This window comes from Solea senegalensis, linkage group LG16 (genome assembly GCF_019176455.1).
Source record: "Solea senegalensis isolate Sse05_10M linkage group LG16, IFAPA_SoseM_1, whole genome shotgun sequence".
NCBI classification, from domain to species: domain Eukaryota; kingdom Metazoa; phylum Chordata; class Actinopteri; order Pleuronectiformes; family Soleidae; genus Solea; species Solea senegalensis.
The window spans coordinates 9,166,449-9,454,806 of record NC_058036.1 but is presented as its reverse complement, the minus strand read 5'-3'; the positions used below and the strand labels follow the sequence as shown (position 1 = coordinate 9,454,806).

The window sequence follows — 288,358 nt, the reverse complement described above, 5'->3', positions numbered from 1 at the left end:
TTTTTTGATTTCTTTACAGGCTTGCTGCTTCGTTCTCCCTTTTTTCTTTTATTTACAACAACTTCAGGGCATCCAGCAGCCATCATTCTCTGACGGTAATTGCCCATCTTGAATTTCAAGCTAAATACCCAGCAATACCAGCCTTTACCTGAACCTGGCTCTTTCAGACAAGGGTGCTTTGCAATAAGAGCTTTAGCTATGCTTTCATAGTGGTCTTTACTTGGATAGACAGTATATTTGGTTATTACATCAGCAAGCCTGTCCAATATTACACTCTTCACACCCTTGGAGATGACCATCACAGTACCGTCTTTGGCATAGGCTTCATTTGCTACCTTCATCTGAAATTCAATGTCATGGGAGAAAAGGGGAATAACAAAGGGATCAGGCCATTCTGTTGAATCACGACTGCTGCTCTGGGAGGTGAGGCTTGCAGTGTGCAATGTTGAGTCAGAAAGTGGTTCGGAAAATGTGAATAAGCCTTTCAGTGTGGCTTTATCTGCTGGTGGGTCTTTAATATCTGTTAAATTGCAGAGCTCATTCCCAAAGTCTGGATCCTCATTGAATTATTGTCCAGAATTCAATGACAGGACCAAATTTCTTGATCATATCAGGATAATGCTCAACATAATGATGTTTTGGACGCAATTTAGTATCAGGAACTATTTCCAGCAGATTTTAGCTTGTAGGTAGCACAGATTGTGCACAGATTTCAGTTGTGAATGAGGAGCTGGATAATAGTTCCACAATGTCTTTCAATTCAAGAATAAGAGACCAAGTTGTTTCACCTTCTGGAATACAATGGCCAATAAAGAGTGGAAGGAACCTTAGTAATGTCCAGTTTTCATGTCCGTTGCCACCAATTATTCCTTTTTTTGAAAAGTTTGTTTGTATGGTCTGAGGTCTGTTTGTTTTGTCAGAAAACTGAAAGGGAAATGATGTTATTCTCTCATAAAGGTCATTCAATGAGAAATAGTTTTTTGCAATTAAATCTGACAAACAAATACATAGTTCAAAAGGAACAATTCCTTCCAACAGATCATGCAGAAAATCAGGTGGAAAACATTTTGCAGGATGAAAATGGGCAAAGTTTCTTAAAGGACAGTCTCTTTTTAAACCATCAAAACAGGAGGTATTAGTTGTATTAAGTACTTCAACAGCTTCATCAAACAATTCTGGTGTTCTTAAAGTAAAAGTCCCACTTCTGACATCTTGCTGCTGAATTTCCACACGATTAGCCAAACAAAATTTCTCAACATTAAAAGACTCCTGATATCCAGCTAGAGAGTGTGCACCCAAGTTGTCTGCAGTCACATACAAAACAGTGCCTTTTACATGCGTCTTAAAACATGCGTTTTATGTGCACAGTTTTGCACAATACAGCAAGATAAATTGATGACAACTTTGATCTAAGTCTTACAGGTAAGTTGGCTATGACCCAGTATATACCACACACTTTATGTTTCTTTCTTGAAGTCCACATACCTTAAAATCATCAATATATAAGCCAATAGCAATACTCAGTGAAAATGTGGTTTTCTTTAAAATACTCACTGTCTTGAAATGAACTGTAATGACCTTCCTGTTGACTGCTGGATCTCTGTAATGTTTGAACAATCTCACTTCTTTCCAACAACTTACTTAACAAATCTAAAATAGGAACATTGTCACGATCCCACTCTCCCCCACCACTATTATCCTTATTGTTTGTTATCTTCCTCCGTGCTGCTCTCTCTCCCCTCTCTGCAAGAGGCGTGGCTGACCTACTTCCACTGATGACGCTGGTGATCAGCAACACCTGCGGCAGCTCATCCTCACCTGCTCCTGATGAGCAATCAGGAGCCTTCTTAAGCCTTTGCCGTCTCAGTCACCAGCGTCAGATTGTTTTGCTCTTCTAGTGGTAACGTCCATGACTTCTGCTGTAACTTGTGAAACTCTGACTCCTGGAATACTCACAACCGCTGTTGTTCTGCTTCAGGTCGCCACGTCTCCTGCCTCCCTGAGAGCTCCGGGTTCACCACGAAACATCTCGGCCATGGGAACTTCCCCTGTCTCGATCCTCCCTCGTGAGTCTGCTCCTGCCAGTATCCCCCCACTCACTCTCTCTCACCCTGGGCTCTCGCCATTTCCCGGCACAGCTGCATTGGCAATAACAATCTGTCTCCACTGCATTTTCGGGTCCTCTACATAGTCAAACCGCTCTCATTCGAGAGCGTAACATAACAATCTGACCAGCTATGGACCCGGCAGACGGAGACAGTTTTCGTCAGGCGCTATCAGCACAAGGCGCATTAATCGGTCAACATGATAAGTTCCTCTCGGAGGTAGTCACTTCACTTCGAGAGTTTTTCTAGACTTCTCCACCAGCCTGCGCCTGTGTCAACCACGGTCACCTCAGTTCCTAATGTGGTTAGCCCTCCATCACCATCAGTAACTGCGCCCTTACTTGCACCACGTGAACCCTATGTGCCCATCCCCGAACGTTTCTCCGGAGACATAGGTAAATGTGCTAGCTTTCTTTTTCAGTGTTCTCTGGTTTTTGATTTGCAACCCGCCACATAGCCTTCCGATAATGCCAAGATAGCATATGTTGTAAACCTTCTCTCAGGTAGAGCCGCACAGTGGGCCACAGCCATTTTGAATAATCCTTCCTCGACCCCCATATCTTACGATACATTTACGTCTGATCTCCGGAGGGTATTTGATCATCCCCTCCAGGGGAATGACGCCGCTTCGCGACTGCTGAGCCTTCGTCAGGGTAACGGTTCGGTCGCTGACTACTCCATTATCTTCCGTATCCGCGCAGCCGAGAGTGGGTGGAACGACACGGCGCTCCGGGGAGTGTTTATTCAGGGCTTATGTGAGGAGTTGAAGGACGAACTGGCCACCCGTGATGACTCGATAAATTTAGATACTCTTATTGAGCTGACTATTCGCCTAGATAATCGACTCCGAGAAAGACGCCGAGAAAGAGCCAAGGCTCAATGCCCCCCATCCCTCTCACATTCACTCGCTCCAGGCACACCCCCCAGTCGATCGGCCCAGTCCCTCACTCCTCTCAGTCCCCAACACCGACTCCTCTGAACCCATGCAGCTGGGCCGGGCTCGCCTGACTCCCTCTGAGAGACAACAGAGGCTGACCGCCAGAGTTTGTATTTACTGTGGTCAGTCCGGCCATTACATCGCCTCCTGTCCCTCCCGACCAAAAGACTGAGCTCACCAGCACACGCAGGAGTGCTGGTGAGTGGAGCCCTTTCCTGTGCCACACCCAGTCGGATAACGCTCCCCGGCAAGCTGATGTGGGGTCAACAGTCTCTCCCTCTCTCCTTCCTCGTCGACTCCGGAGCAGATGACTGCTTCCTCGACCTGAAGATCGCCAACCAAGCCAGGATCCCTACTGTCCCCCTCCCTGAACCTAAAACCATCCTGGACCTGGACGGCAAACCCCTGGCCAAAGTTACCCATCGAACTCAGCCCATTACTCTCATTCTTTCTGGTAACCACCATGAACAGATCCAATTATTTCTGATTCTCTCGTCTTCTACCTCTGCCGTGCTGGGTTTACCATGGTTGGCTCGCCACAAACCCCCATTTTAATTGGTCTACAGGCCAGCTCACCAACTGGAGCATCTCATGTCACTCCCAGTGCCTCCACTCCGCTCTCCCTGTCTCTCCCTTGGGTCCGGAGCCACTCCCTGCACCACCAGATCTCACCTCTGTTCCCTGTGAGTATCATGACTTGGGCGAAGTGTTTTCTAAACAGCACGCACTCTCCCTGCCTCCCCACCGTCCCTACGACTGCGGCATCGACCTGCTCCCCGGGGCTACCCTCCCCTCCAGCCTCCCCTTTATAACATCTCCCGCCCTGAGCGCGAAAGCATGGAAAAATACATCCACGAGTCCTTAACTGCCGGCCTCATCCGCCCATCATCATCCCCGGTCGGAGCAGGATTTTTCTTCGTCCAAAAGAAGGATGGTTCCCTAAGGCCCTGCATCGACTACCGGGGACTGAATGAAATAACGGTCAGAAATAAGTACACCCTGCCCCTGCTCGATGCAGCTTTCTCTCCCTCAATAAAGCACGGATTTTCTCAAAACTGGACCTGCGCAATGCCTACCACTTGGTCCGGATCCGTGAGGGGGACGAATGGAAGACTGCATTCAACACCCCCATCGGTCACTTTGAATATCTGGTAATGCCCTTCGGCCTGACCAACGCCCCTGCCGTTTTCCAGAGCCTGGTCAATGACGTGCTGCGTGACATGCTGGACAAGTTCCTCTTTGTTTACATAGACGACATCCTCATTTTTTCTGAGACGAAGGAGGAACATGTCCAGCATGTCCGTTTGGTACTCCAGCGCCTTCTGGAGAACCGGCTGTTTGTGAAGGCTGAGAAGTGCGCCTTCCACACCACATCCGTTCCCTTTCTGGGTTTCATCGTTGAGCGAGGCCAGCTCTCTCCTGACCCCACAAAGATCAGCGCTGTAAGAGACTGGCCCACCCCCTCCACTCGTAAGCAGCTCCAGCGTTTCCTTGGCTTCGCCAACTTTTATCGCAGTTTCATTCGTGACTACAGCAAGGTGGTGGAGCCACTCACTAGACTCACCTCCCCCCTTAAAGGATTCAGATGGACAACTGAGGCCGAGACTGCTTTTGTCCGGCTCAAGAAACTCTTCACCACCGCCCCTATCCTGTCTCACCCGGATCCCAGTCTCCAGTTCACAGTTGAGGTGGACGCCTCTGATATCAGGGTAGGAGCGGTCCTGTCCCAACGGAGCTCCACCGACCAGAAACTCCACCCATGTGCTTTCTTCAGCCGCCGCCTATCGCCTGCAGAGGCCAACTATGACGTAGGGAACCGTGAGCTGTTGGCCGTCGTCTTGGCTCTGCAGGAGCGGAGACACTGGCTGGAGGGGTCCTCTCAACCCTTCATCATCTGGACCGACCACAAGAACCTTGCCTACCTCCGGATTGCCAAGCGCCTCAATTCTTGGCAGACACGGTGGGCACTGTTTTTGAGCAGGTTTGCCTTTTCCCTCACCTATCGCCCCGGCTCCCGCAATACTAAGCCTGACGCCCTGTCCCGTAAATTTTCCCCTGAACCACCCAGCTCTGAGCCCGACCCCATTGTTCCCCCCACCTGTATAGTTGGTGCGGCCTCCTGGCCGGTCGAGGAGAGCGTCCGGAGGGCTCAACGGCCAGAGCCTGACCCCGGAGGCGGTCCCCCCAATCGACTTTTTGTGCCCAGCCCCGTCCGCTCTGAGGTTCTACAGTGGGGACACTCCTCCAAGCTCGCCTGCCATCCCGGAACCAAACGCACCCTCCAATTCCTCAGACAGCGCTTCTGGTGGCCCACCATGTCTCAGGATGTCACATCATTCGTGTCTGCCTGCCCCATATGTGCCCGGGGCAAGTCCTCCAACCGCCCCCCCGCAGGCTTGTTGAACCCCCTGACCATTCCACGACGTCCCTGGTCCCACATAGCCGTGGATTTCATCACCGGTCTTCCCCCCTCCCAGAACAACACCACAGTCCTGACCGTGATAGACCGGTTCTCTAAAGCGGTTCACTTCATCCCCCTCACCAAACTTCCTTCTGCCACCGAGACGGGGGACCTCCTTGTGACCCATGTTTTTCGCCTTCACGGCTTCCCCCAGGACATTGTCTCTGACTGTGGCCCCCAATTCACATCACAAGTCTGGAAAGCCTTCTTACCACCCTGGGCGCATCCGTAAGCTTGTCCTCCGGCTACCACCCTCAGTCAAATGGCCAAACAGAAAGGGCCAACCAGAGTCTGGAGAGCGCACTGCGTTGCATAACGGCACGACACCCGGCTGCGTGGAGCACGTTTTTGCCCTGGATCAAATATGCACACAACTCCCTCACGTCCGCATCCACCGGCATGTCACCATTCATGGCCTCCCTGGGATATCAACCTCCCCTCTGTTCAGGCAAATCTCTGCCGCTGCCACTCAGTGTGGAGACAAGTCGGGGCTGCCCTTCAATGCTCCTCCCAACAGTCCCAGCGACAGGCCAACCGGCACCGGACCCCCGCTCCCCCCATCAGCCAGGCCAAAAGGTGTGGCTCTCCTCCAAGGATACACATATATGTGTGTGTGACATGTAGTGTGTACAAACATTTTATTATCTGCTTCACAACGACGACGATGCTGAGTCAGGTTCTGATTCGTGTGAGTGCTTGGTGTGTGAACTTTCTATTGACATGATGACGTTCGAAACACAAACAACCCAGGTGCTGAGTTAACCGATGTATGTTGGGTTGATGGATTTTGACCCACCACATGAGTTGCACAAACATAACCCATATGCTATAAAAATAACCCATAATGGGTTAAACATGTTGTAACCCAGCAGTTGGTTTGTTAAAATAACCCAGCATTTTTTAGGGTGTAGTCATCATCATCATCATCATCCTCCGCTTATCCGGGGCCAGGTCGCGGGGGCAGCAGTTTCAGCAAGGGACTCCAAACTTCCCTTTCCCAAGCCACATTGACCAGCTCTGACTGAGGGATCCCAAGGCATTCCCAGGCCAGAGTGGAGATGTAATCTCTCCACCTTGTCCTAGGTCTACCCCGAGGCCTCTTCCCAGCTGGAGGCCTGATACATCTCCCTTAGGAGGCATCCAGGAGGCATCCTCACCAGATGCCCGAACCACCTCGACTGGCTCCTTTCAACGTGAAGGAGCACCGGTTCTACTCCGAGCTTCCCCCGGATGACCAAGATTCTCACCCTATCTCTAAGGGAAAAGCCAGCCACTTTCCTGAGGAATCCCATTCCGGCCGCTTGTACCCACGATCTTGTTCTTTCTGTCATGACCCAACCTTCATTACCATAGGTGAGGGTAGGAACAGAGATTGACCAGTAGATTGAGAGCTTTGCCTTCCAGCTCAGCTCTCTTTTCGTTACAACCGTGCGGGAAAGCAGATGCAGTGCAGCACCAGCTGCTCCAATTCTCCGGCCCATCTCCCGCTCCCTTGTTCCCTCACTCGTGAACAAGACCCCAAGATACTTGAACTCCTTCACCTGGGGCAAGGAGTCATTCCCTACCCGGAAAAGGCATTCCACCGGTTTCCTGCTAAGGGCTATGGCCTCAGACTTAGAGGTGCTGGTATTCATCCCGACCGCTTCACACTCGGCCATGAACCGATCTAGTGAGCGCTGAAGGTCACAGGCTGATGAATCAATGAGGACCACATCATCTGCAAAAAGCAGTGACGAGATCTCAAGCCCGCCAAACCACAACCCCCCTCCTCCACGACTATGCCTCAATATCCTGTCCATGAAAATCACAATCACAGGATTGGTGATAAAGCGCAGGAAACAGGCCTGATTTAGTGCAGAGAACCAGGACACAGCTCATACTTTGGGCGTATAGGGATTGGATGCCCTAACTAGTGCCCCCCTCACTAGTGTGACTGCAGGCGGTTCAATTAAATTTTATAAAGATTAAAGCCCTGCCACCTCCTCTAAGACAAGTATCCAACATTTTAAACTGTCTCATTACAACAGGCAACACACAACTGAACACCTGCAAGGCCTGCTAGCACAATGTTTCATTTCAATTTCTTACGACACGCACCCAAAATACAACTAAATGTTAGTATATTAACAATATATGAACATTCAAAACTTACAGTAAGTCCAGTGAGGCTGACTGTTGCCGCGTAGGTCCAACTTTCTGCAGTCCTCCGTTCTGCCTCTCTTTGGTGCTGCTTCCAGCCGATGCCGCTTGCGTTCAAACTTTTCTTCTTCTGTGTTTTTTTTTGTTCCCCCCAAAGAGCGGTAATCAACCAGTGTATTATGTGCATTAGCGCCCCCTTCTTCTTTGGAGTGGGAATCAGAGATTAACCCGGAATAAAAATTGATCCCTGCAGCTGTTCAACACTTAATGGAAAAATACATTTTATACATAGGCTACATTAAACTGATAAGACAATAAATATTCAATATATCTGTATATATATGTATGTGTATTTAGACCTAATGCATTTAAGACCATTTGCCCAATCAAATTGTTGCTCGTGTTGTTTTATTATGATAGCAATTCATTTGTTTTGATCGATTTTACTTATTTGGTGAAGCACTTTTTATTGTATTTTTTAGCAAGTACAAGGTCTATTATTAAATTCCACCTATTTGAAACAATAGAAATAAGAAGACTACCGTTCTTATGTATATATGTATATATATAAATATATATATAGGCCTACTTAATTATATTAAGTAGAACTTAAGATATTTTTTTAAGTTATGCTTACTTAATGAAGAAATTGTTCAGTTTAATCAAAAATTATTAGTATAAGTTGCTCAAAAAGGAAGAACAAGTTACACAAACTTGACATAATTAAGTTAGTAGAACTTTTTTTTTTAAATTTTGAGTATACAGTATACTTAATCTATTTAATTATTTTGAACGTTAGGGTTTACAGTGTACAGCTTTACTGCGTTGATTAACCATGTTTGACAAATTCTTTGGTGTATGTTGTTCAAAATTATACTATTTTGATTTGAAGCATTTTTGGTTTCAAGATGTTTTTAAATAAAAAAATCTTGACCATTTTTTTCATGTATATTCAGTGGGGGGTTAAAATAAATAATATATGATCAACCAATTAAATTATTGTGATTTGGGAAAACATTAATGAATTGTATTAGGCCAATGAATATGTATTATACACAGTTGATTAGAAAACATTGATTAAGGTATACATTAATGAATTTAATTAAGTTCAATAAAGTGTATTACTTTTGTAGTATTAGATAGAATTTACTTGGTCTAGCTCAAATACTTCATATTCAATCAATGGATAATGTTTAATTTACACCGTCACAAAAAAAATACGTTGAATGAACTTAATTAATCTCAATTATGGGAACATATATTTATTGGATGGAAAACCTCTCCAAAATTGAATTGAGTTCATCCAATGAGTAATTTTTAAAAGTGCATACAACTCCTTTAAAATGTTTTAAACCTTAATGAGGTCCCCAAGCTCCACACTGGTTCAATATTTAATCTCTTGTTTATGTTTATGTTTGTTTATTTTATTTTGCACAGTTTAAAAGAAAAAATACAAGGTTGACAAAGAATACAAAGTAACATATAGTGCAGGAAGAGGCAGAAAGCCTAGTGGGCTTATTTGAAGCCTCTACCTAAATAATGTTAAAATTTGACAATATTTAAAAGAAAACACAAAATTAATCATCTAACTATATAAAAGTGATAACAAACTAATAATCACAAATTATATATAATAACAAAAAAAAACAATAAGAAAAAAACCAAAAAACAAACATTAATATAAAAGCAAAAATGTCAGTGTGTAATGTGTGCGTGTGTGTATGTGTATGTGTGAGTCTCCATGAGGGAAATATTGGTTTATACCCCTAAATTATTGATTCCTTGAGCATGTGTGAATCAAAAATAAAACACAGAGACATGAACAACAACACATGAAGAAAAGCAAATTACAAAACAACTGTTAAATAATCTGTCTTTTGTAGAATTTTATGGAAGAACAGTTTTTTGCCATTTGGGAAAAGCCATTCCACAATTTAGTACCCCTAAATCTTATTAAAAATTGACCTCTGCAAGTAAGAAATTTTGGAAGATGAAGATCTGAGGATTGACAAGTTGGGTAGGAATGGACCTGTGAATTTGCTTTAAAATACGTCTTGAAATGCTCAGGAATATTCCCTTCACTTGACTGTATGTTATACATAAAGACACATATTTGAAAAATATTGATGTTAAAAATAGTAATAATTTGTAGTTTTTGAAAAAAAGGAGCAGATGGAGTGTGTGACTCTGATTCTAACAAAACATTTCTGGAGGACCAAGATTTTGTTGAGAGTACTAGGAAAAGTACTTGCCCAAACTATATTACAGTATGAAAGATAGGGAACTGTATGGAGACAGTTTGTGGTGACAAGCTGACTGATCCTTCCAATTATACCAATAGATTTATTTATTTTCTGCTAACCCAGTCAGTTTGTTCTTTCCAACTCAAACTCTCATCAACAGTGATTCACAGGAATCTTGTAGATGACACTTGACGCATCTCAACAGACTCAATTGAAATTTTGGATAAATCCGTAGAATATGATTTTTTACCACTGAAAATTATGAAGTTAGATTTTGTTATATTCAAAGATAATTTATTTAGTCTGAACCAGGTAGCGTAAGCAGTTAAACCAACATTAGCATCCTTAATCAGTGAACTGAAATTTTAATGAGAGAGAACGAGAGTTGTGTCATCTGCAAACATTATTGGAGAAAGGATATTAGAGACATTAGACAAATCATCAATGTATATGAGAAATAATAATGGTCCCAGAATGGATCCCTGTGGAACCCCACAGAGTAGTCTGGCTTTGTTAGAATAGCAACCCTTAACACAAACATACTGTCTTCTGTTGGAAACATAATTTTTTTAACCATTTGTGTGTAGTATCAGTAAAACCGTATTTATACATCTTTTCAAGTAAAATATGATGATTGGAAAATACTACAAGTAAATTCATTATTTTCAAGTGCAGAAGTAACTTTGTCAATCAGGTGAAGCAGAGCCATATAAGTGGAGTGTTTTTTACCGGAAACCATACTGGTGTTTGTAAAGAATTGAATCGGAATCTAAATGAGAAAGAATCCTCTTGTAAATATATTTTTCTAATATTTTTGAAAAACATGGCAAAATAGATATGGGTCTATAGTTATTAAAACAACATGGATCATCAGCTTTAAACAGAGGGATCACTTTGGAAACTTTTAAATCCTCTGGTACAACACCAGTTTTCAAGGACAGTGAAAATATGTGAGCAAGTGGCTGCAGTATTGACTGTTTCACCTGTTTGACAAGGAATGGAGTAATGTTGTCATGACCGGCTGAAGATGTTTTTAGTTCATCAATTATGTCACTTATTTCTTGAATATCAGGGGACTCAAAAGAAGAAATAATAGGAAAATGTCTAAGGATAAAATACAGTGGATTACCATGGCAAACAGATATTTTGTTAGCTAATTCATAACCAATATTCACAAAAAAGTCATTACATTTTTGAGCTATATCAAATGGATTTTTAAGAGAATGTTCACCATCCAAAAAGACAGAAGGTAGCTCTGGGGCAGTTTTTTCTCTTTACAACAGCTGATTTATCACTTTCCATGTGGTTTTAATATTGTTTGAACATCTATTACATTTTTCACTGAAATATTTCTTTTTTGTAGATCTAATGGAATGAATATATTTATTTCTATAGGATTTATAAACGCAATGGCTAAGAGCAGTGGGATTTGAGAGATATTTTCTGTATAGTTTTTTTCTTTTTCCTCAACAGTTTCAACATATCAGCTGTAAACCAAGGCTTATTTGAGTCTTGAGACTGTATTTCCTGGTAGAACTTCCGATTGGGAAACATTCATCAAAGCTAAAACTAAGAACTTTCATAAAATGTTGATTTGCAAACTCAGCATTATTTTCCTCATATAGGTCATCCCATGAAATACTGGTAAGCTTGTCTTTAAATTTTGAAATATTTGACATATTTGCTCATAATTCTTTTGTGCATTGTTTTCTTGGTAAGTTTAGCTCTATTAAGACTCTTGATTAAAGAGTACTGGAAAATAGGAAAATGGTCTGACAAATCTAAATACAAGACCCCAGATTTCATTCCTTCACTCAAAGAGTTAGTTAAAATGTTATCAATCAAGGTTGCTGAATTTTCTTTAACTCGTGTAGATTTATGAATAAGAGGGAAAAAGTAACTAGAATAAAGGATATTAAGAAAGTCCCCAGTAACGGTATCTGATTTATATTTAAAAAGATTTATATTGAAATCTTCTAAAATGTAATGGAGTTTATCCTCATTTTTTATCAGATCAAGAGAATTTGACAAACTTTCATTGAAATCTTTGATGATAGAGTCGGCGATAAATAACACCAACACCAACATTCTTTCCACCAGAGACACCAGAGAGCTCTACAAAAACGGATTCCACCTCAGCCCCACCAGACTTTAGAGAGAGATCATCCCTAATTTTAAATTCATAAAACATCATTGATAAACAGAGATACTCCGCCTCTAGATCTATTCTCTCTTACACAGTGAACTGAATTGTATTTAGGTCATTTAAAAATGTCTCTAGAGTCCTCTGTAAGCCATGTTTCTGATACAGCAATAACAGAAAAATCATGTTTATATTTTTACATGAAAAGTAGAGAATATATTACGAGGCATAGAAACACACAAGTCATTAAACTGAGTATCATTATAATAACTACACATTTTAGAGGAATCAAATGATGAGAACAAATCTTGCCTCTCCTTCCAAATTATCAAAAATTAAGATGGCCTGGTCCACAACAGAAAGATAGCAGACATGCTGTTGCACTTCCTCCTCCATAATAGACAGCCTGTGGCCAAGTGGAAAGGGAACTTGACTTGTAACCAGAGGGTCGCCGGTTCAAATCCCCACCCGTCCAAAAAGGCCTGGGGTACCCCTGAGCAAGGTACCCAGCCCCCAATGCTCCCTGGGCTCCACTCAGTGTGGCAGCCCACTGCTCCTAATTCAAGGATGGGTCAAATGCAGAGGAATACTTTCCCTAAGGGGATTAATAAAAACTAACTTTAATAACAATTGGTAAGAATTCACCTACCAATGTTAAAACTAGTTCACTCCGTGGCAAATATTGCTATCCTGTCCCCACTTTAACACACAGTCAAATAATCAATCCCACAATTTATACTAATAAAACAGAACTAACGAAAACAAAAAAAAAAAGGAATTCACGTCTCAAAAACGTCTTCAAAAATGCATCCTGTCGACAACGCCTAGATGAAGCAAAGTGGTGGTAGGAGAGGAAACCAGCAACGTATCTCATGCAATTTCACCCCGAGGAAATAGCTAAATAAAATAAGTAATTTAGCCCACGTTAGGGCCCCCCCTAGACAGGACACAGATTCAAAAGCACTTGAGATGAGATGGGATTCCAAAAATGAACAAATTTCACATGTGATTGCTAAAAATATCCATCAACAAAAAAATGTGTCACTGTGCACACAATCAACCTACTTTACACGCCCACAAAGCTGTTTCTTAAAAAACATGATGCCTAGGCTAGGGGTGGGAAAATCTGAGAGGAGAAATGGTCCTAATATACACCACAGTGATTACCATAAACCATCCAGATGTCACCCCAGTGCTGTACAGTTGAGGGATCAATGACGGTCACCACTGCCAGGGGACCAGCCACTATCTGCCCCACAGCTCCTGCCCTGCAAAGAGACACAAAAATTGTCAGTGTAGTCGACTGAAGAGCGTCTCAAAAGCGCACACACACCCAAACTCACTACTAGAAAATAGAATAAATCAAAATAAACATACAAATAAACAAAACAATACCACACACAACACGATCTAAATAATTTAACAAAGCAATGTAAAGAACAAAACAAAACATTCAAAAATACACACAACACACACAACCAAAAACAAAATAAAATAAACAAGCAAACAAAAACAATAACCATGGGTATACCACATAAAGTTACATACTAATAACAACACGTTAAATCAAACAAGAAAAAGAGAGGGAGACAGCAATCAGCCATTATATTTAGATAATGAGTTGATTATAAACAAAAAGATGCAACATTATCAAACAAGATTTATTCCCCAATCTTGTGTTGGGGAATAAATAGAGAGTAATCCTCCAAGCCATAATGGATGTGTATGTGTTTTGGTATTGCTAAATCACTAAACACAAAATGTTGAATATTTTCAGTAAATTAAAGATCCCAGAAGTGGTTAGTGATGCTTACAACCAGTGTTCATTTTGACAGCAACTTAAAGTGATAGTCCTTGAGTCCTTGAGGAAAAATCTTGCAACCTGGCTGGAAATATGTCACAAGAAATACACACTTTTATTACTTTTTGCAAAATATAAACTTTACTCACTATCTAGATAACAATTTCCTGGCTCATTAATGGCTGTAAGAAAATTAATTTGCAAAAGACAATTCAAAAAGGGTTTCTGTATGTACTGCTCCGCATCCCAATGGAATATTACACTGTTGCGCATCTTTCGCAACAGTCTTCCCTCTGAGGTCAGAGAGTGTGCTGTTCTCGGGGGAGTTGGCAGAATGGACGCACTGTGACCACGCACCGCCTCATTTTCTTTTTCTTCCACCGCGTCTTTCTTTTCTTGGCAAACCAAGGGAACCCCTCTCGCGTTTCAGGTACTCAGGTTAAGTTTGGGGTTTAGATTTTAGTTGTAGTCAGGTTGAGATTAGGGTTAGCCATTCATTGGTTATGGTTAGGGATTTACGTGTTCGAGATCTGACAGCGCTTCTCGTCTTGTTTCCAGGACTCAGCGATGATGAGAGAAGGATGGAGCGCTCGATCTGTGATGGTGTCTGTGATCGCACTGTGGCTGACAAGGTGAGCGATACCTGTTTTTTTTCACATTAACCGACGATGCGCGTTCATGTCCTCTGCACACGCACGCGCAGCTGGAGCACAGAGATACACGACCCTCGTGACATTTCATATTGAACAATATGAAATGTTGTTGTTGTTTTTGTTGTTGTTTTGCGGAGGTAAAAGTGTTACTTCTACTGGTACATTACCACACTGTTAATAAACAAAAATAATTTTGAAGATTTTCAGAAAATAAAAGATACCAGAAGAGGTTAGTGATGTTCATTTTGACAGCAAAATGTAGTTTTAGTCATAGTCTTTTGAATAAAATGGCATTTCGCTTCAGTCATATTTTCTTCTGACATGCTTTAATTTAGTGTAGTAAATATCTTAATATTGTATCTATCTAATGAAATCAAATGGGTTTCTTTGTATTATTAAATGTTTCTCCATCATCAATTCATATTATTAATACATAAAGATTAATATAACAATAATGTGTACACACACATACATTTCAGCTCTATTCTCCCACATATGATCATATCTATATTAGACTTTTTTGTGTGGTCCCATATTTAACATTAACTATAAATATAAATATAAATATAAATATAAAATCTAAATTACTTTTGATTTTTTCTATTTCTTACATGTTTGTTTGAAATTTAAGACAGTAAAATATTCTACTTGGACTTATTATCTTCAGCATGTCACCCTGACCACATCCTCAGTCGGGAAGTAATGTTTTTGGTTGCTTCAATGTGAGCAACAGAGGCAGAGCGTAAGATTTTTAACCTTGACATGGATTTGAACACACACCCTACCATCGTGCCCCAGAGTCTGTTATACACCTAGGCTGACAGAGGCTTGTTGCATGAATGGGGTGAAGTCTGCCATCTCTGATACCCTTGTTTTAGTTTGAACTACATTTTTAATTTAGTGACAGCACAACAGCTGAGCTGTCACCCCAACTTGGAAGTGGTTCACAGCCATCAAAAAACCCTAATGTAAATACAAAGTTTGTGGTTTTAAGACCCAAAATATTATCATTTGAAACATAGAATGGCTTCTTTGAAATTTCAACTTGCATCTGTAAAAAAAAAATGAAAATCTCAGATTTTTTGTTTTTCTAAATCGGTTTTCACTTTTTATCTGAAATAGTTCATTCATTACTTTAACACATTTCATCAAATTGTTCCATAGGAGACTCCTTGTGAAATTTTTTTTTACAGGGTCTGGTATTTGTAGCTTTATTTGCCTGTGTCCATAGCCACATGTGTCTTTTATTTAGGTCTAAAGCAGACTCCAATTCCACAAGCACCTCCAAAGACATCACAACTTTCACCAAGATCCTGGACAGTCTGCTGGACGGATATGACAACAGACTGAGACCTGGCCTGGGTGGTAAGATCTGGATGACTACTCAAACATGTATGCTTTATGTGCATCACTAAATTAGTTGCCATTAACTCACAGTCAACTCCTAAAATAGTAAAAATAAGACAGGCAACATGCGTCTATGACAGAGCTGTTGCAGTGGACTGCATTCAATTGTACAGACACTGTATACCTACACTGGTGATGTTTACTTAAAAAAAACCTAGGTAACAATTAACCACACAGACATTCACAGGCATTTTACTTTAAACTCTGTAATCTCTACTAGCAGTTATTAATTACTGATATTAAAATATTTATCTTAAATTATCTGTCTGTCACTAATATTTACTTAGTAATCAATAATAACTTTTACATGGACTGGCTTTTAATTATAAAGCTATTCTCAAGTGGATTCTACAAGCAGACACAAATTACTGATATTGAAATACACCATTAATCTCTATGTGGAATTATTTGTCACTTCACATTTTTATTTAAATACAAATCTCTTAAAAAGGTGTGGCGTTTTTTTATCCAGATTTAAAAATTAAGTATTATCCACATTATATTTTGCCTAATTTTACATCACTGCTCTGACTTACATTGGCTTGTGTGTGTTTTTTTTTAATATAGTGAGATGTATTAAAATAAAATTACTGCAAAATAAAGTTATATAGTTTTAAGCAACGGCACCTTTATTACGTTTTTACACAACACAATCGAAGTCAGGTGCCTTCCACAGAAACTCTGCACCTACACTGGGGCTGCCAAAAACTTTCCCTTAAGTTTAGTACTACTGTCCTGTGAAATTCTCAAGGCAAAAACTGTTATTCACTATGGAAGAGTTCAAAGGTAAACCTGCAATTTTACAAAACTAGTGGTTTTTCCACTACATGGTCCCAGAGCAGGGTTTGCAATGTGGCTCGCTGCTCATGTAGCAGAACGGATCTCCGCTTGTCTGACCGACATCTCTCAGTGGATGTCTGACCATCACCTGAAGCTCAATCTCGACAAGACTGAGTTTCTTTTTCACCCAGGAAAGGGCTCTCCCATCACAGATCTAACCCTCGACAACTCTGTGATAGCCTCTTCTCATACCGCAAGGAACCTGGGTGTGACACTTAAAGACTATCTCTCCCTCACTGCCAACATTGCTGCAACAGCTCGATCTTGCAGATACATGTTGCACAACATCAGAAGGATACGGCCTCTTCTAACCCAGAAGGCGGCACAAGTTCTGGTCCAGGCTCTTGTCATCGCACGCTTGGACTACTGCAACTCCCTCCTGGCTGGTCTCCCTGCATGTGCCATACGACCTCTGCAACTCATCCAACTTACCAAAATTCTCCCACACTACATCGCTCCTCCACTCCCTTCACTGGCTTCCTGTAGCTGCTCGCATCCGCTTGAAGACTCTAGAGTGCTTGCATTTCATGCTCCAAACAGATCCGGTCCAGCCTACATTCAGGACATGATCAAAACCTACACCCCAGCCCGCCCACTCCGCTCTGCATCGGCAAACTGGCTTCCTGCTCCCTCACTGAGAGGATCGCAAAGGCATTCGCAGAACTCAAGACTGTTCACTGTCCTCGCTTCCAAATGGTGGAACGAACTCTCCATCGACATTCGGACAGCGGAAAGCCTCCACATCTTCCGCCGCCAACTAAAAACACATTTCTTCTGACTCTACCTCGACTAAGACGACGACGATGACAAAAAAAAGTTCCTTATACATCGCACTAATGACTAGCACTTCAAAGTTTGGCTTACTTGAAGCTCTTACTTACTTCTAGCTACCCAATTGTGACATGTAATGCAAGTAATGTAATGCTCATGATTGCAGGAGGAGCTGCAGATTCAAAAACACAAGCATCGTGATTGACAGTTTTGTTGATGACATTCTGTCAAAACACATGAATTAATCAGCACTCAGCTGCAGTTATGTTACATGTTGTCTTTATAGCTCCAGAATATGAAAGAGACTGTTAATTTCAAAGTGGCTAAACATGTGTAGACTGTATGTACAGTAATGTAACAGAAGTAAAACACTATTAAGTAAGCAGTTATATGACCATTTTGCTTTTTCTTAGATAAAGACAAGTCAGGCACAAGACATTTTATTATGTCAGGAATATATACTTCCTTTTCTTGGCCTAAATTAGTTATTAGTCTTACCTTTTAATCACATCTTTTTTTTTAAATCAGTTCAATTTAAAATGGTCTACCTCTGATCTCCTGACCCAGAGGAAGTAAAAGCAGACAAGTGTATTAGATTCAATGTAAGGTTTTACTGAAAAATAAATTTTAAGGTTTAAAAAACTAAATTAAAGGGGAAATTTAGAAAAACTCTAAATAGAAAAACATCTGTTTTTATTATTTCACATTTCACAATTAAAAGGGCTTACCATATACTAGCTTGCTTTCCAGGTTAGTAATTCAAGCCAGTGTGTGGCAAGTTATTCCCTCTCCTCACACTGGCTTGAATTGCTAACCTGTAAAGATCACCATGTGCAACTGAAGAGTAGACATGGTTAACATCAACATATGCAAAAAAAATGACTGTGATAAAATGATAATCCAAGGAACTCCATCAAGCAGTGTATGATGGTATGTCCTCTATTTGTTTCTGCTTTTACAGACATGATTTTTTGGAGAAAACGCTGTACAAATTTAAACTCACTCATGCATAAAGAGAAACACAAATGAGTGAGTCGAGCATAGGCCTCATTTTTATTCCTGCAACTCCGCATTTGGTCCCAAACATCTCCCTCAGTTTAGGGATGTAAACAACTCTTCCATGATGTGAAACAAGTAGTTATAAAATCATATTTCTCATGCTGTTCTACAACAATCATGGCTGCTCAGTTGATTTGATCCTGCAACAATTGATTCAATTGGTCACTTTGGAGGCTACATTTTGTGTTGCTGCTGAATTATGTTATGCTGACATCTTAGAGCATGTTTATATATAATGCAGTACTATTTCAAAAGTACACTGGAAATGCTGTATGTATCAACATACAGCATTCAAAATTACCATCAAGATCACCTCAGTGAAGGTAAGATTTATTTGCAAGGTTGTTGTGTTTAGATTGCATTAGCATGGTGAATCTAATCTAAACTAAATATGCACATGTGCCACACTTTACACAGATGCAGAGGTAATTAGTTTTTTTGGTTTTTTTTTCTTAAAAGGTGCACAGGTGATACTAATCCCGTGTGAATAGGGCTACGTCACTTTACAATGAGCAGGCAGTCAGTGTGGGACAGTGTTAGTGAGTCAAAAATATGAATTTCCCCATAAAGTCATGATCATGAGGCACATTCAGTGTCGGCCGGGCTAGCTACCTAGCACATGTGAAAACGTGCTAGCCGGCTAAATGGACCGACTATCCAAACCTGACTGATTTTTTGACAATTTTGAGTAAATAGGCTGAAACAGTAGTTTCTTGTGTGATTCAAACATTATGTGGGTAAAGTAATGTTCAGTGGGCCAAAGAATAATTTTTACAGTGTAATAAAGGGAGCTGGATTTTGACTCATTGCATGTCATTTAGCAGACACTTTTATCCAAAGCGACTTACAATAAATACATTGGGTTAGGGTTCAGGTACATGTACCATTGCTGCAGTTAACTATGTTCAACTAACCTGCTGGTAACTAGGATGTCACAGTGCCATGAGCTGCATTTATGGGACAACGCTGAAGTTAGCTTCTGATTCGGCTCTTAAGGGGAAAGTTGAGGGGAAATTAACTTAATGTGCAGTGCGACTGTCCACTGTTTTTTGTGACACTTCTTGATGTGAAAACATTTCAGACATTTTAGGTAAGACATTAACTTTGCCTGACACCCACAATTGTATTTGTGACTTTTATTTTATTTATGAAAATGCTAAATGCATTGTTTTTGTTTTATATTAGACCTCATTAGACCAGGTCCTAATCAAAAACCACTATGCCTAAACAAATGCCTCTCAAATATGGACTAGATTAATCTACAGACCCTGAAGATTCATTATAACACAGTCACTGATTTGTGCAACCTTTATTCTATATGTGAAAGTGTAATAAAGGCACATTTCACTGTTTTTTCAGCATATAGGACTTCTCTAAACTGGACTTCTCAAATCTGGACTGGATCTACAGACCCTGAAGTTTCATAAAAACACAGTCTCTCATTAACGACTTAATTCTCGAAGTCTGCATGATTAACAAGTCAAAATAGCCAGTCTTTTGAATGGCTCTTCGAAAGGAACGGCTCCTCAATATCTGGCTCCTTTCAAAGAGCCATAAATCCCATCTCTATCCTCTAGTTTTTGTAATAAAATACTGTGATCTATTGTGTTAAATGTCTTCTTCATTTCAATAAAAACCAGTATATATTTTTTTTGTCAATTGTGGTGGATAAGTCTTCAATAATTTTGATAGTTGCCACTGAGGTGGAACTATTTTTACCAAAGCCACACTGATCATCACTTATTAATTGGTATTTGTCAAATCTTTAATCAAATATTTTTTTCTATTCTTGAAAATTGAGAGAGCACTGAAATTGGTCTACAGTTTGAGAATAAAAGCTTGCCTCATATGTCTTGTTTGTATATAGGAATTACTTTTGATATCTTAATTTTTATCAAGAAATATGCCTGTTTTAAATGGCTGATACTTTGTACCAATGGTTGCACTATGAATTCTATCGTGGTTTTCAGCAATTTTGTGTCAATATCAGTTGAATTTGTAGACTTCATATTTTTAAAACTTTTTACAATTTCTGTTTCCATTTTTGGATTAATGAAGAGTTACACTGCAAAAAAGGGGGTCTAAAAACAAGATAAAAACACTAAATCTAAGGGAAAATATACTCAAAACAAGTGAAATTATCTGTCCATGCAGCAAGATAATTTCACTTGACAAGATTTCTTAAATTAAGATTGTTAAATCTAGAAATAAGCATGTCTACAGAGGTGTTTGGAAGGCTTAAAATAAGCCAAACATGCTGGTTTTAAGATGAGATTACTTAAAAAGTAACTTTTTACGGCCTCAAAATAAGTTGGATATAAGAAATGTCTGTAGAAATTACAGTAAAAAACTGTCAAACAGCAACAGTAAAATACCGTAAAATCAAAAATAGTATAGTACTGTAGTAAATACATTGAATTACCGTAAATCATGAAACAAAAAACGACAGAGAGACAGATAAATAGGAGAGAGAGCCAGAGAGAGAGGACCACGGAGTTAACGGAACGCCATTTCTTCGCACCCACAGGAGCAGAGTCTCTTCTTCAGGTAAGCACATTCACAGCTCATTGTCCGATTAACGTTAGCTAGCCGCAGAGCCACATTAGCTCTTATTTGTTGACTTTCAAGCACAGGAGTTCAGGTGGCTATATCTTAAAAGTTGCTGGTCGTGTTGCTATCTGCTTTTTGCAGAATAGAAGAGTCACTTAAAGGGCTCTGAGAAGTCGCTAGCTACAGCTAACGTTGCTAATGCTAAATGTTTAGCTGTAACTTCTGTAGCAAATCGGTTAAGACTTTGAGGGATTATGTGCTTCATTGCAAACTCCATAGAAGGCACATTTTTACCGGAGGCATAGTGTATCATCATCTGTTCAAACTGAAATGTCTGTTAGAGTCTGACCTGTGGCAGAAATCAGGGGAGCATTCAGCTGAGTCTCCCACAGATGTTCTAAGTGACATTAGTGATGGTCAGATATTCAAATCCAATGCGTTTTTTGCTCAGAATCAATAATGTCTCAAGCTAGTACTGTACCAAGATGCCTTTGAAGTCGTTAACCCTTTAGGTTCTGCAACGGCAAGACGTAAGGTATTAGCTGTCTATGCATCTGTTGCTAACCTGCCACTTCATGTACGGTCAAACACAGACCATGTGTTACTTGTTCTACTGTGTAGAGAGAAAGATTTCAAAGCATTTGGGCATGCTAAAGTGTTCTCTGAGTTACTAGCAGACTTGAAGGAGTTGGAGGAGAATGGGATTGTACTATCAGATGAAACAGTTAAAGGAACCTTGTATTGCATTGGTGGAGATAATTTGGGCTTGCATTGCATTGGTGGCTTTACTGAAAATTTCCGTCGCTCACAGTATTTTTGTAGGTACTGCCTAATAACCTGTTGTGAAATTCTGCCTCCATGGAGCTGCAGGCGCCATTGTCCACAGAAATCCCCGTTCTTCCAAATGGGACAATCGCAGTCTGCTGGAAGAACTGGAAACTGCATATGGCCCTTCCTCGGATCATGCCGCAGCTGTGGCAGTGGAGCTAAGGCAAAGAGTGCGCAAACCTGGTGAGGCTCTTCATGTGTTTAGAGATGACATTTATGGGAAAGTAGCTGTGGCTTATGGGGATTGGTCAGAGGCGGAGCAGGACGCTATTGCTGTTGAGGTTTTCACAAATGGCCTGGGCGAGACAGAGCTAGTCCAAAGACTGTTAGAAAAACGTCCAGCCACTTTAGCCAGAGCTTATGAGATAGCCCACCGCCATGAGACCACAAGGAGAGCTGCGTTTTATGTCACCAGCGTCATGCAGCCGGGCGCCCGCAACTTGACTGAACGCAGGCCCTGGGCCGCTGTTGTTAGAGAGAGAGAGAGAGATAAGTGAGAGTGTAACTGCTACTACACCTGTAGATAGCCCCCCACTCAATCGATTTGTTCCACGCACATTTGCAAAAGCGCCAAGGCAGCAGAATAACTTTAAAAAAGGTGACATTCGCTGCCACAACTGTAATGGTTGGGGTCACAAGCAGAGCCAGTGCTCGTCCCCTCAGAGGAATGCAAGGACTTTTGTTCGAAGCACCCCCCCATGAAAGCCCACAGCCCAATGTGCTTCACCTTAAAGGCCAGAATCATGAAATGAGCATCCATATGTGCATCTATGGAGCGAGGGTGTGTGCAGTCTTGGATAGTGGAGCACGGAGGAGCCAGGTTTGCCACCTTGCCTAGGTCATGACATCATGCTCAGGCACTGCATCAATCTAACCTTTGCTTTGTTTCTGTTTTCTGGCTGCAGAGAGGATCATGCCAGTCTACAGTGGACACCAGATGGACAACATATGAGTCTTCAAGCAGAACTGGTGACTGCTGAATGCTTTAAGTTCCAGTTTCTTGAACACAATGTCCATGTTAAGAGCCCTCTTCAGCCAAGTCTGGTCTCAGTGACTCATTAGTGATCAACACAGGGCAAGTGGCTCCTTTTTTCATGATGTTTATTTCTTCTACCATGGACTATCTTTCATATGTATGGACACATACTGTCATTTCAAGATGTCAACACTGCCTTGTGAGTATACTGGACAAGTTGTGTTTTTCACAGAGAATGTGTATATGCAGAGAGAGGTTCTTAAAGTTGATCAATTATAGTCTGTACTTTGGTTTACAATGGGCTTAATTGATTATGTCCTTTATAATTTACTATTTGCATTTGCTGACGCCAACAAACTGTAATTCCATATGTGTTGTACCATATTTTTTATGGTGAAATTCTGGCAACCACAGCTGCCAGTATTTTACCGTAAAGTTGAACTTTGCAATAAAGTACCGTACTATATCTTACAGTTTTACCGTGTTTTTTCACTGATGGACTGTAATTAGGTTTACAGTTTATCTGTTATTTTTAAAAGAATTTACTGTAAACAAGTTTATATAATAACTGTTATTTTTACAGCAAATTACCATAAACAGTTTTATATTATAGCTGTTATTTTACAGCAAATTACCGTAAACAAATAACAGTCCCCTACTGTGAAATTTATGGTTGCCAAAACAGCATACCGTAATGTCTCATACATTGTGACCGTATTTTCTATGGTAAAATTCTGGCAACCACAGTTGCCAGTATTTTACCGTAAATTCTACGAAAAAATGTTTTACAGTGTGGGACTGCGGCATTCTGACTATTGATCTCACGTTTCATCCTCATGTCAGTTGTGAGCAAAACCTCATTCACTTGGGGCAGTTTAAATTTTGACCTTTATTTTTAAAATGGTCTGACTTACAAAACATAATAGCTTCTGATGTTTTTTTTAATACAGTGTCATTCTTTTTCTGTGTAGACCGAGTAACGGAGGTGAAGACTGACATCTATGTTACCAGTTTTGGCCCAGTGTCTGACACAGATATGGTAAGTCACACATTTCACTGTAACTGTCACTGTGCATCAATAAAGGCCTTGACTACACACAAACAACAGCGTAGAGGCTGAGGTCAGGTAGGTACAGTGCTTTCCACCATTAAAAGTCTTTTGGTATGTAGTTAACATAAATTCTAATTTCTTGTGAGAGAGAGAGAGGGAGACAAAAAAAAGAGAGAGCGAGAGGGAGAGAGAGCGAGAGGGAGAGAGGGTGAGAGAGAGAGAGAGCAAGGTGGACAACAGTATAATGCATGGGTTAGTAACATTGAATTGAAATTATATAAAATAGACAGAACATACCTGATAAGACAGAACAAAGACAACTTTAGAATGACATTAGTGTGTTAGTAACAGGTTAATAACATTAAACAGTTGAAATTATTTAGCGTATACAGAACATACGTGGCAAGGCAAAACATGGACAACGATAGATTGATATTCAGGTACAGTTTCTATAGTAATTGTTAACAACCACATCAAGAGAGTATGTCCGAGCTTACAACAGTTATAGCAGTTAAGTTTAATTTATCTTAGTGTGTTGGTGTGTGTGTGCGTGTGTGTGCGAGTGTGTGATCGCGCATATCAGTGTATATGTGCAGGGGTTGTCATTAGGTGTGATTGGAATCAGGGTGGGGGACTGTGCCAATGTCTGGCCAGTCCCCAGCGACGGGCCGAAAATGATCCAGGCGCCTAGGGTGCCCACTAGCCGTATAGGGCAGGAGAGGCCCACAGCCACCAACCCCAGGATAGCAACGCGTCTATACCGCAGGGGGCTAGTCGGAGGAGTGCGAGGGGGAAGCCCTTCCACCCAGGGTCGACCCGAGGGAGCCGGCGGGGACAAGACCACGGACAGAGGCCGAGCCACCCCACACCCAGGCAGGCCACAGAGGCCCAGGGTCCCCGCACCCAGTGCCAGGGCCAGCCCACAACCGGGGGGAGCAGAGCCCACCAAGGAGGCACGGCCAGAGACCCACCACAGTCGACCGCACGCCCCCCAGCCCAGGGAGGGACAGGCGGAGGCCCACGTAGGGCCACCAGCCAAGGGGGCCCCCAGAGACGGAAGAGAGGCAGACCCCCGAGCCGGTCCAGGGCAGATTCCCCAAGTAGAGGCGAGGCCAGTGGTCCAAGGACCGGCTGTGCCCAACCCCGTGGTGCCAAGGGTCCCCCAACATCCAGGAGCGCCTGCGCCCGCCAACGACCCTGCCAGGTAAGCAGACCGCCGCCCACCACAGCACCTTCAGGGAGGTGCGTCATGATGGGCCACAGCCATGCCTCCCAGACACCCCCCAGACCAAGCGCAGGGGACCAGATCCCTCATGTCCAGCGATGCTCCCCGGCCACCACTGCTGCCCCCACCCAGATCGCCAGTCCCGACACGGCTGGGGGGTGAGCAGTAATCAGGCGCTCAGGAGCGCCCCAGCCCACTGGTGAATGATTTGGAGGTGTGTGCGTGTGTGTGGAGTGTGATATGATGTATGTTGGTATCTAATGTGCAGTTAAAGTGGCGGAGGGAAATGTGGCACGGCATCCCATGAGCGCCGCCGGGGCGGAGGACCAGATACACCCACACCTGACCGGAAGGTAGGCCCCCGGTGAGCACACCACGCCTGATGAGGCCGGACCCATACCCAGGCCACCACGGCATTCCCAACGGCAGTGATCCCCAGACCCTGGCCCCACCCACAGCCCCCCGTTAGGGGCCAACTCCACCCCCCAACGCCCCGCGGGCCCCAGCGTGCAGCAACCCAGAACCCCTACCCTACGGGCCCCTCAAGCCAAGGTGGCAGCCCCCCCACAGATTCACCCTGACCCCCCAGGGGAGACCCACAGCCACCGAGGGACGGTAGGCCCAGGGCCACCAACCCACACAGACCACCAGACAACCCCGGCATCCCAGATGCACGGCCCATAGCACCACACCACAGGGAAGACACAGTCATCAACCCGCCCTAGGACATATAATCAATTAGAGGAGTCCAGGTCAAATCAAAGATAGGTAATTGTTTCTTCATGGAAGCAGACATTCTCTCCATAGAGATGTGATCTAAAATTTGAAATTTGATTGTGCTAGATCTGACAGCCTGGAGGAAAAATTTACTCCCAAATATCTAATGTTTCCAGATTTCAGAGGATTGGTGATTTGAAGTCATGGTTGATTGGTAGGATGATCGATTTTGCCCAGTTTATTGAGTAATCTGATATGGCTGAGAATTTATTAAGAAGTGCAATAGTCTTGGAAAGAGAGCTTTGTGAGTGTTGGAGGAAAAGTAATACATCATCAGCATAGAGGCCAAAATGCATGAATGAGTGGACCACTTCATAATAATGAAGTCATATTCAAAACCTGTGTGAGAGCACCACAGGATTCCCCCAGCAGTTTAGGTCTATAGCAGCATGACTATGAGACGCTCAGGTTTCCCTGAGCCTGCTCTATGTATAAGCTTTATCGAAAAGGAAGGTTTTAAATCTAACTTTAAATACAAAGAGGGTGTCCGCCTCCCGAACTTTTGCTGGGAGCTGGTTCCACAGGAGAGGAGCCTGGTAACAGAAGGCTCTGCCTTCCATTCAACTCATTCAGACTCTTGGAACCACAAGTAAGCCTGCATTTTGGGACCGAAGTGATCTGTTAGGATTATAAGGTAAAACAAATTCTTTCAGGTATGATGGGCCTGACGACAAGTGCTTTGTACCTTTGCACGCAAATGACATATCCTGGTCAAAACTAACAGTGGAACTGGAAGCCATGGTGATGTCATCTAGAGTGACAATGTGGTCAGTTTCTGTGTTTAAATTAGAAAGTAACAGGTCATCCAGGACTTAATGCCGCCGAGACATTCCTGGAGTTAAACAACCTGATTTATTTGGTCCGGCCTCATTGATTAACGTTTATGTTGTGCTTTCTAATAATGTCCTGTAGAACTTTGGAGGCTATGCTTCCCAAATGCCTTTGATTGTGTGTTTGTGGATGCAATGTTTTAATTTAAGTTGAGTAATTTGGAAACTTCATTCCCTAGCACTGAGCTGTGTGGAACTCCACAATTAACTTTTGTTTGCAATGAGACATTGTCATTAACATGAACAAACTGGAATCAGCTAAGTATGATTTAAACTGCAGAGGGCATTACCTGTGATCCCGAGAATCTGCTCCAGTCTCTGCAATATAATTTTATGATCAATGGTGTCAAATGCAGCACTAAGATCTAACAGGAAAAGTAAAGAAACTAGACCATTATCTGAGGCCAAGAGAAGGTTGTTGCTAACTTTAACTAGTGATGTTTCTGTGCTCTGGGCAAATATTCAAATAATTGATTTTCATCTGCCTTTTCTAAGATTTCAGAAAGGAAGTGAAGATTTGATATAGGGTGGTAATTAGAAAATGGTTCTACCCTGATTCACCACTTTCTGTTTTTGCGATATATAACTTACTGATATATGGCACTGAGTTCAATAAAGTTTGCACTGTCTCTGTGAGTGTGTTAATATTATTATCAGAGAGGCACCGACTGAGGCAGTATTTTTTTATTTACGTCATTGTAGTTTATTATTGTTTATGATTGTAATTCTTGTAAATGTGAGTAGATAATGATCAGTCAGGAGAGGGTTTACGTTAGAACAAGATTGAGGGTGTAATAAATGCAATGAGTGGGTTTATTTTTTTTTTAGATACTTTATTAATCCCCTTGGGGAAATTATTCTCTGCATTTTGACCCATCCTAGAATTAGGAGCAGTGAGCTGCCACACTGAGTAGCGCGATGGAGCAATGGGGGTTGAGTACCTTGCTCAGGGGTACCCCAGCCCTTTCGACCTGGTGGGGACTTGAACCGGCGACCTTCCGGTTACAAGCCAAGTTCCCTTTCCACAATTCACCAGGTTAAGTGAAATATTAGCCAAAAGACAATCCGTGCAGCAAAGTGGACAATTAATATGTTCATGTGGCACCCACTATCTAGAGTGTGTTGAGATTATTTTGGCTTCAGAGTGGGTGTTTAGAGAGAAGCATTTAGCTCAGTCTACAGATTTTATGATGTGATTTATTTGTCCTTACTCTCCCCATCCAACATTGTTATATTTGCTGCTGAGTAGTACAGCAACTTTGAAGTAATCTCATGTCTCCATGCCTGAAATCATAATATTCTCTTTCGGATCTACAGTGATTTTCTTGGAGGGGATTCTTCCTCCCCCTCACAGTAACAAGATACAGGAAGCATCTCATCGCCTCCGCCTCTGCCATGCTCTCATTATGTGCTGTACACTGCAAACAGACCTGGCAGCTGTTTGCACGTCACAGAAAACATTCACAGGGAAAGTCTTCAACTCATTTGGACAGCTATCTCACTTCTTAATAATAATAATAATAATAACAATAATAATAATAATAATAATAATCATAATAATGATAATAACCATATATTTAAGCCTTTATGCACAATATAACATATAAAAAAGAGAAATAAAACATGTATATTTGAAATCAATTCACAAAATATTAACAAGTTTTCATATGGGCTTTAAATGTGAGGTGAGCATCAGATCTTACACCAAGATTGGTGAGGCATGAGGAGTGGGGAATATTGGCACCTGTTTGGGGATGTAACAATTTGGCTTATGTTTCTACTAAATTCAGGATTGAATTCTTACCAAACCACTACTAAAGCCTTACGGATGATTAACTAGTTTGCAGCAAATAAAATTTTGGTTGCATCAGACCAACTTATGCAATCTTTTAGCTAATAAATTCATATTAATGACAGGAAACAACACTGTTCCGCTTTAGACGCATGTACATGACATAAATCAGGCAATATGTGAAATACCTTGTTGCTGTTTTCACCATGAAAGTGAAGATGATGGGTTAATGTTGTGCCAAAACAGTTGGGGACAGACTAATGGGAGAACATTTGACCAGATCCAGAGAGATGGAGGTGAATCACTGCTATGAAATGTTCACAGCAAACAGAGGAAAATGGAGTGAGGGGAACCCACAAGCAACAGATTTTATGGTTAGCTCTTGGTAAATCATGGACTCAGACTAGATTTACCAAGATCTAATCTGCCCAGCAACATTAACAGCAATTATTTACATTACACTGCCCATTACTAATGCTGACATCATGCTATGTTATGCTAATGCAACACTCACAGATGCAGATTGCATTCATTTGTTTCCCTCGAGACTTTTGTAAGCTTTTAGTGACTCTCTGGAGTACGATGAATGAAAGTAAATAAGCAAGTTGAAGATGTCAGGATCCTGCTGGTCTGGAATAATTCACTCTCCATCTGTTTTCAAACTCAGTTTGCACAACAGGGGCATTACAAGTATCAGATATATTGTCAGATAAATTATATCTGTCAGGTTTTGCAATATACAGTATAAGGTGTTCTCTGTGGATTTAAAGTGTGCAGTGAACTTTGACAGGTGAATCCAGCACGGGTTCTGTTTTTCATTTTTGTTGCATCTTATGCTGCCAACATGGCGGTTCATAGAAACCAAGTCAAGTGATGTCTTGAGGTCTATTGTCAGAGTAAACATGTCCAAGATTTTGATTATTTGGTCACATTGAAATCAGTACCAGCATAAAAAATCAGGCTCATTGAAAGGGTGGATTCTGTCTCTCAAAACACTTGCAGAAGACAGGCTCCTCCTCCTGTAGTGCTCTGATACAGCATGTCACCTTAGTCAATAATTGGAAATTAAAGATCCCATAGCCCGGAAGTGCCAATTAATGCTGCATTTGAGTGTGTATCTGCGTCATTACCTCGTTTATGAAGCCCTAAAAGTCCATAACAATCAGTTCAGCCACTGCTGAGAGCGCAGGGTTTGATTGTTTTCCTGAGCTCTACGAAGCGGAGTGGCACTTCTGTTGACTAGTTACGTAACTGGCAAATTTCACCACTCCTCTTAACAGCAGCGCCTCCTAGTCTGGGCACATCCGGTGACGTACTTTCAACCGTAGAAGAAGAAAAACTACTCTTGTTGTAGCTGCTGAGCTCCGTATAACCGATACACTCAGCAGTTACAACAAGAGTAGTTCACCTAAAGGAAGGAGCAGTGCCAACAATACGTATATAACTGTCTTTGTGTGCTTGTTTTGTCATTTGTAAGTACACCTCTATATCTCACATATAAGTGAGATAGGACCATGCTATGGCCGCTTTAAAGCTGCTGATATTTTTTTCTTATTAAGAGACACAAACAATTAAGTGCACAATATTGCACAATTGACTCTATTGATAGTTATAAGAGTGTGAGGGAATGGTTGTTTGTCACTGTATGTTGGCCCTGCGATGGATTGCTGACCTATCCACTGTGTACCCTGTCTTTCGACCCTATGTCAGCTGGTATTGACTCCATTTAGAAATGTGGCAAAGTTTATTAGAAATCCAACAACTAAATTAAATAAATCAATAATAAACAGAGGATTTAGACATTCTAATTTAATTAAAATCAACACCAATAATAAAACAGATTCCAAGAATACCACTTTTAAATGTGGAATATTAAATATAAGATCCTCAATATCTGTTTTAATTAATGATCTACTTACTGACAATCATATTGATTTATTCCGTGTAACTGAAAGTTGGTTTCATGAAGAAGATTATGTTAGTTTAAATTAGTTGACACCAACCACACATACTAATAATCATATTCACAGAAGCTCGGGCACAGCAGGAGTAGCAGCAGCTATTTTTAATATAGACTATTAATCAATCTCTAGCCCAACATTTTGAATCAAATGACAAAAATAACTCCAAGGTTCCTCACAGTGGTAATGTCATCTAAAGTGACAATGTGGTCTGAAAGTTTTTCTCTGAGGAGTTTAGGGCCGAGTATAATGAGTAGTTCGGCATTGTTCTGGATCACTGAACTGGTGAACTGATACGCTGATACACATAGTACACTGACTCTGTGAGTGAGATTCATCACTTGATGTATCAGTACACATACTGTTTCCTCATAGTGAGAAGAACTGAGACGTCTCGCGGCTGTTTTTTATCATACTGTAGCTTTCAACATGCAGTGGAAACTATGAAAGCGGATGAGATCCGAATGTAGCACTAAATGATTATTAAATGATTATTTAATGCAAGTTCGAATTATGTTTTAAACATAATTCGAACTTGCATTAAATAATCACAGAAACGTTGCCTTTATTTGTGTTTGTTACACTATGCCCTTTTTACAGTGTGATTTCTATGATGACAAGGAACCAGACTGTGTGGTTAAACATACATTAGCTGTTAGCATGGGGGGCACACAGAGATTCCATCACTGAGTAAGTTAGTGAGTTAGTGAGTTTTTTCTCACTAATGCCTAGTGCTTGCTGAGTAAACTTGTGTTTCTATTATCTCTATAATAAATTGTATAGATTTTTGCCTTACTATGTACAGTGCCATGAGATAATGTCCAAAAGAGGCAACAAATACAAAACACAAATTCTCTCTCTCTCTCTCCTGTCTTAAAAGCTTTGCTTGATTTTTCCAGAACAATCCCAGCCACCAAACCTCTCCCCACCCCCACCTGGCTCTTCTCAAATATTTAAGTGGCACAGGAGAGGCGAGGGGCAGAGGGATGGAAGTGGTCATAATCGAGGCAGCACCTTGTAAAGAAAGAGAAAAGAGAGTAGGATGTCATGTTTAATTCATGATATCTCTGTGGGACTTGCTGCAGATAATTTCACTCCACCATTGTGTCTGTCTCTTCAATACCATAACTGCTGTCCATACGCCCATCCCCCATAAGAGACAACACACACACAACCGCGCACGCACACACACTCATATACTCTCCAGTCCTTTTTATTTGTGAAGGTATTCTCATTGCTGGATAACAACATTGCTTCTCAAAAAAAACACTTGCTATCTCATATATCTTATCTATAGGACAGGTTTGTCAGGATAGAAATGCAAAGGATGTTGAATAATTTAGTTTTTAGTCTTTTCAGTTACACCACCGCTCTGTTGCAGTTCTTCTCGGTCTGAATTAATCCACAATGAATCCCATTATTCTTAACCACATCAGTGACAAAGTGATGTGTGTGCAACCTCCAAAGAATTAGAGTTTATACAATTATAAAATATGTTTGTTTGAATGATGTTTGGCTGATAAAATAACAATAGATTGCATGTTATGGTTAGTAGGTAGGTTATTCAGTATTACAATAACATAAAGGTATGGAACATATTTAGGTATGTAAATAAATATTAGTCATAATTCTCCCTCCTGGTTTTCATATAATTATTCAGCTGAAGATACTCAACTGTTGTGGAGGGGTAAGATGACGCCTGTGTGTGTGGCCTGCCGTCTGTCGCTCCCAATGCTGTGTGTGTTTGTGCTGTTTGTGTCACTTTTAGCTCTGAATGAAAACTCTCTGCTGGTGTACGATCGCCAAACTCCACTAAATTTTCGACTACAAAGTAAATTTCGATCATCAGGGTCATAAAACCTTGCCTCCGCTCCTATCGGGGATCCCAACTTACCTCTGCCGCGCCCTGGCTTCACCTCCCCGGCGTAAGCACACTCGCCGCCGGGGAAAACGCAGCGGTCGGCTGGTAAGGCTGAAGGCCTTTCTGCGTCTTTCATCAGCTTGTAGGATCAACTTTTCCTGGCGCTCTCCCCGGCTCCACTTGCCTACGGACACCAGTGTGATTCCTGTCATCGGCCCGATCCGGGTGTCTCACCTTCGTGGTCGTTGCGCTCCTCGTCCCTGCTGGCGCGGGGTGAATCTCCGCAACCTGCAGCCTCTGTATCGGGCTCCCCGGACAGCTGACGTCGTTGACCCGCCGGTTCCTACCAGGATTGGCCTGGCAAATGCTAGATCGCTAGCAAACAAGGCTTTTATCTTAAAGGATTTCTTCTCATCCCGAAGTTTGGATTTTCTGTGTGACCGAGACGTGGCTGAGTGTTGGTGAGTCCAGCGCTTTCGCGGATCTTTTACCCCACGATTGCGACTATTTTAACTCCCAGCGGATGTCGGGCCGAGGAGGAGGAATAGCGACTGTGAGCTGTGAATAGCGAAGTCATTTTAAATGTAAACAGATTTCACCATCAGCCTCGTTTACCAGCTTTGAACTGAGTTTATTTGAGCTGGGTCGCTCTCACACAGTGTTGTGTGCTGTGGTCTCGGCCTCCCAGATACAATAAGGACTTTTTAAGTGACTTTGCTGATTTCTTGACTGAAATAATGCCTAAATATGACTGTGTCCTTATTGTCGGAGATTTTAATGTTCATGTGTGTTGTCCTGAAAAGCCAATGGCTAAGGAATTCCTGCACCTCATCGACTATTTTAATCTTGTGCAGTCTGTGTCTGGACCCACACAGGAATGTGGACACACACTTGATCTTGTTTCATATGGTTTGCCTGTTTTTAACTTGGAGATTTGTGATGCAGTGTTTTCTGATCACATGCCTGTGTTATTCGAGGTTGCTCTTGCCTGTAACACAGTTAAATCTGGCGGTGCTGCTCCTAGGAGCTGTCGTATTTTTAACCCTTCCACTACTGTTCAGTTCTCGGCGGCTTTAAATCAGGAGTGTGTTTCTCCTGGGTCTGTGTGTGATACAGAGGAGCTGAGCTCATGGTTTCACTCTACCTGCCAAACCGTTTTGGATGCTGTGGCTCCACTAAAAACCAGGCAGCCTTAAACTAAGTCTGAGCCCTGGCTGAATGAAAGGACTCATGCTGTTAGACGCGAGTGCCGTAGAGCAGAACGCAAGTGGAAGAAGGACAAATTCCATGTGTCGTTCCAAACATTAAGGGACTGCTGGCGTCACTATCAGACAACCATGAAAGATGCTAAAAGAAAACATTTCTCTGACATTATCCTGTCAAACTGTCACAAGCCCCATGTTTTGTTTGACACCATTAACTTGGTTCTTAATGCCCCACATACTGCCTGTATGGAGGCCTCCACCACTGTTTGTGAGACCTTTATGCAATTTTTTATTGACAAAGTCTCTTCTGTTAGGGCTCTTATCTCACCTCCTGCATAAGACCCCTCTGTCTCTGTTCCCTGCACTGCTGTTTTTAACCAGTTTGAACCTGTGACATTGTCTTTTTTACAGGAGGATGTTGGTCGGCTGAAGCCCTCGGGTTCTCCAAATGATGCTGTCCCTCCTTGACTATTTAAAGAGGTTTTCCACACTATAGGGCCATCTATTATTCTGGTTATAAATAGCAGTCTGTCCACAGACCACAGGTGTGGTCCCCAACAATTTTAAACATGCAGTAGTGCAACCTCTTTTCAAAAAATCTGGTCTAGACCCTGCAGTTCCTGCAAATTTCAGGCCCATCTCCAAACTGCCTTTTATCTCAAAAATCCTTGAGAAGCTAGTCCATGGTCAAGTAATGGCCTTCTTAGAGGAAAATAATATCCTTGAGGTTTTCCAGTCCGTTTTTAAATCACTGCACAGCACCGAATCAGCCCTTTTAAGAGTTTTTAATGATATCTTTTTAGCTACTGACTCCAGTGACTGTGTAGTTCTTGTGCTTTTAGACTTTACTGCTGCATTTGATACAGTGGACCACCAGATCCTGATCTCACGTCTGGAGGAGCAGGTGGGCATCAGGAGCACAGCTTTGGAGTGGTTCAGGTCATACTTGGCTGATCGAACTTTCTGTGTCAGCCTCGGTGACTCGACATCCTCCTAGGCTCCTCTCACCTGCGGGGTCCCACAGGGCTCAGTGCTGGGCCCCCTTCTTTTCTCTCTACAGTCCCTGACAAAAGTCTTGTCACTTATCCATTTTGTAGAAAAAACAGCTCATAACCTACCTTTAAATGAATCCATTGGTTTTAGAAATGGCTCATATGAAAGCTAAAACCCTCCCAAATCATGTTCAATATACTAAAATAAATTTGCTTCACTGAAGAAAGATTGATCATTTAATGAACACAGAAAGGTCAGATTTTGGTAAGACAAAAGTTTTGTCGCCTACAGAGAGTAATGTGAAAATTGAACAAATAATTTACTTCAAATACAAAAATATGCTGCATAACATCAGGAAATTAAGCAGTGGTGCTGTGAGATCCATATTTAATATCTTGTATGACTTCCATGAGCTTGCAGGACTGCATCCATGCAGTTCGATAATGATTCATAGAAGTCATCAGGAATAGCAAAGAAAGCAGTCTTACATGCCTCCCAGAGTTCATCAAGATTCTTTGGTATTGTCTTCCATGCTTCCTCTTTCATTCTACCCCAGACATGCTCAATGATGTTCATGTCTGGTGACTGGGCTGGCCAGTCCTGGAGCACCTTGATCTTCATCGCCTTGAGGAACTTTGATGTAGAGGTGGAAGTATGCGATGGAGCACCATCCTGCTGCAAAATTTGACCCCTTTTATGTTTGGGAATGTAAGAGGGAGCTAATACTTCTTGAAATTTTAGGCTATTGATATTGCCTTCCACCCTGCAAATCTCTCACACACCCCTTTACTGGATGTAACCCCAGACCATGATTTTTCCACCACCAAACTTAACTGTTTTCTGGGTGAATCTCGGATCTATGCGGGCTCCAGTAGTTCTCCTGCAATATTTGCGGCGGCTGTGATGTAATTCAACGGAAGATTCATCTGAGAAATCCACCTTCTGCCACTTTTCCAGCGTCCATCCTTTTAGCAGGCTGTGGGCCTTGGCAAATGCCACACATTTTTTTAATTGCCTTTTGTTTGTTTTTAATCTTTTTCTTACACTTTGTATTAGATGCTGAGACACATTGAAGTTGTCAGCCACCTCAGCAGTGGATCTGGTCTTCAGCCTCTTGATAATCAACGCTTTGGTCTCAGGGTGAATCTTAGGCATGTTGTCAGAGGTCAAGTTGCAGTTGAAGTGAATGTCTGGTGTGATGAACTTTTTAAATTTCATTGACAAAAAGACAGAAGTGATGGTGTTTGGCCATGTATTTTGATGTGTGTGTGTGCACATAATGAGCTTGTCCATATATACAGTAGACTGAAGTGAATTCTATACAGCTAAAAATGAGGCGCCAAACACCTACAGCAGACTTTGGATGTGCAACAGTTCTCCCCATCATCATCAGTTCCTACATAGATTGAAGCTGCTCTGATACATTTCTTCATTTAGAGTATTGTTTTAGTTTAAGAAGGAGAGAAAGATTAGATGTTTAACATGGTTATGTGTACCATGATTAAACAACATATGAAAAAGAAACTGACTAGTAATTGAATCATGATTTATATGCTGTCTGAAATTATCAGCAGAATTTACCACGTTTCTGCTGAGGTGGTTGGTGGGCTGGATGGGAGGACTGGTCGTGGGCTGGATGGAAGGACTGGTGTTGAGCTAGATGGTGGGCTGCATGGGAGGACTGGTGTGGGCTGGATGATGGGCTGGGTGGGAGGACTGGTTGTGGGCTGGATGGAAGGACTGGTGTTGAGCTAGATGGTGGGCTGCATGGGGGGGACTGGTGGGTGGGCTGGATGGTGGGGATGGGAGGACTGGTGGTGGGCTGCATGGGAGGACTGGTCGTGGATTGGATGGTGGGGATGGGAGGGACTGGTGGTGGGCTGGATGGGAGGACTGGTCATGGGCTGGATGGGAGGACTGGTCATGGGCTGGATGATGGGCTGGATGGGAGGACTGGTGTTGAGCTGGATGGTGGGCTGCATGGGAGGACTGGTGGTCGGCTAGATGGGAGGACTGGTGGTGGGCTGCTGGTTAGTAAAACCTCAATGGTACAAAAAGAGGAAAGTATAAACTTCCTGTAATAAGAACAAATGTCCCCTTTTTACTAGCAGTGAGTGTGATCCATCAGGAAATGGATGTCTTTTTTATTCTTCTGTCTATAAATGCTGCCCTATGGAATCTATGCTCTCTGTAGAACTGGGGTGAGGCTGATTTTGATGCAAATTGTAGGCTCTTGTGAAGTGGGGATGTGTTTATAGTTTTTTGAAGCCTCTTGCTGTTGCCTCTTTTGCTATGTATTGCAGACAATCAGTAAGCTATGTGGCTCACTGACTAGTAAAAGAAACAAGGTCTGCAAACTAGAGCTGCAACTAACGATTATTTTCATAATCGATTAATCTGTCGATTATTTTCTGGATTAATTGATTGATCATTTGGTCCATAAAATATCAGAAAACCTTAAAAAATGTTGAGCAGTATTCATCAAACCTGGAAATGATGATCTTAAATGTCTTGTGTTGTCCACAAACCAAAATGATTAACTTTTAATGATTTCTTTGTTATCAAGAGCAAAGAAATCGAGAAAACATTCAAATTTAAGAAGCTTAAACAATCGTAAATCTTGTTTTAATTAATCGATTATCAAAAACAGTTGTTGATTAATTTAGTAATCGATTAATTGTTTCAGCTCTACTGCAAATAATGGTTATTTTCACAATCTGTCAATTATTTTGTTTCAATGGATCAATTAGTTGTTTGGTCCAAAAGGCATCAGAAAATGTTAATGTTTTCTCTGAAAGCAGAAAATCTTTTAACTTAACTTATGACTTAACTTAACTTATGACTCAAACCTATTTATCAATCGTCAAACTTGTTGGTGATTAATTGTATAATTGATTAATAATCTCAAATATCAAAAATAACTAGTACTGAAAATAACTAGTACCGCGCGCGGTTCTGAACGGGTTCGAGCCGACCCGCGCGAGTCGCCGTGTGCCACGGCTCCCCGCGCGCCTCGCGCTCTCACCCGTTCATTCACCGCGCGCGGTACTAGTTATTTTCAGTACTAGTTATTTTCAGTACTAGTTATTTTCAGTACTAGTTATTTTCAGTACTAGTTATTTTCAGTACTAGTTATTTTCAGCGGCGTCCCCGCACATGTCGATCCAAATTTCGGGGGGGATCGGCAACGTATGGCAAAGTTATAGGGCACTTCCTGTTTAAAATGGCCAACTTCCTGTTCGTCTCTGGAAACATGTTCAGGGAAGGTCCCGTAACTCACATATCTAGTTTTGTGTCAATCGGACAATGTAAGACTTTACTTCCTGTTTCGGGCGTTCCACTTCCTGTAGGGAGGTGACCTTTTTCAGACATGCTCAGGACAGGTCCCTGGTGTCACATATAAGGTTTTGTGCAGATCGGACAATGTACTGCAAAGTTAGAGGGCACTTCCTGTTTAAAATGGCCGACTTCCTGTTCGGTCAACGGCGTCTCCGTAAACATGTTCAGGGAAGGTCCCGTAACTCACATATAAGGTTTCGTGCAAATCGGACAACGTACGGCAAAGTTAGAGGGCACTTCCTGTTTAAAATGGCCGACTTCCTGTTCGTCTCCGGAAACATGTTCAGGGAAGGTCCCGTAACTCACATATCTAGTTTCGTGTCAATCGGACAATGTAAGACTTTACTTCCTGTTTCGGGCGTTCCACTTCCTGTAGGGAGGTGACCTTTTACGACATGTTGAGGAAGGGTCTGGGGTCCCACATACTAAGTTTCAAGTGGATACAACAATCCTTGTTGGAGCAGCATCAAAAACTATAAATGTAATTCTGTCTGCTGTCACCAGGGGGCGCTGTATTTGAAAATTAATATTTTCATATAGACGTGTTCAGGGCCGGACTATCATCAATCCCAGCAACTTTGGTTCAGATCGGACCAGGATTGGCAAAGTTGTAACAGTTTGTTTTTTTTGAATTTTCTACCACCACCAGGAGGCGCTGTTTTCAAAATGTACCGTTTCAGCAACACAGTCGTCTTCAGGAACTAACCATCATCAACTATAGCAAGTTTGGTTGGGATCAGACCTTCCATCGCAAAGTTATAAGAGTTTCATTGTCTGCTGTGAAAAATTATTATTATCTCCAACTTTGGCGCCCCCTATCTCGTACGCCATAAAATATTTTAAAAAGCTTTTGATAACTTTTGATGCTCAACTCGTCCACAATGATCTCACCAAGTTTGAAGGTGATCGCACAAAAGCTCTAGGAGGAGATAATTGAAATACAAGCTGTCATACTGTCTGCTGTCACCAGGGGGCGCTGTTTTCGAAATTGAATATTTTCATATAGACGTCTTTAGGGCCGGACTATCATCAATCCTAGCAAGTTTGGTTCAGATCGGACCAGGATTCGCAAAGTTGTAGCAGTTTGATTTTTTGTCCCAAAAATCCGACTTTGCGTCGTTGCCATGGCAACACCGTTAAACGATTTGTCGTCATATTGGTCACGCATCATCTACCATGTGTTGTAACTATTGTCACCAATTTTGAGTGCGGTACGATCATCTGTGTAAAAGTAATTCCCGAAATCGCAAAAAAACTTTTTTTTTGTGTATTTTCTTTCACCACAAGGAGGCGCTGTTTTCAAACTTCACCGTTTTTCATAGACGTCTTCAGCCATGGCCCATCATCAATGGTAGCAAGTTTGGTTCGGATCGGACCTTCCATCGCAAAGTTATATGAGTTTTGTTTTTCTGATGCGAAACATCAGAATCATCACAGACTTTGCCGCCCCCTATCTCGCGCGCCATGCGACATTTGAAAAAACTTTTGATACCGTGAGCTCCTCAACTGGTCCACAGGGACCTCACCAAGTTTGAAGGTGATCGCACGAAAACTCTAGGAGGAGTTAGTTCAAATACCATTGCTGCGAATTCGCCAAAATCGCCAAAAAATCGCCAATCAACCCAAGATGGCGGAATTCCTGTTGGGTTTGGATCATGGTCATAATGTAATTTTTTCTTCATCCTGACCCACTACACATGTGTACCGAATTTCGTGCATGTGCGATATTTGTGTTGGTCATGGTGAATTTGGACAGGTGGCGCCGCACTTATTGGCCCCTCCCACATTCAATTTTCAACGCACATTCCCCGAACCTTTTTCAGACGTAAATTTACACCACGATTGATGCGGTCACAAAAATCTGTGAGTTTTGGGGTATGGGAAAGGCCTCAAAAATGCGATTCATTTTGGGGAATAATAAGAATAATAATAATAACTAGTACCGCAAGCGGTAATCAACGGGTTCGAGCTTGACGGCTCGCGGGTCTCCCTGCGCCCACCTCGCCGTGCGAGACGTCTAGCTCATCTTCCGTTCATTCACCGCTTGCGGCAGTAGTAATTTTCAGCTTAGACTATTTTCAGCGTCCATGTGCTAAGTTAGATGGCACTTCCTGTTTAAAATGGCCGACTTCCTGTTTGGTGAAAGGTGTGTCCGTAAACGTGTTCAGGGACGTTCCTCACATATCAAGTTTTGTGAAGATTGGAAAATGTTAGACTTGACTTCCTGTTTCGGGAGTTCTACTTCCTGTAGGGAGGTTATCCTTTACAGCACATATGTCAGAATCAAGGCCCGTGAATGAGTTATGTCTGGCCCACGGGATGATTTTTAATTACTATTAAAACCGGCTTGCACTATTATGTGCCCTCAGCACCATAATACTACACATCCCAAGATGCACTGTGAGTGCGATCCCGTGTCATCCTTCATGAACAGCATCACAGTCACAGTGGAAAACTAAACATTGCTGTCATTTTTCATCTCCCTCTCCCCCAAATAGACAAATAGAAAAGTAGACGGTGAAAACAGGGTTTTCAAGACAGGTGGGAGGCAGAATAATGTTCACCGAAGTAAAAGGAAAGCCTGTGTGTCTTGTGTGTGGAGACAGTGTGTCGTTATGAAAGAATATAACTTAAGAAGGCACTATGAAACATGCAACTGTTTTGCACTTTTCAAGTTTGCACTAACTTCTAATTTTATTATAAAAGACAGACATTGGTGAGGATCAGAGCAGCACACTGATTTGTTTTGTAACATGCTGTTTCATTTTTGCATTTATCTTGCCATTGAGCTTTGAAGGAAAATAACATTTTGCTGTTTACCTGTTAAAAAGAAGACGGAAAAACGTTTTCAATTTGTTACTGAAAGAGCCTTGAGAAAATATTGCAACTGATTTTATTTATATTTTGCTTAATTTAATTTAATTTAATTTAATTTAATTTAATTTAATTTAATTTAATGATTGAGTGCAATATAGGCTGTGGTATTGGTATTGGTTCAATATGTGCAGTAATTGCAAGTTTTAATAAATATTTAATCCTCCACCTGTACCATTTTTTTTATTTTGGCCCCCCGTGTATTTGACTTTGGCATTACTGCTTTACAGACATGTTCCGGACGGGTCTGAGGTCTCACGTATGAAGTTTCAAGTGGATACAACAATCCCAATTAGAGCAGCATGAGAAACTGTAAATGTTAGATTTTAGATTTGATAGATTTGTAGGCAAATGCCTCCATCATGTGGCGAACAATGGTTACTGCATGAACAAACCACTCAGTTGAGGGAATCCTTTGCATTTTTGCCAGGCAACACCATTTAACGATTTGTTATCATATTCAGCAAGCATCATCTACCATGTGTTTTACATGTTTTCATTCATTTTGAGTATGATACAATGAAATTTGTTAAAGTTATAAGGGAAATTGTGAAATTGTATTTTCTGTTACCACCAGAAGGCGCTGTTTTCAAAATGTACAGTTTTTGCATAAGCATCTTCAGCAAGATCCCATCATCGATCGTCACAAGTTTGGTTAAGATCTGACCTTCCATCGCAAAGTTATAAGAGTTTGTTGTTGTAGCGAAATACCAGACGTCATATTGTCTGCCGTCAACAGGGGGCACTGTTTTTGAAAGTGAATATTTTCATATAGGCATCTTCAGGAATTAAATATCATCAATCCTAGCAAGTTTGATTCAGATTGGAATAGTATTCGCAAAGTGGTAGCTGTTTGTTTTTTGTCGCAAATATCTGACTTTGCAGTTTTGTCATGGCAACACTGTTGAACAATTTGTTATCATATTAGGCACGCATCATCTACCATGTGTTTTGAATGTTTTCCCAAATTTTGAGTTTGATACAAGGAAATTTGTTAAAGTTATAAGGGAAATTGTGAACTTGTACTTTCTGTTACCACCAGGTGGCGCTGTTTCCAAAATTTACAGTTTTTGCATAGGCATCTTCAGCAAAAGCCCATCATTGATCATCACAAGTTTGGTTAAGATCTGACCTTCAATCGCAAAGTTATAAGAGTTTGTTGTGTGTTGCGAAATACCAGACTTCCTAGTGTTTGCCACCACCAGGAGGCGATGTTTTCAAAATTTACAGTTTTTGCATAGACATCTTTAGCAAGGGCCCATCATCGATTGTCACTTGTTTGGTTAATATCTGACCTTCCATGGCAAAGTTATAAGAGATTGTTGTGTGTTGCGAGGAATCGTGATTTTCGCCAACTTTCCTGACCTTCTTCTTGTTCGCCGTGATACTTAATGAAAAGATTTTGATACCTTTGGATCCTCAACTTGTTCACAGTGACCTCACAAAGTTTCAAGGTGATCCCATGAAAGCTCTATGACAAGTGCGTTCACATACCATTGGTGCGAAATGGCCAAAATCTGCAAAAAATGTACTTTCAATCCAAGATGGCGGCTTTCCCGTTCATTTTAGAGCATAGGCTGCTTTGAATTTTTTGACCGTCCTGACCTAAGGAACGCGTAAGTACCAAGTTTAGTGCATGTACATTAAACGTGCTCCTCAGGAGGACAAGTTTTACGGGTTGTAAGAGTTTCGCCTTTTGTTGTGAAAAATATGAATGAACGCCAACTTTGGCGCCCCCTATCTCAAAAACCATGTGACATTTTAAAAAACTTTTAATAACTTTAGATCCTCAACTTATTCACAGTGACCTCACCCAGATTGAAGGTGATCCCTTTAAAGCTCTATGACAAGTGCGTTCACATACCATTGGTGCGAAATGGCCAAAATCTGCAAAAAATGTACTTTCAATCCAAAATGGCGGCTTTCCTGTTCGTTTTAGAGGTTCGGCTACGCTGACTTTTTTGACCGTCTGGACCTAACGAACGCGTGAGTACCAAGTTTCGTGCATGTACATTCAACGTGCTCCTCAGGAGGACAAGTTTTACGGGTTGTAAGAGTTTTGCCTTTTGTTGTGAAAAATATGAATGAACACCAACTTTGGCGCCCCCTATCTCGTTCACCGAGCGACATTTTAAAAAGCTTTCAGTAACTTATGCTCGGCAACTTGTTCACAGTGACCTCACTAATTTTCAAGGTGATCGCACAAAAACTCTAGGACAAGTTCATTCAAATATCAGGTGTCATAGTGGCTGCTGTCACAAGGGGGCGCTGTTTTTGTAAGTGAATATTTTCATATAGGTGTCTTCGGGGCAGGACTATCATCAATCCTAGCAAGTTTGGTTCAGATTAGACTCAGTTTCGCAAAGTTGTAGCAGTTTGTTTTTTTGTCACAAATATCTGACTTTGCAGTGTTGCTATGGCAACACCGTTGAACCATTTGTTATCATAATAAGCACGCATCATCTTTCATGTGTTTTAAATGTTGTCACAAATTTTGAGTTTGATACGATTAAATATGTAAAAGTTATTACCGAAATTGTGTATTTGTTGTATTTTCTGTTACCACAAGGAGGCGCTGTGCTAAAAATGTACAGTTTTTCCACAGACTTCTTCAGCAATGGTCCATCATCAACCCTAGGTAATTTGGTTGGGAAGTGACCTTCTATCGCAAAGTTATAAGAGTTTTGTTGCCTGTGGCGAAAAATAAAAATTTTCACCAACTTTGCCGGCCCCTTTCTCGTACACCATGATACTTATTAAAAAGTTTTTAGCAACTTTAGATCCTCAACTTGTCCAAAGTGACCTCACCAAGTTTGAACGTGATCCCATGTAAGCTCTAGGACAAGTTCGTTCAAATACCGATGGTGCGATATGGCCAAAATCGGCAAAAAATGAATTTTCAATCCAAGATGGCGGCTTTCCTGTTCGTTTTAGAGCATAGGCTACGCTGACTTTTTTGACCGTCCCGACCTAAGGAACGCGTGTACCAAGTTTCGTGCATGTACATTAAACGTGCTCCTCAGGCCCACAAGTTTTAGGGGGTGGAGCAGTTATTTGCCCCGCCCACTTTCATTTTTTAACGCACATTCCCCGAAACAGTAATAAACGTAAATTTACACCAGGTCTGATGCGCTTGCAAAAATTGGTGAGTTTTGGGGCATGTTCAGGTTCTCTAAAACGCGATTTACTTTGGTGAAGAGGAAGAAGAAGAAGAAGAAGAATAATCTTTACAGTTTCAATAGGGTTCTTGCAACCAAGTTGCTCGAACCCTAATAATAATCCTTCCAGTTTCAAGAGGGTTCTTGCAACCTTGTTGCTCGAACCCTAATTAATTGTTGCACCTCTAAAAGCAAAGACCAAATTTGATGAGGCAACAGGTGAAAAGCTATTTTTGGCCCACTGTGGTTGCCCCATGACAGCAGTACCAAGAAAATTCCCAACTCTAATTGCTGTGTCTGTGGCACATTTATATTTATGTTGACTGTAGAGTAAGATTTTAAATAATCGCACACACTTACCATTAATTAACACTTAATAGAGCCTTCATCCTGTCAAGGCATTTTTCAGAATGCTCTGACAACAGCCATTTTGGACCAGGTGTTCTGCTTCTTCCTTTTCTTTCCAAGAAAGACTATGGCCATGTACCCCAATGTGTTTAACTTTTCTACCTGAAAATACAGATATATATTATATAAAATATACAGAAATATAAGCAATTATAAATGTCGGAAACATTGTGGGCCGTAATTATGTAAATAATTACTATAGAAGTTAAACACATACCAAGACAGATGCCTCATCAATAACATGAGAGGTGTTTTTTGTTTTTTTTGTTTTTTCAACCACATCTCCTTTCTGGCCTGTCTGCCAGTCTTTGCTTTCTTGGTTGTACTGACTGGCAATATTTGCAGGTCTTGGTGGCCACACCAATAGTCCTTTAACACTATGTAATGTACTGCAGGTAATGGTGCTATGACATGATATGGACGGAACAAAAAACTTTTTTGACAGGGTAATGCTGCTGGCTAGACTGAAAGAAGAAGAAGTCATTGTGGTTCGTGAAGTCAAACAGCACATGGAGGAGTGTTGCTGGACTGATTGAAGAGCTTACCTTTCAGCTCACTGAAGACACCAATGGGAAATCTGCATTACTAGTGGCCTTTTCTGCTCTCCCCAGACTGACGATACAGCTGAAATTTTCGCTGTTTGATGCCCAAATATAACCCCTCGATGGTCCTCTGCAACGACAACAAACAAATTAATTCATGCCCATCTAAGTTTACAATCAGCCTTCAGATCCGCTGTACAAGAGCAGAGCCATCAAATATTTTTTTCAAAGTACCTGAGATCCACTGCTGAACATCAGACACCCACTGCTGGACTATGTCTTGCTGTACAGAAACTGCGCGGTGAGTTTCTCCAGGTCCTTTGTTGCCGCTGTAATCCAGGTCATTTAAATTAAAACAGAAATGTGTTAACAAATGCTGAGACACAATTTAAAAACAAAAATGTTATATTTGCCTAGTTAGTACCTTGATGTATCTTTTGGCCAGTGTCCGGTCAAGGTTTTCCGCCTCTGACAGAACCACTTGAAGATCAAAGATGATAATAAAAAACGTAGTGCTACATTCAAAACAAAAAAAAAGTCAGCTTGTGGTCTCAATTTGGACACAACTTGTTCAACCTCCTCTCCGATTGTTGTTCCAGCTCCTTCTTGATTGCGTCCCCCCCATTTTAACTGTAATACATTTAGATGAATGTTATCATTTGGAAAACAAAAAGTAGGGGCAGAGGACAGACAATCATAATGTGTGGTACAAATGGTAAGAAATCTAATTGTCATTATTACCTCACACATCCAAGAATGTGCTTTTGCATGCATGATGGAGAGAAATGGGCGCATGTTCAGCAAGTCCTCCAACTTTGGACAGTGGTCCACAACTCTCTGCAGATATGGCCAATATTTGCAGACCACATCAGAGCAAAAAAACTGGACAGTCTGTTAAGCTAGCTGTTTCTGGAGATAAAATGGATATGCAAATATTTCTCCACGGAACATATTCAGTCCGTTCAGCAAAACCCCATGACGGCAGACAGCAACTTCAACACCTTCCTCGTCTAGTTTGCTTGCAGACTTGCTGGCAGACTCTCGTGCTGTGGTCCACTGACCCACACCACATCTCCCTTTCCCTGGATTCTTAAACAGATGAGGGCAAATACAGATATTTACACAGTTACATTTTACAAAATAGGCTGTAAATCTATTATGTATTATGACATTTGATGCAATAATTCCACTCTATTACTTAAATAAACCAAATAATGTTTAAATTTTGAAAATAACAGGCAAACCGTTTTTTACTTTTGTTTTTGTCGATAAAGACTATTTTAACATAGTAATGGGAAAAATTCATAATTTTTTTAAATTGTGGCAAATACACATGAAGAAATTTAGCTTACATATCCAGTTGTTCCATGGATGTAATCAACAAAGGAGGACACTTCAGCATCATTGGCCAAAAAGACTCCATCAAAAAACCCATCAGGTCTTGAAAGAAATATATAGATGTGGGTTACATTTACAGTATAAAAGTAATTTGTGGCTCACTAGCATTTCATTATACATGAATGTTACACACCCTGGTTGGCTTTTGAAACGATATATAATTTGCAGTTCCCATCCACTGCAGCTGCCAACATGGAGGGTGTGCATGCAGGGCACTGAAAATGCTGGACCTGTGACAGCTTTTCAACCTCGAATTTGGCATAGGCCCATTCGAGGAAGGCCCTCTGCATTGTGTCCCCACATATCTTACCACTTTGAGAGCAAAAGTGAAAAAACAAAACAAAACAGTAAGCAGTTAGTACACAACTGACAATATGTCGAAGGTTGGCTTCAGACCGTGGTACTGGCAAAAAAAGGGCTCTGTCAAGAAATGTGTGCTGGAATTTTGAGGATTGTAAGAACAAGTCCTAACAATTAATCAGTTATTTAAAAGGTGATCCAAACTTAAACTAAGTTAAAATAACTGGCTTTCCCTTGGAAAAGCTTGTTTGCCCAGTGGAGCAGTCAAAGCAGGGAGGAACGATTGGTAACATGCAATCTAAAAAGCAGAATAAGTTTACACATTAGAGTAAATTAAACCAAAAACTCAACAGTGAGGATGTGTAAAATGTAAAACAGCCTATATAACATGATACTTAAAAACTACCTTTTTCATGATAGGAGAATTTCCCTCCCTCATGCTGCTGAACAAAAGTGGATGTTGGCAGGTGTCTGAAGAACCCCTCCACCATGGATGCTCTGTTATGAAGCACCAGGGCCTCATGTGTGGAAAGGTCACAGGCTGTGCAGTAGAGTGATCGCAGTAAACAGTCCCTACACATCACTACTGCAGCCTTGTGTCCACAATGATGGCAAACCCCCTCCTTTGGCTTCTCAGATGACAACATATTGTTCACCATGAAGGGCCTCATCACTGTCCAATTTTCCAGAGAGGAAGTTTGCCTGTTCCTCCAGGGCGAGGGGAGAGGTTGTTCAGGACCACTTCCCAAGAGGTCTCGGACATCTTGAATGAGGGAATCTGAAAATGAAAAGGGAAGAAGGCAATGGTAAATCTGGTCAATTACCACATAACAAATGAGGAAACAAGAACTAAGGGAAGCCTAAATTTTCGATGGTCACATTTTCTCCAGTTGTGTCGGGAGACTGAGCACAGGACGGTTTTACACTTGCTGAAGAAACTGCTAAAAATTTAGAATTGCTCAGTCAATTAATGCAACTACTGACGAACAAACAAACAAAATTACCAACCAGTGGTTGAATCTCGCTTTCGTTTATCCCCAGCTCTACATCTTTTTGGCAGAGGTTGACCATCTTTGTCCTCATCAAGCCGATTTTTTGATCCTCCTTTTGTGTCCATGCTGATCCACCTAAATAAACAATAATAAAGAGAATGAACCACCGCCCACCAAGGTTTATCACCAACTACAAACATCTTATTAAACAACCAATGTTATATATATATAATGATATTACATTGTAAAAACTTAGATATGTACTGACAGATCTAGAAAACCCTTTCTACATTGGAAAAAAAAAGTGAAACATTTTGTCAGTATATTGAATGAAACTCTAACTGGCTCTAAGTGTGAACTCAGCTCAGCACTATAGCTTGCATGTGAATAAAGACATTGAACCAGGCACTGAATAGTTGTTTGTCTGGAGTGTTTTCAGTTTAGTACCTTGATACTTCTTCCTTGCTATACATCGGAGTCTATTACAGCCTTAGACATTGTAATTAGCATGTAATTAGCATGGGACACTGAGATGTTATTTACCTTGCATTCATCCAGGAACGCATCAACCAGGAATATGGCATTGTCGGGGTCAAGGTGATTCATTTGCACAGCTTGGTCAAGTTATTTTTCCACGCTTCCTTTTCCTCCTTGTTTACCCTTTTCCCACTTTGTTTCCCTCGTTTCTTTCCTCTTCTTCGTGCTCTTCTTCGTCCCCTTATTCTTCGTGGGCCCATGACGCGTCAAACTTTAAAACAGTAAAATTAAACACAGCGGACATTCGATCGTAACTCGTCACTTTGTCTGGATTAGTTTCTCCCGCAGAATAATGTGTCGATCAGCAAATCCACCTCAGACGCAAGACATGTAGTTGTTGAGGGATTGATCCGTCAGATGGCGCGAAATCGCAACGGTGTCCAATCTGGGGCTACAGCTATGCTAAGCGATAGCAGCATCCAGCAACCAAAACTTTAGGTTAAGAAATTAACCCCAGTTCTTTAAAACATGAGTGAGGTATCTCACTATGGGACACGCCCCTACGCGCTTGTCCCCCAGAAGCTTTTCTTTCTGTATGCCAGTCCTGACTGGTCGGAAGACGTGACGTCTGCCTCCGGAGGAGGGACTCCCTCCTGCTTTATAAAAGCCTGACATCACGTTATCTCTTCAGTTTCAATAAGCACACCTCACTCATGTTTCAAAGAACTGGGGTTAATTTCTTAACCTAAAGTTCTTTGAAACATTCGTTTCGGTATCTCACTATGGAATATAGAGACTCCTGCATTGCCAGACAAGCTTATCTCAAAGACCCGTTACCAGTCTATGATCAGTTAAATAGACACACTTGGAACAGCACACATGCCCAAGACCGTATGAGTGTTGAGTGACTAATGGACATTAGTGGCTGAACCCTTGGCACATGGCCTGGATGCGTGCCAGCAAACATTTTTATTGAACATTCTGGTATGGGGAAAAAACACTGGTGTGTGCTTGTGCACTGGTATGTGCGTGATCAACGCTGCTGTGGCCCCACTGAACTCTGTGCAGGTCCGACCTTTTCCCTCTTCGCCTGGACGTGAACGGCGAGTGCCGACATGGCCTCTGCACGCCTCTTGTAGGGCCTGGAACATGCCCTTGCGAACTTGGCGAACAGAACATCTTTCAGCGTTTCTGCATCGTGGCCACCGCTAAGCCTTTCGGGTCCACATGTCGACAAGGTGTGTTTTCTCCTTTGGGGAGAGGCTAGACAGGTTCAGCCACCTAGCTCTCTCCTGGGCGACCATGAGAGCCATAGCTCTCCCGGAGGCTTGGACAGCACATCTGTGTAGACGGAGGTAGAGGTCTGTGACCACGCACAGCTCGTCCCATACAGTCGGGGTGGGTGAGGTTGACATGTAACTCGGCCTGGTATGCCAGCAGCAGCGACGACGCGTTCAAAGCTACGGACATGGCCACAGCTTTGTATCCCTTTTCAGTGAGTGTCGACTGAAAACAATCAGCTTTGGAGGGGAGGGCTGGACCCACTGGAGTCAAGGTGACTTCTGTGTGTGGTGAAGGTGAGACGCCAGCAGGGGCTCAACCGGTGGCAGATGGAAGAAACCATCTTCTTCCATGTCGACCCAGTCCAACACCGACCCTCCCTGGATGGGGTTTTTGGTGGAGAGGAGGTTTTTCCATGACCGTGTCAGGCCTCCTCCAGGCACTCGGGGAATGCCGGCAGCAGCTGTTTTGAGGCTGATTTAGCTTTAGGTAGCCATTTTCCCACATAACGAGATGTGGCGGTCTCCACAGGGACTTCTGGCCACGTAATGCCCAGCTTTGCACCTGCCCTCTTACATGAAGGTCCGCACTGTCAGTCGGGTTTGGGGAGCCGCTGCGTGTGCTATCGCCGAGTGCCAGCTTTGCAGTGGGTGAAAGGAAAAAGAGACCGGTCCCCTGCTCATCATCATCAGAGCCGAGACTAATGGACAATCTCTAAGTCACAGTTGTCGATGTCAACTTGTCCCATAAACATGTTGTCGGAAACGTGATTATCGGGGTCGGAGAGTGGGTTGGCAGCGTCGAGTCGGTCACCCCAGCTGGCTCCCGCGTGGATGGTGTTTCCCTGTGTGTTCTCCGTTAACTCTGGTGGCGGGGAAATGGATACCCCCCACCATAGGATCCACGGTCGACAGACGGCGGGTCTTACTTGAAAGACGGACGCAGTGCTCACAGGCACCCGGAGATGCTAGGGCGTCTTGGGCGTGTTGCAGCCTGAGGCACGCAGAGCAAGTGGCATGGCTGTCCGCTCCGGCTATCTTGCACCCACACGCGCACGTCTTAGGTGAAATTGTTGCCTTTTCCATGGTGAGGAGAAGAGAACAATTAAGCTCCGTAATTAAAACAAGCAGCTAGTATGGTGGCTAGCTGCAGCAGCTACTGTTTGGTGACAGCCCAGCTACTACACTCAGTCAGCAATGTAGTTTAAGGTAGCATTCAGCAAACGAGTTGTTAGCTCACTCTGCGAACTGCGATGCTATCCCGTTAGCTACACCTGCCGTCTGAGAGATGCTTCTGAGAGCGAGAAGAGGTATTAAACTGAAGAGATGACGTGATGTCAGGCTTATAAAGCAGGAGGGAGTCCCTCTTCCAGAGGCAGACGTCACGTCTTCCGGCCAGTCAGGACTGGCGTAATGAAAGAAAAGCTTCTGGGGGACAAGCGCGTCGGGGCATGTCCCATAATGAGATACTGAATCGAATGTTGAAAAAGAACGTTTCAGTTTCACATTTTCTGGCGAGATCTGAATAATCTTCGCAACAACGAGCAAGCGAGTGATTATGTACATTCACTAAGTGAATATTATGAAAATAAAATGTATATTTCTCGCTAGAAATTTAATCAAAACACATTTTTTTTGCAGAATCTAACTCAAAATATTGATTTTTTTTCACTAAAAATGAGAGAAATGTCTGCCATGTTTTTTGTTCTCACGGCCGGAATCTTGAAAGTCACGTGACCTGGACGCAAAAGAATAGGCAGAAAAAAATGGCCTAATGGAGCTTCTCTTTTCTTCTGTGGAGGCAGATGTTTGCTCCCCCTCATTTGCTACTCTCTCTCTGTCTCTCGGTCAGACTGAACATCTATCACTTCTTTTTAACAATTTTGTTGATAACAGCTAGCCTGCAGTTAGCGATCAAATGCTAACAGGATATGGAAAAATAACAATAACATCTATACAATAACAATATACATAAGTAAAACTTATAAAAGTGTTTTTACACAGGAACCTCATCTGTTGATATGGTCATAGAAGGAGACAACTGCATTTTGATCGATGAAAGTCACCGTAGTTCTCAGGGAAGAGAGTTTTGGGGTTTTGGACCAAACAACAATTTATTGCAAATGTTGCTGGATTAAATTTGTTACTGAAGGCGGCAACACAAGCAGTTTAGATAGCAGAAAACACATCTTGCCAAGAATGTATGCAATTACGTCATTTGAAAAGTCAGTTGGTCATGTAATGTGAACTTAAACGGTCAGGAACATCTTCAGAGGTAACACTACACAGTTCACACTGCACCTTGAGAGTTCCTACGACCCAACCTACAAAGTTCACATTACAGACAACACAATCACGCTTCACATTACATGACCTTCAAAGTTAACACCACGCAACTTTGAGAGATGACAGTTTACTCTACGGAACCTTTTCACATTGCAGGGTTCACAATACACGGCCTATATAGTTTCTTCCTCGCTGGTGTTTATTAGGGTTCAAGGTTTAAATAACTTGTTTGTCCAGCCCACTTTCTTCTTCTTTGATTTTACGTCTTCAACTTAAATTGAATTTGTGAAATTTGGAAATACTATGTCACAGTTCAAGGTTCGCTTGGCTCGTTTTTATGAACAAAAAGAAAAATAATGTCTATTTTGTGACTTCTGCACAATTATTGCTTCTATAAATCACAACTAAAAATGCAATATAAAATGAATCATAATTTTGACTCAATAACACAATGTCCATATAAAGAGTTATGTATTATTCCCACGGCAAATTACCTGTGAGCACTAAAGGTTAAAAAGCCAGGGTGGAAAAAACTGAAACAAAAAAATTAACACACAGTTCACACAACACAGCTCACTCTATCCGACCTTCAGAGTTCACGTTCCTGTTGGTTTTTCTCATTGACCTCCACAATTTGAAAACCATTTTCCTCCTATCCCTAATAAGCACCAACCAACTTTTCAAATTGCCTAACTGCATACATTCTTGGCAAGTACATATCTGTCTGGCAGTCCTGTTCTACTGTTTCACTGTTTCTGTTTTTCATATGCTAGTATTGTAGGATATGAAAAAAAAAATAATACTGTCATTTGGTATGAACCGTACACCACCCAGCACTACTACTTACCAGCCCTTGGGGAAAACATTACAAATTCACATGTGCTTCTTCTTGAGTCAACATATTCACACATGGATTTCAGTGGTTCCTTTCAACACTTTTTACCCTGCTCTCTCTCTCTCTCCCTCTCCCAGGAGTATACAATAGATGTTTTCTTCCGTCAGAGTTGGAAGGATGAACGCTTGAAGTTTCATGGACCAATGAACATTCTGCCACTCAACAACCTGATGGCCAGTAAGATCTGGACCCCTGACACTTTCTTCCACAATGGCAAGAAATCTGTGGCGCACAATATGACCATGCCCAACAAGCTACTGAGAATCATGGAGGATGGAACCTTGCTCTACACTATGAGGTACCTGATTTTAGCATTTTTCAACACCTAGCACTTTTTAGGAACATCAGTTGCTGATTACTTATGGAATTTTCAAACAGCTAATCTGTAGAGGCAGTATGAGGCCTTGAGATACAGGATGTGGAAGCACCACAAATCACTTAAGTTCCCAATATGTCAAATTAACAATGAGTAATGGGGGTTGGGTACCATGCTCAGATACACCAGCCCATGACCTGGCAGGGATTCAAACCAGCAACCCTCCAGTGACAAGCCCAATTCCCTTCTGCTCAGACATTGGCTGCTCAGCACGCCATTTACTATCATGGAAAGTGTGTTGTTTTGTTAGCAAATGGCAACAGTGAACAACATTTTACATTTACCAAGATATAATTTTATAATTCATTTTAGATTCAAGTGGCAAGCACTGCCTGATCTGTTCTTCCCAAACAGCTCACCACAGCATTATTTTCACTGGGATATAAAAGTGTAGAAAACATTAGACAGTGTTTAGAAAACATTTATGTCTATAATCATAATAATAACAATGAGAATGATATTGTGTGTTTGTTTATTGCCAGGCTAACGGTTCAAGCTGAATGTCCCATGCACCTAGAGGACTTCCCCATGGATTCTCACTCATGTCCCCTTAAGTTTGGCAGTTGTAAGTGTTGTTAGACTCATCATCCTCAAGTCAGCAGGATTATGTTGGCTGTTCCCTGACTTAGTTGTAATTATTTATTTACCATGTCCCCTACCAAATGTCAAGTAAAAGTTGCTATCTCTCCACAGACTTCAGCAGTGCAAACACTGAACACTCACCCGATAACTCCCCTGTCAATAAGCCATCACATCATTTATGAAGTTTGACTTTTTAAAAACTACAAAGAAAAAGATTGTTAAGGAAAAGTCCTGTTTCTGTGTGGGTAAGGCCTTAATGAATTAATTTGTATTTCTACTGTTGGAGCTGTAACAAGCTGTAAGTTACAGTAGGTAACAGCTTACTTTTAAGGTAGCTGAATTCAAAATGTGGGAGAAGCCACCATAATAATGGCATCTTGATTATGTCTGGTACATTTCCAGATGTGATTGTATCGTTCTGCTGAACTGCTTCCTGTCATTTGAGCTTCCTTTATCAATAAAGGAAACAACTAAACATTTTTAAATTAGGACAACTTCCTGTTGTTGCATGAAACTGCTGTGACTTGTTTTATATGCAACACACACACACACACAAACAAGTGACAGGTGACTTGTAAAGCAGTTGTTTACAGTGTAACTGAATACAATCACTTCAGTTAATTAAAAAGATTTTTTTAATACTTGTTCAGTACTTCCTCCATGACCGGAGCACAGACTTGGTCTGACACTGGACTGAAACACAGCAGCAGGGTCTGTGATGTCACTCACCGGTCACGATCAGCAGTACTGTCCTTAAATACACCAGACTCCTGGTAGTTGTTGGAGATTAACCCATGTTTTTCAGATTGTTATGTAATTTTATCTGATCTACAGTTCGCCACTGTTCAGCTTGATTTCTGTGTCGGGAAGTCTCTTCCTGTGACAGTACTATGGCCAGTCAGTGGTCGGCAATCTTACCAATCATCGCATAGTACCTACTAAGCACGCTTTTGGAACCCCACGGAAGCAGGTACTAAAAATAGTATCCTGTTATCCTCCCTTCAGACACAAGAGCCAAGTTAGCTCCAACTAGCTAACTTTGTGAGGATGAACCTGAGCAGCAGACTCCAGAAACACAGTCAACCAACTACAGTTTCTGGACCATCGAACAGTATCTTAAGGACATTTCTTGCATCCTTTAAGGACATAGTAATGTAACTGGGCGTAGCATATATGTGTAGGGGCGACAATGTAAGGGCAAGTCGTCTATCAACTTGAAGGTTGTGGATTTGATTCTCGGCTCTGCTCTACATGTTGATGTGTCCTTGGGTAAGACACTTAAACCACATGCAGTAACTGCATGCAACCAAAATGCACATGCAGTGTCCTCCTATAGTATTGGAAAAGTGAGGCCAATTCCTTTATTTTTGCCATAGACTGAGACTGAAAACATTTGGGTTTGACATCAAAAGATGAATGTGAGACAAAAGATGAACATTTCAGCTTTTACTTCCAGGTATTTACATCTGGATCTGATACAAAACATAGAAGACTGCATCTTTAGTTTGAACCCACCCAAAGTATTGGAACATGTGACTGGCAGGTGTGTTGTGTTGCCCAGGTGTGTCCGATTACATTGTTTATTCAAACAATAAATAGCACTGAATGTCTACGCTCAGCTTCAGATTGGGTATAGGATAGGTTTTGTATGTGCAGACTGCATTTAGAAAACAATTGCTTGTTTTTAAATAAGCAATTGTGAATTTTAGAGAAGATGAGAAATCAATCAAAGCCATTGCACAGACATTGGCCATAGCCAGCACAACCATTTGGAATGTCCAGAAGAAGAAAGAAACCACTGGTGTACTAAGCAACAGATGTTGAGCATGTAAACATCAGCAGTTGATGACAGAAACATTGAGAGAGCAGTAAAGAAAGAGCCTAAAACAACTGTTAGTGACATCAGCAACAACCTCCTGAGGGCAGGAGTGAAGGTATCACAATCTACTGTTCACAGAAGACTTGATCAAATGTACGTCAGAAGATGCAAACCACTCATTAGCAAGAAGAATAGGAAGGCCAGGCTGGAATTTGCCAAAGAAGTACAGAGACAAGCCTCAAACATTTTGGGACAAAGTTTTATGGACTGGTGAGACAAAGATTAACATTGTGATTGATCAATTATTAAGTTAATTCTATAGTGCCTCACTTACAGGTTAATGCCCATGAGTTTGAACCTGTTTTTCACCCATCTTATCTGTAGAAGTAGTTCGGTGATCTGTGTTTTCTTGCACTGGCTGTATCAGATGCCTACACAAAGACAGAGGTCACTTACATCTGGACTCGAAATGCCTCCCAGTCAGTGGATGTTGCAGCTGATGGATCCAGACTCAACCAGTATGACTTAGTGGGCCAGAGTGTGGGAAAGGAAACCATTAAATCCAGTACTGGTGAGCACTGTGCATCAAGACAAACAGATCCAAGAAACTATTACAGGCATCTGGACCAATGGCTGAATGAATAGTGTTATACATTTGCATGTTCTCTTTTGTCTTTAGGTAAATACACAGTCATGACAGTTCACTTCCATCTGAAGAGAAAGATCGGCTACTTTGTAATCCAGACATACTTACCCTGTATCATGACAGTCATCCTCTCACAAGTCTCCTTCTGGCTCAATCGAGAGTCAGTGCCAGCCAGAACTGTTTTTGGTGAGTCACTTTAACCACATAAACTCCACCACTGTATAACACCACTGTTTGTTTTGTTTAATTTAAAGTGGAAAACTAAAATCACCATATGATACATCAGTGCTGAATTTATTAAAGCAACTGCAATGCACAGTAATTTCTTGTAATAAAAACACAGGCCTTTGTTAAAAAGTCACACAAGCACTTTGCCATCTGGATAATGTTTTCTTGATCCTGCACTGTTCCCTTGATGTTTTTTCATGTCATGTGACACGATGACATTGTGAATCCCCACAGAAATTCTGAGAAATGTTCTAACCATCATTGTGCTGTCAAGTCTATGATGAAGTTTTTTTACAACTTTATTAATCAACATCTATTCATATGAGTGGATGCTTTCAACAAATAACTTCAAAAAGTGTTTCAGAAACAAACACACTTTAATAATACAACAGTTGACCTTGGAGTTCAAGGTATACTACTACACCAGAAATGCACACAAAAGAGCCCCATGTTGAATGGTAACTATTCTGTGGTCATATAAATCTGCACTGCTTTCTCTGCCCAGGTTTGGGTCCTTTTTTCATGTTGATAGGTTATTACACCACTGCACACAGGGGAAACTAAGCAAGGGCCATGTTGCAATGATGCCATATCCTTCTTTTTGCCAAAAGACAGAAGACCATACACTCAATCTCTAATTTTATTGCCACTTCAGTGTGAGACATAGGGTACAAAGGAAGTGTCATGTGAAATGCATTCTGATTTGAGTGTAAAGGAGGATGAAATGGGGACTGCAAGACACAGAAGATTGTTCTTAGTTCTGTCTATTGGCAGCCCATCTCCTGGTTCTCCTTTTTCCTCACTGGCTAATAATAAGTGTCCAGTCAAAGGTGAAGATAGAGTTCACACAAGTGATGAAAAATCAAAATCACCTTTTTGAGTGGACAAGTCTTGTTTGCATCAGAGGTCTCAGACTTTGTCCATACCATCCCAAACAAATTGCATCAGGGGCATAAATGTTCCATTTGTTCTGTTCATCAGACTAAAAACGGGGTGATTGTACCCTATGTGATTAGTTCCTACACAGTGTTATAATTGGTCATGTACAGGGTAAAATATATATATATATATTCTGATTACTTTGTACTCTGTCAAAGGGTTCTGCTGCAACTGCAATTGTTCAGCCATGGGAAAATCAGGAACAAGTCTCCTGAGGGATATTTAGTTATTTACAGATTCTGAAAGTGTAATTTCTAAGCTTTCTAACAATGTCTAACACATGAAAATGTTTGAAGATGTGGCCATTTGAATGTAGGCACTCCTCAAACTAGTTTAGGGAGAATTTTAGCCTCAAAGATTTACACCTTCTGGGAGCCAAGAGAAAGTATTATCATAGTCCAACCCCCTCCCGGTCTAAGCTGTCAGTGACATCAGGACAGAAACTATTGTAGTAGTTTCAATCAATAGTCTAGGGACCCGAGGGTTTAATGACGATGTCCAAGGGGGTTCCCAGAGAAAAATGAAATGAAATATGAATATATACTTTATTAAAATGAAAAACAAGAAAGGTAAGATACTTAAGAATTTGAAGTATCAAAAATAGATACATATTTCTAATATCAAGTAAAATACAATACATTTAAGTGGCTCTGTGGTGTAGTGTGGATGGATCAGTCTGTTGCTAAATGAGCTGAATGATGATGATGTGCTAACTCTCAGCTAGTTGCAAAATCATTAGCATCACAGTCAATACTTCATACACAAAGCTGTGTCATTCACACATTATTTAAGTACAAGATGTTGGTTTGTTAATCATATTGATAGCAGATGTTCACATGCTCCAGTTACAGCTTATAATACAATCATCTGATCAAACAGAAGTTTTAATGTGCATATCAATTGCATTTTAAAATGACAATACTGAGCTAGCTAATAACAATGTAGCCACATAACGTTCTGAAAGGTACAGTGGATTATTGAAAGACAGTGTCCAGCATGAAAAAACATTTTTTAATCCCTGTATGTGAATTTGAATGAACACTTCAATTTATTCTTCTCTCTTTTCAGGCGTTACTACAGTTCTCACAATGACGACACTGAGCATTAGTGCCCGTAATTCACTGCCTAAAGTGGCCTATGCCACAGCTATGGACTGGTTCATCGCTGTCTGTTATGCTTTTGTCTTCTCTGCACTCATTGAATTTGCAACAGTCAACTACTTCACCAAGCGAGGCTGGGCCTGGGATGGGAAGAGTGTTGTCAATGACAAGGTAGAGCTGTCACACACCTTTCAGAACAAATGAACCACTCTGTTTAAATGCTACAGCTTATCATAAATGTCTGTTTAGTGAGAACAAAAGATGACAGGTTGAAATTAATTAATTCCATCAGTAAGCTACATTTTTATTTATCACTCATTACTGAGCATTTAATATGATAAATCCAACTTTTCAGTTAAAAAGCAACTATTAAAATTAATCTATTAATAACATATTATAACTTGATATTAAGTAGAAGGCTGAATTAAATTGATTGAAGTGCCACATGTGGCCATGAGGACATCGCTAGAGAGTTGTCCAGGTACGGAAAGCTTGTGTGCACGATACAGATGCTTCTGTTGGGCTGTAAATCTCCGGAGATGAAGCATGTGGTTTCACAAGAGACAGGTGATGATGATCCTTACAGATATCACAGATGATATCAATCTGTCCTTCGCCTTCACAGTAGACAGATTTAAATACATGATTTTTGCCCCATCAAGTAATATGAAATGACAAATCACAACAGGCTGCCGGAGGTGGTCAGATTGACGATTCGGTTTTGACAGTTTTGAAAGTGTGTAACAGTGGAGGTGTTGCTGTGATGTTCACAAAGAGCTTCAGTTCCTCTTCTGTTGAGGCAGAAGAAATAATGTGTGGACACATATTAAAAGTAATGAAGTGCAGTATGAAAATGGCCTTCACTTCCATGCTAAATTCAGCCGCCAAGGCCTCCATCCCCCGAGGCAGACGTAAAAGCTATATCCCCTGTTGGGACAGTGAGTGCGAGGCAGCTTTCCAAGCCTATAACGCCGCTAGCATTGAGGAAAAACTTTCCAAAAGCGACCACCTCATGCAGATGCTCGGAGAAAAGAGACAAGCTCGCTGGGAGGAAATCGTCACATCAATTGACTTCACCCACTCAAGCAGGAAGGCATGGTATACGATTAACCACCTCTCTGGACAAAGCAGCAAACCCAAGCCATGTCTTGTTACTGCAAACTCCATTGCATCTGTGCTTGTGGAAAACGGGAAACGACATAGAAGGTGCATTCCAGAAGAAAGAAAAAGTTGGAGTTGTGTACATTGACCTAACAGCCGCTTATGACACCGTGTGGCACCGTGGCCTCTATCTGAAGTTGCTGCAAATGATCCCTGATGTACAGCTTATGCTCCAGAACCGATCCTTCTATGTCACCACCTCAAGCGGGGAGCGAAGCAGAAACCGATAGCTCCGAAATGGCCTACCGCAGGGGTCCGTACTTGCCCCCATCCTCTTCAATATCTATATCGCGGACTACCCCGCCACCTTGGGAAACAAGTACCTGTACGCAGACGACAGTGCAATTGCGGCCCAAGCCAAAACTTATGAGGAGATCCAAACCATCCTGGAGGCATATATCTCTACTCTCTGCAGGTACTTCCGCCTTTGGCACCTGAAAATAAGCGAGTAGACTGTCTGTTCGATCTATCACTTGTCAACTCGACTTGCAAAAAAGGAGCTTGAGGTGAGAATGGAGGGCAAGAAGCTGAGTTTCGAACCTGTGCCTGTCTACCTAGGCGTCACACTTGACCGCAGCTTAACATTCGGGCCCCACCTAAAGAACGTCGCTAACAAAACATCCAAGCGCGTCAACCTAATAAGGAAACTCTGTGGCCTAGAGTGGGGAGCCAGTCTTACGACGCAACGCACATCAGTCCTTGCACTTGTTTACTCTTCTGCCGAATATGCTGCTGCGGCCTGGTCTCACAGCGTCCACACCAAATTGGTTGATGTCGTCCTCAACGATGCAACGCGCATCATCTCTGGTACCCTGAAGCCAACCCCAACTGAGGCACTACCTGTGGTATCCGGAATCCATCCACCTAACATAAGGTGCGACTTCCAGATCATTAAACTTGCGAAGAAGGCACTTCAGCCAGACAGAAATAGCATTATGCCAATCCCGCAAGACACACCACAGCAGATCTTGAGGCAACACAAGAGCTGCCAAGCTGTTAGGATCTGGCCCTGCCTCCGACACTTGGATGGAAATGAGGTGGAGTGATGAATGGAAGGACTCCACTACCATCCTGCACTCCTTCATCTGCACCCCTTCCCCAACACCACCTGGACATACCCTCCCACGGAAGGCATGGGTCAGGCTCAACCGCCTCCGGACCGACTGGGGAAGGACTCAGTCCTTCCTGAAACTGACTGGAGCGAGCACATCAGACGCCTGCCAATGTGGGGCTGTGCAATCGGTATCTCACATCATAAATGAGTGCCCCATATTTGCCGCCCTGCATGGCTCTGGAGGCCTGGTCCAATTAGAGGAGGACACTCTAAACTGGCTGCTCGACGTAGCTATCCCCGTGTAGCTTCTCTGGAGTTACACGAACGACGACGATGCTACCCTCTTCTACAAAAACCTGGGACGTTATTGGGGAGTGCTTGTTGATGGTGCTTAACAACAGTTTGAGTTGTGGACAGTTACCACTGAGCTGCAGGAGGGCAGTCATTGCTTTGCTGCCAAAATAGGGAGATCTACAAGATTTGAATAACTGGCGGCCAGTCTCTCTGCTGTGTGGGGACTATAAGATCCTCTCCAAAGCCTTGGCTCTGAGGCTCAGACAGGTGATAGGTGAGGTCATCCATATTGACCAGAGCTATTGTGTTCCCAGCAGGTTAATGTGTGACAATGTCACTCTGATTCAGGCATGATTTGGTCTTGCAGGGGAAAGACACTGGTGATAAATAATCTTGTGTCCTCTCTGTGGCACAGATTAGTCTGTTCCGATCCTCCACCTAATCTATTGTCCAAGATCCAGGCAGTGCTGTTGAACTTTTTTTGGGACAGGCTACACTGGATTTCTCAGGCCCAAAGATAAGGGGAGGACAGGGACTTGTACATCTGCTTTCCGTCTCCAGTTTATATCGTACGGAGCTAAATACTTGGCATGGAGGTTGTTAGCCTGCTTGTTTCTACACAGGTTGAGGGCCTTGGATTACATTACATGTCATTTTATCCAAAGCGACTTACAATGGAATTGAGTACAGTCAGTGAGGGGTGGTATCGAACTTGCGACCATTGCGACCATGACATTTTTCGCACTTAGGGTACCGGTCTTAACCACTGAGCCCCTACCCCCGTCGGATTAAGTGGATTTTAATGGATTTTAAAACTTTCAAAAAAAGTTCTGCCAGCCTGTTACCAAAATAGTTTTTAAAGTGTGGAACATGTTGGTGGAGGAGAGAGGCGGGGTCAGCAGTAATGGAGGTTTTCTGCAGGGCTCGGATTCTAACCTTGGGCACACTGGTGAGCATAGCTGGTACCAGACTGGAGGACGGAGCTACTCTTGTTGCTGGTTTGGGGGTGAGATCGGTGAGGATCGTCAACAGGCTGCCGGGACACTGGAGACACTGCATGTGGCGGCACAGGAGCTCACACTGTTGGACAGGTCCTCTGGAGGACTGGCTGAATCCTACTCAGAGGATCCGTTTCTTAGCTTGAGGACTAGACCAAGGTTTGATGGCTGTGTTGGTTTTTATCTGAATGACTTTCATGTGAACCTTCTGTACAGAGTGATGGTGAAGGTCTTAAACCTTCCTGGAATTTAAATACAGAAAATCTGCAAAGAAATGTCAGATAATAAACTTCTTGCTAGGACAGAACAAGATGGCCATTTACATCAGCAGGAAGAAGAAAATAGAGGCCATGGATGAAGGCCATATTAATGGTGGATTTTTACAGACAAATGCAGGACATTGATCACTTTGTTAAAGAGTGGACTTATAGAGACATTCTGCGTTCAGTGAAACAAAATCAGCTGTTCTTCTCCAAACAGCTTTTATAAGCGTAAGAGTAAGACAAAACAGCTATATATGAATGACAGTGAGACAGGTGGTACGGAGAAGATGCAAGGAGTAGAGGTAGACAAAGTGGATGTGTTTAAATATGTAATGGACAGTAAGAGCACTTCTTCACAAGAGCAGTGAAGAAGAGAGTGCAGGCAGGTTGGAGTGGGTGAAGACGAGTATCAGGCTTGATGTATCACAGAAGAATAGCAGCAAAAGGGAAAGGGAAGGTCTACAAGACCATAGTGAAACCTGCTATGATGTTTGGCTGATGTATGGCCAAAAGACAGTTGGCGGAGCTGGAGGTGGCAGAGGATCCTGAGATTTAATTGGTGTCCTTCCTGGAGTAACCAGGATGGACAGCATTAGAAACTAGCATATTTTAGGGATAGCTCAAGTTGAATGGTTTCAGTGGTAGAGCGATTCAATTCAATTTGAAAAAAATGGAAGTCTACCTGCCGTTGTGTCCTTGGGCAAAACACTTAACTCCACTCCTGATGGCTGTGCTGGCAGCGTGTGAATGTGTATGAAAAATGAGGGATAGAAAATGCGCTGCACATAGATGCGCTGTATGAAAGTGTGAGTGAATGGGTGTGAATGGGTGAATGGCAAAGCTGTAGTGGAAAGCAGATTTGAGTGGTCATCAAGACTAGAAAAGCCCTATATAAATACAAACCATTTAGCTATAGTCTGCACTCTGTATCTGTTCGCACACATTAAAAGGAAGAACAAAATTGCTGCTGTATTAACTCAATCCTCCGAAATGGAAGCGACAATTGGATTAAATTATGGATTGTTTTAGCAATTCCTTAATTATAATTTGATGTGTAAACATATCTCTTTTGCTAATAGTTAAGTAACATCAGTTAATAGCTATTGATAATAGCTTGAGCGAAGGCCTCAACATTTATCTGAAGGCTGAATTTTGGAATAAAATCCAACTTTGTTTGTATTTACTTCTGTAAATAAACTCTTTTCCATTGTTTTACTTAAATGATGGAAGAAATGTAAGCTTGTTTATTCGCTTTTGTCGTCGATGTAATCAACACAACATCTGAGCTATAGACTAAGCAAGCTAAAATCTTGCGTCTCTTATGTCAAAGAATGGAAAAGAGTTTATTTACAAACTAGCAGTAAACAAGTAAATGTTGGATTTCATTCCAACCATTAACCCCATAGACACAAGGGATGGGCAAGATGGAGGCAGCTGATCCGCTGTGGCACCCCCTAAAGGGAGAAGCCAAAAGAAGAAGAACTACATGTTTCACCATTTTTGTAAAATCTAGTTGATTTCGGTGCAGAAATAACTATCTAAGACACAAAAAATGTGTGTCAAACAACTGAGCTGAACTCTTCTCCCTCGTGGAGATGCTCAGACAATGTCACAATGATATTTTCATAACAAATGATTAAAATTACAGAATTTAACTTTCTAAACTTAATAAGAAAAAGTCACTAAAAACTATTTAGTGACTTAACAGCATTTATCAAGTTTTTAAGGAAAAACATTTAATGTATTGAGTAGTTAATAGTTTAGTCTCAGCAAATGAATTGAATATAATCAGCTGATGTTGATTGTTAGAAAAGTTTTAAAAAAAAAAGGTTGTTTAAGTTTGTAAAAAATATTACTATATATTAATATTAATCAGCCTTACCGATCATTCAGTGTACCATATTCAAACCTCTGTTAAACATTAGAGTCCACTTTTCCCACTGCCAAATGAAACTGGTTGGTTAACTGAACTTGTGATGTGTTGATTTCCAGATCCAAACTGATGATTGTCCTAACATTTCTGTGATTTCTGTGTCCAGATCTGCCCTGATTTCTGTATGATAAGTGAAGGCCAATATGTATTTTTATCCTGGAAAAGAAGTCTAAAGCTGAGCCATTTTTCTTTTGCAGAAAAAAGAAGCATCTATCATGAAGAATAACAATGCCTATGCTGTAGCTGTCGCTAACTATGCTCCCAAAATGACAAAGGACTCCACGCTGTCCACCATCTCCAAGTGTTCCATGAATGAACCCAACAAGACCAACGCAGAGACCAAGCCAGAGCAGAATAGGAAGACCTTCAACAGTGTTAGCAAGATAGACCGTATATCTCGCATCATGTTCCCTGTGCTGTTCGGGAGCTTTAACCTGGTCTACTGGGCCACCTACCTGAACAGAGAATCAGTCATTAAACATCTGGATCTTACCAAATAAACTGCAGTGATGAATTCTCAACACAAAGCCTATTCTAGATCTATATTATATTGTATTGGATGAATTATCTAAATTTTTTATTAATTCAGGTACACAACATACCTGGGTTACAATAAACCTTACTTAGCCTTACTTAGTTGTACATGTGCATTCAGTTGCTTAATATTAGAAAACAACACTGTCATGACAATAAACATATAGACAGAGATGCCACCTTATCAAATGAAAATAAACAGCTGTGATTACACCTGATCAATCAAAATAAGAGGACACAGGTTTTCAGACCTACTTCATGTAGAATTGTGAATGTTATTGTGTTGTTGTTTTTTCCAGAGAAACCATGACTCCCCTCATTTGCTTCTATATTTGGTTATGTTCTGTCATTACCTGGACCAATATGGTGTGTCATCTGCATACAAAGTGTAAGTGAATGAGAAAGAGAGAGTGCTCAGTGCACACTGTGTCCATAACTAAGCCATGAAGGCAGCCAGTGGTGGCTACCCATTACCATTTAATTAATGTTGATGTGATTTGACATTGGTCTTGTGTGGTCACAGAATGGTTGGTGGTTTTCTCACCTTTTTCTATGAGTGAAGTATTCTCCATGACACTCAGGAGTCTTTAGGGCATCCACACTCACACTTTAAGATAAACTTTTATTTTAGGTTTACATAATAAAGGATCTGTGTTATTGCCCAAAAAAACACCTGAATTTTCATAAATCCATTTACGTTTTTATTTAATATTTATTGTTCCTATGGCCTTACTTGAATTATATCACTGAAGCAGAACCAGCATTTTGGTAACTTCATGACAACTGGACACTTAACACCAAGAGCGAATTTAACATGTGGAGGACATTAACCTATTCCACCTCAAAGGAATGATGTGATCATTCACTGTCTTCTCAGAGTCAGAGACTTAGGATGATCATTCATTGCAGGAAGAGAGCAATCCTGAAACCATGTTGCTGCTGCAGCCGCCAAAGAACTATTTAACTGCTGCTTCCACCTGTGCTTTGGAAGTTGCACCCATAATTTCTCCAGTAGCGGCTCCAGAAAGATGGATGACAAATGAGAAAGCACATACTTCAATGGAGTTTGCATTTCACATTTGGCAAGACATGGTGTGTTTGTATTTTGAAATGTGTTTGTATTTTGAAATGTTGTGTTAAATTGCCTGAATAATATCTAAATATATGGGCATGGTAATGTAGCACAAAACACATTAATGGTGTATTCACAATAAATGCAAAGCAAATTTATCCTTGTCTAATTTCCACGAGCAAATGCTAAGCTACTAAACTACATTCACAGTAAAAAGCAACCACCAGCTTGAATGAGGAGATACACGTATTTCTCATTGTCACCAACTGTGAACTGTCACAGTACCAGCAGCACATGTAATGTTCTTTGTCAGCCATACCTCACTGCTGCACCTTACTACTCCTACTCCTCACCACCCACCTATGTGCTCAGCTTCTTCACATTATCTCACTAAATATTAATACGTATACCTATTTTTGGAAATGGATACATAGATGGAACAATATAAATAATTAATTGAGAAATCTGACACATTCAGAAAATTCTATATGTGTGTATCTCACTGACTGTTAACAAAAGTGGTTCTTCACAAGTCACATATTTATTTTTCACCTTTGTACCACAATTCCTCATTGTTCTTGTAAATGTGACATTGCACTGTTTTTAAAATAAAAATACTCAATCAGACTTGGATACACTTCTTTTTATCTTCAGTTATCCGAGTGAAGCTATTATGGCCACCAAACACAAATTTATAGTATGTCAGTGTTCTAATAATATACAGCAGTGTTTTCCAAACTTCCTTAATAGGGATCCACTTCTAAAAGATGGAAAATTATAACATTAAAGATGGCAACATATCAAAGATGGCAAACTCCTGTCCAATAAGTCATTAGACTAATTTGCAGCCATATCTGCAGTATCTAATATAATTTAGAATTGTCAAATTGAGATGTTTAGTAAATTAATTAAAACTTAAATGTATGTTTGTTATTTAAAACATATAAACATGCATCTTGAGGAAAAGGTTAGTAAAATTCAGCCATCTTGTTTGGGGACCCAAAAAAATCCCTTGATCTCATCTCCGGGAACCACCGTTTTATGTGACAGCAGTAACTGGAGGCATAGTTGCTAACATTACATTACATGTCATTTAGCAGATGCTTTTATCCAAAGCGACTTACAATAAGTGCATTTAAACATTTGGGTACAAACAAGAGCTAGAAGTAAGTAAGAGCTTCAAGTAAGCCAAACTATAAAGTGCTAGTCATAAGTGCGATGTATAAGCAAGTGTTTTTTTTGTTTTTGTTTTTTGTTTTGTCGTCGTCTTAGTCGAGGTCGAGTCAGAAGAAATGTGTTTTTAGTCGGCGGCGGAAGATATGGAGGCTTTCCGCTGTCCGGATGTCGATGGGGAGCTCGTTCCACCATTTGGGAGCGAGGACAGTGAACAGTCTTAAGTTCCGTGAAAGCCTCTGCGATCCTCTCAGTGAGGGGGCAGCAAGCCGGTTTGCAGATGTAGAGCGGAGTGGGCAGGCTGGGGTGTAGCTTTTGATCATGTCCTGGATGTAGGCTGGACCGGATCCGTTTGTAGCATTGAAGCTCTTACTTATACTCTGCATGTTCGGTTTTGAAGATAGGATGAGAGTAGGGTAAGTGCAGAGCCTGAGACACCTAGTTCCTGAAGGGAGGAAGTAAGGATCTGGTGGTTAACTGTATCAAACGCAGCAGAAAGGTCCAAGAGGATGAGCACAGAGGAGAGAGAGGCAGCCCTAGCAGTGTGGAGTTGCTCAGTGACAGCAAGAAGTACAGTTTTCGGTCGAGTGACCTGCTTTAAAACCAGACTGAAGAGGATCGAGAAGGTTGTTCCGGTGAAGGTAGGAAGAGAGTTGATTAAAGATAGCACGCTCCAGAGTTTTGGAGAGAAAAGGAAGAAGAGAGACAGGTCTGTAGTTATTTACTTCAGACAGGTCAAGGGTGGGTTTTTTAAGGAGGGGGGTCAATCTGGCCTCTTTAAGAGAGTCCGGTAAACAACCAGATGATAGAGATGTGTTAATGAGGTGGGTGAGGAAAGGAAGAAGATCAGAAGCAATTGACTGAAGAAGGTGAGAAGGAATAGGGTCAAGGGGACAGGAGGTGGGGTGGGCAGAGGATATTAGGGAAAGAACTTGATCATGAGATAGAGGGGTGAAAGAGGATAGAGAAGGAGCTGAATTTGTGGCTGGTAGTGTGGTGAGATCAGGAGGTGGGTTTGAGAAAGAAGAGCAAATGTCATCTACTTTTTTTGTGAAGTAGTTGACAAAGGAATTGGTAGAAGGGAGGAGGGGGAGTGGGGGCCTCAAGGTTGTATTTGTTTTACTCAGTAAAAAGCGGAAAACTACATTTTTAACCTAATTCTGACTACTCCCTCACTTATTATCAAATATTTTTACTGTATAATTTTTGAGAAATTAAGCCTCCAAGTTGTCTTTTTTTACTCTTTAACTTTTAGTAGTAAAGTAAAGAGATCTGATGGTTATTTTGTCACAGAGGTGAAGGAGAAAGGTCCACTGTTTCTGTGAGGCTGCAGAGTGAAAAAGGATTTCAGGAGTGCTTTTCAAAGACCTGATGACCTGAAGACGTCAATACTACATTTTAGGCTTATGATTAAAAGATAACCATAACAGAAATGAACTCACTGAGAACTTCAAACTATTCACAGTTTCTATTTTGTACAATAAAGTGTGAATAAAGAGTCAATAGTGGGTACATTTACGACTCTGCTTTAGTGTTGGATGTTCTGTTCCTTAAATTTCATACTGTAACTACTGTTGGTAATAAATTATCCTATAACCTGTAGGAACAATACATATGTACCTTTTTTTTTTAGCTGGGATAGAAGCAAAGCCTTTGATTGTGCTTTCATATATTTCAGACTGTATACCACTGTGTACCAAGCTCATTTTCCATGTACCACTTCTTCTGTAGATGCAGAATATCTCAAAATGGAGTCTATAAACCCTCATGTGTTTTGGAAGGGTTACAGTGTGTCCCTAGCGAAAGAGGGATTCATTAATTTTGAACTATGATTCCACCCACATAATGACAATCTATAACTATTTAGGTCAGGGGTGTCAAACATACGGCCCGGGGGCCAGAACCGGCCCGCCAGAGGGTCCAATCTGGCCCACAGGATGAATTTGTTAAAATTTCACACTAATCTAAACGTAATGTCAAATGCTCCAGATACCCGTGACTAAATGTTTGTGCCTTTATAGATCCAGTGTGCTGTGTAAATAGTAAATTTAGGCATGATATTGTTGAAATTGCACTTTCATATTTTGTAAAATTATCCTTCATTAAATGTAAAACAAAGGTGAAAAAACAAAGGGGTTCTTGTTGTTCATAGGTTATTATGCTATTATTTTACTATTTTTACTGGTCCGGCCCCCTTGAGATCAAATTGTGCTGTATGTGGCCCCTGAACAAAAATGAGTTTGACACCCCTGATTTAGGTCTTCATACACTAGCTACAATTTGTGTTATACAAGTGGTTGCTGACGTTTTGCATTGTGTGAAAGACTTGGTGTACATTTATATTACATTCATTTTGCATACTTTTGTTTTGCTTTGTCACTTACCGTTCAATGCTAGACTGTAGTCATAGTAATAAAGGTAAAAGAGTTAATATAATAACAATGGAAAGTTTTATTTTTCAATGCCCCAAACGCAAATAAATATTGGTAAAACAATTGTGGTTAATAGCACAAAGTAAGAACATGTAGGTGAAACATGAGGTGAAATATGTGTAACTATTAACTAAAGCTAAAAAATTTGATTATTAAAAATATGTATGTAAAATAATAAATATGATTTATAATTATTTTTTAATATTCATGTAATTTGATTAACAAATGTCAATCCCTACAACTAACAATCATTCACGCTATGTGCGATTGTTAGTGTGTGAGAGAGAGACAGTGGAGAAACAGGAGATAACAAAGAAGAAAAAGAAAGTAACCGAGCAACACCACTCCCACTTCCGGGAATCAAAATGGCAGGTGGGTGTGCAGGAGCAGTGACTGTAGGCCCACGCCTATGGATGCCACCAAATTTACCACAGTGCCACAGATCTGACTGTGCACGTTTTCAACGCAAGATGGAGCATTGATGGGCTGTTGTGTGTGGCTCGCAGTGGGGTGATAGCGGCTGATCCTTGGTCGTGGAGGAAAGCAGCTCAGGAGTCGCCTCTGTTTTGCAGAAGCTTCCAGGTGCAGATCCAGAGGGGTGTGTGGCTGAACGTAAAACAAGTTTCTGACTTGACCAGCGAGGGTGAAACTGCTACAATCCCCAAAATTTGGTGTCTTCACTATGGTGCCGGATGACCATGGCCGTTTGGAGAGAGGAAAGGTGCGTTACTCCAAAACCTTTGTGAGCTGGATTAAAGCTGCAGCGATCACGATCAGATCAGGAGCGAGGCGAGTTATGCCAACTCCACCTCCCAGAGGAGTCAGATAAAAGGAGCTTGGAGACAGCTCCTACTGCAACCGGATTTAGGAAGAAGAGGAACAGCTGAGGTCAAGCAGTTGTATTTATAAATTCAGCCGGAGAGGAATGATGTCCAACAGGGCGGCCAATGAGATGGGAGAATTCTGCTTGTCAGTGCAAGTGCAGGCCTGGGAACAGTTCTTAGAACAGTCCTTTGTGTTGGAAAAAGGACTCCCTTTGTTTGAACTCCTGCCTCTCACATGGAGTAAGGCTTTTGCTTTTCCATGTAGGCCGTGCTTATGAAGGAGGGGCCCCAAACAACAGTAACTGATCAGCTTGAACCTACAAGGCAATACAACCCTATTAGCTTGTTAATATGTGCTTATCCATTGGGTTGTTTGACATAACAGCTTATTTCTTCACATTTTATATTTAACGATTCTTATGTTTAAGTAGTCAGACATAAAATGCAATTATTGAAACAGACAACTCAAACCAATGTTTTGTCCCAGAACAATTAGATTAGTAATTTATTTATTATAAACAGCAAACTACAGTTACAGCAGTTGTAAGCTGTTCTTTTTGTCATGTTATCATTAATCTTATTAGTAGCTTATGAAACTGATAAACACAAGGGACCAAACCCTTGTTGAAATGAAACAGAGCCTCGGATATGAGGTTGTGCTTATGGCAAACATTTGTATAGTAATTACGGTAAGGTTAGGATAAGGCATTAAGTGGTTATGTTTTGTTTAGGCTGTCAACATTAAGTGAAAACAGCGACAGGTGCACAGACCTGTTTGTTTATACTTTTTGTCACCTCTCTAAGACCTTTTCTGGCATTAACATCAAACCCAATCATATTAAGGCAGAACCTCATTTAGGTTTAGGGCTAATATGGGAATTGTGTTTAGGTTAAGGTTAGGGTTAGGCCTTCAATGGCTTTGTTTGGGCTGTCCAAATGAAAGTCTTAAAATGTTAACTGCATGAATTTGTGTGTGTGTATGTGAGTGTTCTCAGGATGTTGTTCTCTCTCATTAGCTCTTTGTTCTTCTCCTGTAGTTGTCTGATTTGTTCCCTCAGAAGCTCCACCTCCTCCCTGACTGCCATCATCAGATGACTCTTCACTAGCTCCTGCACGGAACAGAATGGCAGTTAAATTACAGCATAATCACAGTCAAACTATAGTAGAATCAAAGTCAAAATACAACACAATCAAAATATAATACAGTAGAATCACAATTCAATTACAATATAGTAGAATCGCATTTAAAATAATACAGGGCAGCATTTTAGATTTTCGACTCACAAGCACTCCATCGTTGCTGAGTGCAATTTGGTAAATACCACTCAGACACGCCTCCTCCTCCACTACTCAGATCACCACAACATTGCAGAAACCAATTATGTCATCCAACAAGGTAAAATGGTTTTTTTTCAGGAATATTACTTATCCCTTACAGTTATAGTCATTGTGTCACATAAAATAATTAACACATTGGGTTTATACTTCTGCATTGCCTCCAACTCCAACCTCTAACTTTGCCGTGCATTGAAATATCTGCACAAAACCATGTGTGAGACAAGGGAACTTCCCTGAACACGTTTACAGACATGACCTTGACCCAACAGGAAGTCACAATTTTATACAGGTGCACCATACCTTTGCCGTACATTCCCCGATCTGCTTGAAACTTCGAATGGGACCCACTCTGATGCAGTTGTTTTGTATTAATGAATCCCTCTTGACATGTGCAGGGAAACAACCACGACTGCACGTGGTGGTTGGTGGTTGGTTGTTGAGGGGGTTAACGTGCACAAAAATCTTGAAATTTGGTATGGAGGTTGGGCCCCCAGAATTCGGAGATTCAGTGAGTTTGTTGGACTTACTTCAAATTTTCTTGCAAAAGTTTTTGGGATTTTTTGTCTCAGTCACACATAGTTGTTCCAACTTTAACCAAACTAGGTACACTTTTTGCACTCATGATTCCAAATTTCGATTAGCTCTGCCCACCCATAACTCGGCGATTTTGAAAAAAATGAAAATGGGTAGTCTATGCATTTGAACAAACTCGTCCTAGCACGTTTGAGGTAGCCGTGTCAAACCACTCACAACAAGTTAATGATTTAAATTTATCAAAGTATTTTTTCTATGTCAAAAGAAATGGCCTCCTAAAAAGTAGAGGTTAAAATGACTGGAAAAACTATAAAATTCCAATTTTTGAAAACTTTAACATTAACATAACTACATGGAATTTCTCACAGTCATTGGATATGAGTCATTTAATATTTAAGTGGTTAAGGGAGGCATTATTGCTCCATGGTGCCCCCAAAAGTCAGGTCAAGGTCAGTCAAAAGTTGTCGGATCGGGACGAAAATCGGTGAGTTTGTCATGTTTATTCCAAAGTTTCTTGAGGGTTTTTTTGGGAATTTTCAACATGACAAGAAGTGGACAAAATTTATGCTATCATGTCTTAGTCGTAAATTGTTGTTCCCGCCATTTTGCCACAAAACAGGAAGTGCCCTAATCTTCGCCATACATTGACCGATTTCCTTGAAACATCACACGTGACACAAGATGATGACCCTTCTGGATGTAGCTGGATGTTTTCTTCTCTTTTGCCATTGTGACACAAATACCAGTAACTTTGGTACCTTAAATAGAAATGTGTATTTTTTTAGTACAATTCACTGATATTTTAACAACTTTTTTACTAAAGAATTTAAATTAATTTTTTAGCAATACTATTATACCCTGTTTATCTGACGATGATGAACATAGTCATGAAATTAATAATAAAAACAACAACCTGAATAGCAGCCAAACTCAAGTGAATGCAACAACTGAAGATGAAACAAGCCAGTGTCATGTCAGCAAATATCCCACAGCAGTCTCCAAAATGATATTGCTATATTTTACAGCACTCACAAGACCAAAGTGCTTTCACTTGGAGCCATGAATATCACTGGAAGCAGCCACATTTCTCTGTCAGTGTTTACCAAAACCCAAGTTAAATTTCCTTGCCTAAACCAAAACAAAGCATGTACTTACTAATCCAGAAGGAAGAAGCCAAACTCAGCAACCTTGAATAACATGTAGTCATCGACTGAAAACCTTCACAAAGTTAACTCTTGTCTTGTCTTTTGCTTGACCAGACATTCTTTTTCATGTCTTGGCTTCTTCTGAAAGTATTCTCTTGGGAAAATGCTGATGTTATGGAAACAATAAGGCGATCATTCATCATTTTAACAGTTACTATAACATACATTTTTGTAAAGGTAAAAATGGTGCCCTGTATTACTTTAAACAACAGCAGAACAGCAATTATATAACAGTAGAATCACAGTTAAACTACAGTACAATCTGGTTCAAACTACAGCAGAATACTACAATAGTAGAATCAAAGTCGAACAGTAGCACTACAGTAAAATCACAGTTAAACTACCGTAGAATCACTGTCAAGCTGAATCAGTCATAGATTCAGATTTCAATTACAGGAATTACACACTCAAAATACAATAAAATAAAAACAGCAATTTGATTTAAACTGCAGTGGAATCACCAGTTATAGTTATAGTTTTCACAGCCTTTTCCTCTCTCTCCCCCGCCACACTTATATGTTATCTTTTTCTAGTGGGTATCTGAACCCGGGGTCATCATCACAGGGATAAGCTACATGGACACACCACTTGTTTTAAGAATCCTTCCTTCCTCTCTCTCAGACTCTGGCTGGCCTCTCTCGCATAGACACAGACACCATCAGCAGCTGTTTGTTTTAGTTTAGTTTTGTTTTATGCATCCACATACCATACATGCATACCTGCCTACACCTACTGATCACTGACACTGATATTTAATCCTAAATTTGTAAATAAATCATTGTTTTGAATTAGTCCTCGTCTTCGCTCCCTATTTTTGTTGCAGCCTAAGAGCCGGGCTGGAACAGTAGCTTTTGTCTGAATACACCACTGGGACCAAAGACATTTCTGGAGGGGTCACTGCCCCGGATACCCACTCCTCTCCATGCTGGCCACAGCAGTGTTGTGGCTTCCAGCAACCAACGCCTCAAGAGAGCGCACGTTTAGCTCAGCTGTTCATGTGCAGGAATCACGTATAGGACTGGACTAAACTAAACTACAACTAAATCCTGGAACTGTAGACTCTGTTCTACATAGTTTGGAATAATGTGTTTATTTCTCTGTTTATTTTGTGTACTTATTTAACCTCTTCCTACACCTGTGGCCAGGATGTGAAAAGAGAAATATCAGGAACCAGGGCAGCATTCAGAGTGAAACCTCTTGATAATTGTAGGTCTTAAATGCATAAATGAATGCTAAATATGTCAGGTTTGGGACGTAATTAACATATACATTTGCAGGCCATGTTGAGCTTTCTTAACAGGTTGGGTGGCTGCAGGTCATAAAAGTTTGCTACAGTAGAATCATATTTAAACTACAGTAAAATCATAGTCAAACTACAGTGAAACTACTAAACTCCTGCTACTACAGCAGAGTCAAATGTAAATCCAGCAATTACAATTCCAGTAAATCAAAGATTTAAACTGCAGTGGAAACACTATCATGCATCAGTATGACAGTCAAACTACAGAATAATCAAAGTCAATATACAGTAAATCAGAGTCAAGCTACAGTAGAATCACAGTGGAATCTCAGTTAAACTACTAGAGCATTATCACAGTCATACTACATTACAGTCAGTTAAACTACAATAGAATTACAATGAAACAAGAGAGAAAACTTTCATATTATAATAGAATCCAAGTAAAACTACAGTAAAACCACAGTCAAGCTATAGTAGAGATAATAAACTTACCATGGCCTGCTCAATTTTGTTGTCAATAGAAACCAGTTTGTTATTGGAAGCACTAGAGAGAGGGAGAGAGAGAGAAACTGACAGGCAATCACTTCTGTTCTGATCAATAGCTTTCACTCACTGTCGCTTTGTCCTCTTCACTGGGTTGCTATAGTTACCTGTGGAAGAAAAGCAGCAGTGATATCATAGAGGCTTCGGAGTGCCACCCACTAGGAGGAGGCATTGGCCAATGAGAGTGAGGAGCGGCAGGCAGCAAAGGATTGTGGGCTTGTTGCAGAACCGAGGCCGGGGTTGACAAGGTCAGGTGAGCTTGAGATTGAGTGCAGCTTCTGTCTTGGATCTTACTGACTGACCTGGCTGAGGGCCACGACTCACTAGGTCGGTTACCTGACCTAGAACTTCTGACCTTTTTACGATCCCGTAACACAACACATGCCTCTGGCTGTTTAGCAAAGACTTGCAGAGTCCTGATAGGAAGGGGTGGGGTTGATGGTGGACGCCGCTGAGGACGACATGCAGGCTCACTCAGGGTCGACTGCTGTTGTTGACCTGAAATCATCCTCTCTTTATGACCACTTACAGCTCACTGTCAGACATCTTGTCCAATCAAGTGACTGCAAGTACATGCTGCAATCACAATCCAGAGAAGTAATTCAGAACTTTTCAAAAAAAATCACTCCACCTTCTCCTTAAAATGTGTAATCCTTTCTTAGCATGTTTTGTCCTGTGACATAGGAAGTAGAGTCAGAAGCAGTCTCAAGTTGTCCACATGTTGACTTTAAACAAGACAAATGAGTCTCTCTCTCTCTCTCTCTCTCCCACCCACACACACACACCAACCCTCTTTTCTGTGATTGCCTGCTGTAACATTCCAGCTCAAGCCTACTCAATGTCACAGCGAATAGGCAAATAGAAAAGAATCAGCAAGCCCTGCTCATGCCCACTCACAAACAGATACTGGTTTAATATGGATTGTAATGACAACAAATCCACAACACAAAGATCACCAACAAAACAACAACACTACTAAAACACAATTACATAAGAACAAAACAACGTCAACACAGTAGCAACACAATAAAAAAACGTCCTGACTAGGCAGTCTAGTACTATGTTTATAGACTCATTTGGAGTCTTTAGGCCACATGGCCTCGAAGCGAATGAGCTAAAAAAAAATGAGCTAAAAAAAATTTGGGAAATATTTAAATGGAACAAAAAGAGGTGTGTCCTGACTAGGCAGTCTAGTACTATGTTTCTGCACTGATTTGAGGCTTCCAGTCCATGTGGCATAAAGACTCCAAATGAGTGTATAAACATAGTACTAGACTGCCTAGTCAGGACACACCTCTTTTTAACCCATTTAAATATTTCCCAATTTTTTTAATGTATTTTTTAATGTAAATAATCATCAATCAATCATGAAGAAACACATGATGAAGAAGACATGCCATTTGACACTACCTCAATGACTGAAGACAACAATGACACTGACAATGATAGTCACAAAGACACTCACAAGGTTTAGTGACTGTCTCAGCAGCTTTGGTGAGGAGGAAGATATTTTCAATGACTGTCATGACAATTTTAATTTTTTACCTAACGACATTCAGGAAGGTTCATATGTGGGGGGGAAATTACTTTTTCGGAAATGCATGTGATTATACAGATAATCTGGAGCACTTCAGGACTTTGTATTGGGTTGAGGAGATGGTTTACAATGTTCACTGTCTGTGTCATCTGGCAGATGATGTCAGAAGGTTTGGTCTATTGGATCGTGTCTCCGCATTTCCTTTTGAAAACTTCCTGGGCCAGCTTAAGAGAAAGATCACAAAACACATTCCAAAGCAAATCATAAATATTGTACAGAGGCAACCCACACAAGAAAGGTTGGAAAAAAACACAGATAAACAGATAAAACTTGGTGGAAAGCACTCCAACGGCCCAACCATGCCAGATGTAGCTTTGGCTATACAATATAAGAGGGTGACACTTAAAGGGGACATATTATACCCTATTTCCCCAATCAAAATAGTTCCCTGTGTCCTAATGAACATGTCTGTGACATGCTTTGGTCAAAATACCATAAGGATGAAGCATCATAGCAGTTCAATAACCCTGCTAAACCCGCCCCTTTCAGAACGCTCGGTTTTGTGCATGGTCCCTTTATATGCAAATGAGACACAGGCAAACACACACCCACTTCTTCCAGGGGGTTTCTGATTTGTCCTCTTTACAGCGCTCACTCGCTCAGATCCTGTTCCCTCAGCTCCATTTCTCTCCCCCTCCCTCCACTAGTTCTCTGACAATATCAACATGGCAGCATGTGCAGAAAACAGCGAGAGTGCCGTCACAGGAAGAGATGTCCTACATAAGGATCGAGCCGAACAGTGCCGAAATTGTACGTTGTTGAAATACGTTCGCTGACTAAATATGGCGACCGCAGTCTGATGCGAAGTGGTGCGAACACACGTTTGCTGACTTTATCCGGCACATTAGCTTCATATATAAAATCCTCTTTAAAACACTGTGCTCCACTGTGCAGCCACCAACAGCACACTTGTCCCTCCGCGTTGACATAATACCGCTCTTCCTCCCTCGCCAACACTCTCGCAGGGACAAGGTGGAGCTAAGGTGGAGCTCTCCAAGTAAACTTACTGGTGGGGCGGTAACATTCGCGGTGAAATGCGTATGCTGCCGTCGTAAGTGCAGGGAATTCAACATCGAGTGTTTTATCGCCTATACTTACACTAAGGGGAGACACGAAAACATGACTGAGTATTCTTTTTCCACACTTTCACGACTGGTAGGGCCTCCAGAGTCTCAAATATAAATACTGAAATGGTTAAAGAGTTGATTTTGTATAATATGTTTAAATCTAAGAGGGGAGACAACTGCCTGATGATTGGTGGACAACTAGGTTTGGTGGAAAACATCTTACATGACACCACCACAGAGGAAACTTACATTCTGGTTAGACGGTTTGTAGATCTGGCCCTGCTGTCAGGGCCGGCCTGAGCCTTTAGGGGGCCCTAAGTAGAATTTGATTTTGGGGGCCCCCCCTCCAGCTATGCGTCACTTGTGCTTGACGATTAATTATTGACATGTCACACTACTATAATGTTACATTATCAATTGTATTAATACAGACAGATTATGAACTACTCCAGAAGATTTGGAATCTGGTAGATGTGATATTCTATATTCTGGTGCATTTTTGAGAGCTGAAGAAGGGCAAATGTGTCATAGCCTTTTGCTTTTGGACTTATTAAGTTAGTGACTTGGGCTTGGGCTTCAGGGCCCCTTGACCTCTTGGCCCTGGTCAGCTCGTTCAGTAATCCATCCTTGCTCACATGCCAACAATGTTTTGGGGCTCCCCTCTAGACTTCTGGCCCTTGGTAGACCCCTGTATTAATATAGTCGCTATTTACACCAAACCAGACACCTTTTAACCTTAGAGGTCACTTATAGATCACAGATTTATTTTAAACTTTCATATTCAAAGTGAAGCACTAAGTATGGTTTACTGAAGTTAAATTGGAAAAATGTATTCATTCATTCAATCATGTCACTTGTTATTTAATATGTTTAAAAACAAACAAACAAAAAAAACAAACACTTGATTTGGGGCCCCCTTGGTGTGGTGGGATTTTTCGAGGGGCGGGGCATGGTGCGATTTCAAAAGGGAAACTTATGCAGTAACAGAGACAATGAAAGAGCGATATTTTTTGTGATGGAAAAGAAGAAGAAGAAGAGGCTGGATTTACTTTGTAACGAACATGTTTCCCCGCAGCCTGCTGTGTCCTCCCATCCCCACTTCCACAAACACTTCCACAGCATCACACACGCAACATAAAAGTACAACTTTTTTCTTTTCGTGTGAGTAAGCAGAGCCATATGTGTTTCAAGGGATAGTTCGGATTTGTAGACATTATGTTGTATGACTACTACTGGTGTCTATGTCGTATAAATCCCTTTAAGAAGCACTCTGCTTATGTTTTGTTCAACGGCAGCTATTTACGGTATTTTGTTAAGTTAGGGTTAGGTTATGAGTAAACCCTAGTAAGATAGCTGAATCCGCTGAACTGATTTTTATCAGTTCTTCCATTTGCTCACCATTATATTATTTTTGCCTTTTTGAGGGGAGTTGTTACAACAATAACAACTCATGCTGACTGACCTCCCCTTCTGCTGACATAATGACTTGACTGATCACACATGATGCCAAGCGAGTGGCTTAAAAGTAAGTATTTATCGGAACTTATTCTATTTTTAAATGTTTCTCATTTTTAAAATAATTACTATTAAATATGGCTTGTCTTTTCTTCACTACATAAGATGAACGTTTTGCATGTGGTGGAGTTCTTGGGACGAGGAGAGGTGGAAGTGGTCAGCAGTGTTTTTGTGTGTATCTGCATCCTTACCTCGTCTATGAAGCCTTAAAAGTCCATAACAATTAGTTCAGCCACTGCTGAGAGCGCAGGGTTTGATTATCTTCCTGAGCTCTACGAAGCGGAAATGCGCTTCCATTGACTAATAACGTCACTGGCCAATTTCACTACTCCTCTAAACAGCATCGTGATTGTGAACGCCACCCACCCTGAGTGATGCCCGACACCGTCCTGGCCAGTCACTGCCGCTGTACAGTACGCTGGCGTGAGCACTCGTCTCCCACACATACAAAGGCACCGATGTCACAGCGGCAACCAACCAGAGCGACACACACACGCCGCTGCACTGCACGCTCCGCGCCGCATGATGCCGAGACATCAAGTCACAGCATCACAGTCTGCACTGCATTTCCCTAACTAATTTGTTAGGGAAATAAGCAAAGTCCTATGAAATGACTAATTATTTGTCTCCTAAGCTGAAAGGACACAATGACGAATTAATCGCTCTTGATCTAGCAATGGTGACAGAGTATATCCATGCACAGCAGGTAATTCATCAGGACCTTAAGCCAGCCAATGTTATGGTAAATTATTTTTCCTTCAGAAATAAGCCGACTGGAGATGGTAATTGAAGCGCCTCTTTTGAACGATCTCTGAGGTGAAAACATTTGATGAATAATGTCCTGAAAATGTGTAATATACTTAAAGTGACAAAGTGCACCAGCAGACTTTAGTGTCAAAATGCAGAACTTGTAGACCACAATGAATGACAAACTGAGCCAACAATATCAATCATTTGGTTGCTTTTGGCCAGGTTTTTATAAGTGTTAATATACCTTCCCTGATTACTTATATACAATAGTCCTTTGAAAGGCATGGTGGTATAACACAAAGACCGATTCGCCTATAGTGAGTAAACTAGTAATTTTCCTGTCTATTATTTGGAAGTAGCAAGAGAAGGACATAATGTCTCTTTTTTTCTCTCTTGCTAGTTGTTTTCAATGTTCAATAATGTTCCATAATATTCCTTAATGTTCCATAATGTTCCGTAATGTGTAATTAATAAACTAAATTCCCACCTGTAAAAGAATAACTTCAATAACAACATGTTCCACACTACGTCTACACCCAGCACAGCAAAAAACTACAGACTAATAAGACATTCAATAAATGTAGGCCTAAATTAAACACACCTTTTTGTAACATACAGGTTGCCATGATGTTGAAAGTTTGCAAAAACAAATTAAATTATTCAAAACGGAATTTTTTTGGGGTCAGGATGACGTTATAACAGGATACTATATTATATAAACGTGATAATTATGTAAACGTAATACTATATTGTATCAACGTGATAATTATGTCATATCATTTAAACGCAATAATTATAACACATAAACGTGATACTATGTTGTATAAACGAGATAATTATATCATATAAACGTGATACTATATCGTATAAACGTGATAATTATATCACATAAACGTGATACTATATTGTATAAACGTGACACTATATCGTATAAAGGTGATAATTATATCACATAAACGTGATAATATATGGTATAAACGTGATAATTAGATCACATAAACATGATACTACGGTGCCCCTAAAGGGACATCGAGAAAAAAAAAAAAGTTTCTGGTGCGCACGAGAAAGTATCTCGTGCTCACTAGAAAGTATCTCGTGAGCAAGAGAAACCTAGAAACCTAGAGCACTAGAAACCTTAGGTTAAGGTACAGGCAGTTGTGCTTCCTGTGTGTATGACTCTAGGCTTATTAAGATCATTAAAAGAATGGCTGCAGAAATTGATTTATTCTCTTTCCTCAAAACGCGAAACATACCTGATACTGTCATCAACCAAGTGAAACTGACAGATGATAAGGTAAAGACAAATGTTAACTTTAAGTAGTGAGATAAAGTAAGCAATACATGATGCTAGCTTTCTCTACCTGTTAAAATAATGTTTCAAACGTTTTTGACGTGTGCCTTACTTATTGCAGATCGACATAAACGTCATAGATGTTACGACAGAGGAGGTTAGGACAGTATATCAAACCATATGGGGACAGACTTGCACTCAGAGAATTTTGTCGTCAAAAAACTGTGACAAACGAAAACCCAGGAGTGGAGTCAGTGAAGTCGGCTCTCATGCAGAGAGTAAGCGACAGGCTTGGGGAACATCGGAAAACTCCCACCAACAGAGACACGGAAGCCTCTGGTATTGTAGGCAATAAACATGCTGTCAAAGCCACTCGGCGGGTTGAAATGGGATGGGCTCCACTTCAGTAATCAGTAACTATGTGTGAATTGCTGGAGACGGGCAAGGGTTTGTTTTTTCCAAATGGACATTCACCCAAAGGACCGGTGGAAGACTTCGAGATCGATACTCGTGATTACAGTTATAAGGCACTACCCTCTGAAATCACAGTGAGCCAGCTGTATGAGCAGACTAAGCTCCGAATTATAGACTAGGACAATGCAGAGACGATCCTTGAGGAACAAAACCAGGAGACGTCATCACTGGAGGACTGGAACTGATCATCGAGTGGATCATCTAGAGAGCTCCACTGATTTAGATCCAGCACCCAGTGGCAAAGATAAGGTAATAATTATATGTGTGTTTTGTTTTTTACATTTAAATATCAACAGACAGGAGAACCAATCAGTCAATCAAGACCAGCAACTCCTGAGATGAGCAACATAGGTCCTGCATCAACCATCTTCCGATGATGTTGGCAATCATAATCGGCAATCGACAAGCAGTGATGGATCTGAAGACGACTGTTTAATGCCTGTGTCAAATCAAGATGCAGACCAGTTGTTCAGTGACGAGTTGGATTCTCCTCTTCCAGGCATCCAAGCATCTCTTGAGGATGTTGAAGTCAACTTTGGACCCGTTGATGATGATGGTGATAATCACAACTCCACCCTTCCCTGGAATCCACATGACTTCAACAGTATGCAGGTATAGTGTAGAACTGAGTCATTTCTAACAGTGCTGCAAAAAAATATTACTGCCATTATTCATTCTTTTAAAGAGTTTTCCCTATTCATTATTCTGTCTATAAAATGTTCAAAAACAGTGACAAATTGTCATCCTAAGTTCTCTCACACCAAGCTGATGTTTTTACTTTTTCATCCAAACATTCCAAAACCAAAACATATTCCATGTATTGTTATATAAAACAGAAAAGCAGCAAATCTATAACCACAGCATAATTCATTTCTCCATGCTTATTGATATATTGATTGTCAAATCACACCTAATTACCTTTTTAATAAACTTGCAGCACTCTAAACTGAATGACGGACCTGTATCATCAAGCAGTCTGCCAGCATCACCAGACCCATTTGAAAAAGAACTCCATCTTTTAAAATTAAGACAAGTAAACATAGTTGATGATGTCCTCAATATCTTCATGGAACCAAAACTACTGAATGCTAATCTAAAAATGGAGTTTACAAATGCGAAAGCTGTGGACAGTGATGGTGTGTCAAGAGAGGTATACTCCACGTTCTGGGAACATTTCTTGGAACAGTGTGAGGGGGAAGATGAACGAGTACCCAGACTACGACCAGACTATTCTGAGAAGGCATGGCAAGCTCTTGGAAGAGTGTGGTTGAAAGGATACCTGGACCTCAAAATCATACCAATCAGACTGTCACCAGTTTTTGTTCTTGCCTGTTGTCAAGGACTTGGTTCAGTGGATGAAGAACTCTTAATGATGTCATTTGCCAGATTTCTTTCAGAGAATGAGCGTGCATCACTTGAAAAAGCACTACAGGGCAACATTGATGAAACTGTTGAAGATGACTTACTCGACATCTTCTCAAGAATGGGCTCACACTGCCTGCCCTCTGAAGACAACATGCGGGCTGCCATTTTAACAATGGCACACAAAGCTCTTCTTCAAGAGCCAAAGTTCATAATTGACTGTTTCCACTCCAGCATTCACACTGCTCTGCCAACACTCATAACAAAAGAAAGCGTTATAGAGCTTTACGAATCTAAGCGGCCAACTAACAAGAAAGTGGCCCAGATGATAAAGCCATCAACTGAAAGCCTAAATCCACAAGAGCAGACAGCTCTTAACCACCTGCTACAGTATGTGAGAAGCATCAATCAAAGAAAACTGGAGATCTTCTTACGCTTCTGCACAGCGTCCACTGTGCTGTGCACAGACACAATCGAAGTAACTTTTAATAGATTGTGGTTTAAGTCGCAGGCCTGTAGCACACACATGTGGAGCAGTTCTTGAGTTACCATGCACATATTTGTCATGATATATTTGTACCTGAATGATTCCCATAAAGCAGAACTGAATGACATTTCTGTCCAAATATGCACCATCCAACAAGCCACGGTCCTTCAGATCATTAAACATAGAGATGTAGAATTCCATTGATTCCCTTCTGAGGCAGCCCCACCAACTCTCTATTAGCTGATTTGCTGTGCTTGCCCCTTCAATGTAGCTGTCAATGCCGGCGCCGTCGTGAATGTTGCGACGGAGAAAACGCTGAAAGTCTCTGACTTTAACATTCTCTGTGCCCCGGTCGCCTCTGACAATCCTTGGACAACCATCTAATCTCTGGACTGCCTCCATGTAGTAGCCTCCAATGATTTTTGGGTCACTGCTGGTGGTAAATGCATTCATCCAGATAATTTTTCGTGAAAAGCCGTCAATGCAGCCATTGATACAGATACCAAATGGCTTCAGTTTGTCATAAGAGTCAAAGTGCCAAATATAATTGGGCCCTTCGGCGATGGAGCTGTCTCCGTCCTCTGAGTTCAACACCCCTCGGGTCAAGTTCTTTTAGAATTAAGCATACCTCTTCTTTCCTGACGTGTAATCCATTATCCTTGCATTTTGTGTACATCCACCTATATCCACAGAGTTGGCCAGATGTTTGTAACTGTTCATGAATGAAATTAACTATGCGATCCAAAGTGATGTATCCCTTGCGCTGAAACAGACTACAAGACTTCAAAATTCGTTTTAGATGTCTTTCAGACACAACATGACTGTGACGACTTGCAAGTAAAGCAGCAATGTCCTTATAATGAAGTTCTAGGTTAAAATATAGCCGAACTAACTCCTGTACTGTCATTTTCACACAGAAACACAAACCGAAATGCTGTGGATGGTCACAGACATCACATGCGCTTGCAATACTTTCTGGTGCGCACAAGATACTTTCCAGTGCGCACAAGATACTTTCTGAAACTTTTTATTTTGTTTGTTTTTTTCAATACACGGGGGGCCGGGCTGGTTCAGTGTTTATTAAAACTCGCAATTATTGCACATATTGAACCAATACCAATAACACAGCCTATATTGCACTTAACATCAATCATTATTTTAAATTAACCAAAACATAAATAAAATCAGTTGCAATATTTTCTCAAGGCTCTTTCAGTAACAAATTGAAAACATTTTTTCTTCTTTTTTTAACAGGTAAACAGCAAAATGTAATTTTCCTTCAAAGCTCAATGGCAAGATAAATGCAAAAATAAAACAGCATGCATTAAAAACAAATCAGTGTGCTGCTCTGATCCTCACCATTGTCTGTCTTTTATAATAAAATTAGAAAAGTTAGTGCAAACTTTCAGTCAATCAGATTTGGTCAAGGGGTGCGTTAAGGTGGGGCTCCGTGCGCAACTCCCAATCGAGGGTGTGACTCTGCTCTTGGGCAATGATTTAGCTCGTGGTAAAATGCTCATTAATCCAGAGGTAATTGCTGTTCCTCTGCCGCAAAACTTTGACGATTTGGCATTGAAATTTCCCAAAGTGTTTTCTGTCTGTGCCGTGACGCGGGCAATGGCCAGCATCAAAAACTGGAGGCTGCTAGTTGCCACTAAATCCTCTTTGAATGTGTGCTTTAGTCCCGCTGAGCTTGTGTTTGCACACACTGTGAGAGGACCCCTTAGACTCTTGCAGGAGAAGTGGCTGGGTGATAGCAAACCTCAAAAACTGCTCGACTGTGTGTCAAAGTTTAGTTTCTAACTTCACTGCGCTTGTGAATTGGCAAAGCAAAATATGACAAAATGAAGAGATGATTTGACAAGGATGCAAAAAGCAGGAGTTTTAGTCCCGGTGATAAAGTGCTGGTTTTATTGCCAATCCTGGCTCTTCTCTGCAGGCACGTTATAGTGGCCCTTAACAAGTCAAAAAGAAGGTGGGCGATCGAGACTACATCATTGACACCCCTGAACGTCGACAGCATGGTAGGCTGTAATTTGTTGAAGCCTTATTTTGACAGGGAGTCTCAGTCTGTTTCCACCCCTTCTGATGGTCCAGAGGTCAGTTTGGCACCGGAGCTGTCCAGTGTAGGAATTGCTGATGGTGACAAGGTAAATCTGGCACTGAGTTCCTCCTCCTGAATCTCAGGATGCCCAAGATGATATTGTAGGTATATCCAGTGATGTAATTCATGGGCGACTGTCGTCACAGCCCCATTAACCGACCTGTTGAGCCCAAAAGTACGTTACAAATGGTCTTCAGCATTCTTTTGATGGTATAAAAGCCTTGTTAACTAATGCTCCAGTTCTTGCTGCACCTGCTTTCGAGCGGCCATTCAAACTCACTGTGAATACAAGTAATCCTGGGGCGGGGGCGGTCCTACTTCAAGATGGGGACATTGGGACATTGGGACATCGGCATCAACGTGTGTATTATGAGAAAGAAGTGCTTGCGCTTATTTTGGCCCTAAAACATTTCGAGGTTTATGTAGGCTCTTCTAATGAACCTACACTAATATATACTGATCATGACCCTTTCGTTTTTCTGAACCAGATGCGGAACACAGACCAAAGGTTAATGAGGTGGTCAATATTTTTGCAGTATTTCAATGTGGAGGTCAGGCATGTCCGTGTCACTTTGTAATCCATTGGACAGCATGGGGGAGGGAGAAAAAGCAATATCGGCTTAAAAAATCAGAATCGGCATCGGCCATAAAAAACCCATATCGGTCGACCTCTACTTTCTCTAGTATGTTTATTAACATTCATTGTTTTGTTTTACAATACATTACAAGTGCATTCTGTGTTTACTAGCCTAACATACAAGTCACCAAATCCGAAAATTCTTGTAGTCACCTGCAAGGCTACATAAAGATATCATAAGTTCAAATGTGTTGAACAGCAAGAGTGATCAAGTAATAACATCATTCAAACATACATGTCTTTTTGTTTTATTTTTTATTCAAAAAAATAAATACTCATCGTATGACATGTTGAACACATAGTGGGATTTAAACCGTTCATCAAATGCACCGAGCTAGTGGCTTAGCAGGGGATGAGCTGTTTGTCCCCAACAATGTAGAAAGTGTCAATCCTGTTCCTGGTTCGACCAACAGCAAGGATGTATGGTTGTCTGCAAGGTGTTCATCCAAGCTGCAGCATGACTAATAACAGAAAGAAACATCAACACCTTACACTGTCAGGTTTTCAACTGCTCACTTGGATCTGTACACCAGAAAAGTTGAGTTGTTAAACAAGCCATGACAAACTGTGTGTGTCTGTGTGTGTGTGTCAGTCAATGTGAAGACATTCAGTTTAGTCCTGTTGTTTGACTGTACATTTCCAAGTCATATCAAATCGAGTTAATTGGAAAAAAGACATGCATATGTAACCCCAGGTTTCCAGAATCCACAGAAGTGTCCAATAGCATCAAAAAACCTAGCCAAGACAGTCCGTACACAATAAACCCACCTCAACAGGCTTCGGTGCGTCTCAGTCATCACTGTTCGTATCACTTCTGAACATGTTTAACTTGTGAAATCCAACTTGTATGCAATAACGTACAAGAAATTTTTTCATTTTCTAATGTCTAGCCAAGTTTGTAAGGTTACTCACTCATGTTTTATTTTCATATGCACTTCCTGCTTTATTTTGTATTCACCTTTCCCTCTCGTTTCAGAGCCTGACCTCCTTCCTTTTGTGACTTCCTGCCACTGTGATTGTCTGCCCCGCCCCTGATTGTATTCACCTGTTACCACTTCCATCATGCTTAAATAGTCCTGGTCTTTCCCGGTCATGTCGCCAGTTCGTCTTGTCTCGTCCAAGAAGTTACTGTCAAGTTTCTTTCGCAAGTTGTTCATGATTCCCTGCATTAGTTTAATTGAATCGAAATTGTTTGATCCTCCTGAAGAGAACACCTTATGTTCATGTTTACTGAATCCTCCTAGTGAGCGTTTTTTGTAAATGTAAACTTTGAAGATTAAAGTAATTTTTTTTGTTAAACTTAACGCTGTCTGTGAGTTGTGCATTTGAGTCCACCAGTCTTGTGTCCAAAAGGCATAACACATTTCTCACTCGCATGTGTTTCTCTCTCTGCTGCAAAACCACTGTCAGTATAACCGGTGTGTTTTCTGGAAGTAATCTTTTTTTAACATACACACAACACATACAACACACAACTTACATAGCCCTTTGGAGAAAAGGGATCCTTTAGTAAAGGGAAGAGTGTTTCCCAGGGCATACTTATTTTTATGGGAAGGCATTCTCCTTTAGAAACAACATTCCAAATTCCCACTTGCTATGTTAATTCAATGCAATGTACTCTCCATCGCTCATCTCTGACAGTCAGTCCCTCCACCTGCCGTCTCTCTCATGTGAGGTCGCACCACACGTACACGTACACATGCGCACGTGCACACACACGGGGAGGTCACGCTTGGCCGCTAGTGATGGGAAGTTCTTCTTCTTTTTACTGACTCAGATCTTTTACTCTCGGACAGTAAATTGAACAACGGGTGGCGTTCTAGCCCTCTTGTGGGCGTTGTAAAAAGGTTCTCAAACACTTAACACTGAAGGCAACATGGTTTGCTTCAGCTGACAAAGTATAATGAACAAAATGCCCCAAGCAATTCAAACCATATGAAAACCTAGGAAAGCAAATACACACCACAATAAAGTGACTTGTGTCCTGTATCCTCTCTGCCATTGTTGTCTAACAGCAAGACGGTGACTAGAGCGTTTTTCAGGCGAACCAGGACTTTGCCAAGCCTTTATAACTGAATGCTCCATGCATTTTGAACATTATGCCCCGACCTTTACCACGGACAGATCCAAGATCGCCCTCATGATCTCTCATCTGTCGGGCAGAGCAAGAGCGTGGGCCATGGCCGAGTGGGGATGAGACTCGCCCCTCTGCGGGTCACTCACAGACTTCCAGGGAGCCTTACGGCAGACGTTCGACCCGGTCTCCACGGCCCGGGAAAAGGCAAGAGAGCTGAGCGGGCTGAAACAGGGGAGTCGATCAGTCTGTGACTACGCTGTTCAGTTCCGTAACTTAGCGGCGGAGAGTGGGTGGAACGCGACAGCGCTTTTTCTTCCTGAAGGGGCTGGGGAAACCGATCCAGGAGCAGCTGTTGCCGCTGGACCTGCCGTCAAGCCTAGACGCCCTAATTGCTCTGGCCATCCGGACCGATAACAGACTCCACGAGCTCAGGCAGCGCGACGACCGATCACCACGCTCCGCAACGCCGACTGGGCTGGCACCCCACCAATCACCTCCCGAGCAGCCTCGATACCCCAGGGAGGGAGCGGGAGAGCCCATGGAGCTGGGGCGGATGAGACTGACAGCCGAGGAGCGACGACGAAGGCGGCAGGAGGGCCGGTGCTTTTACTGCGGGGAGTCAGGCCATCTCGTCGTTGCCTGCCCAGCTAAACGACCAACAGTGGTGAGTCAGTTTACGGTTTCTGGCCCGGAACCGCGTAAACTCACACCTGTCATCATCAAGCACCACACCACCAGCTATGATCTGGAAGCACTCATAGACTCAGGAGCTGATGACCTCATGAATTGGGATTTGGCAGCAAAAATAGGACTTAAAACCCAGACCCTGGCCAGGCCAGGCCCTTAACGGCAAAGAACTTTTTGTAATCACTCACGCCACAGAAGCTTCAGTGTGCCCCAGAAGAAGGGGGCACACTGAAGCCATGAACTTTTACTTATTTAAATCCCCATCCCAAACATTGATCCTAGGGCTGTCGTGGTTGTGTAGGCATAACCCCCAGGTGAACTGGCGATCAGGGACCATCATGGGGGGAGAACTGTAAAGACCACCAGAGCAAGACCCAGACTCAGGGTGGGGATGTGACCATACGTTAACCATGTCTCTGTTCCCCCTGCTGCAGATCCCGAGACCCCAGACCTGAGCGCAGTACCTCCCTGCTACCACCACCTTCAGGAGGTTTTTAGCAAGTCCAGAGCCATGTCACTTCCTCCTCACAGACCCTATGACTGCACCATAGACTTGATTCCCGGCTCCACCATTCCAAAAGGAGGCCTATATTCTATTTCTGGCCCAGAGAGAGCGGCTATGAGAGAGTATAGAAACCTCACTCAAGGCGGGTCTCATCCGTCCCTCCTCATCAGCTGCAGGGGCCGGGTTCTTCTTTGTGGGCAAGAAGGACGGGTCTCTAAGACCGTGTATAGATTACAGCCCTTTAAACGCTATCACCATCAAGAACCGCTATCCCCTGTCCCTCATGTCCTCCGTTTTTGATCAGCTTAAGCAGGCCAAGGTCTTTACTAAACTGGACTTACGTAACGCCTACCACCTAGTCAGAATCAGGGAGGGGGACAAGTGGAAGACGGGTTTTAACACCCCCGTAGGGCACTATGAATACTTAGTCATGCCCTTTGGACTCAGTAATGCCCCCGCCGTCTTTCAAGCCATGACGACGTCCTTAGGGACTTCCTCGACCATTTTGTTTATGTTTACTTAGACGATATTCTGATCTACTCCCCCGACCTAGACACCCACAGAGAACATGTGACGAAAGTTCTTAAGAGACTATTGGAGAACAAGCTCTATGTCAAGGCAGAAAAGAGTCAGTTCCATGCCGACATCATCTCCTTCCTGGGCTTCATTGTAGCCCCTGGAAGAGTGCAGATGGACCCGGCTAAAGTTAGCGATGTGGCTGAGTGGCCCACGCCTGATAGCCGCAAGAAGGTTCAGCAATTCCTCGGATTTGCTAACTTCTACAGGCGGTTTATCAGAAGCTTTAGCGCAATAGCTGCCCCGTTGCACGCACTTACCTCCCCACAGGTGAGGTTCCACTGGTCTCCGGCAGCGGAGGTGGCGTTCCAGAGCCTCAAACGGCGATTCACCACGGCACCCATACTGACCATGCCAGACCCCCGTCGACAGTTCGTGGTGGAGGTATACGGATCCAACGAGGGGATCGGGGCGGTCCTCTCACAGCGATCCGAGCAAGATGGGAAGATGCACCCATGCGCCTTTCTGTCACGACGACTGTCCAAGGCAGAGTGCAACTACGACGTTGGCAACCGGGAGCTGCTGGCGGTCAAGGTTGCATCGGAGGAGTGGAGCCACTGGTTGGAGGGCGCCGAGCTTCCCTTCATCGTCTGGACAGATCACAGATCCCTCTCTTACAGGCCGGGGTCCCGCAACGTCAAGCCCGACGCCCTGTCCCGGATCTACGACCCCGAGCCTGTTGCCAAGAAACCAGAGCCTATCCTTCCACTGAACTGTGTGGTTGGAGCGGTGACATGGCAAATAGAGAATGAGGTAAAGCAAGCCAACGGTGAGGCTCCGCCACCTAGTGGGTGCCCTGAGAACAGACTTTTCGTTCCAGTCAGGTTGCGCCCACAGGTGATACATTGGGCCCACACCTCGCTGCTTACCTGCCACCCGGGGGTTCGACAGACTATGTTTGCCATTGCCCGGAGGTTCTGGTGGCAAGCCATGGAACCAGACGTCAAGGAGTACGTCGAGGCCTGTCCTGTCTGCGCCAGGAATAAGTCCTCCACCAGGTCACGCATGGGCCTTCTGCAACCGCTCCCCATCCCCTCCAGACCGTGGGCAGAAATATCCATGGAAATAACCACGTCTTCAGGATTCATGGATTCCCCAAGGACATTTTCAGTTTCAGACCGGGGGCCCCAGTTCGTATCACGGTTCTGGAGGGAGTTTTGCCGGCTCATCGGAGCCACAGCCAGCCTGACCTCCGGATACCATCCGGAGGCCAACGGCCAGACAGAGCGTCTGAACCAACAGCTGGAGACCGGCCTCCGATGCCTCGTTTCGCAGAACCCCTCATCCTGGAGTAAACACCTGGTCTGGGTCGAATACGCACACAATTCATTGCCCACCTCAGCCACGGGTATGACACCTTTTAAATGTGTGTGTATAGTTATGAGCCCCCTGTCTTTACCGACCAGGAACCTGAAGTTTCGGTGCCCTCTGCCCACGCCATGGTTCGCCTACCAGCCAGGGCAGAAAGTGTGGCTGTCTGCCAGAAACCTCCATCTGCAGGTCCCCTCTCGGAAGCTGGCACCGCGGTTTGTGGGGCCATTCCAGTCTCCAAGGTCATCGGCCCCGCAGCAGTTCGCCTGCGCCTGCCCCGGTCCCTCCGAGTCCACCCTACGTTCCATGTCAGCCAGGTCAAGCCGGCCAAGGAGAGCTCCATGGTCCCACCCTCCCCAGCCCCTCCTTCTCCGGAAGTGATAGACGGAGGTCCAGTCTACAAGGTCAAGCGGCTGCTTGCGGTCCGAAGCAGGGGCCGGGGCAGGCAGTACCTGGTGGACTGGGAGGGATACGGGCCAGAGGAGAGACAGTGGGTCCCGTCCCGGTTCATCCTGGGCCCTAGCCTCATTAAAGACTTCCACAAAGACCATCCTGAGCAGCCTGGGCCGTCAGGAGTCGGCCCTTGAAGAGGGGGTACTGTCACTCCGGCAGTTTGCCCCGCTCCCTCCTCTGCCGGCCTGCCGGCCCTGATTACACACACCTGCTGACAATTAAGCCATGTAGACTTTAAAAACTCTCTGTTCCCGTGTGTCAGTGCGAGTGTGTTTTTCACCCATGCCTGATCACCTGAGCTCCTTGTCACAGCCACAGATGCCACAAGTTTTGATCCTCTTTGTGAGCGACGCTTTTCCTTTGTAAGTTTTCTTAGCATAACCTGTAAGTTAATACCTTAGTTAAGATTTATAGCCCCTTTTGTTTTCCTCCTTGGGAGAGATTTTCTGTTTGTTCCTTTTAACAGCTTTTTAGGAAACTCCAATCACACTTCTATCTAAGGGACATAAATAAAGTGAAATAAACCAAACCAACAACAACAATATTCTGCAATTGAGTAAAAGTAACTTAAGCAGTTTAGGGCCTGCTCTAAGGCAAGTTGGCATTGAGAAACACAAGCTTGTGGACCTTGGAGGGGCTGAGCCAATAATGTAATAATTTAAATGTAATAAAACCAATAACCAATGTAATAAAGTTGTTGAGCCAATAACGTAATAACTTTTTGCCAATAACATAATAACTTATTACGTTATTGGCTGATTATTACGTTATTGGCCTTTGAAAATGTAATAACTGAGCAAATAATGTAATAACTGAGGTATCACTTTATTTCATTTTCAATTTCTGGAGAGAAAGTGCCACAATTAGCCTTAATATTGCATCTTGCAACAGATATCCAACCTTATAGATACCCCTCCACCCTCAAACCCCCCTCCACAGGAGGTCTATAGGAATCGATTTGGATTTATCTGTCACTCTTAGGGTTCCATTATAGTACCCTGTGTATCCAACTCTGACCATACTGACTCTTTGACGGGGTAGTACGTTGCAGTTTTCAGTATGGTATTGCAAAACACCGCCAGAGCACTAGTGGCTGTGGGAATGAGTTGTTAACTGACCAATGACAGCACTGGCAGTCTCCATTGGTCTTAGTTGCCTCGACAGATGATAACATTTATTGGAGGCACACTTCGGGCTACAAAGAGGCTCTCCGAAAGGGTTTGTGACGATGGAGAGGGCAATTCAAAGCAAATTAAGCAATTTAATTTTGCTTTGTAGATCTTTGTAGACTGGCCCTAACACTGTTTTGGCTGATTCAACGATCCCAGAGTAAAAGTAAAGCTTTGTTTATGATACTGGCAAAGTGCTCTCTGTAGCCACGGAGAGCCCTCTCCATCGTCGCAAACCCTGTCGGAGAGCCTCTCTGTAGCCCGACCATGGATGTATTATAAGACCTGGATAGAGCACCGCCCCTTTGGCTCCGTTCATTCCTATGGAGCTCACCCAGCGCATATGCCAAAAAAGTTTCGCAGTAGTGTTACTCCCATAAGGCCTTTCGTCTATGTGAACGAGTCGTCTATCTCGACGTACGCTACTGACTTGCGCAGGCGAATTTCATGAATATTGCACATTTGCTTCTGGCTTTAAACTGTGGATTTGTAAATGAATGTCAAAACCAATGATAGTGAATTGCGGGTTAAAATTATCAATTTAATGGTTCATTTAATTGACCGTAGCTACGAGTTTATATGTGTTGTTTATGATGAATAAAAAAACAATTCCATTGAATATTAACCATGAATATGATTTTGGTCTCATTGCTATGCTTTGTATTTTGGTTGAAATTTCAAAGTTCACATTTCTAACTGTTGTTGTAGGTGGTTTACAAATAAAGCTAACTTATCATTATTATTACAATTATGGTAAATATAATAAACAAAATATTAAGATAAAGTCAGGCCAGAAAACATGCAGACTCACGATCATATTATTAGGATCAATAACAATGGGTTAAACTTAATTTTATAACTACAGATTTTTCACTCTAATTCATGTGTTCATCACATTTATCAGTAACTTTATGAACAGATAGTGACGATAAGACAAGCAGCCTAACTGGGAATCAGTGGTGAAGTGAGCACAGGTCTCAGTGCATCACACCGTCACAGCTCCACAGTCCACATCGTCTGCCCCGTGTTCACGATGTCAGTATGAGTCCACACAGCAGCTCTTTAATACATCGATAATTGGTTTGAAAATAAATGCTAATGAGCGATGAATAAACAACTAAAACCTATTTTGTTGTAAAAGAAAACTCCTAATTGCCTTCATTTATTCACATTTCTCATAAAGTTGTCACATCGTACGTTTCCCTGACTGTAGCTCCGTTCCAGTGACGCCACGTCAAAGCGTGTGTATGGCTTACAGAGTTAGATACACAGGGTACTATAATGGAACCCGAAGAGAGACCTATAAATCCAAATTGATTCCTAATTGCTCCTTTAGGCCTCCTGTGGAGGAGGGTTTTAGGGTGGAGGGGTATCTATAAGGTCGGATATAATATGTAATATAGATATAATATTGCAAGATGCAATATTAAGGCTAATTGTGGCACTTGTTATTACATTATCAAATGATTTTTTTAAGGCAAGGCCAATAACGTAATAACCAGCCAATAACCTAATAAGTTATTACGTTATTGGCTCAACAACTTTATTACATTATTGGCCGTTATTACGTTATCGGTTGCTACACGTCTGTCTGTGATGATCTGCCCAGTCTTTGAGAAAATTCTCTCAGAGGGCACAGATGTGGCCACAATGCACAGTCTTGTCTTCATCACGTCACTCACCTCCTCCTCCTCCTCCTCACTGTGACTAGGATGATTGTGTGCTGCAGCAGCTGTGATCCTCTTTACAGCATCATCTGCTGCCCTGTTGTTCACGAAGGCTTGCTTTTTGATCCTTGGGTCCAAACAAGTAGCATAAGCAAGCTTCTCAATTTGATCCACCTCGCTGAACCTCTTGTGCATCTCTGTCATCAGGCTGTCCACCAGTTTTTGAACTGGTTCATGGATGGACAGATTTCTTTGATGGCGGGCAACAATCCTCTGAAGACCCCTTGCCATCAGGATCACTGGAGGCAGTCACAAACCTACAGACAGAGTTCAATCATTCAAATGTTGTTCTTAAAAGCAGTTATAACGGACGCATGGAGTAGTCGGACGCACGTGAGATCGCTCTCCCAGACAAATCGCAATTTAACCCCAAGTTTACATTTAATTCAGTTTTGGCTGAAAATAAAGATAGATGGATTGGGGAAGATCACTTAGAAGCCAAAAAGTCGACGATAAGGAGCCCGCAAAGCAGAAAAACACGTCGACTGCCAGAGACAGCAGCGGTAAAGTCGATCCGACCGTCATGGCGCCAGCAGACATAATTCAGGCGATTAACGACCTCAAAACTGACCTACGAGGCGATAACAACACTTTGCGACAAGAATTCAGTCATCTCGGACAAGAAATAAATGATAAACTGGACACACTCGGAGCAGAAGTTCACGGCTTAGCGGACCGGGTGGACGAGGCGGAGACCAGGGTGGAGACGGTTGAAAGATGGGCTGCTGAAGCGACCGAGGCTCTGAGCTCTTGCCTGAAACAGCAAAAAGCGCTGCGACTTAAATTAAACGATCTAGAGTCACGCTCCAGACGCAATAACATCCGCATCTTCGGAGTGGCAGAAGGAGAAGAGGGAGAAGACTCGGTGCCGGAGTTTGTCGAGGCGCTCCTCCGAAGCAAGTTGCTGATCCCGGCTGACATGGAGTTAAATATTCAGCGCGCACACAGATCTGGACCTCGGAGGTCCGCTCCCGACAAACCCCCGAGAGCATTCATATTACATTTCCAGGAATTCACAACCAAATAATTGGTTTTGAAGGAGGCATGGAATAAAACAAAGAAGGAAAAGATCCAGCTGAATAATAAGACCATTTATTTCGATCACGATTACACTGCTGAGGTGATCAAGAAACGTAAAGAGTATAACGGGATCAAAAAGGCTCTGAAAGTGAAAGGAGTTCGCTTCCAAACACCATATGTGAACATGCGCATCCACTGGGAGACAGGAGCCCGATTTTATAACAGCGCAGAGGAGGCGAGAGTGGAGCTGAGGAGACAAGGAATCACAGTGGAGGAGGCGACGTCGACCGAAGGTGAGACTGACTGGGGAACGCACCTGGGAAAGCTGCTGGGTTCATGGCAGAAGGTACCGGGTCGTTATGAGGCTGAGGACGACGTTGCCCAGAGAGCACGATCTAAGCTTCAGGGTTTCCAGAGTGATCACACCGATGCTCAGAAAGATGATCCCCAGCGCAAGGGAGGTAAAATGAAGAAATAGAATTCATCACTGTCACTACGAGTCTGGAACACAAGATTTGAACTGGACTCATTTCTGGCTTCATTTAGGGTATAATAACAATAACTGTCTGGGAGTGTCGAAATAGTTTACGTTGGACTTTAGGATGGAAAGGTTTGGCCTAGCCACCCTACACTTAGGGCCCTGTCGCTCCCAATGCTGTGTGTGTTTGTGCTGTTTGTGTCACTTTTAGCTCTGAATGTCAACTCTCTGCTGGTGTACGATCGCCAAACTCTACTAAATTTTCGACTACAAACGAAAGATTTAGTAAATTTCGATCATCATGGTCATAAAACCTTGCCTCCGCTCCTATCGGGGATCCCAACTTACCTCTGCCGCGCCCCTGCTTCACCTCTGCGGCGTAAGCGCACTCGCCGCCGGGGAAAACGCAGCGGTCGGCTGGTAAGGCTGAAGGTCTGTCTGCGTCTTTCGTCAGCTTGTACGATCAACTTTTCCCGGCGCTCTCCCCGGCTCCACTTGCCTGCGGACGCCAGTGTTATTCCTGTCATCGGCCCGATCCGAGTGTCTCGGCTCCGTGGTCGCTGCGCTCCTCGTCCCTGCTGGCGCGGGGTGAATCTCTGCAACCTGCAGCCTCTGTGTCGGGCTCCCCGGACAGCTGACGTCGTTGACCCGCCGGTTCCTACCAGGATTGGCCTGGCAAATGCTAGATCGCTAGCGAACAAGGCTTTTATCTTGAAGGATTTCTTCTCATCCCGAAGTTTGGATTTTCTCTGTGTGACTGAGACTTGGCTGAGTGTTGGTGAGTCCAGTGCTTTCGCGGATCTTTTACCCCACGATTGCGGCTATTTTAACTCCCCGCGGATGTCGGGCCGAGGAGGGGGAATAGCGACTGTTTTTAAAAGTCATTTTAAATGTAAACAGATTTCACCATCAGCCTCGTTTACCAGCTTTGAACTGAGTTTATTTGAGCTGGGTCGCTCTCACACAGTGTTGTGTGCTGTGGTCTATCGCCCTCCCAGATACAATAAGGACTTTCTAAATGACTTTGCTGATTTCTTGGCTGAAATAATGCCTAAATATGACCGTGTCCTTATCGTCGGAGATTTTAATGTTCATGTGTGTTGTCCTGAAAAGCCAATGGCTAAGGAATTCCTGCACCTCATCGACTCTTTTAATCTTGTGCAGTCTGTGTCTGGACCCACACAGGAACGTGGACACACACTTGATCTTGTCTTGTCATATGGTTTGCCTGTTTTTAACTTGGAGATTTGTGATGCAGTGTTTTCTGATCACATGCCTGTGTTATTCGAGGTTGCTCTTGCCTGTAACACAGTTAAATCTGGCGGCACTGCTCCTCGGAGCTGTCGTATTTTTAACCCTTCCACTACTGTTCGGTTCTCAGCTGCTTTTAATCAGGAGTGTGTTTCTCCTGGGTCTGTGTGCGATACAGAGGAGCTGAGCTCATGGTTTCACTCTACCTGCCAAACCGTTTTGGACGCTGTGGCTCCACTAAAAACCAGGCAGCCCAAAACTAAGTCTGAGCCCTGGCTGAATGAAAGGACTCATGCTGTCAGACGAGAGTGCCGTAGAGCAGAGCGCAAGTGGAAGAAGGACAAACTCCATGTTTCGTTCCAAACATTAAGGGACTGTTGGCGTCACTATCAGACATCTGTGAAAGATGCTAAAAGAAACCATTTCTCTGACATTATCCTGTCAAACAGTCACAAGCCCCGTGTTTTGTTTGACACCATTAACTTGGTTCTAAATGCCCCACAGACTACCTGTATGGAGGCCTCCACCACTGTTTGTGAGAACTTCATGCACTTTTTTATTGACAAAGTCTCTTCTGTTAGGGCGCTTATCTCACCTCCTGCATATGACCCCTCTGTCTCTGTTCCCTGCACTGCTGTTTTTAACCAGTTTGAACCAGTGACATTGTCGTTTTTACAGGAGGTTGTTGGTCGGCTGAAGCCCTCAGGTTCTCCAAATGATGCTGTCCCTCCTCGACTATTTAAAGAGGTTTTCCACACTATAGGGCCATCTATTATTCTGGTTTTAAATAGCAGTCTGTCCACAGGTGTGGTCCCCAAAAATTTTAAACATGCAGTAGTGCAACCTCTTATCAAAAAACCTGGTCTAGACCCTGCAGTTCCTGCAAATTTCAGGCCCATCTCCAAACTGCCTTTTATCTCAAAAATCCTTGAGAAGTTAGTCCATGGTCAAGTAATGGCCTTTTTAGAGGAAAATAATATCCTTGAGATTTTCCAGTCCGGTTTTAAATCACTGCACAGCACAGAATCAGCACTTTTAAGAGTTTTTAATGATATCTTTTTAGCTACTGACTCCGGTGACTGTGTAGTTCTTGTGCTTTTAGACTTAACTGCTGCTTTTGATACAGTGGACCACAAGATCCTGATCTCACGTCTGGAGGAGCAGGTCGGCATCAGGGGCACAGCTCTGGAATGGTTCAGGTCATACTTGGCTGATCGAACTTTCTGTGTCAGCCTCGGTGACTCGACATCCTCCTCGGCTCCTCTCACCTGCGGGGTCCCACAAGGCTCAGTTCTGGGCCCCCTTCTTTTCTCTCTGTATCTGCTTCCACTTGGCTCCATTCTTAGAAAGTATGGCATCTCGTTCCATTGCTATGCAGATGACAGTCAAATCTACATGCCTATTAAAAAGAACGATGAATACTCTTTTAAAATTTTACTTCAGTGTCTTGATGACATAAAGGCCTGGATGGCTCTGAACTTTTTAAATTTTAATGACAAAAAGACAGAAGTGATGGTGTTTGGTGGCACCACCGGGGCCCCCCAAGTAGATCTGGGCTGCTTGGCTCCGTTTTTAAAACACACTACCACAAACCTGGGGGTTAAAATCGACTCTGATCTGAAGCTTGACAACCAGATCAGGTCCGTTGTTAAATCGAGCTTTTTTCAGTTGAGGCAGCTGGCCAAAATAAAGCCAATTCTCTCGAGGCAACATTTTGAAATTGTCATTCACGCCTTTGTCACCACTCGGCTGGACTACTGCAATTCTCTTTATGTGGGGGTTAGTGCGTCCTCCATTGCTCGTCTTCAGATGGTACAAAACGCTGCCGCACGTCTTTTAACTGGCACGCGTAAATTTGAGCACATTTCCCCCATTTTAGCTTCACTCCACTGGCTGCCCATACACTTCAGGATCGATTTTAAAACAATTTTATTTGTTTTTAAATCCCTGAATGGTCTTGCCCCGCCCTACCTCTCTGAGCTTCTACATCCATACTCACCCGCTCGCTCTCTCAGGTCAGCTGATCAGCTGCTCCTGAGTGTGCCTAAAACCAAGCGGAAGCTCAGAGGGGATCGTGCCTTCGCTGTCGCAGCTCCAAAACTTTGGAATGCTCTGCCCCTCCACATAAGACAGGCCTCGTCCTTGTCTGTTTTTAAATCCCTTCTTAAAACCCACTTTTTCTCTTTGGCCTTTGACACTTCATGAGACGTTTGGTTTTATTTATTTTACATATTTTAATTTGAATAGAATGTATTGTTTTTTATTGTATGCTGCTAATTCTTATTGTATTTTATGATTCTAATTTATTTTAAGCTGTTTTATCTAATTTTGAACCTTTTATTATTATGCCTTTTATTTATTCTGTACAGCACTTTGGTCCATTGTGGTTTGTTTAAAGTGCTTAACAAATAAAGTTGGATTGGATAGGATCTACCCTCGACCCACCAACGGGGTCTTGGTGAGGAGTTTTCTCCTCCTAGTTTGGAGGTCTGTTTTTCACTGTGTTCAGTTGACACTGTTCTGTCTTTGTTATTGTTTGTGTTATCAGGGGTTTACGCTACTACAAAATAATTCACATTTTTCTATGTTTAAGTGATGTCACAGAATTTGAAAATTGCTTCTCTGAATGTTAATGGCTTGAGTAACCCGGTCAAGAGGAGTAGGGTCCTAGCAAAAATTAGGAAAGATAAGTCCCAAGTGGTATTTTTACAAGAGACACACATGTCAAAACCGGAACATGAGAAGCTAAGAAAGTTTGGGTACACCAACACATATTATAGTTCATGTAAAAATAGTAGGAGGAGAGGGGTTGTAATAATGATATCTAATTCTTTAAACTTTGAGCTGCTTGGAGAAAAAAGAGATGATGAAGGTAGATATATAATTATTAAGGGCAGGATTGACAGTGTTTTGATCACATTTGTGAACGTTTATGCTCCTCCAGAGAGGGACAGATCCTTTTTTAGGAAACTATTTGATTTAATTATTTCTGAGAGTGAGGGAATCCTGGTCTGTTCGGGAGATTGGAATACAATTTTGAACCATCGACTAGACACGACAAGCACAAGCAGACTTGGATCCTCAAAATCAAAAGACCTAAAAATCCTGATAAGAGAGGTAGGCTTGTTTGATGTCTGGAGAAGTATTCATACAAGTGATAGGGAATTTACCCATTATTCAGCCACACATAAAGTACACTCTAGGCTAGACTTTTTCCTGATGAATAGCATTGATAGACACAGGGTACAAGAGTGCACAATTGGAACGGCAGATATATCAGATCACAGCATGGTTTACCTTAGTTTACATTTAAACAGCAAGCCAAGGAATACACTATGGAGGCTGAATATAGGAATTTTGAATAATAAATCCACAGTGGAAGAAATTACAAAAGAAATTGGTGAATGTATAAATGATAATAAGGACGACCAGGTCGACCCAACTATTCTTTGGGACACAATCAAAGCAGTTATGAGAGGGAAGCTAATATCAAGGACAGCTCACCTAAGGAAAATCTGGAGATCAAAATATGATCAATTAGAGGAGGAATTGGAAAACCTAGAGAAACAACAACCCAAAAATGTCAATAAAGATATAATAGGTAACCAGATTAAAGAAAAGAGGAAACAAATTGAGAACTTAATTAACAATGAAATAGAAAATAAACTGAGATCCGTGAAGCAAACTTTCTATGAATCAGGCCCAAGGGCCGCACGATTATTGGCGAGGCGCCTTAGGACGCAACAAATAACAAATTCAATTAATAAGATTAGGGACCCCTCAACAAATACATTGAAATATGACCCAGAAGAAATCCATACAATCTTTAAAAACTACTATGAGACCTTGTATTCACAGCCTGAGAAAGTTGACGATGAGAAAATCAAGGAATTCCTGATCTCATTGGACCTCCCCTCAATAGGCTTAGAGCAATATAGATGATATTTGACTGCCCCTATTACAAAAAATGAATTGGATAAAGCCATAGGTAGACTGGCGACTAATAAGAGCCCTGGAAGTGACGGCTATCCAAATGAATGGTACAAAAAATTCAAAGAAGCCCTTGCCCCGGTACTATTAGAATCATTTAATTGGACGCTTGAGAAGGCGATAGCCCCTCCTTCCTGGAGAGATGCTGTGATATCTGTCATTCCGAAAGAGGGGAAAAATAAAGAATACTGCGAGTCATACCGCCCAATATCTATTCTGAACGTAGATTATAAACTGTTTACATGCATTATCACTAAAAGACTGGAACGTTTTTTGCCTGACTTGATACACGAGGACCAGACAGGTTTTGTAAAGGGACGGCAAACACAGGACAACATCAGGCGCACACTTCATATTATAGAACATGTTAATAAACACCATACAAGCGCTGCACTGATCAGCTTAGATGCTGAAAAAGCATTTGATAGGGTCAGCTGGGCTTTTTTGTATAAAGTACTGGAAAGGATGGGATTTAATGATAAATTCATAAATTGCATAAAGGCATTGTATACTGACCCATTAGCCAGAGTTAAAATTAACGGGCATCTGACGGGCACTTTTAAACTCTACAGAGGGACACGACAAGGTTGTTGTGCTAGTCCTGCCCTTTTCGCAATTTTCATAGAGCCACTTGCTCAACTAATCAGACAAGAAGATAAGTTGACAGGAATCACGATGGCAGGAGATGAACACAAAATAGGACTATTTGCTGACGATATAATTACCTTTCTTCAAGATCCAAACACAACGTTTACCATATTATTAAAGATAATGAAGAATATGGATTGATGTCGGGTTACAAATTGAATATGTTAAAAACTCAGGTTTTATCCTTTAATTTCAAGCCAAAAGAAGAAATCAGGAAGAGATATAATTTAAATTGGAATTCTAAGTCAATAAAATACTTAGGAGTGATAATAACTCAGGAATATGACTCAATTTATGAGACAAATTACAGGCTAATTAACGATAAAATTCAAAAAGATGTAGCAAAGTGGTCATTGTTAGTGATGGATTTCAGCTCAAGAATTGAGGTGATCAAGATGAATCTTTTACCCAGGTTGTTGTACCTTTTTTTATCTCTCCCAGTTAAAGTACCAGATTCTCAATTCTCAGCATGGGACAAGCTAATTTCCAGGTTCATCTGGGCAGGCGCCAGACCTAGGATACGATTCAAGACCCTTCAACTAGACAAAGAAAATGGAGGATTGGCATTGCCAAGTCTCAGAGATTATTACTATGCTGCACAGTTAAGATATGTTGTCTATTGGTGCTCTTCGTGTTATCAAGCCAGATGGAAGGACATTGAGATGAACCTGGGTCGGGCCCCCCCTCAGTCAATGTTAGGTGGAAAAGATCATATGGATCTTAAGGTTGAAAACTCAATTTTGAGAGGATCGTTCGAAATATGGTATGACGTCGTTAAAAAATTTAAGTTAACAGGTGACTGTAAGCTGTTGATCTGGCCTTCTCACACCAGGTTCAGACCAGGTGTGATAGACAAAACCTTTAAAAAGTGGAGAGACAAAGGAATAACAGCTATATGTACACTCATTGATAAGCAACATTTTAAATCATTTGGTCAACTTAAGGTTGAGTTTGGATTGGACAACAGAGATTTTTACAGATTTCTTCAATTAAGACACTTATATGAGACAGAGATCAAGAAAGACCTCTCATTGAAGGGAATGATGTGATTGAGCTGTTGACAGGTGCATATAAAAAAACTCCTTCAAAAATAGTCTCTAAACTGTATAGAGGTTTAATGAAACAACAAGGAAGGAATACATTGTATATAAAAGAGAAATGGGAAAAAGAGTTTAACATTGGGTTGTCTGAGAGTGACTGGCATTCCATTTACAAGACCCAACATACATCCACAAGTTCAAAGTGATGGAGGGAGTTTGGTTGGAAGAACATAACACGTTTTTTTATTACACCACAAATTAAACATAGACAATTGGGTCAACAACAATTCTGTTGGAGACAATGTGGGCAATTGAGTGCCAGTCACTCTCATATATTCTGGTCCTGTATGAAAATACGATCATTTTGGGACGGGGTTCTGAGGATCGTGGGGGAAATTTTTGGTTATAATATCCCTGATGACATCAGGCATATGTACCTGGGACTGATACCAGATGGGGTAATAGCTAAAAATGATGTGTATCTGTTCAAGATCCTATCCCTTTGCGGCTAAGAAAGCCATTACAAGAAGTTGGCTGAAAACTGAACCACCTGGACTGAGCCACTGGCTAGATATTGTTGAAGAAATTCGATCAATGGAGCAAATGACCTATAGACTACGGATGAAATCAGAGTTATGTACTGCAAGATGGACAAAATGGCATCTTTATGCAAGATAGTAGTGTCTACCCCCTGTATTTGTGTTTTGTTCTTGTTTTATTGAATGAAAAATAAAGTTTAAAAAAAAAAAAAAAGCAGTTATAACAGTGTACTGTTACAAAGTCAATGTCATGCTTCTTTGTTAAAAGTAAGGATACAGTTAAAAATCTAAACTAGAATTTTTGTTTAAAATATGGAGTTTGTGCTTATGTGCATGTTCACTGAGGGCAAAGTTAGATAGAAGTGAAATTCCTTTTATGTGTACACTGATTTGTCCAAAAAAAGTGATTCTAATTTAATATAAACATTAATCACTTTATCACTTTACTTTTCATACCTCACAGTGCTCACATCAACAGTGACCTCCTCAAAAGGCTTGATAATGTCCACTGTTTCTCGGACAATTCCCCATTCCTCTGTGGACAGTGTGGATAGCGGTACATTTGTGACTTTGGTTATGATGCTCTGCTGCTGTTTGCATAAACTTCGCAAAGACAGGTTGGATGACTCTAAAGGCATGACAAATATGCGAGATACACCACTCTAAGGAATAACAGAGTAATTTATTGAACAAAAATCAAATTACGGAATGAACAGCTAAATATTTACTATATAATTACTATACTTACAATATGTAATATTACTATATAAATCAGTAGTGTAAGGTGCATGAGGGATAATGTGTGTGTAACTGACCTTAATATGAACCAAACTGAATAATAAAACAGATACAAAACAGGTAGATATAATATACAAAATATACAGGGACTGCCTGTCCCTCTCTCTCTGTCTCTGCCTCTGCTTCTCTGCCTGTCTCTCTCACTCTCTGTCTCTGCTTCTCTGCCTGTCGGGAGAGTTGCACTTCTCTAATGGCCTTCACGATCTCCATTTTATTTTTAAAGTCGGCAAAAAGTCTACTCGCTGCCTCGAGGAAGCCTTCACTATATCGCCGTCTTTAAATGGCTTCTTGTGCTTAGCAAGGACGTGACTGACGAGATATGAAGCAATAGTTGCGGCCTTACCCTGGGTCTTCGGCTTGGTGAAGATTGTACTGCTGTGCGGCAAGCTGTTCTTTCAAGTCCCGGACTTCTGTGGCGTGTAAAGGCGTTTTTGTAGGGAAATCCCTCTCGTAGCTCCCGTGTACTCTTTTAAAATGCCACTCCAGGTTCCCTTTCTTTGCCAACGCCACATAACACACATACACCCAATAAAAAACACCCCTCGCGGTCGACTTGGGATCAGTTCACGATCTACCAGTAGACCGCGATCGACTGGTTGGGCACTCCTGCTTTATACAAACAAATTATGCAGTACATGCTGATAAAGATTACACATCGTATGAAACATAGCATTTTACAACAGAGTTTTATGTCCGAGCGAACAGGACGGCAACTTACCCACAGCGTAACATTTTGCTTTTGAGTGCTAAGCACAAACTTATTTACACTGTTACACATTGATAAGTGCCAGGGTGGAGATGACCGGATCTTTAACTTCAATGAACCTTTTCAGCATGTAAAATGTTGAATTCAACCTTGTAGCCACATCCTGCTTCAAATGCAGTTGCTCCTGTCCCATCTGTTGCTGTGTGGCCTTCAGCTTGGTGGTGGGTGCTGCTGATGTACTGGATGTTGCAGAAGCTGTAGCCAGTGTTGCAGCAGCAGTTATTGGAGGTCCAGATGAAGTGCTGCTGGTGGAGATATTTGCAGCTGCTGCAGTGGCTCCATCGTTTCAAGGTTTCAAGGTTTTTATTTGCCATTTGTGCTTAAACAGACAGTCCAGGCACATTTGAAATCTTGTGAGTCAGTTTTAGGAGACAGAAACACAAACTTAAGTATAAATATAAAAGTATAAAAGTAGAACTCAAATTAAAATCTATACAGAGTATAAAAAATATTAAGAAAATATAGAAGAATAAAAATAAAAACATACAGATATACAGCACCCTTTTATGTATATATATATGTGTATATATACACATATATATATACATATATACACATATACACATACAAACATATACACATACAGATACATATATATACATGCACATACACATGTATACTGATGAATTGCAGTATTGCTCTGGGATGTATTGCACATTTATCAGGGAGAGGAATATTGCACATGGTTAAGGTTAGGTAGTGTCTGGTTATTTTACAGAGAGTTCAGTGGTTTTGATTTGCCATCAGTCTTACTGTGGCCAGGAAAAAGCTGTTAAAAAAGCGAGTTCTGTGTGTTATGATGTTGTCCACTCTGCTGTGCCTCAGGTTGTACTTGCAGTGTTTGTATTTGAGCAGAGAGGGACATCAGGCCTAAGGCTTAGCATACTGTCATGTTCTCTTTAAAGATCGTGTTTTTTGAGTTGTTGTTATTTTGTATTGTGTATGGGAGGTGTTTTTATTATAATTTCCATGATGGCAGGACTACAGGTCAGAGTGGGCCTTGCAAACATAGGCATCACATTTGCAGCATCTCAGGCTTGTTTTGTCTCTAGGGGCACAGAGCACACAGCGCTTCCTTTTTGCCCATGTCCTTGTTGGGGGAAAGCAGCCAGGGCAGCGGCTGGGGCATGCACACTCCTAACCAGACTGGCAGAGGCTGGTGTGCGAGGAATGTGCTGGCACCGTTGAATAAGAGGAGTCACCAAAGCTTTCCCCAGCTCTGCTAGGAAAAGTCTCCTCTTGAAACTCTTCCCCTGATTCCAGGTTGGGTCGGTGGCTGTCCACACCACATATGTGTTGAAAGCAGACACATCAAGGATGTTGTGGAACAGTGCCACTGGCCAGTGGGCTGTCATTCGCTTGCAGGTGTATGGTGTATTTTCTTACTTCCGAAACATCCTCCTCTATCTCTGGTTCAATTTTTTTGCCCTCTTCATCCAAAAAGCTGGACCAGAACCTCTTCGACAGAGAACCACTTGGTCATTCGCCTACTCATTGTGCGCAATCTAGGCAGAACAAAGGACAAAGTGGTGGAAGCTGAAAAGAGAGGACTGTTCTGTGGTTTTCAGGGAGAGCGCCCAGATGACTGGACAACTACAGCTAATGTAATCAGGGAGACAGGTAGGAGAGTACTTGGTGTGTCGTCTGGAAGGAAAGTAGATGAGGAGACTTGGTGGTGGAACTGGGAAGTGCAGGAGTATATAAAGAGAAAGAGGTTAGCAAAGAAAAAGTGGGACACTGAGGAGACTGAAGACAGCAGACAGGAGTACAGGGCGATGCAGCACAAGGTAAAGGTAGAGGTGGCAAAGGCCAAACAAAGGGCATATGATGACTTGTATGCTAGGTTGGAAAGTAAGGAGGCAGAGAATGATTTATACAGGTTGGCAAAACAGAGAGATAGAGATGGGAAAGATGTCCAGCAGGTTCAGGTGATTAAGGATAGAGAGGGACATGTGTTGACAGGTGCCACAGAAGTAATGGGAAGATGGAAAGAGTACTTTGAAGAGCTAATGAATGAGGAAAGTGAAAGAGAGCAAAGGGTAGAAGAGGTAACTACTGTGAACCATGAAGTAGCAGAGATTAGTAAAGCTGAAGTGAGGGGGGCATAAGAGGATGAAGAATGGAAAGGCAGTTGGTCCTGATGATATATCTGTGGAGGTATGGAAGTGTCTAGGAGAGGAGGCAGTAGAGTTTCTGGTTAGACTATTCAACAGGATCTTAGAGAGTGAGGGGATGCCTGAGGAATGGAGAAGAAGTGTGATGGTGCCATTTTTAAGAATAAGGGAGATGTTAACAAAGTTGATGAGCCATACAATGAAGTTATGGGAAAGTCAGCATTTGTGAGCAACAGTATGGTTTCATGCCTAGAAAGAGTACTACAGATGCAGTATTTGCTTTAAGAATGCTGGTAGAGAAATACAGAGAAGGTCAGAGGGAGCTGCATTGTGCCTTTGTAGATCTGGAAAAAGAGAGAGGAACTATGGTACTGTATGAGGAAGTCTGGAGTGGCAGAGAAGTATGTGAGACTGGTGCAGGACATGTATGACAACTGTGAGACAGCAGTGAGGTGTGCTGTAGGTGTGACAGAGAAGTTCAAGGTGGAGGTGGGACTACATCAGGGTTCGTCTCTGAGTCCCTTCTTGTTTGCGGTGGTGATGGACAGACTGACAGATGAGGTTAGACAGGAATCTCCATGGACTATGATGTTTGCAGATGACATTGTGATCTGTGGTGAGAGCAGAGACCAGGTGGAGGAAAAGCTCCAGAGGTGGAGATATGCTCTAGAAAGGAGAGGAATGAAGGTTAGTCGCAGCAAGACAGAATATATGTGTGTGAATGAGAGGAACCCAAGTGGAACCATGAGGCTACAGGGAGTGGAGATAAAGAAGGTGGAGGATTTTAAGTATTTACGGTCAACAGCCCAGAGCAGTGGAGATTGTGGAAAAGAGGTGAAGAAACGTGTTCAAGCTGGTTGGAATGGGTGGAGAAAAGTGTCAGGGGTAATGTGTGATAAAAGAGTATCAGCCAGAATGAAAGGAAAGATATACAAGACAGTGGTGAGACCAGCGATGCTGTATGGTCTAGAGACAGTGGCACTGAGGAAAAGACAGGACGCAGAGCTGGAGGTAGCAGAGATGAAGATGTTGAGGTTCTCTTTGGGAGTGACGAAGATGGATAGGATCAGGAATGAGTCAACCAGAGGAACAGCACATGTTAGATGTTTTGGAGATAAGGTCAGAGAGGCCAGAATGAGATGGTTTGGTCATGTACAGAGGAGGGATAGTGAGTATATTGGTAGAAGGATGCTGGGGTTGGAACTGACAGGCAGGAGGTTTATAGGAAGACCAAAGAGAAGGTTTATGGATGTAGTGAAAGAGGACTTGAAGTTAGTTGGTGTGAGAGAGGGGGATACAGAGAACAGAGTTAGATGGACGAGGTTGATTCCCTGTGGTGACCCCTGAAGGGAGCAGCCGAAAGGAAAAGAAGAAGAAGAAGATCAAATGTCTTAAACCACTGTTATGTCCACTGGTCACAGCAATAAATACTGTATTTTTGCAATTTTTGCAATTCCTCTCCATTTCTAGTGTAGCCTACTGGCCTATTCATTAACAATATGAAATTTCAATGCATGTATGAGTATTGGTATACAGATATATACTATAAATTACAAAAAAAAGCTGCTTAACCCTCCTGTCGTGTTTACCTCCCGCCCCTTACTTTAGTGTTCCCAGTCAAAATTGACCCGTCTGTTTTAAGTGCTCTTAAATTACCACAAAAACCATTTTTCACCACCAAATTTTTATTCAACATTCTTTAGCTGTGAGCAATGTCTCAAAGTAGTGTTTAACATGAATGTATAGAGTTAGACATAAAATAATTGCTGTGAAAATACAAATAGGCACTTCACAAAATGAACATGTAATGTGAAAAATAAATGGAGAACACAAAATGAACATTTAATGTGAAAAATAAATGGAGAACCAAAGACCAAACTGACAACATGAAGTCGTGTGTGTGTGTGTATTTTTCTATCCTGATGGGGACCACATCCTGACTCTTCACTCACACGGTGGGGCCCAGTTTTTCACATGGGGCCCAAAACTCGGTCCCCACGGGCACGAGCATTGCAATCAATAGAAAACAGCCTCCTGATAGGCCCTGCCCAGTTTTTTGAAAAAAAATTTGGACCCCATGAAGTCAGTTTTCATGACAGAGTGTGTGTGGGATTGGGTCCCCAGTGGTCACAAATGGTATTGCAGTGTGTAAGTTTGCACCGGTGGGGTCCAATTCCTGACATGTGTGTGTGTATGTCAAAAAACTTCATATTTCATGAAGATGAATGTACATTTAAGTGATCAGACTTCAATATTATCAAATTATTATGCCCAAAATCTAGTTATAAACACTATAACTTACTTTGAAAGCAGTTTCATTCTTTTTGTAATAATGAATAAACGCATTGAGTCAGGGGTCTGAAATGTCAGTATGTGTATCAAGGACAAACGTTTGCCCAGGGTGCAGAGCAATAAACGCAATAATTTGACACCTCTAATTCTGAATGCCCTAATCTGAGCTGCAACTTACATCTGAGAAAGTTGGCTGCAATACATAATTTGTATGAACTAATTATTAATTGAATTTCCAGTATTATTATATTTTCAAAACTCCCTTGCATATTTTAACTTTTAATAATTAAAATATTAGTGAAGGAGTTCTGCAGTTGTGGTAAATGTGTCCTGTCTTTGTTGTTTAGTCTGCAGGAAATCCAAACCAAGAGGCCTCATCACAGTCAGCGCCTCCAGCACAGATGCATACACCTTCCAAGATTTTAGTAAGTGTCAAACACTGCATTTAACTTGTTCCATATGACAGCCCCAGTGAGTTTTGGAAATAAAAACATGTTTCTCCTAGTGTTGATATCTGATTGTATGCAGCTCTTTAGCATTTTCATAATGTGCAGGTTTATGTCAAAGTGAATTATGATTTTATCAAAGTTATTTAGCAAATGTACATTCACCACAGTGTTGTTAAGCACCTGTAGAGTTCTTAGGTTATTATAGAAGTGGGGAATGATTTGACAGTCTTTTGAGAGATACTGGATTTTTTTTTTGTTCTAGGAATCAAGCTCAGAATTAGCAGATACATTCATCCTTGAAAGCTCACACTCTGATGCTGATGCATAATTGCTAATTTTGTATCTCTTAACACAACTCTCAAAATGCATAGCTGTACCCTAACTCTACTCCTGTAAAACACAGGTTGATTGTCAGGTTAAGTTGCCTAAGTTTCTAAATCTGGTTAGTGTTTATTCTTTTAACTATAAGCTTCTTGTACATTTCATTTTCAGCTTACCAAAGAATACCTTGAACGGATCGCCACGGTATCACATGGATCAGACGCCTCTCAAAGCTCCATTGAAAGCAGTGGTGACGATTATATTCCATCAAGAGGCTCTCTCTATGAAGGCTCTTCAGAAGAACCTGACAGTCCCATCAAGATCCCAGTGGTGAAACCCAAAAAGTCACAGAGGACACGGCCCACAAAGTCTTCAGATGAAGACAAGAAGACAACAGGAAGTGAAAATTGTGATGACACAAACCTGGCAAATGTGTCAGTACTGAAGCTGCAAAAAAAGAAAGATGGTGCCAGAGTTTACAGTAAGACACATTATTGTTTTTATTGTCCCATCCGCTGCAACAAAATGTCACAGCACTTAACTCGCAAACACAGCCGTGAATCTGCTGTGGCTGAAGCACTAAGTTTTCCTGTGAAGTCAAAGGAACGAAAATTACATTTTGATCTCATTAGAAATAAAGGAAACCGTGCCCATAACAATGAGGTCCTAAAAACTGGTATTGGCACACTGATCCCAAGTCAGCAAACTACAAAATCAGTGAAAGCAAGCGACTACATGCACTGCGTAAACTGTCAGGCTTTCCTCAAAAGAAAAACCTTATGGAGGCACATGTCCAGGTGCAGGCTTTCACAAAAATGTAGCACATCAAAGCCAGGCAGAAGTCGGGCCCAGGCACTCTGTGCCTATGCACAGCCTGTCCCAGATGGTGTTAGCCGAAAGGTTTGGGAGCTAGTAAGTGCCATGCACCAAGATGAAGTCACAGCCATCATCAGAAAAGAGAGAAGCATTTTGAAACTTGGAGAACATTTGTATGCCAAGCATGGACATGACAAAACCAAACATGACTACATCAGACAAAAAATGCGGGAAATCGGACGGCTCGTGCAGCAGTCACGGAAAGATGGTACACTGAAACGAATTAAGGACTTCTATGTGCCTTCAAACTTTAACAATGTAGTTGAAGCAGTGAAAGCTGTGGCTGGCTTTGATGAGGATAAAAACACCTACAAAACTCCATCATTGGCTCTGAACCTGAACAGGAGCAGGGCTCTTTTTGAGAAAAAGTCGGATGTGTCTGTGTCATGTTGTGCCCTACAAACTCTGAAAGAGAGGAAATGGAACAGTTCACAGGTCCTTCCTTTCACTGAGGATGTGAAGATCATGCACATGCACCTTGAAAAGTGCAGAGAAGAAAACCAAAGGAATCTGAAGAAAAACCCAAACAAGAAGACCTGGACCAAGCTGGCTACTGTGACGCTTGCTGAGGTGATCCTGTTTAATCGCAGAAGAGAAGGTGAAGTGTCCAAGATGACACTTAGTGCATTCACCCTGAGAGAAAATTCTGCAGTCCATTCAGATGTGGCACTAGGACTTTCAGAGCTGGAGCAAAAGCTTTGCCAACATTGAAATAAGAGGGAAAAGAAACAGGAAGGTTCCTATCCTTCTAACACCAGACATGTTGTCATCAATGGGCCATGGTTGCACATTGGCGGCTCTGTGGTGTGCCTGATGACAATCCCTTTTTCTTTGCCAGAGCTGAATTAGAGAGTCACTTAAGGGGATCAGACACCATCAGACACATGGCGAAGGAATGTGGGGCCAAGCACCCTGAAACTCTGCCCTCAACCAAGTTAAGAAAGCAGGTATCTACACTGTCCACAGTTCTCAACCTGGGGGACAATGAGATGGACACACTGGCAAATTTTCCTGGCCACGACATCCGGGTCCACAGACAGTATTACTACCTGAAGGAACAATGGAGTTAGCTAAAGTCAGTAAAGTGCTGATTGCCCTAGAACAGGGTCGGCTGTCAGATTACAAGGGAATGAGCTTGGATGAAATCCAGATTGATCCCAATGGTAAAAGAAACTTCCTCTTAACACATTTAGTTTAATTTCAGACTAAATGTCTTTTTCTCATATATTTCTTTTTGTTTTCCTGGCGTTCAGAACAGGTATTGGAAGCTGTGGACAGTGACCTGTCACAGACATAGATGGACATGGACTCATCTGTTTGCTCATCAGGTGGGTTACACATTACTTGTGTGCATTAAGGTAATTTACTAGTTAATGACAATCATTGATATCTACACCCTTTATTATTTCCTTGTTTTTACAAACACTGAGAGACAGATCATGATTTACCTTAACATCTAGTTACCTGTCTTTACAAAAAAGGCTGGAATCAAAATAGTAGTAACGTATAATATGGTAAGGTGTAGAATTTCTTTCTGCCCAGTTAATCTTTCAGCAACTTTAAAACGAGTAATAAAATTATTAATAATGTGCAGTCTTTTGTCTCAGTACTGCCAATCAAACAAACTAATGATCAGATGTCTCTGTTCTATTTACATACACAAAAGAAATAAAATACTGTTTCTCTCTAGCTTATGTCATGTACCAAACGGACAGGAATACTTATTTAATTCACCAGTAAAATCAAGCTAAAACTCTCCTCCGTCTCCTCCCTCACGTCTCTTCTGTCCTCATTAGTGTTGTGTCGTTCATGAACGAGTCGTTCCAAAGAACAGATCTTTTGAGTGAATGAACTGAATGGAATCACTTCATGAACTGATTCCTTTCTTAGTTCAGTTGAGCTCAGCAGCGAGCGTGCTGGCCAGGAGTGGAACTGCCGCGTTCTTTGACTCACTCGTGAATCTTCGGCAAATGACCTAGCCATTGTGAGGACGGGGAGGGAGAGGGAGTCTGTCCACAGTGACAGTTCTGTGTGCAAGCGAGTGTAATGTTTGGTAACATACACCCTTGTTTTGAACAGCAGTAGTAAAGGGTGTTCTCTATATACAGTATATTTGTGGACATGAATGTATTCATATAAAAAGCAGAGACACAATAGCGAGTGACAGTCCCCGCCCACATGCTGGCTGCGCCGTTTACCGAAGAGAACTCTGTCGCTGAGGACGTGATTCACGTTAATGTCGTCACTCACTCATGATCACAGAACTGTGGCTGAGGTGAATCTGGTTCCCGCTGTCACTCACTGATGATCCTGCAAGATCACGTCGTCAGCCACCGTTCTCTGTGATCATGAGTGAAAATGCGAAGCGATTTTATTAAGTTCTTGTTCTCATAAGATTTTGTTATAGATTTGCACACTGTGTGCATTACTAGAATAGGGGTAGTATTTTTTGAAAAAGTGTGCTTCTCAACCTCAGTTTCCTCCTGAGTTGAGAAATATTTTCATTCTTTTCTTTGTTACGTGCCCAGTGAAAAAAAGAATGAAGATATTTCTTGACTCAGGGGAAACTGAGGTTGGGAAGCACAGGTTTTCAAAAATACTGCCCCTATTCTAGTAATACAAAGCTAAATGAAAATTGCTGAATTATTCCTTTAATGATGTGGAAATACAAGAACAAAAAGCTTCTTATTTGACTCTATGGGGCATCATTGTGTGTTGTAGCCACACAGTATACTGTATGTATGCATTTGTGTTAAATTACATACAGCCCCATAAATGATGCACATATTTAATGAATCAGTATCAAGACTGCTGTAAAAACACTAGCATGTAGTGCAGCGCTATACACTTTCACACATTTGTAGCGTTGATATTTGCAGGAGGTGTTAAAAAAAAAATATATATATATATATATATGTATATGCACACTATTTGCACACTGTGTGATTGTGCATGTTTTGTTAAAACCAGAGGCTCTTTTTTATTTTCTGTTTTTATATTCTTTTAAACTATTTGGTCATCAATGTGGTTACGTGGTCATGGTTGACATGAATAAATTCATTGATTGACTTAAAAAGGCCTGTCTTTTGTCAAATAGCACAACACTTAAAGTTAAGTTGAACCTTTATAACACTCATGGATTCCTGTTCTTTCTAGTTGTATCAGTGTTGATCATTGAAGGCCAGAAGCATCTTTTATCTGCCTATTTGAGGCATACAGACATAATATGGGTGGGGTTGGGATTTGGAAGCCCCACGAGGACCCATGACTGGTCCCCATAAGAACCAAAATTCAAGATTAAAATTTATGTGAGAGTGTTTGATGTTTTAAGTCATTTTCATCCTCACAGAAATTTAAAAAAAAATTAGCTTTTTTTTTTGCATGGTTTTAGTCTAGATAAAATTATCTGCAGATGTGGGTTGAACTGCAGAGATCAGGGACACTATCATTGCCCTGTGTGCAGTAAAACTGTATTGAGAAGGCCAGACATGACAAGACACTTGGAGGCTTTGACTGCCACCTCTCCAGAACAGACCTCCCCTCCCACCCACAAAGATACAGCTGCAGTGTCCTCCTCGGTTTTATCTATACAGGATCTTGCCTCTTCCAGCTCAGCTTCAGCAGAGCAACAAAGCTCAACTGCACCTCTATCCACACTCCTGCAAGCCACAGTCTCCACCTCTCAAGATTCGACTGCTTCTGCGCAAGATACAGCTGCAGTGTCCTCCTTGGTTTTACCTGCTGCCACAGAGAATAGAGGTTCAAGACTATCCCTGAAAAAGGGATAAATGCCCTCATTGCAACTACACTATCTACACTAAAAACATGGTCAAACATAGCCAGAGAAAACACAGTGGAAAATCAAAGGACGTAACAGTTCAGCAATTATTAAATGAATTATGGTGTTACAATTGCAAACACATATAAGATATGCCTATATAAAAAAAAATGAATAAATCATTATGTAAATGTGTCCAACAGTGCAGGGGGCTACATTTTCAATGATAAATAATGGTATAGAAGCAAAGAACAGTCAGCAATAGGTTGGAGTGTAGATGCATTATGCCATCACATGGTTTAGGGTAAAGTCAGGCATTTAATTAAATAAGGAGGGTGCACATGCACAAGGAAACATAACAGAAGGAGGCTGTACAGAGGGGTATTCCATCAAGCAGGCTAAAGGCAAAGCCAAGCTTAAATGGCCAAGTCTGGCTAATATTAGTGAGAGTTCGGTTCCATCAAAGAGGCTGAGATTAGCCCCAACTCAGTAACCATGGAAACTATGACTCTGGCTAAGCCTCTACCATGGCTAAGCCATAACTGTGGCTCAGGTTGCCGTTCCATCAATCTGAGCCTCAACCCTGTTCCACCAAGGTGGCTAATGTGAATGCCAGCCATGGTACCTTATGCTGCCGGTCAAACCTGGTCTGTAGCAGGCTAAAAGTGAAGCTTAGCACCATCTATGATCAAAGAATGTCCAATAGACAGAAACAGAGACACACAACTGTCATGTAATGATAAAATAATATGTAAAACATAAATTATATAATAAAATGTATTAAAGAAATGATTTATACTAATAATTATATATATTATATATAAGTACATAAAAGAACATTATCACCAACATAAAATATAATAAAAATAAGACACAAATAAATTAAACTAATTGGCCAAAAAATATAATAAAAGGAAATTGAGGCATTGAAAATAAAAGATTGAATATGTACTCCAAACCACAATTAGATGTAAATGCCCTCCAATCTCCACCCCCACACACCCTCCTTGCCTCCTATTGGCTGGCAAAGCCAAAGCCAATTAAGGTCAATTGACAAAGGCCAAGACATATAAGCAGTGCATTCAAGAGAGGGAGAGGGACACAGACAGACAAAGAGAAAGAGAGATTGAGTGAAACATTTCTACATGGCATGCCCATTCATTGACAACCCAGTGAATGAAGAGGCCCGGATAATTCAACGGGCCTTCCTACCACCACCAGCACCAAGGGTCTTCCAGGACAGGACCAACCCGTTGACCCACACAGATGCGTACCTGTGGGAGAGGGACCGGTTCAGCAGGCAAAGCATTATGTATTTATGCAGTTTGCTTGAACCATACATTATGAGGGTCACTCGCCGTAGCCAGTCTCTGACCACTGTGCAGTCAGTCTGTATTGCACTGCAGTTCTTTGCCAGCGGTACATTTCTCTACAGTGTTGGTGATGCTGAGAAGTTAAGCAAGGCAACTGTTTGCAGAGAGGTAACAATTATGTCCTCTAGTCATTTGTGATTATTTCCAGCATCGCCACATATTATGCAAAGGAGTTGAGCTGATCACATGGGGGTGTCCATGATGTCATATAGGTCATATATGTCATAGGCCATGACTAATTAGAAACAGAGACAGATGGCAATGAAGTAATATATTTATTTAAATAAAGTAATTTCCATAGTTATCTTTCATATGTATACATTAAACATGACACAGAGCAAACACATTACAGGTAAGAGCAGTCTACCTGGCCCTGAAGCAGTTCCTTAACATCTACATCACCTTCCCTGGCCATCATGACCCACAGCGGATCAAGGAGGCATTCTATGCAATTGCAGGTTTGTGACATTTAAATGCATTTCATGTAAAGTGGAAAGTGGCCCACAGGTTGATAATGTTGTACCTTATTTTTCCACATAGGCTTCCCCAATGTCCTTGGCTGCATTGATTGCAGCCATGTGAGAATTGTGGCCCCATCCGGACCAGTGGAACGAGATTATGTGGACTGGAGAAATCACCACAGTCTGAATGTACAGGTATGTAGCCTACTACTGAAGCCACGATTGTCCCAACAGTAGTCTCAAGCATAACTGATTGTTACCCTTCATGCTGACAGATGATCTGTGATGCCAATTACTTGATCACTAACATTGAGGCAAAATGGCCTGGGGGGGTACATGATGCCAGAATATTCAGGGCAAGCTCAGTGGCACAGAGGCTTGCTCAAAGTAAGAGAATATCTCAAAATTAACATTCCTTATGTTTCAATGTGTCATGTCACATAGATGACATCCATTCCTTTCTCACCCTGCAGGGGAGTTTGAAGGTATCCTCCTTGGAGACAGGGGTTATCCCTGTCTTCCTTACCTTTTAACACCATATAGCGATCCAGGGACTGAGGCAGAGGAGGCCTTTAATGGTGCCCTCAATTCCACCAGGGCACGAATTGAGATGGTTTTCGGCCAACTGAAGTCCAGGTTCAGCCTCATATTCAGATAATAGCCTTCAAACTACAATACTGCCCAGACAACCCTACAGTTTTAAATGTCTTTTTGCTCCAATACCGACAGGTTCCAGTGTCTGAAATACCTGAGGGTTGCTCCAGAATGTGCCTGTGATATTACGGTGGCCTGTGCCATCCTCCCTAACATCGCAACCATCCGCAGGGAGAGGCTCCTGGATGTCACACTGGAGGAGAGATGGGAGGACCCCAATCCCATGCCAGAAGACATGGATGGGAGGGCCGTGAGGGACCTCTATAGGGACGCACATTTTCCATAATTTGAAGAGCTCCATTCTTAATTTCATTTTTTTCTCGAATGTACTGCAATGAAATTTATATTTTTTCACAGAATTTAGACAGGACACAGTAGACATGTTGAAAACTTTTAATTTTATGTGGGTGGGTCACGCAGGTCAGGCTGTGGAGACCAAACGGAACATTAAATGCAGTAAGAACAATGACCTTTGGCTGTGCATTTGGAGTCATACTTACATCCTTTTCCATCTTCCTGATCTCAAGTTTTATCTTCTTAATTTGGAGCCTCTTATACTCCGTTGCATGGAGGAGATACCGCTTATAAATTGCACGGATGTCCTATGATGAATTAATGTGTCAGTGCAACCAACTATGCAGTTTATGGTGGGTAAAAGGGAGCGCCTACTCACTTCACTTCGCCCAGCAGATGTAGTCCTCCTGCCAGCTGGGGAAGGCCTAGGTTCCTGCAGGAGGGTGTGTGGTACATTATTACAGTATGATTATAACATTTCAAAAACAACTAGTACATTAATGATTAGGCTTACATCTTGTAGCTCACTGTCTCGACCGGTGAGTGTTTCTTCATCGTCATAGTCGTCATCATCATCATCATGTGGCTGTTGGCTTGGGCCTTTTCCCTGCAAATATAGAAACAGCAGTTAATGGGGGAGAGGGAGTGGGCTGACTGCATGTAGGTTAGGACCTACTGGGTCGACTTGGGTCCCGGCTGCATCCTCAATGTGAAGTTTGGTGGGTCAAGGAGAATAATTTGATCCCCTTTCACTATCAGACACACAGGTGCATAGTTAATTATCCCTAATGTGGGGCTGTCACCAGAATAGGGCCAGTGATTGACAATACCTTCAACATATGGGGCCCGGATCTCTGGGGCCACAGGGTTGGAGGAGCTCCCCCCCTCGATCCCAACTAGCTTGGGCCCCTTATTTATCCCAAGGGCCAGGATCTCAGCTGGTGTGAGCTCCTCTGGCGGCGGTCCCCCACCAGTAGCCATGGATGCTGTCTGCTTTCTGGTGGCTGCAAGATATGGATATGTATACACATATATATATATATATATATATATATATATATGCAAGGCTACTTTATATAGCACATTTTAGCACAAGGTGATTCAAAGTGCTTTACATAAAATAAAATAAAAATACAACAATTCAACATATAGCATCTGGGACCAAATACAGAAGTAGCACAAATACAGCATGTAACAATGACAGGCTTAAATAAAAATTATATCAATTCTATACAATTGGCCATGCAGGAAATAAATGAAAGCTATCCCATCGATTTGCATAACAATCAGTTGATAAATGTGATGAATATCACTTTTTAACATAACTACTAGGGCTGCCAAATGATAAAATATGGAGAATTTCACATAAATTGCAGTGAAACAATAATGCTATTTTAATTATGTTCATATGAATGTTACTTTTCTTTTTGTTCTTTGGGGATTTTCCTTTTAATTTTAGGGATTTGGTTGCATTAATAGGTCCACATAATTGATTAGTTTAAAACAAAACCCATCAAGAAATCAATTGGTAGATTATAGTCTCCATATATTTTGTCCCTTTGATTGAGGAATTATATAACATGATGATGCTGAAATACTTCATTTTCTTTGTCACTTACGAATTCAGCCTGTCGGCAATATTCTGCCACGCCACATCCCTCGCTTTATTCATTGCCGCGGTATTGCCCTTCTTTCGGATTACGTGGCTATACTCTTCATAAACCTCCATGAGGAGGGTTTGCTCCGCTGCGGAGAACATTTCTGCCCGTTCTTTCCCCTTGCTTTTTGGCATTTTTGAAAGTTTCCGCGCTCGACTAGAATGGGCTTTTTATTTTCCCTGTGGGCGTGCACAAATTGAGGCTTAACAGGTGAGACTTGACTAAGTGTCAAGTGGAGCCAGCTGATTTCACTTGATGGAACGGCTTGGAGCTAGATTGTGAGATGGCGCTTAGTCAAGCTTCAAGCTTACACCTAAGTCTGGCAATTCTTAGCTACGTTGATGGAATACCCCCCAGGTGCTGACAAATAACTAAAACACAAAGTAACATCAAATAATAACCTCTATTTAGCTCTTGGAAAAAAAGAAGGAACCCCAAAGAACTAAAGGAGGTCAGCACCCATAAGCTTTACAAACATACAAGCAGAAAACAAACAAGCAGCTACTCCGCAAAAGAACAGTCTCAGAACAAAAGAAAGCAGCCGCCATGAACTGAGGGCACACAAGCTATTTATGTTGCAGCTGGGGTTGATTGCAGAGTCTCGATTGGTAGATTTGGTAGAATCACAGCCACACCAATCACAGACGCAGGTGGACAGGAAGCAGGAAATAGACCGCCTCTGCTTCTGAAAGACCAATCCTCACCAGGGAATCACACAGCTTGCTTTGCATGCCTGGCAGAATCACTCATGGGAACACAATAACACATGAACATACACTAAACGGCATCCAGCAGTGGCTGTAACAATTAACTTATATAAACTGGTTATATATGTAAGTATGTATGTGTGCGTGTACAAATTGAAGATGATTGAAGATTTGAGTGGATTTGCACATTCCACACTGACCCTGTCTATTTCAGAGGCTGAAGTAGCTTCTTTAAAAGTGGTCTTTGCCTGTCTTGTCTGCAAAGGTTGGTACTGTTTTACTATGGATCAATGGAAAGATGGAACGTGAGATCAGAGGCACTAGACACAACACTTCTCTGTACAGAATGTAAGCATGCTATTAGATCTCAAATGCTGACTTTATCTTTGGTCATCTTAATACAGTTGTTGGGGATTGGCCTACGTACAGATAGCTTCTTTACTGCTATGTGTTAAGTAGATTAGCCATCTACTTAACAAATAAAACGAAAAAGGACAACTTTTTTTGAATCTACAGCCAATGTTCTCAACCTGCTGCAGAAGCCTAATCGGGTGTAAGGCACGTATTGTGGAGTGGAACAACTGCCACATTTACTGCCCAGAGTGTCATGCTGTGGATTTGCAGAGCAGCAAGTGTTTGTTCATACAGTTCTCCAGAGCATTGACAGAGCAATCGGTATGTTAAATGTTACTTATAACAATGTTAAAGCCTAAAGCACTTTCTACAGTACTGTTACAAGTTATTGTGGCACTTGTGGGTTTACAATTGTATACTTGAATACTTGTATTTTTGTACATTAAAAGAAATACGCAGAGTTCTGAACAAACTTCATATTTATTCATCCGCAACTGAGCTTACAAAATCAATTTCTCACAAAACTACCATACATATGCCTAATTTGACATATCCCCAACTCATTTTTTGAAAGAGGTCACTAATTTAAAAAATCATATTATTGTTCTCGAATATAATTAATGTAGGTCACTTACCTGGCGACGCAGCTCATTACTGTATATGGCTGGTGCACCCCCCTAAGAATCCTTCCCACTCGAGGTTCTCCTCGATTGGGCAGCTTTTTGAAGATGGCAAGACGCATGCCGAGATTTCCACCGCGCTGCAGCAGTTAGGTGTCCCAAGATAATACATTTTCATCCAAAATACATTTTCACAAATGAATTACAAAAAAATTAAAATTATTTAAATAAGCATTGGTGCCAACTTAATTTAGACATTGTAGAATCAGAGAAGAAAACAAAGCATTCCGTGATTGATCATCCAAAAGATAGGGCCAAACGCACTGAAAGCAATATGCTTATATCCGAATTTTCAGTGAATATTATAGCATCTGACATGTCTACATCACAGAACCAGCAGTATTTTAGGAAAATTAAGCTATTTGTTTACATTATTCCTCCATAGTGACACAGAGGACTCTAAGCACACAGGCACACATTCAGCCTCAATCTAGCACTGATATGCTGCTCTCTTCTCCTCTCTCCCCGTAGTTGCGACAGAACATATAACTCAGTATTGCAGAACTGAGTTGATAAATAAGAGTGAGAATAGCTGGACTTGGGTCCGAGGTGCAGCCAGCGAGCAGCCTGCAAAGCCGAGCGATCAGCTGACAGGCATAAAACTCAATGCCCCTAATGACGGCGCATTAGTAAATACGCGTAGGTATATGTTTGTCAATGTTAAAATGTGAACACTTACCTTATCTATTGATGACTGGATTGCCATTTCAAGTTCCATCTGACACTTGTCCTTTTCGCCTGAGTTGGTGTTGAGCACAGAATCTTCTCACTGACATTTCAGAGCTTGTCGGGACACCTAACTGCTGCATCGCGGTGGAAATCTCGGCATGCGTTTTGCCATCCTCAAAAGAATCCTCCAGTCCAGCCATACTTCTTCTTTGGTTTGTTTTGCAGGCCCTCCGATTGCGTTCTAGTAACTTCCGGGTCACGTAACGTGCATTTATCAAAATTGGATTAAACGGGAAACGCTCGTTATGTGTTTCTTCCATTTTTCATTTCAGCACATGATACACGGATTCAATGTCATTATTTTATTAATTATGTGTGTTATGATTTAAACATGCCTCTTATGTGTATGTTAAATACATACTCATGTATTGTTGGGTTCAAACAGTTAGGCTCCAGGCCTGGATGGTGGATCATGCATGTTGGTGTGTCCTTAAGCTCATTCATTCTTCGGATAATCTAAGAAGGGGCAGAGCAATATCGTTACAGTAAAAGCATAAAGTAATTAGGTGAAAGTAGGTGGATCACTCAAACAAAGTGGTGGATTATTACTGTAAAAAGGTAGGTACAATCATAGTTACAGACAGGATAAGAGAAAATGGAGCTACATTATAGTGTAATATAGCTTAATTACAGGATTCAAAATAAAGTCAAATTTGTACTACATTGCTTTATGAAAAATAAATAAATCTAAACTATCTTAACGTTTAGTAATCCATTATTTTACAACTATGAATTAGTTATTGCTTATGGGCAAAATAACACCTTAAGTGTTTCTTTACAGCAGACGTTCTCCCCTTCTGTGGGCATCGTTATGAAGTTCCCACAAGTGCACCTTCCAGAGATACTGTATTGTGTATGAAAAGTACAGTAACACATTTCATAGATTCAAGAGTTCGTATTCATCAGTTACTCATATTACGTACAGGGGAACAAAAATACTTTCCTTACAGTCCCACCAGATATCTACACAAAATGTGGGTGTTTCACCAAATCGGGGGGGTATTCTGGAGCAACAAGCCCTCCAACTCATACGACCACATAGTTAATTTGTGCGTGCCCTCAAATACGACCCATGGGAGCGTTACTTAGATTATCGCCCCCACCGGTAACAGGAGAGCATTGCAGGTTGCGGGGTTTAATCCGCGAGTTAAGGTAAGTACCGTGAAATGTTTAATTAACATTTGTGAACAGTAGAACAAGTTGTCAGCGCGTTTTAATGTTGTTTCGCCATCTAGTATGGTATCTAGAATTAATACAGGGGATAATATTAACATTATAAGTGCTAATATTAACCTGAAAACAGCGTTAGCTAGCGCATTTTAATGTTGTTCTGTTTTAATGTTGTTTCACCATCTAGTATGGTATCTAGAATGAATACAGTGGATAATATTAACATTATAAGTGCTAATATTTACCTGAAAACAGCGTTAGCTAGCAGGTTTTGATGTTGTTTCGATTTAATGTTGTTTCGCCATCTAGTATGGTATCTAGAATGAATACAGGGGATAATATTAACATTATAAGTGCTAATATTTACCTGAAAACAGCGTTAGCTAGCAGGTTTTGATGTTGTTTCGATTTAATGTTGTTTCGCCATCTAGTATGGTATCTAGAATGAATACAGGGGATAATATTATAAGTGCTTAACTAATGTCAGGACATGAACAGATTGGCTGGAATCCAATGGAAAATGGATAAGACAGGCGTCCACTTGTGTCTGTAAGCCGATTTTCAAATGTTATTGTCATACTTTACATACTTAATTCACCAAACAGTATCTATTGTTCTGTAGAGAAAGCGTGTATTGAAGTAGTTAAGTAATACAGTAGTTTAAAACTGCCCTATACCTGACATCAGGCATGGTCCCTGAGAACTTGAGGCCCTCTGAGTTGTCAGGTCAGAGTTGTCATTAGATCATTTAAAAGTTTGACTATATAATTGTAAAATATATAGCATAAAACGATTTTCACAACCTGTATTAATAAAACATTATTTTTTTAACCAAATTAGGAGATTTTCAGTTATGCATTCCTTAGTGTGCACACTAAAGAAGTGCTTTCAACTTTGAACCCCAGCCCCCTGTTTTTTTGTTTGTTTAAAGCTATGGTTTTGTATTTCAACTGAATCAACATAAAAAGTACCAAGCACAAGCACCCTTATGCTGTATAAACTTAGAGCGACATCCAGTCATCCTCCTTGCCAAGAGAACCACAGGCGTCTTTGTGGCGGAGTGCTTCGGTCCATGGCAAATTGACACAGAGGACGCTAAAGATGCCCTTGCCACAATAAAGAGGATCTCTGAAAGTCTTCTTAATGGTAATATGTCATATTTACACGCAGTCCATAATGATTTCATGAATTTAAAAAGACAAATGACATACATTTGTTTATAGCAAGTTAGTTATTGTAGAGTTAATATTTTCTAGTCTTTCACTGTGTCCCCACAGATTGAATATTTACTCTTGATTTATCCCATAGTGGTAAAATTTCTCTTTCAATGGTAGTGACATGTTTTTCCACAGCAAACAGTTTTGTGCTCTAATCACATGCACGTACAGGTGATATTATCTGTCCTCAGATATCTAAGGGACTATGTGCATCTCTCCTTTGCCCTCTGGTAGGTTTGCAGCAGGAGCTTGTTTCTGGTATTGCTACCTCCTGTTTTATCAATATTTAGTCAGACACCATGCATTCATAAACTGATTGTGAAACTATTCCGCACAGCAGCAGTAACAGAGTCACAGCACAAAGTAGCAGAAGTCACATTTTAGTGTAATACGTAATTTTAGTGTAATACGTGTAATATGTGTTAGTCAAAAAATTTGAAACAGCAAGACAATGTTGGCGGAATTGTGTCAAAACAAAAAGCAAAGAAGCAAAAGAAGTTGGTGTACAATGTGTTGCCTGCAGATGTCCATTTAACAGCACAGTGGCTGCACCGTCTTGTTCCTATACTCTCATGCTGAAGTATATTAAACTAATCCACAGTCAAATAATACAGAAGATGACTGCTGTCTTGTTTTGTAGATAGATTAATGATTAAGTGCTAACACCGGTGTTAAAATAGGAACCAGGATAAAGTGACTAAAGGGGGCCTTTAAGACTTGCCAACCGTTGTTTCGATTTAAAAACCACAAAAAGCAAGCAAAACAGTTGAACATGTCGTATCGATCTCCACCTTCTCTGGTTCTGTGGTCACATGTATCTCAGCCAATAATTTTGTTATTTTTCTGTAGCCACATAAAGCTTAAGCAGAGGGAGGAAGCATAACAACTCAGGGGACTAAGCCCCCATTAGTGAGTGCAGATCTCTGCTGAGGCCAAATGTTCACTGTTTATTATATACAACTAAATCTAAATCATTACTTGTTCTTGTGAAGCATTTTGCCTGAACATCCCTAGTTGAGATTTGCAGACTGTGCACAATAGGGTGTGAGTAAGAATATGATTAAAATGAAACAACAAATTTTCAATAACTCTAGCTATCTGTCGTTCTTTTTTTCTCTCTTTTTTAAGAGGTGCCAACTTGGAATGGTGTGTTTAGAAACAGCAACTAACAATTCATGGATGGTAGACTTTAATGAAAATAAACAAAAATACAAATAAGGTTTAAGAGTTTGATTACTCAGATTACTCAGTTACAGTTAAAAGTTCTGCATTCCATTGATTATCTATGAAGATATGAGTTTATAATATGAATTGTTCCACCCCTTGTTCTACTACCGTGTCCACTTCCGTTGCTCCACCAATGTCCACCCCTTGTTTTCCTCCTGTGTCCACCCCTGTTCCCCTCCTGTGTCCACCCCTGTTCCCCTCCTGTGTCCACCTGTGTGTCCACCCCTATTCTCACTCCACCAATTGTGTCCTTCCATTGCTCCCTCCTTTTTCTCCTCCTATGTCCACCCGTTCTCCTCCTGTGTCCACTTCTGTTGCTCCACCAATGTCCACCCTTGTTCTCCTCCTGTGTCACACCAATGTCCACCTTGTTCTCCTCCTGTGTCCATGTCCATGTGTCCACTTCCTTGCTCCAATGTCCACCCCTGTGTGTCCATCCTTGTTCTCCTCCTGTGTCCACTGTTGCTCCACCAATGTCCACCCCTTGTTCTCCTCTGTGTCCACCCCTCCTCATGTGTCCATCCTCGTTCTCCTCCTGTGTCCACTTGTTTGCTCCACCAATGTCCTTGTTCTCCTCCTGTGTCCACCCCTCCTGTTCTCCTCCTGTGTCCACCCGTTCTCCTTGTGTCCACCCTTGTTCCTCCTGTGTCCACTTCCTCACCAATGTCCACCCCTTGTTCTCCTCCTGTGTTGCTCCACCCTACCACCCCCTTGTTCTCCTCCTGTGTCCACTTCTGTTGCTCCACCAATGTCCACCCCTTGTTTTCCTCCTGTGTCCACCCTCCACCAATGTCCACCCTTGTTTTCCTCCTGTGTCCACCCCTGTTCTCCTCCTGTGTCCACTTCCATTGCTCAACCAATGTCACCCATGTGTCCACTTCCTTGCTCCACCAATGTCCACCCCTTGTTCCTCATGTGTCCACTTCCAATGTCCACCCTGTTCTCCTCATGTGTCCATCCTTGTTCTCCTCCTGTGTCCACTTCGTTGCTCCACCAATGTCCACCCCTTGTTCTCCTCTTGTGTCCACTTCCGTTGCTCCACCAATGTCCACCCCTTGTTCTCCTCCTGTGTCCACCCCGTTCTCCTCATGTGTCCATCCTTTCTCCTCCTGTGTCCACCCCTGTGTCACCCCTGTTCTCCTCATGTCCATCCCTTGTTCTCCTCCTGTGTCCACCCGTTCTCCTCATGTGTCCATCCCTTGTCCTCCTGTGTCCACTTCCGTTGCTCTCGTGTCCACCCCTTGTTCTCCTCCTGTGTCCACTTCCGTTGCTCCAATGTCCACCTTGTTCTCCTCCTGTGTCCACCTGTTCTCCTCATGTGTCCATCCCTTGTTCTCCTCCTGTGTCCACTTCCGTTGCTCCACCAATGTCCACCCCTTGTTCTCCTCCTGTGTCCACCCCTGTTCTCCTGTGTCCTTCTGTTGCTCCATGTCCACCTGTTCTCCTCCTGTGTCCACTTCGCTCCACCAATTTCCACCCCTTGTTCTCCTCCTGTGTCCACCCCCTGTTCTCCTCATGTGTCCATCCCCTGTTCTCCTCATGTGTCCATCCCCTGTTCTCCTCCTATGTCCACTTCCGGAGCAGGGCCTGTCTCAATGTGATTTCATGCAGGCACTATCTCTACAAATGATTTCAAGATGCAAGTTATTTTTTATAGCAAGTTATTGAATGATCATATAGTACCCCAGCATAGATCTTTTGGGGTAAAATAAATGAGTAATGTAGGTACAATTAGGATAGCCTCACAGTATTTCTAAGCTTAATACTCACATGTTCATATTTACATGCAAAGAATTGTTGGTTGCTGTGATCATTCCTCATGTTCATACTATCCATAAAATATCCCTCTCTAACGTGACTGTAGTGTAGCTGAAATAGCCAATGGCTGTGGAGACAAAAAAATATACAGTTCCCCATATGTTTCAGAATGTCATATGTTTTAAGGATGCTTTCACTGTATGATGGCTCAACAAGAATGATGTAGTGTTGTATTTTAGTAGTGGTCAGATGTGAAATCAAATTAGTATTTTCTAGTGTTACAATCTTTGTCGTGCAGAATGCTCTTGATTCTGGTTTAGCAGCCATTAAAAATGTTATCGAGGAAAATGCACCTCAGACCTCTTGTCTGAACTATATTTTTTTGTGCAAAATATAGAATAATAATCATGAAAAACAATAATCAATGAGTCCCTCAGCATCAACACGTGAGTATTATTGAAAGACTTCAAAAATTATACAATCATTTTTTAAAAATAAACAAAACATGGGCAAATTTTCTTATCTCCAAAATGTCCTCCTTCCATGTCATATTACTGTGACATCATTGAAAAAGTTACCAGTCATTTTTGTTAATAGAGGTGTTTAGCATTACTACATTTACATTTTCCTCATGGTAATATTGAGAAGATGTCTGTTAACAAATGATTTCCATTCTTTCATTCCAGGGTGCTGAAATATTAGTATCTTTGCGATACATGTTTTTTACTATATAAACACATTGCAATGCACCTTTATCACACTTTAGTAACTTTGTGAGTTACCCAGTTACATTTTTAACTGGGGCTTAAACTGAACTTTTATTATGCCTGGGTATTTTGATGATAATAAGATGGAATGCATACATAGCTGAAGACTCCATATTTCAAAGTAGTGCAATGTCAGCATGGTACATATTCATATTTCAGATGTTTCAATGTGAAAGTAATACTTTTTGCCATCTCTCTGTCTGTCTTGCAGTGGAGCAAAGTGGAAAACTCCTGGAAGGCCAAAGACAACCTTCAAACTTGACCAAAATTGTGTTTTCACCAAAGTTGTCACAAATTGGTTTAGCTATATTGTTTCCAGTTGTAAATGCAGGTGCATGGATGTGAAACTAAGAACAAAACAATGTGTGCTGCAGGACGCCAGGCCGGAAATGGTGAGAGAGAGAGAGAGCACGGCTGGACTGTTGGGCTTTAAAAGGCACAGCCCCGCCTCCTTGGTAACTGCACACACCTGCGATGCATAGGCTTGATTGCCTGCCTGTGTAAAACAGAGAAAAAGGGAGAGAGGCACACCTACAAAACCCCGCCCACTCGGGGTCGTCACACCTCCCCCCCTTAAGACGGGAACTCAAAAGAGTGACCGTCCCAACATAAACCACCAAATATTTTCAATAATAATGAAACACAAATAATGAAAAATAATTACCCCCCTCTTTTTCTGCAGATCCCAACCTAAACTCACCTACTTGTCCAGCACTCCGCAACCTGGTACCGGGAAGCCTATTTAAGAGACTGAAACATTGGCTGGGCAAAAAAATGCAGAGAAAAGTTAAGGGTCACAACAAAAAAAGACAACATGATCAACTGATCCCCTGACAAGGTTTTACTACTTCAAGGCAGAGGTGCCCGAGACAAGGCATCTGCCAGGACATTGTCTTGACCCACGGCACCCTTTATGGCACTGTCACCTTTCAAACGCTGATAATACGGCTTTAGCATGGTACAGATGAGAAGACTTTCTTCGACCTGGTGTAGCTATAAGATAGTTCAAATCAGTTTTGAACTAACTTTTTCTATTACACTACAAGGGCCGGAAAATTTAGCCTGGAAAGGTGAAATAACCAGCGGTGTCAAAGCCTGATCCCCAGGACTAAACTCATGGTGCTCTGTACCCCAGTCATAATGAGCTTTCATTTTGGTCTGAGACTGCCCCAGTTTCTCCTTAGCCAACATCCCTGCCACAAATAACTTGCGTCGAAACCCATTTACAAAGTCGATCAAATTTCGTAGCGCTGTCAGTGGTCCGCGCACAAATACCAAGTCATTCAGGCTAAAGCCCGTACTCTGATGCACTGCTTCTCTTGCCGCTAACATTAACCATGGGAGACCTTCCTCCCAGTCCTGATCTAACTCCGTGCAAAATGCACGCAGCAATGATTTAAGCGTCTGATGGAACCTCTGTAACGCGCCTTGGCTTTACGCATGATATGCAGTGGACCGATCGTGGCGAATCCCCAGTGTTTTCAACACCTGAGCATGTGAGAGCAGACCCCCGGTCACTTTGTATAACTTTTGGTATCCCAAACACTGAGATGAACTGAGAAAGTGCTTTAACAACAGATTTAGTGGTGATGGATCTAAGTGGATAAGCAGCAGGGTAACAAATGCTTTGACACATTACAGTTAACAAATACTTGCAACCTGACTTAGCACTAGGCAATGGACCAACACAGTCTATAATCAGATGCTCAAAGGGCTCACTTACCACAGGAATAGGCTGCAACGGTGCGGGTTTTATGCACTGGTTTGGTTTGCCGGTCAGCTGACACATGACACGTAGCTATAAAAAATGTTTGAGGACATACGAGTAAGTTTTACGCACCCCAAAGTGACCACTTTCATCATGTGCTGTTTTTAAAACTAGCGACCGAAAATCCTGAGGCACCACAACCTGAAATAAAGGCTCACCCACAACGTCTCCATCACAAGGCTGCCATTTACGGAGTAAGAGACTATCCTGAACAAAATAGGCTTCACCTACCTCTTCCGTCTGACCACGCAGCAAAACTTGATCCCACGTGGACAGCGAAGTGTCAGATTTTTGTGCCTTAACCCACTCATCTTTAGCAGATTAAAGTGAGAGCAGATTAAATGGCACCGGTTCTCTAGATACCTTCACCTCATGACTCACGACTACTCTGAGCGTGCGTCATGGCACAAACAGGAAAAACCTGCAGCGTTAAACTGTCAGATTCCACTTCTGAGGACGGAGGACCACTAGGCCAGACTCGGCCGCCGCAGACGTCATTCCCCAGAATCATTGAGACACCTGGCAAAGGTAATGCTGGACTTACATCCACAGAAAACACACCTTTAACAAGGTCACAGTCCAACTCCACATCATGTCACGGCACTGGTACAAAGCCTAGCTCCATACCACGCATCACAATGAAATCACCTGTTATGCCCCAGTCTAGCGGGCCTAGGACATAACTTGATAAGGCGTCATCTTCCCCAAGTCCCAAGTGACCACAAACGATTTTTAGCTTTGCTGGTTCACAAAAAGAATGATTTATTTACAAAAGGAAGATATATTACTACAAAAATGGTTTAACTGAGGTCTAGGCTTCAGGGTGGACTAAGGCCAAAATAACAAACAAAAAGGTCCCTGTCTAGAAAACAATAAATCTTACCTAATCAACCCAAACCAAACCAAATGACAGGAACTTACCTCCCTAACTAAATAAACAGGAGAAAACGCTGTAACAAAAATGGCAGTCCACCCCTACTGTTTGCAAAAACTACTAAACTATACAAAAGACAAAACTATGGTGAAAGTGTGGCCGGTTGGGAGAAGAGGAGGATGAGGAAGTGTGTGTCACCATCTGCCATGCTGTTCTTGCCCCCCGTCGTCCACCATCTTGGCTCCTTATGTACCAGGTGGTAATCAAGTGCAGCCAACCGAGCGGCAGGGCCAAAAACCAGTCCACCAATCCTGGCATGGCTAGGACACACAGCAATTTACCTAGGAAATTGACAGAAAAATTACAGGGCACACACACAAAGCACACACACACAGCAACATAACGACGACAGTCGTAACACCCCCACACCCAAGAATTAAACACACCCCTACAGTGTTTAATCCCACGGGTCTGAGGAACACCTGGACAACGCATCGGCTATTACGTTGTCTATGCCCCTTTTGTGTGAAATCTGCAGGTTAAAGTCTTGCAGGAGAAGACACCAGCGCATAAGTCGCTGGTTAGAGTTTCGCATATGTGCTAGGAATACTAAAGGGTTATGGTCGGTAAAAACTTGGACAGGCTGCGAACTAGACCCAAGATAAACCTCAAAATACTGCAAGGCAAGCAAGAGGGCGAGAGCTTCTTTCTCGATAGTGCTATAATTAACCTGGTGCTTGTTAAACTTTTTAGAAAAATAACAGACCGGGTGGTCAATAGCCTGCTCGTCTTCTTGCAGGAGCACAGCACCTGCGCCACAAGCACTAGCATCAACCTCGAGCTTAAAGGGTCGTGTGAAGCGGGGCGCCACGAGGACGGTCGCGCTACACAGAAGCGCCTTGGCAGAAGGCAGCCTGGCAAGCGGGGGACCAAACAAAGTTTTTCAAAGGACTTACAAGACCTGTGAGAGGAGCCACAACATCAGAAAAGTTTCTACAAAAACCACGATAATAACCACACATCCCAAGAAAACGGCGCAGCGCTTTTTTGGACTGTGGGGCCGGGAAATCAATAATTGCCTGCACTTTTTCGGCTAACGGACGCACCTGCCCCTGACCTACTTGTTTACCTAAATAAGTAACGGTCGCCTTGCCGAATTCACATTTTGCAAGGTTTAATGTGAGGGAAGCTTCACGGAGACGGCTGAAAATAAGGGACAGAGGGTATAACAAAAGCTGATATATCTGAGGCACGCGGTGTTAAAGGGACTTGCCAGTAGCCTTTTCACAGGTCCAGCTTTGTCACGAATTTGGCGGAGGACAGAAGGAATTCATCAGCCAGTACAGCTGCTTTGGTTACCGACACTACTTTTTGTTCATTTAAATAAACGACAATTCGTTCTGGCAAACACTTTTTAAACTCCTTGAGCAAAATTAGCTCTCTCATTTCCGCCACAGATTTGACATTACACACCTGGCACCATTTGTCAAACAAAACTCTCTTGTCACGCACAAACTCAACGTACGTCTGGTTGGCAGTTTTTTCACCATTTCTAAATTTTTGCCGATAAGCTTCTGGGACAAGCTCATAAGCCTGCAACACAGTTTTTTTTAATTTATCATAATCCAGACTATCCTCAATGGACAGACTGGCACAGACCTCCTGGGCCTTCCCCACTAGTTTACACTGGAGGAGAAGTGACCAGAACTCTTTGGGCCAAATAAGGGCGGCAGCTATCCGCTCGAAAGCGCTAAAGTACGAGCCCACCTCGGACTCACAAGGTGGGCTCGAGGGACTAAAGCAATGTGCTTACTAATATCAAAAGCAGGTACAGAAACAGAGCTACGGCCAAAAGCAGGCTACAGCTCAAGCACCCTGATGCGCAGATGCATGGCTTGCACCTCTAGCTGCTTGTTTCTGTTCTCGACCTTCTTTTTTTGGAGGGCTATGCGGAGATCCTCTGTGGTCATGCCACCTCCCATAAGAGAATCTGTGACCGGCCCAGGCTCCACACCAGGAGCGAGCATGGCAGCAACCTCCGCCGCTTTCACGTCCGCCTCCAGTGCGTCACCTGCCGCGTCACCCGCAACAGCGTCTGTTGCATCACCAGCCGGTCTAGGTAGGACGCCCTGCTCCACTAACTTTGACCACAGTAACTGCTTGAGCTCTGCTTTCCCGATGCTGTAAGGCACATGCACATTATAACAACTTGCCACAATCAACAAGTCTGCTTTCTTACATTTTTCCAATTTTGCCAAAGATGGACTGATCACAAACTCATCTAGTGAAAATTCAATAATTCCCCCCACACACCAAAAAAAAACCACCAACCAGAAGAACAAACAAATACTCACCGAATCTATTCGAAAAACAAGCGAGACAAGAAAACGGACGAGCCCCCAATCATGCTCCCAATCACCGGATTGTGTGTCATTGGAGAATGTACGCAACCAGATGTGCCTGGACTAGTGCCCGCACCAGGAGGCGCTGCGGTGGTGAGAGGAGTGGTGAGGATTTCTGATGAGGACATCAAATTAAGGAAGTGCCGATCCGCTTCGCAGAGCCCAGGAAAACAATACAACACTATTTTCTCAGCAGGGGCTGAACTGTTTGTTCTGAAACTTTAGGGTTTCATAAACGAGGTAATTCCGCAGATACACACACACAAACGCAGCGTTAATTGGAGCTTCCGGTCTATGTCGCCTTTAATATTAACACTCTCGTCACTGTCCACCAAGGACACTCGTGCGTCAATAATAAAAGGATCAAACCCAGACCTGTCACTGTCATCCACAATCATGGCCTTGTTTCGTCCGCTTATGCACAACATGGCCGGACCTGAGGTAAACACATTTTTATTTTTCAACAAAGGGCATCGATCTTTCCAATGACCCTCTCCATGGCAAAAATTACACATGTTGGAATGTTCAGGGCGCACAAAAGCTGGCATTCTCCCAGCCGGTGTAGGTTTAGAAAATCTGCCGCGCGTAACGCCATCTCAGTGAAACTACTCCTGTGTTTCAAAACAAAATCATCTGCTAACTCGGTCGCTCTAAGTGCTGTAGCTGGATCCCTCTCATTTAAATAGGCGGTTCGAGCTGAGGAGCAACATTTTTAAACTGTTCCAATATAATCAGTTCAGACAGACGCTAATATGTGGTAACTTCCTGTGCGGCACATCAGCGGTGAAAGTGAGTCGATAAGTCCCCTTTAACCCAGTATCTAAACCTTTGGCGATACGCTTCTGGAAGCAATTCATATGCCTTAAGGACAGCTGATTGAACTGTCCTGCGCGCACACAGCCGAATACGCCTCCTGTGCTTTGCCCGTGAGGACACACTGCAACAGAAGAACTTTATCTGCATTTGCCTCAAACTAAATGAAAAAAGTGTCCGGATCCCGCTCATTAAATTTTGGCACAAGGCGCAGACTCGCCGTCAGCTCTCTGCCCTCACATTCGGCTACAAACCCTGACGCACCAACAGACGTTCTATCGCGGTCAGAAACCCTCAGTTTTTGTCCGCTCGACTTCTAATTGCAACTCCAACAGCTCCTTTTGCTGCTCAAACGAGAGCACACCAGTCTGCCTCACCAACATCGGCTTCATCGCGGCCGCCGCCTCAGCAGGTTCTTTCTGCAACACAACTCTCTCAAACTAAGATAACAAAACAAACATTTTTAGCTCATCTTTAAGTAATCCCTCTTGTAACACTATATCATAGTACGCAATTTCGACCAACTGATCCTTTTTACAGGACTCCAAAAACACTGCACTGGGCGCTTCATAAAAAACTGATAAACTGTCCATATTCCACCTCAGAGTCAGATCCTCACTGATAGACACACAACTGAGCACACGAAAGCCCCCCGATAGATTCCCCTTGTCATTGTGTTATTGTTGTTGAGTTGATGCATTTCATATCATTCATGCATTCCATTAAATACAACTGGTCCGCCCGTATCATCACAAAGACCCCCACATACCACCACATCACCCCTATCCTCCAGCACCTCCACTGGCTCCCTGTGAAACACCGTATCAACTGCAAACTCCTCCTGTACACATACATGACCATCCACAACCTCGCCCCTCTCTACCTCCTCCATCCACGTCTCTGTGCCCCTCAGCACTATGGGTACCTCCGTAACTGTAACTCTCCCCATCTTCAAATTAAGACTAAAAACTCACCTGACATTGAGCAACATGGCGGCGCGGGTGCATGCAGCGGCTCTCGGCTTTTTATTGGAATCACAGCTCATTATAAAAACAGCTTCAAATTCTAGGGATATTTTCTGTCCGTAGTGGTTTGACCCAAGTGTAAGTTTCAATTCTCACACTCATTCTCACATACGAGTAGCAATAATGGCACCTATGAAAACCTAATGATACCATCCCTTACTAATATAATGCAAATACAACATTGAACATTTTAAAAAAACTGCATGCCTCTGCTCAATTCAGTATTAAGATACTATGGGTGTTCCAATTTGATATTGATATCAGTCCAATATCAGCAAAAAAAAAAAAAAAGAGTATCGGATTGCATCGACCTGCATCTGAAATCTCCAATATTAATCAATAGAAGAATAATCTTATGTTTAAGGTTAGAATGTACGCAACCCATTGGTTATTAATAAATGGGTGAGTTTTTCTCAGACCTACTGTTGCTGACTATTGTTCTCCGTTTGAGTAATATCACTTGATCAAGCCATTTCTTACATTCCATACTACAAAAACAGTAATAAAAGCATGTATGATTCGTGCTGATATGGTATCGAATCAGTATTGGCCAATTTGCTGCTGCTGTTGTCATACTACTGCTAAGTTTTACTTTACACTGTATGTTAAACCAATATAAACAACTCTTTTCTAAAGCACACAAATGCCAACACTTAACTTACCATCTCCTTGCGCTTCCCAAGGCAGAACTACATCAGAGAGACTGCATGCTGCTTCTGTGTCAATTTTGTCTTCACTGGCAGCAACAGTGTTGTACTGGATGATCTTCTCACCGAGTTTCTTTTTGAGCTCACCCAGTCTCTTCCGTTTCCGGTGTCTTGTTTGATTGCTTTCTGTTAGGAAAAAAAAGTATTATGAGTAAGAACAAACAAGTATTAGTTGAGTGATGCAAAACTGAATACCATTTTGTCGACAGAGATCATGCTTCTTCCTTCTGAGGGAACAGATGATCTCATCGATCTCTCTCTGGAGCTCTTCCTGACTACTATGAGCACCATGTTTCTCTTGAAAAACAGAAACAAGCAGAGCTGGAAAACCAAATGTAGCCAAAAGAATAACAGAACCAAACCGACACACCTGATCATGTTACTTACCAGTGGCTGCCCACTGCTTCACATCTTCAAGCCACTGTTCTGTGTCATCCAGAGTGATACTGAGGTCGTGCTGGAGACGCTGAAGATTTGTTGCTTCGATTTCTGCTCTCTGTGTAGTCTACTTATAATGTTTTCAGAAGAAAAAAATACAATGTGAGAATCATTTTTATTCAATTATCTATCTGCTGTTGAAAAATGCTTAATATTTTTCAGTCTACATGTCAAAGTATCCCTGGGAAAGATACTGAACCCCTTTTGGCTGTGTATGTAACGTAATGTAAATGTTAAAATACAGTGTACACTTCTTACTTTGAGAAATCGCTTTGCCAGTGTCTTATGGAGACTATCCACCTTCCTCTTGTTCCATCCCATGGCAAGCATTGTAATCATATCTGCTCTGCCTGTACAAACAAAACAGAGAGTATGTAAATTCAAATCAATTTTATCATCTGGTGCTGTGTCAAAGCATGCCATGTTATTCTCATATCCTACCTTGGTCATGTATTTTGTGGTCAGAGCTGCCCTTGAGAGAAAGCTGTTTACTTGCTCCACCTCCTCACCAACAGTATTTTCTGCACCATTCTGGTTTCTGCCACCCCATCTCACCTGCTCGAAAACAATACAAATACATGCACTAGCTATAAACTTCCTGTATTTACTTTATTGCCTACACCCCAAATATATCTGATTAATATGTGGAGTGAACGTTCTCACATGATTCATAGTAGTGAATTTTAACAGGCCAGAGATTTACTTCCTTTTTAAGCCTAGACAACAGCGACTCGTTAATTTCTGAGGACCTGCGAAACAACTGTCCAAAATGAGACTACGCACATGAGGCAGCTATGGTGTGCTCATGAACATTAGTTAAAAGTACATATATCTCTGGCCTTACAGGAACTTTGACAAGGCCGTAACATGGTTACACTATATTAAATGATTTCACTTATGTGATCAATCTTCGTCAATCTTCCACAAACTTTTTACTTGCACACTGTACCTCACATTTGCCAGTGTGAGCCTTGGCCTCATCACTGTTAGTGGTTGGAGCTCAGGAAACTTCTCTGCCATCTTCTCCAAATATGGCCAATACCTGTAATGAGAAAGCCACTTAAGTGTTTGGGGTGCATACATTGATAAGGTGACAAATTGGGGTAAAATCACCAGTAAAATCTCTGTGACCAACCAAAGAACAATATGTAGCAAAATGAATGCTAATAATAATGATAATAATAATGATAATGCCTTACATCTGCTGAACATGGAGGTGATACAACATAAGCGATATCAACTTCCTACAGCCATAATGTCTCAAAGGTATGATTTTAGGCCTGTTGTGCCTAACTATAACAAATTAATATAGTGTACCAGTAAAAACCTCGGGTATGACTTGGCAAGGGTTAAGAGTACCTGCAAGTGAGATCCTTACAAAATAATTTTGTGTTTGCAGTGTCAGCCAGCTCCTTCTGCAGGAACAATGGGTAGGCATATATTTCACCACGGTAGTGATTTAAGCCTTGTAGCAAACAGCAATTTCCAGGCCCTCCTCATCCACCTTGGCCCTTGACTTCTGTGAGGTTTTCTCGCCCTGCTGTAAATGTTGCTGGCCCACAGACATCATGACCTGTCCTCTGAAAGGAGACACAATCTGTTAAATGTAGCCTGGAGACAAGTCAAAAAATAAAGAAGGGGTATGTGGTTGTATAACACCTTACACCTTTTGGCTTCTTATCTCATCAACAAAGGCAGACACTTTGGCATCTTGGACGATGAACAGGCCATCAAAGAGAGATTGTTGATCTGCCCTGTTAAATTAGAAGAATTACTTTGTTTTATTACAGTATTTATGTCACCTGTAGATATTAATAGGTAAAAATAAATTGCATTACTGAAGTTGTTGGGCACGGATTAGGGCTATGAAACCGAGATAAAAGGTTCCTGAACAATTCAATGGATTGTTGTCATGGAACCGTGATATCACAAGCTATAACACTGACCAAGTGTAAGAAACAACATTTCAAATGTGGGCTGAAAGTATAAAGTAAAGGGTAATGCTGAACCTTCAAGGCTTTTTACATTGTTACTTTGAATGTGTTATATTTTAACATTGCAATAATGCAATTATGTGATTACAAACCACATTGTTTTCTGATTATCCAGAAACCTTTTCATATTATAAAAATAATTTTAGATGCCAGGAATAATGGAATATGAATTGTGTATATATATATATATATGAGTCCACTGACCCTTTGGATTTCTTGAAGCGGTAGTGTTTTCTGTTACCATCTGCAGATATGGCAAGCATGTCTGGTGTGCATGCAGGGCACTTGAAGGGCTCAACCAGGCACAGATGTTCTTTCTTCCAATTGCAGAATTGCAAATTTGCGATACACCCTGTGGAACGTAGCACCACATATACTGCCATCCTGAAAACAAGGACGGTATTATTTTGGTTAATTAAAAACTTTGCATTTTGGAAATCAAAATTTCAAATGACAAGTTCTTACCCGTCCTGTGCGATGGCATTCGGATAAATGCTTTTTGGGATGTACCTGGGCTGGCCAACTTCATCTGTTCAAACGATGTAAGGATATGAAATTTGAACAGCATTTGGCAGCTTTCTGTTGCTGGCCAGTATCGGCTACTAATCAGGTCACTGATCCCTGGGGTTCACTTGCAGGAGCAATGTGGGAAACACACAGCAGGCAGACAAAGGTTGTATGGACCTGAAAACAAAAATACATGTTTCACAGGTATCTGTACAAAACAGGACAAAGTGATAATAGTGAGCCATTATCGCCCTATGGTGGGATACAAGCAGAGGTGTAGAAGTAGTTACTAGGGTTTAAAAATACTTTTGTAGAAGTTGAGGTATCAACTCAAGCTTTTTACTCAAGTAGAAGTGTAAAAGTACTGGCTTCAAAACTACTTAAAGTAAAAAAGTAAAAGTAATGTAAAGTGAAAAAAAAGCCATCAAATGTTATAGGCCCCACGCCACAGGGGCCTATAGCACTACACGACTTAGGACTTTAACATTTGCGGTGAAATGTGCACGCTGCCGTCATAAGCTCAGGGAATTCAACATCGAGTGTTTTATCGCCTATACTTACACTAAGGGGGACCACGAAAAAAGGACTGAGTATTCTTTTTCCATACTTTGGCGACTGGTAAGGCCTCCAGAGTCCCAAATATAAGTATTGAAATGGTTAAAAAGTTGATTTTGCATAATAAGTCCCCTTTAAGCTTGAGTGATAGCTGGCACACAGCAGGGAAGGACTTAAGTACCTCTACTGTATCTTCGGGGCACCCCAGGTATGTGTCCAACTGCTGGGTCATTTCAAGAGGGCCGGTTCTCTTCAAGGAGGAAAAGAAATCCTCTTCCTCAGATGATTGAGAGCCCTCACTAACGTGATTCTCAGTCTGACAGTCCAGGCGGCTTCTGATATAGTCAAGGCCTGTGAAATAAAAAACAAAAATCAGGACAAATTAGACCATATGACAGTATTGTGTTATATAGATAGTACTTTGTGTGTGGGGCCACTAAATCGGACAGTCTAAATTGACCATAGGTGTGAGAGTGAACGGTTGTTTGTCTCTATTTGTGTGGCCCTGCGATGGACTGGCGAACTGTCCAGGGTGTACCCTGCCTATCGCCCTATGTCAGCTAAGATTGGCACAGCACCCCCCAAGACCCTCTGGTGGAGGATAAAGCGGTAGATGATGACTGACTGATTGACTTTGTGTGTGTGCCATTAAATGTCATTTCAAAGTAATTTCACTGCTTCCATGGAAATTACATACATTAAGGGCAAGTTGAGAAGTGAGACACTTACCAAGTTTGAGGATATTGTCGTCACTTGTCCAGCAGGTCTTATGTGTGGTGGGTGCAAGCCTTGGACGACAAAATTGAGGACTGCTTTATCCACAATGGCCTGGGACACTTTTCGAGTCTCCCACAGCTTGGTTTGTTTGGAAGGTGGGGCCAATGAACCTTCAATGGATGACTTCCTTTTGAAGACTGCTGAAGTAAGTTGCGTGTACCTCTCTAGACAAGTGGGGTGTTTCTTCTGTGGAGAAAATAAATGCACAGGCATTGATTGTGGTTCATATTATTTCTCTCAAACCACAAACTCAGAGGACTGCCACTGTATTTAATGTCATGCTTGAAGTTCATGACTGAAGGTCAGACTAAAGTTGGGGAGCAGTTTCACTGGTCTACTCTATTATGTTGAGCAGACCATAATATTGCCACTTAAAGCTGGTTTAGGACCGCAAGCAACTGGCCTAACTGAATAGTAACATTATTTATGAAATAATCCAATAAAATTCATTTTAAACTTTAAAATTTGGCTGATAGGTGGGTGTTACCACCTAACAAGGAGCCATAGTGCATGCATACACTAACAGGATAATGCCACACCTTAGTAAGAACACGCTTTATCAACTAGCTTTAGACTGTAGACTTGAGCTTTGCACAATTAATTTACATACATTGTGTATAGCAATAATATAAGCTCAGACAACGTTTGGTTAACGTCGTATTTCAAATCTCACACAGAGCCCACCAAACGAACTTGCAACGTTGAATCATAGCCTATTGCTGTTAGCAAGCAAACCACATCTTGGCATGTACCTACCTACTAGCCACATTGACAAAGTATAAAAAAAAATGTCAAAGACAGTCATCATTTCTTAATAAAGATAAAAAAAAAGTCTATATGGCTTTGCCACGGCAAATGCATCATATACATGGCTGCAACAGTACATAAAATATTCAGATGCCTATACATACTTGACATTTTTCAAATTCAAAGATTAAGGTTGACTTTATTTGAGCTGTCAGATTTCAATATGCATACCAAGATTTGGGACCTCTTGAGGAATTTCATCCATCCGCGACGCCTCAACCTCTGGCACCTCCAGTGAGCAAGTGGGTTTGCAAACAATGATGTAAGAAACACTACTGCTGACCCACAGCAGTAGTGTTTCAAGTGACAATTGGATGAGGCCCTGACATATAAGGCAGAGGGAGCTCTCACACATATTAATAGAAAATATTATGAAATGGGGAATAAAGCTAGTAGGCTACTGTCTTTTCAACTCAGAAAGGCCTCAGACTCATTTGCTACATACTACGAACAGCTGTATAGGGCTGAAGAGCTAGAATTTAAGGACGAGACCCTTTAAAATGAATAAACTATCAAGTGAGGAAGCAGAACTCTTAATAAAACCCATTACAGATGGTGAAATTAGGGAAATCATCACCAAACTAAAAAACAATAAAACACCAGATGGTTTCTCTGGAGAAAACTATAACATCTTTGTGAATGAGCTCACTCCCATGTCAATTATATAATTATCAATAAGTTTACTCTGTGTAGATTATAAAATCCTGACTTCTATAATGGCTACCAGAATCCAAAAAAATAAAGAAATTATTTAAATCAGATCAGACAGGATTCATACTAGGACGTCAAGGAACAAATAACATAAGGAGAACCCTCAACCAGCAGGCAATAGCGACAGGGGACAAACAAGCATCAATGCTTCTCAGCTTAGACGCAAAGAAGGCATTTGATCGAGTCGACTGGGTGTTTCTGAGGCAGACACGGATAGAAATGGGCTTTGGGAAATAATTTGTGTCCTAGATTAACCTATTGTATAAGGAGCCCAGCTCCAAAGTTAGAATTAATGGTCATTGTTCTAGCTTTTTCAGGATTGAGTGCAGTGTGAGACAAGGGCATTCACTGTTGCCCATCTTATTTGTTCTCAGTGTTGAGCCTTTGGCTGACGCGATACGTCAAAATATACAGATTCAAGGGATAGAGGACGTAGGGGGGTCAATTCATAAGATAGCTCTATTTGCAGACGATATTTTACTTTTTGTGAAAAACCCACTTCTTTCCATCCCCGCACTTGTGAAATGCCTGCATGAATATGGGTCAGTGTCTGGATACAAAATTAATGAAAACAAATCAGAGCTATGATGATTTCTGGTACCTGGCCTACACAATTAAATGACAATGTCTCTTTTCGCTGGTCCAAACAAGGATTTTGGTATTTGGGAATTATTATTACACCCAACCCCATTCAATTGTTTGGGGCAAACTACAACAAATTGATTAAACAAATACAAAATGATGTGACGCGCTGGGAGGTCCTTCCCCTTTCTTTAATTGGTAGAAACAGTAAAAATGAACCTATTACCAAGATTTCTTTTTTGTTTCAATCCCTTCCTGTACCTGCTTCCACATTAAACATGTTAGACAAACTAATCTCAACATTTATTTGGCAAAAGAAGAGACCAAGGGTAAGATCAAAATCTCTTTATTTACCCAAAGACGAGGGAGGTCTAGGTTTGCCGAACCTTAAAAATTATTACTGGGCTACACAAATAAATGCAATAGGGGATCTGCCATGTTCGAGATACCTCCTCTGTCCTAAATGTCCTAATTCCTGAAGTCCCGCCTCCCAGCAGCGCAGCGCAATGGAGTTTTCACTGGAAGGTCCTATATAATGTGAACGCAGGGTACAAACACTGCATGTTTTCATTGGACTGTTCTAATTTACTCCTCTACAGGCATTGGCTGTTTGTGTTGCACCCTCAGCGACGGACGGAGTTGCAGGCGGAGTTCAGTACATCGTTGAGCATCATCTCGGTAGACATCACGTAAGTTATGCCGTTTTTGTCTTCATAACAGCAAATACCTCAGCACGATACAGCATTAGTGTTCAGTGTGATTCTATTTCTTTATTGTTGTTGTAAATGTCTTGAAATAATTTGACGAATATTCCGAGTAATATACTTTCGCGGTGTGTGTGTGTGTGTGTGGTGTGTGTGTGTGTGCGGCGCGGTGTGTGTGAGACGGGACGTGCAAATACTGTGTTTGGACGACGGTTTTATATTCTATAGACTCTTGGCTAAGTGTGGTATAAATGCTGGAACGAATTATTGTGAATTTCTTGAAATAATTCGACAAATATCCCGACGTAATATACTTTCGCGGTGTGTATGTGTGTGTGTGTGCGTGAGAGACATGCAAATACTGTGTTCGGACGACGGTTTTATATTCTATAGACTCTTGGCTAAGTGTGGTATAAATGCTGGAACGAATTATTGTGAATTTCTTGAAATAAATCGACAAATATCCCGACGTTATATGCTTTCGCGGTGTGTGTGTGTGTGTGTGTGTGCGCGAGACAGTAGGTCACTGACAGCCATTGTCAATTTGTAATGTCTGATATGCTGATTAAAGTTGACAGTATTACCCTAATACTCCAAATGGGCTGCTGATTGATATCCTGACATTACCCCATCGATATAAACAGTGTAATTCTAACACCCTGGGGTGTAGACAGGTCATGTGTAACAACAGTGCAATTAGTCAGTGAAGTGTATTATAATGTACTGTTAAGCCGCTTCTTGACTTTCAGAACATGGCTTTTGCTCCCGCCTTCCGCTTCGAGCCCTCCTCCAATGAGCTCACCCTTCGTCCTTCTGCTGCCGCGGTGGCCCTGGCCACAAAACACCGCCAGCAGACCACTGCCATTGTGAGGAGGACACAGAGGTCTGACGTCCTTGAGGCTGAGGCGAGGGCTAGAGCCTCTGAAAAGGGGGACGTCTCTGACGAAATGGTGCTGGCTGAGACCGAGCTCCAGTTTGGCCAGTACTGGGGCCAAACCTTTCGGTGGCTGCTTGAAAATGATGTGGGGTACGTCGTCTCCATCTTGGCATCCCACCAGAAGGAGAGAGAGGGAGGGATGACCATGAGAACGCCCCTCATGTCAAACAAGGACGCTCTTGTCTCCTACACAAGGCTTTTCCCACCCATGGTGACAGCCATTGCCAGGCGTAGGTTGTGCGAGAGCTCCAAGCAGGTATGGCAGGTCGTTCCTTCCTGCAGCTGTTAGACTACAACAAACACTGCTCGCAGTAGACCACACAGAACCAGGCTTCCACGTGCAATATACTGTCAATTTGCAATATACCTATACATATTCATACTGCAAATATCAAGTCCATACTGTGTATATTGTGCTGTTTATAAAGTACATCCTACATTCTATTTCTAACATATTTTTTGCAGTCAAAGTGTTAACATGTTTGTATGTTGTATTTTTCTTTTTTTGGTCATGCATTTGTATTACTTATTATCTTCATCTTTACTGTTTTGCTGCTATAACAATGCAAATTTCTCCTCTGCGGGACAAATAAAGGACTATCTTATCTCTTCAGAGTACAAATGAGGTGGATGACACGCTGTTGGGGTTTGGTGAGCACGCGCACCGTTCGTACAAGTCCTTGTACAATGCGAGGGACCGGGAGAGTCGAACGTAAGTAGTGTGTGCGTGCGTGTGTGTGTGTGTGTATGTACACTGCATGTGTGTCTGTGTTTATTATGTGTGTTTTTCTTTGCTCTGTTACAGCTTTGTGGCTTGGTTACACAAGCAAAAGAAGCTAGGCGCTGGGTCCAGGATGGATACTTTCCAGAAGTATGTGCTGGCCCGGGACAAACAATCAGAGCCACAGCCAGGTAACTGCACTGCACTGTCTACAAAACAGCCTGTGCTTTCAACAGTACACCAGTGCTTCATCTGTGCATGTTGTCCTTTGCCACCAGGCACCTCCTCCTGCGACCTATCTGACGCCGAGATGCTTGCCGCTGCCGCCGAGGTCGACTCTCCCAGTAAGTGTACATTTTGATGTGAATTCACTTGTAATGCACTTGTAATGCATCGCCCTAACACTGACATGTGTTGTCAGGCACGTCCAGGGACACCCCAACAGCTGTGGTCTCCTCTTCCTCTCTCTCCTCCTCCAAGCAGCCACTGGAAGGGCCAGGGCCAGGGCCAGGGCCAGTACCGATGGCTCCTCCGAAACCTGTCTCTGGCAAAGAGGTATGTATGGTGTGCGTGCGTGCGTGCGTGCGTGTGTGTGTTAATGTGTGCACACTCACTAACTGTGTCTCTGCTGTGTGCTGTGTGCTGTGTGTGTTTCAGCTGCTTCCCGTCAGCTGGAGGCAGACGCTGCCAGAAGAGCAGCAGGAGTGGGTTGGCCGGGCGCTGTTCAAGAGGGAACCCAGCGGGAAGGTGGTCCTCACCACGCCGCTCAAACTGTGGTGGCACCCTCCTGGCCCCCGGCCCCTCTACACACAGCTCCCCACCAATGCTCACGCCTTCTTCCAGCGCCCCTTCTTTCTGTGGATGCCCTATCGGATGTGGGCATATCGTTTGAAGTGCCCTGCCGATGGGCGGAAACTGATGGGCGCTGGATTATACAAGACCGTCCGGAGGGTCTTGGACATGAGCGGGTGGTACTTCATGGCCACAGAGTACCTTGAGTGCCCCGCCTGTCACAAGAAGATTGTGAGCTGGTCACGGGACATCTTAGACCAGCTGGACCTCGCGCACCGCGATCAGTTTCCAGCTGTTCTCACGTACAAGTATGTCACTTTAAGGCATTCAACATTTCCTCGACAATGCATTTTTTTGTTGTTGTTGTAGTAGTAGTAGTTAACTATATTTGTCTCTGTTGTCTGTACACTCTCTGTTTCCACCCCAGGTTGTCCTGTGACATGGCGGTGATCGGGCAGATGAAGGAGCGCACCCTGGGCAACGGTGTGGCTCGCCTCCGTGCCTCCCTGGTGGAGCATCACTCCAGGGAGTGGATGGCGCGGACGATCCAGTACCTTTCCGTGCTTGACAAGCTTATGGCGCCTGGAGCGGCACCAAAAGAGGCGGCGCTCCCAGACCTGGTGAAGGTGCCCGGACTCGCCTGGTTCGGCTGGGTGTACGTCCTGGATGCCATGACCAGGCTGGACAACACCAAGGCCAAGGTGACGTCCATTTTTGGTGACATCCTTAAGATGGACTCCACCAAGAAGGTGAGATTTCTCACTCACTCACTCACTCACTCACTCTCTCCACTGTGCCTTCACCCTGTATGACGTCGTTGTGCCGTGTGTCTAAATGTGTGTTTGTGCTGTGTCTCGCAGATCACCAAAAAGCTTGCAGGCACTGCCGCCGGCTTGGCCGCCTGGATGGCCAACGTTGGCAACGAGTACGGGGAGGTACTCGTGTCCGTCCTCACGGCAGCCGAGGGGGACGGACTGACCAACATGGCAGGCGGCCTGATGCGGAGGTACAGCGAAGCCGGAAAGGCCCCTCCAAAGATCATGTACGTGGACCGGGACTGCTGTGCCGCCGTGGGTACGTCGTCAGTACACCACATGTTCCACGAGTGGCACGAGCTGGTGGTCAGGCTCGACGTGTGGCACCTCATGCGACGCTTCGCGAGGGGTGTCACCACAGACAGCCACCAGCTCTACGGCCTCTTCATGGCGAGGCTGTCCTTTGCCATCTTCGAGTGGGACGCCGGAGACGTCGCCCGCCTGAGAGAGGCCAAGCAGTCCGTGGAGGGGGAGGACGCCCAAATCAAGCTGTCCGCCAAGGAGCTCGCTCGGCATTGTCGACGCCGTACGAGGGGTGCGGCGGAGACAGAACGGCACGTCCAGGAGGTGCTGGACGCCTTCTGGGACATGACGGACACCCTGGGCGTCCGGTTGATCGACCGCGCCCGCATGGAGGAGATCTGGAGCACACAGCGCCGCCACCTCCACTGCATCCAGGACCCGGAGGGGGTGGAGCTGTACGCCCAGACAGGTGAGCTCACCAAGGGCGGTGTTAAGCTCCCCGTCTACCGGTGCGCACGTGGCTCCACTTCCCTCGAGTCCTTACACCTGCACCAGTGCCGCTTCATTCCAGGTCATTCATTTTACAACACATTTACATCTTGTTTTTTCTTTCTTTCTTTCTTTCTTTCTTTCTTTCTTTTTTTTTATACATTGCTTCTCACTCACACTTTGCTCTCTTCCTTCACCTCTAGGTACATCTGCGAGTGACTTACACTTCCAGGTGTACCTGCTGGAGGGCCTGGTGCGGTGGAATGAAAACCGCGGACGAGCGGCAGTCCAGGGAGGTCAGCGATCGGCGCTGCGGTGCTACAGTGCCCAGCAGCAGCACGTGTTCAACCGGCTGGCCCATCGGCTCAAGGGGCTCAAGCCGGTTGTCGACTACACCCAGCCCAGGGAGTACACAGGTACAGAGAGATCAGCGACAGAGCGTTTGTTGCTGTTGTCTTGGGGCATCTGCTCATGTGTGTTTGTGTGTGTGTCTCACTCGCTCTCTGCAGGGGAACTCTTGGGGGTGGAGTATTTGTACGCCCAGACGGGCGCTGTGCTCCAGCAGTGTCCCAACGCTCCGGAAGTGACCGACGACGCCGAGGACGACGAGGACGGCGGCGGCGGCACACTGACCGACGAGGGCTTTGAGGAGGAGGAGCCAGAGGACCCGGAGGAGATCCGTCTCCTGGCCCATCACGACGCTCTCCTCCAGGAGCCCCACAGTGTGCCTGTGCGTGAGGCCTCGTCATCCCAGTTGGGAACTCCACCACCCCCCGTCCCACCCGAACCCCCCGAGGACGACAGGATGGAGGTGCAGCAGGCTGAGGAGGATGAAGTGAGTGGACAGTTGCCTGTTAACATTTCATATTTATGATGAGGAAAATCAGTCTAATAATAACGACAATCAAGTTATTAATAATCTATATTCTTATAAATATACTGTGTATCTGTGTATCAGTCTGTATACTGTATATCTTAATAAATGTAAACTGCTTTTGTATTGAACCAACATTAAGTGTGCTGCACTCACATTTTTGCTGTAACAATAGCTGATGTACCAAGATCAAAACTTAGCTGATTTTCTCTAGAAACTTGCAGCGTCGCATCATGTGCCGTGTCTGTGTGTTGTGCTTTTTTTCAGGACGTCGTTGGGCCAGACGGTCAACCCGGTTACCAACACGTGGTGGCCCTGGCCCAGGGCCTCATGGAGCTGCGTCACCACGCCTTTGTCACCGCTCGTCAGTCCAGGGAGGTTGTCGCTCTCTGGGAGAAGCTGACTGAGAGGGACAAGGCACCGGTGATCTTCCCCCGCCGCCACCAGGACAGGCTGGTCAAAGATCGATTCAAGACCAGCAACCGGCACGCTCACACGCCAGGAGTGGAGAGTGTGAAGCGGTACAAAGTCACTGCATTAACAGTTTTTTTTTTTTACAGCCTGCTATAGTCAGTAACTAACACATTCTCCTCTCTCTCTCTCTCTCTCTCTCTGCAGTGTCGCCCCGTCTCCTAAAGCCAGCAGGCTTGTTGAAGCCATCATGCTGGAGCTGTGCTGCGTTCACACCCAGGACTCCAGGACGATCGCCGGGGTCCGCATCAACCGCTGGGCTGGCATCATGAGGGACTATAAGCGGATCCGGGAGAACGTGCTCAACTGTCCTGCCCTCATGGCGTGCACCCGCATCCAGCTGTATGATGTCAATCAGCGGACCCTGTCGATGTGGTAAGTCAATATGCTTTGGCTCGCAGCACTGATGTGTGTGTGTGTGTGTTTGTTGTCATGATTAATATCTTTGTCATGATAAATCATGCATTGTTTCTTGTCTGTTTTTTATTTCTTGTAAGGCACAATCAGAGGAGCAAGACGATGACGAGGGACACCATCACCACCGCAGTTACGGGGCCCAGCGCTCCCCAGACTGCAGCAGACCCCCTGCCTGCCCCACGGGCTCCGCTGCAGGAGCCCCAACAGCCAGACCAGCCCCTTGAGCACCACGTGCCCGCGGATGCCTCGGGCCTGGCTGTCACTATCAGAGGGCCGCTGGCCCCAGAACTGTTTGACCTCATCGTCGACCAACAGAGTGCCACCACCACCACCACCGCAGCCACTGCTCCAGCAGTATGTAAAATGATTAAAATATCTAAATAAAAAGTTAAAAATAAACAAATAAATAAACTAGGGTTCGTACAACTTTTTAAGAGTAAAATTCAAGCATTTTCCAGCCCTTTCAAGATAAAATATCAACTTTTTCAAGGAAGCCAAAGCTGTAAATAAACTCTCTATATACATATATACTGTTTACATTCATTTATGTTTTACTGTTGCTCTTTTGCAGATATGACAACCCAATTTACATAGCAAGGGAACAATCTTGCAAGGGAACAATCTTTTATGAATGACACAATAGCTTTAATTTCATTGAATCTTTACTTTCAAATTTAGCAAACATGTAATAAGCATGTACATTTAATGTACTTCACGTACAAACAATGCAAAGTTATAACAAACGTACATTCACGTGCAAACGTTTAAACAAAATTTAATTGAATTCAAGTGCAAATAATGAGCATTTATTAAAAATAAATAAACTAAATAGTTCAAAGCAAAATAAATTCAATGCAAAGTAATAAGTCCAATTGTAAATCATTTTCAGACCAAAAACAAATTAAACCGTCTGTTAACAATGAACATACTATAAAGACACACTAGCACCTTTCTTTGCACATTAACTTGCACATTAATCATACATGTTAAAAGAAAATAATTCTTCAAGTGCAAATAAAGCCCACTTAACAAATACAATACATTACATACGTTCACTTTTCTTCACTATAATATAGGTCCATGCTATACAATCCAATGGGAAAACATACTGTATAAGGACAATATCACCTTTCTTTGCGTTTAGATAAAAAAAGAATGTATGTTTCTATGGCTAATTTGTGTTCGAAACCAACTTGACTTTGGTCAACACTGACGTACTGTTTCAATCTCATGGCAACTCCTTCAGCTCCTTAATCTTGTCTCCTAACTGACTCTCCACTTTTTCTTTTGGGTTCATCAGACTGGAACAACTTCAGGAATGGAGTGATTTCCCTTGCCACCATGAGAAAAAAAGTTCAGTTTTGCTGGGAAGACTCTGCAACTGCACTTTAAATTGTTATTTAAAAAAAGAATTTCACAGGCAAGCACATGTGTATGAGAACAGTTTCCTCCCGGTTCCATATCGATAGCGGCGCACCAGATAACTTTATATTATCTTTTTTTTTTCAGCGTGAGAAATACAGTGTGTGGCGGCAGTGCGTGACAAAAGACTGAAAAGCGTGACTGCCACTCTCAGTGCGTGAGACTTGAGAGCCCTGCGTTAGGATGAAGTAACCACCGAGCTAACGCTATCTAGCTAACAACATGCTTTTGATGTAATGACTGAATGAGAACTACCTGACCAGCTAATTGCTAATGGTTCTGAGCGTCAATTTAGCATACTATTTCTTTGTATCAACAAGTCAATAACACACAACTCAGATTTCGTAACTGTGATGACTCTCTCTCTGTTCTGGTCAAGCAAACTTGGTGGACACTGGAGTCCATAAAACGGAGGAGTTTCAGCCTAAGGGGACCAATGCGGCATTGAGTTTTGAACAACAGAAAGAGTTGTTAACATTGCAATTGAACACAAGAAACTTAAACAACCATGGGAACTTGAAAAAATGAAATTCAAAACAAAACCGAACAGAAACTTTGTACCCAAATGTTTAAATGAGCGTCTGCTAAATAACATGTAATGTAATGTAATGTAACCGACCAAATTAGAGATGGAGCACTATAAGTTGAACCTGGTTAAGGAGGGCAAGCTTAATGATAGTTCAGGCAGCGAAAGTGTGTGGTCTAGTGGACTTTCTCCTAGATATGATGTAGGTACAAAGTTAATGTTGGTACCAAAATTCAATGAGAGAGATCCTGGCACTTTCTTTTCCTTGTTCAAGCAGGTTGCAGAAATGTGGGAATGGCCAGCAGAAGAGGGAGTGCTACAGGTACGTTTAAAAAACTGAGGCATTGAAGTCTTTGGCATTGGTTCTTGATCATTTAGATGAGGTTAAGTGAAATTAACTAGTTTATTTGATAAATAGGTACCCAGCCCTGTTTCCAGATACACGATCGCAAACACATCTTACTGAGCATGATATTGATGTCTGGGATGCTAAACTAATTAAACAACTATTTTATCATGTTTCGCCAGATAACAGTCTGACGAATGCGACGTTTTACTGTTATTTTACATCAACAGCTAATGTAATGGTTGTGCGTATGCAGAGCTATACCAAGGTCAACCATTGGTAGACTGTCGATGATTGAGACGTTTCACTGTTACTTTAGGTTAACAGGGGCCAAGATAAACCCTTGTCGTTAATGCCGAAACCCGGGATTTAACCAGGGACCTTCAGATCTTCAGTTTGACGCTCTCCCAACTGAGCTATTTCGGCACTTTTGTGACAGCCCCATGAGCTTGTGGGTGGAAGAACCACAACATTATCACCCAAAAAGGCGGTATTTCAATTTTCTTCCTATTAGGACGATAAGAAAACAGCCTGCAACTCTCTGTATCTGATCTACCTGATGATTGAGACGTTTCACTGTCAACAGGGGCCAAGATAAACCCTTGTAAATGCCGAAACCCAGGACCTTCAGATTTTCAGTCTGACGCAGCAGTTAGGCAGCAGACGAATGCGACGTTATACTGTTATTTAACATCAACAGCTGTACAGATGACTGTAGTAATGGTTGTGAGTATGCAGAGCTATACCATGACCAACCATTGGTAGACTGTAGATAGGATGGGGCAAAAGGGACTGCTAGAGGGGGGAAGGAAAAAAAAAAAGGGAAAAGGGGGAAAAGGGAAAAAGAAAAGGAGAAAAAAAGAGAAATTTCACCCTAAATTCTTATACCATCAGATGTTCACAAAAATAACAAGTTATTTCTAAAATTCATGTTAAATTCTTATACCATCAAATGTTCTGTCACAAAAACAAGTATTTATTTCTCTATTATTGCTATATTAAGTATTTATTGTTCTATTGTTCCATTATTATTGGTATAGTATGTTATAATCTTTTAATTAAATTACAAGTTGCACACTCTTGCCAGGATTAGCACCTAGAATCTTCCACCCAAAGGATGGCTGTGTTGCTGTTACACCACAAGAGTTGTGTTTTTTTGTTTTTTTCTTAATCTTTTTTCTTTTTCTTGAAAATCAACTCTATTTTTGACATAACTTGTAACTGCTTGAACTTTTTTTTTTCTTCTTAAAGCTTCCAAATGCAACTACATTTTTTATGTATGAACTGTATGAACTTGCAACTGTTTTTACAATGAACACTTAAAATAAATGATTTAACTCTTATATAAAACAAAAAATATCTTAACAAAATATAAATAGTTACAAGGTGCTTTTCCACTCTTCAGTGGTCTGTCCAGATGCTGGACAGTACCATTTCCCTCGTGTTTGTGTGTGGCCAGTAATTTTTGACTTTGCCTTACCACACATTTTACACTGGTAGTGGTAGTTTTCCTTCCTTTGTCGCTTCTTTTGGGGCTAACCTCTCATCACCAGCCCTGAGAGTGAGTGGCTGGAGGTGGTGGTGGTGGCGGTGGTTGGTATGGGGACCAGCCCTGAGAGTGAGACGCTGGAGTTGACGGTGGTTGGTATGGGGACCAATGTGAGACGCTGGAGTTGACGGTGGTTGGTATGGGGACCAGCCCTGAGAGTGAGACACTGTAGTTGACGGTGGTTGGTATGGGGACCAGCCCTGAGAGTAAGACACTGTAGTTGACGGTGGTTGGTATGGGGACCAGCCCTGAGAGTGAGACACTGTAGTTGACGGTGGTTGGTATGGGGACCAGCCCTGTGACTGAGACGCTGATTGGTCAGACAAAGCATCTTCTCTGGAAACCTAAGTTCTCGCACAGCAACGTCGGCGAATCACCGCCTCACCCTCACGATTTTCCGGTTCCTGGAATTCCATATCTGCATGCCCATGTGGAACAGGCTCAGATGGTAGGTCCAGGGCTGCCAGTTGGGATTCCTCTGCCACGTAGACCTGCTGAGGAAGCTCCACCCCTTGAAGCAGAGAATCGCGGTCTGTCCTCTTCTGCCGATCCTGCAACCTGGGGGGGGGTGTTTACATTACATTACATGTCATTCAGCAGACGCATTTATCAGAAGAGCACATTGTTTTTCAGTCATTATTTGTTCTGAGTGTAGTTTCTATACATCGATACACTTTAATTTTGAAGTCAATATGTATAGCTGTAAAAATTAACTCACCCGGAGGAGACTGTGGTGTTATTTATGGTCATGAGTACCAGGTTGCTGTTCTGCAGTATTTCCTTGCAATCCTCAATCAACTGTTTAACATGACAATATGTCATGACGATGGACTGCGGAATTGCAAATGTCCTCCCCTTGATGTCCTTTGGCCTATTTCTGGCTTCCCTGTACTCCTTTAAGAGTTTGAGTGCCACACACTCAGAAACCCTGGTGTAACCAGGGCAGCCTGGCCATGAACCATGAACAATCTGCAAAAAGACATGATGACATAACCCACATTGCGTGTATACTGTATACATATACAGTAAATATCTGCATACCCCTGTATGTTACACACACATGTACAAGCACACCCATATCACTTTCCCTGATAATACTCTATATTAGAGTGTAATTTTATCTTTTTACCTTTTATCTTTTGGTAATTTTTGTCTTACTATTGTATTGTATTGTATTTTTATTTTATCTTATTTTTATTTTTATTCTTATTTTTACTTTTATTCGATTCTCACCTTTCTTAACTGAGCTGTTGTGAATGTGTGTTTCCCCCCTGGGGGAGGAATAAAGTCATTCAATTCAATTCAATTCATAGAAGTATATTAGATGCAGATACACACACCATTCAAGTGTTTGTGTATGCAGTTAGTGTGAGTGAGTGAGTGTGTTTATGAATCTTTATTTTATCCCTTGTTATTATCAGGGCTGTTTTTTTGTGTGTGTGTGAGCGTGTGTGTGCAATTGTTTGTGAGGGGCAGCGTGCTCTGTGTGGCACAATGCCGGTGGCAGAGGCTGCACCTGCGGACTTTGAGAAGCTGACTCGCAGACATGCGATCAAGATTTTCCCCGCAGTGCAGTGCTCGGTGGAGGAGGCAGGGCTGGCTGTGGGAGAGGTTGTCGGTTGTGACAGCGTAAAGTCTGGCTCACGGATGAACGGGGCCATTGTGTTGTTTCTCGACAGTACGGCTAAGGTTGGCGAGGTGATGGAGAGGGGAGTAGTTATCCGAGACACCTTCACTCCCGTCTCACCTCTCGTCAACCCTGCCACAAAAATCATGATTTCAAATGCTCCCCCGTTCATTAAGAATGAGTTACTAGTGAAATAGCTCTCCAGATATGGACACATCGTATCCCCTATTAGAATGGTTTCACTGGGATGTAAATCTCCGAAACTAAAGCATGTCGTGTGTCACAGGAGACAGGTTTTCATGATCCTAAAAGAGAGAAACACTGATCTGAGCCTGTCTTTTTCGTTTAAAATTGATGGTTTTAATTATGTGGTTTTCGTTTCCTCGGAAACGATGAAATGTTTTGGTTGTGGGGGCGAGGGGCATTTGGTGACTGAGACGCTGATTGGTCAGACAAAGCATCTTCTCTGGAAACCTAAGTTCTCGCACAGCAACGTCGGCGAATCACCGCCTCACCCTCACGATTTTCCGGTTCCTGGAATTCCATATCTGCATGCCCATGTGGAACAGGCTCAGATGGTAGGTCCAGGGCTGCCAGTTGGGATTCCTCTGCCACGTAGACCTGCTGAGGAAGCTCCACCCCTTGAAGCAGAGAATCGCGGTCTGTCCTCTTCTGCCGATCCTGCAACCTGGGGGGGGGTGTTTACATTACATTACATGTCATTCAGCAGACGCATTTATCAGAAGAGCACATTGTTTTTCAGTCATTATTTGTTCTGAGTGTAGTTTCTATACATCGATACACTTTAATTTTGAAGTCAATATGTATAGCTGTAAAAATTAACTCACCAGGAGGAGACTGTGATGTTATTTATGGTCATGAGTACCAGGTTGCTGTTCTGCAGTATTTCCTTGCAATCCTCAATCAACTGTTTAACATGACAATATGTCATGACGATGGACTGCGGAATTGCAAATGTCCTCCCCTTGATGTCCTTTGGCCTATTTCTGGCTTCCCTGTACTCCTTTAAGAGTTTGAGTGCCACACACTCAGAAACCCTGGTGTAACCAGGGCAGCCTGGCCATGAACCATGAACAATCTGCAAAAAGACATGATGACATAACCCACATTGCGTGTATACTGTATACATATACAGTAAATATCTGCATACCCCTGTATGTTACACACACATGTACAAGCACACCCATATCACTTTCCCTGATAATACTCTATATTAGAGTGTAATTTTATCTTTTTACCTTTTATCTTTTGGTAATTTTTGTCTTACTATTGTATTGTATTGTATTTTTATTTTATCTTATTTTTATTTTTATTCTTATTTTTACTTTTATTCGATTCTCACCTTTCTTAACTGAGCTGTTGTGAATGTGTGTTTCCCCCCTGGGGGAGGAATAAAGTCATTCAATTCAATTCAATTCATAGAAGTATATTAGATGCAGATACACACACCATTCAAGTGTTTGTGTATGCAGTTAGTGTGAGTGAGTGAGTGTGTTTATGAATCTTTATTTTATCCCTTGTTATTATCAGGGCTGTTTTTGTGTGTGTGTGTGAGCGTGTGTGTGCAATTGTTTGTGAGGGGCAGCGTGCTCTGTGTGGCACAATGCCGGTGGCAGAGGCCGCACCTGCGGACTTTGAGAAGCTGACTCGCAGACATGCGATCAAGCTTTTCCCCGCAGTGCAGTGCTCGGTGGAGGAGGCAGGGCTGGCTGTGGGAGAGGTTGTCGGTTGTGACAGCGTAAAGTCTGGCTCACGGATGAACGGGGCCATTGTGTTGTTTCTCGACAGTACGGCTAAGGTTGGCGAGGTGGTGGAGAGGGGAGTAGTTATCCGAGACATCTTCACTCCCGTCTCACCTCTCGTCAACCCTGCCACAAAAATCATGATTTCAAATGCTTCCCCGTTCATTAAGAATAAGTTATTAGTGAAAGAGCTCTCCAGATACGGACACATCGTATCCCCAATCAGGATGGTTTCACTGGGATGTAAATCTCCGAAACTAAAGCATGTCGTGTGTCACAGGAGACAGGTTTTCATGATCCTTAAAGAGAGAAACACTGATCTGAGCCTGTCTTTTTCGTTTAAAATTGATGGTTTTAATTATGTGGTTTTCGTTTCCTCGGAAACGATGAAATGTTTTGGTTGTGGGGGCGAGGGGCATTTGGTCCGCTCTTGCCCGAGGGAAGGCGGAGCCGGCGGGCTGCTCCGGGGGCTGCTGCTTCTGGTGGAGATCCGCCCGTTGCTGCTGCTTCTGGTGGAGATCTGCACGTTGCGGCAGCTTCTGGTGGAGATCCGCCCGTTGCTGCTGCTTCTGGTGGAGATCCGCCCGTTGTGGCGGCTTCTGGTGGAGATCCGCCCGTTGCGGCGGCTTCTGGTGGAGATCCGCCCGTGTGGGGCACTCCCGTTGTTGCCGCAAGGCCGTTTTTTTCTGCTCCGGTGGGGCCGTCCGTTGAGGAGAATCCTCCCGCGGCGTCGGTCCCCGTGTTTACTGAGACTCTGACTCCTAAAGCAACCATGTCGAATACAACTGAAGACATGGTTGAACAGATGATGGAGGAGGATATGTCTGATGACGATCTCCTCAAAATGTCACAGAAAAGAAAGAACTTTGAATCCGGAAAAAAGAACAGTAAAGTAAAAAAAAACGAGCTCCCAGACTGAGTCCACTGAGTCAGAGAGCGATGTTCTCCTGACCCAGCTGGATTCTCAGGGTAAATACCCCCCAGAGAGTATTAAAGCTTTATAGAGACTGGTCTGATTTCAATAGACCAAGAAAAGGCTTTCGACCGGGTTGAACACCAATACCTGTGGCAGACTCTGGCTGCTTTTGGGTTCAGCCCTGGCTTCATAGCCATGGTCCGGGTTCTCTATAGTGACATTGCGAGCGTTCTGAAAATTAACGGCGGGCTGAGCGCACCATTTGAGATCCAGAGAGGGGTAAGGCAGGGCTGCTCTCTCTCTGGGATGTTATATTCAATAGCCATCGAGCCTCTGCTCCACAAACTCAGAGCTAAGCTCACAGGTGTGTGTTTCCCCCAGTGTCCTGTGTCTTTTAAACTGTCTGTGTACGCAGATGATATCATTGTTTTAGTTAAATCACAAAAAGATATTGACATTTTAACTAACACTGTGAAAGACTTTGGTTTTATTTCATCTGCTCGAGTGAACTGAGGGAAAAGCGAGGCTCTGATGGCTGGAGGGGAGCTGGGGGGTCGGTTGGGGCTGCCTGGTGGCCTACAGTGGAAAAAGGGAGGTCTCAGATACCTTGGGGTCTTCCTGGGGGATGAGACCTATAAAAATAAGAACTGGGACAATGTCCTAGAGCATGTCAAGAGTCGGCTGGGGAAGTGGAGGTGGCTACACCCGAAGATGTCATATAGAGGCCGAACCTTGATAGCAAACAACCTGGTCTCGTCCTACCTGTGGCACCGGCTGGCCTGCATCGATCCTCCGGTTTCTCTCCTGTCAAAAATTCAGTCTGTTTTAGTTGATTTTATTTGGGACAAGTTGCACTGGGTCCCACAGAGTGTCCTGTTTTTACCTAAAGAAGAGGGGGGGCAAGGCCTGGTCCATCTGGCCAGCAGGGGCGCGGCTTTCCGCCTCCAGTTTATTCAAAGACTGCTGACCGGGCCAAAGGACACTCTGTGGAGACCCCTGTCCCGCTGCATTCTGCAGGGTTTTAAAGGCCTTGGTCAGGATTTTAATTTGTTTTTAATGAACATACCAAACATGAGCATATCTCCTTTACCTGCTTTTTATAAAAGTGTTTTTAGAGTGTGGAATCTGCTGAAAAAAGAGAGGAGAGAGCAGACGGACTCCCTGCACTGGATCCTCCAGGAGCCGGTCCTGTGGGGGACCCGTCTGGACCTTCCTAGCTGGGCAGGTCAGAGTCTGACCACAAGGCTGCAGACTGCGGGGGTCGTTACTCTGGGACAGTTAGTTTCCAGTTAGCCCATTACCAATCACATCAATATCCTGCTGAAACTGTTTATCAAACATAGGAAATTCACATCACAGCACAAATTGAAGGCAACACATCTGACTCACTGCAGCAGTCCCTGTCCACATATATGGCCTCTGGCTCTGGCTCACCAGCATCCCTGTACCTCCGGACAACGCCTTGGCACAGGTCATCAAGGCCAGCCCCCTCACCAGTGGTCAGCACTGAATTTAGAACTTGGCCAAGTTCATTCCCAATATTGGTCATCCACGTGGCCGTGTTCTCAATACCACCTGCAAGCTTTTTAGTGATCTACAAAAACATTAGCAAATACATCTCAAAAATCATTGGAAATACCAATAAACACAGTTGAAATCAAGTTTACATGACTTTACTTTTACCTTCTTGGTGGAGTCAAGCTTTAAGATTCTGCCATAAGTTGAGGTGATCACACCTTTCAGCTCATCCAGGTGGTCAAGAATCTCATTTGCGTGGACAGTTTCAAACCACTGAGCCAGGGGCAGAGGACAGAAGGGAGGTGGCTGTTGGTATACAGGTTCGGACTGGGTGAGGACACAGGATTTTATGGACCTCACAATCAGTGAGGTAGTCGATAGTCCGCCTTGCCCACTCCTCGCTGTGTACCTCCTGCAAGGCTTGTTGCAGATAGCTGGAGCTGTTCCCTACTGTGCGTGGACGCAACATTGTGACACACTTCCTGTCCAGTGCCAGCTTTGTTGTTAGGACAGCTGGAAACTTGTTACGATGGGAGGGATCCAGCTGCTGCAAGATCTCACTACTCCAAGGGCAGACAGGGATCATGCAGTTACTGCACCTTGGGTAGTCTCCACCAACCAGATAATATCTGGAGTCCATATCTATCACCTCTCTCACTTTTGTGTAAATACCAGAGTGGTGCATCTTCTTTTTGCACTGTGTGCATTTAAGAGGAATGCCCCACATCCTCATTGGAGCCCACAGGAACATACGCTGCCTAAAATAGTGAAGTGGATCTGGAGGTGAGGTGGATCTAGGGGGGCTTGGAGGATGGTACCAGTTCTGTGTGAGGCTTTGCCTAAGCTGTCCTGTTCTTTCATAAAGAATTTGTGCGATCGACTCCTGGTCAGCCTGATTGATTACCTTTGAGAACTGCTTTGGCAGAAAACTCACCCAGTCCACTTGAGGAGGCCGCAGAGTGAGGAGGTGTCGTTGTGGTGCCGCCGGTGACGTCTGTTGGGCTGTGGAAAGAGCAGGAGCCAATGATGTCTCCTGGGCTATGGGAAGGGCAGGAGCAGGGACTGGAACGACTGGTGGGTTGCTGTGTTGCTGTAGCGCCGGTGTTTCTGTGTCTTGTTCTGTTGGAGTCGGAACATCTGTGGGTTCTGTTGGACAGCTCAAAAGGTCACCTTTGCACCACACTGCTCACACTGCTCCTGGACATGGTAGTCTGACAGGTGCTGTGTGTAGTCCTCACCCATCACCTCCCGACTACACAGTGAGCATGTGATAGACTTCTTCTCGCTCATCCTGCAGAGAGCTGGGGTTACAGCGTAATTACAGCGACAGTGTAGCTGGAGCTACACTGTCCTGTGAACTTGTAGATTGTCCAGCTGCTGCACTTGTGCTGGCTGGTACACCAGGAGCTCTTCCAGCTACTGCACTTGTGCTGGCTGGTACACCAGGAGCTCTTACAGCTGCTGCACTTGTGCTGGCTGGTACACCAGGAGCTCTTCCAGCTGCTGCACTTTCCCCTTGGGCACTCAGCTGACGTGAACTGGCTGATGCTGTTCCAGCCTTCTCTGGTGACTGGGGAGAACAAAACTGGGTTTACATTAACAGTACATTTCCCTTAAGCCTGACAGTGGTCTGCATCCAAATAATTATGTACTCACACTGTTAGACACTGACAAATCAGTGTATTTGTATCACAGACTAAATGTTTAGGCAATATAGCATGGGGGGAGTGGGGTTCATTCACCAATTGTTGTATATATCACCTCACCTCATGATAGCCGCACTTGTATGCCACATTTACAGGGATTTGGCCGAACACAGGGGTCAGGGGACAAGCAGTAATCCGCTCCATTACCACCAAATCAGAACGAATGATTGAGCGTAAAAAGATTCACGCTGAACACCGTAGCCGTTCAATCAGCAGCTAGCAACGGTCACTCATCCATCCGGTGGGTGATGTCTCGCCCACACAGACTTATCTTAGAATCTAATTAGCTCTTTTGCCCCATCGTAAACGGAGGGGGAGGTCTTAGAATTTTGTGAGGACTTTGTTAGGATTGTATTAGGACCTGCTTAGCAGTCCTATTAGCAGAGGGTACGAGACGAGACTTAGATGTTTCACTTTTACAAGGGATAAACCCTTGCCATAAATGCCGAAACCCTGGATTGAACCAGGGACCTTCAGATCTTCCGTCTGACGCTCTCCCAACTGAGCTATTTCGGCACTTTTGTGACAGCCCCATGAGCTTGTGGGTGGAAGAACAACAACATTATCACCCAAAAAGGCGGTATTTCAATTTTCTTCCTATTAGGACGATAAGAAAACAGCCTGCAACCCTCTGTATCTGACGTACCTGATGATTGAGACGTTTCACTGTTAGTTTAGGTCAACAGGGGCCAAGATAAAGCCTTGTAAATGCCGAAAACCTGGGACTTTCAGATCCTCAGTCTGACGCTGCAGTTAGGCAGCAGACGAATGCGACGTTTTACTGTTCTTTTACATCAACAGCTGTCCATAGTAATGGTTGTGCGTATGCAGAGCTATATCAAGGTCAACCATTGGTAGCCTGTCGATGATTGAGACGTTTCACTGTTAGTTTAGGTCAACAGGGGCCAATATAAACCCTTGTAAATATAGAAACCCGGGACATTCAGATCTTCAGTAGCAGTTAGGCAGTAGACGAATGCAACGTTGTACCATTATTTTACATCAACAGCTGTACAGATGACTGTAGCAATGGTTGTGAGTATGCAGAGCTATACCAAGATCAACCATTGGTAGACTATCGATGTTTCACTGTTACTTTAGGTCAACAAGGGCCACGATAAACCCTTATAAATGCCGAAACCCAGGATTGAACCAGGTATATGTAGCTGTACCGTCAGATCTTCAGTCTGACGAAGCAGTTAGGCAGCAGACGAATGACACGTTTTACTGTTATTTTACATCAAAAGCTGTACAGATGACCGTAGTAATGGTTGTGCATATGCAGAGCTATACCAAGGTCAACCATTGATTGAGACGTTTCACTGTTAGTTTAGGTCAACAGGGGCCAATATAAACCCTTGTAAATATAGAAACCCGGGACATTCAGATCTTCAGTAGCAGTTAGGCAGTAGACGAATGCAACGTTGTACCATTATTTTACATCAGCAGCTGTACAGATGACTGTAGTAATGGTTGTGAGTATGCAGAGCTATACCAAGATCAACCATTGGTAGACTATCGATGTTTCACTGTTACTTTAGGTCAACAAGGGCCACGATAAACCCTTATAAATGCCGAAACCCAGGATTGAACCAGGTACATGTAGCTGTACCGTCAGATCTTCAGTCTGACAAAGCAGTTAGGCAGCAGACGAATGAGACGTTTTACTGTTATTTTACATCAAAACTGTACAGATGACCGTAGTAATGGTTGTGCATATGCAGAGCTATACCAAGGTCAACCATTGGTAGACCGATGATTGAGATGTTTCACTGTTAGTTTAGGTCAACAGGGGCCAAGATAAACCCTTGTTAATGCCGAAAACAAGGGACTTTCAGATCTTCAGACTGACGCAGCAGTTAGGCAGCAGACGAATGCGACGTTTTACTGTTATTTTACATCAACAGCTGTACAGATGACCGTAGTAATGGTTGTGAGTATGCAGAGCTATACCAAGATCAGCCATTGGTAGACTGTCAATGATTGAGATGTTTCACTGTGACTTTAGGTCAACAAACCGTACAGTATGCCTGTTGGTCATTTGGGCCTCGTTGTAGGGTTGAACGATATGGACAAAATTTCATATCTCGATATTCATGCAAGATATCTCGATATCGATATGATACGATATGACTACGGGTTTGATGAAAACCAAGCATTTTTCAGAAAAATAAAAACATCATCATACAAAGGACTGTGGAAACTTTCCACATGGAAAGTGCAGTTTTATTGATGAGAACTCACTGTGAGACTGTGTACACGGGTACCATGTCTTTTGCAATGTGGTATGTTATAGCGTCTGTAATGTTTTTATGTCTGGTGGACGTCGGCTCATACGGTGTAACGCTACTGAACGCATCATCAGTAAACACACTTTGCTTGGGCTTCTTTTGGGATGACTGAGAAGTCCCCGGTGTTTCTTTCATTGAAATACACTCTTCGTGCAGCACGCGATGGTGTTGTTTCAGGTGGTGAAATATGTTTGTTGTGCTACCTTGCTTCGTCGCAATTTTCGCCAAGCATAACCTGCACAACACCTCGCTCTGGTTGACATCATCCTTTTTAAATCCAAAATACCTCCAAATAATGGAGGATGATTTATGTTTTGGCACAAAATCGCCACCGGCCGCATTATCTTCCGCACTCATGTAACTTTTCCTTCCCGCTGTGTATTTCGTGTGTGTGTGTGCATCTCAGTCTCCGTCTCCCTCCCGCCCTCCTATGTTTGTCATTGGTTGGCTTCTGCTGTCGATCCACAGCAAGCATGAAATAAAGTTTGTGGTTCTGGCCGTAGTGGTGCATTCAAGTGCAATCGTAAAAATGATGTTTATTGTGACTGCCAGAGCTGTACATACAGGGCGAGGGCGGGGGAAAATCTATATCGTTTATATCGTTGCTTTTTCGATATTAATATCTAGAATGTTCATATCTAGATATCGATACGATATATCGTTCAGCCCTGCCTTGTTGTAACCAAATTTTATATATATCATTTTCAAGCCAGTTGACATTGAAACGGGTTAGCCTGGCATGGTGATATCAGACCTTGAAAACACTATATTTAAAATCAAGCATTTTCCAGACTTTCAAGGCTCTGTACGAACCCTGTAAACTGCTCCAAAGTGTGCTTTTGGCTTCCTAGCTAATACCTGAGTAAAGCAACAGGGCAGCAATTTGCAGGAATTTACAGTAATGCTATAGACTGTTTAAGAACATTTTCACTTAAAACTGAAATGCAATTGTTTTTACATTAACCAGTAACAAATGTACAGTGAAATTTGGGTCATCTTGCACATACCACAATGGTTGAGAAATATCATTACAAAAAACATTAAAACATTAGTGTTACTTTTGCATTATATTAATGAAGACAAAGGCACATAATGTAGTTTGGGCATATTGGCTGAACACCTGCTAAGTACTGCAGTAACCTTTTGAGGCAGTATTTAGACAAAAAGAGAGAACTTTGAACTGCTTTACTCTGCATCCTTCTTTCAGATGAGTTTCTACATCATTCTTAAGTGTGTGCGACCTGGGTGACAGTTTCCCACTCTGGACCTTGTGTCATGGTCACTGATGACAGTAAGGAGGGCCACTGCAACACTGTCAAGCTCATCCTGAATGAATGAAAAAGAGATATTAATCACAATCCAACACATGGGATAGAACATACAACATATAATTTATCTTTATTTTAAAAAACACCTCTTTTACAAGGGAGACCTAGGTCTCACTTTAGGAGGTGAAAAATAGAAGATCCATGTTCTGCACACATGAATCAGCCAATTTACCTGAGAAGTGGTGTGAGATACAACCCCTGGCAAAAATTATGGAATCAGTCTTGGAGGATGTTCATTCAGTTGTTTAATTTTGTAGAAAAAAAAGCAGAACAGTCTTTACTGTTGAACTGTGGTGTACACATGAATGCAGGGTAATAAAACAAAATATAGCTTCATTATTCACAAAGGAAATGTTTTAATATAAAATAAACAAGAAGGCAAATCTAAAAGAATGCAAACAAAAAATAAATGATGAAAGATGTACAGTGCCGACAGAATCTGATGTGGTGGAGGAGTCTGGAAGAGGAACAGACACTGGATGGTGTGTGACTTGATTCAACCATACTCCTAAAGGACAAAGAATACAATTACACATAAAATATATACGAAGATTTGCCTTTTTTCCAGGAAACCTAAACCTTTCCGCAAAATATGCCAACTGAGTTAGCTGTGAATATTCTAGAACATTCATAGATTTATTCATTTCAGTCCAATGAGAATGAACGTAATCAAATCAACGCCTCCAAAACGGTCAGCTATTGCGCATGCTCCATGACCTTCCTATGCCCTGGATAGAGATAAAGATTAATAACTGAGTACCGAGTGGTTACGTGGTCTTTAGCAAGACAACTTGCTGAACTAATTGAAGGTGTGGAAGTCCTCAGTCATTTGGCAAGTGCTGGGATCACTTGTGCTTTATTATTTGGACTCTTATACTGTTTGAACCTGAGCTACCCACCAGAACTCATATGCGCATTTGAGGTGCTGCAGAAACTCTGTTTTTGAAAAACTGTTCCTTGGAGGACAATCTCTTCCAATGCAGAGTCCTGAAGAAATTTACTGTCCGTTTAGTTTTTCTGGAAGTTGTATTAAAATGTTTAATGTATTTATTCAATTTATTTTTTTGAATTATGTGTATTTGTTTTTGTTTTTATTGGACAGTAGAGGTTTTCAGGTGAATGACCCTAGCTAATTACTTGGCTCTGTTTCAAATTCCATTAAATATTAGTCATTATTTTCATAATCAATTAACTATTAATTGATGCGTTGACTGGATTGATACAAGTGGTGTTTCCCAAAACCCCAAATTATTTTATCCACAAACTAATATTATTCTTTCCTTCTGTTTTTCTTGTGATTCTGAATCCAACATGAATCTCTATTGGAAGTTGTTGACATTTGTATATGAGACATGCTGGAACAATTATGATTCTGATGATTGTCTGCAGGTGCCAGAGGACACTGAGGACCACCTGTACAGCAAGATGCCTTGCATCTTTCCTCTACAACACTTGGTTAGTCTAAGCATTTCTTCCACACATCATTGACCACAGAGATCTGTTCTCTCTCAGTCAGGTGTATCTGTATCTCCATTTAGGATAAGTGATGTTACTGTGGCCAAAGAAGTTGCCAGCCAGGATGACACCTCTTATCAGAGTCTTGTGGTACGTAAGGAAGTGCAAATAATCAGGGAAAGAAAATGTCTTATTCAAAGTACTTAATCACATGTATTCAGTATTGCATATTATGTATAATTTAATTTCAGGAAAGGGCCAACATGCCCAACAGAAACGACGTGAGTCCAGTTGTCTGTTAATTAATGTCATCACTGAGGATCAGGGCATGCTGCAACACCTTAAAGTGAGTGACAATGGCATTTAGTGTGGTGTTTGTGTATTTATATATGAATACCCAAAGTAAAATCCTATAATATATTTATATCATCACAGGCAACACTGTGTCTCCCTGGGCCAAGAAAGAGGACAGGATCATCATTCTTTTTGAAGGTGACCAAGTGGACAAGGTGATGCACTTCTTGTCTGAAGTACTTGAAAGTACAGAGACAGACAAGAAGTCTGCAGATCCTGTGGCTTTCATTATGGATGTACTTTTGTCAGAGGTGAGATCTCACACACTGACACTGATTTGTAGACTACATGTTTTATATGACTGCATATGTCTGACAAGATGGCATATGTCTTTCAACACATGGTCACTGTCTAACACAATCTTTCATGCCACAGGCAACAGTATACACACTTGGAGCTGTTCACTCCATCTCCCTGGACAAAGCCAAGGAGATGTACATACGTGGGACGGAGTTTGACTCAAGGTAAGCCGGATAGTTTAGGAAACTGTTAATCCAATTTTCATAACAGGTTATATCTTATGATGTAATGTGAGTGTCTTTAATGACTTAATTATTTTGCTATATCATTTTGTCTTATCAGCGAGATAACAGCTTCAGAGCCACATGTCCACAAAAGCAAGGCTGAAACTGGAAAGCTTCCTGGGAAATTACAGGGAAGCCTTAGGCTCCGTTTACATGATGGCAGTCTGAACAGAAGACACAAAAGTGGTGTCGCGTCTTCACTTTTTATTCCGCGTTTAGACGAGCGTTTTCGGGAGGAAATCTGCATGCATACAGTGACGCAAAAGTGTGGAATTCGATTGGGTATGCATGCCAGGCGGCTAAGTGGCGCTGTGATACACTATCACACAACACCGCCATGTATGAGCGCATGCGCAGAATCTTTCTTCCTCTCCGCGAAAAGCAAAATATGGCACCCGTCGGGAAAAAGAACTTCATCTGGTCAGATGAAGAAATTGAACTACTACTCCAGATTACACTGGACTACAAAACAACGAAGGCGCAACAAGGCGTGAACTGGGAGTCCTGTCAGACAATATACACAGATACAGTATAGACCGCATCCATAGAGCAGTATCCTACTCCCCCAGACGGCCTGTATGTATGTGACGTAAATGCGTACGCGACGTGAGCAGATCTGAGCAGAGTTTTGCATCTTGGCAGTGTACAACTCGAATATGCACAGATGTTACTGAGGGTAGGGTTAGGGCAAAAAGGACAGGTTAAAGGGTTATTACAAAAATATTAGAAAGGTGGACTAGTTAGGAATCGAACCATCGTCGACCGCGCTCCCGACTGCCAGTGCCGACGTCAGCGAAGCTACTAGATTCCACGACTAAGGCGGAAGTGGATGCTGTATACCACCGCTAGGGATGCTGGTTTTGAAAACGTAAACATAGGTCGTAATTCCTGCATACGCCTATATGTATGTTTCATTGGAGGACAGTCTGCTCTGGAGGGTGGTTTCAGATTTTTGTGTTTTTAAGGCCCAAAAACACCGTCACAGTCTAAACGAAAGGCACTTCCGATAAAATATTTTGTCGTTTTTACCCGCAAGTGTGAACGGGGCCTTAGAGAGTTAGGAATTTCTTAGGCGCTTGTAATCCCTGACATAGTTTTGCAAGATTGTAAATTGTCGGCTGTTCAAAAAATAAAAACAATATATCATTCATTACTTGCATTCATTACATGGATTTGAAAGTTGAATTGAATTGAATGACTTTATTCCTCCCCCAGGGGGGAAACACACATTCACAACAGCTCAGTTAAGAAAGGTGAGAATCGAATAAAAGTAAAAATAAGAATAAAAATATAGAATAAAAATAAAAAAGTTATACAACTTTCTGTGCAGACTCAAGGGTTTTGGTGCTTTTGTTTTACTTTCATCAAAATACCTACTGATGTCCAACTGGCTGGGTTTGATTCAGATACCAATGTTTCACATATCTTCCTGGAAATAGGTAACATCTCCTTAATGACGTACTCAGCAGATCTCGTTTACTTAACATCTGTTTACCACCAGCTTTTTTTAAGGTTAAAACATGATCAAGTAGACTTTTATTAGTTCTCATCAAACTACAGACTAATAAGACATTCAATAAATGTAGGCCTATATTAAACACACCTTGTTGTAACATACAGGTTGCCATGATGTTGAAAGTTTGCAAATACAAAATTATTCAAAACGTGATAATTATATCATGTTCCGGTCAGGGTACTAAAGTATAATCCGTTTTTCTGTCAAAACCAAAATACGCAAAAACGGAAACAGTGTTCCTTTTTTTTTTCGTATTAAATCAATTACGGAAAAACAGATTCTGATCTCAGCATCAAAAAACAAAAAAAAACACTAATCGGTTTTTGTTTCTCATTTATTAATATGACGGCGGACAGACTGGAAGCGGAAGTGGCATGTAACAACCTCAAAATAAAAGTAGCATGCTAACTTATTATCATGCATAATAAAGTAAAAAAAAAAATAGTCCGGACTCCTGTAACCAATCATGCTGTTGACTGAGGTTAGGAACTCCTACCTCATTAACATATGGACACAGAAATATAAAACATTTATTTATTCATTTATACATTTATTCATTCATTTATTTATTTACTTATTAGTCATGTTTCGTCCTCCATATGTAATACGGTGCGTTACATTATTTTGATCATGATAGTCACTTGAAACTCCCCTGCAGATAACCCTTCTCACCAACCAATGAACCATGATGTTAAATTGCATGGATCTGACACTCTCTACTCCTCGTGCCTCTGTCAAGGTGCCCTTGAGCAATACACTGTTGAGGTGCTGCGGTGCGTCCTGCACCAATAATCGATCACCGTGACACAGCAGTTGCTGCATGGCTGTTTCTAGTCAACATCACAGTGGATCAACAATAACAACAACAATAATAATAACGACAACAACAACAATAATAATAACAATGATAAAAAGAAGAATCCATCGGGTTGTTTGTTTTCCGCGTAAGAGCAGCAGCATGTGTCAGCGAAGCTTGTTAGCGACACTGCAGATGGACTAGAGCCGAGTCAGCGCTCCACCATCAGCATCCTCCTCCCCCTTCTCCCTCTCTCTCTCACACACACACACGCACGCACGTATCTCGTGCATCTCACCTCCACTGCTGCGTCTAACCCGTGTCGGCTGCATCCAGACGCGAGGAGACAACATCACTAAAACATTCGATTTCCTCGCGTCTCCCGCGGATACAGCTACAGGCTCGGCTCCCTCCGCCACCTCCTCTTCGGCTGTGGAGCAGAGGATGAAGCAGCTCTTTGTCAGAGCTTGGGAGAACAAAGCCATGAGCCCCTGGCTGCTCTTCGCCCTGCTCGGACTTTGGTAAGAGTGTCGTCTGGATGGGGAGGATGAGATGATGAGAGGAGGCAGCTTTTGTTGTTTGTGGCTGCAGATGTTGATGACAGATGTTGACTTTGCTGCATTCAAACCTCTTGTTTACATGCTGCGGCCTTGGGCGAAAACAGGAATCAATCCATGATCCTTTTTTCGTTGTGCATGAAACTGAGCCAACGGAACAGCATGTGTGCATTTGAGTGAATGGCTTGGTTTTACCTGCATCACCCCTTCATATTGTCAGTACCTTGACCACATTTGTTCTAAGGTGGGTTAGGATTTGTTAGTCTGTTAATTTAGTTACTTAGTATTAACTCTGTGTCAGATGGTCAGACAGGAGAAAATGGCCTGGAGCACCTTTCTTGTCTTGATAACCACTCAAAGCTGATTTACGCTAAAGTTTTACCATTCACCAGTTCACACCCATTCACTCACACATTCATAAATGCATTTTCTATTGCTCATATTTCATACATATTCACACGCGTCCGTGTGTTTTGCCCAAGGACACATCAGCATGTAGACTAGCAGCTACATGCCAATGTACAACAAATAAAACTATTATAGCCAGTAATTCTATATTATTCATTATGTTTTATAGCATTTGTTAACTTTAGTTTTATTATTTATACTTTACCAGCAAACACAGTAATACAACAGTTGTTTTTGGGGCTTTAAAAAATAAAACTTTCCATTGTTGTGGTCGTGTATTTCATATCAATTCACTAATTACCTTTATTTCTATGACTACAGTCCAGCATTGAACAGAAGTGGCAAAAGAAAAATAGTATGAAAAATAAGTATTCACAATGAATGTAATATAAATGTATACTAAACAATATGTATACTATCCTGTACACTATGTATAATTTACTGTATATATATTTGTATAATGTGTGGAATTATTCAGTATTTCAAAATGCATGATCCCTCTTTTGCTAGGGACACACTGTAACCCCTCAAAATCACCTGGGGTCCACTTTGAGAAATTACTGCGTTTTCTTCTCCTCCACCTCTGTGACACAACAACCATCAGATCTGTTGTTGAAGTAACTTTGGTACCTGGACTAGAAATATTTTTTTTATTAGAGGACTATTCACTGACATTTGAACAACGTTTTTAGTGAAGAAATTCAGTATTTGTTTTGCGAAGTCAATACTATAATAATCTACCTAATGTGTTTCTCATCCCCTTGCTAACTAAAAACCAGCAGCTAACATACAGTAAAATAGATATGGAATAAATAATAAAAACAACAACCTGAATAACAACCAAACTCAAGTTTGTAGTATACTTGAGCTTAAGTTTTATTCAGTCTGACAGAAAACTATATATTTTTTATTATCTTGACCTGTTTAGACCACCTCCTGTACCGTGGCTGTCTCGCTTCCTGTTTTATACAGGTTTGTCATATATTCCTGTATAAAACAGGAAGCAATACACATCACATATCGTATCATCATCTGAAGGTATAATTTTGCTTCAAGACATTTGGTTTGAGGATGGGGGGGTTGTATTTTGAAAAATTATAGCCCAATCATTATTATTGGCATTTGAAATTCTTTGTTCAGATTTACCTCAGTGACACAAAGGGCACATCAAATTAAATGACAGTGACAGCTTAATTATTTAACTAATTAATCCCACATTTTGAAATTCAGTAATCTCGAAATGACTAAATGGGTCATCAGTGTGCATTTCAGACACCGTTATTTAATTGTATCTTTCTTTTTAAATACAGAACTATGTGGTTTCGAAGAGCCTCAGTGCCAACCAGGTCATCTTGAAATAAAGGCCAACATGGATGACTGCCATCCTGTATGCAACAAGAGCATGTGTTAACATCACAACAAAAAAATGAAATCCATCTGAGAATGTCCTTCAAATTCAGACATTCACATTTGTCATGATTAAGTGAGAGAGCGAGAGAGAGAGAGTGGGAGAACAAAAGCACAGTCAGCCACATAGCATAGTTGTCCAAATGGAAGTCGCCGGGCAGCTGCCAGCATATTAAGGGCAATATCGGTACCCAGAGTGATTAGTTTGCCTCTTTTATTGTGTAAATCCTAGCCGTATTAATCACAACGATTAACACCTTAACTTTGACAGGCGTAATTTACAAAAAACAAAAAAACTCTCCCCCTCCAGACTCAAAACCCACCTTTAATAGCCTCCTATCTGTAATTTCACTCCATTTTCTGTTTACTGTCGTCCTGTTGCATGTTTTTTTTTATATTGTTGTTTGTTTTGTAAAGTGTCCTTGAGTGTTGAACAGGCACTTATGAATAAAATGTTCTATTATTATTATTATTACTTGTTTTGATGAGACTTGATAAACCTCCTGAGTTGCAAGTGTTTGAAAAACATATTTATATATATTATAAATATTTACAAAACTGCTTTGGAAGTATCAAGTACAACTGGATCATACTTACATTTCATGACATCTTCTAGTTTCGGAATAATTTGAATACCTATATATTATGACTATACTATATTATTATTATTCACATTTCTAAAGAGGTGGGTGTATTTAGGTGGGTTTGACCTTCCCGCTGAGTTCAGGAGCAATATGGATTTCCCAATTAAATCTAGAAAAGCCAGAATAGAGTGTGCAAGATTTTTAATAAAGAGAATCATGTCATCAGTGTAAAAAGCTATTTGATGGTCAAGCCCTCCCGTTTTTATACCTGTGATCATCATATGGTGTCTAATAGCTATGGCAAGTGGTTTTATTGCTAATATAAATAAAAGGGGAGACATAGGGCAACTAGTGATGGACAAACAGTTATTTCCGTTGTATTGACTCTTTAGAATCAGTTCACTGAAAAGATTTGTTCAAAAGATCAATTCACCAAATTATTTATTTCTTCCTGCATGACGGGAGCGCAGACTCTGTCTGACTCACAGAGTCACTGAACAGAAAACAGAAATCTCGTCAGTGCTTTCACTAAATAACCCAAACGCCCTTTGTTAAAACAATTGGACCCTGGGGCAGTTTTCTGAAGATCTGGAATTGAAGCCTGACAATATTCTTTTAGCTTGATCCTCATTCCCTGTATAGCAACGGCATCATCAACAAAGCCATTATCAAAACATCAGCTGAAGGTGGGGGTGGTTGCCTCGGAAACGACTAAAAACTTTTGTCAGAGCATATGTTGAAAGCGTTGTGGAAGTTGTTAAGTTTCGACTTCTTTGCACATATTGCAGTTTAAAAAACCTTCCACTCTTCATTTTTATGTATCTATATTTATTTTTGTCCTACAGTCTCCTTGGGGAATCAATACACATCACCTTTGTGATGCCAAACCCACTCCATATTTGTATTAACACTCAGTATACATGATTTCACGACACATATTACTGACAATTATTATGCAAACATTATACATCTTTGTTTCTAACTGTGTTTTCTCATTTACTTCACAGTGCAGCATTTGGGCCCAGTAAACAGGAAGAGGAGGACTATGAAGATGTGCCCATAAATAAGACCTGGGTCCTGTCACCGAAGGTTTATGAGAGCGATGTGACTTTGATCCTGAATAAACTGCTGCAGGGCTACGACAACAAACTGCGACCTGATATCGGAGGCAAGTCAACCTTATTTCCCAGACATAATCTTGATTTAACTTACAGTTACTCGACGAATGATCCAAGACTGTGTGTAAAGTCCTGAGATCAGAAAAAGAAAGAATCAGAAAGAATCAGTGTAAAAGAACACAACAACTGTATCAGGTTACAATTTTATACAGTTAATGATATCGACTTTTTAATTATAGCACAATAATAATGGTGATGATATGAAGGAAAGACACAAACTAGGGAGAGTAAGAGACAAAGTTAATGACATATAAAAAGTGATAATCATACCCTGAATGTGAGAGAATGAATGTGTGTGCACCACAGGAAAATCCCCCAGCAGTCTAGTTCTATAGCAGCATAACTAAGAGATGGTTTAGGTTTCCCTGAACCAGCTCTAACTATAAGCTTCATCAAAAAGGAAAGTTTTAAGTTTAACTTTAAATACAGAGAGAGTGCCCGCCTCCCGAACTATCATTGGAAGCTGGTTCCACAGGAGAGGAGCCTGGTAACTAAAGGCTCTGCCTCCCATTCTACTCTTACAGACTCTGGGAACCACAAGTAAACCTGTATCTTGTGACCTAAGTGGTATATTAGGGTGATAGGGTAAGACTAGGTCTTTCAGGTATGAAGGGGCCTGACCATTAAGTGCTTTGTACGTGAGGAGGAGGATTTTAAATTTAATTCTAAACTGTACGGGGAGCCAGTGTAGAGAAGCTAACACTGGAGTTATGTGGTCTCTCTTTCTAGATCCTGTCAGAACTCATGCTGCAGCATTTTGAATTAACTGAAGGGTTCTAACAGACTTGTTGGAACATCCTGATAATAAGAAGTTACAGTAATCTAATCTAGATGTAACAAAAGCATGAACTAGTTTTTCAGCGTCCTGTAAGGACAGAATGTTTCTAATTTTCATAATGTTAATTATGAAGACTCAAATGACATTTCCTGGTCAAAAGTAACTCCAAGGTTCCTCACAGTGGAACTGGAAGCCAGGGTGATGTCATCTAAAGTGACAATGTGATCGGAAAGTTTTTCTCTGAGGTGTTAATGACCTCAGTTTTTTCTGAGTTTAAAAGTAGAAAGTTACAGGTCATCCAGGACATAATGTCTCTGAGACATTCCTGGAGTTGAACAACCTGATTTATTTCATCCGGCCTCATTGATAAATGTAGCTGTGTGTCATCTGCATAACAATGAAAGTATATGTTGTGCTTCCTAATAATGTTCCCTAGAGGAAGCATATATAAGGTAAAAAGTATAGGCCCAAGCACTGAGCCTTGTGGAACTCCACAATTAACTTTTGTTTGTAGTGAGGCTTTATCATTGACATGAACAAACTGGAATCTATCAGATAAGTATGATTTAAACCAGCAGAGGGCAGCACCTGTGATACCAAGAGTCAGCTCCAATCTCTGCAGTAGAATATTATGATCAGCTGCAACATACCAATATGCCAATAAATGGTGATACATTTTACACACTGTACCTAAAAGAAGTTGAAATTACAGAAATTGTAAAAAATTGATTGTATAAATAGTTAATTATTCATTCAGCAGTTGATTAATAATTAATAAATGGATTGTTATGTACAGTGTATTGTAAGTTGTTGCTGTGTATGTGAGGGATGTTTGTCTTCTGTTATATTTCAGTGAGGCCAACTGTGATTGAAACAGCCGTGTATGTCAACAGCATTGGACCGGTGGACCCAATAAACATGGTGAGACTGCCTCCTCTGGTTTCCCCTTTATTTTCTGATATTAAATCTACTAAATGTAGTTGATAGTTAATTGTTAATCAAACAATATGAAACAGCTATGCTGTTGGGACTTCAGATAACAAGTCCCAAAATAAATATAAGTAAATGGTAAATGATCTGTACTTATACAGCACTTTCCTTGCCTTGATAACACACCTCATTAGTACATTTTATCTGGATATTACTTTGGAACATGACATTACTGTAATGTTCCATATTGCAAAAATGCATAGTTATTATCTGGATATTATGCTAGAAACAAGTTGATATGTCTATGATAAATATTATTAATATATCATTTTTCTAGTCTTGATGTCCATTCAAAGCTGCTTTATACTACAGTTATTGCTATTCACTCATTCACTCACATTCATACAACTTTTTTTCTATCAGACATCTATTTTACCCATTCATTCACTGACTGTTCAGCCATAAGGAGCACCTTGGACACAGTCTGTGTCTTGCACAGGGGACACATTGACATGTAGACTAGCAGAGCTGGGAATCAAATCCATGACGTTCCGGTTGAAACACAACCTCCTGTTTTCAAAAATATTACCCCACTGGCTTCCAGTTCAGCTGACAAGGTGATGGCAGCGTAGGACATCAGGCTCCCGACAGCAAAGATTAATTATCGCCTGTTAAAACTCACATTTTCACAAAGAAAAGTGGTGTTACAATGTGTTACCTAAAAACCTGCACAGAATAACCAGGTGTGTGTGTCCGCTGTGTGTTTGTACACAGGTATTTATGAGGCAGACTGTAGGCTTGTGTTGGGGAACAACAGTTAGTGGCAATAATTTGATTGATAAAAATAATCAAATAATTATTTTTAATAATTTTATATTATATTAAATGTTTTTTGAAAAATGTAATATTCATTTTAGCAGATAGGGGCACCACCCTGAAAACAGGGAAAAGACAATCAATCTATGCCATTAAAGTCAGTCTAAACAATCACTGTAATTGATTATAATGTCAAAAATCCCAATTTGGTCTGTCTGCTAAAAAAGAAACAAGGCTAAAAAAGAAACAACAAGAGAAGGGCTGGAGTGGCTCAGTGGTTAAGACTGGTACCCTGTGTGCCAAAGACGTCATGGTCGCAATGGTCACAAGTTCGACTCCGCCCCTAGCCGGTTGTACTCAATTCCATTGTAAGTCGCTTTGTAACTAAGTGAGTAAGGGCCATATGTCTTGTACTCTTGTTAGTTAGGTTTACAATTTGGAAAATATTCAGTGCATCTCTAATTCAAAAAGTTGAACTTAATAATAAAAATAATAACTTGGATTTATAAAGCGCCTTTCACGAAACCCAAGGTCGCTGTACAATTGAAAACAGAGAAGCTTGAAGGTTCGCTACGTTCTTAGCCAAACCAACCAACGAGCCTCGACAATATAAATGTACTACTTTAATTGGTAACGCAACACAGACAGTGAGAATTAGATATGTAGTGTGCATAAACCTTTTATTATCGTCTTGCTTTGCCATGAACAACCCAGGTGCTGAGTCAACAGATGTATGCTATGGGTTGATGGATTTTGACTCAGTGCATGAGTTGCATAAAAATCCCATATAAATAACCCATAATGAGTAAAACATGTCATAACCCAGCAGTTGGGTTGATGAAATAACCCAGCATTTTTTAGAGATTTATAGACTTGCTCTTAATCAGCAAGTCCCCAGTTATATATAACTGGGGACTGGGAAGAAGATGTGGCCATTTGAATGTAGGCACTCCTCAAACTGCTTTAGCCTCAAAGATTTACACCTTCTGGGAGCCAAGAGACAATATCATCACATTTACATAGTCTAACCCCCTCCTGGTCTAAGTTGTCAGTGACATCTGTTAGCCCACAGAACAGAAGCTATTGTAGTAGCTTGAACAATGGTTATCAATAACAGTTCTAGGGACACCGAGGGTTCTATGAAGAGGTCCCGGAGAAAAATAAAATGAAATATGAATATAAATATTATAAAAATGAAAAAGAAGAAGAAAGCTAATATACTTAAGAGTTAGGATCAAAGATAGATACCTATTTCTGCTATCAAATACAATAAAATACATTTAAGTGGCTCTGTGTTGTAGTGTGGATGGATCGGTCTGTTCCTGAATGACCTGAATGATGATGATGTGCTAACTCGCCACTAGTTGTTAAATCATTAGCATCACAGTCAGTACTTCATACCCAAAGCTATGTCATTCATATATTATCCAAGCACATCAGGTTGGTTTGTTTTTCATATTAACAGCAGATGCTCAAATCCTCCCGTTTTTTTTTAACAGTAACCTTTACATACAAATGCATATACACATTTTCATTGTCACAATTTTAATTTTTAAGCCATGCAGGAGTGAAAAAAAAATAAAAATCTGACTGTTACAGGTGGGTTTCAACCACGGGACTCTGGTTCCAAAGGTTTCCAATTATTCTCATGTCCTGCCACTCTCTTTCAGCTGTTCTTCTTCCATAGCATTTCTGTAGCATAGCAGAAGTGAGATCGGCGTCGGCGTGACCAGAAGCATCTTTCTTTGTTAAGAAGTATTGCCAAAGATTTGTGCTGTAACAGTCATGATTTAGTTCTTCTGCAATGCATTTCTCCTTATCCATCTTCAGTCAACGGTAAAAACACATGCAACTTCTCGAAGCAGCAGTAACAGTGAGGAGCCTCCACAGCAGCAGCTGCATATTAAGTAGCCATGTATTTCCTCTGTGACAAGCAGCTGATTGGCTAAAAAAGCACTGGAATGTGGTATCACCACACCCTAACAACCCTAATTCAAATACAACATTTATGGTTTTAAGACCCACCATACTGTGATTTGAAACATTGAGTGGCTTCTTCGAAATTTCAACTATTCTTATTCTGTAAAAAATGAAAATCTTGTTTTCTCATGGCGGGTCAGACTTAAATATGGGTTTATTTTAAACCTTCGAGCAACTGTCCTCCTTATGTCCTGTGACATAATCGGATGGGGTTGAGCATCTGGTGGCATTCTGGCAGATAGAAATAATAATGGGGGTAAAGACATGCAGACTGCCTGTTCCATTATGTACCATGGGGGGGGCTCTTTCTGGGTGAAGTGCCAAATGTTTCAAGCCAAATGGATAATAGTAAAATACCATACACCACCTCTTTCTACTAGTTTCTGTAGTGTATTCAAACATAATCTCTGCTTTTTCCCATTCCACAAGAACTTCTTACAGAGTAAATCAAATTGCTTGAAGTACTTAGTAGGGATAAACAGACTTTTTCCAGAAGCAGATCTGAAGTCGTATTCACACCAGACTTTCTAATTCAAGTCCTAGTTTGTTTGCTGGGAAAGTCCAGTTTTTTTTGGGGAGGTGTGAATGCGCAACCAAACTCTGATCTGCACCAAGGAAGCAAACTCTGGTCCACCTAAAACATAGGTTTCGGTCAACTTCAAGTGAATCAAGTGCAGGAAGTGGACTACAATGCAGGGCATTGTGGGTAAACACAACCACAACAATGTCTGAGTCCATTGTTGCAGCGTATGTGTCGCATGTTCAAATAAAATGATAGGATTTGATGCAGCTCTATTTTTTTGCTCTGATGTGGAGGAAACAGAAATTGTCCTGCATTAACCAATAGATGAGCACGTTTTCTCGTTCATTCAGTAATTGTTGATGCAGTGTTGCCTCAGACTATAAGGTGTGTATAAGACTTAAGTTGTACTTCAATATCTCAACAAATTGTTTTATAATACGTATTCCAAGATATTCAATTCCCTTAAGAGGCCACTGAAATGAGCCAGCCCAAAATAACAATTAGGGCACTATGAGGCCCTCCCGCCTGGGACTTTGACCAGTTCACCTGGTAGCCAGAAAAACTTGAGAAGGTTAATTCGAAGTAGAGCAGAATATCATCAGCGTGGAGCAGAAGTTTATGTGTGGCGCTTCCTATGTTTGATTAGACGATTAGAAAAAAGTTAAGTTACGTCTCAAATACAATTGAGTTAAATTCTGTAGGTTCCTGTTGGAGTTCTACTAAAGAATTTTGATGTAGTCCATTCAAATACTGATCATAATGATATTCAACAGTTTTATCACGCATGCATACCTATATGTTACTGTCACATTTATTGGGTCCTTGAATTATTTTTTAGAGTGTGCTCAAAGGCTTTTTCATGAGGCTGTCAATAAAATGAAGAATTTCAACAAAGACCTTTAGGACCCTTTAGCCTTCTGGATCCAGATGGATCCCAAGTCATTAACGTACCTGAGGCATAATCCACACAAAAGACATGGTCTTAATCTGCTTATGTCATTTTTATTTAAAGCATTTTTGCAGTAATCAAAGAGGTCAAATTTTCTGTCTTTTTTCACACTGTTTTTTTGAAGATGTGGATACAAAGACTACCAGTTCTAGTGCTTCAGGATAACATTGCACACAAGGGCAATTCTTACAGGTTTGATTTTATTGTTTGGTCTTAAGAGACTGTATGTATTGGGAGAGAGGCAAAATAATAGGACACGAGAGAGGAGCTGACTTTGAAGTAACAACATAAAAATTACAGCTGCTAAATAAAAGTCTGTGGAGTGATTGCACTGCCAACAAGGACACACTGTAATTTTGCAAGGCTGGAAACTACACCGTCTGCCTTTCAATATAAATATGTTATCCATTTTAATTTTTTCACTGCGTCTATGTGTATTGCATGTTGTGTATGTATGTGCTTTTTTGTAGCAACTACACAGACTTGCATACACACACACACACACACACACACACCCCCACACCCCCAGGAGGTGTCTTCTCACGTGTCCCAAGCGCTCTGGTACATCCCTGGCCTTTCTGTGACATCTTTATGAAATTTCTGCAGTGTTTATCAGTTTTAGTGACCTTCAACTCAAACACCTGTCTTGCATCCTCATTAGTAGTGGCCTTGAGATGTATCCTTAACCATTGGCCTTGAATTTTATCATCAATCATGAAGCGCTCGTGCTGTTCTTAGGTCTGTATTATTGTGACCAAATTATTCACTCACAACAGACTGAGTGGCTCTGCATTTCTCTCAAACTATAACCAAACTCTTATTGTTATTGAATATGGCAACTCTGCAGAGACTCTTCCTCGACAGTATCAAGATCAAGCATAATTTGGGATGGAGCTATTCGAGGATTTAAACGCAGCTCATACTCAGAGAAGAATGACATGTTTGTGAAGTTTACTGAGAGTGCATGGTCCTTTGAAGAGGGGTTAGATGCAGGTGGTCCCAACTATGACTCGTTTGTACCATGAATAACAGCTGACTGAGAAGAGGAGTCCTTTTTAGCTGGTAAGATGATAGCTGTGTCTATTGTACATGGGGAACCAGCACCACATGTGAGCCACATCGTGGGGAAGTCTAAAAAATAATTTGAAAAATGATCACAAAAGTTATACTTTTCTATTCCTGATGACCACTCACTACTGTTTTGCCATTCACCCATTCACTCACACTTTCATATAGCACATCTATGTGCAGCACATTTTCAATCACACATCTTTTATACCGTTTTGAACACTGCTGGCACAGTCATCAGGAGCAACGTACAGTTTCCTTCCAACTGTAGGACTAGCACTGCAAATCCTGGGAAAAGAAGAAAAGACGATAATAATAGCTAATAGAGGCAAAGTCTATAAAGATTGTGACATTTTACTGTCATTAAATTTCCCAGGAATTGGGAAATGATCTCGTTAACCCCTTATTTATGTCCTCAAGTTGCACCTTGTTATGCCTCTCTAGTGTAGTAGACACAGACTTTGGCTCCATCCATCACTTATCTCTGTGAACCAACTAACTAACTGCTTTTTAACAGTTGATAAAAACACACATGAATGTGTATTTTCTTTTTGTGCAACCTTTTTTCTTTGGAAACCTGACTACTGTCTTCCTGACTGAACTTTTTTCTATGATTTTTGTAACTCTGTTACAGGAATACACCATTGACATCTTCTTTGCCCAGACATGGTACGACAGCCGACTGAAGTTCAACGGCTCGATGAAGCTGCTCATGCTCAACAGTAACATGGTAGGCAAAATCTGGATTCCAGACACGTTCTTCAGGAATTCACGCAAATCAGATGCCCACTGGATCACCACTCCCAATCGCCTCCTACGGCTGTGGAACAACGGACGGGTCATGTACACACTAAGGTAGGGCGGTTATGCAGCCGGTTTCTTGACTTTTGTGTCCAACATTTTTCAACACTATATCAACTCTTCAAAAACATGTGTTGTTTGTGCAGCTTTAGTATGTGCGTCTGTGTTTATTTCATGTAGTGAGTTATTTAGCAGACCCCAATTTGTCAAAACCCAGTCTGATGGTCATGTGTTTTTGTGCATCTGTTGGAATTATCACAGACTTTACTATGTTCAGTCACATTTGGGGGGGGAAACAAACAATGCTGAGACTTGCTTTTTCTCTGTCACAATTCTTTTTTTGTCAGGTTGACTATTAATGCGGAGTGTTACCTTAAGCTGCATAACTTTCCAATGGATGAACACTCATGCCCCCTGGAGTTTTCGAGCTGTAGGTGGTCAAACACTTTTCCCTTCCATTTTTGAACCAGTCACCTCGACTTCAACTTGCCCAGACAGGGGCCTCTATGTGGGGTTAGCCTCATGGTTAAGCCTTTGTTTCTTCTCTTTGCAAAAAAGACCCATCTGCTTGAAGCTGCCCTCTCTAAGCCTGTACCAATCTATCATCAGCTCCACCAGCAGAGAGAGCAGGTCACCCAGTCCCATTATCTCTGACAGACTTAATGTATTATGCATCCTATCCCAGTCCAATTCATGCTGTCTGTGTCATCCTTCATTTGTCTCTTGCATTGTGCTTTAGCCTCTCATGATCTTACTCTTCCACACATGAGTGGAAAATGCAAAGTCCATTCCATAGAGTTGAGGACAAATGTCAGGACCTGCACAGTCACACTAATGGTGCTTTTCCACTATACAGATGTAGCTTGGCTCGGCTCTACTCCACTGGGTTTGATATCAGACACGTCGTTTTCCATTAATATAGTACCTCGTCAACGTGCGTGGAGTCAACATAGCACATGACGTTGTCTTGTACGTGACACATATACACATTTCCTTGCTAATTGTTGGAGATGAAAGTTTTCAGTATTTTGAAATCTTTTTTAACTGATCTGCAGTCGGCATTTTTCGGTTTGAATCTTGTGTCGAGCACTGCGCTCATGACTCTTCCAATGATGACACGTTCTGTTTAATCAGTGGTCGGGCAATCTGTCTATGTCACATTTAATATCGGCTCAGCTCGCTTGGAACATTGCCAGAGCATGTACTAAAAAGTACCTGGTACCCTAATGGAGAAGCAAAAAAAGAAAAAAAACGTAGAGCTGAGCTGAGCCATGCTAGAACTGTATAGTGGAAAATTGTCATAATTGTTATCAAATGAGCACATGCCATAAGCAAGTGCATCATATTGCCAGTTCCCACGTGGCAATATGATGCCTTAGTGATGAGATCTCACTTCTTGGTATACAAACACGTACAGCCTTTCTACTTTCAAAAACCAAATGCAGTGTTGTTTTAATAGAAGGAAGCAAAGCACTGTCCAAGGCTGAAAATCCAAAGAAACATTTGACTGGTTCTCCAAATGTCATTGAATAAGTAGCATATGGGCGTGAAGTTTCCTGTAAGCCATTTCACTTCTTTGAAGAACTGAAGACAACCCATGTTTTCACAATTGTATACACTGAGGATATTAATGATGAGAATTTGCTCATCTTTCCTACCACAGACTACTGCAGGACTGCCAGTCAGAGCTAATTTTTACTGTTTATATTCTGTAGTACACAGGCTGATATTCACATTTCAAAACATATTGCTCATTTGAAGACATTTCATGAGACTGGACACATCAGATCCATCTTCAATGCTTCAACTGCTTTGCCATGGCACAGTGTTTACTTGTGGTGTGCAGTGCAGTCAATGGCAGATGTCAACTTCTCCAAGGCCTCTGGTTAATCTATTTTTCTGTGTCGGGGGGTTTCCGTAGATGGTTATCCCAAAAATGAGATCATGTACCGGTGGCAGAGGCGGGCGGTTGAAGTGGCAGACCAGCGCTACTGGAGACTCTACCAGTTTGCCTTTGTAGGGTTGAGGAACACCACAGATGTGGCACACACCCAGTCAGGTGAGGGATAATGGCCAAGTCTTGTTACACTTTGCAAATCTTTCATTTTGTACAGTATGTTTTTCAAGGTATTTCAAGAATTCATATTTCAGAATACAGTTTCATCTTATTGTAATTCACAGAATCCCTGAAAGGCATGTGGAAAAAAATAGAATGATTTTCCAATGTTGTTGTTTTTTTCTTTTCTCTCTTTTGGTAAAAGTAAAAAAAAAGGGCAAACAATGACAAGGATGAGTCAGTAAGTCAAGAAAATATATTTCCAGGTACCATGAATCCTACCTTTGTACATGTAAGATATGCACAGGAGAATAACTACCACCCTTTTTGTCATTTGATTTGGCGCCTCCTAATGGCCAAATTAATATTCCAAAAACAAACATTTTTGAGAGTTTTTTTTATTCTTATTTAACATTTGAAGTCCAGCCTCTAATTTTTTTTTTTTCACTCATATGTCTATATATATATATATATATATATATATAAAAACTTTGTATTACTAGAACAGGGTTAGTATTTTTGAATACTTCCCAACCTCAGTTTTCTTAGTTGAGAAATATCTTCATTCTTTTCTTTGTAACGTTCCCACCAGTGACCAGTTAGCAAAGATGGCGGACACTGTTTACATTTTGGGAATGAGGTCCCGTCCCCCTATGAGTGGGTCTAAAAGGTGCAGTTGCAGTTCTAAGTCTTGGACCAAGTGTCACTGGTGGGCACATAACATAACATATTTCTCAACTCAAATATATTAACAAAAATATTACCCCCTTAGCTAAACGCAAATCGATGAAGTATTCTTGTAAGTTTAAAAATTTAATTAAAAAATGGTTCAAAATGTTCACACTACTGGCAAAGTGAATTTGATGTCATAACATAACACATTATTTATCATTAGGTTATTAACTAGATTGTTAACATTACATCACATTACATGTCATTTAGCAGACGCTTCTATCCAAAGCGACTTACAATAAGTGCATTTAAACATTTGGGTACAAATAAGAGCTATAAGTAAGTAAGAGCTTCAAGTAAGCCAAACTATGAAGTGCTAGTCATAAGTGCGATGTATAAGTAATGTATAACTGTTGTACGTATAACTGTTAACAGTTAATCACATGAGACAACAGCACTTCAGAACCCCTGAACTAATACTTAAAATATCTAGACCTAACTTATCATTAAACTTGCAGGAGAATACGTCATCATGACCATCTTTTTTGACCTGAGCCGAAGAATGGGCTACTTCACCATCCAGACCTACATCCCCTGCAGTATGATTGTGGTTTTATCCTGGGTCTCCTTCTGGATCAATAAGGATGCCGTCCCAGCGCGCACGTCTCTGGGTGCGATACATTCCAGTGTTGTAGACAATATCAATCAGACGACACTGTGGTTTATGTAACCTTGAGAATTAAAGGGACAAATGTATAAATGTGATCCTGGTAAGATGTTCATCTGAATCAAATAAGCAAGTTGTATGATCGGTTTCAAATAAATGAAGTAATAATCTATTTATCACTTCATTTTGTCTCTCCTGAACTACAGGAAATGTGTTGTTTATCTGTCTACACTTCTGTGGTTCCTCTGCAGTTTCAACCAAAATCAAAGTACCTTTCTTTTGGATATACAATTCCTTTTTTCACGCATACATTGTGACAGATTGGGGTCTGTCACAAGCGCAACCAAAATCACACATTTGGTTGCTAACCCTAACCCTTCAGGAGAGTTAGTTACATTACTAATGTGCCAAGTGTGTTACAATTAAGTCTCAACCTTTGCATATGCCACAATGCTTGTCATATTTGTGTTTTCAATTTTTTATTTAATTAATCTAATAGTAATAATGCAATAACTTTGTAAAGACACTTTGGTTGCATGGCTTGTTTTTACTGTTTTATTAATTTTTTTGTTTGTGACAACCCCATTCAGGTATCACCACAGTGCTCACCATGACAACACTCAGTACGATCTCCAGAAAATCCCTACCCAAGGTTTCTTATGTCACTGCCATGGACCTGTTTGTCTCTGTTTGCTTCATCTTCACTTTTGCTGCCCTCATGGAGTATGGCACGCTGCACTACTTCACCAGTAACCGACAAACCAAGAAGGCTAAAGCCAACAATAACACACAGCTACCACAGGTAACCCGTCTTTTCTTTATTTTTTTATATCTTGTTTTCTGCTTACCTCATTGAAGGTGCAACGGTTGTGTTTTCCTCCACAGCAGAGAGCATCTAGCATGGTGAATATCCGACCTGGAACGTCCCTGCTGCAGATGAACAACATTGTGCCATATCATGAAGATGACTATGCTTACGAGTGTTTGGATGGAAAAGACTGCGCCAGCTTCTTCTGCTGCTTCGACGACTGCCGCTCAGGTGCCTGGCGTGAAAACAGGATGCACGTACGGGTTTCCAAAATTGATTCTTACTCACGAATATTTTTCCCTACTGCTTTTGGCCTTTTTAATCTGGTTTATTGGATAGGTTATCTGTATTTATAAAAGACTGTTTGTCTTTCATATCTGAAGTTTCACACGTGCAAACATTTCACAAAAGCAGAACTGCTCTTGTACCAGAAATGACAGCTTCTCAGCAAAGATCAATGGCAGAAAGATGACCTTAAATAATAACAAATAACAAACTAATAATGGCAGTGCCTTGTTGTTTTTTTCTGCCAGCACTGTGGAATGGCAAAGACATTTTTAGGTTTTTGTTCATTTTTATGTAACACCAAATTTAAACACACAGACACATTGATTGACATATTATCAAACTATATCCCAGCCAGCATGTCCATATGGGCCCCATAAGGGTTGTATTATGCACATACATTTATGATCCCAATTCCAACTAAACCAGCTCCAGTACACATCACCATCTATCCATCTACCTGTCTAATCGCTAATGCACATGCTATGTTTGCAACTATATCATTACAACAGAGCCCAATGTACTTCAGTCATTCAAAACAGGAATACTGACATTAAGGCTTAAACTGCAGGTTTTACTATTAAGTCTGGTACGTCCATTTGAATTAGACCATTCATTACAACAAATGGAAATACAGTCAGACTTGGCACTGATGGCTCCACTCTTGCTACCTGGATTGGCAAAGCAGCATGCTACACCAAATAGGGAGGACAATGCAACAAACCCCATACAAGAGAGTAGAGATGTTCCGATACCATTTTTAAAAACATAGGCATACATACGCAGGACACAGGGAGTTGGTTAGCGCTGCTCTTTACGTTCCACACTCCAGTTTGACTGTAGGCGTGCTAACGGAGCTAGCACAGCTAACAATGCTAACGGAGCTAACTGGTAAATACTGCCAAACCGCCGACATGATGAGCTTACGTTAGCTCCTTGTCTAGAGGTGTCGGGTGATCAGTTCTTCTTCACACCTCTAAAACAGCACAGTGCAACTCTTTCAAGAGCAGCGAAGAAGAACCGTGTCAGAGCTCTAATAAATTACGTGGTATCGGATCAGTGCATGGACTCCAGTACTCGCTGATACCGATGCCCAAATTTTCGGCAGTATCGGAGGCATTTCCGATACTGGTATCGGAATCGGAACAACTTTACAAGAGAGCCCAAGCAAGACAATGAATGACATTTTAAACTTTTGAGCCTGTTAAAGTCTGATGGTGACAAAACTTTGCCTGTAACAGTAGCAAGAATCTGATCGTTGGGTAAGGAAGGCGTTCTATTTAAATTGGTCATAAGACTGAGGACAGCTTCATTTAGCTAAGTCAACTCATACTCTTTCATTGTCTTCATTCATTCATTGTCTACCACTTTATCCTCCACATGAGATTCACAGTGAGCTGGAGACACTAAAGGCAGGGTCGACTGGAGAGGTTGCCAGTCAATCACAGGGCAATATATAGAGATGAAAAAAACATTCACATTCTCACCTACAATCAATTGAGCGTCCAATTAACCTTTACATGTTTTTGGACTGTGACACAGAAACGCTCTCAGTCAGACTGGGATTCGAACTTGCAACATTCTTGCTGTAAGAACTCACTCCATTTTAGATTTAGTCAAGGTTCTTGAATCTTCTTACTTAGATCCGTCACCCCCAAAGATGCACAAGCCATCAACAACACTCTTTCATTGGACTCAGCACTGGGCTTAGGTTTTGTAAACTCTGATTCAGTAAGCTCCAATGCTAATAACCTTGTTAATGTGTGTTCATAGTGTGATAAATGAGATCACAATTTACAAACTTGACAAGTAGTCATTAAGAACATTAACTCCTCAGGAAATTGTTTAATGATGCTATAAATCAAGTTCCTATAGACTTCCATTCAAACTGAGTTTTTCTTTTGCAACCAGCAGAGAGGCTCCCTCATGAATAGCTGTTCAATATATTATTGTTTCTTTAACATGGCTAAAGTCAGACTGCATCTCAATCTCATTTGAACACATGTATAGATAAATTCCTCTGGATAGACCTACAACAAATCAGACCAGTAATCCAGATGATGTGTGCAGAGCGATGGAAAATGTGTCAACAAACGTGCTTGTTGTAGTTTTCTAGGTGTGATGGCTATCTAGAAATTTTTGGCGTATTTCAATCTCTACTCGCCTCGCCACAGCACGGTTTAAGTAGCGTTTCCACTAGCGTAGTATCTGGTACCAGGTACTAATTTCAGTACCTGCTCAGGTGAGGTTCCAAAAGCGTGGCACTATGCGATGATTGGTCAGACTGCCGGCCACTGATTGGCCACAGTGCCGTCACAGGAAGAGACGTCCCACACACAACTGTAGATCACTTAAAACTACTTAACAATCCTAAAAACGTGGGTTAATCTCCAACAACTACCAGGGAAATTGCTATATTTGACAGAGGAGTCTGGTGTATTTAGGGACAACGCCATCATTTATTTAGGGACAGCGCCGCTGCCGCTGTAGTCTGTGGAGTAGGAAGTTGTGCTCCGGAGACGTGTGGACAGATATCAAGCCAAAACAGTGCAGAACTGTAGATCAGTTAAAACTACTTAACAATCCTAAAAAGGTGGGTTAATCTTCAACAACTACAGGAGTCTGGTGTAAAGTCACTAGTCACTCGTGTGTGTGTGTGTGTCTGCAGAGTGAAATTGCTGGCACACTCTGCTTGGATCACTCAGGCTAGGAGGAACCAATAGTCTATGTAATTTAAATAAAATACAGACTATGGTGAGAATGGCCAAATGGGGCTCAGGGCAGAAAGTGAGCAAGGAAGCTGGACTAACCAGTAAATAATAAAAACAGCTGTATCACTTGGTTCAAGCTGTTTATCACAAATATTTTGCTTGGATGTTGGCTGTTGGCTAGCTTTAGCATTAGCTACAGGCAAGTTGCCCCCAGTTGCTTCATGTCCAGTGTTAATGGAGCATTCTTGTGCTCATTCATTACTGATAAACAAAGAGAAACATATGAAGAATTAAAACTCATGTAGGTCAAAGTTTTTGTGTAGCATGTTCTGCCTGTCTTTTGACTAAAAGCTAACATCACCCATAGTAGTATATTTTAGCTTTGGCTAAGAATGTCAGTTGCACTTGCAGAGGTATATTTAACACATTTTGTAATGTTTGGAAATGATTATCATGACAGAAGCAACTTTGAATGTGGATTCATACTAAGCAACTAGAACCATAGCAGCTCTGACCCAAGAAATGTTTGCACAAGTCAAACTCCAGGCTATGCAGATGAGATATTGCAAATGCTTCTCTTTGCTTCCATCCTAGATATCATTTTGCGATGCAAAAAAATATGTTTTTTTGGAATTTGTAGCTGTAATATCAAATGGAGTGTTATGTTCCCTCGCCTAAGAGTGCAATAGCTCTAATGGATTTCAAAAGTCACTTGAAATGTGAGGTTTTGCACACCAAACACATTTGTTCTCCTGAGATGTTTCCTTTCCTGTATGTAAGCAGGATGCAGCTTGAATTTTTTTTGGCTTGTCAATGTTTTGCTTCTAGCCAGGTACTGTAACCAGTTACACGTCTAACAAATTATAATGCGTCATGGTCTCCTCAATTCTTCAGTGTTTCTGGACTCAGGTATTTATTTTCACTCCATCAAGCATTTTTTATTGTTCTGGTCCTTGACACAGTTGATGTGAATAATGAGGGTACATGCCACTTCGCCTCTGAATTTGTGCTGCTTATTCATACTGTTGTTGGTGTGCAAATGCCTTTAAGAGATCAATAGTGAGTTCTGAGGGATTTTTAAGACTCTATGACTCGTTTGTTTTATTTGGTTTTATTTTTTGAGGCAACATTTCACAGTTTTCTAACAAGTGAGGTGAGGCTCAAATTTTACTGCATGGAAGGAATTTGAAAAATGTGTCAAATGGCGAATTTTAATGAACAGTGATAGTTGATGTTACCAGCAGCACATTTCGTTGTCCTTTACTATATGGTGCACAAATGACTTGAATTCCCTCCTGTTGTGTTGCATGTGTTAATGACTCTTACTTTGTGAAAAGGTGATTTGCAATCATAAAATACACAACTAAAAATGTGTTGCCACATTTCCAGCAATATCTTGGAATTCCTGTATATTTCAATAGAGTTTGAATGGCAGCTATGAAACGCATAGAGTTAGTATGATGTGGGAGCATTTATATGAAAGCCTTAGAGCTTTGATTTTAAATTACAGCTTCATACACACAAAGAAATACAGTAAACAAAGGGTCTGAAAGTTGTCCAGAAATATGACGTTCACAATTTTTCTCTGAATTACATATGAGACGAGAAGATGAGGTTAAATCTTTGTGCTGTTTTGTCATTTCCCCTGCATTTAAGACCCCGTCACCTAATCATGCCATTCGTTCAGTTCACTATAGTTGACACAGCAAAGCAGACTGTGGCATCATTCCAACATCAATCCATCATCATTACTGACTTGTTACTAACATTACTAACTCATCTGGAACACGATGAACTCCAGGTCCGACTCCCGAGTTCCACTGTAAATGGAACACATAATAAGTAATTAGTTAAGTAAGTGGCTGCTGTGAGTGAGGAAACTACTGTTGTACTATTACTAAAATATAATGTATACATTTACAGTATTACTGAATACATCATAGTTACTGCCTCCTCTGTCCAGTACAGGGAGTATAATGGCATTCAAGTCACGAGGTATTTCATATACAATCTATGACACCAGAGGGTATTTGTGCTTTAGCAAATGAACAACAAGAAATTATACATATATATATGTATATGTATGTGTGTATATATATATATATATATATATATATATATATATATAAAATGTATTAAATTATTTAAAAGTATGTTCAATATCTATCATTGCTTAATTTTTAATATTTAGATACATTTTTTTTCCATAAATCATTTACAGTTTATCATCTCATACAACACAGATACCGAGGTGAGGGAAACACTAAAATGGGCCAATGATATGACTGCAGATACGACTGGTTCACTGACACCAAAGAAACTGAGTTCTGTATAAATGTCATGTCCACAAAAGTACACAAAACAACCTATAAAACTGTATTTCCTCATTGCTAAGTCTCATTATGTTGATAGTTTCATACAGGAAATATCTGGACAACATCAATCTATGCAAACATGAAAAGTATTTCAACCGGGTGTGATAAATCCTAATATAAAAATAAAAAATTAAAATGTGTCAAATGGTGAAGGTTAAAGGTCCAATATGCAATACTTGAACAGCACTGGTTGTCACGGATGAGCATGCATATACAAGACCTAACCTATCATGCCTATTCTAGCTGGTCAGTCATGAAAACAGACATTTAATTTATACTCATTCAATTCAATTTAATTCAATTTATTTGTATAGTGCCAAATCATAACATACATTATCTCAAGGCACTGTACATAGACAACATCAAAGAGAGCAGAGAACCCCAACAGTTCACACAATGAGCAAGCACTAGGCATCAGTGGAGAGAAAAAAACTCCCTCTTAACAGGAAGAAATCTCTGACAGAACCAGGCTCAGAGATGTGCGGTCATCTGCCTCGACCGGTTGGGGTGAAAGGAAAAATGGGGGATAGTGGAGAGGTGGGGGACAGAAAATGGGGGGAGAGAAAGGACAAGAGGGAGATGAGGGAGAGACAGAAGAGAGAGAGGGAGACCAGCAGCAGATACACAACAACTGTATCAGGTTACAAGTTTATACAGTTACTGATATCGACTTTTTAATTACAAAATAATAATAATGGTGACGATGAGCGTAGCCTCGGAAACTGGATCTTGATCCTGCAACCTGCATGATGAGAATACAGAGAGAGAGAGAGGGAAGGAAGGAAAGACACAAACTAGGGAGAGAAAGAGACAAGGTTAATGACATATAAAAAGTCATAATCAAATGCTGAGTGTGAGAGAGTGAATGTGCGTGTACCACAGGAAAATCCCCCAGCAGTTTAGTTCTATAACAGCATAACTAAGAGATGGGTTAGGTTTCCCTGAACCAGCTCTAACTATAAGCTTTATCAAAAAGGAAAGTTTTAAGTTTAACTTTAAATACAGAGAGAGTGTCCGCCTCCCGAACTATCATTGGAAGCTGGTTCCACAGGAGAGGAGCCTGGTAACTAAAGGCTCTGCCTCCCATTCTACTCTTACAGACTCATCAAATCACCACAAGGGGAAACGCTAACTCTGAGTCATTTTGGACTTTTAGTTCCCTATCTTGAAAAATACTAACCCTGGTCTTATCTCACTGCTTGCTCAACACATTTTTAGCCAGGCGGAACTCATGGAACTCACATCCTATACATGAAATCCTGAACTCGGAGCTTTCTGAAGACTTCGATTTAACAGGCCATGAATATGACTGCAAGTGTTTGAATGATGTAATATGCAAAACCTCACCTTGTGTTCACAGTAAAGAACCCCATTTTAACGCAGCACATTTATATACAGGGCCTGGCAGTGTCAGACCATGCATCACGGTCATGATTGATCATATACAGAATTTATATGATACATTAGAGTCCAACTGGTTCATTTGCTTTTGTGTTTTGTCCCACCTAACCTTTAAAAACAATGCCTTCATTTGTATAAACCAGCCAAACTCTGTCTTTTTAAAATGAGATATTACAGCAGGCCACTTTTTAAATATCCAACGATGTGCAAGGTCATTAAAATCTAAATGTATGTTCATTTAGATGGACTTCATAGTCCCATTGAAATGTTTCCTTTGACATCCCAGTGCTGTATAAAATCACAGACATTCATCTCCATGTGTAATAATCGTCCATCACACAAGAGCTCCTCCTGCTTCTCGCCGCTATTATACCTGTGATACTGCTCCTACTCAAGTTTTACCGTCCACAGTTACATTATTCCTAAGTTGTCAATAACAAAAACAAATGCAGCTTAACGAACATTTGCAAATGAGGAATATTCTTGTTACGTAGCATTTTAATAGCACCTATTGCTACTGTGCCCAAACCAAATTCTGTAAATACATGGTTTGCAAATGATTTGCTTGATTCTCATCATGGCTGTGCACATGGAAGTGTAATGTAGTATCATATTGTTGTTAAATAAATGCATTGATTGCTATTTGAAGGATTAACTACAACCCAATTAAATGCGATCACTGTTTGTTTTTCAGAGAATGTTTGCCAGGATGTAATTTCTGAATCTACATTGCTAACTGTCTTATTCTGTCTGTATTCTGTGTAAATTTTCATAAAACCATGTCATCAGGTTTGTGCTGATGTCGTCTGTTGGCCCTCTTTTAATTTCAGCTTCAGCACTCCACTGGCTTGGCTTCAAAACGTTTTGTTTTCAAAAATCTGTCCTTACAAAAATGTCAAATGTAAGTTCACATCACGTTTCAATCTTTGTAAAGTGTACCTAAAATGTTTCATTTGAATGTGCTCAAACACACGTAAAACGACATGCCAGACACATTCATCTTCAATGCTATATTTTTCAGTCCAACACTGACAACCATGTGAACTGGTAGCAAAGTTAATGCAAACAGTGCTTTGTTATAAAATTCAGCTCAAGCCATATAAACACATCTATCACCAGTGTACAATGTCATTCTCTGTAAAAGCTCATAATGTATCGTGACTGATAACGCAATACACTGTGAGAAAATAAAGCAGTGCCTGGAAAATGATGTGGTGTAATTGACTTGCTGTTGCTGTAGGAGACAAATGTCAGCAACAAGATTTTTTTTTTAAAGAAAAGGAGAAAAAAAAACATTCATTTAATTATGCAATTCAATTTATACACATTCTCTTTCTGCAGGGGGAGGTGCTGCAAACAGCTGTCTCCACCGCTCTGTGTTTCTGTAGGGCAGCTTCTTATCCTACACACAAGGCTACGCAACAAATAGCACAGTCCATGGTTCTGAAATAACAGCAATAGTCCAACATGTTTCTCTGCTAATAATTTGATGAGCCATAAACTCCCCTTGTGGCGCCACGACAGGTCATGATTTGTACCAAATGCATATTCATCAGCTTAAATGACTATTGAAATGATTAAAGATTCCCTCCAGACACATTTTAAGACAAGCAGCAGAGTCAAGCAGCAGCGGAGCTAACGGGGCACCATCCGTTATTAATGCTGAAGGTTACTTTCAACTCTCCAGGCAGGACAGGGCCCGTCTACTTAGTTAATGTGAGCGCCATTTCATTGGGTAAACTTTTATTATAAGAATAATCTCCAATGTCATTGTCCATCAAATTAAGATGATGATGATGATGATGACGGCCAGAGTCTGGCTGACTCAGAGGCTGCAGCAAGTTGCTCTCGTGCACCTCTAGCTACTCCGTTCACAGAGGCAGGGAAGAATAAATGACCGAGGCGAGGATTAACGAATGTCACCGAGAAGTCTGTGTTTTTAATTTTTATGGCACATAATAGCAGTTGGGCTTAAAAAGCTCATTGTGTAAGTTTTTGTCTGGACTAATTAATGTGAAAATCAGATAGTTAGAGAAGAGAGTTAAAACAAACAAACAAGTTTGTACTTCCCTCACCCAATGAGAATCAGTAAGGAATTGGATCGATAAGCAATATCCATAATGGAATCGGAATCATTAAATTCTTATCAATATCCATCCCTAATAGTGACCTCAGTTTTGAACAACCTGATTTATTTCATCCGGCCTCATTGATAAATACAGCTGAGTGTCATCTGCATAACAATGAAACTGTATGTTGTGCTTTCTAATAATGTTCCCTAAAGGAAGCATATACTGTAAAAGGTAAAAAGTATAGGCCCAAGCACTGAGCCTTGTGGAACTCCACAATTAACTTTTGTTTGCAATGAGGCATTATCATTAACACGAACAAACTGGAATCTATCAAATAAGTATTATTTAAACCAGCAGAAGGCAGTCATAGCAATAGAATATGATGATCAATGGTGTTGAATGCAGCACTAAGATCTAACAGGACAAGTAAAGAGACTAGACCATTATCTGAGACCAAGAGAAGGTCATTACTAACTTTAACTAGTGTTGTTTCTGTACTATGATTCAAACAGGCTGTTAATGTACAAATATGCACATAATTGAGTGGCTACTGGCTATTTTCTATAGATCTATTTTATATACAGTATGTCTGTGAATTGATGAGCTGAGGCGGATCAACATTTTTAAAATGCATTACAAATATACTAAATATTAAATATAGCATTGTATCAAAATATTTTATATTGAGTGCTTAAATATCACAGTAAACACAACAGTTCTTCTTACTCAGCAGCTGTCACTGTGTTACTCCCATCATGCCTTTGGCTCTTTGTGGATGTGCCAAGCAAGTAGAGAATGTGGACGGCTCGTTCATATAGCCAAGACGTATAATGGGAATAACACTACTGTGCATGATATTGTGGATGTTATTATCAGACATCTCTTGCTTTCAGTCAATGTTCTCATGCGATTTAACTGATCAGCTAGATTTGCCTTGTGAGTGGTAGGTCGTTGTTCTCGAGTGGCCCACTCCACACAGTTGCTGCAGTGTTTGAAACAGTTTGTTTGGTAGAAGGTCACTGTCGGTGAGCTCAGCTGCTGTCTTTCCACTTTTGTTCTTGGTCGATATGTCTGAGCAAATCTAGAGAAATGATCAAGCGCCATTGGAATATACCTTCACAACCGGCTTCAAAAATGCAAATAATCAATGCACACCAACTCTAAAAGGGTAACTGTTGTGGAGTTCTTCTCATAGATCCACACATAGTTTGAGGCTTTGCCCCCTCTCCATATATCTCTGTTGTGTTGGTATAGATTAGGAAGCAGGCAGCCAAAAAGGAAACTAGCTGGTGTTTTAGCCCCTATCTTCAGACCTCTGAAACTACACCTCCAGAGCACAGGAACGCAGGAAGCTAGTACAAATAACTGTTCTGACACTCTTCTTGGCATGTTCTTAAATGATATCCCCCTTATCTCTCTGAAAACAGCGTCTTTATTTTATTTGGAAGTAATATATTTCTTCATATTATTGGCGCTGTTTTAGATCTTGTATTTTTAAGAAGAGTTCATTTGTGTGGTCTCTATATCCTGTGTTACATTTTCATCTGATGGCCCCTTTCTAACAGATTTTGTGGTCTAGGATCACACCAAGAATTTAATTTCATATACTCTTTCCTTATGTATCAGCAGAGAAAGGCCTCCAAAACCTGATTGTGATGCTCAGATACTTTAGACCGTATGGAATATTGTATTAATCATTGTTGGCAAGCATAAAAACCACAAACAGTTATTACCTTCCTGTTAGCCACTACTGCTGACCTCTCGATTTTTGTATTAGTCTGACTTCGAGGGGCTGTGTCTTAAATTAGGAAAGTTGTAATACGTTCGCCGTTGAATAGCACTTATTTCTTCTGTTTTTCAGGAATATGTTTGTCCGGAATACGCCTCAACCTCAGGCTCTTCAGAGTTTGAATCACAGCAGGTTTCAGGGGGAGGAAGAGGCAGAGGGGTTAGGGGGAGATGTACACCTCCTGAGAGCCAGCAGAGGATTCAGGTTCTGCGAGACCACTGAGATGCAGGTCAGACTCCAGACCCTTTGCAGAAGGATGCCCTCCTCCTGAGAGTCATGGCAAGATTCCCTGGACTGATTTTTGATGCAATGGAAAAATAATTACACTAATTATGGCCACGGCATAGCGGGTGGGTCCTGGAGTTAGTTCTGCGCCTGGAGGCTTGGACTGTAGCGTCAGGGGGTTTGTGGGTGCCCAGATCTCTCCGTTTTTAGATTTCCACAAAAGGTCCACCAGTGTCACCTCTTTCCCACCATCAGAATATCGGTGGTGCTGGTGAGACACTATACGGCCCCCGGGAAGTACTCTTCATCGGTCCAATGTAGCACATCATGCTCGGGTTCAATGACCATTTTTAGCGTGTGGAAGCTGTGGGGAACCCACAATTAGATGTCAAGGTGCTTTAGGGACAGTCCTTTTGAAAATTTGGTGCTCTGAAAGTTTGGGGAAAAAAATCCAGGTGACAGGAGGGCATGGAAAAGGTGCCACTTGAAAGCGAGCTGCGCTTTTACGCATTCTGTCACACTGTAAATGCAACGTGCACGTTGAAGACATGTGCGTGCACACATGCCCACACACCCACGCAAACTTACCACCTCAAAGCTTGTGTGGAGAGAGGGGAGGCGGGGTTTAGTGGGAGTGCCCTTGATCAGGAAAAGCATCCATGTGCCATTATGGCAAACATGACGTCATTGTGATGGAAATCAGTCAGAGCACACATTTAAAGCCTCATGCTTCAAATGATGTGAAAAAATTTGAAGATTCATGTTTTTTACTTTATATTTTACAATGGACTAAAAAAAATAATAATAATTTTAAAACACTCAAAAATACACCTGGCAAATTTTTAACAATGTGTGTTACAGGGTTAACTTTGATTTTTAGATTTATATTAAAGTTTCTCTGTCATTGTATATGTATATACTGTATATATAATATGTATATATTAGGGCAGTCAACCGATTAAAGAAAAATAACTAATTAATCACACAATTTTCTGTAATTAATCTTGATTAATCGCCTTTTAATCAATAATTAATGCCTTTTTTTTGCCAAATTTGTACTTCACAGTCAAGAAACTGTGTTTAAACAAAGCCTTAAACTATACTTCAGTCTGTGTGCATTGAATTTAAATAATATGGGGTTTCACTATTCGAGTTGAATTACTGAAATAATTCACAATATTGTAATTTAATGAGATGCACCTGTATGCTTCATTACATTAGTCTATCACAGCATGGGTTAAATAAGGTAATCAAATCCGCTGAAAATGTCTTTCAGAGGGGACACAAGTAAAAGAAAATGTGAACAATCCATAATTAATGGATCAATAAAATCTATGAATGCTTAAGTTATTTAGGCATTTAAGCCCCTTTTCCACCAAGTGCGGTATTTTATGACTTCAGTGTTAGAAAGCCTTTGTTCAGATTTACCTCAGTGACAAATGAGGCGGAAAACAGAACAGTAGCTTCAATGTCTCCACAGAGTGGTTTACAATAATAGAACTTGGCAAATTAAATTCAACATTTCATGATACTATTTCATAGCTAATTGGGGACTGAAAATTAGAATGAGAGATTTTGTGAACATGGGCAAAATTTGGCACCATAGTCAGCCAATATCTGCAGAAACAGGGGTTAGCCCCCCAAGGACATTCATGCCGACATGGTTGCTAAATTAGGAGATGATGCTCGCTTGGCACATTTTAAAGCAGATGCTGGTTATTTTGAATGTGTGTTGGATCCACCACTTTGAGCCAGAGACAAAAAAGCAGTCCATACAGTGGAAATACCTGCTGCTGAGAACTTTATTGACTTTATTGATAAATGAGTCTATACCAAGTGCATCCAACAGCTGCAACACCAAAGGAAAAAGTATGTAGACCACAGGGGAGATTATACCAAACATGAATTCATTTAAATAGATCCACACTACGGCATTTTCATTTTAAGATTGTTACAGTTATGGCTGTCATCCTGGAGTGATGAAGGCTTAAAGTCTGATGATTTTATGCCTGTGATGACTGACGGCTGGCCTGAGAAGTGACAGACCTTCCCGTCTATCTTTGTTATTTGATGATTCTCCTTCAGAAAGATGTTTATGTCCATATATGTGCACTTATTGTAAGTTGCTTTGGATAAAAGCATCTGCTAAATGACATGTAATGTAATGTGGGGAAGGTAACAACAGAGAGGCAACCGCAAAACTGGTATTATGGATGCAGATTCACTTCTGATACAGAGCTGAAATGCAGATCTTTTTCTTTTTAAAACAAAGATGTTGCGGTGTGGATGTTAACTGGAGACATATTTAATCAATTTCAAAGTATACACATTTAGAGTTTATTTTATACTAAGGTTTCATGTTTCCTGATTTTTGTGTCAAAGTCAGAGTTCTAACACCAAACAATGAAGAAGGCACACTTTTAACAACTTCTCTTAATAGAAAGAAAACAACGACACAAAGAACATTTCCCAATGTGTAAGTGACTGCAACAATCATCATAAAGAATAAACTAAATCAGGAATCTGAGGATCTGAGTTTCTCAGGAGTACCAGAGTTAAAAGGCTGTCCCTCTTCAGTTCTCCTCCTTGGCCATCGCTCTTTCATTGGTCCTTCATACTCATAACTGGGTCCACCAGCTGGTTATGAACATGCATCAAACCTACAATAAAGAAAATCAAATACACTCCTGATCAAAATTTTAAGACCAGTTGAAAAATTGCAAGAATTTACATTTTGCACTGTAGAATCTTAAGAAGGTTCTAAGTAGTTCTTCAAAATGCAAAAAGAAGAATGGGAGTGAGACAAAAAAAAGCAATATATTGCAAACAACCATTAAACTGAAAAAGGCTGTTCATCAGCTGATCAAAAGTTTAAGACCACAGCCTTTAAAAGCCTAAATCTGATGCGGATTCTGTGCCATTTTCTGTCAGGTATCGACTCTGTCATGACTTCCTGAAGGCAAAGAAGCTTTCTCTCTTTGAACGCGCTCGGATTGTTGCGCTGCATCAGCAAGGCTTCTCGCAGCGTGCCATTGCTGCTGAGGTTGGACGCAGTAAGACAGTCATTTTAAACTTCTTAAAAGATCCTGAGGGTTATGGAACAAAAAAGTGGTAGACCCAAAAAAGGATCCAAATGGCTGTCCGTCAAGACACGGGACGGTCCTCGGCCCAAATTAAGCTTGTCACTGGTGCCAACTGCAGTCCCATAACCATTAGACGGCATCTGCGAGAGAACAAAAAACGTCTTCAAAGGCCTCCTCGCCTTCAACAGCACAAAATTGCCCGTTTGGAGTTTGCACGAGAGCACCAAACATGAGACATTAAAAGGTGGAAAAAAGTTTTATTCTCTGATGAGAGAAAATGTAACCTTGACTGTCCTGAAAAAATCTGTGTTTTTAGCTCAACAGGATCGTCATGTGGTCAGTTTGTGTCAGTGAGGTAAATCTGAATAACACATATGAATGATGGAGGCAGCAGTGTTTAACATAAAACAACTATTTTTCACTATGGGCTTTGGTGCAGGGTGTGAGTGGTTTACAAGGCGAGACAAACTTTCCAGTCAGAAAAGCTAAAGTAGTCAACATCTTCTTCACACCTGAGCTATCACTTTGTACGACTGCTGTCAGTGCATTGCTACATTACTGGAATTGTTATTGTATTAAACACATTTCGTTTTGCATATGCAGGTACCTTTAAAGTACTTGACAGTTTTGACTCGCAGCTCCAGTGTTGCGTCCTCGTCACAGACAAAGATGGTGTGTGGGTGCTGTTGGAAGGCTGACACCGTCCACATGTGGTTGACTCCCTCCTCTATGGCTTTGTACAGAGCGAAGGCTTTGTGAGCTCCTGTGATCAGGATCATCACCTGTGCACCAGAAAAGAGCAGAGGTACACTACTGAGCCACCGAGGTAGAAACATTGGCTCTCATGCAGGAAACATTCATACAAACGCATTCTCAAAAATATTATTAATATTTGATATGTATATTTCAGGCTGAAGTAGCTTTAAAAGATTTACTCATTTAAAGTGGAAAAAAATATTAATATATGATATTTTTACAGCAGGTTTTGGAAGGTGGCATTTTCTGCCATTTGGAACAAATTAGAGAGCTTTTCCAAAAAATCTGATACTGAAAAAAAAAAAAATAACAAGGCATCAAAATCAATGTTTCTGTTAATCTTTGACCCATCCCAGGGCCTAATAATACTTATCAAATTCTCCTTAAAATATATTTTATGGAAGTTATTGTAGATTTTTAATAAAAAAACAGTGGAGTTGTGAAAACAAAATGGCCTTTAAAGGGTTTTATATGTATATTTCAGGCTGAAGTTGCTTTAACTGATTGACTCGTTTAAAGTGGAAAAAAATATTAACATATAATATTTTTACAGCAGTTTAAAGCAAGGAGGCGTTTTGTGCCACTAGGAACAAATGAGGACGTTTTTTTAAAGGAACTCTTGAGGGTTAAATTGTGTTTAGAGATGATTTAGGAGAACTTGTAAATTCACCAATTTTCCCATCCAGTTTTATTCCCAGGTATCAACAAAATTACAAATGGTCCATTACATCATATAAGTAACAAAATGTATCTGCTTTTATTTTAATCACAATTTCCCCAGTTGGTGGCATATTTCATTACTTTGCATGATCATGATACGTTACAGTATATGTGCTAAATGACCATGGAGTGCACTGCACAACTCGTGTATACTGCACTTACCTAAGATGCGCCTGCAGTTGGGTGCATATTGTTAAAGTACTTATTAAAGTACTTTCAGATCATTTAATGAAAATTCAAAAAGCATGAAAGCTCTGTGGCTCCTAACAGACAAAGATGTCCTTCTACAACAAAGATCATACAGAATTGCACTGTTACTACTAAGCAATTAAGTTTCCATAACTAAACACCCTCTTCTGAAGCTAATTCCACCCAACGCCAGGGGGTGTGGTCTGGTAGAGGAATCTGAAACGAGTTCCAGCTGTCTAATGAGGAGCTGCTCACACCCTGCTTCACGTAGCGGTGAGAGCAACCGCTCTGGGGCAAAATCTGATAAGCTGATTTTATCCCAATGTTTTATTTTAATACTGTACACTAAACCTGGGTCAACAAATAACATTACTAGCCACAAATAGCACATAAAGTAAAGTCTATCTTGAAAACAATCAAATTGTTACTGGAGCACAATGGAGGAATTAATTGTCAGTCAGTCTGACCTCTTTGGCATCCATGACAGTTCCAACACCCACAGTGAGAGCCATGGTGGGAACCCTGGAGAGGTCATTGTCAAAGAAACGAGCATTGGCCACAATGGTGTCCTTGGCCAGGGTTTTCACTCTGGTCCTGGAAACGAGGCTGGATCCTGGCTCATTAAATGCAATGTGACCATCGGGGCCGATACCTGCACAGAAAGAGAAGTTTTACTTGACACAAAGACATGAAACACAACATGTTTCCACCGGCTCAACTCGACTAGAATCGGCACTGCAGGGTTAAGTTGCATTTCCACTTGCATAGTACCTGGTACTTTTTTTTAGTACCTGCTCTGGCGAGGTTCCAAGCAAGCTGAGGAGGTACTATGCGTGGAGGAAGTACTGAACAAATATTTTGAAATAACTGATTCTAATGATTCAGTTACACTGAAAACAACTGCTTAACAAGTCACTAGTCACTCTATTGTGGGTGTCTCGTGTAAACAAAGTCACGGCAGCTTCTTGTAGCCATGCAGTGATGACTCCGCCCACGTTGAGTAGGTATTATTTTTGTAGTGGTAAACCAACCAAAACTGTGCAAGTGTGCAACTGGGCAAGTCGAGCTGAAACTACAGTGGAAATGGACCATTACTGACATCAGCCTCTGTTTTCCTGGTGACTACAGCAGACCAAACCTACAAAAAAGCAATCATGTGACTGACCTCCTACAAACAACTGGATTCCTCCAGCCTCAGTGATCTTCTGCTCAAAGGCCTGACATTCAGCCTCTAGGTTCTCTGCATTTCCATCCAGGATGTGAGCGTTGGCTGGGTCAATGTCAATGTGCTTAAAGAAGTTGTTCCACATGTAGGAATGGTAGCTCTCTGGATGAGCACGTGGGAGACCTATAATACAATCAACAATCAAACAAACATCCAAAACCTTCATTTAAGCTAACTTAACTCCGCATTTATTTTCCTAAATACTATATCACAATTTGTGACAATACAATTGTTAAGGTCCTTAGGGTAATGGCTTTAGATGGTTAGTAGTAAATGCCATTTTTTTGTCATATCAATTGTAAACATCCTGTGTTTACGTGTATATCCGGCTATTAAATCTCACGTAACATCCTTTCAAAATATGATTTCCGGGTCCAAACACTTTGTTGAATCAAAACAGACAACAGCCGGACAATTATGATCACCTTTCTCCAGTGAGACGATCTGTAAAATGACAGATACGCTGTTGTTCTGGTGTTTTTTTAAACTCAGATCTGTTCAAACAACGGGAAACCACGGAGCCCTGGAGGTTAGGATACTAAGTAGTACAAATGCTTTACTATCTCGCACGTGCGAGTTATACGGCATGCGCGCTTTAAAAAAATTTAAAAATAAATACCATCTATGTCACCTCCAGGGCTCCGTACATTCTTGACAATGCACGGACTGTAAAAATTTAAAGGAATATTTTATCACTGGAAAGAAATGTTTAACAAAACTGGGTCATCAATGTAGTAGAACAATAATAATAATAATTTTTGGCTCATGTGGATGAATGACAACAACTCCCACAAAGCACTGTGCTCACTAAAGGCCCTGGTATACTTCCGAACACATGCCACGTGCCGTAGTGCGTGTCACATATTGCTGACCCTGGTATACTCAAGCAACAGTGTTCTGTAGTATCTGACTTGATCTGGATGCAGGGAATACCAGAGGTCTGGTTCAAGTGGCTCATCAGCTGAAAGGTCTGTCAGGCAGATAACCATCCTTGGCGTCTACTTCTTCTGTTGTTGAAATGTTTTTTACTGCTTGTGCATGATGCGCCAAAGTATCCCAGGACCTTAACACAGCCATAGGCCACAGCCCTGCTTACCGAGTGTGTTCAGAGCATAGTTGCGTAAACGAGGAATTTGTTGGCAAATACATTAGACTTGTAAATGACTCGTGTTTTTTTCTCTCAATATGGTGCTAAATTGCTTTGTTCCAGAATGCGCAGTAAAACATGCAAATGACAAGCAGTATGTCGGAGGTTCAGAGTGGTGCAAACAGTGGCTGCAGGCTAAAGCTATCAGCTTTCAGAGGACACTGAAATGGAAAAGAAATGGAAAAGCTGGAAACCCATCAATAGTTCTTTCCCTTTTTTTCCCCAAATCTAAATGACCATGCTTTCATTTCTCATTCTTTCTACCTTTCTCTTTTTAAATTCACACAGTGAGGTGTTTGAAAGTGCACTTCTGAAGTATCTACCCAAATGCCAGGACTTCTAATTCCAGGGATTCTCTGTCCTGAAGCATGATTTAATCGAGTCAGGGAGTGTCTGCTCCACCTCCCCTACAGCTCCATAATACTCTAATGGAGAAACCCTCAGGCCTAGAAAATAAACCACAACCAACATGAATTTGAATTTTTTATTAAAAATAAAAGAATTATGTCAAACTTATTATAGATCATCCTGAGCAGTAAAATTTTGTTATAGACAGTATTGCTTTTCGAGAGCCGAGTATTTTTTATTCTCATTTATAAAGCTTGCATAAGCACAAAAGACTACATATGTCACTTTCTACGCACGGGAAACTTGCAGTCTTTTACGGAAACTCTGACCCATGCATACGCACATTTACGGGAGAGAGGAGAAACTGTGACTCTGATGGCAGAAGGATGAATAACCAAAAACTGTTTAAAATGACACCACTGTGTATTATTACAATGAAATTATTACTGCTTATAACAAGATTTTATTCGCACACACAGACTAGAAGTATTTTAAACAATTACCTGCTTGATTGATACGTGCGCATTCGGTATATTAAAATACATTTTCAAATAAATGCTGTGATTTTTAAATACTCCGTGGAATGAGGCGCATTTTCTGGAAAAAATAAGTTAAACAGTAGGACAGATTACGGATCTAGGTTAGAAGATCAGAGTGATTTTTCTATAATTATGTGATGTTTGATATTTAAATTTGAGTTTAATTTAATTCCCACATTTTTTTTTTATTGTGAAGAATGATGTAACTGTCATTAGAAACAGCACTGTTTTAATTAAATTCATTATTATTATCATCATCATTATGTGTCAAACCAAGAAATGCAGAGGAATTGTGGAATGTTGTCAAATTATCCTGCTGGAACAGATGTGAAGCAGTTCTCAAACAGTACAACTAAATATTAGTTCAGTGATTCACAAGAATGCTAAATCCCAAAGAGTTTTCAGTTTATACAGTAAATATTTGAAGTTTGTAAAGACAAATGCAGACACTGCTATTTTTTATAGCCCAATATTCATTTATCTAAATCTAAAGTAGTTAATTATTATTATTTTTTTTGTCATGCTTCAATTAAGAATATAATGTGCAGTGTTCCCAATGCATGGAAATAAAGTTAGATTAGAATATTAGGTTAACGGTTTAAGGATTTTGTCACGTTTTTAAACGCACTGCTCTTACAATTGTAAGTGTGCTGTTGTGGAGCAGCAACAATTACCTTTGTATTTACAGCATCTGACACATTGTTTAGTCATTGTGATGGAAAAACTGTATCAAATCTTTTTTTTCCCCTCGATTTCTGATTGTGTGACCTTCCTCTTCTCTCTGTGTTTGCCATGATTTTCCAGTCACTTCCAATCAATGATTATTGGGTTTTTCTGACTATTTATGGTCAATAATGGGCGTTACCTGAAGCCCACAAAAGCATGTGTGCTTGGTTTTATAAATCAGAATTTTTTTTTTGCATAAGCAAATCCTGTGCTTCCTACGTACGACAACTTTTCAGGTGTACTTACGCACAGTTTTATAAACTGTTAGGTGATACTGTCGATAAAACAATGAGCACAGTTGGCAATGCAAACTATTCTTAAATCTCGTGGACTGAAGCTGAAGTAGATTAGGCTTCCCTCTGGCAGCCATGTTTTCACTGAGAATGTCCATATGAGCTCACAGTTGACGACTGTACTTTCTCTCAAACACAGCAGGGCTGCTCACAAAGTTACAAAGTTCTATGCTGAGGAGTAAAAGCCTGTGACTCACCTACATACTCATCCATGTTGAAGGTTTTCACATATTTGAATGAAATGTCCCCACTTCTGTGGTATTCTATCAACTTCTGGTAACAGCCATAAGGAGTACTCCCTGAGATGGAGACAGGACACGGAGATGATACTTTTCACTTGGTGTTAAAAACAGCACTGCAGAAATTAGAGCTTCAACAATCAATCAATTATTCATAAATTAATCAACAACTATTTTGATCATCAATTCATAAGTTAGCATACACCATCTCTTAAAGATTGTTATATTATGTGCAATAAGAACCTTGCTGATTTGCACATCAAACTCTTAACATTTCATATTCTTTAAGATAATACTGCAATGTTTTGTACCACCTGAATGTGTGTGGGGTAAAGAGAAGTTATTCAGAATCTGATTTCAGCCTGTTAAATGTGAATGTGTTCTGGTTTATTTGCCCCTGCAGTAAAAAGTAAACTAAATGTGTGTTTTTTTGTTTTGTCATCAGGTTTGGGAAACAATGACATTTTTACACAATTTTCTACTATTTTATATATAACCATAAATATAATAATTAGCAAGCTCACCTGTGGGCAGGCCGAGAGTGAAGTATCTGTCAGCAGAAGGCTTGAACTGGACGATTCTATTGCGGATGTATTTCGCTGCCCACTCACTGGCCAGATCATAGTTCTCCAGAATGACCAGCCTCATTCCAATGGCTTTCTAAACAAGTGACAACATTTTCTTACGTAACAGCTTGAAAAAACATGAACATCCAATACAACTTTATTTGTAAATTACTTAAAAACAACCACAGTGTACGTGTAGTAAGTGCTACACATAAGAATAAATGGTAAATGGTTTGTATTTATATTGAACACATTTCTAGTTTTGATAACCTCTCAAAGCTGCTTTACACTAGAGTTTTGCCATTCACACAATCATAAAGCGCATTTAATGTGCAGCACATTTTCATACAAGTGATGGGAAGTTTGACTCTTTTTACTGACTCGGATCTTTTACTCTCGGACAGTAAATTGAACTAATCTTTTTTTGAGTCATTTCATTCATTTTGTTCATTTTTACAGAGGGTGGCGCTGTAGCCCTCTTGTGGGCGTTGTAAAGAAGCGCGGTTCTCAAACACTTAACACTGAAGGCAACATCGTTTGCTTCAGCTGACAAAGTATAATAAACAAAATGCCACAAGCTATTCAATCCATATGAAACAAAGCAAATACACACCACAATAAAGTGACTTGTGTCCTGTCCTGCTGAGCTTACGCAGCTGCCTGCCATCATGTGGCGAAGGAAGGTACTGCATGAAAATGAACGAATCACTCACTGAGACGACTCATTACTCCAGAGTCATACAAAAAATTAGTTCATTTTGAACGTATCGTTCACGAACGACACATCACTATTTCATACCCTCCATGGAATTTCTGACAAGTTGACAGCTGCACACAGCTTGTGTTGTGCTTTCAGTAAATGCTTCTATAATAAAATACTAAAATGATTCAGTTGTGTTATTACTATTCCAAGGATTTGTGTAAAGCTTGAATTTTAGTCATGACTAATATCCATAGGCACACGTCATCTATATTTATTCCAGTATTACATTAAATATTTAAAAAAATAATAACAATATTAACTAGAGGCTCCATCAAAACTAATAAATAATCACAAAACTAGGACAAAGAAAATCACTAAATAATACTACTATCAGTTCTACAACTATGTTTAAAAATAAAATAAATTTTCTTGTTTACATCAGATATGGGTAAATATACCCATACTCAGTGTTCTAGCTAGCGCATGGTAGCGTATCAGCCCTTTAAGCTACGATTTGCGGCCGACACACAAAATAGAGGACCATTGCACATCAGCAGGAATACCATCGACATGCAGCCACAAAGAGAGCAGAACAAAGGCGCTTGGATGTCAGTCACTGCATAGCAACTGCCAAGCCCATGGAAACCATCCCCAGTAGCATTCCATTAGATTCTAATCATGATGTTAGCATACATTAACCATATCAATTTCACTGGCGTAAACAACTTTAGAAGCATGAATCGCCCCATTCTCAACTTAAATGTGACAATTGCTCCGCCAATGTTTTTTTTTCTCCTTTCATTTATTAGGCAAATATTTGGCAGGTTATATTTCACCTATTCCTTTTTACTTGTTTGAATAACTTTAAATATGTCAATACAACCCATGAAATGCTCATTTGCACATGCCATAATGTGATTGCTGCTCCTACCGTGTAACCTAAAACATTGTTCTGCCCTAAAATCACTTTATTTCAATCATGAGAGTAATATTTGACAGGTTGTACCTCACCCATTCATTTTTATTTGTTTGAATAACTTTAAATTGCCAGTACAACCCATAAGTTGCTCTTCTGCACTTGAAATAAAGTGATTGCTGCTCCAAACTTGTGATGTAAAGTTTTTATTTTCCCTCACTTGAATGGTGCTTGGTTTCTGCACTCCCTTGCCTTTACCATTACGCTAAAATAAAATCTATGCTAGAACCGTGAAGCTGTAGGATGATGTTTTGGCTGATTAAGGCATATATCAGCAATCAGAGGGCAGGAGAACTGTAATTCAGGACTTTGAGGAATTTGAGGCCCTCTGACGGGTCAGAGTTGTCATTAGATCATTTAAAAGTGTGACTCTGTATCTGTAAAATAATTGTTTTCTTTACAAAAAAAAAATAATTGCATGTCCATGTGTAAAATAAAATAGGTTCAAATGTGCCTTTTACCGCAGACTCATGATTTGTATGTACATCTATGTGTTCACAGCACAAAGACAGTGGATATTAATGTATGCGTTCATAAAAGAGCAATGCTGCTAAACAAGCATGGCAGTGAGTAGATGTCCTAATTACTAGATGAAGATCACCTGGCACTGTAAATGTAATTACACCACACTCCAACACTTAATATAATTTATGAATTCATTCAAAATGCTTGCATAATAGTGACCTTTTTTTTTACAAGTCATCCAGTCTCTCGCGTCAGCGAAGAAAGGAAACTTTTGGATTGCGCTTCAGTTTGCCAGAGTTTTCAGAGTGATGCTAATGTCGCTCACAGTTCACAGAGGCTCAGTGTGGTGAAGACACGTTAAATGTTAGCATTAGCTCCACTGACTGGACACTGAACTGACAACGAAGCTATGACTGAAGTGACGGTTAAAAGTGGTTTTACCTGTAGAAGTCTGGGAGAGAAGTCAGCTGTTGCAAACACATCCGTTTGGTCGCGGACAACTGGGTCACATGACCAACTACCAGTCGTTTACGTCAAAGTCTTCTACTTCTTTCTTTCGTTTTATGGCGAGAGCAACCAGGTGAAAGTTGCATTACCGCCACCCACTGTGTTGGAGTGTGGAACAAAGGACTTATTCCTCATCCAAAAAATGAATAAATAGAAATTAATAATAATAATGATAATAATATTGATAACAATAATAATAACAATAATAATATTAATAATAATAACGATTAATAAATACGAATAAATAAATGAATGAATGAATAAATAAATAAATAAATAAATAAATAAATAGCAAAAAAGGAAAAAGGCAACTAAACTCTGTTTATCAGCCCAGGTGCTTTTAAGAAACAAAATAAACTTCCTACTCCCTGATCAAGATTATTATTTGTCCCAGCTGTGTTTCCATTCTTTAGTGATTCTTTTTTTGATTATTGCTTTCATTTCATTTTTGCCAAATGGGATATCAATAATGTCTGTCTGTCTGTCTGTTTGTCATTCCTTTTTGGTTTTTTTGTGACAAACTTTTACTTTTCAGGTTAAACTAAATATTGCAGACAAATGTATTAAGTGAGAGAAGGGACAAAATGCATCTCATTATTAATACATTATTAATAATTAACTTTGCACAGAAAATGACACCTAATATATTGTATAAGTGTGTGTGTACACATACTGTACTAGATAAAATAAAAGTTGTGGCTCAAAACTCATATTAACCTAATAAAATGAATACACTACAACTACTAAAGCACCTGCATACATCATCTCACAATTTACAAAAAACATTTACCATGGCTAGATAAAAACATGCACAGAAAATCTGTACACACAAATCACTATTGATGAGATTATTATTATATTTAGATGATGTCCCCTTCCTTTTATCTTGACTTACATTTTCTATTCTGGGTTTATTAGCACATTTCTTTTTACTGCCTCATGTCTTAGTTACTTTTTTATCCATTTATTTATTTTTATGTCATTTATTTATCTCATTTGTTTTTGACATTTAGCATTCTACTTTTTTTCTATTTGTATTATATTGCAGTACTAGCATCTACATTTAGCTTAGTTTTTACTTGTGAACTCCAGTGTTTCCTCAGCGGGAGCCCTCTGCATTGGTTGCTGTGGCGCTGGCTCGGGGGTCCTGGTTGTGATGGGGCCCATAATCCACTTTGCAGTCGTAAAGTTCTCTGCCTAGGGTTAGGTTGTGTTTCCTCTCTGGTTCTTCTGTGCCCAGCCATATCCACCATTTTAATATTACCGGTTATATCTCATCACATGTAGTATTACATACAGGAATGGGCAGAGGGGAAGGGAGTGGCCCGCAGGTTGGGAATGATTCCACTTTTATTATTTAAAGCACTTTCATAACAAATGACTTTTTCATGTGACTATTTGAAATTAAGTCTGGCAGTTTTACTTGTTGCTTTCAATGTGCATAACTGAAATGTTTGGTCTGCATTTGCAGTAGACTTGTGAAAGGATTGACAGATTCTGAGCACCGTCTCATCATATACCTCCCCATTTCAGACTTTGAACCTACTCTTATTTAAAAACGCAACATTATGAGGCATTGCTTGTTTCCACATTTCTCATCTTAGCTCCAATTTGGTCAATGCCACTGCTAATATCACAACATCGATCTGTCATGTCAGCTGAGTAAGAGTCAACTTGAGATAACCTATGAGGGCATAGCCTGGCTCCAGGGCCGACTGTTGCCCAAGTGAGATATACACATTCCACCCAGCTGAGATAACCTTCCCTGAATGCCTTCTAAAAGTTCTCTAGGTTATTTGGACAGTTTGATGATTTGTCTACATGTTCTTTTCCACAAACTATAAAAAACTGTGTATAACAAATAAAATACCTGCTACTTCGATGAAATAAAAACAAATTTAAGTGTTTATGTGACATCTCATTAGGTCAACATTTGGAAATCAATCAAGTTTTCAGCTTCATTAATGTGTATATTGCCCAGGGTTCTTGGCTCCTCTACACCAAAGAAAACAGAAAAACATTTAATCGTTGGTTTGTGGAAATTAAAAGGACAATCCTTTAAAAATCTGAAGGTACAGGATCCTGCTGCCTGTCTTCATCACTTTGTGTAGTTACCCGGAGATTTTTTTTCTTGTGTTGTTCTGTGAGCAGGAATTATTCTGAGCTCTCCTGGCAACGACCACACCTTCAGAGCCATATCCACAGGAGACAAAACACACAAAATAAATAACTTTAGTTTAAAATTTAATCAAGTAACATACTCCATCAGGGAAGTTGTACATATAATTTTAAATACATTATAGTCAGTGTTTTTGGGGTCAGTGGGTTTGTATCTGAGGTGTGTAGTGGAACAGTCCGTAAGACATTAGTCTCTTTCTGGAAAACATGCTCTTTGCAGAACATGAATGGTTATGGTCCCTGGTTTTGACTGGAGAGAGGACACTAAAAACACCAAACTGTTAAAATATTCTTTTCACTGCTTATTCTTGTAGTTCTCAATGTTGACCAGGATCCATCCAGATGGTCCCAAGATGGCCAGGGAGAGCATGCCAAGTCCAACGATGGTCTCCTGGACACACAGAGACAGTGGGTGATTCAGTACAAGAAGTAAACTGCATAAATGCTACATTAAACAAGATTTATGCATTTAGAAAAAAAATGTGGTAGGATAGAGAGCAGGAGTTAGTTTCACTAGCATACATGAAACAATTCTTTTATCCTTATTAATCAAACCGATTACTAAACTGACAAAATGTTATATGCGATTAATCAGTTTGGGCGTTTTTTTACTAATTAAAACAAGCTGTCTGAGAAATGTTTTGGTATCTTTATTCCACGATGAATAATTTTGGTTCCAAGCATTCCAAGTTTTGGGAAACAACACGCTTCCAACATTTCATGGAACAAACAGCTAATCAAATAATCAAGAAAATAATGAACAGATGAATCAATTATTATATTCAACAGACAATCACTCGAAACCAACAGTGGCTCATCTGTCATTTTCATGCAGCATTTGGTGCATGATCAGATCGGTTATGTCTGCTTTCTACCAATGAAGAAGGAATAGAATGGAGAACATGAAATGCAGGACTTTGCAGTCTAAGATGCACAATCTCCCTTTACAGCTAGCGCAATGTCTGCCCCACAACAGTGGATCAGAGTGTTTTTTGCTTACTCCTTTGCCATACAACAAAAAACAGTGATATCACATACACAATAGCCTTCAGACATCATTAAAGACAATAAGTACTGTCAAAAATAACAGGCCGATAGAATTAATTCACCCAACTCCCTGGCTGTGAACATTAATCTCAGTTCTTGCCCTGCTATATACACGGACTGCAGAGAGAGAATTGAAGAGCAGGGAAGCATCATAATTTGCTTCCATGCTGCATGGTTTTCACATTGTTTTTCTGGTTGTGTTTGCCAACAATTTAACCTATTTTGAGCTCCACAAAGAAAATTTCACAGCATAAAAGGTAGTTCATGGTTATATTTCACCTGTATTGACATAAACAACAGTTGTTGCCTCAAGTGCAATAAGAGTTTTGCTTGTAAAGGTGGGAATACAAGCAATCTCACCAAACACTGAGCTAATGTTCGTCACAACCTGACAACCTTATTATTAACGCATTATTAACACCATCAAACCGATCTTAAGAAATAGAGCGCGCTCGTTGGTCCATTCACTACACGGTAGAACCACTGCAGAACAAAATGGCGTTGTCAATAAAGCAAGGATCTTGCATAGACACATCTCAGGACATAGCTAAGACAATTATACAATTATTACTTTTAAAACATTTGAAGACTTGTACAAACATACTTTTACATTTCTTTCGATTTCAGCTAATAAAAACTACTAAATGTTAAACAGAAGACGTTTAAAAGTGCTAGAGCAGCTGTTTCAGAAGAAGAATGGCTTTGGTCCTAGCATCGGAGCTAATAGGCTATATAGCTAAGTGATAATTGCGCGAGGTAAAGTTCGGAACACGGTGTCTTAAGATGACCCGCTTTCTTAGCTGAAACGCCACGCCATGTAATATTTTGAGAAATTATGCGACATGAAAAGGTTACATTACGTTTCAAGTTCTGAGTTTCTTACAACTGAGAGTGCGCTAAGACACAAACGGCTAACTGGGCTAGCTTGATCTTAACGACAATAAAAGATGAAGGAAAAAACTGAGCGGTCAGCGAAATTATTTCCAACAAATCTGTCGTTTTAAAGTCAGTCACCTACGTTGGCTTTCACGACAAATACTCAATAGTGCCCGCTGAGCAAGTATCGGCTTTGACCTCGCCAAGGACACTAAATACGTTAGCATTTGGCTTGTCGTTAGCACTTTAGCGACCACGGTAGACTTACAACAACTCCAACCTTTCCCTTGGCAGGTTTGGAGGCGATAGGTTCGGTGGCGAAATGCGCCCTCTGAATCATGGTGTGCTGGCGCAGGGCTGGAGCAGCGCGGCTGGCGAGAGTTCTCAGGAAGGCCGGCATATTTCTCTCGTGTAGAGGAGACAAGTCTTCTTGAGCAAGGAGTTTGTTATCGCGTGAGGAGGAAGTGAGGTGCGGCTTCTTCTACGTGTTATAATGCATTTCCGGCAGACTGTACGCCAACACGCGCAATGCTGCCCTCCATCGACATGAAACAGAATCATTTTGTCTAAAACAGAACAATTACCACCACATTAGGGTATATTGCAGCTTTCAGTAAGGCACTGTGAGACTGTGTGCATATACACATGTGATTATGTCTGTTATTTTCTAGTATGCTTTTTTAAAAGACGAAATTCCTGGCAGTAGACCTACAATTGTGTCGTCCTCACGCTGTTTTACAGCTTATGGCATGCATCTTTGCAAGAGCTTTTATTTTTAGCGAAATCTTTGAATTTTATATCTTTTATATTGATGCATGTTGCACTTTCAGAACACCTGGCAAAAATGTATATACTGTACATACAATATGTTTTTAGACTTTTTTTTTTAATAAATCACTTAAACAACTTTAAAGTTGCTCAAAACTACCAAACACTGAATAATTTCAGGATATCCTTTAAATGCCAGTTTAATTATTTGAATTATGAATTATTTATTACAAAAACCCCCACAAAAAATAGTGTTTTGCATATAATAATTAGTAGGAGGTTGGGACATTGGTGGTGATTAGAGGCTTAGATATGTTAAAGATTAGCAACCAAAATTATTTCATTGCATTAATATTTTTTTATGTCGTGCTAGATACTACCTCTGGACACCTTTGTGGCCAAAATGCCTAATTGGACTATTAAAACCACATTTTTTTTTAATCTCACTGCCTTTACAGTTTAAAACCCTGCATGTCAGCATTTCATTTTGAAGAAAAGTAGTGATACAGTATTTGACATTTTTACTGTATTCTGAAGTTCTGTTGTTGAAGTTCAAGATGACAGTTGAAAAGTGAGTTCAAGACATTTTCAAAACTCATTGCTGTTTTGCTGTAGCTTTAGTGGTAACACAATCTGGTCTGGCCCATGGACATGGGAACATGTCCCAGTTCTCTCTGCTCTCACTGACCACTGTTGTATTTTATTTAGTGAGTTTTTTGTCCATGGGCTAAAATCTGACCTTCCCTTGTGTCTCCTCTAGCGGCCATATCTGTAGTGAGATTTGGTCATATCTCAGGAACTATCCCATGAAGCCACAATGTGAGACTGCAGCATTTGCCAGATGATAATCCAGAGTTCGTGTTGTGCACAGTGCGTGCCCTCTGTGAAGTGAGCAAAACTAAATTTCCCTTGAGTTTTGTAATGTTGCTCACAGGCCACTGCTGAACCCATGTGCAGCTACACGTGAGTGATCAGTGGCCAGTTCACATAATCCAGTTTTCTGCTGCCCCCATAGCCCAGGTTTCAGGCTGCCTCCAGCTTATTGGGGACGGAGGAGCAGTGGAATGTAATAATCCCCTTCACGTTCACTCCCCACCACTACCCAAGTCCATAGAGACTTTAGACACAAACACTGGCTCACTTCTGTACCTTCTGATTTTCATATTGTCTCTTTTGGTTTCATTCAATACTGCTGGAAACTGATTTTTAATTTTTAACTCAGAAAATGGGGATTAACTCTGGAGTTAATGTTTCGGATGATGCTGTACCATATGGGGGGAAAAGTGCCTTTACCCAACTGGAACACAACATAGTGGCTGGATATCTTATTACTGCAGGTAACAAACAGACGCCAGTGGCATTTTCAATAGATATATTTCACTGTGACAAATGTTTCAGTGTAGTTTTCCTTAATTTCCAGATTGTACTATTAAGTATTAATATTAATGCAACGATCAGTGGTCAGTGGTATTAAACTCACTCTGTAATGGTTAGCCAACGGTCAGTTAATGACAATCCTTATCTCTGGCTAGGGTTGAGTGTGTGGTATTTTTGGCTATTATTGGAGCACAATTGATGATTTTATGGCCAATTCAGCAGGTTGAATTTCCTCTCATGCAAGTACAAGCTGATTGCTCATCAGCTGTTGCTTATGCATCGATGTGCAAGAGGGCATTTTCCCTAACATATGCAGCTGGCGAGTAAAAAAGGGAAATGGAGAAAGGAGAAAAAAACACTTAAGGTTTTTCAATACCTTGTATGTTCACTTTATGCTTATGTGAATTTGATGTTGATTTTCTGTACCATTACTAAACAACATTTTCCCCCGCTACGTCTACTCCAACAAGTATAGGTTGTGAATCACTGTTCTATTCTTATTATATTATAAGATTAATAGAAATACATGTACAGTATATAAACAATAATATACAGCATAAACAGTAACAGAAAAGCGTTTCATGTTGGTCTAAAACAGACATTAAACATTAAAAATGATTTAAATCTTCAGGGAAATATGTTGTCCCACTTTGTATTAATAAATGCCAATGGAAGTAAATACAATTGATGATCTAACAATGGATCTGTTTTATATAATGGCCTAAGAATTGTTATTGTTGTCCTCAGAATCTTAATTGAATTAAAACAAGTGGTACCTAAATATTCTCACCCCTAATATGTACTGTATGATTAGTTCAGATCACTCAGGACAGACATTAATATCAGGTCTGAAGAATGGGGTCTTGAATAAGAAATTGCCTGCTCAGCCTGTGTTTTCTGATAAAAATGAAAATAAGTGGGATTTCTAGCTGAAATCTCGCACACTGAAATCCACACTCTGTTTCCTCTTCTCAGGTGTGATAAGTTTGATAAGCAACATTGTGGTGCTGCTCATGTTTGTGAAGTTCAAGGAGCTCCGCACTGCCACCAACTTCATCATAATCAACCTGGCTTTCACTGACATTGGAGTGGCTGGAATTGGCTATCCTATGTCAGCTGCATCAGACATCCATGGCAGCTGGAAGTTTGGCTATACTGGTTGTCAGGTGGGTGAAACAGTGTCAAATATGTGGGCACTCCAGCCCTTGACCCAGCTATTTTGGCACAAAAATACTAAAGATAATATAGAAACAGAACTTTACCTTATAAAATTGTTTTCTTTCTCATTTTTTTTCTTTTAAAAATAGTGTTTCAGTGCTCAATGCTTGTTCTGTGTGGATAAAAATGACATGTAGGACTGTCCACAGTCAGCATCTAAAATTGCACTAAATTGAATTTCCCAAAGTCGGAATAACACAATAACACACCCAGATGATGTGATTGGGAGTCAAGCTATTACTGCATGTAAACATTCAGTCGGGCCAAAGTCAGACTTGAGCTGACTCAGGTGCTTTGTGCATGTGCCACAATTCCCATTAGAAGAAAACAGTAAACAGAAGAATAAGAACACTGTGATAAAACATGGTGAAATTTGACCCCCAGGTTTGTGCCGTTTGATTGAATGATGAGTGTGAGATTCTAGGTGGACCCTGGAAGCTGATTGGTGGTTTCAATCAAGTTATTGACAAGATCGATAATATAAAATACTCTGTTTCTGTCACAATGATGATTTAGACAAAGCCATGAACTCACCACAGATGATCTGGCTATGTTTTTTTTTCCAGGTGGCATTTTCTTGCGCAGAAAATCTAAAGGCACAATTTGCTGCACTATTAGAACTGTACGTCAAGATTCCTTTGGTCTCTGGACTGACCACAGATCCACATCAAACATCCTCCAGAAAACATGATCATGTGTGTTCTCTGCCCGGAGCCCTGTCGTTGTCAATTAACACCAGTTTCAGAGGTTCAATACCTGACACACACCATCTAAAGGTGTTGTAGCAAAAACAGTTGTCTGATAAGAGGAGGAATTCCATCAGAAATAGGTTCTGACAATGAATTTACTTGCACTCATGAGTTATCACATGCAAACTCATAGAGGCCCTCACTTAGTCCTTGTGAGTCTTTTTGTGCACATACACACTGAGACCTGTGATGCGTCCCGGATGAGAGGCTGAAGAAACAGCCAAAGTAGGAAAAATGCTGACATTGATTCATCACATCTCCAGTCTATAAAACAGTAAAATTATTATGATGGATTTTTGTTAAGGTACAAATGTTGCCCTGTATTACTTTAAAGACTTGTTCTGACGGGATCCAAATTATTTCCACTAGCATAGTACCTGGTACCATGTTTAGTACCTGCGAGGTTCCAAGCGTGCTCAGTAGGTACATTGCGATGCTTGGTCAGACTACCATCACGTCCGACACAGAAATCAAGCCGAACAGTGCCGAACTTTAGATCAGATAAAACTACTTAACAATCCTAAAAACGTGGGTTAATCTCCAACAACTACCATGAGTCTGGTGTATTTAGGGACAGCACGGCTGATCGTGACTGCTCAGCTGCATCACAGACCCTGCCACTGTATTTTAGTCCAGTGACTGTGTCAGATAGAGTCTGTGCTCCGGTCATTGAGGAAGTACTGAACAAATATTTTTAATTAACTGATTCTAGTGATTTGATTCAGTTACACTGAAAACAAGTGCTTTACAAGTCCGTAGTCACTTGTTTGTGTGTGTGTGTATGTCGTGTGTAAAACAAAGTCACCGCAGTTTCACTCGGCCATGCAGTGATGACTCCGCCCACGTTGAGTAGCTACTTTTGTAGTGGAGATGCAACCGTGTCGCGCAGTGCAGAGGCGTGGCGAGTAGAGCCGGTGGAAATACGCCAATAGATGACTTCCTTCACTCCTCTTTCAAACCATCTGTGTTCTGCATTCTCACCATCAAAAAGAGTATTTTTCCCATAGCAGAAGTAGCTGGCTCTTCAATGATGTGACATGTTTATGCAGTGCATTATTTTTTTTTTCTGTTTTTTTATGCACAAAAAAAGGCTTTTTTTTTTATGGTGGCCCTGAAGGTCAAAACACAACAAACACATTGTGTTTTCCGTATTTTGTTACATGTTGTTGTGTTTTGACCTTCAGGATTTCCCCCAACCAGTCAGTAAAAACATATTCTACTACCACTTCTGCTCACTAATCTATGTTGTGAAACAACAGTGAAGAATTTGAGTTTTGGCTGAGATCATTTTAGTGATTAATCTACAGGACAATAGCTACGAGCAGAGCATTTTCATGAACAATCAATCTACTTTGTCTGTTTCTGTCTCCAGATCTATGCTGCACTTAATATCTTCTTTGGCATGGCCAGTATTGGCCTGTTGACTGTGGTGGCCATTGACCGCTATCTCACCATCTGCAGACCAGACATAGGTAACTATTTAGTACTCCTCTGCTGTAGTGCATGTACACACTGTAGAAATTGAAGAAAAACACACTCATTTCACAGTTTTCTAAGTAAAGCTAAAAGTCAAAAACAATACATTTGAATTTAATGAAATTTGAATCTCCAAAACTTGTTTACTGACTCTCTAGATGTTCGTTGTTTCTTTGTCCAGGGCAGAAAATGACCATGCGATCATACAACCTTCTTATTCTGGCAGCATGGCTCAATGCTGTATTCTGGTCCTGCATGCCTATAGCGGGCTGGGCTGGATATGCCCCTGATCCCACCGGCGCTACATGCACCATCAACTGGAGGCAAAATGATGCGTGAGTCATACAGACAGATTTTATTTACACCTAACTCAATGTTTTAAGAACTGATCATTACGAAATACAGTATCACTGCTGAGTGTGAGTGAAAGGATTGCCTATTGGTTCTGTAACAGCTTAAAAGGATAGTTCAGATTTTTTTTGGTGGTTAGTTGTATGAGGGTTATCTTCTGTGTTTGACATATTGCACAGCTTAAATACTACACCGATTTTTGTTTATATTTATATTCACACTCTCTCTATGCTCTCTACTCTATTTTGCTTTAATATGTGCTCATGTTTTGAACCTATGACCAGAACAAAGTCCTCGTATTGTGTAAGTTATCTGGCAACAAACCCAATTTTGATACTGATTGAGGTACTGACACACTCAGTACTGACTGTGCTGTGTGTGATACCTGTGCTGAGAACTGGTCAAAAAAAGTGACGCACGCTGTCACTGAAAGAGCCTGTCCTCCAACTCAAATGACCCTATTGTGCACCCACAAGCAGCCACATAAATAACATCGATCTGGTACCTTGGGTGTGACGCCATCAAATAGCTCCGCCAAGGCATCAATATCATGCGACACACTCATTAAATTGGACACCGTAGCCAAGGTTAATACATTTTTTAATTAAAGTGTTATTGTCATTGTCTGTAACTTATTGAAGCCCAGGAGTGCCCAACCTTTTTGAAATCAAGATCTACTTTAAAAGTTTTTAGTCTGTCGAGTCATCCATAACCGACACATATTAATAAAAATAGTGTGTGAGTTGCTGAAACATGACAATTTGTGCATTTTCCTACTTGAGTGTGACCTCTGGCACTGGCATGAGAAAGCTAGTTTCTCGTAGTCAGGGCTTTGGCTAACTACGATCAGGGCTCCAGACTAACTTTTTTTTACTAGAATCACAGTGGCCCCTGACTGAAAATTTTAGGGGCCCAAGCAGAAAATTTAGGGGCACACAACGTAAATTGACTTGAAATGCAAATATTCATATTCCCTCTCATTTTAACTGTATTACCGATATTAACTTCAATAAATGCAGAAATCCTCTCCGGGAACCATCACCTTATCATGGTGGAGAGGTTTGAGTGTCTCTGTGATCCTGAGAGCTGTGTTGTCTGGAGCCTAGTGCTCCTGGTAGGGTCTCCCAATGCAAATTGGCGTCAGGGGAGTGGCCTGACTCAGAATGGTTAACATAGACCCCATGAAACAACGACAGAGGAAGAGAGTGACCCTGCCCGTGAGCAAGCGCCTGGTGGCTGGGTCTACCACGGGGCCCGGCCGGGCACAGCCCGAAAAAGTCCCATGGCCTCTTCGTCATCCTCCTGTGGACCCACCACCTGCAGAGAGACTGGCTGGGGTCGGGTGCGCTGCCATATGGGTGGCAGTGAAGGTCGGGGGTCTCGACGTACTGGCTCTGGGGACGTGGAACGTCACCTCGCTGTGGGGGAAAGAGCCAGAGCTTGTGGGAGATGGAGCGCTACCAGTTAGATCTGGTGGGGCTTACCTCCATGCCTTGGCTCTGGAACCACACTCCTGGATAGGGGTTGGAAGTTGTTCTTCTCTGGAGTTGCCCAGGGTGTAAGGCGCTGGGCGGGTGTGGGGATACTCACGAGCCCCCGGCTGAGCACCACTGCGTCGGAGTTTAACCCCGTGGACGAGAGGGTCACCTCCCTGCGCCTTAGGTTGCCCCTGTCCAAGAGGCCTTCAACTCTCACCTCCGGCGGAGTGTTTCCTGTATCCCTGTGGAGGCTGGGGACATTGGATCTGAATGGGCAGTGTTCAAAGCCTCTACTGTGAAAGCTGTAGCGGAGAGCTGTGGCTTCAGGGCCTTAAGTGCCTCAAGGGGCGGTAACCATCGAACATCGTGGGGCAGACGCAAAGCAGCGGGTATCGGAGAAGTTCGGACAGGACATGCAGAAGGACTATCGGTCACCAAGGTGTTTCTGGAAAACCATTTGGGGCCAAGGGGGGAAAGCTGTGAACAGTGTAAGGATGGGACACTGTTGACTTCGACTGAGGAGGTAACCGGACGGTGGAAGGAACACTTTGAGGAACTCCTGAATCCGACATCTGCGCCCTCTGTGGTGGAGGCAGAGAGGGAAGCTGATGGGGGATCATCGTCAATCTCCTTGCCCCAGGTGAAGGAGTTCAAGTATCTCGGGGTCTTGTTTACGAGTGAGGAGACGAGGGAGTTTAGCTTATGAGTCAGCAAAACTCCGTCTATAACTGAGAAGCAAACTGGGGACCATGGTCTGAGACTATGTCCTGTGGAAGACCGTGCAAACAAAACACATGAAACACAACCTCTGCCATCTCCTTTGCAGAGGGGAGCATGGGCTGTCTGACAAAATGGGCCTTCTTAGAAAACCTGTCAATAATGATAAGAACCACTGTTTTACCTTCTGAAGAGGGCAAATTTAAACTCATAACCATGAGGAACCACTTCACAGATACTGTACATCACAAACCTACAAATGACTCACAACATATGAAGATATTATTGTGCTTTTTATGTCAAAATAAGTCAACTCCCCCATGTCCTTCCATTTGAACCATTATGGAGGTGACACTGACAAATAACTGCATACCGCCAATGTGGCTCCTATGGTTGATGCTATGAACATGCATAGTGATCCGGCAGCTCTGACTGTGGACAGTCAACAGATACCAACTCTGCTTTTCCTCCACAGCTCATTCATCTCATACACTATGGCAGTGATTGCTGTGAACTTTGTGTTGCCACTGTGGGTCATGTTTTACTGCTACTACAACGTGTCAGTTACTGTGACAAGACACAAGGCTGGCAACTGCCTGGACAGCATCAATATCGACTGGTCAGATCAGATGGATGTCACCAAGGTGAAACCTGAGCAACACTCAACTCGCTCTTCCTTTGACATATTTGTGTGTTCCATCGAGCAGAGTGGCCATTACAATGGTGGCAGGTCACAGTGACATATATAGAGAGTCATAGAAAATCATACAGAGACAGTGGCTACTGATAAAGCTACATTATACATAGAGCAGGAATTTGTTACAGTTAACAACTTCATAGTTTATAAGGTCTAGAATGATTGGATCAGGCTGATATCAGTATCAGACACCAACAAATGGTATTGTGCCAATTTTATAAATAATTAGGCAAATGTCGTCACATTAACCAGAATATATACACAGATGGATTACTGTGTAATATACCCTATAATGCAGTGGTCCCAAAACAAATGTCTTAAATTTTTCCCAACCTTTTAGTTCAGATTTAAATTAATCTATCAAACAATGATTTGTTTAGCAATTAAAAATGACATTACCTGTTACAGATTTACAAATTACAAATTTGCTCTTCTCATGATTTATGTTGTGAAATAAATACAATGTCAGAGAATAAAAACAATAAATTCACATGTGGGTGAGGTAGAAACCCATTATGGGCTTATTTTAAGACTTCAACAATGCAGTATATCTAAAATATCAAAAAATAAACATTAACATGACTAACTTATTAACACAACCTGCCCACATTGATATTACAAAACAGATACATGAATTAATAAGGTATTTGGCCTCTGCTCGCCCAGAAACCTGAATTGTACACTCATGCAATGTAATAAAGGGTTGTGTATGTCACTAAGTCAAAGTTACATTTTGAAGCAGCTGAAAATTCTTCCTTATCTTCTGGACATTGCTGTAAACAGCAAACCACACAAAACACAAAGACAGATTATTTACATTTTGAATTGCAGGGAAATGCAGTGGTGCCTTGATTATTTCTAGTAATTTCTCTAGAACAGTCTACAAACCTGGGTGATATGATAGTGGGTGGCTGCAGTATGTGTTATAAACCCTGCCTTCTTCCTTTTATCAAGTTTGAAACCAAACAAAAAGACTGACCCTATACATTATCTTAATTTAATTTAATTGTTTTTACAGTATTTTTCTCCCTCTGCTACTTTGATATGCGAACTCTGTTGTTGTGTCCATTGCCCACAGATGTCCATTGTGATGATTGTCATGTTCCTGGTGGCCTGGTCTCCCTACAGCATTGTGTGCCTCTGGGCATCATTTGGTGACCCCAAGACCATACCTGCCCCCATGGCCATCATTGCTCCACTCTTTGCCAAGTCCTCCACTTTTTACAACCCCTGCATTTATGTGATCGCCAACAAAAAGTGAGTGGTTTTCTTTTTCTTCTTCATTTTTTCCAGCAAGCATGCCCATAGCTGGGTTTCCATCATGGTACAGTATGGTGCAATTTGAAATGGTTATGCCCTCAGTCCAGTTTGCACTTGCAAACAGTCCCTGTACTTGGAAGGCAGGGTGTGCGCTGTGCCCAATCGCACAATGGAGCAGCAAAAACATACGTAGCATACCAGTTTGTGCAAAGACATCTCATGTAAGCCTCATAAGGATTATTTGGGCTGACAATATGGGTTCCAAGTGGGTTTGTCCATGGTTTCCATTGTGGCCCCACCCTGTTTGCCCACTTCAAGTCCATGCCCACTGAATGTACTAAGGGGGCATGGACTTACAAATTAGGTCCCATATGGTTTCAGTAACATGGCCTAAATTAACCATAGGTGAGTGTGAGAGTGAATGGTTGTTTGTCTCTATGTGTGTGTGGCCCTGCGATGGACTGGCAAACTGTCCCGGGTGTACCCCGCCTATCGCCCTATGTAGCTGAGATTGGCACAGCACCCTCTGGTGGAGGATAAAGCGGTAGATGATGGATGGATGGATGGGACCCATATGAACATGAACATGTTGGCTGGGTTGTGATAAGCAGTTGTGTGCAGTAGAGAGGGTCAAGTGATGGTGTATTGATGGTGCATATATGATATTTCCCTTAGGTTCAGAAGAGCCATCATAGGGATGATTCGATGTCAAACCAGGCAGCGAGTCACCATCAACACCCAGGTTCCCATGACAACATCGCAACAACCTCTGACTCAGTGAGATGAAATTGCTTATACGCTGACAATGAAAGCATTTTTAGCAGAGCTCTATGATGAAAAAAGAAAATCACTTTCAGTGTTTACATGTTTTCGAATAAACTGTGTATTGTGGCTTTTACTGTGTAAATTCCACTTCCTGTGACGCAGTAGTCATTGTTTTTGTTACTTCAATAACAAGTCTGCATTCTTCAATGACTAACCACTTGTTAAAATCCCCAGTCAGATCTGGTACTAATGTCTGTCTTGAAAGTATTCAGGTGTGAATGCACCCAAATGCTAATGCTAAATGTGGTCTGGAACACATGTGGCAACGTCACATTATCTTACATGAGTTAGAGATCCAGTATGGAACACACACGCTAAGACTGAATATTATGTTCAATTTACAAATAAAGATTGATGAATGTGTGTGTTGTGTTATTCAGGAGAGAGTGCTGGGAAAATATAGCATAGGTTCGGTGTGTTTATGTAACTATGGCAAGGGGTGATTATGTGGAATGGGGAACATTCAAAGATTTTTATTGAGGTATATTATTTTTTCAACGATTTTTGGATGGAGCCGGTAACTTTTTTTATTCACAACTTCTCCATGTTTGGAAAACACTCGCTCACAATGTCAGGTGATTCATTCAGGAAATGAGCAGATGCTGCTTCGGACATTAAGCAAGCTTTGAAGCAGGCTCAGAGTTTGAAGCATGTATTGAAAACTGTCTGTGGCTGTGTCTTATAGCCATATTCCAACTGTCAGGTTTACTAGGGTTATGTCACTGTTGTGTTTTTGCCTTGCCTTCACCTGTTGTGACATAAAACACTTGAGTAGGAGTTAAAAAAAATACTGCTGGAGAGCTGTGCCATAGTTACTTTGAAGTCATTTTAATTCAATTCAAAACAGTTCAAACGAGTGTATCAAATATTCACAATTGTTACTTGTTGAAAACAAAAATTAAATAAAGTGCTACTGGTTTAAGCGCCAGTATAAATATTCATCTGGTGATGAGAACCAAAGCAAAAAGGATCGTTAGTCAAAATACATTTTGAAGAAAATCATTCAGTGATAAAATGGCACCTTTCCCTAGCAATGTGATGAAAAACCACTGGTGAGATTAAAATACAATTAGTTTACAATAAATAGTCAAAAACTGTGCTTCATGACTTACACCTATTTGTGTCTGTATATGGACAACAGTAAAATATTTTTACATCATTATTTTAACATTTCTTCACATTCTGATTAATGAAAATAAACTATATCATTTATTATTGTTGACCACAGACACAGACTTAGGTGAAAATATTAATTTTGCTACTGTGAAGAGCTCTTAGAGTACACTTAACATGATAAGTGTCCTCGTATGTGGCACTAATGGCCAGCACTGACTGTGCACCCCGTACTGGCCCCTAAGCCCAGAACTGCTTCAGACAAGCACTCCCTCAGTGAAAACACAAGTGGATCACAAGGAAAACCAGATGTTAACCACTAAAAAAAAGGCTGAAGTCAAATAAAGTTAGACCCCAAGTTTAAACAGGTTTCTGACCAATAAGAATGTCCTGAGTTGACATTCATTCATGTTTTAATGGCTTCACCTCTATATGACTTTACTGGGAGTGGAAGAAATGCTGTTAATCAGATGTTTTCAGCGATTCTTACTTTTTACCACTTGGGACAGCGCTGAATTACGATGGAGTATTAGGGCTACATTGAGGGAAAAAAAATTCTTTGAGAAAGTCTTAATTTACGAGATTTAAGTCGTAAATTTATGAGAATAAAGCCGTAAATTTATGGGATTAAAGTCGTAGATTTATGAGAATAAAGTCGTAATATTCTAACCTGTTGTTTTAGAAGAGGAGAGCAAGTATAAGGACTTTTCAAAGTCCTTATACTTATGACAATGTGATGCTGATGTGCCAAAAGATTAAGTATCTCCTTGCTTGTAAAACCCGTTCTAAAAGTACAGTTCCACGAAATGCTCCACAGTCCTCATTTTAACAACTCTCCTGTTCTAAAACAACAATGTTAGAATATTACGACTTTAATCTTGTAACTTTACAACTTTATTCTCATAAATCTACGACTTTATACTATTGAAAGGTTCAACTCTGTGTGTTTGCCCTGCGATGAACTGGTGACCTGTCCAGGGTGTCAGCGGGTGTTGACACTTATGAGAAGGATAAAGTGTTAGACAATGAATTAATGAACAACAATAATATTAATAATAACTTTAATCTATCTGGGTGAATTTTAAGATGCCTGACGAAATTCAAAGTTTTTGAACCGACATCGTTTAACCTGGTGTCTCACCAAATCTAACATTTGGCTGCTTGTATATTCTCGCTCTACACCCTTGGTTCTCAACCTGTGGTAGGTGCACCACCAGTGGTACGCAATCTTTCCCTGTCGGTACTTGAAAATCAGAAATACTGTTCTCCTGTTTATACCAAGGTATGTGATCAGAGTAGAGGTGAAGAATGCGTATAAATTGAAACAAATAAGAAAGATCTGCTGCTACCTCATGTGGTAATTGTATCACTTCGTTAAATCTGAATAAAGATCAAGTGAAAAATTAAACAAAAAGTGTTAAAGTGAAATTTAATAATTTCAAAGTCACAAAATAACACATTAACTAACACATTAACTTACTAATGGAGGCAGATCCAATATATCATTGATTTTATTATCAATGACATAAAATGATAAATTTGGTGAGTCTTTTGTTAAGTGGCTGAACTCTTTTTTTCTCTTGTGTCCTCACTAGTAGCCATGATTTCACTTAGTGTGAATGTCTCATGTGGTTCTTGGCTATATGAGACAGCAGGGGGCGCACACAGAACAGACATGCAGGTTCTCTGTGTCAGTACCACATACACCCACACTTCAAGTACCTGAAAGTAAGAATGAGGGTTTGTGTTTTTGCATTGTTGATTCAGATTAGCAGCCCCCTGCATTAGCCCTTCAGAAATACTACAATCTCATCTTAAATGTACTAACAAAACAAAAAAGACAACATTTACTGTACTGTGCATGTGCTCCACATCTACACTGTGCTCTTCAGCCACGTTTCGATCTCATCCTTGTTTTTCTTCAACCATTCAATGTTGTTCCTCACTGTTTCCAGTGCTTGCTGCCTGGGCATCTTCCCAGCACCGGCATCTGGTGTTAGACTGAAGAAATGCTCCATCTATTAGATCAACATGGAGAAACATGTTACAAGAAACATGAGCACAAACTGATACCTCTTAGCCACTCAAATGTAGGTGGGGCTTCAATTAATGATAATTTAAACGTTTTAATGGATCAAATCTGTGTAAACTGGGGATCTCCCTCTGTCTCCTTCACTGTATTCACTGTAAATGCTGGTAGTTTATTGAGTTTAGTAAATAAATTAAAGACAGAGTTGTTCTTCTAGCTGTAAGAGAGGACCAGTCTCGTAAGACAATGATGGCTCCCAAAACTGTCACATGCATTGTGATAACATGGTCCTGTTTTTGAGCATGTTAATTACTATATCAACTCGATTCTACTAATAGATACAGTATCTACTATATCTATTTGTAGAATCTGCAATCTAGCATAGACAGTGCTCGTAAATCCGTGTGAAACCAACACTCTTGGTGAACAAGCATTGCGCGTTCCTGTGCTCTGGAGGTGTGGCTTCTTTGTAACTCATGATATGCATAAAATTATAAAGCAAAAAAATGGAAGAAAAGGAAACGCAATAAATGATATCATCATGTAGTATGTGAAAAATATTGCATATTTTGATTTTTTTTATGTTCAAAATTGTGCAGTTTCATTTGATATAGCTTAAAAAATGTGTTTGCACATAAGGTGAAGACGGTTATTTATTTAAAGGTTGCATAAGGATAATTTGATCCCCTGTTTTTATACTGACATTGAAACTTACAGGGTGTTTTGTTGGGATCTGGTGATAAACATGTAGATATTTATATATTTATATAGATATAGAGCAGGGCCATTGGAATCTCTTTGCATGTTAAAAAAAAAACATTCACACTCTCCATTGTTGCATATTAAGCCTTTGAAACTATCTATAACTATATGCGAAATAAATAGAAGGAAGAAGAAGAAGAGAAAAAGTATGTACTTCAAACTTAACTCAAAGCCATTAAAGAATGTACAAGTGGCACTAATGCCAGTGCTAACCTTCCACAGCTGGACTTCTGTGTTGTACGTGGTGGTGATTTGATTAAGTAGACGACCAAGGTTCCTGTCATTGATGGTGTACCTGTTAAGAAAGAAAATTAATTATTTATTGGAGGGTTTAGATGTGTGTGACCCTGTGCCATGGTTGTACGAGCCATTAAACATAGTGACAATTACATCTTAAGGAAATCATCAGATCACTTAGGTCCTAAAACATGGGCTTACTTGTGGTTCCAAAGAGTCTGTAAGAGCATAATGGGAAGCAGAGCCTTCACTTACCAGGCTCCTCTCATGTGGAACCAGCTCCCAGTGACCCACCCTCACACAGGCACTGGTATAATTAATGGTCGTTAACCTTGTTATTTTTCTCCATAGTTTGTGTCTTTCTTTCCTTTCCTTTCTCTCTCTCGCTGTGTCCTCATCTTGCAGGTTGCAGGATCCAGATCCAGTTTTGAGGCTATTATTATTAATCTTACTATTATTATTATTGTGCTATAGTTGATATGAGTTGAATTTTTTTATCAACAATTTCTGCTACTGCTTGTATAAATGACATTGTAGTTCAATAAACGTGTCATCACTGTCTCAGAACTGTCCTGTATAAACTTATAACTCATCTGTGACTCTGTTTATGTGCACTCTCTGCGCTCTTCTGTGTGTATGTGTGTGTGTGTGTGTGTGCCCGACTCTTCTCCAGCAGTAAATACAGTCAGATGGCTCTCACTGGTGTGGCAGAATTGTGCATTTCCTTCTCAGAAAGTATTTAGGTTAAGTTGCTGGTTGCTTAGACAGGCGGAGAACATTTTACGGGATCCCCACAGATCCAAAGAGATGGTGAAGGGGAATCGCTTCTATGAAACATGCTCACAGTGAGCAGAAGAAGATGGAGCGATGGGAACAAACACAAGCAAAGTGATTTTGTGGGTAATGCTCAGTAAATAATGGACTCATTCTAACTGACATACAAGTCTGTGACGATAGCACAGCAACTACTTACATTACACTGCCTGTTGCTAATGCTAATGTTATGCTAGTGTGGAGTTTGCATGCTCTCCTGGTGTGTGAGTGGGATTGGCTTGATCCCCCGTGACCGTCGTATGGAGGATAAAGTGGTAGACAACTTGACCATATTTCTGCTATAACCAGGTGTATTACCAAGTTGCTATAACCAAACAGTGACTAGTTATCTACATATGTCAGCTCTTTGCCTCATTGTACTGACCTGTTGACCAGATAATCCCAGTTCAGTGTGGTCCAGTCCCAGGCCATGCTCTGTCCCAGTGGGTTGTATGACACGTATCGCACCACAGTGAACACATCTTGACTCCTCACCACACTCTCATTTTTCGTGGCCTCCAGGAGCCTTTAGGGCACAAAACACAGATGGTTTTCTTTCATCACAACCTACAGTCTATCCTGTAAAAATATGTTGCAAATATTGCTCTGCAGACAGAATAATACATAATGCACTGGCCCTGAATGAAAATGTAAAAAAGAATCTTTAAATTACTTGAACAAAAGATCCACATCCCCCACGGAAGCCAGTCCATACAGAAGCTTGTCCTTCTCTTGAGCCAAAGTAGAATCTATGTACTTCTGGAACATTGTCTTCCACTTGGCCTCACTGTTTGAGTTCTTCATGCCATATCGGTAAACCAGCAGCCTCAGGTTCACTGCTACGTCGCTGCGGGTAAAAGATCATGAAGGTTTTATAACCATTTACCAATGATGAAAAGCAACAATAAGTAACAATAAGTCGTCATAACACCGCTGCACAAAAATGCAGTGGCGGTGTTTTATACATGACACAAATACACAAGTGACGAGTTAAGTATTTTTTAGTTTACTGACTCATTCGAATCAATTTATTAAAAATATTGGTTCAGTACATCCTGCACGACTGGAACGCAGACTCCACCTGACACATTTAGTATCGACTCAGCTCACTTGGAACCTCACCAGATCAGGTACTATAAAAGTACCAGGTACCAGGTACTATCCTAACAGATCACTTAGGTCCCAAAATACAGTGGTTCTCAGAGTCTGTAAGAGCAGAATGGGAGGCAGAGCCTTCAGTTTCCAGGCTCCTCTCCCGTGGAACCAGCTCATATATTACAGTTCGGGAAGCGGACACTCTCTCTGTATTTAAAGACTTAAAACTTTCATTTTTAATAAAGCTTAAGTTTGAACTGGTTCAGGGAAACCTGGAACATCTCTTAGTTATGCTGCTATAGACCTAGACTGCTGGGGGATTTTCCTGTGGTGCACTCACACTCACTCTCTCACACTTAGGGTATGAATATGACTTCATTATATTTCATTAACCTTGTTCTCTCTCTCCCTAGTTTGTGTCTTTCCTTCCTTTCCCCTCTCTCTCTCTCTCCATATCCATTGATTAATTGAACAGGTGTCTTCTTATAAATATTTAGGAGTTATGCCAGTTACGCCACCCTATAATAGACACCTCACTTGGACTATATTTGTAAGAAGATCCAAAAGCGTGTCTACTTCCTGCATAGACTGAGATCCTTATGGCTCTGGTTTAAATGTCAATTATACAGTGTGCTGTTACATTGTAGCACGGTCACTCACTCACATATTCACACAGTGCATCTATCTCACTCCACCATTGAGCAACCATCGCCCCATGGAAAAAAATATGGTTAATATGGTTAATTAATATGGTATTACTTTAACTGACTTCCATTACATGACGATATTCATATTATCATATCATAATAATATTCAGTTCTGTAATAGCATGCTTTGTATCAAAGGGGCGGTATAAATAAAGTCTGACTGATGATACTTTAAACCATTGTGGCAGCTATAGAGCCACACACATGTTGACAATCAAAAGACAGTGTGTGCTGATACCTGAGACTTCCATCAATCCAGCTGTCAAAAATACGGGAGGCTTCAGCCAGAGCCTTCTCATCTCCCATCTGACATGCAATACTGAGCACGGTTTCCCTCAGTAGCCTGTCAATCACAAGTTGGATTGTCACTGAGACACGAAAAAAACAGATTTGTACAATCATACAATATACAATTAATTTCTAGTGTACTGTACCTTTCTGTCTGTGTGCCTGTATCATCCCATCCATATTGTGTTGCGATTGCGTTAACATGGCCAAGAAAGAGTTTCTAAAAGAAATAGTGATTTGGATAATTAGAATCACAATCTGTTTCATCCTATTCCTAGTATGAACATCACTCCTCTTCATTTAAAACAATGTTTATACTGTTGTTATAGCAAAGTTAAATGTGAGAGCTAATTAGCAGTATGCTTACCTGAAACATTTTGTAGAGATCACCTGACAGCATGTCCCGAACATAGGCGATAGAAGAGGCCACGCGGTCCCACACTATGTAGTCAGTCTCATTGGTCAGGTACATGGTCAGATTGAAGGCATTACCATAATCTATAATGTCTGCCCTGGACAGTGACATGAAAACACCTATTACAGTCTTTGTATGTGATTGACCACATACAGTACGGTGTGTGTGTGTGTGGGGGGGGGGATCTTACCTTGACAGTGCAAAAACGTCATCAATATAACTTGTACGATCAGCTGCATCAAACACCTGTTAACGAGGAGATTAACACACATAACAACACAATATGAAAGCACAGACATAATACTATAGACAACTTATTTGTTGTTTTTGGCTTCTTTTCCCATCCGCAGGTACCTGTGACACCTAGGCTGCAGGATCCAGATCCAGTTGTGAGGCTATTATTATTAGTAGTATTTTCATCATTATTATGCTATGATTGAAATTGATATCAGCTACTGTTTACATTAATGGTAAACACTGGTGTTTGCTCATGGAGTGTTGGTTTTCTCTTTGTAAAATGATACAGATTTTGCAACAGTAGCTCAAGTCATCTTCCAGCTTGTATAGGTTGTGGTTTCAATTCCTGGCTCTGCTAGTCTACATGCTGATGTGTCCTTGGGCAAGACACGTAACCTTAGTGAATGGGTGTAAATGGCAAAAACTCTGGTTTAATGCAAATTTTAGTGGTTAAGACTAGAACTAACCCTAACCTAATTCCAGTCCCAATCCCATCTGACATAGGGCCAAAGGCGGGGTACACCCTGGACAGGTCACAACACTAACTATTTAGCATAATCATTTTTTGCGTAGTGTCACTTTAATAAATGCTTTCAGCACCTAAAGAGCAATGTTCCATAAAGTGTATTAAACTATAGATACATGTTCATTTATATACAAAAAAATATATCTTATTTAAACAAATCATAGAAATCATTTGATAAACATGATCATTATTTTCTCCATATATCAATATGACAGGTTTATTGTCTTGGGTTGATATTTATACATCACTTTTTTAAACAATGTTAAAACTTGTTAAACACAATGTCTTCGTTTTTCTCTCCACAAAGTCTCCACAGGACTTCAGGGTTTTCATTTTTGTAATAAACAAATAAATAAATAAATAAAGTGACAGCTCTACCTTGTGGTTGCGCTTTAGTTGTTCACTGATAGTGTTCCACATATGCACATCATGGTTGACTCTGTAGAATCCTATGTGGTCGTTGTTGACCTTCAACAGACCGTCCACTGTGGGTGTGTAGTTAGTGATGACATGCTCTGAAAATCAGCACAGTCTGTGTCAGCGTGTGATATATGTTTTGAAAATATTCTTTTCTGAACATCATCACACATCACACTTATTAGCATAATACCATTGCTGCTCTTGTCAAACATGGTCAGCATTGTCTTGCTGCTTTTTACAGACTGCCATTTTACAGGAAGTGTCCACTTGTACCTGTGACAAAACACAGTCAATATAATTAATGCTGTGATATACAAAAACAAAGTAAAATTTGAATGTCGGTTAAAGTGTAACTAATAGTTTCAGGTGTAGATATGTGTATCTAGTGAAGTGAAGTATAACATTTTGCCATTGACTTTCTTAGTCCGGGCCAAACGGTGGTGTAGTGGTTAGCACTCTCGCCGGGTTCTCCGGAGAGTTTGCATGTTCTCCCTGTGCGTGGGTTCTCTCCGGGTTCTCCGGCTTCCTCCCACAGTCCCGGAGAGTTTGCATGTTCTCGCTGTGCGTGGGTTCTCTCCGGGTTCTCCGGCTTCCTCCCACAGTCCAAAAACATGCAATGTGGGGATTAGGTGAATTGGACACTCTAAATTGACCGTAGGAGTGAGTGTGAGAGTGAATGGTTGTTCTTCCTTCCTCCTCTATCCATTACTCAGCTTTTTGGTTTTGATCGGTCTCTGCAGACCGCATCTTTGAATATTTCACACTTAGCGACCGCTGATCAAATGTTCAAAATCAAATTTTCTGGTCCACATGTGTTTTGTGGATTCAGAGAGGGCATATGACCAGTTCCCCAGGGATGCTCTGTGGGAGGTGCTGCAGGAGTATGGCGTATGGGCATCTGAAGGCGTCCCCCAGGGCAAATACAGGACACGCTAGAGAGATTATATATCTCGGTTGGCCTGGGAACGCCTTGGTGCCCCACCGGGAGAGTTGGTTGAGGTGGCTGGGGAGAGTGTCTGTGCCTCATTGCTGAGACTGCTGCCTCTATGACCCAGGCCCATATAAGTAGTAAAAATGGTGACAACTAAACTCAAATGTTATGCTGTTTCAACTGCTCCAGTGTGTGCATCCTGCAAATACTGCACATAGTCTTGGACCAATTATTAATGGTAGTTTTGACCTCTTATTTGCATCTCTTACTCAAGAGGTGAAGGGGGCATGCTGGCATTGGCTTTAGGATCCAGGAGGAAACGCCTCTGTGTCAGTTTGGCATCAGTCTCCGACACAGACACATCAAGCACAGGATAACCCATCTGTTTGGTCCATGTGTCCATGACCTCTGCAACTGGCAAGCCACTCACCTAGATACACAAAGAGGACACATGGCTAAAGTTCAGAGAAAATTCCCAGACAGAACTTAGAGGAAACACATTTTGGGAACTTTGCCTTTGTCTATTATATCTGAGAGTGAGATTTTCAGAATAATTTCATATTTCATGTCTGTGTGTAAGGCTGTGTTTATACTGCATATTGTAAGTGACCCAATTCGGATCTTTTCCTCCCATGTGGCATAATTCAGAAAATGACCAAGTCAGATATTCATCAGTCTTAGGGCTCATTCATATATGGAAATAAAATAAAAAGATATGAATCTGATGCATTTATGACTACAATCTAAGCAGACAGATCAATTCGACTTGGGATTCCTTAAAAATAAGACAGTGGCAAAGGATGTAAATACACGTTTACACTATTGATGGTCACATTACTCCGCTACAGTGGAAGACAAGGACTCAAGCCAGTGGACTCAGGGTCACTTTTGAAAGAAAATATAAGCAAGTCCCGCAGTGTGAATACAGCTTAAAAACTTAAAGTAGCTTGGTTAGATTATTTTAGCATAAATACTGGAAGTAGTACCTTAACTTTAGGTTTGGTAATATGGCGGCAGATCGGGCTGAAAGTGTTATTCCTACAAAAACAAATGTTGTATTTGAAAAAAAAAATTGTATATATATTTTTTGATCTTTGAGGTTTTATTATTTCTGTTGCAGAGCAAATATTTTCAGATTCAAATCTCTTTTTTACAGTTTAAAATCTTTTTTTTAGTTTAAAACTTGTTTTTTCAGCTTTAAGCTTTTGGCCCAGATCAACTGTGGGGAGAAATGAATCATGACTTCCTCCTGTCATGTTGCCTTCAGGAAACTCAAGAGCTAAGAGGACGATGGCTAAATGCCTTCTACAAACCATGTTCAGGTGACTAGTAATAAACAAATAAAAGTAATTCACAAATTTTCATTTTAAAAAGTTGTGTTAGAAAACACTTGAAAAAAAAAATATATTTGAGGAGCGGTAAATAAGCCCAGTGCAGTTCTAGCAACTGATTTGTAAGTCTGTGTGTAAATGTTCAGAAACTATTGGCCATTTCCACTATGGACCCGGCTCACATCGGCTCGCCTCGGCACGACACGGCACGGTTTAGGTTGCATCTCCACTACAAAAAAAGTAACTGCGGTGACACACAAACTAGTAACAAGTAACTTGTAAGTTGCAGTCTTCAGTGTAACTAAATCAAACACTAGAATCCATCCACCTATTATCTACCTCTTTATCCTCAACCGGAGGGTCGTGCAAGGTACCGTGCCAATCTCAGCTGTTATAGGGCGATAGGCGGGGTCAGTTAATTAAAAATAATTGTCATTGGACTGAAATACAGCGACAGGGTTTGTGATAAATATTTAGATTTTTGACATTTCCCCAGTAATTGTTGGTGATCAACCCACGTTTTTAGGATTGTTAAGTCTTTTTAACTTATCTACAGTTTGGCACTGTCCAGCTTGATTTCTGTGTCGGACATCTCTGTGACCAATCAGTGGCCGGCCGGCAGTCTGGCAATGGCATGCATAGTACCTACTCAGTGCGCTTGGAATTCGAGTCGATGGAAACATGGAAACAAATGTGTTGATCTGTTACAGTGAACATTCTGAGCTGTTGACAGAAGTGTGTTTTTTTGACAGAAGTGCTTTTCTACTATTTTTTCTACTGCAGATACAGTACGCCCCTTAAACACAGATATGACACATGATGCTCACATTCATAACCAAAGAAAATGTGCATTAGGCTCTCTGACAACTAATCTAGCCTTGCATGGAGAATTAGTATAAGTTCCAACATACATTGGCGAGAGATGCCCAGAAGTTGGCTGTTTTGGCATTCATGAAGTAGTAGTCTTTCAAATATTTCTGTTAGAAAAATGAAATAAACAGACAAACAAAAACAGGCAGTCATTACATCAACGTAGTACATAAAATATAATTAAGTGTTAATTATATTTAATAAATTGTACATCATTTCAATGTAGTTGCAGCAGAGTCTGACTTACTCGACAGCCATCTCTGAACATATCTTTGCCCATCCAGTCCTCCAGCATCCTTAGAATGGATGCTCCCTGAAAAGAAATGGATCATTTCCATTACAAAGACTATTTTGTTGCATGAGACACAATGAATTGTGCCTGTATCTCGTTGGTAATGAACCAGCCATCATACCTTGCTGTATGAGATGGCATCAAACACAGAGGTGATCTCTGCTGGAGTTGAGACATCAACTATGATTGGATGTGAGGAGAGGAGGGCGTCATCCACCATTACAGGAAGTACATCACTGATGATCATGATGTCTCGCTGTGGACAAAGGGTGGACAGAAGGCTCACTTCAGAGTACAGAAAACGTTAAAGTGACAGTGTTACTATGCTGAGGCAACTCACCATGCCCCATGAAGGCTCAGCCTCCTCCACACCTATGTACTCAAAGAAACTGGCAAAGCCCTCATTCAGCCAGAGGTCATCCCACCAGTCCATGGTCACAATGTTCCCAAACCACTGGGAAAAGATGACGCAGCATAAGCATGTATGTGAGGTTTTTACTTCTTAGGTGCCAAACACTGTCTTTTAAAAGTGGCAGACCAAAACTGCCATCTGGGATGTCTGTAACCAGCTTAGGACCGGGAAATAATATCATAACACAGTATCCAGCGGCATCTAAGACATATAGAAAAGACACAGCCTCCCCATGGACATCTCTTGCCAAGGCAAACTCATGTGGTGGCAGCTTACCATTGCATGATGAGGAGCGAGTGGGAGCAGACAGGGGGAAATATTATTAAAGATCCGAAAAATAAAATAAATCCTTTAATTTAATTGTATTTATTCTGGCTGAGGATGTTTCATGGTTTAAAAATCATCCAACTCCAGAAAAAACCAAGATCAAGCCATTTGAAAGTTGTTTAAAATGGAATTCCACTCTGAAATTCACAGCTGTGTCCAAGTACTCTTTTTTTCCAATAAAATATCAAAGGGATGGACCACACATTGATGACATCAAAAGCAAGTTACTATAGCCACTCATAGTAAATATCCTGATTGTTGCATCTCATTTCCAGTCAAAGATTGAGCAGCATCTTAAAGCATCGATTTTTAGGAGCTTTTCCTGCCAACGTGGCACTTTGAGCAAACCGAGTCAAGTGACATCCAAAGCCTTCAATTCTTCAAAGCCTAATGTGATGCTACAGATTTACAGAAGCTGCTGGAGAAAGTCTAGTTTTCGCTCAGATTCCACATAAAACAAAGTATAAAATATAGTATCTTTGCTGCTATTTACTGTTTTGTCATTGTTTTGGTCTGGGTTGGTGCGTTTCTACGTGGCAACGTTTGGCCAGTGTGTCCTTTAAGACAATGACAGTGACGGGGAGGTGGGGCAACCGGGTTATAGGCAGGTATCAGAAGCTGCAGTAATGACAGTCATGGCATTACGCCAGTTTAGTGAGTGTAAATACAAAGACAAAACCAAAAACCGGAGTGAATCTGGAGCAGCACAATGATCAGATACAGTCAGTCTGTCAGGTTCTGTGATATATTGCCCAATCTCTGCGGATGTAAAGCTTGAAAACTGCTATTGCTGCTGTTTACTTTTCAGTAGCTTTTGCCAAGATGGCAGTGTGAGCAAAGTGAGTCACGTGACATCCGTAGCTCTATAGCAGGGGTGTCAAACATACGGCCCGGGGGCCAGAACCGGCCCGCCAGAGGGTCCAATCGGCCCACAGGATGAATTTGTTAAAATTTCACACTAATCTAAATGTAATGTCAAATGCTCCAGATACCCGTGACTAAATGTTTGTGCCTTTATAGATCCAGTGTGCTGTGTAAATAGTACATTTAGGCATGATATTATTGAAATAGCACTTCTATTTCTCAAGAAATTTCATGTTTTGTAAAATTATCCTTCAGTAAATGTAAAACAAAGGAGAAAAAACATAGGTTATTATTTTACTATTTTTACTGGTCCGGCCCCCTTGAGATCAAATTGTTCTGTATGTGGCCCCTGAACAAAAATGAGTTTGACACCCCTGCTCTATAGGAACATCCTCTCCCTCTAAACTGCCCTTTGATTCTGATTCATCGCACCTATATAGTAGCTGCAAACCAGGTCTAGAAGAACCTAATTAGCAGCAAATAAAGTGATTCTCAAGATATTGTGAAGTTTAACAATCTTTTTAGACTCTTTTGGACGTCAATGCATCACAATATCGCAGGCGGAGGTGCGCATGTGAGAATGCTATTTGCAGATGACCTCATCTGTGTAAAATTATATTAAATATTATCATGCTGGGGGTGGACAGGAGAACTGGATGCGAACTGGCAATCTTGCTGTAAGGCAACAGTGTTTGCCATTTGTGTGTGAACATCCTCTCAACTCTGCCTCTGATTGGCTTACCAGTAAATTTCACTTCATCATTATTTATGTCCCGCCCCCTTCACCAAATAAAATAAAATAAAAAAAAAATTGCAACTCCTACGCAGCTGAGAGAGCCTGATCAAATGTAAACAGCTTCAATGAGTTTAATTAGATTAGATTAGAGATTTTGTGATATCATGTCTTACTTTACCTCCCGCTCTTGCGTTTATCCTTTATTACCCACACATGCAGCTAACGACGGGGACACATGACACAGCTTTCGTTGTCGTTAATGATTTTGAAAAGACTTTGAGTACACATTAACAAACTGGTTTCAGCAGATTTTCTTTTATGACGACTGAAAGACGATGATGAAGGATCCCAGATTACATGATTTGTCAAACCAACTGAAGTCAACTGAACGCATCAAACTCTCATGAGAGCGACCATGTCAAGTTTAAAGAAAACATCGCCATTATTGTTTTGACTTCCTGTCGTCAACGTCTTCTAATGCTATTTCCTGTGTCCCACCTACTATGTGTTTGTAGTTGGGTCAGTAGTTACTACATACTATCTAATTGTGTCCATAGTTCAAACCAGAGTTGGGTCAGATCTGTTACCCTCACACACTTGCCAGTGTTTACCCCTCACACTCAAACAGATTTCTGTGCCAAATAGTCTGTCCCCAACTCGTGCTGACTGGTGCATTTCAGTTTGTATTGTGCAGTAAGCAAACAAATGAACTCTTATCAATATCTTACTGAGGCATCAACACAAGAGTATTCGGTCATTATTGTTCCAGTAACTTTTGTCGGTTCATAAAACATTATTGACTACCTTGAGGTGTCTTATCTTTGGAAGGAAAAGTGCATGCATCATACATCATAAAAAAAAATCTTTGAAGAATAACTCAGGAAGCTTTTGTAGTCTTGAACTCTGAACTCACATTTTACTGCTCTTTAGTGAAATAAAGATAAAATCATCAAAGAATTACCAAGCAACAGTGACTTAACCTGATATATTGTCACATGAGACTAAATTGCAACATGACCGTAAAACTATAACAATAAGACAATATACTCTGTTTTATTACCTCCACGAAGGAGGTTATTTTTTTGACTGCGTTTGTTTTTCTGTGAGCAGCATAACTCAAAAAGTAAAAGCATTTAGTTGATGGCCTGATTAAACTTTTAAAGTTTTTAAAATTAAATTAAATTAAATTAAATTAAATTAAGTTAAGTTAAGTTAAGTTAAGTTAAGTTAAGTTAATATAAATTAAATTAAATTAATTGACTATGTATTAATGCTATATACAACTACATTAAAACTGAATCAAACATTTGACTGGATAGGGAGTGGCAACAATTGGTCCTGAAATAAGTCGTAGTCAAAGAAAAATAGGCTATAATATAGGGTATAAATAGTTGCTACTACAAACACAAATAGATAAAGTAATATTTCTGATTGTGGTAATTTTGTGGGTGTAGAGATTTACCAGCTTTTATTGTAATATGTATATATTTAGACAGTGGTACCTGGTGCACCAGCTCATGGGCAATAACACTGGCCACTCGCTGCTTGTTGTAGGAGGAAGACTGCTTCTCATCATACAGTAGGTTGGTCTCCCTGTAAGTGATGAGGCCCCAGTTCTCCATAGCACCAGTACCAAAGTCAGGGATGGCTATCTTGTCTGGAATAAAACAGAACAGAAGAGAAGTTCTTGATTAACTACAATATTACAATCAACATTAGAAGGTCTTCTCATAAGACTCCAGCAACAGTCCTTTTTGGACTGTGGGAGCAAACCACACACAGAAAGACCCAAAGTTGGACCAGAATCCAAACCAGTGACCTCCTTGCTGTGCGCATGCAACAATGCTAGCCACTGCTATGTCTTGTGAATCTAGTTTTTCCATTCTTGACCCAAAATCTATAAGACAGGGTAAACGGAGATGTTCATTTTCAATTTTTTACATAAATAATAACATAAATTTTACACTGTACATATTGGCCCCTTAATAGTATACTGTATTTGTAGCACTATATTTCACTTTTCAGTGTATTGTTTGTATTCCATAGTATTTTTGATTATATATTGTAGATTACCAACTGTCATGTAAATAAGCTAAACCTTAATTTCCTTTCTTATTCTTTCACTGCTATTAAAACGTGGAAAATATTTGGCTTGATCGCTTCCTACTGTAACCTAATCTGCATGTTTTTGGAGATTTGGAGAATCACTCACCACATCCATCATGCCTATATATCGACAGAAAAATATGATCATGTAAGATGGTCATGTCTCTATGAAGTCAGAAATACATATATCATATAACATAGAGAGGAGAAGTAAGTGCATTCTGCTTACAGATATAATCAACAACTTAAATTAGATTAACCAATCACTCATCAAGATCGAAAGAATAACAATGTTAAATATTACATACAAAGTATGTATTGTCTCTCCAATGTCTTGTATTCTTTGTGTGCTCATTCATTAGGGCTGTTTAGGGCCATTAACAGGGACTTTTAGATTTGTTATTCTTGTTTGTAAAAACTCTGTGACCCCAAACACAAAGCCTGTCATTCACTGTGATCACTGAGGTGGAAATGAAACACAGACACACTCATGACAAATGACACAAGGCAACTGAATGGCTTCGCCCATAATGACGTGCCATTGTGTTTATTGTCTGACTCTAAACTGGCAACCCGTCCAGGGTGTACACCTTTCACCCCATATACCCCAAATAGGTGAATGAATGTCTTACTATTTTTTAATACTTTTTTTTTTCCCTTGTTTTGTTTTTCTCAATGCTAAAGAGGAAATTCAGAAGCCTAGTTCTCTCTCAGATGACTTGATTTATATTCAACTGGAAGCTTTGCATGGAATTATTAATCTAGACTGACAAAAACGTGTTGCCTACCCCAGGTTTAACAAAGTATAAATCAGTACAAAAACAAATTATGTTAAAGAAAAAAAGATATGCATATGAAAACTTACCCAGTTTGGAGATGGAGTAGTCCATTTCGAAATATTCTTCAAAGTAATCAAAGATGATTTTGGTTGTGTTTGCTGCATACTCTGCAGTTTTTAACTGCGTTGGCTGGGCATAGATTCTCAACTGCAAAGTCACAGGGAGGAAAAACACACAGTGTGAGCATTTAAATACATTTGGCAGTATATATATGTGGTGGCACTGATAGTGACCCACGATGGTGAACTCACAGGAATTCCTCGAGCTGAAGTTCTTTCCACAAAGCCAAACTGGTGCACTGCAAAACATACCAAATAGGTGCTCATTGGGACAGACTTCTGAAAGGAGGTCTTCAGCTTATTGCTAAGCAATTGTTGAGGGGAGCCCTAGAGAGGCAGAGAAAATCAAGGTTAATGGGTTACTGTGGATGTCAATCGGCCTGTATTGGGTGGATCCTCTGGCCCAGAAACACAGGCACAAGATTGATTCCTCTACTTGTTGGTATTCACAGTGTTTGCTCTGCACTGGACCACCTCTGTCTGTGTTTTCCCCATCTGTGGGAGAGTTTGAGAAACCGTACTTATCTACGTACATCACAACATGGTCACAAGAATAACACTTTTACAAGGAAAACGGAGCCGAAATAACAAGTTGATTTTCTTCCTTCTTCTTTGTCAGTCAAAATCACTTGAATTGCCTTGAATAAAAGGCATTTGTGTAGCAACTCACATTGTTATTCAGACTGTAAACAAGAGAAAGCCAATGGGAACTTGACCTCGATATCTGTCTATGTGGGAAGCCTCAAATACAGGAGTCATTGCCCCAGAGAGGCTAATTTATCTTCAGACAATAAAGCTGATGTGGTTCTGGAAAAGAGTAGGAGTATTTTTTTTTTTGTACTGCGTTGCAGGCGTTTCCCCATCATTGTGACCACAAAGACTGAACAGCAGTTGTCCCATTTCTGATGGAGCTGAAAGTAAATCTAACACAAAAGTCAAACACTCTATGAAGATCAACACATAATTCTTACATTTTTATGAGAAAAATATTAATAAATTAATAAATACAATAGACTAGGTTCTGCTTTCTACAAATGTCGGGGCCATAGTGTACTCTCTTGAGAAATGTTTAATGTACACCACTACAAGTACTCCAGCAGTCAAAACATTGAAATAACATGATTTCAGAATGACTGAAATCTAGGGTCATACATTCTGTGTCTCCATGCTGAAGAGGTTCACTAGAGTCTGTGTGAGGTCAGTGTTATTATCCACCCATAGATAGACTAACTGCTGTTGTTATGCTCCTCAACACTTTCCAAGAAACAGCGAAGAAGTTGGTAACAATGGAAACTTGCTTGAGGTCATGCGAGGAGATCCACCGATACAAACACTGGTACAACTAAGTGCTCAAAGACTACAAGGAAATACAAATAAGCGTGAACTCCTGGGACAAAATACTGCCGCGGAACCTGATTTTAGTATGAATGGAACTGTGGCCATGTACACACATGCTGTAATGCAAAGTGGTTCTCTGTGGTTACGGAATTGGAAAGTGTGATAGTATGAAAGGATGTGCCTCAAGATGTTGCTAAGATATTACTAGCAAAACAACTGATATATCGTTGACTTGAGTCTTACCTGCAGTGGCATGTTGGACAGAGCACTATAGTCAGAATCATGAATGATGGAGATGTTGTATGTGGCCTTCTTGTTGGGTTCGTCGAAGCAGGGAAAAGACTTGCGGGCATCTGTTGGCTCATGATCAGTTGCAGCAATCTTCCTGTGATCAAATAAATTGCAGGATATGTTTGAGACTAGAGGCTTTACATTTAAAGACAGTTGCACATTAATTGACTTCCTGCTTTTCAATAATCCATCACAACTATTTCCGGTAAGCTGTCAGCCAAAGATGTTCTACTTTTGGTGTCTGCAGGAGTTACCCACAGCATCTATATCAGAGATTGTCATCGCTAATATTACTTTGCAATGTCCAGGTTTCCCTTTAGTGACAAATTACATGTTAAGGAGCTGATTTATATTGTTAGTGGAAGTTGTAAGTGATGCATATAGTCAATTGCGACGAAATATATATAGTCATTTCAACCCAACCCCTCTTTGAGAGAGACTTTCTCTACAGTCTGGTTTAACAACATGCTAACACAAGCAGCTTTAGTCATTGTTTTATTAGGCTCACATAACAGATGTGCCACTAATGTATAATGTTTGAAATTCAAACCAAGAACATGATATGCAATTCTATTATTTACTGTTTGAATTCCCTCCTATTGTGTAGACGACCTTGAGTCTGGATGATGGGAAGAAGATTGCGATGAGACCTAGTGTTGTACTACTCGAGATCGGTCTTTTTGAAGGTCTCGGACAAAGTGGACTCGGGATTTTATTTCAAGACCGGTCAAGACCACAACTGTGGGGATATCAATAAATTGCCTCTGCATTTTTGGATGAACTTGTTAATATCATTACTGATGATTTTGCATAAATCGTATTGCTTCGGGTACAACCAATAACTTGACTCATTCATCATTTGAAATTTCCCACAAAAGTGCATGTCAGTGACAGGAGACGAGGCCGTGAGAAGATGTCAGCCAACTCATCTATAATGAAATTTGGTTACCTGAACCACAAAGACTTTTTGTGCATAAATACCTGCAAATACCTAAAATTCTGCAAACCAAGGCTAACGGTCTTGGTCTTGTCTCGGTCTCGACCCCTCAAAGTCTTATGATAGTCGATACACTGTGGTCTTGGTCTCGACTTGGTCTCAGTTTAGGTGGTCTTGACTACAACACTAATGAGACCCATGACAGGAAAAGCCCAACGTACCCCACAGAAAACAAGATGTTTCCTGTGGGGCGTAGAGATTTCCTTGCACAGTCTATGTGGACAGCGCTCACTGCACTTGAAATATCAGTGAACATGCGGAATGCAGTTGTGCGCAGGTGTGGAGAAGCATCTTCACCTCTGGCATAAACAGGAGGAGAGATTTTGCCACCACTGTCGACCCTGCCAAACTGGAACGTTGGGCACCATCTGACGACATCAGCTCCAGGCCACTGTCATTCCATGGAGCGACTGCATGTAACGAAGAACCGACTTGTTCAACTCATTCAACTATTTGCGACTCTAGTTACCAAACCAAAGCAGATTACTCTTTCTAAAGAAGAGTCTTCAGGCCTCAACATAGATACAGCAGAGGAAACAGATGTGACTCAAACAATATCAACTAAGGTCAAGATAAGCTAACATTTATTGCAGTCATTACAGTCTTTGCGTAAAGTATAAGGCTGAATGAAATGGCTCAAAGGGCAAAAGATAGTGCATCATAAAATACAACATAAAACAGGACTACTAAAATGTGATGCATGTGACTACAGGGTGACATGTGCACACAGTAAAATAACATGATGGTATAATGAATGGTAATCGATGGTATAATGCTGATGCACTCTGCCTCATTTAGTAAGTTTTTAACAAATTTGAAATTATTGATGTAGACTTTATTAGGTGGGCCTTTTGTAAAATCTGTTTTTTCTTGTGTCCCCACTGCCAGTTGTCTCAAGGCACCACAAGTTCCAGAGAAACTCCTCAGCACATTTGCAGGATAATCCAGTTTTCTGCTTTCAGTTGATCGTAAATAGTTTGCATTTATAAAGCACTTTTCTAGTCTTGATGACCACTCAAAGCTGCTTTACACTACAGTTTCGCCATTCACCCTTTCACTCATTCACTCACACTACAGTGTATCTATGCCACGCATTTTCTATCACTCATCTTTCAAACCCATTCACACGCCAGCATAGCTTTCAAGTGTCTTTCAAGGACACAGCAGCATGTAGACTAGCGGAGCTGGGAATCAAACTTGCTTTGAAAGTATAACCCATTGTAATAAACAAAGTTCACAATTAGAATTAGTTTTCATTTACACACACACATTTGTGGTAGTGAATTTAACCCATCCTTTTTTACACCAGTACTGACCACATACAAAACAAATGCAGTAGCAGAGCAGTGAAGTGTCAGTGATTGGTTACGTTGCAAGGGCAATTCCCTCCTACTTGGCCATGGGCTGCCAAACTAAAGTGACCTCTAGAAGTGTCAAACTTTGCCCCATGGGAGGTTCGACCTTCAAATTAAAGTATAGACCACTGCAGATGACTCCTCCACCCCTGCCGTGCCTACACCAACATCAACTCAGCTGCCTTCCCTCTGCTGTCACCTCATCAACCCCCTGTCTCTAACAACTGAAGAGGTGGGTGCAGCGCTCAGGAGGCTTCAGCCAACGAAGGCGGTGGGACCAGATGGAGGCTCCTGAAGAACTGTGAAGGACAACTACCTGTCCCTCTTCAGAGGCTCTTCAATATGAGCCTTCGGATGGAAAAAGTCCCAGTACTCTGGAAGACTTCCTGTCTCATACCGGCCCCCCAAACTCCCCAAACCAGTGGCTGCAGATTGCTGAGGATCTTGACCCCCTCCAGTTTGCCTACCAGGAACACATAGGAGTGGAAGATACGGGTCTGTGCATGCTGCACCGGGCATCTTTCTACCTGGATATGCTCGGTTCATATGTGAGGATCATGTTCTTCGACTTCTTGAAGTACGTTCAACACCTTGCAACCCCTGATACTGTAGGACAAGGTCCTTGGTATGGGGATTGCTCCCTCCCTGACATCCTGGATCATGCACTTTCTGACGGCCAGACCACAGTATGTCAGGCTGGGGAGATGTGTTTCTCGGACATTGGAATGCAGCACTGGGGCTCCACAGGGGACTGTTTTGGCTCTCCTTCTGTTCACACTGTACACGTCGGACTTTTGCCACAACTCTGAGTCCTGCCACATCCAGAAGTATTCAGATGATACAGCTGTTGGACCTTGTGGGGTCCTTCACTGACTGGAGTATGAGGAACGGCCTCCTCCTGAACACTACCAAGACCAAGGAACTGGTGGTGGACTTCAGGAGATTTAAAACACCATGCCAGTCAGTCTGCATTCAGGGAGTGGAGGTTGAGACTGTACAGTCCTTCAAGTATCTGGGGGTCTATCTAGCCATCAAACTACAATAATCTATTAATAATCATTAAATAATAACAGTATCCTTGTAAAAAAAATCTGCGAAACTCAAGGTGCACTTGTCACATCCTCCTAAAGCTTTCCACTGTTTCACACAGTCCTCATGATTTCAATGTACATGCATAGCAGCCCCAAGGACAGTGAGCAGATTTCACACACTGATGAAGGACATGTGAAGTTACAGCTCAGGTTCGGACCTTGACAAGCGATGTGGGACCTGCTTTGTCTGCTATTCCCATAGTTAAATATTAATATTAAGCTTCCCCAGTGTTGTAATGATTAGTGGTTTCTTCTTGTTTTCAACATGTTATAAATGATAATGATAACAAACAGAAAAGATTCTTCAGAATGGTCTCACAGAAAAATGTGAATGATAAGTCACATAATGTACACAACGAAACACATTTTTCCATACGTGTCATAGCAAGTGATATAGTTCACAACATTGTAAGCATGAGGAAGAGGGGTTGGTGTGTAATCAGTGGTGAGACATCAGTTAGCAGTACCACTGCAGCCACGTTATTAAGGAGCTAAAACATTGAACCTTTTCACAAAAGTGCTGCCCCAAAATTAAGCTGAACACTTTTTATTATTATTATTATTATTATTGTTGTTGTTGTTGTTGTTGTTGTTATTATTATTAATATTATTATTATTGTTATCATTATCATCATTATTATTATCATTATTATTATTATCGTCAGTATTGTTTGTATTGCTCTTGTCACTCTGCTCTCTATTTGAATTTAACTTGCTTCGTTATTCCTTAGCATCCTCTTATTGGAGTGAAAGACTGAAAGACACCTATACTTGTATTGCAACCTCTCATTCTCATCCTTCACCACCACCTGGTAACTGCTGTTAATACACACAATAAAAATATGTTTAGTTTTATAGAAATATGATATGATGACTTCCTCATGTCACTATCTTATTAAGAAAAAGTCAAAGTGTCATTTCAGAGTACTTACTTAGTGCGACCCTCCTCAGTGTATATGACTCTGTAGAATCCTACCACAGAGCCATTGAGCCAGCCCTGGAAGTCCAGGCTAAGCACATACACCTCTCCTTGGGCAGTGATGGGCAGCATCTCTGCAGCCTCTACCACAACGTACTCCTGAGGTTTGTATTCAAAGCAGTGCTTCACCTGCAGCTCCTTCTGACCTCCCTCGCTGTTCAGCAGCTTCAGCCTGGGCACCGCACTGACAAACGTCTCCCTGATGTGGAGCCACAGATGGCGAGTGGCCTTGCTGACTTCCACGTGGATGTCCACGGTGCCCGTGTAGGTGTCGTCGCCAAAGTCTGGCTCCAGATTCAGGTCATAGTGGATGGGTTTCACGTAGCTGGGCAGACGGAAATTCTTCCAGTCTCCATTGGAGTCAGTGGACGGCTTGCAGGGCCCTCTGCCCAGCGGAGGAGGCTGTGTGGGCCCTGCTGTGGTGCCTGGCGTGGTGAGGGTGGGGAGGATGGTAGTCGTGTCTGACTTGGAGAGGCCCACCCCAAGGCCCACCGCCAAAGAGCACACCACCACCGTCACACAAATGATGACCACATGCATACCACGGATGCAGTAACGCTTCTGCTGCTTCTCCAAGTCCATGCTGTCAACCATGGTAGTCTCCAGACCTCAGCAGACTAAAGCACAACTTTATTGAGTGAAAAGGTGTAAATCTGATCTGAAGCCAGAGCTGTTGGCTTTGGCTCCTGGGGTATTTCTATTCGCTGTGTGAGTGGAATCCAACACTTCCCTCTGTTGTGCTGTGGGTTGAAGAGAAGAAGGAGGAGGAGAAGTGAAGAGAGGGGAATCTGTCAGACAGTGTAGAGAATCTCACTTTGAGCGAGAGATTTATTCTTTCCTCGGCTCTGTGAACACGCCTCCTCCAGTTAAACATCTACAAATCTAGTCTGCAAATCAACAGCAGAACTTTCAGTGTTTGTGTGAATGCATGGTCACTGGACATGAACTTAAACCTCTACATGCAAGTGTGCGTGTTCTTGTGTTCGTTACCTCTTAGGACCTTTTCTGTCGCAAACACTGTCAGGACCAGTGGAGACCAAAACCTGGTCCTAATGAGGCAGAATGTAATTTGTGAAGAACTGGTTAAGTTCAGGACTAAGATTTAAAAATTGTGGTTGGGACAAGGTTCAAGTTAGACTTAAGGTTATTGTAATGGATAACACTTTGTTCAGGACGTCCAAATGAGTACTGCAGTCAGTGCAGTGCTCTCAGAATAGCTGCACAAATCTGTGTGTGTGCCTGTATTCCAGGTATGACTCATCTTGTGGGGACCTAAATCTGTTTTCAGACTCATTATTGGGCCTTGTCTTCCTTATAGGACAAAAACAAGTCACCATAACATATAATTATTACGTTTTAAGGTGAAGACATGTATGATTAGGATGAGGTTCAGAGAAGCCAGAGAAGCCAATGTGTTTGTAGACCAAGACTTGATCTTAATGAGGCAGAACCTTATTTCTGAAGAATGTGAAAGTTTAGGGATAAGATTGGGGTTAGGTTAAGGTTATGAAAGTTTATGCAGTGTCCTAACAAGAATAGCTGTGTGTGTGTGTGTGTGTGTCCAGGTATTATTAATGTTGTTGGGACCTAAACCTAAACCACATTATGGGGAAAGCAAATCCCAATAACGTAAATTACTACTATTGTAAGGTGAAGATATGTTTTAAGGTTAGGTTGAGGTTAGGTTGAGGTTAGGGTTAGGATTAGGCCAGTAGTAATTATGGTTAAGGTTAGATTAAGTCTCCAGGAAATGAATGTAAGTCAATGCAATGTCTCCTCAAGTCATGAATGTCCAACGTGTGTGTGTGTGTGTGTGTGTGTGTGTACACACATCAGATTTATATTTCTATATTTCAGTGGAAGAGTGTGATGCTGTGGACTCTGCGCTGTCGACAGTGGATACGCAGGGGGCAGGGCTCTGTTGCTTGAACTGCCATCACTTTTTGCTCTTTTGTCAACAGAATCATGATTGCAGCAGCGTGAATGGCTGCAAAGACAATGGCTGCATTGTGCTGCACCACACTAACAGGATTAAGCGTGGAGAAAATGATCTCCTTGTGTCAGTCTCAGCAGGGCCCGAGAACAGTGGAGCAGAGGAACGTCAAAGCGAAAACAAGACCAGAAGTTTATGTACAATTGGAATAAACACCAAAAAGGTCACACATGAGATTATCAGGCTATATCTGTCCTTATATTCGGTCTCACAGCAACTATGATTTACTGCCCTCTTGTGGTGGTGGCAGGCTGTTGTGTCTAGAAACTGATTTGATTTCTCATTATTATATGAATTTGTAACGATGACTCACATCTTCTTTTCACTGAATTGCACTACCTTCTATCTGGTGGGAGATTTAAAGTCCAGAGCACTAGCACAGCTTCACTCCTACTGCAATTGCTCTGTTAAATAAATCTTAGTCATTTATTTGCATTGTTTCTTACCTTGCTTATTTATCTTGTTTTATTTATTAAATGGCTGACTTTATTATTCTGTTTTAATTGTTGTCAGTACTTGTCTATGTCCATGTTGTGTGTGGTTTTAAGCAGTCTCATGGTCTGTGTGTAATATGGATGCCTTCCCCCTGTTTACTGCAAAATAACACTACCTCCACAAGTGTGACTGTGAAGTCAGTGCTGACAATGCGTCATGACCTCATAAAACCACACAAATACGTAAACCATTCTTTTGAATCATAACAACTTCAAATCTACATATATGCCCTTGACCTCTCCCGGGATTTGAACTGACTACCCTCTGGTTACAAGCCTAATTCCCCTCAGATAATATTGTATGCACACTGTAAAATATTTCCTGTTTCCACAAATCTTTGATTAAATATCACAAATGTATGTGGAAATACATAGGAAACCAACAAATGATGTTTGATCTTTTTTATTTCCTTGAAATATTTGGACATTTCATGTTTTCATTGAAAAGAATCCTCCCATTTTGCCTTAAGTTGTGAGCAGACATGGAGACAGTGGTGCAGTCCACAGTGCTCCCTCTCTGGTGGTATATGAATCACTGAGTTTGAATCTCCAGGAATGCAATCCTACTTGCCAACAATGTATACGGTGAAAACTGTATTTATTGTTTTTCATCTTCTCATGCCACAGCTCAAGTCACTGTGAACTGGAATTATCTAGAAACATGAAGCCTGGCCTGGAAAGGATGTGCAAAAGTGTTGCAAGAATGAAGTCAGTTGGCCAGATGCTAACACTGTAATTACCCAAAAATGCAACTTTGGAAAAGCAGCAACCCAGACTCACTCATGAGACTTTGTGTACCATAAAAGGCATGTTAGAGTTTTCATTTTTAGCCATATACTCGACTGCTGCCACATATTTTAGTGAGCTGCTTAAACACTTTGGAATGGAAAAAAAGATTGAGGTTATAAATATTGACAATAACTGCAACACAAAGCAACTCGTATTTCTCTCTGTGTGTTTTAGCACTCTGCTTTGTTACAGTAGCACTCCTGGAAAATAAAAACATCTTACTTTCTTATTCAAAGGAATACAGTAAATGCTTAAAGTACTGGCCCCACACTTTTAGGTACTGGGTGTATTTTCTAGATTAAAAATATAAGTAAAAATGCTGTGCTCAGATTGTTCAAATTAAAAAAACATTAAACAAAATCTTATAAACTCATTTTTTAAAAAACATCTTTGGATACCATCTAAATATGTAATAAAAACTCAAATGTGTAATTTGTTGAATGGCATAGCTCTTGAATTAATTTATAATGGTACAAAGACTTTCAGTGATTTCAGTTAAAAGCATTTTTGCTCTTGTTCCCATTTTCCTTGAACTGAGGTTAAAGATTTCCTACAGTATATGCAACCAAAAAGCAGTGTCATTTATGAGATATGATTTTGTCCCCTATCACAATAAAGGCCCTGGGAATAGTCAAGAAAAGGGAAAATTGTCCATATTTCATGTGAGCAACTTGAAAATGTGCAGTTTTTGCTATTGATTTATTTAAAAGGGAAGTCTCTCGCTACGATTTATTACCAGGGTGGGCTTTTTTTGGGCTTTTTTTTCTTTTTTCCAGAAGGCCACACTGACGTAGACAAACCAAGGGCCAGAAATAATGTTACCCGTATGTAATTTATATTTACATTATTTCTAACCTGCATCTGCAATGCAAAATATCTATACGTGTGTTACTGAAATGTAAAAATTATTTCAATGTGTTTTCAAGTCATTTTAAGTGTAAAAATTGTGCAATGAGATTTTCATAGTTTGCATGTTCTCCCCATGCTTAGGTTTTCTCCGGGTTCTCCTGCTTCCTACCACAGTCTAAAAACATGTAATATGGGGATTAGGTAAATTGGACACTCTAAATTGACCATAGGTGTGAGAGTGAATGGTTGTGTCCCTGCGATGGACTGGCAAACTGTCCAGAGTGTACCCCGCCTATCACCATATGTCAGTTGAGATTGGCACAGGGCTCCCCGCGACCCTCATGTGCAGGATAAAGTGGTAGAAAATGGATGGATGGACATTTTCATACCATCTCCTGCCTCTGCTGTGAAACAAAACATTATATCCAAGTTTCACACATACAGTATTTACTTCCCCAAGCAGGTTTATGTTTTCATCGATGTGGGTTTATCTAAGTTTGTCCTTCTGTTAGCAACTTTCTGTCTAGTGTTTTTGATCAATCTGAGTTTTCTGTGATGGGTAAACGATCATGCGATCGAGATCAAGAAACCTTACCACCAGCCTAAATTATATTACGAAATTTGGCAGCCATTTAAATATAACATGGAACGTCCCATTGAACAAGTTCAGATATGTAAATCTCATCTTAACAGATCAGGATGACTTTCGTCATGCTTTTGTAAAATGGTAATAGCTCAAGTCTTCTGGATCCAGTCGATCAAAATATAAATATTTCAGGTACCGGTACACAGATGACAAGTGTCTGTGATCTCTGAGTGCTCTTTTTAAAAACTATTTTACAGTTAAGACAATTTGTCAGGATAACTTATTAACAAATTCCATTTTATTCTGCAGCACAGTGACACAAAAAAGCTCAGTATGTGAAAACACCAATGTCACAGACCCTGACCATCTGCATCATATTTCATGCATATTTCTAACAAAACAGATGTGGAGTTGTCTGATGACATGATGAATGACTCTTATTCTTTGTGTTTTTTGGGTCATTTAATGGTCTCATCTATGGGAAGTCCTTTGGACACTACATGAAGAACAGTCTGGGTCTTATTAAAAGAAGGTGGTGTGATGTTCTGGAGCATCTCCTTCTTCTTCCCTATGGGGGTTGAGACTGGAGCTGGATTGGGGTTCAGGTTCTTGTTTTTAAACAATGGTTTGAGTTTAGTCTTTTGAGATTTCTTCTTTGGGAGACGGGAGAGTCTTGTGACACCCTCCACCTTCAGTTTAATCAGGGCTTCAGATGCTCCGGCGCCATTCCTCGCCTGGCAGCGATATTCACCTGCATCCTTGTATGATAGGCCATTGAGGCTGATGATTGACCAGCAAACCCCCACTTGAGATACCTGCATATCTGAAACATAAAAACACACTTTTCTTAGGCAATTTACCAGACACCATGTAAATTGTCCTCCAAATTTGATGTTAAATATTTGATATTGCTTTTACTCCATGACTGCTAACTGAGACCTTCTCTATATTGAAACAAAAATTACCCTACACAATATTTTCCTTTGTCATTTAAAATAAAAAACAGACATTTCCTGAAACAGGAAACAACCAACTAAAAAAAATAGTTTCAAGCTAGTTCCTTGTGATTAATTAATGTGTTTCAGTACTCGTGATGTCTCGGACGCAGACACATTTTACATCAGTATTTTTTCGCTATCAAGGGTGGCCTGGATACGGTGGCCTGGAAGTGCGAACCATTGAAAACACACATTTACATTTTCAAAAACAAAACATGAAACACTTTTATCAATCCCACACTCCATAGGGAAAGGGAATGAACCAAATGCCATTACCCGGAAGTGATGAAGTGAGTGTCCTTTTTTTTTTGACAGTAAAACACATAATACTATTTAACTTACAAACTGCCAAGACAGGGCTTGTGGAATGACATTTATTTTATTTTATAGAATTAATTAATACAGTGAATGTTTGAAATAAAAAGTAGTAAAAAGCTACTTTCCTGGGATGAGATTATTAAATCCATGATTAACTAATGAAATGTAAGTATTGAATAAAGATTCCTTCCCTTGGTGTACCATATACATAACTGGGCCTGAAATGAGCTTACCCTGTTTCAAAGACCAGCAACCGCCACTTGTAAACACTAAATATAATGCAAAAAAAATGTAACAGACTGTACTAAACTGAACCATTCCACTTGGTGGAACACAGATTTTGATATTAGGGCAGGGGTGTCAAACTCAAATGACCTGGGGGCCAATAAGCATCTAGTCAAGCGGGGGCCAACATAGAGGGGAAAAAAAAGTCCTATTTAGTAGCTGGTGGGCAATATAAGATATTCATTATGATATTAGACAGAATTGCAAAGTAAAAGTGCTTGTTTTGATATAAAATGATTCACAATAAAAACACATTTATGATGCACAAAAATGGAGAATTAAATCTATTTAAATTAAAGGATAATTGTGATTAAAACAGCTTAAATATATGTAATTTCATGTTGAGTGTAATACATTTAATAAAGCAATGATTACAACCGAATGTCTTATTACTATTATAAAAATATTGCCGGCAAATACATTTTGTCTTATATTCTGTCTCTATTCCATCACCTCGCACAGTAATGGGCGGGCTGGGGGACCGCATGTAATCGATTGTCCACATGTGGCCCCCGAGCCACCAGTTTGACACATGTGTATTAGGGTAAGGGTAAGAAACAGTGCCAGCCCAAGCTTTTATGGGGCCCTAAGCAGTTTTTTATTTATTCTTGACTATTGTTGATACAAATCAACAATAGTCAATAGAGGGTACTATGAAGAAGTACATAAATTATAAAATGTTAAATTTAAATTAAAAAAGGCTACACATTATACAGTCCATGACTACTCTGCATTCAAATGTAGTCTTCTTTTACTCGTTTACAGTGAGTGCCGATCAAGTGACATATTTCCTTTAGGTCGCAAAAGTCTTTACCATAGACTCTCGTTATAAGTGGTGCATGTGCATGCCCCTCCCTGTGTGTCTCTCTCTCATGTCTGATCTTTAATCTATCACCCACCACTTCAATAAAGTAAGCCATTTTAATGGCTTTGGTTTTGAAAACTTTTCACATGTGCACTAAATTAGCAATTTTCAACTAAAATTAAATAACTTAAGATAAACACATCAAAAGATATCTAGATTTCTTTACTATGCCAAAATTATTTTTTTCTTCTCTCACTATTGGTAGCCGCTTACAATGCTTTTTCATTATACAGTTCTAGCACTACGTGACATAACAATTATTTTGCCTTATTATTTTGGATAATATGATTATTCCAAAAGCCTGTTGTGCCGAAATAGCTCAGTTGGGAGAGCGTCAGACTGAAGATCTGAAGGTCCCTGGTTCAATCCCGGGTTTCGGCACTTAAGAGTGCTTTTGGGCAGCCCGTGGAAAGTGAACTTGGCTTGTAACTGGAGGATCGCCGGTTGTGTCCCCACCAGGTCTATGTTAGGACTTTGTTAGGATCTCTTAGGAATGTGTTAGGACCTGACGGCGGGAGTGAAGTATTGTTTTTGGTGGCTCTGTGTGTGTGCTGATGGGATTTGAGGCCGACAGAGGCTTGCTGTGTGATTACTGGATCAAATTTGGCCATGAGCTCCACCTCTTTTAGAAATTTGCCATTGTCTGGTTTATTTAATGTGTCTGTGGACCCCCTTAAAGCTATGTTTCTTTCAGCTAAGGACTGAAATATTGCAATCGATGTAGAATGTTGCGCCACCTTTTTCTCTCAGCCTCAGCGAGTGTCATCGCTTGTTTATCTTTTGTGAGCCTTTCGCAAAACGGACCTCCAAGTCCTTCCATGTTGCCATGTGAGCATTATGCTCCTGGCTATCCTCATGGACCTTGAGCAAGTGGCTTTCATTTTTCCAGTCCTTTGGTCCTTCCATATTCAGTTTGTAATCTCTCTTGGAAAACATTTAGTAGCAGAAGCAATGTAAGCTCTCATCATCCTTTTTTGAGTACATCAGACAGCTTCTTCTGATTATGTCCCCATTGACTATGTGTCTGTTAAAATACTCATGTTGACACCTTGGGCCGTCCTTCTGTCAGCAGGGTCTACTGGTGCAGCCCAAATTACTGATGCTGCATCAATGGGTTCTTCGGAGGTGGAGGCGACAGGAGGATCAGTTGATGCTGTTGAAGCGGTGATGTCTGGCCCAGGATTAAGAAATATCAACAGCGCATCTGAAGAGAGAAGAGGAGTAAGTGACACCATTGGGTGTTACAGTCTAATAATACAATTAAATAATAAAAATGAAAAACCTAAGAGATGCATTAATTTCACTGTACTGTACATGAATGATATACAGTGCCATTACTTCTGATAAGCAAATTAGATGAGATTTAATCTTTGCCATTACAGGGAAATACTGATTAGCAGAATTCAATGAAGCAGTAAACCGCAGTATAATATAACATATGGGAATGCATTAACATTAAGGATGTGCACTTTAACATGGATGTAAAGTTTAACACTATAAACACACTTTAGATGTATATGTATACTGAACTGTAACACAAAAAACAACAAGGCTTACGACTCTAATATATAAAGGTGTGTGAAAGGAATAGACCAATAATAAATAAAAATAAAAATGTAGACCTGCTGAATAGATCTAAATAGATCTGAATAGAGCTAATCTTGATTAATGTCCCTGAGAATTTGTTAGGGACATTTGTAAAGACCTTATATTTCTTTGTGAGAAATACAGTATAAGGTGGGAGTATTATTATCTATAACATGAACTGACGCTAAAACGAGCTAACGCTAATGTTAGGCTAAAAGTTCTGAAACAGAAAAATATTTTCATAACATTATCTTTACTGTACCTCTGTCTTTGTCGCATTTTTCCTCCTCTTCTTTTCTTTTTTTCCTTCCTTGGGCACCTGAAAGTCTTGGTCGTTTTGACATTGTTGTCAAAATGCTGGGGTGAATATGACGGGGGGCTTAATAAAGTGTTATTATTATTTATACAGTTAAATGAATGTGGACATATTTTTTTCCATAGTAAGAAAATAATATCACCTTTTAGTATAAAAATATTGAAAGTCGCACCTTAGCTCCTAGAAAACAGAAAACTACAATGAGCACATTTGTTGACACATTTTCCGTCACTCTATATACGTCATCCGGATCACCGTTTTAGGTCTATCCAATTGTGTACAGAGGCATTTTGAGCTACGTCTGATAGTCGTGCCTTTACGCCCATTCCAGTCCCATTTTCAATCTCTAATGAGATTGAGATGCAGTCGGGTGTTTCACTAAAGTGTAATCTTACTAACTAAAAGTAAATGTACAGTTTACAGCACCACAATGCAAAGCCCATTCCCCTACACAGTAAAGCCTAAAATACAATTTGACAGAGACACAGTAGCACCACTTACAGCTGTCCAATGTCCTTGGTAACTGTTCAGAATTCTCAAGGAGGTGTTGCTGGCAACAATCTGCACAGAGAACCAAATTAGTAGTGAGGGGAATGCTCTGACCACAGTAACATCACCTCATCACCAAAGAGCTGGTTAACCATGGATTGCTTACCAGTGTAAGATGAAGTTTTGATCCAAGTCAGGGTTGGTGTTGGATAGCCTCTAGCGTCACAGCGGAGAATTACGTTACTGCCCAGTGTTGAAATCACACTGGTGGTTGCAGGCTGGACTGAGGGCCTCATACAGCGGGACAGTTCAGCCTTGGTCAAGAGCATTGCTGACTGACCCTTTGACTCGCTGCACATCAGCAGCTGATCCATGAGAGCAATGGGACTCCCCAGGGACATGGACAAGGACATCAGCGTGAAGATCTGACAGTCACACAACCAAGGGTTGTCGTGGACACCTGGGTATGCAGTACACTTTTGTCAGAAGCATTGTCATGTTTGAACTGTGTCATTGGGTGGACAATGCCATCGACATTTATGAATGGATATAAAGCATCAGCCTGACAATGTCCAGACCTGTGTGTAGGATTTAGGCGTGAACTTTTTGCTATCAAGGTTTTGAAGAACAGCTAAGAAGGCCCTGGAGTCTTCCATGAGTTAAGTTGAAGGAAATTGGTCAATGAGCAATTGGGATGGGGTACTACACTCAAAGGTATTGTACCCTGCACTCAAACCGATAACCCTGCACGGTTACAACTCAAGTTCCCTTTCTGCTTGGCCATGGGCTGCCCCTGTGTTATCTTTTCTGGGCTGCATGAATTTAGCTGCTTATTGACTGCTCCCAAACCTTCTTCTTTCGGCTTCTCCCTTTGGAGTCACCACAATGGATGATCTGCCTCCATTTTGCCCTTTCCCTTGTGTCTTCTGTTACACCAACTGAACTGTTGTCATGTCCTCCTTCACAACATCCATGAACCTTCTCTGTTGGTCTTCCTCTTTCCCTTCTGCCCGGCAGCTCCATCTTCAACATCCTTTATCCAATACAATCATTATCTCTCCTCTGCACGTGACCAAACCATTTCAACCTTGACGCTTACTTTATTTTCTGAACTGTCCCTCTACCTTCTGTCTTTTATACAGTGCAATTGTCTCCAAGCAATACATCATAGCAGGTCTCATAGCCATCTTGTAGACCTTCCCTTTCCCTTTTGCTCACCCCCTGCACCCTGCCTGCACTCTCTTCTTCACCTCTTGTTGTATTAAACTCACTGTAAAACACACTGTACCCAATATTCGTCGTTTTACTTGTCCTTCCTGTTGTTGTCCTGGGAGAGGAAGCCAGAGGTCCAGCAGCTCAGCAGGTAACATCGTCAGCCTGAGGAGTGACAGGGTGATGAATGATGAGGAGAAGAGAGACAAGGAAAGGCAAGAAAAAGATAGGATCAGCATCTGTTAATTTGTCATTCGCAATACAATACCTCACTGGAATTGTGGTACAAGAGCCTCAAAACACTTTATAAGACACATAGAACAAATAAGACAAAATATGGTTAAGGGGAAAGTAACAGTAACAGACAAACCCAAAAGCCCAACAACTGTAAAACACAAAAAACATACTGAATAAGCAATATTTGGTGGCTAAAAAGAATCAGAAAAAGAAAGAACAAGCTTACATATGTAAGCTAGCATGTGGACCCACCTGTTGCTGGACAGGTCAAGGCAGGTGATATTGAGGAGAAAGAGAGCAGCGTGAGCAGGAAGGCTGGACAAACGGTTGTTGTGAAGACCCAAAGTCTGGAGCTGAGGTGTGTCCCTTAGCCCCTCCCACGGGAAGGATGTCAGGAGGTTTCCGTCCAGACGCAGCTCTCGCAGGGACTTGAGGTTGACGAAGCTGCTGGGGTGGATGGATGTGATGGAGTTGTAGACAAGCCACAAGAACTGCAGCTCTGAAAGGTTGTAAAATGCTGCCCGGGGCAACCTGGAGATCAAGGTTTTCTCCAGACGCAGTTTAACTGTGTCAGCCGGCACGTTGATGGGAACAACTAAGATTCCAGAGTCACTGCACTGCACCAGCCTGTCAATGAAATGCATATATATAAGGCCTTAAAGTGACAGTCCAGATGAAGCTAGTACAGTCAACAGTGACTTCAACATATGCACCCCCCCAAATCACTGCCTTACATTATTACACATTACTGGCAGTCTCGGTCTTGTCCTGGTCTCGATGCCCTCTGGTATTGTTATTGTCTTGGTCTCGGTTTAGTCGGTCTTGACTACAAGTCTAGTGCAGTCACACTCCGACACAAAAATCAAGCCAAACAATGCCGAACTGTAGATCAGTTAAAAATACTTAACAATCTTAAAAACGTGGGTTAATGTCCAAAAACTACCAGGGAAATGTCTAAAATCTGGTACGCTTCAGAGAAAGAATCTTGACAGCATCCTACACCATCGTCGAAGGGGTCATACAAAGAGTGAAGGCAATGAGGACAGATGAGGAGTTCAAGGTCCTTTTTACAAAAGCAAAGCCGAGGCAGCAGGCATTGAGGTGCCAGAAGAAATACCTGGACAAGCCAGACACAGGAAGGTACCTCAAAAGTACAAGTATAGCTCTAAATCAGCTACAGAAGAATACCAAGCCCAAGACTTAGAAGAGCACTACCAGGGAAAGGTGTTCTTTACCTTCCTTGACAAGATGTCCCATGAGTTACACCGAAGATTCAAGGGGAAAAATGACAAGCCTACTGGGTCAATCCTATCAGGTCTTCACTGTCTTACTGTCTCACTTCACTGGAAGGGTAAACTAGATGACAAAGCTGTTGCATCTGTCAAAAATATGTGCCAGTTCTATGATGTAGAAGAAGAAAAACCTTATCACTGAGCTCAAGGTATTCCACTCATCATATGCACTCCTGTCCAACAATGTCACAGCTGCACTCAAGTGGCTTGGAGAAAATGATGTGGAATCAGTTTTTCCGAGTCTGACCATGCTCCTCAAAACTTATGCGACTATACCATTGACAACGGCTTCGTTAGAGTGGTAATTCTCAAAACTGAATCTCAAAAAATGGTGTGGGGAAAATAGTCTCTCTGACCTAATGCTACTCTCCATTGAAAGAGACATCCCAATTGACCAGAAAAAGGTCATTGACATATAAAAACAGATGGCCAATTGGAGACTATCACTATAGTTCCACCTGCCACATATAGCTCAATAATACCTCAAAGACTTGAGACCTGACTTGATTCATCCCTGCCTCCTGGAGCAGCGCTTATGTCCTTGCTTTATCGTAGTGTGTTTCTTTTGAGGTGTCAAATAAATATTGTTCAATTACAACAGAGCCCTCTTGGGTGAAGAAAACACACCAGTCAAACCGTGAATTCTGAGGCTTCATCACAGGAAAGGCTCCATCCGTTTTTATGTACAGTCAGTGAGTTCACCAGTCCATCACAGGACCAAAACAAACAACAATTAACACACACGTTCACACCTATGCTAAATTTAGAATCTCCAGGGAACTTAACCGCAGTTTGCATGTCGTTGGACTGTGAGAGGAAGATGGAGTACCACGAGAATACACACAAGAAGAACATACGAACTCCACACAGAGGGCCCTCGGATTTGAGGTGACGATTAGCCTGGCTAATGCTAGACTGCATGTCAATCTCATGATCTTGATGAAGTATGTGAAATGACAGAAAACATGTCAACAAACGTGCTTGTTGCAGTTTTCCAGGAGTGATGGCTATCTAGTAATGGTGTCTAACGGCAGTTAAAGAGGAAGCAACAGCCAAATTGAAAGACAACTGCACTTCGGTGTCTGCCATGTTGGATGTATACAAAAGCTGTGCCAATCAGAGAGCAGGACAGACTGACCATAGCTAAAGCCTGGACTGTAAAACAGAATTTCATTAGACAAGACTGTATGGCATGTTGTGTGGGATACACAGTGATCCCCTAACTTTGAAAGCCATGTTGTGTGAATTTGGCACATTTGGTGGGAGCAATACTCACCTAAACATTCCCTAAAAAACACATCTATTACATAAACTCACTGTTTACCTTCTTTATCTTACTGGCATATTCCTCCTGGTGATTGTATTTAGTCAGATGGCACATGCATTTATCCAGAGCGGATGTGGAACAACTACTCTATAGCTTCAAACACCAAAAAAGGAATGTCTTGTATGTGTCAGGGTGCAGTTTTAATTATGTTGGGTTTTTTTTCAATCCCTGCATTATTTTCTACTTCCTGATCTTTGTTTAGTTTTTATCTGCCCACACCTACTTCTTGTCCTTGTTGTTTTCACCTGCAGTCTGTTGCGCGAAAACTTTGCGGTTAGCCTGGTCCGAACCAAGATATAAATAAAATAAAAATTCATGTCACCTGTGTTTCTGTCATAATGATGTTATGATGGAATAGAGTGTTTCAGGACTACCTGATATGTATTCATTATCTGCTGATAGTATCCAAAATTCAGCATCACACAGCACGGTGACGTGAACTCACCGCAGACGATCTGGCTGAGACTACATTTTTTTCTATTATTATTTTTGAAAGTGGCATTTGACAAAAAAAACCTACAATTCTGACTTTAATCTCAGGAGTTTTATCTCAGAATTCTGGATTAAAACTCAAAATCATGACTTGTCTTTTAAATTTTGTTTCCCAAAAACAATTTCACATGTAGCCTTAATCCTCTTTCAGAAAATCCATACTATCCATACTGTTATGTCCTTTAAACTGTTATGGTAGTGCAGTTGCCACTACATTATATATTACATTATATTCTAAGTGGTATTTTGTTTTTTATTAAATTATTGATTTCTGATTTATTTATTGAAACCAATTTCACTCTTTTCAGAAGTCTTTAACCTTTTGACCTTTGTTTAGCCTCTGTCAAATGTTTGTGATAAACACTTTTGTCCACAATGTAAACTAATTTGCATGTGATGCTATGAAGTGATTTGCATAACAGGTGTCATGATTTGAAAAGACAGTAACAGGCTATAATGAGTTATATTCATGCGGAAACACTTGAACACAAACACAGAGATGAGAATGAAGTTAGTCTAACTCAACCTGAGCTGTGCTGTTCCACTGTTTCCATACGAGCAGACACATAGAGCTGGACAGGAGCGGACGGCCAACAGAAACGACTGGAAGATGTGAACAAGGAGCAGCAGATACATCCTTCAACAGACATCCGTTTTTCTGTATTACCACTCCTCTGCAAACTAAAAGTGCTCCCATAGTGCAGTGTGAAACTGAATCCCAGATTAGCTGGGATTACACTTCTTACAAGTAGAGTGTAATCCCATGCCTCACAGTCAGAAGAAGAAGTCACAACATCAGGGCCAGCCTTGTCATTTGTTTATTTATATTCACCTGAATGGTATAATCATTATTTATCTTTCATTTATCATAAAACATTTTAACTTCACTTATATTTAATATAACAATAAAAGTAAACAAGGTAAATTAACAATTTCTAATATAAAATTGGGAACATTTACATTTATTCAATCCATTTTTAACAATCTTTTTAAAGCAGATAGAACAGCCTGTTGGAGCTACATGGACCCAACCTCTACCTGCCATTGTTTTAGGAATGAATTCCTTTGGAGAATAGAGCTGTGAAGATTCCCAGACAATTGGCTATCCACCAATGCTTCTGGGTAAAAATAAACAAGGGAAACATTTTTAGATTTGGAGGTTTCATGATCATGACATAAGAAAAAATGTGTTTATTTAATATGTATTTGATTTTAGTTTGTACGTATTTATTTTGGTTTGATTGGTTAAATAACTTGGTCGCACACATGTCTAGTATATTGCTCATGGATTAAATAAAGTTTGGAAAAAACAAACAAACAAAACTATGCTTCCGGATTATTTACTACAGATATTAGGATAAGAGTCTGATTTCAAAATAAAAGTAACTTGCTGCTTGGCGCGATTTTTCACATCCTGTTAGCTCATAAATGATGAACAGTTAAATTCATGAGTTGGGCTTGCATCGGTATGATAAGATATCAGCGTATCAATTTATGATGTGGCCTGTTTATTGACGCACTATCAATCTATCTATTCACTTTCAGCAAAAATGGCTTTTATTTTGAAACGAGTCCTTGCGCTATTGTACCGTAATGCCTAGTGTAGACCCGCAAAATAAAGTGTCGGTTTGTTGTTTCGACCGTCACAGCTGTCAGTGTCTCTTCCTTATGCTAAAAATGTCCACTGTAACGCTGCCGGGAAACGACCAGCATGTCTTTCATCGACGTGACTTTGAGGAGCCACCGTCAGTGAACCGGAGAGGAGGCGGACACTCTGCTCTGCCGGTCCCCGGTGCTAGGCAGCCCACACTCCAACACCAGCGACACCAGGTAACTGCGGCGACATGACATAGCAGAGCAGAGTTATGCTAACCTAGCTGTTCGAGCACGGGACACGCGTGAAACAAAGTGTCAAATCGTTTTTAAACTCCATTAAGACATCCTGCAATCGAGTGTTTGAAGTAATACAGACGCCAATAAAGACCATGGTACAAATAAATTAGGCTAAATTGGACCATGTCGTATTTACCTGTAATAACTTACTGCACGGGGAAGCTGAGCTGCGGTCTGTGTTCATATATCATTACATGTGTAATAAGAAGAGCATTATGCAATAGTTACTGACCATACTGAGCATTAACATTCCATTCAGAGTGATGAGATCATATGTTGACATGTCATATGATGATGATATGTTCTCTTTTTGCGTCCTTAGATCTAATCACAGAAACTACATTCCTTAGCTGCACACAATACTTAACACTGATCATCACATGATTTCGTATTCAAATGCATTTAATCGTATTTCATGTTACAGCAGTGTGAGCTTTGACACTCTCTCTCTCTCCAGGGCATCTGCAGGCTCTTAATAAAAAATGATGAACGTTACTATTACAAAGTTCTAAAGTTTTGTCATTCTTATTTCATTTTGGGGGAAATGTTTGTATTCATGTTACATTGTAATTTATTTATTTATTTATTTATTTCGGTCATGACATTTAGATCACTCATCACATAACAGTGCAGTTCACACAATATACATAACCGACAGGGAATGCGGGAGAAGCAAAGCTTAACTAGTCCCGCCCCCATTATCATCATACATTTCGTTTCCTTTTTTTTTTTATGACATTTTGACAAAGAAAACATGTTTCAGCATCCGATAGAACTCAGAGATATAGTCTAGCTCTAGACAGTCAACTCAGACTCCATGTGTGTTTATTCATGTGTCCATGATGTTCCGTCGCGCGTGACATTCTCGACTTGTTGCCTGGCATATTCAATAATAAAACTACAAAACGGAAAGAACATGGAACCAGTAACTACTAACGTTAATTGTAGCCTGTTCTGAATTCATCGTTGCACAGCTAGTTAACAGTGAGGGGAAGTATTTTTATGATAATAATAAATGATTTAGTATTTGTAACAGTGAGTTAGCATCTACAAAGATAACTTGGCTTCTACAAAGAACACCTAATGTTATACTAAACAGATACTTAAAATAAATGAGCTATATTAAGTTACTCGCCTTGCACTGAGATGTGATCTCACCAGGTCCGGAAACGAAACTAGGCAACAAACACCATGGAGTCCAATCTGCAGCAGCACTTTGCATTTTATCTTATGATGTCATCACATTGTTTCAATGACAGCATTTTACATTATTTTAAAAATACCAAAATCATCAAGTATTTTGATTCAAAATATGAATGCATTTTCATTGTATAAAAAAATACAAATGACCAAATAATTGTAGTTGAAATACAGATGTTAAATACATATACCAGATGTACTAACTATCCTTGTTGATGGCACCCTTTTAAATTGAACTTGCTGAAATACTGCAGATACACTGTCTCTCTTGCTCTTTTACTAGTTAGAGTTAGATGTTCTTCTCTTTTAATGGGCTGCAACAGGCAAGAAGAATCTGTTCATTATTAGAACTTTGTCTCCACAGGGCAATGTTAGACGGACACGACCTGGACCACCCAGTGACCCCAGTGCTGCGTGGCCCCGTGTGGACGATCCCACCACACGGCCTCAGCTAGATGACTGTGAGCGCATGGGGACTCTGTTCGGGATGCTCAACAAGTGCCTGCGGGGGATGGGCTTCAGCCAGATGTACTTTGGGGACAAGATAGTGGAGCCAGTGGTGATCGTCTTCTTCTGGCTGCTGCTTTGGTTTCTGGGTATTCAGGCTCTGGGCCTGGTGGGAGCTCTGTGCATCATCATCATCTACATCCAGAAGTAATGAGAATGGACTACCAGTGGAGCCTGGTCTTTTCTTTTGCTTCATTACTTCTATACAAAGGCAGGATATTATGATTGGAACATGCAGTGGGTGTGTGCTTTTAGTGAGGCAGCTTTGTGAACAGCGCTGTGCTGCTCTGGTTTAGTGGCCGATGGACAGGAAGCAGGTTCACTCGTCCTCTTCTGTCTCATTAAGCAGAGGTGGAGCTGTTGTCCTGCCACTGCTGACTCGGCAGAATGGTGTCATGTGATTTGAAGCAAGGGGAACAAACCCCTTGACATGGTTTGTTTGTGTTCTCGAGTCAAAGGCTACAAAAGTGAAAGCCAAGAATCAAAATGCTCAGGATATAAAATTGTCTCCGTAAGGATCCTTTCACTTTAAAATACGGTACATCACTTAAAGCAGCACTGTCTTTTTTACTCACCTCAGTTCAGCGTTGCTCTTGAACTTCCTGAGCCTAAATGTGGCAGTTTCAGTCTCTGACAATCATAAAAGGAAGGTGCCGTAGTTTTTTCTTTTCTTTTTTGGCTTTATTGATAAATTTCCATAATTAGCTTTCAGCATCATGTCATCATTTTTACAAAAAAATCATTTAATCAGTTGTAGTTTCAACCTGATCTTTGAGCTTTTTAAATCTTAAAAAAATCATTATAATTATATATAATATTATAATTATTATTATATTTTTAATTATCATCATTTACAGGTTCGAGAAACACACGAAAAACATTTTATGGACCAAACAAGATTAATCGAGAAAATAATCCATAGATTAATGGATAATCACTAGTTGCAGCTCTACGTAGCCAAATTGATTTTTGAGTTTTTGGCTCACATGTTAATCACAATCTTCCCGCTAAGGTTGGAAATGAATCTTAGCTCCTACACACTCACTAAAGTGAAATAGTGCAAGGACAGAGGTTCAGGTGCAGAGTGTCAACGACAGAATCGCCATCAAAAAAGATGCATAGTGTTGCTTTAATGTGATTGTGCAAGCACATCAGTAATATAACTGATAATAATAACGACCCATCATTAAAGGGATAGACTGGGATTTTTGAAGTAGAGGTGCGTGTACACTGTGATTATGTCGTCTCCCTCTGACAAAAACAGAACACAGGAGTCTACTGCTGCCTCCATCAGTAAGTCTGTGGTCCCCTTTACACCTGGCATTAGGACGCGTTTTCTGTTACTGGATACAGATCAGACGCCGCTTTCACGGTAACATTTTAATGCTGTGTGTAAAGGGGGCCTGGGTTATATAAACTAACACTAACTGCAATATGCCACAGTGAAGCAACATGCGACACAATAGGAAGAAAGCAACAAGGCCAGTTCTAACTGTGTCACTTTATGATCTTTCACAGCAAAGGTGCACTGCAGACGTGTTAAAGTGATAAAGACTGAAGAAGACATTGGTATTATATCAAGATCACAGTTTGAAACAATGCAATTGTATCCTATTGTTAAGTTATGAAGCCATGACTATAAAAAAAATATCTTCAAAAATATATCTGTCAGAAAAATGTGGTTCAACGACGTGATTCAAATACTTGCTGATCGAGGCAGAAATCCTGGACTATCCCTTTAATTACAAGCGTACATCGTGTGTTCTTGTGAAACTATGCTGCAAAATGTTTACATGTCATACACTGGGGATTTATGATGAGTCACATTGATGGAAAGATGGGAAATAAGTTGGCACAAAACAGAACTTTTTTTAAATGTGTTAAATGGATACAAGCTCCTTATGTTGTTTGCTTTTAGTATAAAATGTATCAGACATGTGTCATGTAGGAAAATCTTGGTTCGCACTGGGCGGGTTCATACTTAAAACTGTCAGGATATGAATCTTTCATATACCGTAAGACCGGCACATAAAACTGAAGTGCATGCTAAAGAAGTAGCTGTGGAAGTAATAGCAGGTGCAGAGTGGAGTGTTCTTAGAGGCGTCAACACAAGCAATTTACTCCAACACCTTAGCAGAAAACATGTGTTGGAGTGCTAAAGAGATTATGCAGTTAACTCACTCATGTTCATGCATGAAAATAACACTTCTCTGTCATCATCTTGTTAAACCCTGTAGCGAGCCAGGGGTTTGTGATGGTGTAGCTAACTCTCACTGGACTGTGGATCAGTGGAAATTACATCTGGATTTGAATGTGAATGGGATTTGTTTGATGTACCAACTGAGAATGAACATTGTTGACTTTTACTGTGTGAAATGAACGCTCGGGTTTGCCACTTTTACCCGGCTGTCAGCAAAATACACTGGATGTTGTTTTGAGTTTTTTTTGTAAAATGATGAAATGCCTATAGTCTGAATAACAGTTGAACGAAGGTGTCTTATCCGGTCACTCCGTTTTATCCGAGTGGGATTAACATGAAGACCAAAGATATACTTTCTGTCTGACATATACTGCATTTGTTGTGCACGTCCTCAGAAATTCATATAACATATTGAAAATATGCAACACTATAAACACTGTCTGGGCTGTCCATCATTCATTACTTATTTTAATCAAATCCAAACTTATTATTATAATAATACTATGTATCCACAAGCTTTTACTACTGTTATCATGTAGTTGCTGTAAGTTTTGTCCACGAGAGAGCAAATGTTGCCTCACATGCAATCTCTTCCACCATGTACTGCAGAAACATATCACATGTGTGTTTCCAGGCAAGTATATCTCTGAAGTGCTGAAGTTGAACAAACACGCTCACATTTATCATATCTATAGAATTACGTTTGCTCGTAGACTGAGCGTTCTGTTGCATCTGAATGTATATTAGGAAGCTGGATGAAGGAATGTTGATCCATTGAATGTGTAACAGTGTGGGAGTAGGTGAAGGGGAGGAGTTTACTTTGATTTGACCTTTGATGGTAAATACAGTTTCAGGTATGTTTTTGCAGCCAAACATGTTTTACGTCTGTTGTTGTTTATTTTGTACTAATGTTTACATCATGTAGTCCTGTCACTGATTTTTGGGGTTGAACTAGAGCAGAGGGAGACGGGTCTCTTTGTGCTGAGTATCATGCACATGATTAAAAATGGTTTGTTCACAAAACGCATGTCTTTGGCATTATGTTATTATTAATTATTATTTTCATTTATTTTGTATTACTATCAGTATATACAGTAGTCATAACTGAAGGGTTGGGGTACCCCTGAGCAAAGTACCCTATCCTCATTGCTCATTGTTAAGTGGACACTCTAAATTGGGGGACCACACCCACTCTTCTGACCTTGTGCTGGTCCTATGACCAGATACACAGGAGGGTTGCATCAGGAAAGACATCCGGTGTAAAAATCTGCCAAATCAAATATGTGGGTCATCCACTACAGTTGTCATGAACATGTGTTCTGGGTTTAAAACTGGGTATTGTTCCATATGAATCACATTTTAAAATCAACCTGTGTCGATACACGACTTAAAGAAATAGATTTAGCAGTTTTCATATGTGAACTCCAGAAAACATTATTTAGCAGCTATAGATGAACCTGATGTTGATATATTTGTGTTTCAATTCAATTCAGTTTTATTTGTATCGTGCCAAATCAACATACATATTCTCAAGGCACTGTAAGGCCGTACGGGAGACCTTACCTGAGTTTAGAGTTTAGTCTCAACTGGAACGCGGTGAACTTGGGAGTGATGTCATTCCCAGTTCCAACTTCCGATGTAAATGGAACACAGCATGACCGGTTACATTACTAGTTATCCTGCTGGCATGCAAAACATTCTGGGATACGGTTGGCGGAGTATCTGCCCAATGTGTTCGAACTTCTTGCTGTGACGCAACAATACTAGCCACTACACCGCCGTGTGAGTCATAATGGCGAAACCCCATGCTGCACATCTTTGAGTCTGGTTGTCAGAGAGTTTTTTCTCTTGTGCCTGTTGAGAAAAACTGTTGGCTTTCTCAGTCAATAACACTCTACATGGTATTATGTGACAGCATGTCTGCGGCTATGAATAAACAGTACTGTGTGTACCGATCGACTGTGAAACAAATATCACGTGCTGTACGAGGTGCTATTTGTGTGTATGGCGATGCCATGTCAGGGTTGCTCCAAGGTTGGAACAAATTATTTTTAAATTTTAAGTATTTTAGTCCGTATACAGCATTTTAAAAGTGTTGTTGTTTACAGTTTTGTCCATTATCAAGAAGTAGGGTAGGCATTAATCTGGGATAGGTCAGTTATCCTTTCTGAATATAGCCTATATGAATTACCATGAGAGATTAATAAAGTCTTGTTAAAACCTGCAGCTCAATCTTTTCAGTCACTCTATAAATATGATTTACAGTCACGCATGATCAATCTGGATGGATGTTATTCTTATTTTATTTGTGACGGAGTCGACTCAACAGACTCACTCTGCATGAACCAAATCCAACTGAACATCAACACACTGATATTCACATATAGCATTCACATATGTACAATATTACACGTCATTGTCCAAGAAAACCATTGGAGGGATTACAGCAAAATAAACAGCACAAGACACATATACAATAATATAAAAGGTAGAGTTCTTTATGAGGCATTGTTGTTCAATAATTACATAATACAATTTCACATAAACCAAGTGATCCGAGTAAGATCAACATTTCAGAGATTGAATAAAGCGGTTGAAAATGGTCTGAAACTGAAGGATCTGGTCTCATTGAACACTTGTTAACTGATTTGGAGGTAGAAAACATCTGGCTTTAGATATTTTACAAAATTGCTTGATGTGATTTTATACTTGACTTTTCCTGTCTTAAGGAGATTTGTATGTATATTTTTGTAATGGTTGTATCCATGTCATGTCCAGGACACCGTTTAAGAGACTTTTAATCTTAATGAGTTTTAAGGTAAAACATAAATGTGGTTATTGGTCAGTCGCCATCCCACAATGTTACTGAACTGTGAACAAACTGAACAATCAACTACATTTCCTGCAATACTGCCTACTGTAGCTTTAAAAGGGGAATTTCAGGACTGTTTAATCTACATTTATAAATGTGTGTTAAAAAGTTAATAGTGCTTAAAAAGTACTTTTGATCCTATAAGGCAACTGCAATATTTTGCTTTAAGTCCACTAAAAGTTCTTATCCAAGCTAATAAATGGCTATAGTTGTTTTGGAGCAAGTCCGACAACAGCACTAGTACCATTCAGCGCTCACTCTGAATTTGAAATACTATTAAATACTATTCACAAGTACACACACATTTTATAAACATAAAGCTCAGGTTTAAAAGAAATCTCTTTAAGTTCAGTAAGATACACAAATATGCACTAGTTTGTGCTCACATTCCAAAACCACAGACTGCATTGTGTACACTTGAGAAATTCAGCCTATTCCACCTTAACTGCAGTTGATGTCACTTTGTAAACCTTTGGCTTTGTCACATGAAAGTCTGTAGAGATAAAGCATTAAGGTTTTTTTTCCTCATGTCCTTTATCTGTCTAAGTTATGTTATTTCTATCACTTGACACAATTTAAAAGTGTTCCATGTCAGAGAATAAGTCAGACTTCCGTGAGCAGTTCTCACTTTAGTCAAAGTCATTTTTCATGGGGTCTCCCCTCAACTGCAACATGTGTGTGACGTGGTTTAGAGATCTTTCAATGATGTCAACAGGTAAAAAGATCAAGAAACTACCGTCAAAATGAAACCTACAAATGTTGTGGTGTGTTTCATTTGTAGTCAGAACTCCAACGAACTTGGATTTCCAACTCCGCCACGGGACTCCAAGACCAAACGAGCACTGATATTTAACCACGTCTGTTTCACTGTAAATCACTTGTACACATAGTACTGTTCTTAATTTAATGCTAGCCATGTTGCTACCTAGCATTGCAATTGACTGGTATTGCTAACGCTAGTTAACAATGGCTAGCCTGAGATACATTTGCAGCCCTGTTTTTTTTTCAGACTTCACTCCCAGTTCTGTAAATGGAACGCATCCTTTTTATCCACCTGACCTGAACTTAAAGTTAAATAATGAGCAGACGTGTACTAAGCTTCTGATGTTGTCATTATAGCTTTACAGCATGTACAACTGGGACCAAAGGCAAGCTCAGTGTCCATTGCTGCCCTCAGACAGGATGCGACTTGGCTCAGTGAACTTTGCGGTGACAATATAGAAGAGGGCGGGGCCAGGCACGAGGGCTAACAGCGGCAGGTCCTGCTCCAGCTTGTCCAGTCGGGAGATGGAGATGATCCCGTAGGCGTGGAGCAGCCAGTGGCTGAACAACACCACCAGACGCTTCTTCTTGGCCACCAGGGTTTTAAAAGACTGTGAATGAGAACACAACAGTGAGGTTAGGATTCATTTACACCGAGATGTGTGTTTTTTTTTTTAAATAATAAAATGCAATGACAAGGTAGTACATTTCGATTTCATTAATAAACGTTTTTAACTTGAGATGGACTGACACAATGTGTAACTACACAACTACACTCTCTTAAAAATCAGACAATTTCTTTTGACTCTATGCTGAAAACCTGTGATCGTGAGCCGAATCACAACCCGTTCAGCCATATTTCAGTTCACTGACTGAGTCTGCGCTCTGCGTGGGCTTTTTAAATAAAAAAAGAAGTCATACTTGAAAGAAAAATTTGATGGTGAAAATTTGATGGTGAATGGAAAGAAATCTTCAGTATGTTGAAGCACATATGCATACACTCATGTTACTGGTGTTTGTGCCTTACAACCAACAGTGTGTCAATCATTTCAATTTCATCATTATTTTTGAATTATTTATGTTTACCAGAAATTGCCCTTAAGATCCCGAGATTGGCTGCCACCATACAAACACTGCTACTTTTATCGTTAATAGAACTTTTATCAAAAGTCAGTCATCAGATCATTTTTATTATTTAACGGTGTGCCCAAAATACCATGTAGAGTGTTACCACTTGGTATTGCTCACATAAGCCAACAATGCCTAGCCTGAACTCGGGGATGATGTCACTCCCAATGTAAACGGAGAGTATCATGAGAACCAGCCTGAGACAAGATTGAGACAAGGTCGCTTTCTCTTACTCTCTCAGCCCTGACGATGTGTCAGTAGGTGAACTTTAACTTGAAGGACTGTCAAAGTATAAAAGTAAAAAAAACATCCTATTGAAATGTGTGTTGTTACCTGTATCTCAGAGGCAGACATGTAAACAGCCAGAGTGACCAAAGACAGCACCAGCATGATGTAGGGAAATGCATAGTCTGAAAAGACAAACACCGTCACTCAGTGCTGCACAGATATCACACACTTTTTGCTTCCATTCACTACGTGGTGTGAATAATATTGGCATGTCTGCATATAGCTAGAGCTGCAACTAACCATTATTTTCATAATCGATTAATCTGTCGGTTAGTTTCACAGTTTATCAGGGCAATCGTTTGGTCCATAAAATGTCAGAAAATATTTAAAAAAAATGCTGATTAGTGTCAAACCTGGAAATGATGACATTCACAAATGTCTTGTTTTTTCCACAAACCAAAATGATTCAGTTTTTTCAGATTTCTTTGTTATATGGAGCAAAGAAACCAGAAAATATTCACATATAAGAAACTGAAACACATAATCGACAATTAATTCAGTAATCGATTAATCTAGTAATGTTTCAGCTGTATGTTTCTTGCTATATGCAGACTATGCACAGATCTGTGCCGCTGGTAAATTGCCATGGGAACAATACACAACTCCTGACGTGGACATCCCGGGGGTGTGTGTTTATAGCGTGTGTGTGTGTTTTTTTCTTCTTCTTATGTGTTGTTCAGTCAAAGTTACAATTCATTTTATATCAAATATTTAGAAGTGATATAAAGTAGCAATAATTGTGCAGAAGTCACAAAATAGACATAGAACTGTGACATATTTCCAAATTTCACAAATTCAATCCAAATTTAAACATTTAGTACTCCATCAGATTGCCTAGGTTGTGCTAGAAAAAAAAGGATATAAGACACTCTATATTGCACATTCTTATGGACTTGTACATACGGTACGTTTAAACATAGTAATGGGAAAAAAACAGCCTAAATGCTGTGTGTTCTAAGGGTTAAAACATTTATATGCTTAAAAAATGATAACGCGTGGTTGGTGTTTTCGTGGCATAACCAAGAAAACATGGGTTGGGGGTGAACTCACAGAGCAGTCCTCCTCCCACAGCCTGCAGCACAGTGAGGATGGGGAAGAAGTATAGAGCAGCATAGATGCTCTTGAAGCGGTCTGATTTGCCCAGACCACAGGCTATCTTCTTCACCAACAGGGGGCGCAGGAGCATCATCAGCACCAAGCAGAATGCATAGTAGATCAAAACAATGGTGTATCTGAGGAACAAACAATAGAAAAGGGCAGTATTATAGAGCTTGTCCCAGAGGTGCATTACAGACTTACAGATATCAGATAAAGGAAATTGTCAAATGAATATATTCACATTTAAGAAGCTGAAAAATCAGAAAGCTTGTATTAATTATTACAAAAACCGAATAATTGAAATCAAAATAGTTGATGATTCATTTAGTAATCGTTTCACTGCCATTTTTTTGGTACATGTTAATTTTAGTTTAGTTGAAGAAAACACGCCACGATGTGGGGGCACATACAGTTAGATGGTGTGACATTTAAAGAATTCATGAAGAAAAGTTTCTTGGAGTGGTAATAGTTGATAAACAAATGTAAATAAATAAATGTTGCCACTACAATGGTAAAAACTTTCTACATTTCTATATGGAGTGTCCAAGCATGTTCAAACATATGGTTTACATGAGGTAAACATACATTATTTATATCGTTTACGAACATGTAAATGTGTATAGGTGTGGGTATGCTCACTTGTATACACTCTATGTAGCGATTTGTAAATAAGCATTACTATGAGCAATTAATAGTGATACTAAATAGTGTAGAAGAGTCCGACTCCTTTTCAGGCATGTTTTCTTTCGTTTGTTTGTTTATCATCATTCATTCATGAACTCACAGTGGGTAGACGGCCTCCTGCGTGCAGTGTATTGTGTTGATGTAGTCTGGACTAGGGTTGTACAGCATGGTGTACCAGTCTGAGAGCATCTGGACTCCACAGGAACGGATAGTGAGCTTCCCCACCGGCTCTATGACCAGCAGAGTGACCACAGCTGACACACTGCACTCCAACATGGCTGTGATGTGCTGCAGGAGAGCACTGGAACTAAACACACAACAAGGAAATATTATAATTCATGGTCCAAATTGATTTAATGCAGCCCGACACATAATATATAGTTATAATGAGTTATTCTACATGTCAACAAAATTCAGCGCACTTGAGTCCAGCATTTTGATTCAGTACCTGAATACAACTTTCTTAACGAGTATTAATGACATTCAGCAGTCATCAGTAGAATGAACAGTCTGAACAGAGTATATGGGAAACTAGAACCTATTTAAAACATGGACATTGTGTGTGACCCCCACCTCTTTTTCCCCGAGTACCACTCAATGAAGAACCAATGTAGAACTAGAGGCAACATGGCCATGAATCCCAGATAGAGCCAGTCGTAGAGTTCAGGTGACTCAGTGCAGCGTTGGCATATCTTCTGGAGGTTGGCCCGCTCTCCACGAGGGCACACCTGATAGGACCAGAGACATTACACAGAAGAGTCAGACCACTTGATCATGTCGAACAGAAACGTCCATAACACCAATGACAGCAAATTACAACACAACTACCCACTTCCTGCCAGAACCCAAAAATCTGCTTTATAACAACCCAACCTGAAAGCACGTCTGTGTTGTTGACCTTATGCAAGTCACAATTTGCATCATTTGTGACTGATGGACACACACACACACACACACACACACACAAAAATACCACTCTCTGAGAAATAATAGTCCAGCAAAGTTCTGGTTTGTTCTGTCATTGGGGTCGTTTTGTGCGTGAGTGTGGCTCTTGTGATGGCAAAATGAACAGACGGAATTCTGTGTTTCCAATACACTGACCGCCACCTCTGATTCTCTCACACATACACACAGACTAACTGAATACAGTAGACCACACTACATTGTCAGGTATGACAATGCAGCATTTATAAAAACAACAACAAAAACAGTGTTCAGGAATCGGTCAGGTTGTGTGCGGCATGGAACAAGACATCCCACACCTACTTGGGGTTGTTTGCGATATTTAGAAACTTAAATTCGCTGACCTGTTCACTCTGTTTAGTGAAAACTCCAAGTTCACGATGTTGAATACACAATGTCTTGATAACAAGTTTATGAATTCCACTTGATGGAACCTGATGTTGTTTAGTACTCACCCCACATTCTCCCTCCACAGATCCATTGACCGTCATCCTGCCACAGTAGAGGCCTGGACATGTTGAGCTTATGGCCACAGCTGTAACAACATACAGCCATTATAAATAACAGTCACCAAAGACAAATGTGTGGCAACACAAGCACTTTCTTACAAGTCATTGACTGATGTAAATGTAATCACATATGATTCAAAAATAGTTCGTGAAAATGTATCATTTAAAATGACATATTAATTTAAACGCTAGGAAAAATGAGCTGTTAAGGTCCACAATAAGTACATGTCATGAGAGTAATTGGGGGTATTAGCAAGCGTTCTGTCAGTCATGTCTTATGTTGTTTTCATACTGGTACATACAGATGACGATGGTTGTTTATTTAAATAAGTTAGGTACGGTGTTAGGGGCCTTTTCTGCATGGAGTTAGCAAGTTCTCCTCGTCAGTGCGGGTTCTCCAATTTCCTTCCACAGTCCACAAAACATGCAGATTTTGGGATTAGGGCAAAGTGGACACTCTAAATTGACCGTAGGTGAGAGTGTGAGAGATGGTGGTTGGTAGGCCTTGTGATGGACTGCCGACCTATCCCCAGCATTTCGCTCTATGTCAGCTGAGATCGGCACCAGTGCCCCCCGCGAATTTATTGTGGAGGATAAAGCGGTAAAAGATGGATGGACGGTACGGTGTTTCATATTATAGAGGTTTTAGTATAGTGCAGGAGGATGCGTTTAGCTAGCTTCACGGGTAGCTAGTATCGTAGTACCAAACGGTACCAAACAATAATGTGGGGCAGCATTATTAACGTAACAAGAATATAGTTATTTTAACCGCGCCACTACTGTCATGGAAAAAAAAATTACTTACCCATTTTGGGTCAATTCAGCTTGAAATCAACCTCCTCTCCTCTGTGTTTTCATTCGTTACTTAAACCGGAAGTGAAAGAAAATAAAGTCACACACACAGGAAGTATTCATTTATTTTATTTTTCCTATTCTGTTGAATTTATCAAGCACATCTTAAATGTGTATTACCATCTACTGGACTGGATGTATGATTGCGAACTTCGAACGTACCTTTTAACTTTTCCCTTTCTTCCCGTTTGTGTGTCCTATGTTGACAAAGGATAAGTATAGTTTTTTCCCCTTATAGTTCCTGCTCTGCAGAGTGTTCCTATTACATTTCGACTTCTCTCTCCTCCTGAGTGGTTATTGTATATCTTATTGAAAAACCTTTAGCCCCTGAGTTAAGTCAAGTCCTGGCAGCCATGTTTTCAGTGGGATTGTGCCTCCACGTCTCTTGGTCCCAGAGGTATGGATGGTAAAGTCAGTGTCTGTGCTTCATATAACCACACTTCAAAACTGAACTATCCATTTAACAAAATCACTATAAACAAAGTGCCACTCACTGAATTCAGAGAGAAAAATCATACAATTCTCCATTCACATACACAAACAATAAAAAACAATCACCACAGTGTTTCTACTGGATAACTAACCAATACTGTTACAAAGCAACCATGAGCCTGTTGTATTGTGTTCTTTATGAGTTTAAAATCAGAAAATATTTTATTTTGTTACATTTAAAACAAATTAAATGTGGACTTTGAGAATACAGAGACGGAACCAGAGGAATAATATTGGGGGATGAATATTTCAAATTAGGCAAAGTAAAATAACCTGCAAAACCCAGACAACACACTCAGCACTCCACATCCGAGCAGTCGACAGAAAATTCCCTCTCATCACAAAGGATCCAACTCTCCACCTGCATAAGTCTAGTATAAAGTCCAAGAAAATATTTTACCACAACTCCTTCATTCACACTGTCATGTACATGTTAATGCAGGTAACACCCCTTCAATAACATACAGTATAAGCAGAGTAGCCTAGCACCATCTACTGGCCATAGGCTGCTATAGCACACAAATGTCACTGAATCACCTTCACTGGCCACACAGATCCACATCAAATGTCCTCCAGGGAACATGAAGGAGGTTTACCTCTGCTGGGGTACTCTTTAAAGTGAAAATATGATGGTTTCAGTGGAGCAGTGATAAGTAATTAAGGAGCTCATTTGCAAAAACTAATAAGTACAACAAAGGGGAAAAGTGCTTTTTTATATATTAGGTTTACAGTTTACAGTATAAAACAAGTTATTTTGCTAAAATGAGTATTTATTTATATTGTGTTCTGTCTGTCTGTGATTATCTGCCAGGCTTTTTCTCTGATCTTATTAATATTTAATAAGTTAAAGTCATCTTTTTTTTACGAATCTCTTCATAGGTTTTCATTATAAGCTGCTGTTTGCTTGGTGACACACTTCCTCTCCATTTTTGCATCAGTAAATCAGTGATTGACCCCAGGGTCAACTTCAAAGAGACATAAATGTGAATTTACCAGGATTACACCTAGATTGACCAAGCCCCACCTCCTCATCCTGGTTTGATGTTGGATATTTGTGTTCCTAAGTCAGGATGAACTTAGAAGCATAGGTTAAGTCCTACTTTCTAACATTTGCCAGATATCTTAATTCTACTTTCATGCAACAGGCCCCAGTTTGTTTACTTGCCTGTTTTTGTGTGTGTGTGTGTGTGTGTGTGTGTGTGTGTGTGTGTGTGCGTGTATGTCAGTCTGTTTCTCTCGCTTCTCTATTTGGTTTCAGTTTGGTTTGACAAAGAGGGTTAACATAGTGATTTTAAAAGGGATGGGAAAACAAGTAAATTCAATATTTATTTAGAATTTTGAATTATTTGGTTTTTTAAACAAATTATTTATTTAGAATTTTGAATGATTAGATTTTTTAAACAAATCTTTTATTTATTTCAACATTTAAATAATTCTAAACTAAAAACTAAAATCAAACCAAAACAATGCCAATAAGAGTGATAGATCATCTTTGTGTGTTATGTTCATAAAAATGTACCAATAACCCTACATTGATATCATATTTCTACTTTTGCTAATGATCAATGAAAAATTATAAATTGTAAAATGTCTCTGCTGTAAACATCATGAGACAGAGAAGAGAAGCTTCACTGATGGATTCCATGCCACCATGCATCATATGTGTAACCTTTACGGTAATGATTTTCTGTGTTTGCATATTCCATTCTTTGCATCACATGTTTACTAGTAAGGTACTATTAATTTAGTGTAGCAGATTTTTATTTACTTCTGAAATATAAATCACAATTTTGTCTACATGTGCCCTTGTTGGCCTAGAAGGTCGAATTCATGAGTCATATGGTAGAAAAGAAAAGGATAAAAGGGGGTGATGTAATGTATGATTTATTGTGATTTATGATGTGTTGATTACATTGTTTAAATTCTTTGTATCAGTCTTGTGGTTATATTAACAATTGATTGTGTGTTTTTGTTAAAGGGACATTTTTTTCCATTCATGCCAAATGAACTCCCTGGGTTAAGTGTATTTGATTCATAGTTAAGTGTATTTAAGGGGTTTGGTGGGGCAGAGGACTCGACTATGCAGTCCTACCGAAGGTTAGCTCTAGGTATCAGCAGAGAAAGGCCTCCAAACCCGTTTAAATACCTTAACTCTGGTATTCACAGGCAGACTGATGGAGGATGCCCAACTATAAACTATCTTCTTGTTCATGTTTGGCATTGTCTCAGTTCTCCTCAGATCTGAGCTGCTTCCAATAAAGCTTTTCAACTTAATTCATCTCTGACTCCAGAAACTCCATCCTTGTCAGCTCACCTGATAATCAAATCTCCACAATACACATGCCACAAGTGACCAATCAGTAAAGTTTGGTTCCAAATCAGTAATAGTACATTAGTATTCTAATAAATATTCTGCATCACTTTTTAAAACTTAATATAACTGTCAAAAGAGAAGTAATTCCTATGTCTTAAAGACATTTAAACATCCAACAACAAGTAGAAACAATTTTAAGACTACAATGACGGTGCCAAACCAGTCGGCGAAACAACAACGTAACACCACTCAACCAGACATGATGTCACATTCCAGGGACTGGACCCTACGGAGTGTGGATTTGTCGGCCGGATGTTGTCAAAATGCGTCACAGCGCAGCAACATAGGCTGTCCCAATTCAAATGGTCTATGTCGACTCCTTCGTATCTGGCCGACATATGTGGCCGATGTTAGCTTGTTTGGGAAAGATAGGTCTGGTGTATCCTTCTCAGCCGACCATATCCCATAATTCCTTGCGTGCTTTTGTCTTTGTTTAGCACTTGAATGTGTCAGAGGGTGTGACCCACATGTTTACTTTGTTTGGTTTTGTGCTGCCTCTACAAATATTTGAGATTATTATTATTTAATAATTGTTTGTTTTTTTTGTTGTTTAAATAAGTTGTTTTTTATGTTCTTAAACTTTATTATAAAGTTTCAGTGAATCAATTACTTCTTCAAGCTTCAGGATGTCCCTCACACTGGCAACATCTGCAAAAACTACATATCGTGATAAGAATCGAGATTGATCAATATGGAAAAACATAACATGATAACATTTTTTTCCATATCGCCCAGCCCCACTTTATATTATATGAAATTGGAAAAAATAAAACATACACTTAGAGGTTCAGCTGACAAATTCAATAAGATTTGGCAACCTTTTCTGAGAAACATTGTATGTTTTTATTGTTGTCCATGTTGTCTAGGCCTATGATGTCATTTCTTATATTTATCTTATCTTGTTTATCTCTGTTGTACAGCACTTTGTTTCAGCCGTTGTTGTTTGTTGTTTTATGCTTTAAGTGCTTTATAAATAAAGTTGGATTGGATATGTGGAAGAGAAATCAGAGCTGCATGAATCGAGTTAGGATAACCACTGATTTCATTGTGTTTAGATGACAACCCGCTTAAATACTATTGAATATGCAAAAGAGAAAAAAAATGATCAACAACATCGATGGTTCATGTTTGGTTTAATTAAGAGACTACAACAAAAGGTACAGAGCTGACAGAATATCCATACAATCAAGTTAGGTAAACACCACTGACCAATAGCACAGCCTCTCCACAGCTCTGACCTCTGCGGTTGAAGACAGCCGTCCAATGTAAACAAAGGCACAAGCAAGCACATCAGAGACTGTGCTCCATCCGCTTATGTAAAACCATGCTCTGCTGGAGTTGAAACTGCAGGCATTTATAAGACAGACGTCGATTATAAAAACATTAAAATACATTTTGTAACTCTGAAATGGTGGTTCAGTTCCTCAGTGAATAGTAAATGGTCTGTATTTATATAGCGCTTTTCTAGTCTTAATGACCACTCGAAGGTGCTTTACACTACAGTTTTGTGATTCATCCATTCATACCTTCCATACCCATTGACATGCTGCAGACCCGGCTGATCAGGAACAGCTGTTGAGTGTCTTGCCCAAGGACATGTAGGACGTGTAGTAAGACGACTTGCTCTACCACTGAGCCATACGACAACAAACTCCAGATTCTCAGATGCATCATAATTATCTCTTCAACAATAATGACTCAATGCAGACAAATCAATTAACAAAATGATCAACAAACATGGTAGAGTGGTGGCTAGCACCAAACAGCAAGGTCTGGGGTAGCAACCGAGGGCCTTATTGCTGAAGTTTGCATGTTCTCCCCATGTGTGGGTTTTTTCCTGGTTCTCCAGTTTCCTCCCAAGGTGTTTCCATCCAGTGGAATGGTTCAGTTTGGTATAGTATTATTTTTCTGAGTGCTTATAGTGCTTGAAGTGGGCCGGTACTGTCCAGTACGCAATACTGGCACTTATCTCAAAGTCATTATAACGTTACAGAATATTCATTTCCCAGGGTGCAGTACATGACGTTCATCCATTCTCGCAGAAGTCTAGTCTAATCTATTGGGAGTGTTTGAAAATGGTCACTAATGTTTAGTTATATTCAGTGACTTCTTAACACCAGATAAAATGGGGAAAAAAACATAAATCATCGTTATAATCTAAATATACAAGTTACAACATAAGTCCAGTTTTTCATTTTTGGAATCTGGACTAAATATTAAAATAAATAGATGTATGTTGTGAACATTAATGACATCTTCTGGGACCATTTATTAACTGAAAATGTTCACAATTAAGGTTTTAATGATTTAGAAATACTGACACACACACAGGAATGGAATCCCTGTCATGAATTGCATTAAATAATTTGATTGAATCCAATCCAAATCAAATCAAATTCTAAAAGGTTTCTTATTGGAGGAGTTTGTCTCTAGGTTGTTCAAGCATCTCAACAAATGGCAAATTATACAATTTTTACAGAGAACAGCCTAAAAATGAAATAATGTATACGTACTGTATGTTTCTAGCATGGAAGGTCTAGGATTAAGAAAATATCTGTTTTCCAGATCCACATTCTGTATCAACATACAAAAAGATATTGTGTGACAGCACGTAAACAAACATATCATGGCAGAACTCTTTTTAACACATGCAGGCTTAAACCCAGAAGTCCTTGAAGATGATTTCATGTGTCCTCCCAAATTAACTTAACTTGTAATTAGCTCATTTACAACTGCTGCTATAATTAACATTAGATCCTATTGTCTGTGAAGGTTATCAGTCATTCAGGTCATAGTCGAATCCTGTAGTAAGCTGTAAGCAACTAGACTTGTTTGGGTAATGTTTGAAGACGTTTCACCTCTCATCCACGAGGCTTCTTCAGTTCTGACTAACTGGTGGAAAAATCCAAGTATTTAGCCTCTGTAGGCTGGAAACTTGTCTGGAGAGTTGTTTAAGGCCTGGTATACTTCTGCACACATGCATCGTGCGCCACATTGCACGTTACATTGCGCACCGCTGTAGTATCCCACGTCACCTTCAGGTGGCAGTACAAGTCTAGACGTGGGGTATAGGAGGCACTCATACAAGAGAAGAAGAGGATAAACGTAGAGAGCTTAATTGTGCAACCATGGCAACGAGAAGAATGCTAGTAGAGGAAGAGCGGTCCAGCGAGTAAGAACGTTAGTGTGACCATGTCAACGAGAACAATGCTACATGATGAAGATAGAGATGAAGATAGCGACAGGAGGGTTCTCCTGGATGTACAGCGAGTCAGAGGCCCAAGGGCTTCTCGGGCAGCAATGTTGGTGTGGGACAACCTGAAGACCTTCTTCCGTGGCAGGATGCAGTCGGTGGAGAGGCCTCCTCGATTGACTTTTTTTTTTAATTTGCAAATATGTTGTTACAAATACAAATATCGGTTAATCAACCTATTTGTGTGAACTGTCAATTGTCAGAACAAGCCAGTAGAGGACGCAACATAATGCAGCAGCTTCATGAAGTGTCATGTCTTCAGTTTGGGTCAGTTAGTTTAGTCTATGTGTACTCCTGGTTTTATTTTGGTGAAGGTTTTATTCTGTTTTCTGTCTTCTCTAGTCTCGTGGATTCCCTTATTGTCTGCACCTGGTGTTAATCAGTTCATGCTCCTTAAATACGCCCTCTTCCATTTGTCTCGTGCCAGTGTGTCTTGTGTGTCTCCTCGTCCTGCACCTCACGTTTCCCTTTTGGATTACCACGTCTGCTTCATCTTGTTCCCTGTGCCTGGCTCACTCTCGTCTGACCCTGTTTTGGATTTATAATTTGACCTTGAGTAAGACTTTGCTTTGTTAAAATAAACTCTTTTTTGTTTAAACTGCGATCTCTGCCTCCGCCTTGTGTATTTGGGTCCACACTGTGTTTGAGTGCGTTACGGCCGTGACATAAAGAACCAAACGTCAATAAAGTAGCGCCTTTTAATAAGTTAAGTCCTTGTAACTTTTATTACGTTTTTAAGTCGTTAGAGGGGTTGTGCTGTCCAGATCAAAAGAGAATGCACAAAAAATAAAAGGTTCAGGTGTTTTCAATATTTGTATTTTCATGATTGTGCTAATGAGCTGCACAGAGCCACACATTCGAGCGGCTCACAGTTCAGCCACCCGAGACTTGTCAGGAATCTGTTGTCTTCCCTAGTGTCTGTGCCACCTCCCTCATGGAGGTCAAGTTCAGTCCCCCACCCATATTCTCCCACTCTAGAATCTGGTTTCAAAAAATAGCACTTCTAAAAAAATAGGGCTCCTCCAATGCTGTTTCCTTGGGTGAATAAGTGAATTCACCTAGACTGGTTTTTGTGAGGACAGCCCTGAGTTTCACCTGTTTTTTCCACCAGTTATTCAGAAATCAAGAAGCCTCTTGGATCAGAGGTGAAATGTCTTCAGGCTTAACTCAAGCCAGTCCAGTTGCCTACAGCCAACTCCTGAAGATAAGATGATGTTTGTTTCTGGTCAAATTGTTATTAATATCATACACCCTTTTTTTGACATTCTGTGATCTGACGAATCTGGAGTTTCCAAAGGAATTGTCACAGGCTGGTGTCAGCAGTCCTCATCTTCTGAGAGCTGACAGAGTTGGGTAGCGTTGCAGTGTCAGACTGGGCGTCCCTGCAAAAGAACACAGCAGGGTTTTTACAGGCCCACATTGCCACCTCTCCTCCTTTTCCAGGGCTAGAACTGGAGAGGCGGCTGTTGTTATTAATCCCTACACGGCTCACGTAACGGTCCCTTATTCTCTCTGCCTGATTAAGTCGGATCTCACGGTTCTGGCTTTGGCTTGAGAGGTACGCAGCGATATTTCTTGTCCGATAACCCTCCTCTCTGCTCCGGCCCAGTAACATGGATATGTTGGGGTTCCTCAGAGCGTAGATGAGGGGATTGATGGCTCCATTTGCCCAGGCGAGCCAGATGGCCACTGTATCCATTGCAGGGTTAAACGTGTAGTTTCCCATTGCTGTAACCAACCCCATTAAACAGTATGGCCCCCAACAAAATATAACAAAAACAATCATGATAAGAACTGTGGTGGCCGTTCGCATTTCACTGTAAAATCGCAGTAAGTATGCGTATGTGGTCACCGGCCGGACTCGGATCTCTGAGAGCCGCACTGTCTTACAGATGTTATAATGACAAAAGCACATGAGGGAGAAGGGCAGTAAATAACAGATAACAATCAGGCAGATGCTATACACCGTCCCCATGCGTGACGTCCCAGAGTGGAACACATACATACAATGGTAGAACCCTCGCTTATGGATTTCTGTTGGTGTCCGGAGCAGCAGATACCAAGGTAAAGAGAAAATGACTGCAGTCAACCAGACAGCTATCAACAACTGAGTGGCTTTCTGCCGCCCTATTTTAGCCTGTGGCTGTCGAACTATGGCGTAATACCTATCAAAGGAGATCAAAGTCATTGTCAGGGTGGAGATGATCCCGAAGCAGGTATTGAAAAAGCCATTGGCCACACAGAAATGATCCCCAAACATCCAGATGCCGTCCTTGCTGAAGAGCATGACAAAGGAGAAGGGCAGGCACAGGACAGCTGTGAGGAAGTCCGACAGCGACAGCGACATAATGAAAGCATTGGTCACTGTGCGAAGCTGCCTGTGTTTGATGATGACAATGACAACTGCGGAATTACCGAGGCTGGAGAGGAGGAAGATGGAGAGGAGCACCAGAGCCTGAGCTGCCACTGTGATGCCCTGCAGGGCAGAGTTACTCTCTGCAGTGCTCACCAGAGCTGGCGTCGATGCCTGATGGGTTTGACCAAGCTCACTCCCTCTTTCATCTCTAAAGGCCGATAGGTTTCCTGTAGTTCCCACTGTAGCCTCTGTGGTGGAGGTCACCAGGCTGGTCACTATGGAAACAACCCTAAAGAGCCAGAAGAGATGAGATGGTTTAATCATTGCAGAGATCAAATATGTTCTCACACTTACTAACAGTATTTCATGTACCATGTATCAGTAGATTTTTTTTTATGATGGCAAATTTTTATGCAGTTTATAAATCATGCAACCAAAGAACAGTTGTGTAAATCCAAGCTTTTAACTCAATACACACACACAGTCTTCAGATGATGTAAACATGTAAATCCAAAACAAATTTCATTCCAAATGAGTTGGCTGGTATGTGTTCATATAAACAGTCGATCTCATCATGACATACTGGATTGGTGCTATCACGTCTGATCCACACAAAGTATTTCAAATAAATGGACAGGGAGGGGACGAGCAAACACATTGCAGCATTTGTTTTCTATGGAAACTAAAGTGAAGGTTCGTCTTCCGGAGAATTAGACAACACTACACATGTCAAAATAGTCCATTCTGGCTGAAGGCTTGATGCATGTATGTAAACCACAATCAGGTCATTTTAATTTTGTGTCCATGTAAATGTTGGAATTTGAAATTCAACTGGAACAAATCTTTTTGCAATGAAGAAATTTTGCACATGTATATACAGTATAGCTACTGATGCCCGTTTCCATGAGTCAGTTACATCTGTTTCATTCATATGTCATTAGGTATTACATTTCTTTCTAAGTAACATTGTCATTAACAAATTAAATCACTCTTTATTTCAATTTAAACATTCTCATGCACGTCGCACAGATTTTTGTTTCAATTTATCTTCACAATTCTCTTTTCTCAACAGTGGTTGTGAATGTTGGGGAGTTTTCTGTTACCAAGACTTTGTGGTCAGAGATTTTGAAGAATTTATTGAAGACAGCTCAGTACTGAATAGAACAGAGACAGACCCTACCTCAGATTCTGATGAGCAGCTTTTCCATTATACAGTTCTAGCATTACTTGGCTCAACTGTACTTTTTTGGGTTTTTTTTGTTTGTTTTTTCCATTAGAGGTTAGTACCTGTGACCTGGTGGTTTTTTTTTTGGTACTGAGTTGAGCCAATAGTAAAATGTGACGTCGGCCACTGATTGGTAAGAGAGTGTTGTCACTGTAAGAGTCATGAGCGCGACGTATGACACAGGAATTAAACCAAATAAAAATGCTGAAGACATGTGTTAATCTCCAACATTTAGCAAGGAAATGTAGGTGTGCTTAGCGACAGCGCTGCCAAAAGCCGGCAATTATGAGCGGAATCACAACCCGTTCAGTCGTATTTCAGTTCAGTGACCGTGTCAGACAGAGTCTGTGCTCCGATAATGCAGGAAGTACTGAACGATTCTGTGGCCAAATCTTTTGAATTATCTTTTTGAGAAACTGATTCTTCAGTACACAAAAAGAACTGCTTTGCATATACATTAAAACCATGTCACAGCAGTTTCAGGCAGCCGTGCTATGACGACCCCACCCACGTTGAGGAGGTACTATGAAGTAATGGAAAACAACGTGCCTGATACCAAACGGTAAAGCAGAGAAGTGGTAGAAATTTATAATGAAGAAGTGTAAGAGTTTCACAGACTGTTTGTGGAATGATCTGCACTTGGCTCCAGTCACATTTGAACAGATTTGATGGTGATATGATGTGTTGTAATCCTTATCACTGTAATACAAAATGTTTTGTATGGTGAGGGTTTTGATGATTTATCACCAGGAAACAGTTGCTTTCACCCATGTTTTCTTATTTATTAAGGGGGTGAAACACAATCACATTTAAATTCAATTCAATTCAGTTTTATTTGTATAGTGCCAAATCATAACATACATTATCTCAAGGCACTGTACATAGACAACATCAAGGAGAGCAGAGAAACCCAATGGTTCATACAATGAGCAAACACTTGGCATCAGTGGAGAGAAAAAACTCCCTTTTAACAGGAAGAAATCTCTGACAGAACCAGGCTCAAAGATGTGCAGCCATCTGCCTCGACCGGTTGGGGTGAAAGGAAAATGCACACAGTGATTCAGAAAATGATGTTTCTTGAGAAACTGTGAGGAACCTTGGAGTTATTTTTGACTAGGAAATGTCATTTGATTGACACATAAAACTAATTTCCAGAACAGCCTTCTTCCACCTGCGGAACATTAGAAACATTCTGTCCTTACAGGACGCCAAAAAACTAGTTCATGCTTTTGTTACACCTAGATTAGATTACTGTAACTCCTTATTATCAGGATGTGGCAGAGCCTTCAGTTACCAGGCTCCTCTCATGTGGAACCAGCTTCCAATGACAGTTCGGGAGGCGGACACTCTCTCTGTATTTAAAGTTAGACTTAAAACGTTCCTTTTTGATAAAGCTTATAGTTGGAGCTGGTTCAGGGAAACCTGGTTTAGGAATAGTGGAGGTGTCAGTGAGCACCTGCCCCATCGCTGCAATTTTTTCAGCGAGGTTCAATGAATCATAACTTGAGCCTGGAGCCACTCATGCAAATGCCACTTGCATTTCAGTGCAGAGCAAAGACAGTGGGATGGAAGGTGGATGGACAGAGTGAATTACCTCGGCACAACAGGTGAAGAGGTGCTCAGCTGGTTGGTGAAGCTTGGCCTGGAGGTGTGGGCTGAGTAGTTGCTGCCCCACAGGGCTGTGCTGGCAGATGAATCCATAGATGATGTGCAAAAACCACACAACAACAATTCATCCCTTCTCTTACACACATCCAATCAGTCTATGGTCTGTCACTTTGGGTTTCCTGGATTCTGCTGATTGGCGTCTCCTCCTCTGCATCCTAGTGTAGTTGACTTTTTTAATGATTTCCATTTTCATCTAGAGAAAAAACTGAAAAGACAAAGAAAGGTCAAGTCTGTGTTCAAGCTGCAGTCAGTAAAATGTTTTAGTTCAAATCATCTGTGTTAAATAGCTCTATACTGTGTCAGCTTTCACTGATCTAGACCAGTGGTTCACAAACACTGGGTCAGGACTCTTTGGGGTCCCCAAAAGAATTTGCAGAAATTGACCAACCTTTTAGTGAAGCTTTATGTGTATGTGTTTCATATAATCTGCATAAAATATCTTTGAAATTATTTATTTACCAGTTCAAAATGGCATTGGGTGTTACAGATATGGCTGTAAATGAGTTACAAAATCATGCACACACTTGCTATTGATTTGGGTCACAACAGCTTGCAATTTTAAAAACATGGGTCCCCATAGGGAAAGTTTGGGTAACACCGATCTAGAGTGTTTACTAAGTGACATCATCCTCTTAATGTCAGACTCTGACAATAACTGTGCCTCCTCACTAAAGGTGTTAATGAGGTGATGTACGGAGGAAGGAGGGAAATGCTTGCAGCTCCAAGTTCCGACACACGGTGGATTTGTGGCAAGCACTGTTGCCTTACTCAATTAAACCGTGGGCCTTTTGTGTGGAGTTTGCATTTTCTCCTCGTCTGAGTGTGGGTTTTGTACAGATTGTCTGGCGTCCTCCCACAGTCCAAAAACATGCAGATTAGGTTCACTGGATTCTAGAGGGAATTGTTTGTGAAAATGTTAGCCCTGTAATGGACTGGCGACCTGTCCAGGATGTGAAATGAATGAATGGACAGAAACAGACTTTACATAAAAAGTGAAAGTATCAGTGGGCTTCTGAGTTGCTACTTCTCACTTGATCATATATCAAGATATAGAAGTAGTAGAAGCAGCAAACATCTTCCTAAGGATTTGCTATCTCATTCACTCGTCTTTTTCTATAGAAAATGATGTACATTTTATAAATGATTTTGCCATTTAGAGGAAATAGACAAAGTATGGCATGTATGAGTGGACAAACGTGTGAATGACGTGTGTGAACATTTGTTCAATATGCAATAGCAAATATTGAGGCTTCAAAATGGGAGTTTCAATACTTATGTTAGGGGTGGGCGATGTTATGATATTAGATCATGAAGGATCGTTGCCGATCTGCCAAAGCACAGAGATGGTAGTATGGTAGGAAACATTCTATCCATTTCTGTTCCATGCTCTTGTGCACACGCATCAGTTAGTTTTTCCCTCTGCCAAATCACAATATTTGCTCGTTCGCTTGATACCTGCCCTAGAGAAACATTGACCAGTCATTGCGAACTACAGGCAGTGTCCTGGATTTTTCATTCCCTACCCTGTTTCATTCAAAGTGTAGCGGGTGAAGCCATGGCTGAAAATGAAAACAAAGGGTTTGAGACCTCCAAGTAGAGTATTAATTTTAAATTGCATTTCCAGATACTTATAATTATAACATTATCATATTTCACCTTTTTATTTTCTAAAATCTAACCTTGTGATTTTTGCCAGTATCAGACCAATGCCAATACTGGATAATGATATTGCACCATAGTATCATATGGCCTAATTCCTAGTCATTTGTACATTGAATATTGTTTACTAAAATCTTGATGATG

The 288,358-nt window shown here is 41.1% G+C and overlaps 12 protein-coding genes and 3 non-coding genes across 19 annotated transcripts; 6 read left to right on the top strand and 9 right to left on the bottom strand.

Annotated features, from left to right (window-relative positions):
- Positions 1 to 52,540: 52,540 nt before the first annotated feature.
- gabra2a (gamma-aminobutyric acid type A receptor subunit alpha2a) lies at positions 52,541 to 65,018 on the top strand. The gene is made up of 6 exons (XM_044046957.1): positions 52,541 to 52,855; positions 53,416 to 53,498; positions 55,762 to 55,905; positions 56,014 to 56,166; positions 58,216 to 58,418; positions 64,148 to 65,018. The coding sequence occupies exons 1-6, from the start codon at positions 52,572 to 52,574 to the stop codon at positions 64,448 to 64,450; spliced, it is 1,170 nt and encodes a 389-aa protein (XP_043902892.1). The 5' UTR covers positions 52,541 to 52,571; the 3' UTR covers positions 64,451 to 65,018.
- Positions 65,019 to 70,475: 5,457 nt separating this feature from the next.
- LOC122783302 (TSC22 domain family protein 4-like) lies at positions 70,476 to 75,559 on the bottom strand. The gene is made up of 3 exons (XM_044048024.1): positions 74,953 to 75,559; positions 74,795 to 74,846; positions 70,476 to 71,094 (listed from the first exon to the last, which is right to left on the bottom strand). The coding sequence occupies exons 1-3, from the start codon at positions 75,351 to 75,353 to the stop codon at positions 70,939 to 70,941; spliced, it is 609 nt and encodes a 202-aa protein (XP_043903959.1). The 5' UTR covers positions 75,354 to 75,559; the 3' UTR covers positions 70,476 to 70,938.
- Positions 75,560 to 111,381: 35,822 nt separating this feature from the next.
- LOC122783123 lies at positions 111,382 to 117,768 on the top strand. The gene is made up of 7 exons (XM_044047765.1): positions 111,382 to 111,786; positions 112,470 to 112,544; positions 116,720 to 116,825; positions 116,908 to 117,023; positions 117,104 to 117,215; positions 117,302 to 117,464; positions 117,558 to 117,768. The coding sequence occupies exons 1-7, from the start codon at positions 111,382 to 111,384 to the stop codon at positions 117,766 to 117,768; spliced, it is 1,188 nt and encodes a 395-aa protein (XP_043903700.1).
- A 33,345-nt stretch (positions 117,769 to 151,113) lies between these two features.
- trnaf-gaa lies at positions 151,114 to 151,186 on the bottom strand. The gene has a single exon. It is a non-coding gene; the product is annotated as a tRNA-Phe (tRNA).
- Positions 151,187 to 160,282: 9,096 nt separating this feature from the next.
- On the bottom strand, positions 160,283 to 160,355 carry trnaf-gaa. The gene has a single exon. It is a non-coding gene; the product is annotated as a tRNA-Phe (tRNA).
- Positions 160,356 to 168,374: 8,019 nt separating this feature from the next.
- On the top strand, positions 168,375 to 185,492 carry gabrg1 (gamma-aminobutyric acid type A receptor subunit gamma1). The gene is made up of 9 exons (XM_044046917.1): positions 168,375 to 168,624; positions 172,067 to 172,227; positions 173,869 to 173,936; positions 179,916 to 180,136; positions 180,430 to 180,512; positions 182,004 to 182,141; positions 183,329 to 183,481; positions 184,068 to 184,279; positions 184,363 to 185,492. Exons 1-9 carry the CDS (start codon positions 168,548 to 168,550, stop codon positions 184,639 to 184,641), a joined length of 1,392 nt encoding a protein of 463 aa, XP_043902852.1. The 5' UTR covers positions 168,375 to 168,547; the 3' UTR covers positions 184,642 to 185,492.
- Positions 185,493 to 196,927: 11,435 nt separating this feature from the next.
- LOC122783449 (glucosamine-6-phosphate isomerase 2) lies at positions 196,928 to 207,642 on the bottom strand. Of its 2 annotated transcripts, none has more exons than XM_044048255.1 (7): positions 207,560 to 207,642; positions 204,933 to 205,068; positions 204,367 to 204,468; positions 201,057 to 201,239; positions 200,359 to 200,543; positions 198,834 to 199,008; positions 196,928 to 197,803 (listed from the first exon to the last, which is right to left on the bottom strand). In XM_044048255.1, the coding sequence occupies exons 2-7, from the start codon at positions 205,054 to 205,056 to the stop codon at positions 197,745 to 197,747; spliced, it is 828 nt and encodes a 275-aa protein (XP_043904190.1). In that variant the 5' UTR covers positions 205,057 to 205,068; positions 207,560 to 207,642; the 3' UTR covers positions 196,928 to 197,744. The 2 variants fall into 2 exon arrangements, with proteins under 2 accessions (XP_043904190.1, XP_043904191.1); XM_044048256.1 differs by lacking the exon at positions 196,928 to 197,803 and adding an exon at positions 197,988 to 198,366.
- A 2,210-nt stretch (positions 207,643 to 209,852) lies between these two features.
- Positions 209,853 to 212,205, bottom strand: LOC122782459 (cytochrome c oxidase subunit 8B, mitochondrial). Its single transcript, XM_044046795.1, has 2 exons — positions 211,995 to 212,205; positions 209,853 to 210,194 (listed from the first exon to the last, which is right to left on the bottom strand). The coding sequence occupies exons 1-2, from the start codon at positions 212,124 to 212,126 to the stop codon at positions 210,099 to 210,101; spliced, it is 228 nt and encodes a 75-aa protein (XP_043902730.1). The 5' UTR covers positions 212,127 to 212,205; the 3' UTR covers positions 209,853 to 210,098.
- Positions 212,206 to 213,625: 1,420 nt separating this feature from the next.
- rrh (retinal pigment epithelium-derived rhodopsin homolog) lies at positions 213,626 to 223,005 on the top strand. The gene is made up of 7 exons (XM_044048044.1): positions 213,626 to 213,831; positions 214,847 to 215,037; positions 217,211 to 217,310; positions 217,496 to 217,649; positions 220,336 to 220,504; positions 221,636 to 221,814; positions 222,493 to 223,005. The coding sequence occupies exons 1-7, from the start codon at positions 213,720 to 213,722 to the stop codon at positions 222,596 to 222,598; spliced, it is 1,011 nt and encodes a 336-aa protein (XP_043903979.1). The 5' UTR covers positions 213,626 to 213,719; the 3' UTR covers positions 222,599 to 223,005.
- A 444-nt stretch (positions 223,006 to 223,449) lies between these two features.
- On the bottom strand, positions 223,450 to 246,892 carry LOC122783320 (glutamyl aminopeptidase). Its single transcript, XM_044048042.1, has 20 exons — positions 246,056 to 246,892; positions 241,633 to 241,774; positions 240,244 to 240,378; positions 240,019 to 240,139; positions 238,550 to 238,704; positions 235,049 to 235,162; positions 234,830 to 234,964; positions 234,664 to 234,729; positions 234,458 to 234,523; positions 232,485 to 232,645; positions 231,475 to 231,557; positions 231,243 to 231,379; positions 230,292 to 230,347; positions 230,054 to 230,198; positions 229,833 to 229,906; positions 229,637 to 229,741; positions 228,270 to 228,443; positions 227,982 to 228,122; positions 226,760 to 226,841; positions 223,450 to 225,773 (listed from the first exon to the last, which is right to left on the bottom strand). Exons 1-20 carry the CDS (start codon positions 246,694 to 246,696, stop codon positions 225,630 to 225,632), a joined length of 2,877 nt encoding a protein of 958 aa, XP_043903977.1. The 5' UTR covers positions 246,697 to 246,892; the 3' UTR covers positions 223,450 to 225,629.
- Positions 246,893 to 251,096: 4,204 nt separating this feature from the next.
- lrit3b (leucine-rich repeat, immunoglobulin-like and transmembrane domains 3b) lies at positions 251,097 to 260,920 on the bottom strand. Of its 4 annotated transcripts, none has more exons than XR_006361929.1 (8): positions 260,758 to 260,920; positions 257,373 to 257,747; positions 256,960 to 257,048; positions 255,838 to 256,131; positions 255,684 to 255,743; positions 255,129 to 255,223; positions 254,328 to 254,483; positions 251,575 to 251,636 (listed from the first exon to the last, which is right to left on the bottom strand). XR_006361929.1 is itself a non-coding variant. In XM_044046898.1 (6 exons), the coding sequence occupies exons 1-6, from the start codon at positions 260,865 to 260,867 to the stop codon at positions 251,272 to 251,274; spliced, it is 1,293 nt and encodes a 430-aa protein (XP_043902833.1). In that variant the 5' UTR covers positions 260,868 to 260,920; the 3' UTR covers positions 251,097 to 251,271. The 4 variants fall into 4 exon arrangements, 1 of the variants encoding a protein (XP_043902833.1); XR_006361928.1 differs by having other exon boundaries at positions 251,583 to 251,636; positions 254,017 to 254,483; XR_006361927.1 differs by lacking the exon at positions 251,575 to 251,636 and having other exon boundaries at positions 253,747 to 254,483.
- On the top strand, positions 253,588 to 253,660 carry trnaf-gaa. The gene has a single exon. It is a non-coding gene; the product is annotated as a tRNA-Phe (tRNA).
- Positions 260,921 to 261,824: 904 nt separating the features above from the next.
- fam241a (family with sequence similarity 241 member A) lies at positions 261,825 to 267,054 on the top strand. Its single transcript, XM_044048201.1, has 2 exons — positions 261,825 to 262,061; positions 263,689 to 267,054. Exons 1-2 carry the CDS (start codon positions 261,825 to 261,827, stop codon positions 263,980 to 263,982), a joined length of 531 nt encoding a protein of 176 aa, XP_043904136.1. The 3' UTR covers positions 263,983 to 267,054.
- Positions 267,055 to 268,316: 1,262 nt separating this feature from the next.
- On the bottom strand, positions 268,317 to 275,212 carry LOC122782413 (jnk1/mapk8 associated membrane protein). The gene is made up of 7 exons (XM_044046727.1): positions 275,141 to 275,212; positions 274,282 to 274,361; positions 273,437 to 273,591; positions 272,964 to 273,170; positions 272,132 to 272,313; positions 271,127 to 271,203; positions 268,317 to 270,276 (listed from the first exon to the last, which is right to left on the bottom strand). Exons 1-7 carry the CDS (start codon positions 275,142 to 275,144, stop codon positions 270,058 to 270,060), a joined length of 924 nt encoding a protein of 307 aa, XP_043902662.1. The 5' UTR covers positions 275,145 to 275,212; the 3' UTR covers positions 268,317 to 270,057.
- Positions 275,213 to 280,237: 5,025 nt separating this feature from the next.
- LOC122782557 (G-protein coupled receptor 135) lies at positions 280,238 to 286,746 on the bottom strand. Its single transcript, XM_044046945.1, has 2 exons — positions 286,482 to 286,746; positions 280,238 to 283,951 (listed from the first exon to the last, which is right to left on the bottom strand). The coding sequence occupies exons 1-2, from the start codon at positions 286,586 to 286,588 to the stop codon at positions 282,610 to 282,612; spliced, it is 1,449 nt and encodes a 482-aa protein (XP_043902880.1). The 5' UTR covers positions 286,589 to 286,746; the 3' UTR covers positions 280,238 to 282,609.
- Positions 286,747 to 288,358: the final 1,612 nt, after the last annotated feature.

Bases quoted from the DNA above. Each gene is read 5' to 3' on its own strand.
- gabra2a (XM_044046957.1), top strand. From the start codon at position 52,572: ATGGATTTCAGTGGTTCCTTTCAACACTTTTTACCCTGCTCTCTCTCT. The intron at 52,856-53,415 runs GTACCTGATTTT...GTTTATTGCCAG, and splicing joins ACCTTGCTCTACACTATGAG to GCTAACGGTTCAAGCTGAAT. The intron at 56,167-58,215 runs GTGAGTCACTTT...CTCTCTTTTCAG, and splicing joins GCCAGCCAGAACTGTTTTTG to GCGTTACTACAGTTCTCACA.
- LOC122783302 (XM_044048024.1), bottom strand. From the start codon at position 75,353: ATGATTTCAGGTCAACAACAGCAGTCGACCCTGAGTGAGCCTGCATGT. The intron at 74,847-74,952 runs GTAACTATAGCA...CCCTCTCTCTAG, and splicing joins CTGCTGCTTTTCTTCCACAG to TGCTTCCAATAACAAACTGG. The intron at 71,095-74,794 runs GTAAGTTTATTA...TGTTCCGTGCAG, and splicing joins ACAAAATTGAGCAGGCCATG to GAGCTAGTGAAGAGTCATCT.
- LOC122783123 (XM_044047765.1), top strand. From the start codon at position 111,382: ATGCGGGAAATCGGACGGCTCGTGCAGCAGTCACGGAAAGATGGTACA. The intron at 111,787-112,469 runs GTGATCCTGTTT...CCTGGCGTTCAG, and splicing joins CTACTGTGACGCTTGCTGAG to AACAGGTATTGGAAGCTGTG. The intron at 117,024-117,103 runs GTATGTAGCCTA...TCATGCTGACAG, and splicing joins ACCACAGTCTGAATGTACAG to ATGATCTGTGATGCCAATTA.
- gabrg1 (XM_044046917.1), top strand. From the start codon at position 168,548: ATGAAGCAGCTCTTTGTCAGAGCTTGGGAGAACAAAGCCATGAGCCCC. The intron at 172,228-173,868 runs GCAAGTCAACCT...GTTATATTTCAG, and splicing joins ACTGCGACCTGATATCGGAG to TGAGGCCAACTGTGATTGAA. The intron at 183,482-184,067 runs GTGCGATACATT...AACCCCATTCAG, and splicing joins CCCAGCGCGCACGTCTCTGG to GTATCACCACAGTGCTCACC.
- LOC122783449 (XM_044048255.1), bottom strand. From the start codon at position 205,056: ATGAGGCTGGTCATTCTGGAGAACTATGATCTGGCCAGTGAGTGGGCA. The intron at 199,009-200,358 runs GTCAGACTGACT...TCTGGTGCACAG, and splicing joins CTGTCATGGATGCCAAAGAG to GTGATGATCCTGATCACAGG. The intron at 197,804-198,833 runs GTACCTGCATAT...TCTTTATTGTAG, and splicing joins AACTGTCAAGTACTTTAAAG to GTTTGATGCATGTTCATAAC.
- LOC122782459 (XM_044046795.1), bottom strand. From the start codon at position 212,126: ATGCCGGCCTTCCTGAGAACTCTCGCCAGCCGCGCTGCTCCAGCCCTG. The intron at 210,195-211,994 runs GTAAGTCTACCG...CTGTGTGTCCAG, and splicing joins AGGGAAAGGTTGGAGTTGTT to GAGACCATCGTTGGACTTGG.
- rrh (XM_044048044.1), top strand. From the start codon at position 213,720: ATGGGGATTAACTCTGGAGTTAATGTTTCGGATGATGCTGTACCATAT. The intron at 217,650-220,335 runs GTGAGTCATACA...TTTCCTCCACAG, and splicing joins AACTGGAGGCAAAATGATGC to CTCATTCATCTCATACACTA. The intron at 221,815-222,492 runs GTGAGTGGTTTT...TATTTCCCTTAG, and splicing joins TATGTGATCGCCAACAAAAA to GTTCAGAAGAGCCATCATAG.
- LOC122783320 (XM_044048042.1), bottom strand. From the start codon at position 246,696: ATGGTTGACAGCATGGACTTGGAGAAGCAGCAGAAGCGTTACTGCATC. The intron at 234,965-235,048 runs GTGAGTTGCCTC...CTTTGTCCACAG, and splicing joins CTGAGCCTTCATGGGGCATG to CGAGACATCATGATCATCAG. The intron at 229,907-230,053 runs GTAAGCATACTG...TATTTCTTTTAG, and splicing joins ATCTCTACAAAATGTTTCAG to AAACTCTTTCTTGGCCATGT.
- lrit3b (XM_044046898.1), bottom strand. From the start codon at position 260,867: ATGTATCTGCTGCTCCTTGTTCACATCTTCCAGTCGTTTCTGTTGGCC. The intron at 257,748-260,757 runs GTTGAGTTAGAC...TTTCATTGACAG, and splicing joins AGTGGAACAGCACAGCTCAG to GCTGGTGCAGTGCAGTGACT. The intron at 251,637-255,683 runs GTAAGTGGTGCT...TTTATGTTTCAG, and splicing joins ACCAAGGACATTGGACAGCT to ATATGCAGGTATCTCAAGTG.
- fam241a (XM_044048201.1), top strand. From the start codon at position 261,825: ATGCCTAGTGTAGACCCGCAAAATAAAGTGTCGGTTTGTTGTTTCGAC. The intron at 262,062-263,688 runs GTAACTGCGGCG...TTGTCTCCACAG, and splicing joins TCCAACACCAGCGACACCAG to GGCAATGTTAGACGGACACG.
- LOC122782413 (XM_044046727.1), bottom strand. The intron at 272,314-272,963 runs GTGAGTTCATGA...TTTGTTCCTCAG, and splicing joins CAGGAGGCCGTCTACCCACT to ATACACCATTGTTTTGATCT. The intron at 270,277-271,126 runs GTAACAACACAC...TCTCATTCACAG, and splicing joins TGTCTGCCTCTGAGATACAG to TCTTTTAAAACCCTGGTGGC.
- LOC122782557 (XM_044046945.1), bottom strand. From the start codon at position 286,588: ATGGATTCATCTGCCAGCACAGCCCTGTGGGGCAGCAACTACTCAGCC. The intron at 283,952-286,481 runs GTAATTCACTCT...CTGGCTCTTTAG, and splicing joins TCTTCACCTGTTGTGCCGAG to GGTTGTTTCCATAGTGACCA.